Genomic DNA, 239,224 nt, shown 5'->3' on the forward strand with positions numbered 1-239,224 from the left:
ATGTAAATGTTCAGGAGAGAAGAAAAACGGTTTATGTGAAAACGTCTGTAATGTTATACTGAAATCCAGTTTTACAAAGAAGGATACCTTCATTATAAAATGAATTGACGAAATGTGGTTTTAATTTGTTTACGGACAAAATATATAGCAATTTTGAATTATGACTATTTGACTACTCGTACATTCACAATTATTTCATCAAAAAAAGCACATTTCACAATAATACAAGCAAATTTACTTACTCTTTACGTATAAAAAGACACAATTTTAATTAATACACAACAAAGTTAAACTTTTTTGCAACAAGATAGTCATAATTTAAAATAATACGCTTTATGCGTAAAAAAAAACTGTTCACTTGTTCTTAAGCACATTGACACAACTAAAAATAGTACTCATTTCTTGATACAGCGCAAGCGATGCAATCAACACCAAAACTGGCATAACGGTAATTTTCCAGTTAAAGAAGAAAATAATGACAACGAAATTTAAGGGGCAGTTAGAGATGTGTACTGTGAATTGGTTTATGGAAAAACCCAATTTGGAAAAATTTTATGTTACGACTATCCGCTTATTCGTCCAAAAACTTAAGAATAATTATAAACTCACTATCTTATTTTTCCCTAATATTTTGTGGACCGACCATAGCTTTTGAGTACATCCACTAATCGGCGTGGGACACTTTGAACAAGCTTATTTAGAGTACCACCAGGAATCTCCATCGACGAGCTTTCGATTCTGTCTAAGTTCAGACACTGTATCAACAGAAGGTCTTTCCGGATCGTAAACCTTTCTTGATAGGATTCCCCACAAATTTTCTATGGGGTTTAAATCTGGGCTTAAAGCTGGCCATGCTAAAACCAGGACACCGAATTCCTCAAATCACTTCTTTGTTGTTTTTGCTGCGTGAATGGGCGCGTTATCTTGCTGGAAAATGCATTCTTAGTCTTCTGATAACGTTATGAAAGGAAGGAGGTATTCAAATAATGTCTGTTGGTATGATAGCGCATTCATCCTGCCAGAAACAAATGCAATTTTGGACTTAAGTTCACTTTTAAAAGCTGCCCAAACCATGACAGATCCTCCTCCCTGTGCACGTTTAGACATTATTCGAACGTCGTTGCGTAAATCTTGCCAGTAGTAGCGATATCCATCTGGACCATAGAAATTGAACTTTTTTTCATCACTGAATATAACATGTGATCAGATTGTTCCATTTTGTATGTGCCCTTCCGTAAATTTAAGCCTTGCCTCAATGTGCCTTTGTCTTAAAGCCGGTTTTGAAGTGAATTTTCTGTATTGTAGATTTTCTGAAGACGCTGCCCATTTTCTCAAGGTATTAGGATGACAGTTTAGGTTCAGTCGGCTTACATGCTCCAGTGACCGACATTTCCCGAAGGGCGGCCCGTTTTTTGGTGGGAGAAATTTTTTTAGGACGGCCGGAGCGTTTTTTCTTGGCATAGTTTTCACGACCTAGCTTCAAAAAATTTTTAACAACACCTTGTGACCTGTTTATTCCGAAAGCGATTTGTGTTTTCCGCATTTTCGTAAGTCTAATATTCTTTGAATTTCAATTTCACTCAACTGTTTTCCACGTGGCATGGCGCCCTTCGATAAACCAATCAAGAAAATCATTCTAATAAGAGCACTGCACGACTGAGACTGTCCCTGAATTCTTAAACAGAAATGGTAATAACCACCATTCAGTGAAAGATCCTACTAAAACAAAGTTTACAGTTACAGTGTTCAATTACATATAGAGTTTATAATTATTCTCAGCAGAAATGCGTTCTCACTCCTCATTTTTGTTAAAATAACGGACAATTTCTACTGGGCAAAGGCATCCAGTGAGGTAATTTTTCCCAATAACGGAAATACTATTTATACACAGTAGCTTGCAAAAAAATGTAAACATCTCTACATAGCAAAAGTAAATAATATATTTGAGTTTATATTTATTCGCCGCACTGTATGTAATACTCCTATATTCATATATGTAATACTCCTACATTGCTACAAAAGGCTAGGTACATTCCCAAACATCAGAGTGCCGATATATTAGTGTTTAAACGTTTTTGTTTTTGTATTCATGAATCGAATGTACCTAAATTTTAATTTTTTCTTTTCACACTTATGCTGCTACAATCACAAAAATTTTATAGGCTGTCTTGTTTTGATTTCGAATTCAAAACACATTGAGATCATTTTCTATTAGCAATATAGGAGTATTACAAATATATAGCGGTATTACATATGTATATGCCTATATTCCTAATAAAAAATGCTCGCAATGTGTTTTGAATTCGAAATCAAAACAAGACAGCCTATAAAATTGTTGTGATTGTAGCAGCATAAGTGTGACAAGAAAAACTTTAAATTTAGGTACATTCAATCGATTATTGAATACAAAAATGAAAACGTTTCAACAGCAATATATCGGCACTCTGATGTTTGGGAATGTAGCAATATAGGAGTATTACATATGTATATGATTTTTAATCTAAATTCTTATTTTTGGATTATTTTTCCCTATTGTTGCAAGAAACTTCACGGGTTATTGCAGGCTCGAAAAGCACGGACTTTTAAAAAATGATAACAAATAAGGCATAAATCAAAACTGAACAATTGCTTTTGCAAGTTGGATTTCCTTTAGAGAACCGCTTTTCTTTACTGCAAAATAATGAATATTTTCCATTGAAAATTACTTTGAATAGTAGAATTAACTGTGGATGGCGTAGCCGGTGCTGGGTCGGCTCGTTATTATGTGGTTGCGCGGCAGAAGGCCGTCTACTCGAAAAGCTTTTTAACGCAGAAATACTGTGTACTTTTTGTACGGAAATTAAATTTAAGGAGAGGGCGTGACATACATTCAAAATGTTCGAAATCGTGGTTCCTTAAATGGAAAGTCTGCCCGCTTTTGCTTGAAATTTTAGACCTTGTGCTTAAATTTTGAATTTTTTCCATACAAACAAATGCTTTTTTTTCAAAATATGGCCACAGTTTTTCTCATAAAAACAAACTGTTTTTTATTATGAAACAAATAAAATAAAGCATATTTCACATAATTTTGTTGTTTTAAAAATATCTCAAGTTACGATTTTTGTTGAAGCATAAAAAAACTTAAACGTATGAAAACAAATTTTGTTATAACTTCATTGAGCTTAAGTCCGAGTTACATACGTGCTTTTGCTGTGACATGAAAAATTATTTTATATGAAATGCTAAAATCGTTTAATTTTGGAGGCGGGTAACTGTACTTTTTAAGTTATTAATCCAAAAATACGAACCGAAAATGTTAGCCCCTTATGCATAAAAACTGTAGAGTTTAAGATATCCAAAAGTATAAAGGTCTTTAGAATAACTTGATATTCGAGGGAGATATTAAGGCCTTAAATTCCCACATTGTTCAAACAAGTAGTTACGTTCTTATGTTCTGCCACAGAAGAGCTTATGCGAAGTTGATTCAACAGCTATTTGGGATGGATAAAAATTGGCATTAATTTGGTTAAGTTCACCTGTAATTCGGTTGTTTTACCAGTGTTTTTTCTTTCGGTGTAGATAAGGTATTGTGACGAATACTAGCAACACTAAGGGGTACTATCATCTCTAAGCCGATACTAAGCAGTGACTCGTATGCACATCACCATATCAATAATTATGCTTACCCATATGTCCATACGAGCAGCGGAGAAGAGACGCACAAACACATGCATATATCTTATCTGAGATGCTCACAAACGAAGGCAAAAGAAGGCAACTCACGTATAAAAGCGTATATGAGAAGCTATAAACGTAGTTGTGGCTGATGATTTTGTAGCTGATAACTAACTAGTAAATTCTAGATTAGAAAAGCATAGAAGTATGCAACGAGGAAACCAGACAGTATAAAAGGCAGCAACAATAGAGGCACGACAATCAGTTTGATTTAAGCAATCAGTGGCGAAGTATAAGTGTTAATTGTGAAGTACTTTAATAAAGACCATTTTGCATTATTGAATAGTGGAGTTATTTATTCAACAGTTTAGTGATTCGAACGTTAGCAGAAGGTTGCAAATAAGAGGAATTTCAGTAAATTCGTTACAATTGGTGTCAGAAGAGGAATTGTTGAATAAATTCCGAAGATTTCGAGTGCAGCAAGGACATGGCAAAGTGGAGTGAATTGAAGATCCAGCAATTGAAGAAGGAGTTGGAGAGCCGTGGATTGAATACAACCTTCAATAAACTCGAACTTCGGGCAAGACTTACGAGAGGCAATGGAAGCAGAAGGAATTAACGTGGAAGAGTATGTCTTTCCACTTGATGGTGACGAGACAACAACAAAAATTGAGGAGAAAAACGAAACACCGCAGACAATGGCGAACACAGACTTGAACACAATATTAGCTGCAATATCTGCACAAACGTCGACAGTAACACCCAAGATGGAAAAACCACTAGAATCACAGGAGACACGTTTAACATCCAAGATGGAAGCACAGGAGGCACACATTTCAGAAATCTCGTCGCAAATATTATCTCAACTGGAAAAACAAAAGACAAGTATAGCATCCCAACTGGAATTACAGGAGACACGTATAACGTCAAAGATGGAAACACAACCGAAAGAGCAAGAGGCACGCATAACAGTACAACTCGAAGCGCAAGAGGCGCGTATATCATCAAAACTCGAAGCGCGTATGGACGAGAAAATAACGCAGTTTGAGGAAAAAATCGAAGCCGAGGTGGATGCTTTGAGAGGTCGTATACTGGAGTTGCACTTAAATCGCCCAGCTGTTTCAGCAAACAATCCAAAGGTAAAAACACCATCCTTTCGACGGTTCTGTTCCTTTCCAGGTCTTTAAGCTACAGTTTGAGAAGACCGCAGCAGTGAACAACTGGAATGCTGAAGATAAATCTGCAGCTCTATTCGTAGCATTGAAGAGGCCAGCAGCCGAAATCCTACAGACGATTCCTGAAAGAGAGCGGAACAACTATGAAGCACTGGTGGCCACTGTCGAGAGACATTATGGAAGCGAGCATAGAAAACAGATACACCAAATTGAGTTGCAAAACCGTCACCAAAGAGCAAATGAGACTTTACAGGAGTTTGCTCGGATGTTGAAAGATTGGCTCATCCCGCGAATGCGGACGCACCCGTGGAATACACCGAGAGGGTAAAAATCCAGAGTTTTATAAATGGCATACGGGACGTGGAAACGAAGCGAGTGACATACGCAAACCCAAAACCTACATTCACAGAAACGGTATCACATGCTCTGATTCAGGAAACAGCTTCGCTTCTGTGTAAGCCAGTTTTCAAAGCACGCCGTGTGGAAGTAGAAAGGCCAGAGTGGGTAGACGCAATACTGGAGGCGCTGAAAGGATCGCAAAAGCGGAGTGAGAGAGTTATCAAATGCTTCAAATGCGGGAAGCCCTGTCAGATTGCACGTCATTGCGATCTTGGTCCTGGTAGTTACAACTTGGGTGGCCGTAAACGCAAAGCTGGAGGAGATGACCAAGAGCGTGTCAGATGTAAAGAATGAAAACTTGCCTCAGCTATTGAAAGTCCTGTGATATCTATCTCACAAATTGGAAAAAACTCGAGCAGTCTTACCGTCAAAGGAAATTTGGATGGCAAGGAGCGTATACTAACTGTAGATACGGGCGCATCTCATTCCTTGATTCGATCTGATTTAGTCAACAGAAAAGTAAAACCGTTACCTGGAGCAAGGTTGCGTACGGTCACAGGCGAGTATAAACAAGTCCAGGGAGAAGTGATATGTGAATTCTTAATTGGGAAGGTCATGGTTCTACACAAATTCATTGTGGCTGAGATTGTTGATGAAGTCATATTGGGAGTGAACTTCTTAGTTGACCATGACAGCAAGATCGATATGCAGAGAAGCGTTATGCGTTATGAGAATTAGGATGTGCCACTTAACTTCAGTTTGGAAAAAGGGTTCAGCAGTAATCGAGTACTGGTGGAGAAGAGTCGACAAAGACCACAAAAGTCAAAGGCAGCAGATCGGGCAAGGGTTAATGGAACGAATGGGCCAAACAAATCAAAATCGAAAGTACCTGCGGGAAAAACACCGGTATTGACAAACCCTAATGGACGCACAAAAACGACTGAAAGAATTTTTCAGAAAGAATGCAAGGGTGGTTTCAAGCCAGCGCGCACTACTGTTGTGAAACGTCAAGACGATACTGATGATGCAAAGCCAGTCCGTCAAGATCAGGATCTGCGAAGTAGTTCTTCATTGGCAAAGAACAGAGTGTGAGGGAACGGCCCAGGGTAATGAGTAGTAAGATGAAACACAGGTACGACAAGAACTTTAATTCGGAAGGTTTCTTGGAGGGAGATTTGGTACTGCTATACAACCGTCACCGGCGGAAGGGTGTTCCATCCAAATTTCGGTGCAGTTGGGAAGGCCCGTACAAAGTTGTGAAGAAGATCAGTGACACCATCTACCGTATACAAACCATTGGGAAACCACGAAGTAGAAGAGTGGTACATTTGGAGATGCTAGCGGCGTTTAGATCAGGAAATTTGTCTGATCGGGACGATCAGACTTAGGTGGAGGGCAGTGTGACGAATACTAGCAACACTAAGGGGTACTATCATCCTTAAGCTGATACTAAGCAGTGACTCGTATGCACATCACCATATCAATAATTATGCCTACCCATATGTCTATACGAGCAGCGGAGAAGAGACGCACAAACACATGCATATATCTTATCTGAGATGCTCACAAACGAAGGCAAAAGAAGGCAACTCACGTATAAAAGCGCATATGAGAAGCTATAAACGTAGTTGTGGCTGATGATTTTGTAGCTGATAACTAACTAGTAAATTCTAGATTAGAAAAGCATAGAAGTATGCAACGAGGAAACCAGACAGTATAAAAGGCAGCAACAATAGAGGCACGACAATCAGTTTGATTTAAGCAATCATTGGCGAAGTATAAGTGTTAATTGTGAAGTACTTTAATAAAGACCATTTTGCATTATTGAATAGTGGAGTTATTTATTCAACAGTTTAGTGATTCGAACGTTAGCAGAAGGTTGCAAATAAGAGGAATTTCAGTAAATTCGTTACAGTATTCTTTGCATTGTTTTCGTGTCTATAAATAAATGCCAGTATTTTGAAGTCAAGTCAATACACGATGGCCATTTATTTTAAGAAACAAAATTATCAAATATGTACTTGAAACAACCAGACAAGAGAGTACGTACATAAATGAACTTATATACAAACATACTATCTACATATGTTACACACCAATTATTAGACAGACAGATAGATAGCGTAAATCTATGTATATGTATATCTTCTATACGCCTTTGGAACGCTCTTCCCGCAAGACTTTGACAAATAGGAAATGCTCGGCACTTCAAAAATGAGCTGACCACTTTTTATAATGATTTGTAAGCCGAAGATATTTTTGTATTCCTGCTAATGAAAATGTATTATCTCGTCATCTTGTTTCCTTTTTCCCTTTCCCCCTATTGTCTGAATTCTGATTTCTACTTGCTGAATCTCATAACCATATTTGTATACGTATTATTTTAATTTTTACTAATATTATTGTTGTATTGTTTTATTTACTTGTTGTTAATTCTATTGTCATATTAATTTTAAATTTAACTATTTACAATTCCTGACTAGCACTGTAAAATAATTTACCAAATTGTTGTGCTAGGAAAATATTTAAAGAAATTAAATAAATTAAGCTAACGATATATATATTTATGTACAGATTATTAAATACAAGGAACAAAAACGTCAATTGGCCTAATCCTGCGATGGTCATAAAGTCAACTTTTTTCTCAATTATTTTCTTTCGCACCTCCACGTATTAAAATGATGACACCAGTGAAGGGCGTATCCAGCCTTTGACAAAGGGGGGAGGCCAATTTTTTTTTTTAATTTTAGATTCATATATAGCGTATTTATAAGTATAAAGAGTAATGACGTCTAGGTAAAAGCGAAGCCCCTCGGCAGTGTTATCGCGCCTTACATTTATTTATTTTTTTTAATTTAATAGTCAGTACAACGTGTAATTACTTTAGAAATGTGATCCCCCAAGTGAGGTTCAGATTCAACAAAATTGTATTTTTTCACATACTTTATTTAGTTACAGAGATGTATTTTAAATTGCATTACTCATTCTGTGTATTAGAAAAGATCTTTTAACTCCGTATCATTTTCCGCTACCAATTTTCTGTGAGCACTCAGCATACATAAACCTTTGACCACAAAACCAATAAATATATTAAAAAAAACTTTATTTACTATTAGGCGAGATTCTGCCATTGTTGTTCTCAACCACGTCTTTACCCTCCTAGTGCTGAAGGAGCGTTCCACAGTTGCGGTTGTGCAGGGCATTGCAAGCAGATTTCAAGTGCTTCTCTTATTTTTGGACGGAATGCTGTCTCCTCGAATGCACATACAAGATCTGTTGGTCCCTGATTTTGTCAAGCCTTATACCACAATTTCAGTTCATTACCAATACAATATAAATTATAAAAAACCTTGGCAGCGGCAAGGTTGATTTCAATGTCTAAGACTCATCTTTTTGACAATATTTGGATGCAATGTATTCAAACAGAAAGCAGAATTATTTTGCTGTGAAAACCTTTCACTTAGTGAACAAATTAGGGAGTCTAGATGAAGGTGAGGAACTAAAAACCTTTTATGTTCTTGATGTTTAACTTTCAGTTTTGTGTTCTTAGTTCGCGAAGGGCGGTATTTTTTTGTTGATTTAAAATTTACGGATACAGCGCTCCTTTTCCTTTTTTTTGTCCCATTCTAGTGAAAAAAAGGGATAAAAACTGAGGTCCTCTCCAAGATAAGAACTTATTCAACTAAAAGTTTATATAAAATTTGGGATTTTACGATTGCGCGTATTTCCGGTCCTATTTTAGTGAAAAGTCCGACTTAATACCGGCCCAGTGTGTGTTTAAAAAAAAATTTATTTATTCAATTGAAAGCCTGTGGCGCTGCTATTCCCAATTATAGCTTCATTACAGTTTAAAATCGGTTTAAAAGCTGCGTCGGTGAGTATTCTTTTGAAATAAGAACATATTCAGCTTAGCATTTGAAGTAGTCATAAGATCAATTGATCTGATGGCCATTTGAAGTGAACATAATGTCAATTGAATTTTGGCCATTGACCTTACGTTACCCGACTTGTTCAGCAAGACTATTCCGATCATGTTCACAATATTTGTCCTAATTTCGATTATATTGCAATATTCGTAGAATTTTAGGCTTTGAGTCAGAAGTGGAAGAAAACAAAACATATGACCTATTCAACGTCAGTCTGATTATCAGTTAGATAATGTTCACAATTGGGTTGTAGAAGCTATAAAACTTTATATTGAGCTTGAATCCCTATAAATTTTGGTCGCGATAGAAAACGCTTAGGGGATGTCGTACAGTAGCTCAAATAGCCTCTGTGGCACAATCTTTAACCGTCTCCAACCGGAACTAAAGTTATGTGATCTTTTTAACATTGCTATTTTCGTTCTTTTAGCAACTACAGCAATCTAGCCAATTTAAATTAATAAATCCGTTTTTCGGAATTGGTTATGATCGTAGTGAGCCATAGTTTTATACTCAGCGTGTACTTGTACATAAGGGTATTATAAAAATATAGTGTGGCGAATGTTGACATCACTAGCCTGTTAGTAAATAATCACGCAACAACAAAAACATTAAAGCGAGCCACACTGGTGTACATGAACACATAAATCATCATTTATACACATACATAGAAAGCGACGGAGAGCTATCTCGCACACACTGATGTAGTCATCAGCCGAAGTTGTTACTCACACATACACACGCATATATTTAGCTCAATTACCAAGCAGGAGATACAGCAGTTCTAGAAGGCGAAACGTCTAGACTTTAGTAGAAATATGCGAATGAAGCAACGGAGAGTATAAAAGCTGCGCAAGCTGAGTAGTCAGTAATCAGTTTAATTTAAACACGCTATCAGTTGCGAAGTGAAGTTTAATTGTGAAGTATAGTTGTACTACTCCCAACGTAGTCTAATAAAGACCATTTTCCAATACAGAATATTGGAGTGATTTATTCAACAGTTTAGCGATTCGAACGTTAGCAGAAGGTTGCAAATAAGAGCAATTTCCCAAAATTTGTTACAATAGATTTTACAAAAATTACCCGTAAAAAGACTCTCAGGAACAAAACAGATTTTGATGGAGCCATGTCCGTCCGTCCGTTAACACTATAACTACGGCTAAAATTGAGATATCTTTACGAAATTTGGTATGCTGCCTTATCTAGACTCAGAATAGATTGGTATTGAAAATGGGCAAAATTGAACAATATCCCACAAAAAATTTCGAAAAATGGAAAAATGCGATAGTTCTGTACCAAAGACCATTAAAGTGATGAAATTCAATGTGGGTTGACTTTGACAAAAAACTGAAATTTGAAAAAACTTTGGAAAATGGGCATCATGCATGCCGTAAATCAAAAGCCATCGAAGATATCGATTTGAAATTTGGCCTGCTTTAAAAAATGTTTTTTCAACGAACAATGGTACAAATATATTCAATATCTTTACGATTTATGACTAAATTATACTGATATTTCAGTATAGGAAACTATGACCCTTTAACAAATTTTGAAAATGCGCGTGGCCCCCTTTTTAGTTTATCTTTCAAGTATATGCCATAAATCGACCAATTCTAACGAAATTTGTTTTTTTTTTTTTCAAAAAAGTTTTTTGTAAAAATATACGAAGTTGGCTGGAAGCCACGACCGCTTTTTATACCCATCGTAAGTCTACGTGGGCGGCCACCGTGATGATGGTAGCGTGCTCCGCTTACCACACCGAATGCCCTGGGTTCACACCCCGGGCAAAGAAACACCAAAATTTTAGAAATAAGGTTTTTCAATTAGAAGAAAATTTTTCTAAGCGGGGTCGCCCCTCGGCAGTGTTTAGCAAGCGCTCCGAATATATTTCTGCCATGAAAAGCTCTCAGTGAAAACTCATCTGCCTTGCAGATGCCGTTTGGAGTCGGCATAAAACATGTAGGTCCCATCCCGCCAATTTGTAGGAAAAATTAAAAAGGAGCACGACGCAAATTGGAAGAGAAGCTCGGCCTAAAATCTCTTCGGAGGTTATCGCACTTGACATTTTTTTTTAAGTCTACCCTTCTGTACTTCCGTTAACACGATAACTTCACCAAAATTAGTGCACAGTCTTATCTGAACTCAAAATATTTTTGTATTGAAAATGGTCGTGATCAAATAATTTACACGCTTACTTTTTCGATATATAAATTTTCAAAAATTGGAAAAATAGGGCAATGCACTGACATAAACTGCAGGCCGTAAAACAGAAGCCGCTGATACCATTTTGGTTATTGATTTTATATATCGGCCTAAGCAAAATCGTTTGAGGACACCTACTTAAAAAAAAAAAGTTGCTTTAAGATTTAACCATCACAAAATTTGCAATATATTTATGGCACGTACCTACATGACCATTATTATAGATGTTAGTGCCAGATACGAAGAAATAAAAACAACTGTAAGTGGCCCTGGCCCGCTCCTTTTTGTTAGGCTATTCGCACAACTTTTAAACCCAGAGTCGAAAACAAACCATACAATTTTCACCAGATTTGGTAAGAACATTGTTCCTATGCCAGTAACTATTTTATATCTTATGACGGATAATAATATTTGCATACGTATATTTTTAATGTTCGTGGCATTCCTCATTAGGTGTATCCTTAATATTTGTACATATGAGAGCACACAGCTGGGAATGTTCCGCTCGGTTTAGCCCGAATTGAGACTTCTTTTGTTGTTAGTATTACATTGTTATTGTTGTTAGTATTAGTGTTATTGGTTGTATATCATTGTACATGTGTGTGTGTTCTTCGCCCCAGATACTCATTTTCTGCGGGCTTAAAAAAACAAGTTTGATGCGGTTTTCACCCTAATGCATTTTCGCAGAAATATTATGAAGAAACAAAACTTTAGAAGCGGGCCACCTAAAACAACTTGTTTTTGGATAACGAATATAGTTACTTTGTAAAATATTGGCATTTTCTCTGTACTTTGTTTTTAAAATTTCATATATTGCAAAAAAAGTCGACCGTACATTGGAAGAAATAATGCTTCTGTTGATAATATCTAACTTCCGAACGGGTAAATCTATTTTAAACAATATGTTTTTAAAAAATTTTTAGAACTCTATTATATTTTAAGCACAAGCTTTCCCAACAATTCAATGTTGCTAATCTTATTTTTACATCGACTCGAAAAATAAAAAAAGCCGAGGAAAATTGTTTCCCTGTTACGGCGTTTTCACAGTCACTACAGCTGCGTTACGAAACTTTTTTTTTTTTTATTAGCATCGACAATTCCTTAAGGCGAGAAAGCTAGAATGTCCCTAGCAGTTCTTGTAAAGGCAACAATATTTCATAAAAGTAATAGTTTTATCCTTGAAGAAAAATTAATTTAATTGTTTACGAAAGACAAATCACGCAAAATATGGAAATATTAGGCAGATTAAATTACAAGGAACTATCCTTAAAAAAATTATGGACGAAATATATTAAATAGATGACTTTATCCTCTCATTTTCGAAGTTGACGACCATGAACGGCCACTGAACACGTTGATAGGAATATCGTCATTGTGGCAGTATAAACATGAAAATTAGAATCGCAACGGTACAGCGTCTCTTGAGGAAAAATAATTTCATGGCAAACGGCTAAAGAAAAAACCCGCTTTCCACCACAAAAAAGCGATACCGCACGCTAGCTGGTTTTGCGAAATCATAAATTGGACAGGGAACGATTGGCTATGATTCATATTCTCTTATGAGTGCAAAATAAATTTTATTCAGTTAAGGTTCGCGATGCGTAGTAAGCCCAAAATCCGGATTGAGTCAAAACTGCGTTAAGGCAACAGTGAAGGATTGTCCGTATATAATGGTGTGGTGCGCATTGAAAACCGTGAGAGTTGCTTAGATTTTGTTAATGGGGAGTTAAGCTAACTCCGCTGCCTATCGAGCAAGGTAATAATTAATTTTAATGTCCTCTTTTTAGACAATTATGTAAATTTTTTTTTCGAGGATAAGACTATTACTTATATGAAATATAACTGATTTTAAGCAAACTGCTAGGGACTTTCTAACTATCGATGTTAACCATAATAACTAAAAATTTCTTTACGCAGCTGTAGTTACTGTAGAAACGCACTAACAGGGAAAACATTTTCCTCGGATTTTTTTTTTTTGAACGTAAGTGTAGTTTTAGAAATAACGAGAGATTTTCCAAAGCCACCTAAAAAAATTTCAAAGAAATGATAATTCCACTTTAAATTCACAATTTTTCGCCAAATATGAATTTGTTTTAAAAACAAAGTATAGGGAAAGTTTTTAAACTTAACTATCAACTATCTTTGTTATTCAGAAAACAATTTTTTTACGTGTCCCGCTTTTACAATTTTGTCCTTGTAAGAAAATGCTTATTGAAAGAAAGCGGCAAAATAATCAAAAAATAAAAAAAAATTTTTAATTTATATATCAAAAGTATTTTTTTTTATATAATCAAACATTTTTTTTTTTTGTTTTTCCCAATCAACTATTAAGAGCCTCTATCTCTATTACGAAACGCATGGTCGTTTCGTTTCAGAGACGAATCGCTACTGTATTTGCACTATGTTAGACGATGGCAACATATCATTTGACATTTGCTTTCGCCTTCCTGTTTGACATAAAATAACAAATGTAAAGGCCTAACGAAAATGATAGAGAATACCATTGCTAGACGAAATCTTCTGGAGGCGAATCGTTCGCATTACAGAATGAAGCCCTAAGTGCCATTTTCGGAAAATGATTGAAATAATCATTGGCAATAAAAATAAGCGGGTAGACTATACATTATGGGACCAGGGGAAGGGGTTGGGGGTGGGGGTAGGAGGTGCAGGCGACTCCCCCTTTCTAAAAACACCACTCCCACCTGCCGGAGGCTTATAGTTTGATTACAATTTAATATTAAAGTTACCAAAAATATGCCAGAAAACACAGTGAATTGAGCAAAAATGGTGCTACCAGAATTCAAAATATGTATTAATAAAAAACGACTCAATCTATTTTAGTCACGCCTTTTTTATTCCAGATTTTCTATTTTTTTTATGAAGTAAACGTAATTTATTTTAAAAAATCGCATTTTTTTTATGATATTAACATAATTTATTAAAAGTAAAAAATAAAAGGAACAAGTCTGCGTAGAACACCTTTCTGCATAGGCGGCCTTCGGCTGCGCTTATAAAAAATAACCCTGGGCTACGCCATGCCAAGTCCGGGTTGCAGAAGGGTGTACTATGCAGATGGACATTACCGTGGCGGTAGCCACGGTTATACCACACACCCGGACTTGGCAGGGTGTAGCCCAGGGTTATTTTTTATAAGCGCGGCCGAGGGCCGCCTATGCGGAAAGGTGTTCTACGCAGAATTACTGTGCATCGCGCGATTTTTTATTCCAAATTTTCTATTTTTTCGTAAAATAAATAATATTCTTATGTAGATAAAAAGTGATAGTTATACCATGGTAACTTTAATTACTAATTACTAGTAAATTGTTAATAACATTTAAATTTACTTACTGATTCTCGTTGGGGAACTCCCTGAGAACCTATGTGCAAAATTTCAAAGTTCAAACCCCTTTGGTTTACGAACAAAACCAATTGGTCCCTTAATGTATAGCCGACCCAAATATGCATCTAAAAAATTAAAATTTAACAAGTCTATAAAGCTACTAAATGTGATTATTACTTGAGCAAATGATCGAATTGACTGTATAACGGAAACTGTGTCATAAAAAGCATTTGGAAGCTATTTATTTTCATATCGTTTAGCAAGTCAACCGCTATTTTTGCTTCGAGACGTATCCGACGATACAATTCTCGATCAAGGTTAGCGGCTATATTACAAAACCCTGTAACATCTATGAAAACCACCTCATAGTAGGTATGAAATTGTTCCAATGTTGGCTGGTTGGATAGGTCTATGGAGTTATCTGATAGTGAGATACCATTGCCATCCTCATCCCACGCGCTGTAAGCTAAACAAAAAATAAGCATTTCAAACAATATGCTTTGTGTTAATTTAAATAACTTGCCTAATTGATTCCAAATTGTACGTGCAACTTGATAACTACTCATATTTATGTGTAATTTACGTTGTTTGTAAAGATACGCCGCAAACATAGCTAATAAATATGGAGATAATCCTTTAAAACCATTATCAAATTCCCGTTGTCGCAGCCAAATTTTCAACAGTATAAGACCTTCCTGAAAGTTTATACGCTCATCGAAAATCTCATGTAAAAGTTGCTGATTTCTTTGCATAGTGAGATCGAATAGTACATTGGCATTATAATGGGGTGTAGCCAATGGAAGGGACTCTGCATCATCATCACCGAATATGCTGGCACGTAAATTATTGTTCCATGGTACAAATCGATTTAACTTGAAAGTACTCTCCTCTGCAGCCACGAATAGGCGCAAACATAGTTTCTTTGAAATATTAGACTTTTTGCTACCACTATATCCAATAAAAGAAGTTGGCGTTATTTCCAATACCGGCTTAAGCGGATTATTATTACAATAGGTAAATTTTAAAACGTCTGTGGATAGTTCTTTACCAAATTGTTTGCAACTTAGTAACTGATTACCAATATAAGTCAAATAATAAGCACGTTTCTGATCATAAATTAAATTTAGGTAGTTTTCCTTTTGAAAACATTCCTCCGGCATTGGTATGCATATATCAATATTTAATTTTGGACCAATTAAAGTTTGTGTAGCTGCAGCACCAATCAAAAATGGCGATACTTTTGGTTTGATAAATTGGAACTGAAAAACTTTCTGTTGTTGCAAACGCAGGTTTCGTAACGACAATGGAAATTTTAAAGGACTATTTTTTAACCATTCCAAATTATTCATATCCTCTTTTAGCGCTGATGTTTCCAGACTGCTAAGAAATTCGTTAAAATGCTCCAACCAATTTGTTATGTAGTTGGTATATTTGTCTTTAACCTTGAGCTCAGTTAACAATTCTTTGATTTGTAAGCGAAAAAGATTTGAATGAAAAAGATTGCGTGTCTCTTTGAGCTCGTTTATCTCTTCTAACGTTGGAGGCTTTCTTTTATCGATATTGGGCTTCTTACACTTCGCTTGGCTAACATTGCCTAGCTCCTTCGGATGAGCTACGGCTTTACGCTTTGTTCTCAGCTGCTTTTTCGACATTTTTGTCGTGAGCTGGCCCACTCGTTCGGAAAACCCATGATCTATTCCATTCGATTTATTTTTTGGCAAAAGTGAATTGGTTTGTAGATACTCTACATCATCTCCGCTATCGTCTTCGCCCGTACCGTTTTCTAACATTGAATCCGCCGATGCATCACCATCTTCCTAAGTTATATTAAATGATTAAGCTATCGAAAGAGTGTTGTATATGAACGCATTACCTCTTTAACCATATTTCTCAATTAATTACAAAATAACTCCACGTGCCTATAAAAAACGTCGGGACCGTCAAAACAAACGTCAAAAACATATGTCCCAGTAACCATAATGAAGAAGACTCAACAGTGGTGAACTGTTATTCTCGCATCTTTTAACAATTGGCACTGTCAGGCGGTGATTTTTGAGTGCTTCAAGGTGGTGTGTACAAAATTTAAAAATATTCTTTTAGAAAAATTGCAATTAAAAAAAATACATGCATAAGAAGCAAATTATTTTTTTTAATAATTCTGAACCCTTATGCGTATGCATAGGTCTGGAAACAACGGTACAAAGACCAAGAAAAATAAAAATTGCTAGTTTCAAAGAAATATTCACCCAGCTGCTTTCCTAATGTGCTAAAGTGTGGTCACAAAATCGTATAGTTTTTTTGCCGCAAATGTTTTTGTGGAAAGACAATTAGTGCAGACAATTTATAAAAAATATCTTTATATTTATGTATAGTTGAAACAGATTGTTTAAGTAGTAAAATATATATAAATATTTAAATTTTTCTTTTCATCAAATTATATTTCAACTTCATATTATTTTATTTAAAAAGTGTATAGGCCTGCCTAGACCAATGGTTCCGTACACCATTAGGTACATGAAAATCCCTACAAGAAACGCTGATAGTTTTACTAATACACTCACACTTGTAATTGACAATGCTGATCCTGCGATGACGTAAACATTGATACTCAAATTTATGTATGTTCCTTTGTTCGCTCACGCATGTCCGCATGTTCCCAACGACAGCCTATAATCATGAAAAAGGACTCACACTGGGATAGCTTTGGACACCTGGTACAGAACAAAAGAGACAGATACATAATTCACAACGGAATTTTATGTATGCGAGAACAGTTTATCCGATTTAATCATGTTGTCACTACTGACTGTCATATGACAATCAAATGATTATCACGGTCAATCACGGTTGTTTTGTTATTTTTTAAATTCCGCCATTTTCAACCGATGAAAACCATATAAAAAATAAGTTTAAAAAATGAAAAAGAGAGCATTTCAAAGCTCCATGCTAAAAGAAAAAAAAATCGAAAATAATATTAAAAAATACCAAAAGCTGTCGGAATGTATGGGGCGCACTCAAAAAATTGATATGCGAAAAATAATAGTGGTTAGTGGTGATTCATTTTTAAATGTGTTTCCGCATGAGGAAAGCGCTCTTCTGTTGTTTTGTTATTTTTTTAATTTAAATTGAACATTCTGAACTCGAATTCTTATAAAACTATTTATTTTAAACAAATAAGAAACACGTATGCTTTTATCACGTACAAAATTAAAAAAGTAATGAATTAAAGTAAATAAAAAGCAAAAAGCATTGTTTCATTTTTGGCGGAATATAATAATGGTCATTTATGATAGTATAACAGTCAAACCTGATATCTACAGTATACTATCATTTGTGACACTTTTTGATTGTTAGAGTGTCAGCATTGATCCAGGAAAAGGAATGATAGTGAGCAGTATGGCTATATACTTAATCAGAAGGCCATGTTGGTGTGTAAGAAGGAGACAAAAACTCACACGTACACAGTTGTTTACATCACATTTGCGCAAGTCCCCTTAAGTTTGTGATAGAAAGTTTGTATGAGGCGCTGATCGTTAGGTTGACATTGCTGACAATCAGGTGATAGTCATATGATAGCCAGTATTCTTGTTGGGATGGTATACCCATAAAGCTTAGGACACATTGAGCTGCTTACACTAGCAAAATGGCGCGATTCGGCCATGAGCGGCAATTTTAATTAAGGCCGTGACACAATGACATTTTTCATATAGATGCGTTTAACACAAGCTTATGCATTCCATTAACACCGCCACAATCAACCAAGATGTTGCGTTTGTAAATATGAAGGAACTTCATCTTTGGCAATTGAAGTTTATTACGCCTTGCCCATTCACATACAAAATTTCGCGAAACACTGCTGTAAACATTCTCCCTATACATCAAAAATACTTGCTAACATATTTTGTGTCGTATTCGATTGTTATATTGCTGTTTTTAATTGTGAAAAATGTTAGAAAATTTCCCAACCAGTAGGAAAAATAATTTCACTTGCAAATTGTGCCCCTTAGCCAAAGCAAATGTCGAATTATTCTTCTTATGATTTGCTTGGAACAAAATTAGGGAGTAAGCTACTTTTCAATATCAGATGGCGCCAGTGTCGCTCATTCTACCGTTCTCCGTAAAAATACGTGCAATCTACTCATAATGCATAAGCATGTGTTAAACTCATCTATATGAAAAACTGCTTATGTGTCGGACCTATTAAATACGCAAAACAAGTGAAGCCCCGCTGTCGCTACATGTCGCACCGCTAATGTGGCCTTAGCTTAAGGGTTAAGATAATTTTTTATTGCAAGTGCAATTCATGGCTCAATTATATGGTAGGTTCATCTCATCAGCTGATTTTATTTTTATCATTGCAAGGTCGATGGGATTGTGAAAAGAAGATGGCAAACTCAAAATGAAACCAACACATTGGCAATATTTTCTTTATAGTTTCTACTTGTTTACAATTTTCTACTTTTCATCGTCTCTCAGATGTATGTGAGTTTGTAGTTTACAGTCTCTCGCACATACATAGGCGTATAAGTAAATGCATCTGTAGCCGTGTTTTTTAACACGCGCGTATACGTTTCGTTTGCGCGTGTTAAAAAACGCCTATCTTCGCTTAGATAATGCTTAGGAGACCCATCTAGCGGCTGTGGTAAAACAACTAGCTACAGCAACAGGGTGTACCGAAAAGCGGAGACGCAACGCTCTGATGGCCATAGGGTATAACATATAGCTGAATCAGTTGCGATGAATTGTGGACACACATATAATACATAGAATTAGTGTACAGGGTGAAACAAAGACACATATTTCAGTTACATCTGAGTATAATGCGTATTGAAATTTAGTAGGACAAAATTTATGCGCAGCAATTTCAGAGGTGTATTTATAGTTTGTCTCTTAGCAGTCAATATAAAGCTTAAGCGTAAACGGATATACGCGTGTTAAAAAACACGGCTTGTGTGTGACATCTCTCGGCTGCTTATATGTGTGTATACATGATTTGATTATTGACATAAATACCGCTTACCATGGCCTTAGCATCGCCTTAGTGATGGTATAGCTTAGTGATGCTAATATCCGTGACACTGCCCTCCACCTAAGTCTGATCGTGCCGATCAGACAAATCTCTCGATCTAAACGCTGCTAGCATCGCCAAATGTACCACTCTTCTACTCCGTGGTTTCTCAATGCTTTGTATGCGGTAGATGATATCACTGATCTTCTTCACAACCTTGTACGGGCCTTCCCAACTGCACCGAAATTTGGATGGAACACCTTTCCGCCAGTGAGGGTTGTATAACAATACCAAATCTCCCTTCCGGAAACCTTCCGAATTATTTTCCTTGTCGTACCTGTGTTTCATCTTACTACTCATTATCCTGGATTGTTCCCTCGCACTCTGTTGCTCGGATGAAGAACTACTTCGCAGAGCTTGCGCTGGACGGATTTGCTTTGCATAATCAGTATCGTTCCGACGCTTCACAACAGTAGTGTGCCTTGGCTTGAAACCACCCTTGCATTCTTTCTTCGTTTTAGTACGTCCGTTAGGGCTTTTCAATGCCAGTGTTTCTCTCACAGGTACCTTCGGTTTTGATTTGTTTGGCCCATTTGTTCCATCAACCTTTACCTTTGAATTTCGTGGCCTTCGTCGAGTCTTCTCCACCAGTACCCGATTACTGCTGAACCCTTTTTCCAAACTAAAGTTAAGTGGCACATCTTGGTTCTCATAACGCATCACCCTTCTCTGCATATCGATCTTGATGTCATGGTCAACCAAGAAATCCACTCCCAATATAACTTCATCAACAATCTCCGCCACAACAAATTTGTGTAGAACCATCACCTTCCCAATCAATACTTCACATATCACTTCTCCCTGAACTTGGTTATACTCGCCAGTGACCGTACGCAACTTTTCTCCAGGTAACGGTTTTACTCTCCTGTTGACCAAGTCAGATCGGATCAAGGAATGAGATGCGCCTGTATCTAGAGTCAGTATTCGTTCTTTGCCATCCACATTCCCTCTGACGGTAAGACTGCTCAATTTTCTACCAATTTGCGACACAGATATCACAGGGCATTCAATAGCTGGATCTAGCTCTCTACCTCTTACTCGCTCTTGCTCATCTCCTCCAGCTTTGCGTTTACGCCCACCCACAATGTTGGAACTATTAAGGTCAAGATCGCAATGACGTGCAATGTGACCGGACTTCCCGCATTTGAAGCATTTGATAACTTTTTCACTCCGATTTTGCGATCCTTTCAGCGCCTCCAATATTGCGTCTACCCACTCTGGCCTTTCTACTTCCACACGGCGTGCTTTGAAAACTGGCTTACACAGAAGCGACGCTGTTTCCTGAATCAGGGCTTGTGACACCGTTTCTGCGAATGTTGGCTTTGGGTTTGAGTATGTAGCCCGCTTCGTTTCCACATCTCGTATGCCATTTATGAAGCTCTGGATTTTTACCCATTCAGTGTGTTCCACGGGTGCGTCCGCATTCTCTAAATGTGCTAGCCTTTCAATATTCGATGCAACTCTTGCAATGTTTCACCAGGCCTTTGGAAGCGGTTCAGCAACTCCATTTGGTATATCTGTCTCCTATGCTCAGTTCCGTATCGCCTCTCTAGAGCGCCCATCAATGCTTCGTAACAGTTCCGTTCGCCCTCTGGAATAGTCTGTAAGATTTCGGCAGCTGGTCCTTTCAATGCTACGAATAGTGCAGCAACTTTATCTTCAGCATTCCAGTTGTTCACTGTTGCGGTCTTCTCAAACTGTAGTTTAAAGACCTGGAAAGGAACAGAACCGTCAAAGGATGGTGTTTTTACCTTTGGATTACTCGTTGAAACTGCTGGGTGATTCAGTTGCAACTGCTCGATACATCCTCTCAAAGCATCCACTTCGGCCTCGATTTTTTCCTCAAACTGTAAAATTTTTTTATCCTGGGCCTCCAGCTTCGATGTTACCTTTATCTCCTGTGCCTCCAGCTGCGAGGTCATGCGGGCCTCCTGTGCTTTCAACTGCTCAGCCAACTGAGATGTCATATATGTCTTTTGCGATTCCAGTTGTGTTTCCATCTTGGATGTAATCTGCGTCGACATTTCTGACATACGCGTTTCTTGTGCTTCAATCTTCGATGTTATGCGTGTCTCCTGCGATTCCAATTGTGATGACATGTTGGTAGATATTTGTGATGACATTTCGGACATTTGTGCCGATATTGCAGCCAATATCATGGTCAAGTCTGTGCTCGTAACTGTCTGCGATGTTTCGTTTTTCTCTTCAATTTTTGTTGTTGTCTCGTCCCCATCAGGATAAAAGACATACTCGTCCACATCAATTCCCTCCAACTCCATTACCTCTCGTAGCCGTGCTTGAAGTTCGATCTTATTGCCGGTTGTATTCAATCCACGGCTCTCCAACTCCTTCAGTTGCTGGATCTTCAATTCACTGAACTTTGCCATATCCATGTTGTCCTGCGGAATTTATTCAACAACTCCTCTTCTGACACCAATTGTAAAGAATTTGCTGCAAATCCTCTTATTTGCCCTTTTGCTAGGTTCGTATCGCTAAACTGTTGAATAAATAACTCCAATATTGAATAATGGAAAAATGGCTTTTATTAAAATACTTCACAATAACACTCAAACTGTGCAACGAATAGCTTAATAACCAAACTGATAGCTTAAATGAAACTGACTTTCAAAATAATACTGCTATTGCTCGCTAGATATCGTCTTAGTCGTAACTGCTTGACAACTCAAATCAAACTGAATTACTTTTTACTCGCTTGCGCCACTTTTATAGTTTACGCTGCATACATCTAGGCTCTTCTATTTCCAGAACTTACCAACTAGTTCGAGTGTTTATAGTTCTCATATAGTTTCTACTTGTTTACAATTTTCTACTTTTCATCGTCTCTCAGATGTATGTGAGTTTGTAGTTTACAGTATCTCGCACACACATAGGCGTATAAGTAAATGCATCTGTGTGTGACATCTCTCGGCTGCTTATATGTGTGTATACATGATTTGATTATTGACGTAAATACCGCTTACCATGGCCTTAGCATCGCCTTAGTGATGGTATAGCTTAGTGATGCTAATATCCGTGACAGTATGTTACTCTGCCGCCACGCTGTTATTTTGTTATTGTTTATCTGCACATTCGTATGTCCATTTCATTCGCTCGTTCACAATAGTGCCTTATTTTTCAATATGCAATAATATACAATACTATCAATCAGGTCGACAATTACCTAAGCGGTTTCAACTGAAATTGTGTAAACTTTGAAATTCTGATTCTGATTCTGACAAAAACTTCGTGAGTTTTCTTGACAGTCGGTGTACACTATTGTGACATTCAAAACTCATACGCATTGCTGCAGAATAACTTTTTTGTTTTCATGGCGTTTTTTTTTCTTCTTTTTTTTGAAAATTTTAAGTGTAAATTTTGTGTGCAAATGCGTTTTCAATAAGTTTACATTTTTTTAGTTTTTCACAGTTAGGGAATTTACCCCCTGGATCATGTTTCATTGGAACACGAGGTTTATTAAACCCTTCAAAAAACGCGAGTACTCCATAAATAGTGTAAGGAATAATCCTTTAGGAGTATAGGAGTGTTCCAAAACTAATCTGTATTCATACAAAAAAATGTGCTCCAATTAACATTGCGATGTCCTAGGAGAGGAGTAGGTGATCCCACTCTCGCTTTGTTTGTGAGTATTCCATAGAGTACATACGTGAGAGTACTTTCATTGTAGTACTCCATGGAGCACACACAGAGGATCATATGCCAAAGTACTAAAGAGGAATTGTGTCGGAAAGAATTATCGGAGTGAATTTAAGTTAAAATGAAAGTAAATGAAGAGGGGCAATACAACATTTATATTTTATACTACGAATATTCTAATGTTATTTAGCATTTGCGTGCCCTCACTAGGGTAGGCACCTTGTCGTTGGTGTGAGGGCTTAGCCGAACTCCATAGCGCCCGACTATGAGGCGGAGCTGTTTAGGACTGACATCTACGCCGTTTCGCCTCATAGGAGGGCGGCGGGATGTCGGTGACCAAGAACTGCCAACCCCCTAATCCAGGGTGTTATGCGGACCGTGCCTATTGGACGATTTGCAGCCAGGGGATAAATTCGGCTGTATTCGAACGGAGCCTTCCCGATACCGGGCCATCTCGGGAAGTATTTATGGCCTTACCGCAGTAAGGGGCGCTGCTGTGGCGGACGGTTCTTTCCCCGTATATAATACTGGACCGCTGAGCCCGCCTTGTCGGGCAGGTTGTCGTACGACCAAGATGAACAACTCATTACCTGAATGTAATAAGGAGGATGTAAAGAGGAGGACTGAGTCGCAATCCAAGGACGACAAATACGAATTAAGCGATGCGTCGGACTCGGGGAGCGAGAGTAGTGCTGCTTCAATGAACTCCGTGTTGGAGAAGCACACAAATGAAAACGGAGTAGAAGAGTGGAGAAGGGTACGGAGCAGAGGAAGTAAAAGAGCTCTCTCGCAGTACCGTGCAGCACTAAGAATTGTACAACGCTTGGGAGCAGTGGTCGACCCAACAGAAGTGGAGATCGAGCGCTTGGAATGGGCCCATGAAGCGGAGAAGTAGGTCGAAGGCAGTTCAAAAGGTTTGCTGCGAGAAACCCTCGGTTCTGCAACCGGTACGAGGAGGAAGAAGCGTCGAATGGCAGAATGAAGAGGCAACGTTCGGCAGAAGGCGAAAAGCCTGCTTTCAAGAGGCAGAAAGGACCCAGTCCTAGAGCCGCGAGGCAGGGCAGTCGCATAGACAAGACAAGTAGGCCCAAAGCTGTAAGACAGATGGGTTCCAATAGCGAGGTAGCAACTACCTCGAAAGCTGCCAGTCAGAGGGAAGTTCCAACTACGGAAGTAGGAGATAAGCCAAAGGGAGATAACGCTAAGACTCCGGTATTCTCGGAGGTTCCAAAGGGAGATAACACTAAGACTCCTGCTTTTCCCGAGAAGATGAGTGATGTGGCAAAGCAGTCACTGACTGTGGCGCTGGTTGATCGTAGCAGTCCGTTCGGACAAATGACTATTGAAAGGTGGAGATCTGTGGAAAGGGAGCTTATTAGCTTAATGCTTAAGATGATGCGGGAACAACCAAGTAAGCCCCTTCCAACCTTTGATTCGGGGGGATGGTATAATGGTGTGAAGATGATAGCGTGCGACAACATCGCGGTGGCTGGAGGAAGTCGTTCCAAACCTCCAAAGGCAAGGCACGAACGCGCGGTTTGAGGTGGTGGATAAAGCGCAAATCCCCACGGTACCAAAAGTTAAGGTATGGATACCATGCGTGATGAAGTCGGAGGATACACTGCGACTTCTGCAGAAACAGAATCCGAACATACCGACACAGGATTGGAAGGTACTTACTGTATCTCGGCCTACCGAGGATGGTCAGTTCTACATCTTCCAAATAAACAAGCAGGCGGAGGATATTTTGTACACGCAGCTTGGCAAAATGTCCTTTGGCACTGGCAAAATTTACATGCGACTCAGGAAAAGAAGTCCCGAGGATAAAAATCCTAACACGCTGGAAGTGGGCGAAGTCGAAAAGGACCTCAGAAGCCTAAGGGAAAAAAGACAGGTGGAGGTCCCCGACGTCACCACGAACGTGCTAGAAGAGGACCAACCGCTAAATGGTGCTGTGACTCGCACAGAGGAACACACGGCACAACATTCACGAGGGGCTGAAGGGGGCCTCGAATACTCTAAACCAAAAGGGCAAGAGGAGGACGACGACGTCAAGACGAAGGTGCTGGAGGGGGACAAACAGCCCAATGGTGCTGCGAGTCCTACAGATAAACCTCCAACACAGTAAAGTGGCGTCGAGCGAACTCCTCCTAACCCTTGAGGAGGGGTCGTTTGACGTGGCGCTGATCCAGGAGCCGTGGCTCTCATCGGGAGGAAAGGTTTCTGGACTTAGCGCGCGCGGGTTTGGCGTTTACTACGCACAAACGGAAGGACGGGTGCGAGCTGTAGTAATGGTAAGGAAACAGCTGCATTCATATATGCTGCCTAATTACACCACCGAGGATCTCGTAGCGGTGGCCGTTGAGCAAAAGAATAAGCAGGCATTTATCCTGGCGTCCTGCTACATGGCCCATGCTGCGGAGGTTCCACCGATGGAGTGCAAAAGGCTAGTACAGGAGGAAGGGCGCAAAGGGCGGTTGGTCATAGGCGCAGATGCAAATGCGCACCACAATGCGTGGGGAGGAGCAGATACGAACGAGAGAGGCGAATCTCTATTTTGTTACATCCTGCAAACCAATTTGCAGATAGCCAACAGGGGAAATGTTCCTACATACATTGGTCCAACATCCAGCAATGTTCTGGATATTACATTGAGCTCCGAGCGTGATATATCAAGGTATGATTGGATGGTTCTCGATAGACCATCCTTCTCCGACCATGCGTATATAAGCTTCAGCATCCCACTAAAGAGGGTAGAGAAGGGAGGAACCTTTAGAAACCCTAGGGCAACGAATTGGACTAAATTCCAGAAACATGTAGAAACGAAACTGGGACAACCCAAAGAGGTTGCTAATGTAGAGGAACTGGAGGAGTCGAATGAATTCCTAACAAGGACGCTTATGACTGCGTATAACAAAGCTTGCCCTATAAGAAGATTCAGAGGAAAAGCAAAGCCGTCATGGTGGAGCAATGAGCTGAGTCTTCTAAGAAGACAGGTAAAAGAAATATTTAAACTCGCAAAGACCGCGGAAAGCGAAGCGTGTCGGGACGAGTACAGGGATCTACTGAGGATCTACAAGCGTGAAATTACCAGGGCGAAGAGAAACTCATGGAAAAGTTTCTGTACGGACATAGAGTGCTCCAGTGAAACAGCACGGTTGAAAAAAGTCCTAGCAAAGGGAAACATAGTCTAGGGACTAATAAAGAAAGAGAACGGGGAATGGTCACGTGATAGTGAGGAATCCCTTGAGGTGCTTCTCGATACACATTTCCCATCGGGAGACGGTTTACAAGAACCAGCAGGCATCACTCACACTTCGATCACGGAGCTAGTGGTGCCGGGCTTGGTGACCGATACCAAGATCGAGTGGGCAGTGAAGACGTTTTCTAAGTTTAAATCGCCGGGCCCAGATGGTATATTCCCGGCCATGCTACAAGTCTCAAGTAGGGCGGTCGTGGAATGGCTTAAAATAATATTCGATGGGTGCATAAGACTGAATCATGTGCCGCACTCTTGGAGAACTGCTCGTGTAGCTTTTCTACCAAAGGCGGGGAAGATCGGTCACGTGTATCCCAAAGACTATAGACCCATTAGCTTAACATCATTTCTGCTCAAAACCTTTGAGAGGCTGATAGATGTGTACATAAAGTCCAACGTGGATGAAAAGCTGCTCTCCACAACACAGCATGCGTACACCAAAGGCAAGTCGGTAGACACCGCATTGCATAGGGTGGTAATAAGCATAGAGAAATCCCTGGAATATAAGGAGTATGCTCTAGGAGTCTTCTTGGACATTGCCGGGGCTTTCAATAATGTTGCAAAATGGGCGATTATGGATGGTCTTAATTACATTAAAGTACATCCTGCCTTAATCAGATGGATCGGCTGCATGTTAAATTGCAGAAAGATTACATCACAATGGGGATTGTACGAGGCCACGAAATCTGTGGACAGGGGCACGCCGCAGGGAGGGGTGCTATCACCTCTGCTGTGGACACTGGTCATCAACCAACTGCTCAGGCAATTCGATGAGGGACCCGTAAAACTTACGGCTTACGCAGATGACGTTGCAATTGTCATAAGTGGAAAATGCCTTCCAACGAAGAGTTCTTTGATGGATCGGGCGCTTCGGGATATTCATGCCTGGGCATCTAATGTCGGGCTGAAAGTCAATGCGGAGAAGACGGATATGGTCTTGTTTACAAAGAAGTACAAGGTCCCAAATTGGACCAGGCCTAAGTTAGGAGCGGTGACCTTACAGGAGAAACCTTGCACAAAATATCTAGGAATCATCCTAGACAGTAAGCTGTCATGGAAGCTCAACGTGTAGGAGAGGATCAAGAAGGCGTCAACGGCACTCTATGCATGTAAAAGAATGCTGGGGTGTACGTGGGGCCTATCGCCCTCTCTTTCTCATTGGGTTTTTACAGCGATTGTAAGCCCTATTCTATACTATGGAGTTCTTGTTTGGTGGAAAGCCACACAAAAAACAACATACCTCAAAAAATTAGAGGGGGTATGCAGACTATCGATGCTTTGCATTACGGGAGCCCTGAAAACAACCCCGACGGCTGCACTGTATGCCATTCTGCACATTCCACCTGTAGACCTGGTAGCAAAGAACAAAGCGTTAACGACCGCAACCAGGCTCGATGCTTCGGGGCAGCTTGAGCGCCGACCATATGGCCATAGTAGTATAGCGTCCTCAGTCACAAGACGAACAGACTACATGATTCCCTACCTGCACTTTGAGGGAGATCTTAAGGCCACAATAGAGGTGGACGGTTGGCGCAAGGGTGCGCAAATGGCGGACGAGGCGATACATGTGTACACCGATGGTTCCAAAATAGTGGAAGGAGTAGGGTCTGCGGTATACTGCGCTGATGCGGAATTAAGCAGATCCTACAGGCTGCCGGTTTACTGTAACGTTTTCCAAGCGGAAATATTAGCCGTAACCAAAGCAGTAGAAACCCTGGAAGAGAATAGCTTAAGCTGCAACCGTGTTAATTTTTATATTGACAGTCAAGCAGCAATTAAGGCAATAATCTCGCATAGCACAGCATCTAAATGCGTGTTAGAGTGTAAGCAGTCTCTGGAGAGAATCGGGACAGGGAGAAGCATACATCTATATTGGGTCCCAGGGCATATGGGAATAGATGGGAATGAAAAAGCGGACGAATTAGCTAAAAAGGGCGCATCCCTTGAAGCTTGCTCCGTAGACGTCCCAATTAGATTGGGCGAGATTAAGCGAAGGCGAGAGGTGCACATGATCGACCAAGCAGAAAAGGCGTGGGTTCAAGCGCGGGGCTGTAAAGTGTCGAAGATTATGTGTAGGTCTTACAACCTTAGACTAACACAGTTGCTTCTATCATTAAAAAGAGAGGACTGTAGACTCATGACGGGTATACTGACTGGACACTGCCTTCTGGCGTCACATGCCTTTAAATTAGGCTTGGTCAGTGATAGCAGGTGTAGGAAGTGCGGGTTGGAGGAGGAAACGATCGAGCACGTTCTGTGCTCGTGCCCTGCACTTACCAGGCTAAGACTCCAACTATTAGGAGTGATACAGCTGTCAGATCTAGAAGCAGCAAGTGGCTTAAGTCCTAGGAAGCTTCTAGTATTTGCCAAGAGGACGAAGTTATTTTATAACATAGGTCCTGGTTTTTGATAGGGTTTTTCAGTTTGGTCGTTAAAACAAACTTCTGGTAACACTATGGACTCAATCAGTCTATGTGAGGTCCTCATGGACCGGCCAGTTCAACCTACCTACCTAGCATTTGCGTGAATAAAGAAACTAATATTTCTCTATACCATAGTATGTATACATAAAACCAGTGCGCGGTTGCATTTTATCAGAGTTGCCATAGTAAAATTTTATTATCAGTTATTTGTATGCAATATTTTTCTTTTGGCAACTCTGTTCGATAGTCATCGTGTCGTGATTACGGTCGTTACAAACGAGCAATGATCGGCTGATGGTGGGCCGCAAACGCATTGCAAAGGAGTATTGTTAGAGTACTCCAACATGAAGAAAATGGAACACGTAATCCAACAATTTTTGTAGGGAACCCGGGCCATTGTAAAGATAAACCTGTACCATGATTTCGGGTTTCTCGGGATCGGATATTGCTAATTAAAAAAAAATGTTATTTAATAATTTGGAACATTTTTTAACAACTCCAGAATTTTCAAATAAATAAGAAATAAAAATTGCTTAAAAACATGTTTTCACTTATTAAAATCAATAAAGGTACTCCCCACTTCAGAGTGCAAAAAAAACTTTAATTGATTAATGGTATCCCTGTTTTTTTTATAAAATTTTTCCTTTCCGCCTGCGGATTATTGTTGTCGAAGTCAATACGCATCTTTTGACACCTGTCCCGATATTTTTGGACGCGTATTTGCAGTCGACCCCTGTTCTCATAAATACAATGAGATTTAGGCCGGGATTTTCTTCCAATTTGCACTATCCTACTTTTTGATTAACGTTATCTGCAAGCAGATGAGTTTTCCTTAATATTCTTTCATGGTAGAAATGGCAGGACCCTCGATATCGTAGATGGATCACGAAAAAAACAAAAAGGTCAATAACAATTGTTTTCTTGCTTGCGGGAAATTCACAGGGTGAAACTTTTTATTCCAAGCATTTGCATATCGCTTTGAAGATCATGTCCTTCAAATTCAGTTAAATAAATTAAGGTATTAAAATGTTTAGAAAATATATTTTTAATTGTATATTAATTTTTATTTATTATGATATTAAATAGAGTACATGACTGCTTCATCCCTTTCACACAAGTTTACATATTTAGATATTATTTTAAGGAATTACTTTTTTCACCCAATAATTTTCCATTAGATGAAGAATCATAATTAAACAAAACGGAAAAAATAAAGCTCATTTTCTAAACATTTGAAGTATTGGTTAAGTTTGTTGCTGTTGACGCCGCTGATTTGTTGAGCTCTTCAAGAAATTTCAAACGGCGCTTTCTCAGTTCACTTAGCTCAGCATTTTCTGGTTGCTCAGATGTGATGAAATTGTCTTTATCATTTGAACTTATATTTATGTTTGGCGGATGTAATATTGGTGACGCAGTAGACAAAGAAGCTGCACTTTTACTTTTAATCTTACTGTAGTCATACTCTTCCCCGCCAATGTCCTCAATTGCTACATCATCATGGTTTTGCGAACCTGCGCTTGTTGCCTGCTTTGCAGCGAGAGCAGCAGCTGCTGAAGCTGATGTACTTGGACCATCGCCCATATTAATAGTATCTGTATTTGTTGTACTTCTCGGTACAGTGTTTTCAGTATTTGGTGCGGTGGTGGCACCACCCATTGTCTGTAACCGTGCAGTAATTATTTGGTAATTATTCATCAAAATTCCTGCAGCATTTAGCATTAATTGAATGTTGCGCAAAAGCTAAAGTATTAATTGGTGTTATATTTTTAGACCAGACATGTATTTATATACTATCTGTGGTTATCTGTTAAATAACCTAACTCGATGAAAGATAAAGTTGATATTTTGGATTATTATCGCGGTCTCCCAATATTGTTTATTCTAGGCCACTCTATAGCCAGAAAGAGATGATTTTTGATATCGCGTAATTTGTCAAAATTATCTGAACTCAAGATAGGTTGCTTTAACGAATTACCCCAGATATGTAGTATGTAATAGCATACCTTAATACGCTCCTCAACGTGTCGACGTTCATTACCTTCCAATGATTTCAATTCTTCATCACTCAAAGTACTTAGATCTGGTGGCATTGGAGGTGGTGGTACAGCGAATGGAGAAATAAAAGGAAATGGAGGCGGTAACATAAATGGTGGCGGCATCGGCATCGCTTGAAAGTTTGGTAAGGATGTTGTTGTTGGAAAAGGGGGCATGGTGCCTTGTAATGGGTTAGTAGCATTATTACCAATGTTTTCAAAGAAGCTAGGAAGACTTGCAACATTAGGTGCCGTTGCACCGTCTGCACGTTGTGTAGCAATACCACCTGCTTGATTTGTTGTTGTTGTAGCATTTGGTGCAGAAGCAGCCCCAGGTGGCGCATGTCCTGCTGCTCCTCCTACTGCGGCATCGTCTTGTCTTGGGATTGCTGTAGAATTAGCATTAGGGGCTCGTAATATATTCAGTCGACATGTTGGGCACGTTTGCTGACGTTGAAACCATGATCGCAAACATGTGGTGTGAAAAATATGGCCACAAGGTAATTTTTTTGCATGATTCACCATGTCTTCCCTGAAAAGGAAGTGAATAATTATACATATGAACATATTTTTGTAAAAATAATAACAAATAACAAATAAGTAAGCTCTTCAAATTATACATATCCCACACTAACTACAAAAGAGTCACAACTCGAAAAATGTAAATGTTCAGGAGAAGAAAAACGGTTTATACTGAAATCCAGTTTTACAAAGAAGGAGGCCTTCATTATAAAATGAATTGACGAAATTTTGTTGTAATTATTTGTTTACGGACAAAATATATTGCAATTTTGCATTATGACTATTTATGACAATTATATATGACAGTTATTTCATCAAAAAAGGAACATTTCACAATAATACAAGCAAATTTACTTACTCTTTACGTATAAAAAGACACAATTTTAATTAATACACAATAAAGTTAAAAGTTTTTTGCAACAAGATAGTCAGAACTTAAAATAATACGCTTTATGTATAAAAAAAATTGCTCACTTGTTCTTAAGCACATTGACACAACTAAAAATAATACCCATTAGTTGTTACAGCGCAAACGATGCAATCAACACCAAAACTGGCATAACGGTAATTTTCCAGTTAAAGAAGAAAATAATGACAACGAAATTTAAGGGGCAGTTAGAGATGTGTACTGTGAATTAGTTTATGGAAAAAAAAACCGATTTTGAAAAATTTTAAGTTATGACTCTTTTGTAGAGCTTACGATTTCTCGAACATGTTCGAGAAGAGATTTCTCGCGAGTCTCGCCTTCTCGCGAGATTCTCGAATTACTCGTAAGGCTCGAGAGATTCTCGAAACTCGAATTACTCGTAAGGCTGCGAACTTCTCGACATTCAAATTAATCGATTCATTGCTGTTTTATATAGAGCTTACAATTTCTTCTGGAGCACAAGACAAAATGTCCGCAAAACCAAAAGTAAACAGCCCCGAAATGTATAGAATATTGCCAATGCAGCCACTGAATTGAAAGTCGAGAAGATCGCGAGTATTACGAGTAATTCGAGAATCTAACGAGCCTTACGAGTAATTCGAAATTCGAGAATCTAACGAGCCTTACGAGTAATTCGAGATTCGAGAATCTCGCGAGAAGCCGTGTTCTTGTTTTCTCGTTGAAAAATAAAATATTGCGAGCAAAATTATATGTATAATAAATATGTTTTGAGTTAAATGTCATTGAAGCAATATAATTAATAAAAAAGTCACAAGTAAAAAACAAGTAAGGACGGGACTGTCTTCGGCTGTGCCGAAGACTTCATACCTTTCATGAATGGGGCTGAACAATAATCTTATCCCATTCGTAATCTCCAAATAATGCGCTGTATAAGATAAGAAATATATAGTGAACAGATGTACATACCTAAACTATTTTAAGATAAATATAAAAAAAATGTCAAAAAACCCCTTTATCTGAACGATCGGTTTTATGGGATATATATTATATATAGCTACGATCCAAATGATTTTTACAGGAAATCTTCTATGATATATTAGAATAAACATCACTAAGTTTAACGTTTTTATATTGGAAATTAAGGGAGAAATGGCTAAAAATATTTCTATCTGAACGATCGGTTGTATGGGATATATATTATATATAGCTCCGATCAAAATGATTTTATCACGAAATCTTCCATGATATATTAGAATAAATACCACCAAGTTTAACGTTTTTATATTGGAAATTAAGGGAGAAATCGCCAAAAATCTTTCTATCTGAACGGCTGTATGGGATATATACTATATATAGCTCCGATCAAAGTGATTTTTTCAGGATATCTTCTATGATATATTAGAATATATATCACCGAATTTCACGTTTATACTTTCTAAATTGCTGCAGGAATGACCAAAATCGTCTTATCTGAACGATCAGTTGTATGGGATATATATGTTATAGTGGTCCGATCCTACCGGATCCGACAAATGTCTAATATAATACAAAAAATACAAGTGTATAAATACTGTCCATACAGCGATTAAGTAAGAGTGTCGAGAAGCTCGCGAGATTTACGAGGACTTCGATACACGAGAATCTCGCGAGAAGTCGAGTTCTCGACTTCTCGGTTCTCGAAAATCTCGCTTGTGTTCGAGAAGAAATCGTAAGATCTACTCTTTTGTAGTTAGTGTGCGATATGCAAATATGTATACATATGTAATTACACAGCGGGTTGTTGTTGTTGTACACATAAACGTAGTTACAACTATATATAATAGTAAGCACTAAAAATTATATTGAAATTTCAATTGATTGCTTTGAGAAAAAAAAAAACATTGACTACATAGTTCTCTATACATATGCCCCATCATTACATTATAATAGATCTGAAGATATAAACGAATAAAAAACGAAGAAGTTGTAAACAATATACCTGCAAATGATACATATATTATCCGATAGACGCAATTCTTCAGGTGTAGCATCTGGATACAGAGTATTCATGTTGCGTATAGCACGTCGGGACATGATAACATCGCTTAGTGCCTTCTTGAAGTTTCTTATTGTGAAGAACATCGGGCGGAATACAAACATTGGTAATGCATATATTTTTGCCATTATTACAACAAATAATACATATAAAATAACTTTGATTAACCCAATCACTAGCTCAGTGTATAGTAAGAATACCGCTTTATTCTCCCATGGTATGTCAGTGCGCATTTCGGCAGCATGTAAGACGTATTTAATTGCAGTGCTTGCGACTACCGTTAACAATATAGCATATTCAAAGCCAAATACCAGTTGCACTGTGGGTCCACGAACAAGCGTCGAATTATAAGCGTGCATAAGTAAAACGTAGTCTAATGCGCCTAAAACCACTAAGAGACTTGCGACACGTATATGAAATAACCAACCAAGCACTGGGGAGCGCTCCATCTGCAATAAAAATATATATAATAAAAAAATATATATTTCAAACACTAAGTTTTTTATCTACAACAAGCCGAAGAAGTAATCTATTGCAATTATATCATCCGCTTTTTTCTTGCAACAAGTGAAGACAAAAAGACGGTGTAAATAATATAAATATAGTTTAAAACAAGTAAAGGTGTCTAAGTTTGGGTGTAACCGAACATTATATTCTCAGCGTGAGCTTCAATTGTGCATTTCATTTCAGATAAATTACTTTTCTACATAACACGTGGCACCGCCCGTTTAAAAAAAAATGTCTTCCCATTTCCTCTTACAATAAAACTTGATAAGTGAAATATCATTGATTCAAAACTATTTTCTGCTAAATTATAGGTTATTATTCTAGTCTACGACCCTTTTAAACTGCTTTTATATCTAAGTTGCCGTGGCCTTTAACCGACCTCGTCCATTTTTTCTAGAAATATTTCCTGCTATAGGCAGAATTTGTGTACCCAATTTTATTATGATCCGTTAACTTTACTTCGAGTTATGGCTCCCGAAACATAGAAAATTGCTTAGTCATAAAGGGGCGGTGCCACGCCCATTTTTTTTTTAAATTTGAAGTTTTTCCTATTTATTGTTATAAATTCACTTGGGAAATGAAATACCATTATATAAAGCTCTTTTTTGCAAAGATATAGCTTATTTTATTCGTGCACGACCCATTTAAAAATCTTTTATATAAAGAAAGTGGGCGTGGTCCTTAACTGATTTCGTTAATTTTTCTTCAAAACATTCCTTTTAGTAAAAGCAACCTCTGTGCCGAATTTTGTTACGACAGGTTTAACGATTTTTGATTAATAATATTTGTAAAATTGATTTGAAATTTTAAATTTTTTTTTCAAATTTTTATCAAGAGTATCAATATCAGTCCACACGTCAAATTTGAACATTCAGGTGTATTATTAACTAAATTGTGAGGTTTTCTGTTTTCCAAAATTATATATATATAAAAAGTGGGCGTGGTTATCATCCGATTTCACTCATTTTCAATACCAATCTATTCTGGGTCTAGATAAGCTAGCGTACCAAATTTGGTGAAGATATCTCAATATTTACTGAAGTTATCGTGTTAACGGACGGACGGACGGACATGGCTCAATTAAATTATTTTTTGATACTGATGATTTTGATATATGGAAGTCTATATCTATCACGATTCCTTTACACCTGTACAACCAACCGTTATCCAATCAAAGTTAATATTCTCTGTGTGCAAAGCAAATAAGGTGCCGTTTTAGTCAAAGAGGATAAATTATAATAAGAGACGTCATTCGTTACTCATATCCATTTGCTCGATGTATTCTATGAGCTAGTCGCTGTTTTTTTTTTCTTTTGTGGGCGTGATGTGCATAAAATGTCTTCTATATATTTTCGTGGTGTTCGTGTTTATTTTTCCGACTGTATTTAATTAATTAATTAATTCTCTTTCCAAAAATCACAGTTGCACAAGGAGCCTACACCGCATTGATAAATGGGATTCAACTCGTTTTGTAGCGAGTTATTTAACCACTTCAATAATTGCCGCTAGATGGGTCTAACCCTCCTTTGCGCGCTTAGCCTAGAGAGTTACAAACAAGCATACATACAAATGAAGCTAATATAAGCGGATTAAAAAGGTCTACAAGAGGCTGATGGAAAGTTTAAGAGAAATTAATTTAATTTGGTACGAGAACCGCTACCACAATTTGTGATTGTGATCAATGTGGTTGTTGTTGTTGTAGCGATTAAGACACTCTCCGACGGTGGGGAGAGTTTTCGATGTTGATGGCAGAGTTGGGCAAAATTTATTCGAATAATGAATAAATGATAAATTATCTAACAAAACACTCCCAAAATAGTCGTGTATAGCAAAATTTATGGACGAACTCATTGCCAACAGGTTATGGTCATTTGTTACTAATTCATAACAACCAAATAACTTGTAATTTCAATTGTACATATGTATATTCCAGCTTCGTAAAATAATATTTTTTGTCGGTTATTTACGAATATAGATATTTTTTATTATTTAAAGAAATTTTATTTGAGTGACGAATAAATCTTCGTTATTCGAATAATAAATAAACACTTGTTTTCTTTCATATATGTATGTAATACTCCTTTATTGCTAACAGAAAATGCTCCCAATGTGTTTGAATTCGAAATCAAAACAAGACAGTTTATAAAATTTTTGTGATTGTAGCAGCATAAGTGCGACCATTGTAAAGGTCTACAAGTAGGATATGTAGCAGCACGCACATACACAGCCACGCTCACCTGATAAAATGCTTGTTCTTGTTCGTTTTTTTGTGGATGCTATTTGGCACTGTTGTACTTCTTAGGACCAAAAAAAAAGTGTAGTAGCTGCTATCGAAAACTGCGTAAAATTTGTATTGTTATATTACAAAGAAATATCCTTATTTACTTTCAAACGAGAACTTAATTATATTTCTCTTTAAAATCCATATATTTTGGACAATTTTAATTAACAAATTGTAATACTTTATTACCGGGGATTTTCATTTCATTTCATTTATTTGGGAATTATTAGTTCAATAAGACCATCTTCCGGTCTTTTATATCACAAAACATTATTACATGAAAATTTTATAAACATTTAAGTAAACAGGAACAATAGAATTTAAATCTTAATATTAACAGCCTTCAAAGAAGAAGAAGCACATAACATGATTATATCAGCAAATATAGGTAAATAAACCACATGATTAAAATAAAGAAAAAGATATATAAATACTACAATATTACAATAGGTGGCCAAATCAGGTCGATTATGATGAAAAAAAATTGTAAATAATTTGTCTATAATTTCTTTCGTTTATACAGTTTCTTACAGTAGCTGGAATAGAGTTCCAACAACAGTCGAGTTGATGGAACAAAGTTGAAATTTGGAACAATAAGATTATTTAAGCGGTTAGATCTAGGAAACATAAGTTTTTCGTATAAGTAGTGGCAATTAGTTTTACAAGAAAAATACAACTCCTAGCCTTCAAGTAATTATGGATATCAAAGCCCAGATGCAATGACTTCCAAGCAGAAATATGATCAAACTTACTTAGACCGTATACATAGCGTGTTATATGATTGAAGGTTATATCAATTTTATGGGCAGAACAAGAGTCTAGTTTATTGTATATTAACTCTGAATAAGTGATTATCGCAACAGTAGCTGAATGGCCAGTTTTTTACGTATAACGGCTGGTGTAAACATTGACGATTGCCTTAAATTGCGTAGAGTACCGTATACCCTCCCTACCATAAAATTAATATCAGTCTTATTCGGGCAGCCGCCTTACGCAGACGTGTTTTTCTCGCAGCGCAACTAAGTCTATAGACACTAGTGTGTGTTAAATAAGCTTGTATTGTACTATTCTTATACGCGACCGTTAGTGTATATATTATTTCTAAGTGGTTGTGTTAAAAACTACATATTTGGTAGCTGAAATCAAACAAAATGAAAGGGGCTAACCCCCCTCATAGAAATAGGTTAAGCACCTAGATCCGGACGAGAATATATCTCTTCCTACAACCAAATCTAAAAGACCAAGGGAAGGGGATTTTGTACCTCTACCGCCAATAGCACAAAATGATAACCATATACCACGATACATCATAGCCACCGCCATCGCCCAAAACAACACTGAAACCCGACCATTAGCATCCTATAATGTTTTCCAAATAGAAAAAGGGCTTAAACACATAAGTTCCGAATACTCTGAAGTAACAGAGCTTAAATCTGGTGACCTGCTGATAAAGGCAAATAACCTTAACGCAGCAGAAAAATTCATCAAAGCAACCTATATTGATGTTGTACCAGTTAAAATATCCTTTCACAAAAACCTCAATTCAACGCAGGGTAGAATATTTTCGAAAAACATTATCCACCTTACTGAACAAGAGCTATTGGAAGGCTTAGCAGACCAAAAAGTAATCGAAGTTAGGAAAGTCATGAAGGTAACTAACGATACACCAGCACCAACAGGAGCAGTAATTCTAACATTTAATCTAATCCGGAGACCAGAAAAAATTAGCTTGGGCTGGGAAAAAGTCGCAGTTCAAGAATACATTCCTAACCCTATGAAATGCAGAAATTGCTTGAAGTTGGGGCATACAAAAAATAATTGCAAAGGTAATCAGCTGTGCAAGCAATGTGCGACACCTCCACCTCATGATACTTGCTCGAGAATCTTCTGTGTAAATTGCAATATTGACACACATACCTCTGAAGACCCCTCCTGTCCTAGCTTCCTCAAGCATAAATCCATCAACAAAATTAAAATTGAACGTCGGTGTACTGTAAGAGAAGCTTGGAAATTGTACAACAGTAACCCCACTGCTTTCCAAATAGAACCCAGAAGCAAGCATACAAACAAGGCTTCGTATGCACAAATTACAAAAAATAATAACATCGAACGACCGCTAAAAGAAAATACCAAACAGGTCACCGCACCAGCTCCACAACCTTCAAATAACATTCAAACCCAAGAAAACACAAACCAAACACAAATCAGTACAAAATCACCTCAAAATAACATTCAAAAGACAAGTTCAAACTCCAATATTGATACATTGATTACAAAGATAACAGAAAAAGCTAAACAAAATACAACAACAAACGCACTAGCTAATAATACAAACGCAGAAAGTGGAGACATAGAAATGTCACCTTGCACAACAACAAACAATAATAATTACCACTCAACTCCAATACACTCAATTAATAACAAAACTCACAACAACTCTAGCGACTACACCCAACCGCAAATATACCAATCACCTATAACTAATTTAACACAAGGCCTAATAGAAAGCAATAACTACTTCGTCCAAACAAAACAATTTGACAGCGACATCTCTGACTTTGAATAAATAAAACAATTTAAACGTTTAAAAATATGGATATCGGACTTAACTTTTCAATCCTCCAATGGAACATTCAAGGATATATCAATAATAAATATGCCCTTGAATTACTAGTTAAAAAACATAATCCCGATATCATTATATTACAAGAAACACACATAGTGCAAAAGAATCTGCATCTACTACATTTACCTAATTATAGAACGTTTCATCATAATAAAGATTTTCAATACGCCAAATCTGGCATTACCTTCTTAATAAAAAGTACTTTAAACGTATCAAATCATGTGGTATCTAGGAATAACCTCCTTCATCAATCACTTACCGTACATGGATTGACGGATCTCCACATAACTAATATATATAAAGAAGTAGATGTATATCTTACTTCACAACTGCTTGACAGCATTCCACTATACAGCTGTGGGCATCATCTACTGCTTGGTGATTTAAACTCACACAACACACTATGGGGATCACAAACCACGAACCGTACCGGGAAAATATGGGAAGAATTCGCAAACTGTAGAAACTTAGTCTTCTTAAATGATGGTTCGCCAACGCTGCTCAACACAAAAAACACTCTGACGGCTGTAGATGTAACTATGGCTAGTGCAGAACTGGCAGGTATCCTAACCTGGAACTGCTATCCAGAAGGAAATGACCACTTCCCAATTTTGATTTCCAACAACATCACACCCGGTTTAAAAAAATTTAAACCGGGTTTTGTAGATGCTAAAGCAAATTGGGAGATTTTTTCAAAAAAAACCGTAAAAGTAAGTGGAGAATTTAAAGTAACGGCCAACATTAACCAAGAGGCAGCCAACATAAAGAAAATTATCAGGAAGGCTGCAAATGAGTCCATGCCAGTAAAAAAGAATACAAAGCCACGCAAATCCCCCGTATGGTTTAATGTCGAGATAGCCAAATTAATTGGATTAAAGAACTCCGCGTGGAAGGTCTATAAAGTGAAACGAAATCTTGCTAATATAATAAAATACAAACAACTCTGCGCACAGGTAAAGCGTGCATGTAAACAAGCCAAGAGGGATACATGGCAAACTTTATCAACTCACTTAACCCTACTATGGATACAAGGACAATATGGAACAAAATTAAAAAAGTCAAATCGCCACAATATATAAGTTTTCCAAATATTTTTTCAGAAAACGAGTGCCTTACTCATCCCCAACAGATAGCAGATAAATTTGCAGAAACATGCGAGTTTAATAGGCTCCGACAATTCGTTTGCTACACAAGTTATACTGGCTAAACAAAACTATAAAATTGACTCCCCATCCGGGGAAGCACTCAGTCTTCATAAATATTTTTCCAATATAACAATCGATGACCTTAATGTAGCAATAAAAAATTCAAAAGGCACAACACCGGGAATTGATAAAATAACATACTCCATGATACAACATTCGGACATCTCGCTGAAGAAGAGAATATGCAAGTTATACACGGGAATACTCGAAACTGGAACTTATCCGCACTACTGGAAGGTAGCAGTTCTTGCTCCAATTCCCAAACCAAATAAAAACGCAAATCTGGTGGAAGGATACAGACCCATTTCGCTAATATCGGTCCTAGCTAAAGTATTTGACAAAATTCTTGCGAGGAAAATTAGAGAACACTACAAATCGCACTTTCTCCCAGAGCAACATGCCTTCCTCCCACAGCGTGGAGTACATACATTGTGTCACGCATTAGAAGCAAAAATAAAAGACAATCTTAAAGCAAATAAACACAATGTTATATTTTCAGAAGACATAGAAAAGGCCTTTGATAGAGTTATTTCATTTGTTGTAATAAAAGAACTTTCTTCCTGGGGTGTTCCGGCACTAGTGCTGAAAACTATACATTCCTTTATGTCGCATCGTAGAATTACAGCTCGAGTAGATGGTTTTTTATCGAAGCTTCTCAATCTAGACAATGGCCTCCCCCAAGGATCTCCACTGTCAGTTATATTATTTGCAGCATATTGCAATACGCTTATTAAAAATATTAGAAACATAAATGGGGTGGACTTTATTGGTGTATACGCTGACAACATCTTTGTTGTATCTTCAGGCTCAGCAGAACAAATAAATAACAGCCTCGGTGAAGTAAACACCAAAGTACAAAGGTGGGCAGAAGCAACTGGTGCAGCAGTACCAATTAATAAGGCAGAAGCTATGCATGTATGCAAAAAATACAACTGTGATATATCCTCATTGAAAATAGGCAACCATGATGTTCGGTTGAAACCCCATATATCAATCCTTGGCATCACTTTCTCCAGAAATGCACTATGGAATGAGCATATCAACAAAATTTGCGAAAAACTAATCAAGGTTAATAACTACTAAAGATATTCTGTACGAGGAACAAAGGACCACACATAGACACTGCCATATCAATCAGTCGAGCTATATGTGAAGGAATAATTCAACACGGACTCACGGTTTATGGGTGGACATCCGAAAAGAATAAAAACAAAATCAATGCATGTATGAATAGATGCTTTCGAACGGCTGCAGGGTTGCTCATGGCCACCCCAATAGCCGCCCTCAGACTAGAAGCGCGGTACCACGATATCGATTGGCAACTACAAAGAAGGTCAGCTGGTCTCGCAGCGAAAGCTTTGACACTGCCAGATCACCCATTACACGAGCATATGTGGGAGCTACAATCAGCCAATAGAAGAAAAGTAGGCGGCAGAAACGCTAGCGCTCTGGAAAATATTATACGCTACCTTAACATCAAAAAAACACCCATACCAGCACAACCTGAAATCACCTAAAATAAAATTCCATACGGATATGACACTCAGCGAATTCAAAAAAGAAAACACAAATGCTAACATCTTTAAAACCTTCTACGCAAAAATAAAAAATGAATTCAACCCAGAACTTATCTTGTTCACTGACGGCTCTAGGCAGTGCGACACCTCAACCTATGCTTTAGTAGAACAAACTTCAGTTGACTCCTTTAAAACTCTGAAGCAAAGTCTATTACCGCTACATGCAGGATTTTTCGATGCAGAACTTGCAGCTGTTGAACAGGCAATTATATACGCTGCTGAAAGAAAAGCAAATACGTTGATATGTTCCGACAGCCAAAGTGTGGTCAAATACATTGGCTCTACTGCATATAATGGACCGTAAATCCAAAGACCTAGAGAGGATCAATTAATAAAAATCCTTTGGGTTCCAGGCCACATAGGAATCAAAGGAAATGAAGAAGCTGATCACATAGCAAAAGCAGCGCTCCGGTTACCATTAACTGTGGAAGTACCTTGCTATAGCAGTATTATAAGAAACCATTGTTATAGTTGTCAAGATGTTGAAGAACAAGAAAAATGGAAAAGTTCAAATTTATTTCTTCTAACACACAACCCGGGCACAAAGCGGCCAAACTACAATATAAACTTTACCAGGGATGAATGTATAAAGATTGCAAGAATGAGAGTTGGAACCACGCTGTTCAGCATATCTCATCATTACAATGATAATGGCCCGATTCAATGTTCGACATGCTCCACTGCATTGACTCCCGAACACATGATGCAAATTTGTCCGTTGACGAAAGTATCAACCCCCATGGATGTTGCACTAGATTGCAGTAAAACGGAAACGATAAACACTGTCAACAACGCCTTGAAAACCCACAACGTCTACCACACTACTTAACACAGCAACGAAAAATAAATACCCTTTAAGTTAAGACAAGACAATATACACTTAGCTTACATACCAATATGTTTAATTGCAGGGAACCATATGGTCTCAGTAACCAGGTACCCTAACCAAAATAGTTTATAAATTTATTTGTAAACTATGACGAAAATAAATAAATAAATAAAATTAATATGATCTGTGAATGTAAGGCTAGAATTTACCATAAAGCCAAGATTTTTTACTTTGTTAACTATTTTTATCAAATTCTTATCAATATATATGGCTGGGAGTTTACCAATTACGACCTTCTTTCTAGAGATAGAAAACATAAGATTTATTAGTGTTGAGGCAAAGACCATTTTTACTAGCCCAACGAGAAATACTCAGTCAGTCAGCATTTAATTTAGAGCATAAGTCATTGGTCCTACAAAAATTATCAGCCAAGTACATTTGCATATCGTCAGCATAAGCCTGCAAGCTAACGTGGCTGCACTGTAGAAAAATGTCGTTAATAAACAAGCTGAATAATAGAGGTCCAAGGATAGAGCCCTGTGGAACTCCCATGGTCAATGGTTTTGGCTGAGATAAATCGTAGCCCGTGTCCACTCGCTGATATCTGCCGGTCAGATAGCTAGTCATAACTTTTACTGCACTTTCACCAAATCGAAAATATTTTCTTAGTTTGGTGCATAGTAAAAAGTGATTAACGGAGTCAAAAGCTTTCGAGAAGTCTAAGAGGCAAAGCAATGTTAGCTCATTTTTATCAAAGGACAACCGTATATCATCTAAAATTTTTAACAACGCAGTTGAGCACGACCAAAACCGTCGGGGGAGGTATTAATAGACGCGTTTTTGCCTCGCTTCCAATAATTCGAATACTTTTTCTCTTTGGACTATTGCTAACAGGACAAAACGCGTCTTTTCATTTCTTTTTCCACATTTTTGGACGGGTTATTGCAGTCGACCTCGGTTTCAAACTGTATTTCGCGGGAACTTTTGAACGGGTAGAAAAACTTAGCTCCCGTGTTTGTATTCTTAATGCTGGAATAACTACGCGTCCTCAGATACACCAATTCAAGACTTTTGTATAATTTTCTGTAGTACCCATATAGGCGCACTACATTTTCATACTAAATTCGTTCAAAAAAATTTACCATCACAGCAACCCATATCTGATATTCCGCTCCGTTTTTTGTTTCCCTGTGTCGCTTTCCACGACAGCAACCCCGGTAATTTTGACATTTCGCTCAGTGTCAAACGCATGTTCCACGCAGGTTCCACTGAGTTCCACAATAGTTTGACACTGACCGAAGTGTCAAACTGCAGTGAGTTAGAAAGAGAAAGGAATTGTTTCCTTCTCATACATATCATACTTGTAAACCTGTACTATGAGTGCGACAAGAAAAAATTTAAATTTAGGTACATTCGATTATTGAATACAAAAACAAAAGCGTTTAAACAGCAATATATCGGCACTCTGGTGTCTGGGAATGTACCTAGCCTTTTGTAGCAATATAGGAGTATTACATATATGTTCAAAACCAATAGCGTGCTTAAATCAAAACTGATTAATCATTCCTCAGCTTGCGCTGCTTTTATGCTCTTTGTTGCCTCGACCGCATATTTCTACTAGGGTCTAAACGTTTCGCCTTCTAGAACTGTGGTATCTCCCGCTTGGTAATTGAGCTATATGCGTGTGTATGTGTGGGTAACAACTTCGGCTGATGACTACATGTGTGTGAGTGAGTTATCTCCACGTCGCATTCTATAAATGATGATTGATGTCTTCATATACACAAGTGTAGCTTGCTTTAATGTTCTTATTGTTGTGCCTTTATTTACTAAAAGCTTAGTGATGCTAAAATTCGCCAAATTATTATTAATTTATAATGCACAACTCTGGATGATGGCCCTTTGCCACATTAAACCTTCTAGATAATCAATAGATGGGACTGATGCGGATTCGGAAGACAGTTTAATATCACATTTACACAGCACCAAATGCGTCATTTTGGGCGAAAAAATCCAAATGCGACACATTTGAGCGCATTTCATCGCATTCGGCCTGCAAATGCTATCCACACAACCGAACCAAACACGGTTTTGACATTTTTTTACTAAACGAAACCCGGCAAGAACGTGAATGTTTAATCTACGAATCATGACGTTAGTGCAGTACCACAGTTATAAATAGCAGTTTCCACTAGTTTTTTAAATCACAACTTACAGATCTACAGACACTGCTTTGTATTTGTGATATTTTTTAATTTTTTATCGTAATATTGTTTAATTAATAACGTACGTGCATTTTCTTGCTATGGATTGGTGTCCTCGCACTCGAGTCATGCAGGGAAGATTAATCGACATGCGAATGATCCCAATGTAAACGCTTTCAAATTACTCATTTGGAAGTACGCATTTGGGTCCTGTGTAAATGTATGGAGGTAGAGTAGAGATTGGAAAATAAAATTTAACGCAAATAAAGAGGCAATGTTTTGTGGAGCAGGAAATGAACAACGCTTCAGCAAAAATATTTTCATGTTACAATCTTATAAATTCGTTAAATAAGCTACAGAAGAAACAGGAGAACAGTCTTGCCACTTTAGCTTTTTTCCTCCGTTTAGCTTCAAAAGTTGCAATTTAACTTTAAGCTTTTTTTTAGAAAATTTTTAGATCTTTTTAGCTTTATTCAAAATCTAGATAAATAGTTTTATCTCAACAGTTTTATGCCGATTCAATTTTAAGAACATTGAATGATTTTGGGCTAGATTTAAAAAATTCATTAATGCACTATCAACCTAATATCATTTTTGTTTCGTGTGTTTGCCACTCGATTCTATGACTGTTTTATCTGCTTCGAAACCACTTCCGAACGAAATTGAATTTTTGACTTCAGAAACATTTAACTGGGTTTCTAAGTCCACATGTAAACAAAAGAGCTATGCAATGATACATACATATATGCTGCGTAAAACGACGGACGGGTCCTGCGGCAATTCGCATCCACACGAATGGAATAACTCCTTGTTTTTCTGTACTTATGTCAACAGGTACAATATATATTTGAAAGATACCGTTGTGTGTAAGGCTTATAGCCTTAAATATAAAGTAAAACTTACGTAAGGAATTATTATATGCCATATTCATTCCGTATGTTCGGAATATTCGTCTCATTTAAGAATTTGGGGAATCGGTTTATATATGGAATATTATGTATGCGTTTTTGTGACAAATCCTGAAATGGGACATTTTTGAAAAATATTTTGAGATAGGACGATTTTGAACAGGCAGCTGAGATGCTGTGATACTCTACTCAGCAGTCGCAATGAATTGTCAAAAAAATGGCTTATTGTCTTAGAACTTTATATTCCGGACGTGATTTTGACAGAAGAGTTTTGTGCGGTCCTGCTACACAGGGAGTATTCACCTTTTTATTCTGGAATTTCTAAGTATTCATGGAAGTATTCCGTTTCGTATAAACCGTTAATTTAGAATAAAGGGATCACGTTTGTTTGATACTACCTCAAGATGTTCGAATATATCAAATAAGTATATACATAATATTCCATATATAAACCGATTCCCCAAATGTTTAATGGAGACCAATGTTCCGCACATACGGAATGAATAAGTTAACATGCTCAATGAGTACATTTCGTTATGGCATCTCCATTATTTACTAACCACATTTCACGTGAATCGATTTACTAGTCGAGTTTTTGACGCTGAACGATGAATTTTGAATTGGTTTAGGTTTGGTGTGTTCATAGGTTTACGAAAGAGCACAATTCTTTGAAGTCCGTTCTTTTCATAAAACCTCTGTTCAGCCACACTAATAGATAATTTCATAGTTAATAAATTCTTAATAAAATAAAAGAAAAATAAAAAATGTTCTAAGGAATTATGCTGTTCAGTACTTATCGGGTATTTGTAAAGTGATTGCTTCCTATTTCTACTACTAATATTTTTCGAAAAATCGCAAAGAAACAGCACAGTTAACGCATGTCAATTCGATTTGGGAGCAAAATGGCTGCAACTGTCAAAAAATTTTTATGTCGAGCAAACCTCTTGTGATTGAATCAAAAATAATTACAAAAACCATGATGCAATTACAAGGGACTGACGTTGGCAGCTTCTCTTTCTAATCCGCCATCTTGAACTCCCACTCTCAAACTCAATTTGACTCTTTGCTAAACTACTTTTTCATTCAAAAGAAAGATTGTAGAAAATAACCATACAAATTAATTTTCCTGGAAAAGTATGCAACGCCATCACTTTTTTTCCCAACCCTGTGTGGTGTTGACTTTTCTTTCATTCATATTGGTCACAATTTTCACAAAAATAATTTTGTTTATTTAACAAAATTAAAGAAATTCGAATATTATCCACACAAAACGAAAGTAATTTGTTTAAAATAATAATCATAATGTACATCTAAATTCTTTTACCCTTTCCAGGTACTTTTTCCTGGTTTTTGCCGTTCCGAGTGTCTTCTAAAAGCATTTCTTCCGCCCGTCCAGATGCGACATCAAATCAAAGCTTTTCTACAATTAACCACGTTTCCATTGTACAGGTTTACAAGTATGATATGTATGAGAGGGAAACAATTTCTTTCCCTTTCTAACACACGGCAGTTTGACACTTCGGTCAGTGTCAAACTAGCGTGGAACCCAGTGGAACCTACGTGGAACATGAGTTTTGACACTGAACGAAGTGTCAAAATTACCGGGGTTGCTTCGTCGAAAGCGACACAGGGAAGCAAAAAAGGGATCGGAATATCAGATATGGGTTGCTGTGATGGTAAATTTCTTTTAACGAATTTAGTAGGAAATTTTAAGTGCACCCATGTGGGTCCTTCAGAAAATTATAAAAAAGTCTTCAATTGGGGTATCTCAGGACGCGTAGTTATTTCAGTATTAAGAATACAAACACGGGAGTTAAGTTTTTCTACCCGTTCAAAAGTTCTCCGCGAAAAACAGTTTGAAACCGAGGTCGACTGCAATAACCCGTCCAAAAAAGCGGAAAGGAAAATGAATAGACGCGTTTTGTCCTGTTGTCAATAGTCCGAAGAGAAAAAGTATTCGAATTATTGGAAGCGAGGCAAAAACGCGTCTATTAATACCTCCCCCGACGGTTTTGGTCGTGTTTTAGCAATCGTCCCCGTAAAAAAGTATCACAATTTGTTAATTAAAATTGTCCAAAATATATGGTTATTAAAGAGAGATGTAATTAAGTGCTCGTTTGAAAGTAAATAAGTATATTTCTTTGTAATATAAGAAAAAAAAATTTTAAGCAGTTTTCGATAGCAGCTACTAAACTTTGTTTGGTCCTAAGGAGTACAACAGTGCCAAATAGCATCCACAAAAAAAACGAACAAGAACAAGCATTTTATCAGGTGAGCGTGGCTGTGTATGTGCGTGCTGCTACATATCCTACTTGTAGACCTGTACAATGCACGTTTCTATAGCATCTCTTTGTGGCTGTTTTGTTTTCTTGTGTGCGTTGTTATATGTGGCAAGTGCCAATCCCAACGCATATCTCGGTCTCCGGCAATAGTGTTCGATTACACATTGTAAAGCTGGAGACATTGGTGCTTTATCGGTAACCGTATCGGTAACCTTTTAACAGCTGATTCGGCCAACCTTATGAGAATCAATGCAATCGATTATTGGTGCCGCTAAAGTCGTAACCGTATCGTAGCCAACCAATTGGGTTATGGTTTACCGTCGTAACGATAAACAGCTGATTACGTTAGGGATACGGATACAGCGATACGACATACGGCACCAATGACTCCAGCTTAAAGCAGGGCCCGTATTACGTGTTAAAGCCTTCCGCGATTTACAACCAGATTGACTGAATTTTGTGTGTGTTAGTGCAGTTGGGTGGCTTCGTGACACACGTATTTGTTGTCGGCTACACGTTGATGAAAATCAAAAATTTTTGATTTTTTCATTTGACGCTAGCTTATTTGATAGTCGCGGGGTGTGATTGACAAAACGCAGTGTTGTATTTAGTTTGTGTCGACATTCAAAATGAACAAGTGCGCGGAAGAAAAGCAATTCATATTAAAATTTATTGAAAATTATCAATATTTACCAGCTTTATGGAATGTTAAGCTTTTATTATTTAATAAAATTTTTATTAATTTTTTTATTACTTAATAAAACTGCTGTAGTTGCAAGTAAAAAAAAGTCATCATCCGATGACGACATATTCACGTCCGAACGCTACGGTTTCTCAATGTAAATGTTGATTGAAGGCTTTTTATTTGATAGTCGCGGGGCAAGCGTCAAATACCCGACACGCACACATACAAGAATTCAGTCAATCTGGTTGTAAATCGCGGAAGGCTTTTACGATCAGTCATGGCGGAACGATACAAGGTGGCAGCATGGGACAGCTGATTATGAACTTTTTTTATTTCATTTGATACATCAACTCCCGGCGCAGTACGATTTTGACATTTGTCCATTGAATTTACAAAAATAAAGTACATGAAATTTTTATTTATGTTTGTAGGTATGTCGCCATGCTGCCACCTTGTATCGTTCCGCCATGCGATCAGTGACTGAAAACCATTTTCACACAAGTAATAACTACGCAACTGTCAAACTTTTTTTAAAAATTATAATCATGATTCAATCACAGAGGTTTGCTCGACGGACACATTTTTTGACAATTGCTAGAGTTGGGTCGTTTCGTTCTGAACTTGTTCAATTGACCGGGCCTCTCAACTGAACAAGTGAACTAGATCTTCGATTTCGGTTCTATTTGTTCTTTTAGTTCGTTTTATCTAATGTTATTCTTTCTCTCTTCTCGTCCACGAACATTGTAAATTCATACATACGCAGAAATTCACAGTGAGCACGAATGTCGATGATGCCACTTCCACTAAAGATATGTGTGGTTAACTTTGTGTGTGGCACTGCTACAACAATATATGTATGGACTATTTATGAAAAATATGTTTTGTAAAAAACTAATGATTACATTTATTAAACTTGAAAAGTTCTTATTTACAAATTGTGTCTGTACTCTTTTAATTTTCTGGATCTTCCGAAATTTGTAACTTTTTGTGAAGTTAATTATAATATATATATTAACTGATTTATTCATAACACATTTAAATACACCTACACAAAGCATCACTGCATACACACCCTCATCTATACTTGCTGGCTTTTTTCCTTGGTGCGAGCAGCAGTGATCAAAATTGCTTGAAAAAAAAAAAGAACAGATGAACAAAAAAAACCAACTTGTTCGTTCATCAGAAAAAGAAAAAAAGATTCGAATCTCTGAAATGAACGAAAAAGCACAACTCTAACAATTGCAGCCATTTTGCTCCCAAATGGAATTGACATCCGTTAACTGTGTTGTTTCTTTGCGATTTTTTGAAAAAATATTAGTAGTAGAAATAGGAAGCAATCACTTTACAAATACCCGATAAGTACTTAACTGCATAATTCCTTAGAACATTTATTTTAATTTTATGATGAATTTATTAACTATGCCATGATCTATTAGTGTGGCTGAACATAGGTTTTATGAAAAGTACGGACACCAAGGAATCGTGCACTTTCGTAAACCTATGAACATACGAAACCTAAACTAATTCTAAATTCATCGTTAAACGTCAAAACCTCGACTATTAATTCGATTCACGTAAAAATGTTATTAGTAAATAATGGAGATGCCATAACGAAATGTACTCATTGGGCATGTTAACTTATGCAGGTAAAAGTCTAGAACAGGAGTATAGTGCTAATACGCGTCCAAAATTATCGAGGTGATCTCGACAACAATCATACTAAGGCGGAAGAGAAAAATTGTATCTCTGTCCGGAGATATCTGCAGTTGAAGTTGGCAATTTTCATGTGGCTGTTGTGATGTTTTTGTGCACTGAAAAAGATTTTGTGTACAAAGGAATTTTGCACGCATTTAATTTTGATCCCACCCCATTGGTGGACCGGCCAGGGTAATTTTTTATAAGCTCGGCTGAAGGCCGCAAACGCAACTCGGGGTCATTTTTCGGTTTTTCGTCAATATCTTTTGAACGAGCTAAAATTTAGATCCGCCTTCGAATTATTGTTATCGAGGTCAATACGCGTCTTTTGACACTTCTCTCGATATTTTTGGGCGCGTATTAAAAGTCGAACTTCTGTTCTATTAATTCCGTATGTTCGGAACATTCGTCTCCATTTTAGAATTTGGAGAATCGGATTATATTTGGAATATTATGTATACTCGGAGGTAGTATCAAATGAACGTATTCCGAATATTCTAAATTAACGGTTTAACCGGAACGCTTACATGAATACTTAACGGAAAAGAGCTTTCCGAAATTTCAGAATTAAAAAGTGAATACTCCCTGTGTAGCAGGACCGAACAAAAGCTTAACTCTTCTGTCAAAGTCAAGGTAGGTATAACGTTCTAAGACAATAAGCCATTTTCTTTTATTTTTGTTTTTGTCAGTTCATTGCGGCTGATGAGTAGCGTATCACCCAATGTCGACTGCCTGTTAAAAATCATGCTATCTCAAAATATTTTGCAAAATTTTCCCAATTCAGGATTTGTCACAAAACCGCCCTATATTAGAGTTAGATTGAAGAAGGATTCATCTCAGAATGCTTTTCATTAACTCCCTCTTATGAGAAAATGCATCGAACTTATGATCATGTAGGGAGTTTTGGAAACATATTTTGAGATAGTGCATTTTTGAATAAAATTCTAACGTACGGCATTCTTCAAACAATTTCTGAAATAAGGACCAAACCAACATAACATGAAATATTTAGACGAAAATGAATTATTTCCCCAAAAACTTTTGGCATTTACAAATTTATTATCACTACTAATATACTATCAAAGATACTTTTCTACTACAATTTTCACTAAAGGGGATTGCATTATTCCCCGTTTTCCTTACTTCGTAAAAGCAACCCGTCCAGATTTTTCATTTTGGGAGTGTCAAAGATCTGTCATCATTGAAAAACAAACCTCTAGTAATTGAATCATGATTATAATAAAGAATGGATTTAACGCATGAACCAATAAACAGATCCCGCATTAAAAAATGAGAGCAAAAAATCATAGTTAGCCGTGAAATAAATTTTCTCGGCGTGACGTCACGCTTTTGACAACATGTTTCATTACTGACGCAATGTTCAGACTTTATTCCAATCGGAGTATTTTGCTCCGTTCTTACCTCCTACTACATTTATTTTTTATCTCAAAGGTTTATTTGGGTTGAGTTGAACACTAAATAGTATTACTCTTAATATCTTTTGGTTGAAGTTTTTATTGTATATGTATGAAAAGCTGATAGTTTACAAGTGACGATTGGATGAAATGACGTGAATTCTATGTTTATGTCTTCAAACATGTTTGTTCACATTTTACTCACAATTTTTGTACTTTTTTCGTACGGAATGAGAAAAGAAGAAGTAAAATGTAAGCCAAAAATGTGTTCGGGTGTGATCTGTAAATCCTGGCAAAATTTAACATACAGCACTACTTGAAGTACGTTGAGTCAGTGAAGTCAGCTAACCCTGTTTTGCGATAACAGTCGCCAATTGGGGGACCAACCGATGTAAAATCTTCCTCCAACTATCTCTCCCAACTCAGTGCAAGTTTTCTCTTTCCTCTGTTTACAAGCTGCCGGAGCGTATTCGTTCATTCGCATAACATGCCTTAGCTAGCGAAGCCTTTGGATTTTCAATCGCTGCACTATCGTCATGTCTGCGTAAGGCTCATATAACTCATCATTATACCTCCTTCGACACTCGCCGTCGACATCACGGATAACCCCAGCGGGTTAGGGGATCAGAATATACCCGCGGTAGGTATGCCTGTCGTAAGAGGCGACTAAAATACCAGATTCAAGGGGCTGTGTAGCGCAACCTTTCAGGTTGCCAGCGCGATATATAGCTTCTCCAAACCCAATTGTCAACCTCACCTATCCGCGGCGAATCCTGTTTCACTAACAGACGAGGCTCTGGCGACCCCAAGCTCCTCATGGAACTTGGAGGTAGGGAGGGAGGAATGGCCTGAAGGTTTAATGTGGCCACATAAATCGTTCCCGAGATGGTCGGGCTAGCACCTTAATGGTGCACAACAACAACAACAACATCACGGATAAACCTTCCGGAGAACTATTCTCTCGAATACTCCAAGAGCCATTTCATCTTCTCTCGACACCTTCCATGATTCCGAGCCATACATCAGGACAGGTATTATGAGTGACTTATAGAGCGAGAATTTTGTTCGTCGAGGGAGGATTTTACTTTTAAATTGCATAAAGAAACACTAGTTGGCAAGTAATTCTCCGTTTGATTTCTAAGCCAACATTGTTTTTCCTTTTCATGCTGCTTCCCAAATGAACGAAATCCTTCGCAGTCTCGAATTTATATCCGTCAACAGTGACGTAGCTACAAAGGTCACGATGACAGCAAGTACTTCGTCCTGTCCAAATTTACTGCAAGATCCACGTTTTTTTTTTTTTGCTTTTTTATCTTCGCCTCCATGTTTGAACAGCCCGGCGGGTATCCCGTCATTACTTGGCACCTTGTGATTTTTTGGACATGATATTGGATGCCGGGGAGTGTTTTTCATCATCGGCGATCGGGGTATCGGGTTCGTCTTCCCCCACACTCTGTACGTCAGTTAACAGGTCGTCATTATCGTTCCTACAGGAATCTGCCGCGGCTTCAAACCTTCTGTCATTAAAAGAGCATGGAATATGTATGGTAACCGAAAATAATAATATTTTTTCACGATAAATATCCGGGGATATAGAATGTGGTGTGTTAGTGGGAGCATTACTTGGTCATCCTACACGTTTTAGGCCGACTCCATGTGCATCTGATAAAGCAGATAACTTTTTTTGCTAAGAAACATTTTATGGCAAAAACACAATCGAAAGGTTTGCCAAGCCACCAAATCAATTTGATGTTAGTTGTTCGCCCGCTTTCATAAAGGAAGAAAAAATATACTCCAAAAATTTTATGTTTACTCCGGCGTAGTCGTTTGCTCAGGTAACAGTTTTAAATACTCCGAACACTGGTAGCGAAATATGAGAGAAATGTAATAAATTGAAAAACTTCAAAAGCGCTACGTCATAACTTTTTTTCAAATTCGATTACAATTACAACAACTCCGGAATGCGAGATCTTGGCTATTTCGATTATGTATTTAACGAGTAATGTTGTTGTTGTTGTAGCAATGCTCGCCCCACCTAACAGCCGCGACCGATCACAAATTGTCATCAATATCCTCTAACGGGAGTCCATGGAAACCATGGTTCAATTATGTACAGGTTGGCTCATCTCATCAGCTGATTTTATTTATGTCATTGCATGGTCGAAGGGATTGTCAAAAGGAGATAGCAAACTCAAAATGAAACCAACACATTGGCAACATTTTACTTACACATACAAAAACTGCTAAGTTTTATGTTTCCATTCCATACCATTCGCACCAACACCAATACACAGAGTTTGACAATTTGAACAGACATATTTTGTTGCTTTACAGATGAGCCAACCTGTATATAGTTGAACCATGATGGAAACTTGCCGTTTCAACAGGGGTGGACCATAAGGAAAGGGGTGTTAGAGGCGTAGGTTCCACATTACAATTGAAGAGATGGTTGGTGTCATGTGGGGACACGTTGCAAGCGGGGCATACATTTTGTATGTCGGGGTTGATTCTGGATAGGTAAGAGTTTAACCTGTTACAGTATTCAGAACGAAGTTGAGCGAGAGTGACACGCGTTTCCTTGGGGAGTATGCGTTCCTCTTCCGCAAGTTTTGGATAATTTTCGTTAATCATTGGATTCACCGGGCAATTCCCGGCATAAAGGTCCGACGCCTGTTTATGGAGTTCACCAAGGACCTGCTTGTGTTTTTTCACTTCATACGGCTGGGTTCTCAGGTGCCGTATTTCCTCAAAATGCTTACGGAGATGACTCCTTAAGCCCCTAGGCGGTGCTGGTTCATCAATCAGATGTCTGTTGGGATGCCCAGGTTTCTGGGTCAGCATCTCATTTCTCTCCCTGATGGGGAGTATTCTCGCCTCATTGTGCAGATGGTGTTCTGGGGACATAAGAAGACAGCCCGTGGCGATTCTGAGAGCAGTTGTTGTAGCAATGCTCGCCCCACCTAATAGCCGCGACCGATCACAAATTGTCATCAATATCCTCTAACGGGAGTCCAAGGAAACTTGCCGTTTCAACAGGGGTGGACCATAAGGAAAGGGGTGTTAGAGGCGTTGGTTCCACATTACAATTAAAGAGATGGTTGGTGTCATGTGGGGACACATTGCAAGCGGGGCATACATTTTGTATGTTGGGGTTGATTCTGGATAGGTAAGAGTTTAACCTGTTACAGTATCCAGAACGAAGTTGAGCAAGAGTGACACGCGTTTCCCTGGGGAGTATGCGTTCCTCTTCCGCGAGTTCTGGATATTTTTCTTCAAGTACTGGATTCACCGGGCAATTCCCGACATAAAGGTCCGACGCCTGTCTATGGAGTTCACCAAGGACCTGCTTGTGTTTTTTCGCTTCATACGGCTGGGTTCTCAGGTGCCGTATTTCCTCAAAATGCTTACGGAGATGACTCCTTAGGCCCCTAGGCGGTGCTGGTTCGTCAATCAGATGTCTGTTGGGATGCCCAGGTTTCTGGGTATTCAACAGAAACTGTTTGGTCAGCATCTCATTTCTCTCCCTGATGGAGAGTATTCTCGTCTCATTATGCAGATGGTGTTCTGGGGACATAAGAAGACAGCCCGTGGCGATTCTGAGAGCAGTATTTTGGCAGGCCTGTAGTTTCTTCCAGTGGGTAGTTTTTAGGCTTGGCGACCATATGGGTGACGCGTAGCACGTAATCGGCTGGCTAATTGCTTTGTATGTGGTCATGAGCGTTTCTTTATCTTTTCCCCAGGTACTGCCAGCAAGGGATTTGAGGATTTTATTACGGCTCTGAATTCTCGGAACAATTGCGGTTGCGTGCGCACCAAAATGTAGATCCTGATCAAACGTCACACCCAAGATTTTGGAGTGTAGGACAGTCGGTAGCGTAGTGCCATCGACGTGGATGTTCAATATGGTCGACATTTGGGGCGTACATGTTGTAAATAAGGTCGCGGAAGATTTAGTCGGTGACAATGCCAGGTTTCGCGAGGCGAAAAAGCTGGAGAGATCAGAGAAATAGCCGTTTATTTTATTGCATAGCTCATCGATCTCTGGGCCTGTGGCCATTATTGTGCAGTCATCGGCGTAGGAAACGATTGTGACTCCTTCCGGTGGTGAAGGTAGCTTAGATATGTAGAAATTAAACAAAAGTGGGGATAGGACACCACCCTGTGGCACCCCCTGTTTAATTCTCCTTGGTTTTGATGTTTCGTTTCTGAATTGCACCGATGCCTGCCGACCACCCAGATAATTTGCGGTCCACCTTTTAAGACATGGGGGAAGGGTAGACCCTTCCAGGTCTTGCAGTATCGGGCCATGGTTGACCGTATCAAAGGCTTTTGATAGGTCTAGCGCTACGAGTACTGTTCTATGGTGGGGGTATTGATTCACATCGCAATTTATCTGGGTGCTAATGACATTTAGCGCGGAGGTAGTGCTATGGAGTTTTCTGAAGCCATGCTGATGAGGGGCTAGCTGCAAATGTGCTTGGAAATAAGGGAGCAAAATGGCTTCAAGCGTCTTTGCCACTGGCGATAGGAGAGATATCGGACGATATGACTCACCTACGTTAGCTGGTTTCCCAGGCTTTAGTAGCGGGACCACCTTGGCCATTTTCCATTTCTCGGGTATGACAAAGGTGGAAAGAGACAGGTAGAAGACATGCGCTAAATATTTGAAACTCTCTTTCCCTAGGTTTTTAAGCATCGGCATGGCTATGCCGTCTGGGCCCACTGCTTTGGATGGTTTAGCGCGGCCAATGGCGTCCTCAACCTCTCTAGCGGTGATGGTGATTGGTGACGCGCTGAATTTGTGTTTATGTGCGTGTCTATTGGCTCTTCGTCTATCTTTGTCGACCGTAGGATTCATTATATATTGTCGGCAGAAAGCGCTCGCGCATTTTTTCGCATCCGACAGCACCTTATCGCCAAAGGCGATGGAAACTTTGTCTTTGTGCTTAGTCGGATTCGATAGGGACTTTACGGTGGACCAAAGTTTACCTACACCGGTAGAGAGGTTACAACCTCTTAGGTGCTCTTCCCATTTCGCCCGCTTGTGTTCGTCCACAAGCAATCTGATGTTGGTTTATATCCCTTATTTGGAGGTCGCCTGGATCAAGCTGTCTTATAAGGTCGCGTTCCCTCGCTAAGCTCGCGGCCTCCGCCGGGAAGTGGGGCCGGATTTCGGGAATTCTCCCGGCGGGAATGAAATGTGCCGAGGCGGATTCAATGACCTTACGGAAGGCACGCTCCCCTTGGCGGGCATCAGTCGGGATAGGGAGGGCAGCAAAGCTGCTGTCTGTTGCAGATTTATATTCTTCCCACTTTCCTTTTTTGAAGTTTATGAGTGCGTTTTTCGGTGACGAAGAAGTCGGCGGTACGCTCGAACGAAATAAGTATGGGCAGGTGGTCGGATGCCAATGTTACCATCGGCTGCCAGTTGCCGCAGTTTACGAGTTCTGCGCTCACGATTGAGATATCTGGCGAGCTATGACAGCTTCCTACCATACGTGTTGGGGCGTCTCGGTTTATTGTGCAGAACGTCGTTTCTTCTATTTGATCCGCCAACATCTCACCCCTACTGTCCGTCCGCAAGTTTGAATGCCATAGGTCGTGATGGGCATTGAAATCGCCTAAGATAATGCGATTGTTGCCAGTGAGTAAGGCCTCGATATTAGGGCGGTATCCACTGGGGCAACAGGTGACAGGAGGGATGTAGATGTTGATGATTTCTAGATTTGCATCGCCTGACCGGACAGATAGGCCTTGACGTTCTAAGACATTGTCCCTGCGGTCGATGCCAGGATCAAATATATAATATTGCACAGAGTGGTGTATAATAAACGCGGGGCCGCCTCCATTTCCGCTCTCGCGGTCTTTCCTGTGGACATTATAACCAGAGCAGGTCTGCAATGCAGATCTTGCTGTGAGTTTAGTCTCTAGAATCGCAGCAATGCGGATGTTGTGCCGCTTCATGAAATCGACTATCTCCGTAATCTTCACAGTTAGTCCATTACAGTTTATCTGCAGAATTCTGAAGTGCATGAGGGGTGACGCCGCCACTCTAGGGGTAAGTGACGGGTGACTACGCCTAGGTTGTGGAAGGCCAGGACGCAATTCCTGTTGTGGCCTTGGGACTGGGCGCCCTTGGGCAAGCATTGGGGTACCCGGATGATTTGGGTTTGCGACCTGGCAACATGGCGCGATGAAATCCGTCGAGGGGTTGCCGTCGCAGAGACCAGAACATCTAGGAAAGTGGCACCACCCAAGGCAGGAGCTGCATTGAGCGGATGTCGCAAACCTATATATTCTGTGCTGGCAGACGGTGCAAACGGAGGCAGGGACTAAGAGTCTGTTTCCCTGACTTGCACGATTGCTGCCAGAAAAGAGGGGGGCTGGGGGAGAAGAAGACGGGGGAAGGGGCTGATGCTCAGCATTGCTACCAGCTCTACTACGAAGGTAGTAGTTATGAGTGGTATCATCTGTTTGAGTTGTTGGCGCCGTGGGGTGCGAGCAGCAGCGAGTACTTGTTGTGGCTTGCTAAGCAGCGAGGGGGGGGGGGGGGGGGGGGCGCTTAGGCGTAGACTACGGGACGCCATTTGGCGTGAGCAGCAAGGAGCCACAAAAGATTTATAAAAGTTACGTGGACGTCGGGTTTTGGGATCAAGCCCAGAACAACCTGTCCGATGCAACCATCCCTTGCACGAGACACACTGAACAGAGTATGACCGTCCTAAAAAGATTCTTTTCTGGCAAATGCAGCAAAACCATTTCTCAGGACCGGGGTCAGGAGACGGACCCGGATTGGGTTCGATACCTTCCCGGAGTAAGAGAATATGTAGCAGTCCTGCTGCAAGGAGCTGCTGGGAGGATGACAATTTGTGGGAAGAACGAAACAAATTAAATGGGGTCACACTGAAATGACAGTCCTTGGTCGGGAAAAATCCCGAGTCGCTCCGGTACATAGAACCGACTGCCTTGGGAAGCGCAGTATTTTGGCAGGCCTGTAGTTTCTTCCAGTGGGTGATTTTTAGGCTTGGCGACCATATGGGTGACGCGTAGCACGTAATCGGCTGGCTAATTGCTTTGTATGTAGTCATGAGCGTTTCTTTATCTTTTCCCGAAGTACTGCCAGCGAGGGATTTGAGGATTTTGTTACGGCTCTGAATTCTCGGAACAATTGCGGCTGCGTGCTCACCAAAATTTAGACCCTGATCAAACGTCACACCCAAGATTTTGGGGTGTAGGACAGTCGGTAACGTAGTGCCATCAACGTGGTTGTTCAAAATGGTCGACATTTGGGACGTCCATGTTGTAAATAAAGTCGCGGAAGATTTAGTCGGTGATAATGCCAGGTTTCACGAGGCGAAAAAACTGGAGAGATCAGGGAGGTAGCCGTTTATTTTATTGCATAGCGCATCGCTCTTTGGGCCTGGGCCTGTGGCCATTATTGTGCAGTCATCGGCGTAGGAAACGATTGTGACTCCTTCCGGTGGTGAAGGTAGCTTAGATATGTAGAAATTAAACAAAAGTGGGGATAGGACACCACCCTGTGGCACCCCTTGTTTAATTCTCCTTGGTTTTGATGCTTCGTTTCTAAATTGCACCGATGCCTGCCGACCACCCAGATAATTTGCGGTCCACATTTTAAGACATGGGGGAAGGGTGGACCCTTCCAGGTCCTGCAGTAACGAGCCATGGTTGACCGTATCGAAAGCTTTTGATAGGTCTAGCGCTACGAGTACTGTTCTATGGTGGGGTATTGATTTAAACCGCAATTTATCTGGGTGCTAATGGCATTTAGCCCGGTGGTAGTGCTATGGAGTTTTCTGAAGCCATGCTGATGAGGAGCTAGCTGTAAATTTGCTTGGAAATAAGGGAGCAAAATGGCTTCAAGCATCTTTCCTCAAATCCCTGCCATAGGAGAGATATCGGACGATACGACTCACCTATGTTAGCTGGTTTCCCAGGCTTTAGTAGCGGGACCACCTTGGCCATTTTTCATTTCTCAGGTATGACAAAGGTGGAAAGAGACAGATTGAAGACATGCGCTAAATATTTGAAACCCTCTTTCCCTAGGCTTTTAAGCATCGGCATGGCTATGCCGTCTGGGCCCACTGCTTTGGATGGTTTAGCACGACCAATGGCGTCCTCAACCTCTTTAGCGGTGATGGTGATTGGTGACGCGCTGAATTTGTGTTTATGTGCGTGTCTATTGGCTCTCCGTCTATCTTTGTCGACCGTAAGATGCATTATATATTGCCGGCAGAAAGCGCTCGCGCATTTTTTCGCGTCCGACAGCACTTTGTCGCCAAAGGCGATGGAAACTTTGTTGTTGTTGTTGTTGTAGCAATGCTCGCCCCACCTAATAGCCGCGACCGATCACAAATTGTCATCAATATCCTCTAACGGGAGTCCAAGGAAACTTGCCGTTTCAACAGGGGTGGACCATAAGGAAAGGGGTGTTAGAGGCGTTGGTTCCACATTACAATTAAACTTTGTCTTTGTGCTTAGTCGGATTCGATAGGGACTTTACGGTGGACCAAAGTTTACCCACACCGGTAGAGAGGTTACAACCTCTTAGGTGCTCCTCCCATTTCGCCCGCTTGTGTTCATCTACAAGCAATCTGATGCGTTGGTTTATATCCCTTATTTGGGGGTCGCCTGGGTCAAGCTGTCTTATAAGGTCACGTTCTCTCGCTAAGTTTGTGGCCTCCGCCGGGAAGTGGGGCCGGATTTCGGGAATTCTCCCGGCGGGAATGAAATGTGCCGAGGCGGATTTAATACCTTACGGAAGGCGCGCTCCCCTTGGCGGGGATCAGTCGGGATAGGGAGGGCAGCAAAGCGGCTGCCTGTAAAGGATTTATTTTCTTCCCACTTTCCTTTTTTGAAGTTTATGAAAGTGCGTTTTTCAGTGACGATGAAGTCGGCGGTACGCTCAAGCGAAATAAGTATGGGCAGGTGGTCGGATGCCAATGTTACCATCGGCTGCCAGTTGACGCAGTTTACGAGTTCTGCGCTCACGATTGAGATATCTGGCGAGCTGTGACAGCTTCCAACCATACGTGTGGGGGCGTCTCCGTTTATTGTGCAGAACGTCGTTTCTTCTATTTGATCCGCCAACATCTCACCCCTACTGTCCGCCCGCAAGTTTGAACGCCATAGATCATGATGGGCATTGAAATCGCCTAAGATAATGCGATTGTTGCCAGTGAGTAAGGCCCTGATATTAGGGCGGTATCCACTGGGGCAACAGGTGGCAGGAGGGATGTAGATGTTGATGATTTCTAGGTTTGCATAGCCTGACCGGACAGATAGGCCTTGACGTTCTAAGACATTGTCCCTGCGGTCGATGCCAGGATCAAATATATAATATTGCACAGAGTGGTGTATGATAAACGCGAGACCGCCTCCATTTCCGCTCTCGCGGTCTTTCCTGTGGACGTTATACCCAGAGCAGGTCTGCAATCCATATCTTGCTGTGAGTTTAGTCTCTTGAATCGCAGCAATGCGGATGTTGTGCCGCTTCATGAAATCGACTATCTCCGTAATCTTCCCAGTTAGTCCATTACAGTTTAACTGCAGGATTCTGAAGTGCATAAGGGGAGACGTCGCCACTCTGGGGGTAAGTGACGGGTGACTACGCCTGGGTTGTGGAAGGCCAGGACGCAATTGCTGTTGTGGCCCTGGGACTGGGCGTCCTTGGGCAAGCATTGTGGTACCCGGATGATTTGGGTTTGCGACCCGGCAACATGGGGCGATGAAACCTGTCCGGGGGTTGCCGTCGCGGAGACCAGAACATCTGGGAAAGTGGCACCACCCAAGGCAGGAGCTGCATTGGGCGGATGTCGCAAACCTATATATTCTGTGCTGGCAGACGGTGCCAACGGAGGTAGGGACTAAGAGTCTGTTTCCCTGACCTGCATGATTGCTGCCGGAAAAGAGGGGGGAGAAGACGGGGGCAGGGGCTGATGCTCAGCATTGCTACCAACTCTACTACGAAGGTAGTAGTTATGAGTGGTATCAGCTGTTTGAGTTGTTGGCGCCGTGGGGCGCGAGCAGCAGCGGGTACTTGTTGTGGCTTGCTGAGCAGCGGGGCTGCTGGAAGGTAGTGGGGGGCGCTAAGGCGTAGACTACGGGACGCCCTTGGGCGTGAACAGTAAGGAGCCACAAAAGATTTATAAAAGTTACGTGGACGTCGGGTTTTGGGATCATGCCCAGAACAACCTGTCCGATGCAACCATCCCTTGCACGAGACACACTGAACAGATTATGACCGTCCTAAAAAGATTCTTTTCCGGCAGATGCAGCAAAACCATTTCTCAGGACCGGGGTCCGCAGACGGACCCGGATTGGATTCGATGCCTTCCCGGAGTAAGAGAATATGGAGCAGTCCTGCTGCAAGGAGCTGCTGGGAGGATGACAATTTGTTGGAGGGACGAAACAAATTAGATGGGGCACACTGAAATGACAGTTCTTGGTCGGGAAAGATCCCGAGTCACTCCGGTACATAGAACCGACTGCCTTGGGAAGCGATTAGCGAGTAATATTTGTCGCTAGTTCAAATATGTCATTAATCCGATCCACCTTTTAAGAGCTATTGTGATTTAAAAAATGAGTTTCGATAACGGATCGTAACACGTAATACGGGCCCAGTTTTTCATCAGAAAACATTCAACTTCAAACAAATTAGGGCTGAGTGATCCTGCCTGGGTTTAGCCTTAAGCACATCACTATACTGATAGTAAGTGTATCCGTGACGATTCTATGGTGAATGACGTTTAGAAAGCTTCATACTTGAATGCATTCTTTATTACTTCACCCTTCTGTATCTTTTAGCCCTGTATATTATCTCAACTCTGCGGTGCTATCTCGTATCGGGTTGTAAAACCTGCCCCATAAAATGCTGCAGCCACACGATTCGATGTTCTCGCCAAAACAACAATGCCTGACACGGCAAACTCTCACGATGTTACTGGAGCTAGATGCCCGAATAATTTGGTTTATGCCTGGTAACCGCATAATAGGATAGCCGGGTATTATCTGACCTTTGTTTGTACGCTGCAGTCTGCAGTAACTCATACTCCGATCATGAAAAAGGCCTTAAGCAATTTTTCAAAACCACATTACTCACATTTTTTGTATAATCTTCGGGCATACGGATTTTTGGAAACTCGAGTAATATCTGGGAAACCGGATTCCCGCTACCTGAGTACCCGGGTATCTCATTACACTGGAATTTCAATCGTCAGCGCATGCTTAGTCAACTATGTTAACTGGCTACCGATCCACACTTTGGCATCTAACCTCTTTCCCTCACTGCATCTACATACAAAACGAGCTCTCGTGCTCTTAAAAAACGCCCGAGGTAGCGAAAGTAATTTCAGCAGGGTAGCGCTTTTTCTACACCTATCTAATTATATCAAATATAATAACAGATATTAGCACTTATTATCTCATAGGTTGCAGCCTTAGGCAGAGTGTGGCCCTCTTAATTCAGGATTCAAGATCTTCATTGAGAATCCATATCTCAAGGTATCTGCTAAGGCTGATGAAGGTTTTTATGGCAGAAATTTACTCGAAGGGCTTGTAAAACTATTATATAGGGACAATCTCCTTAAAAAACTGTTTGAAGTTTTTCTTCAGTATCCCGATAATTGGTTTCCCTGGATTTCATTAAGCACTCTCGCTATAAAATGCCCACACTACTACCCTATACCTGCTTTGCTCTCCCTTGACTAGCGTATATTAATATGAGTAATACTTTTTTAAACAATTTAAAAAACATCCAATTTCGTCACCATTTGTGGATTTAGTGCACTGATACAAAAAAGTACTTTACTTAATACTATTTCACAAAAAGGCCTCTTCTATTCTTCCCCCTTCTCTCATCATTCGTGTTGTATGGGAGTTTTCAAAATGAGCTGTCGCTACATAGGCCACCTTGTCGTTACTACATCATGTACAAAAACTAACTGTCTGACATTATTAACGTTTTTCCGTAATGATAAAAACATGCAAAATGCCTTAAAAAATATTATTAATTGTACATTTTTAAATAAATATTTTTCTTCGGACGAAAGCCACTTCCTAAAGATAAACTGAAAAAAATATATAAACACTCTGATCTATACAATTGTTAAGTTGGTTTCCTGCATTCCTGAATAATTATAATTAACACCTGCATCATTTTTCGAGCTCCTCGCTGAATTGTTTGAACCACAGCTTATATTTGTTTAGATTGCGAACACTGCGACTAGAAATATAGTAAAGTTAGAGAAGTAATCTTTATGGCGCAAGGCCTTGAATTGTATTAATATAAACCTGGTTACCCACAAACTGGGCTTAAAGGTTTTCATTTCTAAAGCCCTCAACTTTTCGAAAATACGCAATAATGACAGTAAGAGAACAAAATTAGCTACGGAACTTGCAAGTTGATCTACCAGAATAATTCTGCCATCCTGTCGCTTACTTCAAAATTTACTTACGAAATCAACACGCTCCTCCGCCAACCAATGGAATGATTTTAAGAATAACAACACAGTGAAAAGGGCCACGAAGCGCGGATTGAAGTCATCTCGAAAAACTGTGAAAGCCAGACATGTTTCCGTAAGTGCATACCAAAACCGCTCCAACAGATGTTCGAACTCAGCTGCGCGTAATGTACCCAAGAAAATCTAGATACGTTTCATGAAAGCGGTCAATATTTTAAGGATTATTTTTAATGAATTATTTCACTAACCTTGCGCAGCAATTTTCCGAACATAAATACGATTACAAAGAACTGTATATAGATGACCTAAACATGTATAAACCATTAATCATTTAAGTATAACTAGTTTTATCCTACTTTTACTTACGGCCATAGAAGCATTTGATTTAGTGATATAGACAACAGCTGGATAGTATTGCTTCTTCTGATAGTAGGCGTTTCCAATCACGACACTCGTCAACGCCAGACATATTGATGAAAGTAACAGTTGCATTTCGCCGTTGTTGGTAGCACGCACAGCCAACAGGCTGATTGACTCCAAAAATATATTAATTTTGATGGAAAATGTTAAGTTTTAATAGCTAAAAAATAAAGAAATTAATGTCCTGGCGAATGATTTATTTTCGTGCAATCCACTTCACGATTCACCACCCCATACATAAATATGTCAAACGCAATAGATTCTAGGGCAAACACAGCGAAGCAATAACAATAAGACCACAACTATGGTTAACTGCCAGTAATTGCCAAATTTTCTCAATACAGAAATTTAAGTGAGCAAATTTGGAAATTTATTTCGATAAAGGCTTTTTTGGGGTTTGCTATGTTCAAAAAATTATCGTTTTAAAATTTTTTTCGAAGACACGTAGTTTTCCACTTTTTGCTTTTTGTTCGTTTCTGAATGCATATGTCAAATTTAATCTTATTTTGAGATGGAAATTTTGCCCACGTCAATCTGCAGTTTGCAGATCCGGCAAACTTGCCATATCCATATCCACATAAAGGGCTAATTAAACTTCCTTAACCCTAACGCCATAGTCGTAACCATACCCATATCCATAACCATCTCCAATGTGATCGATTAATGGCGCCTAAACCTAAAAATCGTGAAAATTTCATTAAAATTATGAAAACGCAAAAAATTACAAACATATTGCACAAAAAATAAGTCTTTTAGTTATAACGTTTCCAAAATAATGAATAAAATTCATAAATAAATTAATAAATTCACCAACTCAAATATTTTTCGGTTATGGATATGCCGAGAAACCAAAAACCAATTGGTTGGTTATGGTATGGTTATGGCGTTATCGTATGGCACCATTAATCGATTACATTGATTTCCATAAGGTAGGTTCGATCAACTATTTTATCTGGTTATGGTCGTATGGTTATAAGTCACCATTAATTGGCCCTTTAACACTTGCCTCAAATTGGGTAATAACTTATTAACGTTTGAACATTCGTGAACACAATTTTATTTGGAAAATTAAATTTAATGGCGTATTGTCATAATTAAAATAAAATAGGTTTTAAATTTAGTTGCAGATTTTTACATAATTTTCCATGAGCTGTCTGCCAAAAAAGCTGCAACTAAATAAAAAACATTTTATTTCGACGACTATGCGCTGATGAGATTTTCACCGATTCCGATCTTATAAATACTAATACCTATATGACACTACTTTATTGTCGTGTATTTTTTCTTATATTTTATCTTCAATTTTTGTCGCACTCCCTCCTATACGGTTTCAGTACTGGTGTAAGTGTGTACACTATATTTCAAAAAACTAACGAAATACAAGAAAAATACAATCTAGTTCATTAAGAACAAACGAGCCAGTTTGTATTTTGATAGGTTTTTTTGACATTCGGCCGTTTTTTCTTTATTTTTTTTTTGACAAATGAAAATTTTGTTTTTAGTTTGCAAATTTGATGCATAAAACCATCAACTTTCTTGTGAAAAAGTGAAGAGTCGACTCTTTTGTAAATTATTACTGTATTTTGGAAATATCTTATGACAGAAGCAAAACTTTTTTTTTTTGAGATTTGATATAATGACTGGAACGTTGGATTCCACTGCCAGGTAATTCTTAAAACTTGACAAATAATTCAAAAATATTATTGTAGAATTAGTCCTTGACAAAAATTCCAATCTTGATATGTTTCGAATAATCTTGCAAAATTAAAACTGTTCTTGTGTTCTTATATTAATTATAGAAATAGTTCTTGACAAAAATTCCAAGCTTGATATTCTTCTTCCTTATTTTTATATCCAGTGCAAGTTGGCCATTTAATTTTTTAAATAATATGTATTGTAGTAGCTTTCGACATTATAAATAACGCAATATATTTATATGTTTTACTCGAACTCTTAATTTTTCACGACTCCATATATTTTTTCTTCATTTGAAGTCTTGTCTTAAAGCAATCTCTATGAATACACAATTTATTTATATAAGGTGTGAAGAGTTAAAGTTACAGTGCCACAGTTCGGCCATCCTGATTTGCAATCGCCCCGATTGCTTAAATGTGCTAGTTTTAGAAGAGAATACATTTGAGCAAAATCTATCAGTTTGTCGGAACAGGGATAAAGAAATTTCCAATTAGCCAAATTTAAGTAATCCCTACCTAAAATTACAGGGTAAGTCATAGTCTCATCTGACACAACAAACAAACATAAATCTCTTTCACAATTATTATATGAAATAATGCATTTAAGTTGACCAATTATTTTAAGTTGGCATTTGTTGATTTCGAAAAATGTATTTTTAGCTTTAATGTTTCTAACTAAAAGTATATCGGGCACGAACTGTTGGCGAAGAAAACTTATTGAGCTGCCTGTGTCAATTAAAGTACATAGTGTTGATTGAAATATGTAACTATCTTTAATGAAACTATATTTTATATTTCTTATATAATCATCGTCATTACCATCGCCTTGTTCATCAACGCGATTGATACTTCTTGTCGGATATTCAGCAGCATAGTGCCCTTTCTGAGCGCATGAATGACAAGTTCCTTTTTCACGTTTAGGTTTGCTACAATCAACTGCTAAATGGCCCAAAGAATTGCAATTAAAACATCTTATAGATTTTGATTGGGGAACTGCATCATTTTTTTTAAACGGAAAGTCTTTTCTCAACTTGAGACTACCCCAGCGGGTAAGGGGGCTTAGAATATACCCGAGGTAGGCATGCCTGTCGTAAGAGGCGACTAAAATCCATAATTCAACCTGTTGGCGTTATTCAGCAGGTTGAACAACAAGTGTAAACTATCATTTCCCGAAATAAAAACGAAGATTCATTTTGATTATGCTCCACATTGCATTTCATTATCGCGTTTTCTCTCTTCAATAACTCAATCTCCTTTTTTTGAACCTCATTTTCTCGCTTTTTAAGATTCAATTCTATTTTGATTATTTCCAATTCACTTACTTGACTAACCAGTTCATTGAGATTATGATTTGTCTCACATGCATTTGCACCAATAACATTCACAATTTCTCCGCCAACTATTGACCCTGTTTCTGCAACGACAGATTCTGTTTGTCCATCACAATCTTGGATTTGCGTATCGTCCAATGGAAACTCAAATGGATATGCTAAGTTAAACAGCCAAATAACCAACTCATTCTTGCTACCGTTGGTTGGTTCACCAAGCTTCTCTAGACAAGATTTTAAATTTGCAACAGTATAAGTTTTTAAAATTTTTAAAATTTCCGCGTCGTTCTGGCTCGTGACCACTCCTGAAATTGTAGTACTTTTCGACATTATAAATAACGCAATATATTTATATGTTTTAATCGAACTCTTTATTTTTTTCGACTCCATACTTTTTTTCTTCATTTGAAGTCTTGTCTTAAAGCAATCTCTATGAATACCCTATTTATTTATATAAGGTGTGAAGAGCTAAAATTACAGTGCCACATTATATATATATATATTTAATTATTTAAAAAAGAAAAAAAAATAATAATAATCGGATAAATGAAAAGAAACAGGTGGATACGACAAAGGAAAAAATAAAATTTTATAATTTCCTCCACAAGTTAAAGGAATATTACTGTCATTTATTAAAAATCAATTTTCGCTTCATTAAAGATGTTAGTCAATTGAGTTACTTTGGTAAGATTCATATTAATAAAAATATCATTAAAAGAAAAATTATTAATAAAAAATCATATGAACTTCTAACCCATTCAAAAAACGACAAACAAAAGTCGTATTATATACATCATCAATCAAACCACATCTACAATAAGGAGAACTGAAAACTTCAATTTTGTGTAGATATCATTTATCATATGTGTGACCAGTTATAATTCTGTTAATTCTCTTAATATCATAAGGAGACAAACTAATTTTACGAAACCAACAAGTTTTTCCTTTTATTAAAAATGGAAGCAACAAATTTGGATGATCCTTTGAATAATTTAAAAAATTTAAATAAAAAGCATCAAAAATCATATTTCTTAAAATTTTTTGAGCCTCATCAATAGTGAATTTAACATTTCAAAAAAAGCCATCATAAATAGCCTTTTTAGCTAATTCATCAGCTTTCACATTACCATAAATACCAACATGACTAGGTGTCCAAATAATATGTATGGTATCGAATTTGCTATCAATAATTTTCTTATGAATGCTAATAGCAATAGATTAACAGTATTATTATTTTTTAAAATTTGACATGAAACTAAACTATTATTAAAAATAACTACATTAGAGCAATTATTAACACAGGCAACATCAATAGCTTCTTCAATGGCTAACAATTGACCAAAAGAAGAAACTTTAAATGATAAATTAAAACAAACTTCTAATCAAATATTTAAATAAAAAATTCCACAACCAGTATTATCATCAGAAAGAGCAGCATCAGTATAAAAAATTTAATAATTACGAGATTTATAATCATTTAAAATTTCATTATAATGATATTTAATAATAATATTTGGCAATAACGAATTTTTTTGGGCGCTGGCTCCAGGGTCCAAACGCGTATGCACATACTATTTTGGGGCATATATATAAGTACTACCCATTTCTGTGTAGTTGGCATCTCTTGATATACCAAATTGAATTCAATTCACCTCACAACTGCCAAAACTGAAATGACGTCTTCCTTCGAAAGAGCTCGGCAAGTTTTTGCAACCAATTCATCTATGGTAATCATTCCCGAAAGTGTCGAATAATTTTTGTAAAACGATACGAAGGGAATTTCTAGTAAATGCAAAAGCTTAAAACCTATTAAAATATAAAAAAAATATTCCGTGACAAAGAAACTGGTGAAATTTTTGCGAATAAAGTTTATAACGGGTAGTTTTCAATTGAAAAAAAAAAAAAAATTACGTGAAAACAGCGAAGTGAAGGCAAAGGCATAATAGGAGGAAAAAAGCGTATATTAATCTAGCAGGGAAAAGCTTAATTCACCACAGTGACTGAGTCGCCATTTTGTCTGCTGGCCGGCTGATTTTGCGGTATACAAGGAAATTTGCCAGTTCCTAACGAAATTAAATTTCCTTTAAACGGTGAATTGAATTAATTTGTAATTAAAATACCGAAGATTCAAGTAAACATTGAAATAAACTTAGCGTGTGCTTGCGGCGGACTACAAAGTGATTGAAAAATCGGAAGGTAAGGACGAAAGGAATCCGGATTGCTGGCCAATGGTAAATGGGCGGATGCAAGAATTGGTGAGTTAAGAAAATGATAAGTGAATAAAGAAATTGCAAAAAATGGTGATTGCAGAAATAAATTGAGGGAGATAGACAGTTATTATTTTGTTCAGAGGTCGTATAGACTGAAGCACGAATGAGTGAGATAAGGGATGGCCTTAAACCAAATTTTCGCAGTTTCTTATTTGCCTTTGTGCAATCGGCCAGCAGAAAAATTGAAGGAAAACAAACAAGACCACAAGAAGAATCAAAAAATATCGTAAACATTTTCCAGCATTTGCTGCAAAGTAATGAGCAATTTGTTAAAAAAATTATTACCTATAACAAATAAACTGTAAAAATTGTATTGATGGAAATTGAGAACTAATGAACAATTGAAAAAGTGCGCAGCTGAGACCGAAAACCCATTGTGAATGTTAAAAGGCAAAATGTGGATTGTGAGAAAGAAATTCAATAATCGATAATGATTTTTTTGCGTTGCTCTTATTTTTCATTCAAAATTAATATTTCGACTTCTTTTTTAGTCCGATGATTAGTGAATAAGTTAGCGAGGGTGTAAGGATATTTCTGCTCGGTTAACAAGTTCAGTAATAGGTGCAAGCATTCTTTATTAGCAGCTTTCAAAAAGCCTTTGATGCTTTGGGTTAAATTATCAAAATATACCGGTTAGCTATTGTATTTAAATTATTTAAAATCCCACGAGGGCATTGAATTAATGAGGAAGAGTCGAGTTGACTACGAAAAAAAGTCAGTTGAAACATGAACATTAAATCCATATTTTTCTCGTTTGAGTGATGTAATTTTGTGAGCTCATTCAAAGATTATGGAAGTCGTATCATTCGATGTTTTAAGTATGGATTTGCGAACATGGCACGAATTATGAGTCCGTCCCAACGTCGGTCAAATATTATTGATTTTTCGTTTTTTATTTTTGTTTTTATGTTGGTTTTTTCCTTTCGCTTTGCTCCTATGACAATTTCTTATTGCTATACAGCTGCGTGCACTTAACTAGAATCGCGTTTGAACTTACATAAAAAAATGTGTTACTCTATTTGAGCACAAAGGTAATAATTTACGATCAGGATCGAGACCTTCTACCTCTTAGAAGCCCAGGTATGTACTTACACATATCCCGAAGCGACCACGGGTCCTCCCCGAAGTCCTTGAGGATTGTTATCGATGTTGATGGTCCTTTGCCGGATGCAGTTCCGGTGCGTTCCGGTACCAAGCCCGACCACGAAAAAGGTAGTAACACCCCGCCCAGCGCCTTGGCCCTGTCCACTGATTTCGTGCCATCATACAAGCCCCATTGTGATGTAATCTTCCTGCAATTTAACATGCAGCCGATCCATCTGGTTATAGCTGGTTGTACTTCAATGTCATTAAGACCAATCACGATCGCCCGATTATAGACATTGTTGAAATCCCCAGCAATATCTAAGAAGACTCCTAAGGAAGAAATTGGTTTTCAGGATGTAGCAAAGCAGAAAATCGTATCTCCGCGCCAACGACCAACCGCAGCACCATTGGGCTGTTTGTCCGCCTCCAACACATTCGTCCGGACGTCTACATCTTCCTCTTGCCTTTTAAGTTTACGGTTTTCGAGGTCCTTTTCAGTCTCTCCCACTTGCAAGTTAAGATTGTTATCATTGGGACTTCGTTTCCCGAGTCGTAAATGCTTTGCTGTTACCCTGCACGACTCGCAATTTTACTCACAGCAGTTCCACAATGTATGTCTGTACATTAGGGGAACTAATTACTAATGGAAGGCTCCTCTCCAAAAACTCTGTCTTTGGCCGTGAAAACGAGGGCAATGAAACATTACCTATTCTGCGATTTCCAATTCGGTGGGACAGTGTGCACAGAAAGGATCCTCCTCTATCCTACGCTTATGTAGATACTCCTTGAAACCGACGTGCCCACTCAATATCTGCGTTGTTGTTGTTGTTGTAGCAATGCTTCGCCACACCTAACAGCCGCGACCGATCACAAATTGTCATCAATATCCTCTAACGGGAGTCCAAGGAAACTTGCCGTTTCAACAGGGGTGGACCATAAGGAAAGGGGTGTTAGAGGCGTTGGTTCCACATTACAATTAAAGAGATGGCTGGTGTCATGTGGGGACACATTGCAAGCGGGGCATGCATTTTGTATGTCGGGGTTGATTCTGGATAGGTAAGAGTTTAACCTGTTACAGTATCCAGAACGAAGTTGAGCAAGGGTGACACGCGTTTCCCTGGGGAGTATGCGTTCCTCTTCCGCAAGTTTGGATAATTTTCGTTAAGCACTGGATTCACCGGGCAATTCCCGGCATAAAGGTCCGACGCCTGTTTATGGAGTTCACCAAGGAACTGCTTGTGTTTTTTCACTTCATACGGCTGGGTTCTCAGGTGCCGTATTTCCTCCAAATGGTTACGGAGATGACTCCTTAAGCCCCTAGGCGGTGCTGGTTCATCAATCAGATGTCTGTTGGGATGCCCAGGTTTCTGGGTATTCAACAGGAACTGTTTGGTCAGCATCTCATTTCTCTCCCTGATGGGGAGTATTCTCACCTCATTATGCAGATGGTGTTCTGGGGACATAAGAAGACAGCCCGTGGCGATTATGAGAGCAGTATTTTGGCAGGCCTGTAGTTTCTTCCAGTGGGTAATTTTTAGGCTTGGCGACCATATGGGTGACGCGTAGCACGTAACCGGCTGACTAATTGCTTTGTATGTAGTCATGAGCGTTTCTTTATCTTTTCCCCAGGTACTGCCAGCGAGGGATTTGAAGATTTTGTTACGGCTCTGAATTCTCGGAACAATTGCAAAATGTAGATCCTGATCAAACGTCACACCCAAGATTTTGGGGTGTAGGACAGTCGGTAGCGTAGTGCCATCGACGTGGATGTTCAAAATGGTCGACATTTGGGACGTCCATGTTGTAAATAAGGTCGCGGAAGATTTAGTCGATGATAATGCCAGGTTTCGCGAGGCGAAAAAACTGGGGAGATCAGGGAGGTAGCCGTTTATTTTATTGCATAGCTCATCGATCTTTGGGCCTGGGCCTGTGGCCATTATTGTGCAGTCATCGGCGTAGGAAACGATTGTGACTCTTTCCGGTGGTGAAGGTAGCTTAGATATGTAGAAATTAAACAAAAGTGGGGATAGGACACCACCTTGTGGCACCCCTTGTTTCATTCTCCTTGGTTTTGATGTTTCGTTTCTAAATTGCACCGATGCCTGCCGACCACCCAGATAATTTGCGGTCCACGTTTTATTATTATTATTATTATTATTTATTTATTTATTATTACGGCGTTTTAAGCCTAAAACTTAGATTATTACAAATTTTTAAATACATTTTAATAATAATAGGATTTCTAGCGTTTGGGGTGTCGGAATGCATGGGATTCCGATCAGCACAGGAACTGGTGGTCCCAACGGGCGAGTATTGGAGTCATATCATTGGGAGGTTGGAAGGACGTGTTCGCAATCCTGCCCTACTCCAAGACGTATGTTACCCAGTTTTATTATTTATGCTGTCGGAATGCATTTGATTCCGGTCAACCCAAAAGCTAGCAGCTCAGTAGAATAAGCCACTCTTATCGGACGGTTGGAAAGGACGTGTTTCCAATCCTCCCTGTACCAGCCCCTATGTAAACACAATTAATTACAATACATCATTGTTGCGGGAATATACGTGATTCACATGAACACTTCAACTGTTTGTCTGGGACGATATTTTCAGGAATTCTTTCCTAATTTGATTGCGAGCAATATATGTATTTGACCTGATGCATAAGGTTCCATGGGGGAAGGGTAGACCCTTCCAGGTCTTGCAGTAACGAGCCATGGTTGACCGTATCAAAAGCTTTTGATAGGTCTAGCGCTACGAGTACTGTTCTATGGTGGGGGTATTGATTTAAAACGCAATTTATCTGGGTGCTAATGGCATTTAGCGCGGTGGTAGTGCTATGGAGTTTTCTGAAGCCATGCTGATGAGAGGCTAGCTGCAAATTTGCTTGGAAATAAGGGAGCAAAATGGCTTCAAGCGTCTTTGCTACTGGCGAGGGGAGAGATATCGGACGATACGACTCTCCTATGTTAGCTGGTTTCCCAGGCTTTAGTAGCGGGACCACCTTGGCCATTTTCCATTTCTCGGGTATGAAAAAGGTGGAAAGAGACAGGTTGAAGACATGCGCTAAATATTTGAAACCCTCTTTCCCTAGGCTTTTAAGCATCGGCATGGCTATGCCGTCTGGGCCCACTGCTTTGGATGGTTTAGCGCGACCAATGGCGTCCTCAACCTCTTTAGCGGTGATGGTGATTGGTGACGCGCTGAATTTGTGTTTATGTGCGTGTCTATTGGCTCTCCGTCTATCTTTGTCGACCGTAGGATGCAGGCAGAAAGCGCTCGCGCATTTTTTCGCACCCGACAGCACTTTGTCGCCAAAGGAGATGGAAACTTTGTCTTTGTGCTTAGTCGGATTCGATAGGGCCTTTACGGTGGACCAAAGTTTACCCACACCGGTAGAGAGGTTACAACCTCTTAGTGGCTCCTCCCATTTCGCCCGCTTGTGTTCGTCCACAAGCAATCTGATGCGTTGGTATATATCCTTTATTTGGGGGTCGCCTGGATCAAGCTGTCTTATAAGGTCGCGTTCTCTCGCTAAGTTTGCGGCCTCCGCCGGGAAGTGGGACCGGATTTCGGGAATTCTCCCGGCGGGAATGAAAAGTGCCGAGGCGGATTCAATGACCTTACGGAAGGCACGCTCCCCTTGGCGGGCATCAGTCGGGAGAGGGAGGGCAGCAAAGCGGTTGTCTGTAAAAGATTTATATTCTTCCCACTTTCCTTTTTTAAAGTTAATGAAAGTGCCTTTTTCGGTGACGATGAAGTCGGCGGTACGCTCGAGCGAAATAAGTATAGGCAAGTGGTCGGATGCCAATGTTACCATCGGCTGCCAGTTGACGCAGTTTACGAGTTCTGCGCTCACGATTGAGATATCTGGCGAACTGTGACAGCTTTGTACCATACGTGTGGGGGCGTCTCCGTTTATTGTGCAGAACGTCGTTTCTTTTATTTGATCCGCCAACATCTCACCCCTACTGTCCGCCCGCAAGTTTGAGTGCCATAGATCGTGATGGGCATTGAAATCACCTAAGATAATGCGATTGTTGCCAGTGAGTAAGGCTCTGATATTAGGGCGGTATCCACTGGGGCAACATGTGGCAGGAGGAATGTAGATGTTGATGATTTCTAGGTTTGCATCGCCTTATCGGACAGATAGGCCTTGACGTTCTAAGACATTGTCCCTGCGGTCGATGCCAGGATCAAATATATAATATTGCACAGAGTGGTGTATGATAAACGCGATCCCGCCTCCATTTCCGCTCTCGCGGTCTTTCCTGTGGACATTATACCCAGAGCAGGTCTGCAATGCAGATCTTGCTGTAAGTTTAGTCTCTTGAATCGCAGCAATGCGGATGTTGTGCCGCTTCATGACTATCTCCGTAATCTTCCCAGTTAGTCCATTACAGTTTAACTGCAGAATTCTGAAGTGTATAAGGGGAGACGCCGCCAATCTGGGGGTAAGTGACGGGTGACTACGCCTGGGTTGTGGAAGGCCAGGACGCAATTGCTGTTGTGGCCCTGGGACTGGGCGTCCTTGGGCAAGCATTGGGGTACCCGGATGATTTGGGTTTGCGACCTGGCAACATGGCGCGATGAAACCCGTCGGGGGTTGCCGTCGCGGAGACCAGAACATATAGGAAAGTGGCACCACCCAAGGCAGGAGCTGCATTGGGCGGATGTCGCAAACATATATATTCTGTGCTGGCAAACGGTGCAAACGGAGGTAGGGACTAAGAGTCTGCTTCCCTGACCTACACGATTGCTGCCGGAAAAGAGGGGGGAGAAGACGGGGGCAAGGGCTGATGCTCAGCATTAGTTATGAGTGGTAGCAGTTCTTAGAGTTGTTGGCGCCGTGGGGCGCGAGCAGCAGCGGGTACTTGTTGTGGCTTGCTGAGCAGCAGGGCTGCTGGAAGGTAGTGGGGGGCGTTTAGGCATAGACTAAGGGACGCCCTTGGGCGTGAACAGCAAGGAGCCACAAAAGATTTATAAAAGTTACGTGGACGTCGGTTTTTGGGATCAAGCCCAGAACAACCTGTCCGATGCAACCATCCCTTACACGAGACACACTGAACAGAGTCTGACCGTCCTAAAAAGATTCTTTTCCGCCAGATGCAGCAAAACCATTTCTCAGGACCGGCGTCAGGAGACGGACCCGGATTGGATTCGATGCCTTCCCGGAGTAAGAGAATATGGAGCAGTCCTGCTGCAAGGAGCTGCTGGGAGGATGACAATTTGTGGGAGGGACGCAACAAATTAAATGGGGTCACACTGAAATAACAGTCCTTGGTCGGGAAAAAATCCCGAGTCGCTCCGGTACATAGAACCGACTGCCTTGGGAAGCGTCAATATCTGCGTGAGAGGGTAGTTTGGTTCGCACAGAAATGATCCTCCTCTATCCTACACTCAATATCTGCGTGAGTTCGCAATGCTTCCGCTAGTACTATTCTAGTATCCGAACTAACATGAACCGCTCTTTTCTTGATTATTCCCACCTTTCTGATCGTGACCTTGCGCTTTTCTTGGCATCTTCAGATGATCGGCCGATTCCAATGCCATACAGATCGGCCATTTCATTTGACAGTAGATCTACTGGAACTTTTCGGGATAAAACAAGGATCGTGTCGCCGGACACCGTCCGATAATCACATGCTATTCGTATAGCAGTAATACGGTAGGCTGCCAGTATCACTTTTTGGTGGATAATTTTAGATCCGTGCCATAATATCGAGATGGTTACGTTGAATAAAGGTTCACGGTAAGCTTTGCCTGGGCCGATGGTGTTAGGCATTATTCACGTTAGGGCTCCACTAACTATAAGAACCTAAAAAAATAAACGTAATAAATATAATAAGTGGTATAAAAACAATTCCGAGAACACTTTCTAAAAGACCAATATATAAATAGTGTGAAATAATTTAATGTCCTCTACAAATTTTTGTACAATCGGTATATGGGAAGGCTCGAAACTGAGATACCCATTTGCATGAATTTTAATGGCAAAAGTTTCCAGTTTCTTGACAACTCACTTGAGATTTGAACTTTGCAGACCTGAACTTTGAACACCTTACTGCTGTTCCCAATCTGCTTCCTGTTGTTTTTGAACGATTTGACTTTGGATCATTTTCAATCTCCATCTTTCGTTGTAAGGAATGCCATGTTCACAGTAAAGTCGTAGTTGAAATGCGACAGGGAGTGTGTCTGCTCTGAAGCATTGCAGTTTATTTTTATGTGTACCTCCATGTCATATCTTTAATTTTTCTCTGTCAGGTATCTTTATTGATAGATGGAAGTCAGCTCCGGTAACTCCGATTTACAAAAAATAGGCCTATTGTAAAGCTTACTGCTTGTTCAAAACTATTCGAAAAAATTATAGAGAAACTCTCTTTTCCGTTAGAGCATCGTTGAACCCAATCAACATGGTTTTGTTACTTGACGCTCTACTGTCACTAGCTTGGCCCCCATTTCTTCTTTTTGTATCTGCTCATTCAAGGACAGATCTCAAGCTAATGCTATATACACCGGTTTCTTGAAGGCTTTTGACAAAGTCTCTCACCATATCCTCTTAAATAGTTTATTTGCTTCCACTCTGTGTTCTTGCGTTGGTTAGAATCCTACCTAACGAAGAGGTTCATGTGCGTTAAAATTGAAAATATTAAGTCTCGCCCTTTTGTCGCAACATTTGGAGTACCGCAGGGCAGTATTCATGTCCTCTCCTGTTAGTGTTAATGATATTGGTTTCTGCTTCGAAAACTCCAGTTTCCTTTTCTGTGCTGACGATCTTAAACTCTTCCATAGAATGAATTCCCCTTCGGATTGCTCCCTTCTGCCAATAATCTGTGTGACTGGTGCCGTACCAACAATCTTTTCCCCAATGTAAAAAAATGCTTCACTGTGTCATTCTCGAAATCATCTTTCTCCCATTCCTCATCCCATGGTATTTCAGGCATCCAGTTGACGTAAGTCAGCGAATATGTTGACCAAGGCGTGTCTTTGATTCCAACTGCACCTTCAATAAATATATCTGCTATGTCCTTGCCTACAGAAAACTAGCTTTCCTTCGCAGCTATGCAAAAGATTTTAGATATCCTTATACCAGGAAAGCTCTATACATCTCTTTGGTGCGCTCTAAATTAGAATATGCTCTATTAGTTGGAACCCTTTCTATACCAGTCATTCGGCAGAGTAGAAAGAGTTCAAAGAAAGTTTTTTGTTTTGCCTTATCTAATATATAAAATTCTTCTGTCACGGTTTTAGAGGCTGAACTCCTCCGAAACGGCTGAACCGATTCTCATGAAATTTTGTGAGCATATTGGGTAGGTCTGAGAATCGGCCAACGTCTAACTTTTTTTTCGCTACGTGTCTAGGGTCTTGAGATCAAAACGTGGACCCGGGTACCCCTAGAATGTGTGTAATACAATATGGCTATCAAATGAAAGCTGTTGATAAGTGCTATAGTACATGATAATTTTAACACCCCTGGTTGACTAGGGTCTCAAGATATAGGCCAAAACGTGGAACCGGATACCCCTAGAATGTGTTTATACAATATTTATACAATGAAAGCTGTTGATGAGTGCTATAGTACAGGATAATTTACATACAACTGGGAGGCTAGGGTCTCGAGATATAGCCCAAAATGGGGACCCGGGTACCCCTAGAATGTGTTTATACAATATGGATATCAAATGGAAGCTGTTGATGAGTGCTATAGTACAGGGTAATTTTCATACAACTGGGAGGCTAGGGTCTCGAGATATAGCCCAAAACGTGGACCCGGGTATCCCTAGAATGTGTTTATACAATATGGATATCAAATGGAAGCTGTTGATGAGTGCTATAGCACAGGATAAGAATGTGTTTATACAATATGGATATCAAATGTAAGCTGTTGATGAGTTCTATAGTACAGTATAATTTTCATCCAACTGTGAGGCTAGGGTCTCGAGATATAGCCCAAAACGTGAACCCGGGTACCCCTAGAACGTGTTTACACAATATGGATATCAAATGAAAGCTGTTGATGAGTTCTATAGTACAGCATAATTTTCATACAACTGGAAGGCTAGGGTCTCGTGATATAGCCCAAAACGTGGACCCGGGTACCCCTAGAATGTGTTATACAATATGGATATCAAATGAAAACTGTTGATGAGTGTTATAGTACAGGATAATTTTCATACAACTGGAAGGCTGAGGTTTCGAGATATATCCCAAAACGTGGACCCGGGTACCCCTAGAATGTGTTTATACAATATGGATATAAAATGAAAACTGTTGATGAGTGCTATAGTACAGAATAATTTTCATACAACTGGGAGGCTAGGGTCTCGAGATATAGCCCAAAACGTGGACCCGGGTACCCCTAGAATGTGTTTATACAATATGGTTATCAAATGAAAACTGTTGATGAGTGCTATAGTACAGGATAATTTTCATACAACTGGGAGGCTAGGGTCTCGAGATATAGCCCAAAACGTGGACCCGGGTACCCCTAGAATGTGTTTATACAATATGGATATCAAATGAAAGCTGTTGATGAGTGCTATAGTACAGGATAATTTTCATAAAACTGGGAGGCTAGGGTCTCGAGATATAGCCCAAAACGTGAACCCGGATACACGTAGAATGTGTTTTTACATTATGGGTATCAAATTGAAGCTGTTGATGTATGCTTTAGTACAGAGTAAGTTTTACACCGCTGGGTGACTACTGTCTCGAGATATAGGCCAAAACATGGACCCGGATACACCTAGAATGTGTTTTTATATTATGGGTATCAAATTGAAGCTGTTGATGTGTGCTATAATACAGAGTAAGTTTTACACCGCTGAGTGACTAGGGCCTCGAGATATAGGCCAAAACATGGACCCGGATACCCCTAAAATGTGTGTTTATTATGGATATGAAATGAAAGCTGTTGCTGAGAGTTCTAAAGTTCATTCTGATATTCGATTTAGTCGCATCAACCTGGCAAAACTGATAAATATGCATGCGAAGCCGAAATAAAGACAAGAATTAATAATACCCACATACCTATTCGCTCCTATTCGATTTGCCTGAAATTTCGTATATTAATTTATCTATATTAGTATTTACGATGCTTTTTTCCGGGAAGTATACCAGAGACGGACTGGGACTGGGATTAGGACTAGGACTGGGACTGAGACAGAGACTCGGAATGGGACTGGGACTGAGACTCGGAATGGGACTGGAACAAAATACATACCACCCTCTGGGACTGGCAATAAGAGATGAAGAAGAAGGAGACAAACTTGAGAGAAGAGAAAAGAGAGGAGACTGAGAAAGAGATAGAATGAGACGAAGATGGAGATGAAGCGAAAAAGACGGAGGGAGGAGTGAATAAAAAGATTAAGAAAAGGTGTAGAGGGGTAGGGCAGAGTTAGACGGAAAAAGCTTATTAAAATGTATGCAGATAGGCCAAATTTAGGGCAGAACAACGTCTGCCGGGTCTGCTAGTGCTTTATAAATTTTGATGATCCGTTGCCATTTTATTCCTCTCGTTGCAAACTTATCAGTTTGCAGCCAGTTGAAACAAGGAGAACGGTGCATCTGGTCATGTTTCTCTATGATTCCATGGACAGTCCAAAGGTCCAGCTCTTTTTGGCAATATAACGTTTAATATGCCCAAAGAACTCTTCGCTTATTCCTACTGTTTTTGATTGTCTGCTTCTTCCGCAACTTAATATACTCTCAACGGTTGTAAATATTGATTGATTTCTCTGTGTTCAGAGACACCTAGTCAGCTATTAATATTTTCTTAATTTGACATTATCTCTTCTATTTATGTTTACTGTCTTTACCTAAATGTTACGTTGGCATATAATAGCCATTGTTTTAAACCCTTTTATTTATTTTTGTATCCAGTCCGTAAGAGTTGGTTTCATAGACAGAATAAACCAAACTAAACTTTAACTTTTCTATTTTTATTTATTTACTTTATTTATATCGAGTATGGTTTTGTTCCGCACATTTCATTTTCATTTCATTTATTGATAGGTTACATTAGTACAATGAGATCTATGATCTCTTATAGTACAACAGTATATGGAACAGCAAAAATACAGATAATTATTAAATCTAGGCAAGATCATAACACAAGAAAAAAAAGAAACAAATACAGGTATAGAAAAATAAAGCATGAAGTCAATAATCACAGATAAATTATTATTTAGATAGCGAAACTTGTGAACAAATCAACTAGAGAGTATTAATGTATTTTTATTATTATTATTTATTATTACGGTCTTTAAGACACCTGTTGTTGTTGTTGTAGCAATGCTCGCCCCACCTAATAGCCGCGACCGTTTCAACAGGGGTGGACCATAAGGAACGGGGTGTTAGAGGCGTTGGTTCCACATTACAATAGAAGAGATGGTTGGTGTCATGTGGGGACACGTTGCAAACGGGGCATACATTTTGTATGTCGGGGTTGATTCTGGATAGGTAAGAGTTTAACCTGTTACAGTATCCAGAACGAAGTTGAGTGACACGCGTTTCCCTGGGGAGTATGCGTTCCTCTTCCGCAAGTTTTGGATAATTTTTGTTAAGCACTGGATTCACCGGGCAATTCCCGGCATAAAGGTCCGACGCCTGTTTATGGAGTTCACCAAGGACCTGCTTGTGTTTTTTCACTTCATACGGCTGGGTTCTCAGGTGCCGTATTTCCTCAAAATGCTTACGGAGATGACTCCTTAAGCCCCTAGGCGGTGCTGGTTCATCAATCAGATGTCTGTTGGGATGCCCAGGATTCTGGGTATTCAACAGGAACTGTTTGGTCAGCATCTCATTTCTCTCCCTGATGGGGAGTATTCTCACCTCATTATGCAGATGGTGTTCTGGGGACATAAGAAGACAGCCCGTGGCGATTCTGAGAGCAGTATTTTGGCAGGCCTGTAGTTTCTTCCAGTGGGTGATTTTTAGGCTTGGCGACCATATGGGTGACGCGTAGCACGTAATCGGCTGGCTAATTGCTTTGTATGTAGTCATGAGCGTTTCTTTATCTTTTCCCCAAGTACTGCCAGCGAGGGATTTGAGGATTTTGTTACGGCTCTGAATCTCGGAACAATTGCGGCTGCGTGCTCACCAAAATGTAGATCCTGATCAAACGTCACACCCAAGATTTTGGGGTGTAGGACAGTCGGTAGCGTAGTGGATGTTCAAAATGGTCAACATTTGGGGCGTCCATGTTGTAAATAAGGTCGCGGAAGATTTAGTCGGCGATAATACCAGGTTTCGCGAGGCGAAAAAACTGGAGAGATCAGGGAGGTAGCCGTTTATTTTATTGCATAGCGCATCGATTTTTGGGCCTGGGCCTGTGGCCATTATTATGCAGTCATCGGCGTGGGAAACGATTGTGACTCCTTCCGGTTGTGAAGGTAGCTTAGATATGTAGAAATTAAACAAAAGTGGGGATAGGACACCACCCTGTGGCACCCCTTGTTTAATTATCCTTGGTTTTGATGTTTCGTTTCTAAATTGCACCGATGCCTGCCGACCACCCAGATAATTTGCGGTCCACCTTTTAAGACATGGGGGAAGGGTAGACCCTTCCAGGTCCTGCAGTAACGAGCCATGGTTGACCGTATCGAAAGCTTTTGATAGGTCTAGCGCTACGAGTACTGTTCTATGGTGGGGGTATTGATTTAAACCGCAATTTATCTGGGTGCTAAGGGCATTCAGCGCGGTGGTAGTGCTATGGAGTTTTCTGAAGCCATGCTGATGAGGGGCTAGCTGCAAATTTGCTTTGAAGTGGGGGAGCAAAATGGCTTCAAGCATCTTTGCCACTGGCGATAGGAGAGATATCGGACGATACGACTCACCTATGTTAGCTGGTTTCCCAGGCTTTAGTATCGGGACCACCTTGGCCATTTTCCATTTCTCAGGTATGACAAAGGTGGAAAGAGACAGATTGAAGACATGCGCTAAATATTTGAAACCCTCTTTACCTAGGCTTTTAAGCATCGGCATGGCTATGCCGTCTGGGCCCACTGCTTTGGATGGTTTAGCACGACCAATGGCGTCCTCAACCTCTTTAGCGGTGATGGTGATTGGTGACGCGCTGAATTTGTGTTTATGTGCGTGTCTATTGGCTCTCCGTCTATCTTTGTCGACCGTAGGATGCATTATATATTGTCGGCAAAAAGCGCTCGCGCATTTTTTCGCGTCCGACAGCACTTTGTCGCCAAAGGCGATGGAAACTTTCGCTTTGTGCTTAGTTGGATTCGATAGGGACTTTACGGTGGACCAAAGTTTACCCACACCGGTAGAGAGGTTACAACCTCTTAGGTGCTCCTCCCATTTCGCCCGCTTGTGTTCATCCACAAGCAATCTGATGCGTTGGTTTATATCCCTTATTTTAGGGTCGCCTGGATCAAGCTGTCTTATAAGGTCACGTTCTCTCGCTAAGTTTGCGGCCTCCGTCGGGAAGTGGGGCCGGATTTCGGGAATTCTCCCGGCGGGAATGAAATGTGCCGAGGCGGATTTAATGACCTTACGGAAGGCACGCTCCCCTTGGTGGGCATCAGTCGGGATAGGGAGGGCAGCAAAGCGGCTGTCTGTAAAGGATTTATATTCCTCCCACTTCCCTTTTTTGAAGTTTATGAAAGTGCGTTTTTCAGTGACGATGAAGTCGGCGGTACGCTCAAGCGAAATAAGTATGGGCACGTGGTCGGATGCCAATGTTACCATCGGCTGCCAGTTGACGCAGTTTACGAGTTCTGCGCTCACGATTGAGATATCTGGCGAGCTGTGACAGCTTCCTACCATACGGGCGTCTCCGTTTATTGTGCAGAACGTCGTTTCTTCTATTTGATCCGCCAACATCTCACCCCTACTGTCCGCCCGCAAGTTTGAATGCCATAGATCATGATGGGCATTGAAATAACCTAAGATAATGCGATTGTTGCCAGTGAGTAAGGCCCTGATATTAGAGCGGTATCCACTGGGGCAACAGGTGGCAGGAGGGATGTAGATGTTGATGATTTCTAGGTTTGCATCGCCTGACCGGACAGATAGGCCTTGACGTTCTAAGACATTGTCCCTGCGGTCGATGCCAGGATCAAATATATAATATTGCACAGAGTGGTGTATGATAAACGCGAGACCGCCTCCATTTCCACTCTCGCGGTCTTTCCTGTGGACGTTATACCCAGAGCAGGTCTGCAATGCAGATCTTGCTGTGAGTTTAGACTCTTGAATCGCAGCAATGCGGATGTTGTGCCGCTTCATGAAATCGACTATCTCCGTAATCTTCCCAGTTAGTCCATTACAGTTTAACTGCAGGATTCTGAAGTGCATAAGGGGAGACGTCGCCACTCTGGGGGTAAGTGACGGGTGACTACGCCTGGGTTGTGGAAGGCCAGGACGCAATTGCTGTTGTGGCCCTGGGACTGGGCGTCCTGCAAGTCACAAAATTTGAAATTTTTTTTTTCGAATTTATAAAATATGCCACTCATCTACGTCAAATTTACGGCTAATTCGTGTGTAAGAATTATTTTCCTAGCTGGCCTCTAAGGTGGTTTTCTGAGGGTGGCACGCTAACTTCACGTGAAGTTGGCGGTGCACCATAAAAAAAAGTTAATTTTTTTTTCGAAATTATATAATATGCCACTTATCTACGGCAAATTTACGGCAAATTCGTGTGCAAGAATTATTTTCCTAGCTGGTCTCTAAGGTGGTTTTCTGAGGGTGCCACGCTAACTTCACGTGAAGTTGGCGTGCCACCCTGTATTTTCTAAAATATGGCCACGGCAAATTTTTTTGTTTCACGGATAAATTACGGCAAATTCACGACAATTTTCCCAATAGGTAATTTTTTTCCACCTAAAAGTTGTCTTCCCAACTTCAGAGAGGTCTTTAAGACCTAGTTTAGGTTAAAATTAACAGATTAACATAAATACTCATGTCACATTTAGCGACGTACAATATAAAAACAGTTTTTCTTTGAACTTACTAATATTTTGACAGTCTTTTATCTCAGAAGGTAACTCATTGTACATTTTATACCCTACATATTCTAGAGACCTTTTGGCGAACCCAGTTCTTATTCTAGGCAGTCTTATATTATTACAATTTCTAGTTCCATAATTGTGGATTTCATGATTATAATGTATTATACTACTCAGGTAATTCGGTAACATTCCTAACCTAAGTTGGTGTATAAATTTCAATGTGAAATAACTAACTGACTGTTTAATACTAAGCTAGTTTAATCTATTGAGCATTACAATTTTTGGCATTCTTGGAGGACATTTTAAAATAAATCGCATTTCCTTGTTTTGCTGTATTTGAAGTTTCTTAATATATATATCATTACTTAATAGCAGAACATTAGGACAATAAATAAAGTATGGTTCAATAATTGAACGATAAACCAATATTTTATGACTTTGACTGATGTGTTTACATGTTCTATACATGAAGCCTATTTTCTGTGCAATTTTCCATTCCAGATAAGTAACATGCTCTCCAAAATTTAGATTATCATCAATCAAAACTCCTAAATACTTAGTTTTATCTACTCTTTGGATTTCCATGTTTTTCAACCTCAGCATAAAATTTTTTAAACTATTGTTACCTATGATATTAGTGTTTTTACAAAATATCATGAACTTAGTTTTTTCGACATTTAATTTCAGTTTCCTGAGGCATATTTTGATATCATTGATATACAATGTAAACAATATTGGCGCCAAGACCAAGCCTTGTGGTAAACCAATGTTAACATCCACCACTGATGAAACTTCCTTTCAAATTATCGTTCTCTGCCTTCTGTCACTCAAATAACTCCGGAACCATTCCAACGCCTTTCCTCGTATACCAATTTTAAACATAACGTGGAATAACTCAGATCTATCGACAGTTTCAAAAGCCCGTTTTAAGTCCAAGAAGACAGACACCGTAAATTGTTTGTCCGCTAATTCTTCTTTCCAGTCTGCAATTACCATATTCAACGCTGTTTCACAAGAATGGCTCTTCCTGAATCCAGATTGTTCTGGGATAATCAAATTGTGCTTCTGTAAGTATGCCACAAGTTGATTCTTCACCACTGTCTCCATAGTTTTTTCATCTGTAGGTAACGTGTGAATTGGACCTAGTTCCTCGGGTTTCATTGTATTTTTTACTTTTTCCACAGGTATTATTGTTGAAATTTTCCAGTAACTAGGTACAATACCGCTGTTTAAGGACTCGTTAATTAGATCTTTGTAGAAATTAGCAGTATATATCATGGCATCTTTAAAGACACCCTCCGATAAAAACTTGTCGCCGCCATATTTGTTTTTAAGTGATTTTGTGATAATAATAATATCGTCCACTACAATGTCAGTAAATTTAAATGTTTCAAATGGATTACTGTGATTTGCGCTTATTTCATCCCCATTTACAATTTCTTCGATGCTATCATTAATTTCAACAATACTTTGTATAAAAAAGTTATTTAGGGCATTAGCCATATCATATTCATTTTCACGGTATTCGCCGTTAATTACAATTTTAGTGATATGTTTTTTAACATCATTAAGCTCGACGAGGTCTTTTAGACACTTCCACATACGTTTCCTATCGCCATTGTTATTATTTACTCTATCTTCCATGTATTTCTTTTTTTTTTATAAATTATGGTTCTTTTATATATTTTCTTAATGACGTTATATTCGTTCCAAAATCCAGTATTTCGACCAGTTTTATAAGATTATATTTTTCTTTTATGCAGGTTTGTTAATTCGCGGTCATACCACTTATTTCTTATCTGTATTTGGGTCCTCTTTATATAAGTCAGTGCTTGCATAGCCTCAGTTAAAACTTCGTTCAGAGCTTTAGTTTTAGTTTCTACTCCCGAAATTGACATAAAGCTGAAATCGCATGTTCGCAGTAAAGTTAAAAGATTTTCAGCACTATAGTATTCCCAACATGTAACAGTAGCATATCTTCTCATTTTACAAAGCTTTGTTGTTGGCACTTCGACGTGGATTGTCTCATGGTCAGAAATGCGATGTTCACCTATATTCACTGCTTTAATTTTATCATTGTTACTAAATAGCAAACAATTCTTGTAGACGAGTACTCTGTAATCCTCGTGTCGAAGTTTATCCTTTGTATCATTGCCATATGTGCAAATAAACTTGTTAGTAGGTTTGAATATGTTGACGATACATTTACGTTGATATTAAAATCACCAATTATTATCCGCCTCCTTGAGATGTTTAGTGATGATTTCATTTAGATAAGTAATAAAGGTGGAGTCATTGCTACTTGGTGAGTGATATAGTACACCGATTCTCAATTTTAACGCGCATTTGTTTATTTTTACAATAATGCACCACACATTCATGTTGATAGCTTTATTACAAATTATGCTAAATTTTACCGGTAGTACGCATATAAAACTGCCATAAAGTTGCTTTTAGTAATACTATTGCGAATGGATGTTGGTATCGAGTTCCAAGTACGAATGGCATTGTCAAAGAATAGTCACCCGAAGGTAAGGTAGTTATAGCTTGGTACAATCAGACCACGAGTCCGGGAGGACCTGGGAAAAATAAGCTTATCATAAAGAAATCTAGGTACCTTACATATAATAAGTCTGCAGTGAAAAATACAAGTTCTGGCCTTCAGGTAATCAGCTATATCACACCCTAGTAATCGTGTTCTCCAATTCGAAATATGACCAAATTTGTCTAACCCGAACACATAGCGCGTAACTTGGGTAAAAACTACATCGATCTTATGGGCAGAATGCGAACTCAGCTTACTGAATACCAGTTCGGGATAGCATATAGCCGGCAAAATTAGCTGTATTGCAAGCTTTCTCCTAACATGGGGATGAGTAAATGCCGCTGACTTTGGAAGGTTCCTTAATATATAGTATACTTTGCAGACAATAGAGTTTACATGATCATCGCATGTCAAGCTACTGTTGATAATAAATCCAAGATTGGTCACTTTTGGCACCAGTTTTAGAACATTACCACCAATATATAAAGGAGGTATATTTGAGAAAGCTATAGCTTTTTTAGATATCGGGAGGATGTAAGACTTATCACTATTAAAGCACAAATAATTTCTCGTGGCCCAAGCCGCAATGGATGCTAAGTCATTATTGAACCTTTCACAAAGATGTCTGGTATCCTTCCCGATAGATATACTTGAATGTCATCAGCGTAAGCGTGCATATTGGCATGCTGACAGATATAGATGTCATTAATGAAAAGACTAAATAATAAAGGACCTAGAATAGATCCTTGCGGAACACCAGTCAGCAGTGGTTTAAGGCTAGACAGTTGTGAGCCAATTTTGACACGTTGAGTTCTTCTCCCTAAATAGCTCCGCATAAGATGCGTTACGGAAATACCAAAACCAAAATAATTAGTTAGCTTCATGCATAGTAAGTCATGGTTTACCGAGTCGAAAGCTTTAGAAAAATCTAAGAGGCACAATAGAATCAGTTGGTTTTTGTCAAAAGGAATTCTAATGTCATCCAGGATTTTTAATACGGCAGTGGAGCAGCTATGTTTGGCTCTAAAGCCTGACTGGTGCGGGGACAGCAGTTTCAGTTTACCAATATGCTCATGTACTTGCTCAGACAACAGCTTTTCGAACACTTTAGAAAGCGCAGGCAAGATGCTTTTTTTTTTTTTTTTGCGGGGAGGCTGAAAAATGCCTAATGCACCATAATTGCTGCCGTCGCAGCAACCGTGTGTCCGTAGACTAAAAAACAGCCCCGTTCTGGAACCGTCGCCCACCCCGGCACCACTTTCGCATTACTTCAGGGTGGCGTTCCATATTTCTCATTTTTTAAGAGCCTACTGTTGTCCCTGCGTCCAGGTTCCCGCTATTTGCTCTGAGTGTCCATTTAATCGCTACTGCTTCGCATGCGCATTTCTCTGCGCTCCCTCTCAGCATCCATCAGGCGTGTCATTACTATAAATGCCATTTTGCTCACTGCAGTCCAGCATTCTTTCCTGCTGCACATATGTGAAACTAAATTTCTCGTGGTAGGTTCCTCCCCAAAGACTCCATGCAAGGTGAGTCTTTCTTCGTGGAAACGGGGGCAGTAGAACATGACGTGTTCTGCGTTTTCTAACTCTGTGGTACACATTGGGCAATGAGGATCTTCCTCTATCCTACGCTTCCATAAATACTCTTTGAAACCGCCATGTCCACTCATTATCTGCGTTAGATGGTAGTTCAGTTCGCCGTGCTTCCGCTCATTCCATTGAGCTACGTTCCAAACTAGTGTGAAAGTCCAACGCCCTTTACTCGAGGCCTCCCACCGTTCTTGCCACTTAGCTATTGTTTGTGTCCTTGCTCTTTTCTTGTCTTCTTCAGATGGTCGCTCGATATTAGTGTTATACAGATCGGCCATTTCGCTTGCCAGTAAGTCCACTGGGATTTTCCGGGTTAGAACCAGGATCGCGTCGTCGGACGGCAAGATGCTTATAGGCCTGAAAGTTACCAGGACTACTTGCGGACTTGGTTTTTGCAATTGGTTGCACTGTAGCGATCTTCCAAGCATCAGGAAAGCACGATGTAGTTATGCTATGATTTATGACGTGAGTGAGCGTTGGTAAAATATATGGCACGAGCATTTTTACGAATTTTTAAAGTAAAAAAGTAGCAAAATAGTACCAACAATTTTCACTCCCTACTACTTTAAAATTCACGACCGGATTATGAGGACCGTCAAATTTTTCTTGTTGTACTACTAATTTCACCTGTCTGGAGTTATTGCGTCATAATAAAAACTAAGAACTGGTGTGGACCTAGGGACTTTCTGAGGCAGGAACAAACTCGACTGTCGTTTTCTAGTCACATATTTGTATTCAGACAGTCGTGTTACATCAGAATTCCAACAAAGGTATTTCAACCGAAAAACAACGGGATTGAAAAGTTTCTAATTTTGTGTTATTTGAATGTTTATAGTCTAATTTTGTGTTATTTGAATGTCTATAGTCGTCAATTCGTATGGAAATTCCAGTACAAAAAAAAATCAGGTATTTTTTATTTTCCTAGTTTTATTAATGCATGTTTCTAATGAACTGAACACAACTGTATGTCGTGATTATGAATAGTGATTTCTTCTGCCACCTTTTCACTATATCACCATTTTCTTTTGTTTGCTTCTTCTTTGCAGTTTATAGATTTTTACTTTTCTCTTATGAATATGTAAAGGACCGAGCGACTGCACACCAAACGCAAAAACAGCAAAATAGTTTGTGTGATTTGGAGAGGGTCAATGAGATCAAAAGAGCAGAAATCAACAGAATAAATATTAAAAAAAAAAAAGCAATAAATATTCAGAACAATTTTTAAAGTGATAATTGAAACTGCAACAACATCGATACCAATTTCGCAGACAAATACTTAAAAATAAAAGTCAACTAATACGAAAGATCCGTAGAAAGGGGAATACGCGACTGTAGCTGGGAAACAAACAGGCAGTAATATCAGCTGTAGCAAGACTGACATTTCCTCGTTTAGCCCACGTAAAGTGAAGGAAAAAGGTAATAAATTAACTTGCTTTGTAATGTTTTTATTTTTAGTTTTGTGTTTTAATTTATCGTTATCGGTGTGATTTTGAAATAAATTGGAACAGCAGCAAATTGTTAAATCGTAGCAGCTTCAGTGCCTCTGTAAACTATAAGTAATAATAAAAAAAAAAACAATGACGTTCGATACACGCAGACACCAAACTGGTGGGAGTGGCGGTGGAACTGGAAACGATAACTCAAATACAGGTACGACGAATTCCAATAGCAATTTAAGCAGTAATAGCGGTACATCCATTGGAACTACTGGCAGCGGCAATAGTGTGGGTGGTGGCGGAAGTAGCGGTAACGTAGAACAACCATCATCTGCTGCAGCCAATCCAGATGCAACCACGCAGGGTAGTGAGGCAAGCACCAACACTGTGGCAGTTGAAAACATGTAAGTCGCTTATTGGCTAAATGTATTAAAATTAATATTTTTATTTTTAATTTACTTTTCAATCATTCTTACTTATGTTAATGTATCTAAGAAAAAGTACAGTTTTGGCGGTTGGTTTACATCAAGATGAAATTAATATTTAGGTGTTCTCATCCCTTTGACGTTTTTCCTTATTCTTACAAGTTCGGCATCTATATTTAAGAGGGTTGTCTATCAAGGCAGTTGTCCTTAGAATTCAACTACGATCGGAGTAGATTTTAATATACGTTTAAAAATATAATAAATATATAAGCCACTACCAGAATTTTTTACACAAAAAAGTTAACGTAACTCTGTATTCCTCAAAAGATTATAGACAAAATTTTACAGAAAACTAATATTTTTGAAGAAATTTGTACTTAAATGAAGCAATCAAAATTTATTACTTTTGTAATACATACAAGTAAATACTGGCAAATAGAGCTGCTGAAAAAGTGAGGTTGTGCTGTTGACATTATCTTTATTATTGCATTATGGTTCACATTATATATCGTTAGCTTAATGTGAAAATGTGCTAAGTCACTTTTTTTGAAAAATTTTATTTTAATGTAGTTTTAAAACTGAATTCAAAATACATCGATCACAAAAAAAAAATATTTTAATTTTTAATTTTTACGTGCTGTGGGCAATGATGTGCTAATTCGTCAGTTCTTAAAAAGAATGTGCTAAGTCAACCTGTCAATAATATCAATCTGAATTACTAGTCATTTCTTTGTGTACGCATTTTTTTTATTTATTTAATTCATTCAGTCTAAAAGTACATGCTTTGTTGTTGTTGGTGTATTAACGATGAAGACACTCCCCGAAGGCTTTGGGGAGTGTTACCGATGTTGATAGTTGATAGTCCTTTGCCTGATATAGATCCAGTACGTTCCGGTAATAAAGCACTATTAAGTTACTAGCCCGACCATCTCGGGAACGCTTTATATGACCACATTAAACCTTGTAGGCCATACCGCCCTTCCCACCCCCTAGTTCCATAAGGAACTTGGGGTCGCTAGAGCCTCGGCTGTCAATGAAACAGGATTCGCCACGGGTAGTTGAGGTTGACAATTGGGTTGGATGGTGAAGCTATATATTGGGCTGGCAACCCCTTGAGAAGGTTGCGTAACACAACCCCTTGAAATTGGATTCACCCAATTGAGACATGCCTTTGTTGTTTGATAAATGCTTTGCGCTGACCATAATCTACTTCAATTCTTACATATCGATAACTACATGCTTTCTTACAGACTAGTAAAAATAGAAAACAATTCAAGCTTAAACTTATATAAGCGCTTATTAAAATGAATAACACTACTGAATCGCTAGATGTATAGTCTTAGTTATAGGTTCATTCATAGCATAATTCGTTTTATGAGTTATTTCGATAAATAACACTGGTCGACGGCGAAAATTTACCAGAGACGCCGTTATGAAATTCGTATGTAAAACGACCCCCTGATTTCGAAAATCGAGTTCATTTTCGATTCTATGGTACCGTTTTTGAGATATTTGCAATTTACCGTTATTCGAAAAAACCAAAAAGATGGCTCCCTTTAATTACGTATATCTCACGAAAGGGTCAAGCAATTGCAAAAAAGTTTACAGAATCGGAAAGACGATAAAATTTGCTATAAATGCATTATACATTGTTTTTTGCTCAACCAGATAGTTTTCGAGATATTAGCTTATCATTTCAGATTTTTGTTTTTTTTTTATGAAAAAATATGAAAAAAATTACTCTTTGCGAGGGCAGCATTCCAAAACCACTACTTTTTTCCAGATATTTTTTCTTTACGTAAAGCTCTGTTTAATTAGAAAAAAGATAAGCTATCATCGAAGAAAATAGATGCAATACTATGTAAGTTATAAGCGATCAAATAAAAATACCCAGGTTGCGCAATTTCAACGTATACCTCAAAACGTATGTATGGTATAAAGAAGAGTGAAATATCTAGCTATGCTCTGTTTCTATTTAGTTAAAAGTTCAATTTATGAATGAAATTACCCATATTTTTAACTTTTTTTAAAATTTATTTATGTTTATACTATATTCTAACAATCTTTATCTTAATTTGATTTGATTATGTAGTCGAAATAATTATGTGTTCTACTTTGACGCTTATTCAGTTTAGGATCGGTTTCTCTTATGAGAAACCAGCAGTAATCACCCATCATTGCGACGTCCCAGAATCCTTGATATCGATTCTCAATTAATTTTATTTGCTGATGAAACCTTTCGCCATGTTCGTCACTTTCTTCGCCAAGATTTGCCGGAAAAAGCTCAAATGTGAGTGCAGAAAGTAAATTTTTAAGGACATATTTACGTCTGGAAAGAAAATATTAGTTAGGTAAACAAGTTATAGAATTTTGAGAAATTAATTTTAATAAGCCTTTAATATTTACCTATTTTCGCATAATTATTGATTAAGTCGTTCACTATCTGCTCGTAGTTAGGGCTTTTGTGTCTACCGAGAAGAGAAGCAACGACCTTTTCAAAGGATTCCCACACTGCTGCCTCAACTGATGAGAGTAGTCCTTTGAATTGATTATTGTTGATCAACTTTTTTATTTGTAGTGGTCCAACAAAAATACCTTCTTTTATCTTGGCTTGAGAAATATCTGGAAAAATTGTTTTCAAATAGTCGAATGCTTCGCCTTCTTTGTCCAAAGCCTTAGTAAACTTTTTAATGAGACCGAGCTTGATGTGTAAGGGTGGAAGTACGATTTTTTCTTTCTTGACAAGAGGGGTGTATTTGATGTTATCCACACCAACGGTAAACTCGACCCTTTCCGGCAAATCCTTTCTAACGTAGTGGTCCTTACGAGATCGGCTATCCCACTTGCACAGGAAGCAGCAGTGCTTGGTGTAGCCACTTTGTAGACCGCATAGCATTGCAACGTCTTTGAGATCAGAACATATTTTCCAATCATGCTCTTCATATTTGATAAATTTGAGTAGTTTGAGTCGAAATAGTAAAAGACTTCGTTTATTTGGGAACCAGCATCAACACTAGCAACAACATCAGCACTGAAATCCAGCGAAGAATCAATTTTGCCAATAAATGCTACTTTGGACTAGATAGGCAATTGAAAAGTAAAGTCCTCTCTCGGCGAACGAAAATCATACTCTACAAGTCACTTATCGTACCCGTCCTGCTATATGGGGCAGAAGCATTGACCATGACAACAGCAGATGAAGCGGCTTTGGGAGTGTTCGAGAGAAAAGTTCTTCGAAAGATTTATGGACCTCTACGCGTTGGCGACGGCGAGTACCGATGAAGATTTAATGATGAGCTGTACGAGCTATACGCAGACATCAACATAGTCCAGCGAATTAAAACGCAGCGGCTGCGCTGGCTAGGCCATGTTATGCGAATGAAAGATGATGCTCCGGCCAAGAAAGTGTTTCTATCGGAACCCGCCTATGGAAGCAGAGGTAGAGGGCGGCCCCCACTCCGTTGGAAGGACCAGGTGGAAAACGATTCAAACTCCCTTGGTGTGACCAATTGGCGCCGGTTGGCGGAGCGAAGGAGCGACTGGCGCGCCTTGTTGGACGGCCATAACCGTTTAGACGGTTAATCGCCAATTAAGTAAGTAAGTAAGAGTAGTTTTTGCATTTCCTCGTAGGTTTCCTTTGTATTTACTGCATGTGCGATCGGGATAGAAGGCTTTTTGTTACCAATATGCAATAATACAGCCTTCAAACTCAGTTTATTGCTATCTATGAACAATCGCCACTCTTTTGAATCATATGTTTGACCAAACTCTTTGAATAAACCAGGAATGTCGTTGCAGTAGCATATACTCTCTTTCTTGGTATAGTATTTGGAAAATGGTTCGTGACGAGTTCTACAATATATCACCTTAATATCGGATGACACAAATTTAAATTGTTGCATACGAGAAGTGTGGATCTCGGCCTTTTCCTTGGATAGTTCCAAATCTCTTATCCAATCATTAAGTTGTGCTTGTGACAGAACGTTTCTTCGTTTCCCATGCGAAATTCAGTACAACTTGATTCCCCGCACTCAGATATTACTGTTGACAATGGAACTGGATCTGCAACTGCCGTTGAATGTAGTACTGGTAATGTCATTGTAGGTACGCTGGCATAGGTTACTCTTCTTGATCGTCCAACCCCAAGTACTTTTGTTTGACAAATATAACACTCTATTGAATAGCAAGTAGGTTCTCTCCATATCATTGGTGTATCAAATTTTATTTGTTGTCCTGATTCCGACTGAATCAATTCTACTCGACACGATGTACACAAAGTGTTCGGTGTCCATGGTTTTTCAGCATTTTTAGGCTCAATGCCAATATACTTGGAGTATAAAGTTTTCATATGATCTGAGAACACTCGTCGTCTCCTTATGATAGTATATTGGCCACACATGAAACAGAACATATCTGGACCGTTATTACACTCAAATTCTCGCGTGCTTTTACTCATTTTATTTTTTTTTAAATAAATTACGGTTTTGAAATTTGACTTATGAACTGAACTATCTCCGGCGAGCCTTGCAGATGGTATGAAGTTTCAAGGCGCATTAACTCATATTTATACTCGGAACCAGAATAAAATTGAAAAAATGAAATCTTACTTAGACAGAAAGGTTCCTTTTTATACGAAGCCGGGAAAAGAAAACACTACCTGCTTTAGGCTTTAAACATTTTCTGTGTCTTATAATTTTGAAAATCTACCTGCATACTTACCCATAAGTGACGAAAATACATGTTTATAACTACATGCCTACAGCAGGTTTCGAACCCTACCACTCTTCCTTTCGATGAACCACTCTACCTACTATAAAACAATTCGAGTATGTACTATTTGATTTATTTAAAGAAAAAGTATTATCATTGTTATGGTGTTATTCGTTTATCCGGATAATACCCCCTTTGGACTTTATACCTTTAATATATGTATGTATACATACATTGAAGTTGTGCAACCTGGGTATTTTTTTTTTTGCAATTGCTTGACCCGTTCCTGAGATATACGTAATTAAAGGGAGCCATCTTTTTGGTTTTTTCGAATAACGGTAAATTGCAAATATCTCAAAAACGGTACCATAGAATAAAAATGAACTCAATTTTCGAAATCAGGGGGTGATTTTACATACGAATTTCATAACGGCGTTTCTGGTAAAGAGAAAAAGTTGAAATTCGTGGTCCAGTGTAATCTATTATGCCGAAGATCACGCAGTGGAATATATGGAATGAACAAATTAGATAAATCAGAGCAATTCGTGCTAAAGTTTATTACATTATAGGCAAGCATGAGTGAGATAAAAGTTCTTCTGTCATGCAAAGCCTGAAGACCAAGCAATTTGTGCCTGCTGGTATATGATGGGAGGCCGTCTGACCAGTAAACCAATTTTTGTAACATTTTTTTTTTAAACTTTCTCAATTTTATAGGAGTTAGATTCAAAGAAAGGATTCCATATTATTGAGCAATATTCAAGACCACTTCTGACCAAGGATATATAAAGTGCCTTCAACGTCATAGGGTCCTTAAAATCACTGGTGTTACGTCCACTGAACTCAACCATGCAACAAATTTTGAAACAATGAAGTCAATGTGACTAGAAAAAGAGTATTTGGAGTCAAAAATTACACCCAAGTCTTTACTCTCTTGACAACGATTAAGAGATTTAGCATTTAGTTCGTAGATAAAGTATGCGGCAGTTGTCTTTATGGAATAAGACACAACACAGCAAAGAGTGCAGATCAGAACCGTTAGAAATTGTTCGACAAATAAATAGTATTTTTGTGAAATATATAGTTTTAGTGTTATATTTCAATCATTAAAGGGGAGGAGTGATGGGAAACATATTGAGTAAAAAGTGCCAAGTCAGGAGAAAAAAATTGTTTTGAGTGCGGAAATTGTGCTAAGTATTGCAACTAAGGTATCCTCATTCACAGTTTTAAAAAAAAGGTTATTTCAAAAATTATTAATTTTTTCGTCTCCTGTAAAATTCGTAAAAAGGACTTAGCACATTTTCACATTAAGCTAACGATATATTTTTGTGGCATTCATCTTGCAATTTAACGGCTTTCTTGCAATGACACTATCGAATCAAAATTAAATTTTTTTTGGCAAAAATTCTTTTTGCGACCACCATGCCATGCCACTTCAAACATCACGGTGAAATGCTTGAAAACCCGAACCAGCAAGTTTTTCAAAAACAACTAAGAAGAGGAATTATCACTTACACCAGTTTAAAAAAATAATAAAAAAATCGGCAAAAAATTACATAACGATTCGAATTTCGAAAACAATTGTTTCAAAATTGTACTTATTGCGAAAACAGGCAGGAAAAGAAATGAAAAGCCCAAATTTTCGAAGATAAGCTTATGGCTATAATTCCAAAAGTTATTGGAATTTCGGAAGCAGTTAGCAAAATAATTGATATTATCACCTACAAGTCGCAAGAAAACAAGTGAAAAGCTATCAATTTCGAAAACTAGTTTATGTTTAAAACACAAAAAACTATTTGAAATTTCGCGTTTCGTTGTTGTTGTTGTTAAATGATTGCAACATATCATTTCACAATTGATTTCGCCTACCTCTTTGAATTAACCTCTTCTCTTTCATTACTAGACGAAATCGCTAAGAGAAGGTTCGTTGTTGTTGTTGTAATAATGCATGGTGCCCTATTACATACAGGAAACCAAACCTGCTATATCTAAAATGTTTACTAAGCTTTTTATTTCGAATTTCAAATTTTCGTACGTTCGCAACCCAGAAATTCGTTTTTTTAATTTCTTTTTTGTTTGAACCTTGATTTCAATGAGGTATTACTTTAGAACCGTGGCTCAATCTCATCAGCTGATTTTATTTTTTTTTCATTTCACTGATATAGGGATTGTCAAAAGAAGATGGAAAACGCAAAATATAACCAACGCATTGACAATAATTTACTGCCGCGGTGGTAAATTTTTGATACAAAAAATATTTTCCCATCACTTTAAGTTATGATTTTTAGTAAAAGCATCTAATTTAATGCATTATTTTCCCACAACACACAAGAATTGCAAAGTTGTATGTGTTCTCTCCATTCCATTCGCCTAACACTAACACGCAGATTTTTACAATCTAAACAAAGGTATATTGTTGCTGTAGAGATGAGCCAACCATATAGTTCGAACTTCGTCCGAAGAAGTCGTGAATAAATATCTATACGTTCAGCTGTTATCAACGTTCTCCTTAAATGGGCATCCTTTATTCGATTCCGATATCCTTCGTGTATCATCTGTGTTAATAAATGGCTGGCCCAGTGCAGAAGTGAAAATCGAAATTAAGTTCGAGAAAATACCAGTATCACTGTTTTTACCGATAAATCCCTCACACATATTAAAATTTCGTTTCTCCAAACATCGAGATACCCTCTAATGTACGTATTTTTATGTTCGTAGATGGTTAAAAATATATAAAACACTAGTAGACCCGGCAGACGTTGTTCTGTCTAAATTTGTATATCTGCATACATTTTTTCCGTTTAACTCTCCCTCGCCCCTCTACACTTTTTCCCAATCTTTGTATTCACTCCTCCCTCCGTATTTTTCGCTTCATCTATCTCCATCTTCGTCTCATTCTGTCTTTTCTCTTCTCTCAAGTTTTTCTCATTCTTCTTCATATCTTATTGCCAGTCCCAGAGGGTGGTATGTATTTTGTTCCAGTCCCATTCCGAGTCTCAGTCCCAGTCCCACTCCGAGTCTCAGTCTCAGTCCCAGTCCGTCTCTCGTATACTTCCCGGAAAAAAGCATCGGAAATACTAATATAGGCAAATTTATATACCAAATTCAGGCAAATCGAATAGGACGTATGTAAATAGGTATGTAGGTATTATTAATTCATGTCTTTATTTCGGCTTCGCATGCATATTTATCAGTTTTGCCAGGTTGATGCAACTAAATCGAATATCACAATGAAAATTACTTAAAAGCTCTCAGCAACAGCTTTCATTTGATATCCAAAATACACACACATTCTAGGGGTGCCCGGGTCCACGTTTTGGCCTATATCTCGAGACCCTAGTCACCAATAGGTATGAAAACTACCCTGTACTAAAGCACTCATCAAAAGCTTTCATTTGATATCCATATTCTATAAACACATTCTAGGGGTGCCCGGGTCCACGTTCTGGCCTATATCTCGAGACCCTAGTCACCAATAGGTATGAAAACTACCCTGTACTAAAGCAATCATCAGCAGCTTTCATTTGATATCCATATTGTATAAACACATTCTAGGGGCGCCCGGGTCCACTTTTTGTCCTATTTCTCGAGACCCTAGTCACCAATATGTATCCTGGTCCACTTCCCGGAAGAAGACATTTTATTCTAGATATAACGCTACCTACATACCAAATTTCAGGCAAATCGAGCCATATATACGACAGTTTAGAATAAATCGGTCCCTGGTCCACTTCCCGAAAAAAAAACTTTTCACAAACACTCTCCGGGTTCCTATTAAGTTATCTTAAACATTTCATGGCAATCTTTCTATCCGTTCTCGAGTTATGGAGATGTTGTATGGAGTTAGTTTTCCATGGGAATTTGAAACATGTTTGTTTTCTGTAGGACAAATTTGTAGCTGTGACGGTATAGTGATTATTATTTGTTGTTAAATTATTATTTTATACTATGAATTTTAAATATTTTGTTATCGAATAAGTTTTTGTAAATGAAAATTTTGGTGATATCAAAATGAAAATTTTTGATTAATAATATTTTTAAACCCAAACTTAAATTAATATTTTTAATATTTGGTTTATTACCAAATATATTGGCGATCCTACCAACGAACATATAACCTTTAACGTTATTAATGACGAGTTTTTAATAATTTAAAACAAACTTATGTCATATTATTTTCGTAAACCACAAGTGCGGTACATCTGTTAATCCTAGTGAGAAGAGATCAACAATTAAAACAAATATCGAACAGGATGAGTGCCGTTATGTGATATGGAAGAAAGAATCAAAAAAAACTTTAAAGCAGCAGCCACTGAAACTAAACAAAAATAACTCAATTAATTGTTAAAACTTTGATAGAAATAATAAAACAGTTAAAAACCCAACAGAAAATTGTCAAATAATTAAAAAAAAATAAAATTTTTGAGTGATTTTTCGCAACACATTGCAACATATTTCTAAGTTACGCAGTATAAGAACGCTTAAAACGAGAAGTGTAAATACGCTAAAACTCAGTTTTAAAAATAAATGCCAGATCAAAACAATACTACCACTGTTGCAAATACAGCCACAGCTGTGGAAAATTGATCCAGCACTACTCAGGAAGTTTCATCTACAAAATAGTGCCACTAACCTTGCCCAACATTTCATTCGTATATCCAAGTATTTTAACATTCAACAAGCAACATCGTCATATAGTGTACCGTTTATTGGAACCATTCATGATCTTTAATGTCCTCTACACAAATAAGAGCATCATTATATTTTCAAACCATTGCATATTTAAATTTATCAATCAACTCTTCCATAGTAATAAAATCATAAATATAAATTTTAAATAATTTTAACTTTTTCTAAATACAATTTTTATTTTAATATTAAATTAAAATTTCAATTTTATTTTAAGATTATTTTTATATCATAAAAATTTTAATATAAATTATTTAAATTTACTTATTTTTTTATATAAAATTAAATATTGTATTTAAATTGTTAACTCCATTTCCAAAAAATTCTTAAATATTTTATAATTTTCAAATTATTAATTTAATTTTTTTTCATATGGTTCGTTCATCAATGCGAACTCATAATTTTACAAATTCAGAAAATCAAAATAACAACTATACAAATAACACAATGACTCACAATACAACTCAAAATTCTAACATTAATACAACCCAAAACAACATCTCTAATATAACACACGATGCTTTAACACAAGATAACTTCACAAATGTTTCTTATACTAAATCTATTAAATTACCACAATTTTGGCAAGAATCTCCCGATGCCTGGTTTTTACTTGTTGAACGACAATTTGAAATTAACAATATCAATGATGATAATTTAAAATTTCAAAATGTTCTAAATACTCTTCAACGAGATACTATATCTAAAATTTTAGATGTTATTAACCCTCCTCCTCTTTTTAATAAATACGATACAATCAAAAAAATTTTATGTGAAAGATTTTCACTTAGTGAAGAAAAAAGAATAGAAGAATTATTTTCAAAAACTGAATTTGATGATCGTTCACCATCTGAATTATTCGGATTTATGAAATCACTTATAGGTACTGACTCCATTGTAAGTCAAGAATTACTTTTCAAATTATGGATTCGTAAATTACCACAAGAAATACAAATCCATTTAACTTCTAGTAACAATCAAAATAAAGATGAAGTAATTATTTTGGCAGACAAACTTTTTAATTTAATCAACAAACCTCATTCTTCCAAATCTCCTATAGTTTGGAGTATAAATAATAATACTTTAGAACAATGCGTTAAAAATTTAACTGAATTATTTACGGCCATTTATGAAAATTTAAATAAAATTTCTAATTTTTTAAAAAATTATTATTGGCTTTTAATCTTTAAAATTTATTAAACTATTTTATGAGCTCGAGGCCTTATCCAAATAAAAAACGCAGTATAAATATTTTATATTTGTATTTTTATTTTATATTCGATATTTCGACTTCAGTCTGAAGTCATCATCAGGACTGTGAAACAAAACAAAACAAAAACAAAAATTATAACATTTTCAAAAATCAACCATAAAACAAATACCACTTACACAATTGATTATGGTAACATTCTTAATTTTCGCACATATGGTTAGTCTGTATAACATACTCAATTGTGTAAGTGGTATTTGTTTTATGGTTGATTTTTGAAAATATAATAATTTTTGTTTTTGTTTTGTTTTGTTTCACAGTCCTGATGATGACTTCAGACTGAAGTCGAAATATCGAATATAAAATAAAAATACAAATATAAAATATTTATATTGCGTTTTTTATTTGGATAAGGCCTCGAGCTCATAAAATAGTTTAATAAATTTTAAAATTTCTAATGATATGAATCAATTACAAATATTTTTAATTCACAAACAAATATTTGTTGGTATCACAAAAAAATTAGGAATAACGGTCTTAAATGTATACCCCCATGCAATTTTAATCAAAATCATAATTCGAATTCCGAACAAAATTTAAACTAAAACAATCCATTATGACGGTGACGGATAATGGAACTATTATTAAACCTACTCGTCGCCTATTCATATTTGATAAATTCAATAAACTTAATTTTCTTATCGATACCGGCGCAGTTGTATCAGTTATTCTTTTTTCTAAATTTAAAATTTATAAAAGAAATTCGCATCTTACTTTGACTGCTGCAAACGGTTCTTCAATTCAAACTTTCGGTACAAAACTACTTAAAATTGATTTTGGTTTAAGAAGAGATTTTGAATTTCCATTCGTTATTGCGAACATTGATACACCCATTTAAGGAGCAAACTTTTTAGAAAAATTCGGAATTATTGTCAATATTAAAAAGAAAGAAATAGTGGATTCTACTAGAAAAATTAAAGTTGCTGGATCTTCTGGATTTTCTGATATTTTCTCACTCACAATTCCTATTGTTGAAAATAAATTTTCAAAATTACTTAATGAATTTCCGTCTATTACCTGTGAACCAGATTATACTAAAAAAATTAAACATAAAATCAAATCAAAAATAATAATAATAAAATCAATAAATCAAACTTAAAATTGCTAAAACGGGTATATGCAGACCCTCAAATTCTCCTATTGCATCTCCACTTCATCTCTTTCCTAAAAAAGAACCAAATGATTGGAGGCCTTGCGGATACTTTCGAAGACTTAATTTTATTACTACACCAAATCGGTATCCTTTACCATATATCCACGATTTAACAATTGATTTAAAAAAAAAAACAATTTTTTTCCAAAATAGATCTTGTGCGTGCTTACCACCAAATTCCAATGGCAGAAGAAGACATTCATAAAACTGCAATAACTACCCCTTTTGGAATGTTTGAATTCGTAAGAATGCCTTTCGGTTTACGAAACAGTGCTCAAACTTTCCAACGCTTTATTAATGAAGTATTTTCTGATTTCGATTTTGTATTTACATACAGTGACGAGCAATACTGTAACAAAGCGCTTGAACTTAAATGAAAGTACTTTATACAAAAATAACAAACAACAGTTTTATAATTTTGCTTTTGCCTTTTATTACTTCTCCATGTATGCTTTAAAAAAATACTAAATTATAACAAAAACAATTCACACTTTCTGTGGAAAAAAAGAACAAAGCGTCGAAACTGGGATGTTACAGTTTTGCACTCTCTATAAAAAACTTATAAATCAATACTTTGTCCAGAGTCCTTTCGCTTTTTGCAAAGCCGCTAAATGGGCAGGCATGCTCTTTGTGTATTTCGCAACAAAATCTTGCGGTATCGCTTGCCAAACTTGCTGTGTCCGCTCCCACAACTCGCTAATTCCTTTTGGTGGGTTTGAATATTTTGCAAGCTGTGCCTTGACATGACTCCATAATTTTTCGATTGGATTCATATCTGGCGATTGAGGAGGCCACTTTAAAACAGAAAACTTTTGTTGTTCCAACCAATTTTTTACAACACGAGCCGTGTGCTTGGGGTCATTGTCTTGCTGAAAAGTCACTTTTTCAGCAGCAAGTCCAATATCCGTAATGGCCTTAGACAAATTTTGTTGCAATATGTTAAGGTAGGAAGCAGTTCTTCAACAAACTAGCAATAATATATTGGACCCCTTAGCTTATTTTTCAAGAAAATTAACTACAACAGAAACTAAATATTCAACATTTGATCGTGAACTTTTGGCAATTTATAATTCAATTAAACATTTTAAACATTTTCTTGAAGGTAGAACTTTTACAATTTATACTGATCAGAAACCTTTAATTCATGTTCTAAATTCTAAAGTAGATAGATCTCCTCGTCAACTACGTTATCTTGAATATATTGCTCAATTTACAAGTGATATTCAATATATACGTGGAAAAGACAACATAGTTGCCGACACACTTTCCCGTATTCCAAAAATAAATGCAATTTCAACTCAATATATAAATTTAGAAACTTTATATAAAGAACAACAAACTGATACATTTTTACAAAAAACCATTTCTGATCAAAATTCTAAAAATAATTTAAAATAAATTCATATTGATGTTTCTCTACAACCTTTTAGACCTTATGTTCCACATTCTATGAGAAGAATTATATTTGACAAAATTCACTCATTATCTCATCCAAGTATAAGAACAACTAGAAAATTAATTCAAAATAAATATTATTGGCCTAACATGCGTAAAGAAATTAACGATTGGACTTCATCTTGCATCAATTGTCAAAAGTCCAAAATTTCAAGACATACTAAATCTCCTATTCAAAAAATTCAAATACCATCAGGTCGTTTTGAACATATTCATATGGATATTGTTGGACCTCTTCCAGTTTCAAATGAAAATTGTTATATTTTAACAATTATTGATAGTTTTTCACGTTCACAATTCACATAAAAATTTTTTACGGAATTAACTAAACTTCTCATAAAACTCATACATGATAGAGAGATTTCATCGAACCTTAAAAGCAGCAATTATAGCAACAAACGACTCGGTTCATTGGTCAGACATTTTACCATTCATTCGACTTGGTTTACGAACTTCTAATAAAGAAGATTTAAAATGTTCATCTGCTGAACTTGTTTATGGCCAAACAATTAGAATACCTGGTGAATTAATTGTTTCAAATAGTAATAAAGAACATAATTTTTCTAATGACGCTCTTCAAAAAATAAGAGAATATTTTTCGCTTGTTCGTTCTAGAGTTTTTCATCATAACAAAGAAAACTTTTTCGTTCCTAAAAAATTAGAAAATTGTGAGTATGTTTTTGTTAAAGTTGTTCATAAATCTAATTTAGAATCACCTTATGAAGGACCTTTTAAAGTTATTTCTAAGAAACATAAATCATTTACAATTCAATACAAAAATACTATTAAAAATTTTTCGATTGATTTACTTAAACCAGCAAATACACTTATTAACAGTAATTTAAATACAAATACAAATACATTAAACAACAAAAAACAAAAAAAGGTTACATTTAATATTAATTAATAATTTGTTTGTTTTAAATTTTCTTGGAGGGGGAGTAAATATAGTGTTTATAATTTGTTGTTAAATTATTAACTTTGTATTTTATACTTTAAATTTTAAATATTTTGTTATCGAATTAGTTTTTGTAAATGAAAATTTTGGTGATATCAAAATGAAAATTTTTGATTAATAATATTTTTATACTTCAAACCTAAAATTAATATTTTTAATATTTTGTTTATTACCAAAGACGGCACTCTCGTAGCAGGATTTCAAAGTCATGTCAATGATCAACGTTTGTTTTGGGTTTTGGGGAGTGTTGTTGATGTTGATGGTTGATTGCCGGATGCAGATCCGGTACGTTCCGGTAACAAGCACCATTAAGGTACTAGCCCGACCGTCTCGGGAACGATTTAGTAGGACCACATGAAACCTTCTAGGAAATACCGCCCTCCCATCCCCTAGATCTATGAGGAACTTAGGTCGCCAGAGCCTCGGCTACTTCAGAAACGATCCGCCACAGCTAGGTGAAGTTGACAATTGGGTTGAAAGGGTTGTGCTCCACAACCCCTTGAATAAATTTGGTATTTTAGGCGCCTCTGTTACCGGTAGTTAAGGGATATAAGGTAACGAAAAGGCCGGAAAATGGCAAAAGAGAGTGCAACACTCGTTGAAGCGATAGGCGGCCCTTGTTAAAAGAAGACAGGAGTTACATATGATCCATCAAGCAGGAAAGGCGTGGACAAAAGCGCGGGGCTGCAAAGCCTACGATATTAGACTCACAGAGTGGCCCATATCCCTGAAGAGAGAAGACTTAAGGATCACGATGGGCATACTTACTGAACACTGCCTTCTGGCGTCACACGCTTATAAGTTAGGCGTTAGGCTGCAGGAAGAAACGGTTGAGCACGTTCTGTGTTCATGTCAAGGCTCCAGTTATTAGGGGTGGCAGAGCTGCCAGATCTCTAGGCAGCAATTAAGCTAGGTCCTAAAAAACTTGCCAAGAGGACGGAGTTAGCCTATAACATAAAACCTGGTACCTGATTGGGGTTCTTCCGTTTGGTCGTCAAACAAATTCCGGTAATACTATGGATACATTAATATCCTTATTGACCGGCCAGTTCAACCTAGCCCAACCTAAACCTTTCTTATACGTACATATATCTCCAACGTAGTAGGATTTACGTAACATATCAAGGTATTTAGGTTTCGCACATTTTTCTTAAAATAGTATCCGTTAAACTTCATAGTATGTAGATGCAAATTGTAATGGCACCTTTCTCAAACTCAACACATCAAACACACATCAGCTGATGTCGCGAGCACGGGCAAAATGCAACCCAGTGCGTGAGTGGCTCGGCCATTATATTTTCGGCAGCAAGAGAGGACACATCTTTTTTAAAAATTATTAAACTTACGTTTTAGCTTGTAACAAATTGTAATTTAAAAATACAATAAAAGCATAGAGTGCTTCAACATAAAATTGAATAAAAAGTGTTAAATAAAGCAACCTAGTTGAAATCCCAACGAAACCCGAAAAACCATCTTTCCGTTTATTGAGTGCCGGCTACAGTCCAGCCGTGTATTTGGAGACAAGCTGCAAGACTGCAGCTCCCGCTTTCAGGAAGACAACTTGTAAGTAATCATTACCAGAGTAGGCAATCCCCTTGTAAAAGCACGCCGGGGCCTCTCTAATTCATTATAATAAAAAACCATGTATGGCACATATATGGTACATGGCAACCGTGACATCGAGTTTCTATATGTTTGAAGGAAGTTCTGAATTTAAAACATCATTAGATACAAGCAGAAATAATTGCACCTAAAAAGTTTTTTTACTACGAAATTCAACATACAACATCATTCTTACATGGTATTTACGCCACTTATATTACATGGCATGTTATAACAACATTTTCCCGTCATCACAACGTCTATTATATGGCAACATCTATTAAATCACAACATTTTTCCTGGCGAAACTTTCCAACTGTTTTCCCCAATATACTTGTCTGACTTGGCGTCTGTACAATGGATCGAGGCAGTGTTCCGTCTGATATATGTATAAGTATGTATTTCGGTATGTATGTGATAAGGTAGGCATATAAATATATGCACATATTTTACATTAAACACATTTCGGTTTTCAAACAATATGAAATTTCTAAATCGCTTTTCAAATTTCCTAAATTTTCTAAAATTATGTACTATACATTTTTATACATATAATACCACATATATATTTTATAATACACATTTCAACGAATTCATGTGTTTAAATTGCATGTGGAAATCCTCTTGCGTGTCACCCCATACATATTTTTCGGTGATTTTGCAAACGGTACTTTGCGGAATTTGGTAATAACTTACAATATATAAAATATTTTAAATATTTCGGTTTTTGCATATAATTCTAATTGGCATGGTAGAGTGTTTCGAATTAGTGCGTTTTAACATATATCATATAATTAATTCTCATTCCATTCATTGCTTATTCCTTTGATATTTTTCTTTCCGAACACGTGTTCCTTACAATTTCCTTATCAGTTTCTTGCAAATTCCATATTAATTCTTTACAAATTCCTTACATATAATACATGATGTCAGGTTCCTTACAAATCCAGTAGTAATTTTCTGAATTTACAATACAGCTCCATTATTCAATTTAGCTTCTCATTCCACCTTTCACTTATTTTACATGGGTAAATTTTAAATATTCAAGGTTTCTATGTTTTTGCAATAGGTATCCGCCCTGGAATTCATTAGACCACAAATTAATCAAATTTAAAAATTTCAACTATATTCTCTATAATTAATAAATTTCGTTTTTCCATATTAGTATCCGCTGCGAAACTCCTTATAAATTCCTTATATTTTCCCTACTAATATGGCGCAAAACCAGCCTTATGAAACCCTTATAAAACCCTTATTACACCATACTTAATAAATCAATACAATGTGAGATTTTTGTGATATAAAACGGTGGTTCCGTGAAAAACCAATTGAGATTTTTTTTAAATAAAGCGGTGGGTCCGTGAAAATATATGATTTTTTTGAATAAAGCGGTGCGTCCGTAAATATATATGATTTTTTTGAATAAAGCGGTGCGTCCGTAAATTGATTTTTGAACAGATTACCACACTTTGAGATTTTTACCAATTCATACTTACATACTTTTGAGCCATTTTAAATTCAATTACTTCTTACAAATTTTTCATACAATTAGATTTTAGTTGCAATTAATTATTCCAATAAATTTTCAAACATTCCACTAGCGACAATTCACTGTAAATCAGTTCAACTTTCTCAAAAAAATTGTTTTTCCCCTTTTCCTCAAAATTTCAGCTTCAGATCTTAACGATCAAATCATGGCAACACTGGAGGAAAAGAAAACTTTCATTAGCATGTGTGCTACTTCGATTAGAGAAAACTACAGCGGTGATCCTCTAGCACTTGAGACTTTTATAGACAAAATTGAATTACTTGAAGAGTTCGCTACCGAAAATTTAACTAATACCTTTATAGCATTTTTAAAATCAAAACTCGAGGGTAAAGCCCGTGAAGCAATACCAAGACAAGTCACTTCAGTCAATGAAATTAAAGTAGCTCTATGTAGTAGGATCAAACTAGACAACTCGAAAGTTGTAGCAGGGAAAATTGCAGCGTTGCACGTTAACAATAACAATTATACAGATTTTGCCAAAAAAGTTGAAGATTTAGCTGACTCACTTGAGCGGTCTCTTATTATTGAAGGGATCACTCAAGCGAAAGCTCATGAAATGGCAGTCGAGCAAACGGTTAACGTGTGTCGTTTAAACACAAAATCCAATTAGTTAAAACTATTTTAGCCTCAACGGAATTTACAGATTCGAAAGAAGTGGTAGCAAAACTAATTGTACAACAAAACAACGAAGTAACAGAGCGTCAGGTTCTAGCTTTTAAATCACGTGGTAACAATACATTCAGAAATTCACGTGGTAGTTATCGTGGTTTTTACCCAAATCACACCTACACTGGTTATAGAAATAATAGTTCATTTTCATACAATAGCAGCCGTAACGGTAACAATAGTCAGCGATATCGATATGACAATAGAAATAGAAACCAAAATAGTAACAACAGTAATACGCGTTCAAATTCAAATTCAAACTCAAATAATAGTAACAAAAGAAGCAACAATTCAAGATCGTCAAACGGTAGAGGTAGAAACGCAAACGTACGCGCTTTAAACGCGAGTGCCCCTCAGGAGCGAATACTGAGGGAGGACGAACTAAGCGAGTAAGCGAATTTCCTTCACCAGTAGGCATATATTGTTTAAATTTAAATTATTCAGATTTCATAGAATTACAACATAACGGGTCACAAACATTTTGTTTTTTCTTAGTAGACACTCACTCAAGCAGACATTTTTTTAATAAAAATATCATGTCTAGACAGCAAATTTAAAATTTTTAAACTTTTCTCTTAAACATACTTTACATGTAGTAAATGAAGACTTTAATATTCCATCCGATGGCATATTGGGTAAAGATTTTCTGAAAATTAACAAATGCATTATTAATTATGAAAGAAACAGAATTTCCTTTTGTGTAGGTAATGAAAAAGTCGCGATACCAATCCTGCACGGAACAGAAAGCGACAGTTGTATCATTCCTCCCAGATGTGAAATATTCAGACTTTTTGATTTAGGAGATTCACCTGAGCCACTTTTCGTGGACTCGCAGGAAATTGAAAAAGGTGTTTTCACAGCTAGGTGCATTGTTAATTCCGGTATCCCAATAATTAAAGTCATAAACACCACGGAAGATGTCAAGTATGTGAAAAGAAACAGTATTCGGACAGAAAAACTTTCAAATTATAATGCTTATACAATTAACAAGACAGAAACAGAAGACAAACGTACGAAAAAACTAATTTCGATTTTAAAAAATCAAATACCTCAACATGCTCCAAGTAAATTAATTGACCTTTGCATAATTATGCCGACATTTTCGCTCTTGAAACGGACAAAATGACTTTAAACAACTTCTACGAGCAAAAATTAAGATTGAAAGACAACGAACCGGTATATGTTAAAAAACTATAGATTGCCATACTCTCAACGCGACGAAATAAATCGACAAGTAAATAAACTGTTAGACAACGATTTGATTGAACCTAGTTACTCTAATTACAATAGTCCTTTGATTATAGTCCCAAAGAAAGATACTAAGGGGCAAAAAGCTTATCGTATGTGCGTAGATTTTCGCGCAGTAAACAAGAAACTCATTGCTGATAAATTTCCACTAACTAGAGTTGACGATATTTTAGATAATCTTGGTAGAGCAAAATATTTTTCCACATTAGATCTTTTTTCTGGATTCCATCAAATCCCCTTGCATCCTGACTCACGTGACATTACTTCTTTCAGCACTGACCGAGGTTCATTTAGATGGAAAGTTCTTCCATTCGGTTTAAATATAGCACCAAATTCATTCTCACGAATGATGACAATAGCTTTTTCGGGTATACCACCCAATGTCGCATTTTTATACGTCGACGATATTATCGTCATAGGTTGTAGTGAAGCACACCATATTAAAAATCTTTCAAAAGTTTTCAATACTTGTAGGTCTTTCAATCTCAAAAAATAAATAAAATAAATGTAAGGCGCGACAACCTCCGAAGAGATCTAAGGCCGAGCTTCTCTTCCAATTTGCGTCGTGCTCCTCTTGATTTTCCCTACAAATTGGCCGGACGGGACCTACATGATTTTATGTCGACTCCGAACGGCATCTGCAAGGCAGATGAGTTTTCACTGACAGCTTTTCATGGCAGAAATACACCCGGAGCGCTTGCCAAACACTGCCGAGGGGCGACCCCGCTTAAAAAAATTTTCTTCTAATTGAAAACCTTATTTCTAAAATTTTTGATGTTGCTTTGCCCGGGGTTTGAACCCAGGTCATCCGGTGTGGTAGGTGGAGCACGCTACCATCACACCACGGTGCAACTTTTTACGACCAGAAGTTACATTTTTAGGTCAGAAATATTCAGCCAAAGGTTTGTTTGCCAGACGACTCCAAAACACACGCAATTAAAAAGTATACAAAGCCAACTGATAAAGACGCGGTACGACGATTCGTCGCGTTTGCAAACATTACGTTTTGGATGTCGAGTGCGAAAGGGCATTTTTATCTTTGAAAGCAGCATTACTTTCACCAAAATTACTTCAATACCCAGATTTTACAAAACAATTCATTATTACCGTTGATGCTTCAACAACTGGATGTGGCGCTATTTTGAGTCAAGAACAACAAGGCAGTGACTTACCAATTGGTTTCGCTTCTAAAGCATTTAATAAAGCCGAACAGAAAAAACCAATAGAATTGGAACTTTTAGCTATTTACTTTGCAATCAAGCAATTTCGACCATACGTTTATGGCACACATTTTCTTGTAAAGTCAGATCACAGACCTCTAGTATACCTTTTCAATATGAAAGACCCATCTCCAAAACTTTCAAGAATTAGGCTAGAATTAGCAGAATACAAACTTTACTATAGTTTATATAAGGCTAAATCAAACATTGGCGCTGATGCACTATCGCGCATTACAATCGATGAGATTAAAGAATCGAACAAACACATTTTAGCAGTACAGACAAGGTCAATGACAAAACGGCAAAACGATGAAAACGTTCTTAAGAAAACAGGCAAAACGACGAAAAACAACTTACTTTACACGTTTATGACAAATTTTCATTTAATTATTCGAAAAAAGTTCCGCGTATAAGAACCACAATTTTTTATGATGATAAAAGTAAAATTTCTAAAATGCATATAAGCGCACATATGCGACGTAAAAAGATCGATCTACTTAATATAGAGATTGGTAACGAAATAACAAATTTAGGAGAGTTACTTTCGAAGTTACAAACAGTAGCTAACAATCACCATATTAACAAAGCTGAATGGCCAAAAGATGATCTATTTTTCAAATATTGCACAATTTTAAATTTAAAACAATGCAGACCCAGTAGAAACTATAACAGGACAATACAAAAATCAAAATCATAACAATTTATCATAATGACCCTATATCAGGTGGTCACTGCGGTGTTAAAAAGCTTTACGCAAAAATTCGTACTAAATACTTTTGGAAAAACATGACTCGTGACATTGCTAAATTCGTCAAAAATTGTCAAAAATGTTTAGTAAACAAAGTCATACCAAAAATCAAAGAAAATTTAGTACTGACTCCAACGCCGAGTAAACCGAGTTTGATATAGTTATTATTGATACAATCGGACCTTTACCACAATCGAGTTACGGTAACAAGTTCGCAGTTACCATCATATGCGATTTAACAAAATACCTGGTAACAATATCAGTGCCAGATAAAAGCGCAATAGCTTCAGCAATTTTCGAGAGTTTTATTTTGATATATGGTCCTATAAAATCCATCAGGTCAGATTTAGGTACCGAATATAAGAATCAAATTCTTGCAGAACTTATGAAACTTTAAATAATAGTACAAAATACATTAAAAACAACAAAAAACAAATGAACTGAATTTTGTATCAAAATTTTATACATAATCTGTATATACAATATATTATATCATATAACTAATATTTGCATAGTGCAATGCAATGCAAAAAAAAATATCTTTTTCGAAAACATTGTATAAATAAATTTAATCAGCATTAATTAAAACTCCTTTTACATATTAAATAAGTTCAATAGCATTGTATAAATAAATTGAATTACCACAAGTTAAAACTATTTTACATATTAAATATTAAATAAGCTCAATAGCATTGTACAAATAAATGTACTTATTATTAATTGAAACATAAGCTTTAATGTGTTTGAGTTTATGCATTTAAAACATCTTACACATCAATTGATTTTGGGCAAGAAGAAGCCGGCAGAATTGATCACCCTGCCGACTCCTTCTTTTCCAAAGGAGGGTGATGTAATGGCACCTTTCTCAAACTCAACACATCAAGCACACATCAGCTGATGTCGCGAGCACGGGCAAAATGCGGACAAATCTGTTTTACAAATTATTAAACTTACGTTTTAGCTTGTAACAAATTGTAATTTAAAAATACAATAAAAGCATAGAGTGCTTCAACATAAAATTGAATAAAAAGTGTTAAATAAAGCAACCTAGTTGAATTCCCAACGAAACTAGAAAAACCATCTTTCCGTTTATTGAGTGCCGGCTACAGTCCAGCAGGTGTATTTGGAGACAAGCTGCAAGGCTGCAGCTCCCGCTGTCAGGAAGCCATCTTGTAAGTAATCATTACCAGAGTAGGCAATCCCCTTATAAAAGCACGCCGGGGCCTCTCTAATTCATTATAATAAAAAACCATGTATGGCACATATATGGTACAAAATATAAAGTTTAGAACGATAACGCCTCTAGACTCGGAGAATATCGTCCCAAAACCGGATACCGGAGAAGACACCATAAAACTCTGAGTGTCCGGCGAAAACCGGAGAGTTGGTAGTCGTTGATGGGAGTAACTGTAGAAAATTGTATCCTAAAAGTAATTAATCTTTGGCAACCCAGTTTAAGAAAGAGTTACACAATTTTTTGCAGGAGATCAACGTGCGATCATACAAACAGAATGCCACCAGATACGTAGTTTTTCAACTAATAGTTATGGGTAGTGCATTAATGCACCAGCCTTCGCTAACAGTTGAGTGTTAATCCAAAAAATATCAGCATCACTCAGCTATGGTGGTAGTGAAGCTGAACAATTTTTAACTAAAATTAAAAAGCTGGTACTGAAAATATTTTCAACTATGGGGTCCGTATCGTGTTATAAGATCCGTGATCGAAATCAATTTTTAAAATCGCAACAGCTCTGAAAAGGTTAATCGGATTGGGGAAATATGTGAAATGGTGTCTACAAGTATCACTTTTACGAATCCTTTGACAGATTCATAAGCTGCCGGGCAACGCACAAAATTTGCTTGATGGTTACCATAGCAACGTGTAGTTGTATGCGTTTCGGGTGATTGTCGCTTGCCCGGCCACCACACAAGCAGAAAGCATCAAGCGCCATTTGTATTGAAAATTCGTAGCGTGCAGACGTAAACTGTCATCGGATGACGATTTTTTATTGCTTGTAAATTTTGCGAATTTTCATAAAAATGTTTCAACTTTCTTCTAAGAATTTTTTCGAGTATGCAGTTTTGTAGCTTATTCAATTTTAATATAACAAGATGCTAATCTTAAGCCACTAAGAAAATTACCTGATTTTTGGCAATTTTTTTTTCCATCCGACCTTTGCATTCGTAGGTTTCAATAAACCGCAACGTAAAATCTTTTTCTTCCGCGAAGTTGCTCATTGAACGTTCTCAAAAACCTAACACATTAATGCTTGTCAACGACGTCGGCCACGATCAAATAGACCAGCTGTCAAGCGAAAAAATCTAAAAATTTTGATTTTCATCAACGCGAAGCCGACAACAAATGCGTGTGAGCACGACATCGCCCGATACGCACACAACTACACGTTGCTAGGTCACCATCAAGCAAATTTTGTGCGTTGCCCGGCAGCTATATTTATCGTTCTATACGTGATGGTACAACACGTCAAGGGCCCAGTTTAGTACACAAAAATTTCCGTGCACTCGTTTGAGTGGGGGTATAGAAAACTACCAATACATTTTTTTTTGTTTTTCACTCAGGTGAGTGGGTAAATGACTGCAATAAATTTTTTTACTCCAAGTGGAGAAAGTCTGCATTATCACTAAGCTGGAAAAAAATAGTGCACTACCCCCCACTGTGTTTCAACTGAACCTCCTAATGTATTTGGCATCACTGAGTTCGGTGAAATGTAGGCAGCTCTTTTGTGGCTTTTTATACTCAGCTGAGCAGAGCTCACAGAGTATATTAATTTTGTTCGCATAACGGTACCCTGTAACGGCATAAACTAATCGAGATAGATATAGACTTCTATATATCAAAATGATCTGGGCGAAAAAAGAAATTTATATAGTCATATCCGTCCGTCCGTCCGTAAACACGATAACTTGATTAATTTTTTGAGGTATCTTGATGAAATTTGGTATGTAGGTTCCTGGGCACTCATCTCAGATCGCTATTAAAATGAACGAAATCGGACTATAACCACGCACACTTTTTCGATATCGAAAATGTCGAAAAACCGAAAAAGTGCGATAATTCATAACCAAAGACGGATAGAGCGATGAAACTTGGCAGGTGGGTTGACCTTATGACGCAGAATAGAAAATTAGTAAAATTTTGGACACCGCCCACTTTTAAAAAAAGGTAATTTAAAAGTTTTGCAAGCTGTAATTTAGCAGTCGTTAAAGATATCATGATGAAATTTAGCAGGAACGTCACCCCTATTACTATATGTGTGCCAAATAAAAATTAGCAAAATCGGATGATGAACACGCCCACTTAAAAAAAAAAAATTAAAAGTCAAATTTTAACAAAAAATTGAATATCTTTACAGTATATAAGTACATTATGTCAAAATTCAACTCCAGTAATGATATGGTGCAACAAAATACAAAAATAAAAGAAAATTTCAAAATGGGCATGGCTCCGCCCTTTTTCATTTAATTTGTCTAGAATACTTTTAATTCCATAAGTCGAACAAAAATTTACCAATCCATGTGAAATTTGGTAAGGGCAGTGCTTCTATGATGGTAACTGTTTTCTTGAGAATGGGCGAAATCGTTTGAAGCCACGCCCAGTTTTTATACACAGTCGACCGTCTGTCCTTCCGCTCGGCCGTTAACACGATAACTTGAGCAAAAATCGATATATCTTTACTAAACCTAGTTCACGTAGTGATCTGAACGCACTTTATCCTGGTATTAAAAATGGGCGAAATCAGACTATGACCACGTCCACTTTTTCGATATCGAAAATTTCGAAAAATGAAAAAATGCCAAAATACCAAATACGAAAAAAGAAATGAAACATGGTGATTGGATTGGTTTTTTGACCCAAAATATAGCTTTAGAAAAAACTTTGTAAAATGGGTGTGTCACCTTCCATATTAAGTAGAAGAAAATGAAAAAGTTCTGCAGGGCGAAATCAAAAGCCCTTGGAATCATGGCACGAATACTGTTCGTGATATTACATATATAAATACATTAGCGGTACCCGACAGATGATGTTCTGGGTCACCCTGTCCACATTTTGGTCGATATCTCGAAAACGTCTTCACATATACGACTAGGGGCCACACTCCCTTTAAAAAACCCCATTAATACCTTGAATTTTATATCCATATCGTACAAACACATTCTAGAGTCACCCCTGGTCCATGACGATATCTCGAAAATCCTTTCAGTTGATACCCATATCGTACAAACACATTCTAGAGTCACCCTAGGTTCATTTTCCTACATGGCGATTTTCCCTTATTTTGTCTCCAAAACCCTCAGCTGAGTATGTAATGTTCGGTTATACCCGAACTTATCCTTCCTTACTTGTTCAAGCTTGTTGTTTTGTTAACAGTGCTTCGTCCCATTCAAAGGGCACGACCACTCACAAATTATCATCAAAGTCCTCTAGCCGGAGTCCAAGGAACTGGCTGTTTCAACAGGGGCGGACCATAGAGAGATTGATGTTAGAGGCGTAGGTTCCACATTACAATTGAATAGATGGTTGATGTCATGTGAGTACACATCGGACAAGTAAGAGTTTAACCTGTTACAGTACCCAGAACGAAGTTGGGACAGGGTGACTCGTATCTCCCTTGGTAGTTTGCTTCTTCTGCAAGGGTGGGATATTAATAACAGGGTTCACCGGGTGCGTCCTGGCAAAAGCGTTTGCCGATTCTTTGTGGATTTGACTTAGGGCCCGCTTATGCTTGTCTGGATCAAACGGCTGTGTTGGCAGGTGCCTGATCTCGACATAGTGCTTATGGAGATGTTCCCTTAACCCCCGTGGAGTCGGGGCTAGATCAAGCAGTTGTTTGCTAGGATATTCTGTTTTGTGACAAGTTAGCATAATCTGCCTGTTCAGCATTTCGTTGTGCTCTTTATTGTTGAGCTCTTTGGCCTGACTATGTAGGTGGTGTTCGGGGGTCATAAGTAGACATCCGGTGGCAGTTTTGGTTGCAGAAGGTTGACAGGACTCCAGCCTTTTCCAGTGTGTGTTTTATTAAGAACCAGGCGACCAAACTGGTGACGCATAGCTCATGAGCGGTCGGCCAATTGCTTTGTACGTGGTAAGCAACGTTTCTTTAACTTTTCGCCAGGTGCTGCAGGCAAACGTCTTGAAGATTTTGGTGCGGCTTTGTACTTTAGATACAATTTCGGTGGCATGCACCTTGAAGGTCAGAGTATTATCGACCGTTACCCCTAAGATCTTTGGGTGACTGACAGTCGGTAGTGTGACATCATCGACGTGAACGTCAAATATTTGCGACATCTGTTCCTTCCACGTCGTTAACAGAGTGGCCGTGGATTTTGTCGGTGATGCCAGGTTGCGTGAGGCGAAGAAACTGGAAATATCGGGGTGATAGCTGTTTATTTTAGAAACTAATTCATCAATTGAAAGCTCATTCTTCTAGTCGATCGGGAATATGAATTAAAAAAAAAAAAAATCGGCACCTTTTTTCTTTCCGTGTTTTGTTTTAATAACTCGGTGAAATCGGTGATCAAAATTCATTGGTGTGTTGATTTGGAAAGCCACTCAAATTTTTTAAATACCTTTTGAACGATTAAAAAGAGTTTAATTACCTATAACAGGCAATGATGTGCGTCCGCTGATATCCCTTTCGACCATATCGGACCGCAATAATCAGCCTGGATAGTCTTACATAAGTATAAAATTAAGTAAGGCGTCAAAGCCGACGTAGCGCCGATATATCACACTCCGCGGCAACATACGGAAAACGAAACAATCGGCGGCGTTTATCCCTTGTAAAATAAACGTAAGGCGTGAATAACCTCCGTAGAGGTTTTCGGCCGAGCTTCTCTTCCAATTTTCGTCGTGCTTCTTTTTTAATTTTTCCTACAAATTGGCGGTATGGAACCTGTATGTTTTATGCTGACCTCGAACGGCATCTGCAAGGCAGATGAGTTTTCACTGTGAAGCTTTTCATAACAGAAATACACTTGTAGTGTTCACCAAATCAGTACCGAGTGGCGACCTCGCTTAGAAAAACTTTATTCTAATTGAAAGAGAAGCTCGGCCTAAAATCTCTTCGGAGGCTATCACATCTTGCATTTATTTTTTCATTTTGACATGAGTCTAGTTGACTGCGGTATTAGATACTTCTGCGTACTGAATGCTTTCTGGGGACTTGAGTCCCCTCCTATGACAATCAAGCCTACTGTGGGAGCATTCTAAGCCCCTTAACAAAACGTGATATTAAAGGTTGTGATTGTACTAATAGCCATTCGATTACTTTATTGATTTATTTTTCTTATTTTTCTGTTGCTTTCATTTATCCTCACTTCGTTTTTTCCAAAACGATAGCTAAAATCTATTTTTTAATATTCATCCAAAGAACACCGGAAAAATTGATAGCTTCGTTTCCAACATTGAAATTACGATCCTTAACGCAAAAGATCTCAAATCCACGTTGGGTCGTGCCAGTACTACCCGAACAGGAGTTGGAGGTGCTACTTAATGCAGCTATTGCACTAACTGCTGCTGGTAAGTGTGTGAAGTTAATTAAAGGATAAACGACAGATAATTTATATGCGCCTAATTAAATTTATTTTTTTGCTTCTAGGCGTCGATCACGATTGCGAACCATGCGTTGAATTTTATCGTAATGCCCTTACCACATCCTTTTCGAAAATCCTCACCGATGAGGCTGTAAATTCATGGAAGTACAATATTCATCATTGCATTTTATTGTCATGTGGCAAATTGTTGCATTTAATTGCCATACACATGCAACGCGATAATCCTTATTTATTGGATTTACTTGCTATGGTATTTGATCCCGAAAATAAATTTAATACATTTAATGCAGCACGTCAACCGGGAGGTTTCACTCCACCCGAATATCTCTGGGGTATATTGGATAGCAACAAAATGTTTGCCAAACCACCACCAGAACCAAAAAATCCACGAGGATGGCTTGTTGATTTAATTAATCGTTTCGGTCAATTGGGTGGTTTTGATAATCTTTTGGAACGATTTAATTGTGGTCTGCAATTGTTAAAGAAAAACCAAGAGCAAACAAAAGGCGGCACGGAACCTTCAAGCTCTGGCGTAGATTTGAATAGTAAAACCAGCAAATCATCACAATCGTCCGACGAGAGCCAGGATAACAAATTGACACTTGGATTGATTTTCAGCTTATTGCGTCCATTCGGGCAATGCCACGAGCTGTTGACACCTGCAACCATTGCTAAATACTTTATGCCAATTTGGAATGTTGTGCTGGATTTATTAGATAGTTTCTCCGATGATGAATTGAAGCGTGAAGCCAAACCGGAGGGGCGTAACGATTATATTAATGGTATTGTAAAGTCAGCACGTTTGTTAGCAAGTCGTTTGCCTGGACAAGAGGATTTGATACGTGATCTGGAAATGTTTCGCCTCAAAATGATATTGCGCTTATTACAAGTATCTAGCTTCAATGGTAAAATGAATGCATTAAATGAAATCAATAAAGTTCTAAGCTCTGTATCATATTATTCACATCGTACACAACAACTACAACATTGTTTGCCCGATGATGAGATGGATTGGTTGACGGCAGAGCGTATGGCTGTGAGTACACGTAAACAATTTGATCTAAAAATATTGGCCTTATCATTGTAATTTTATTTGGTACTAGAATTGGATAAAAGATTCTGATGTTTTGGGTATTGTGCTCAAAGACTCCTTGCATCAGCCACAATATGTTGAAAAGCTGGAGAAGATAATACGCTTTCTTATAAAAGAACATGCCTTAACACTTGAGGATTTGGATGCAGTATGGCGTGCACAGGCTGGCAAACATGAAGCAATAGTTAAGAATGTGCATGACCTTTTGGCGAAATTAGCTTGGGATTTTACACCCGAACAATTAGATCATCTTTTTGAATCATTCCAGGTAGATACGAACTTTCTACATATATCATTACAAAATCAATATTAATTTATATTTAAGAATAATCGTAAAATTCTCACTGTGTTTTCTTTCTATAGGCTAGTATGACCACCGCTAATAAGCGTCAGCGTGAACGGCTTCTCGAACTAATAAGGCGCCTTGCCGAGGACGATAAAAATGGTGTAATGGCTCAAAAAGTCTTAAAGCTTTTTTGGACACTTGCCCATAGCCAGGAAATACCACCAGAAGTATTAGATCAAGCCTTAGCAGCACATGTAAAAATACTAGACTATAGTTGCTCACAGGAGCGTGATGCACAAAAGATTGTTTGGTTGGATAAATGTGTGCAGGAATTGAAAACTGGCGAAAACTGGGTGTTGCCAGCGTTGCGTTTAATACGCGAAATTTGTTGCTTGTATGATTCATCGCCAAGTCATGCACCGCGCACTCAACAAACACTTAATCGTCAACAAGTAATTGAACGTTTGCAAAACGATTACACTTTGGTCATACTTGTTACGAACAGTTTAACTACATATATGGATAAAATTCGCGCCATGATTGCTGAAATGCCGAATGTCGAGCCGAACACGTTATGCATTGATGGACGATATCCACATAATATGCAAATACAGGAGCGTTTGGATTTTCTCAAGTTTTTGTTAAAGGATGGGCAGCTGTGGTTGTGCGCCGAACAAGTAAGAGATTATTGCAATCGTTTTTCACCTATTAATATAAAGGGTTTGCCAGTTATTAATTTTAAGATTTGGGTTATTGTTGTTGTAGCAGTGCTTCGCCTCATCCAATAGGTGCGAACACCCACTAAGTGCTATCAATGTTCTCTAATGGGAGTTCCAGGAAACTTGCAGTATAGGGTTGAGGGTGTTACGAGGTGTTGGTTTCACATTGCAATTGGGACATACAATTACATTACAAGCGGGACATACATTGGGTATGTCGGGGTTGATTCGTCATAATAAAAGTTTTACCTATTACATATTGAGATCGAAGTTGAGCTAGAGTGACGCGTATCTCTTGTGTTTGTAGCAGAGCTTCGCCGCATCCAGTGGGAGCGACCACTCAAAAATTGTCATAATTTCCTCTTTTGCGAGATCAGGGTATTTATCTTTAAGAACGGGGTTCGCCAGGCAATTCCTAGCATAGAGCTCCGACGCCTTTTTGTGGATATCACTCAGAACCTGTTTGTGTTTTTCTTCTACATACGGCTGTGTTCTCAGGTGCCGTATTTTGTCATAATGCTTGCGGAGATGACTTCTTCAATCGGATTTCTGTTGGGATGCTCAGGTTTCTGGGTATTAAACAGAAACTGTTCGTTCAGCATCTCTCTAATGGGGAGTACTCTCGCTTCACTGTGTAGGTGTTCCAGGGTTTTGTAATTATATAAAATCGCAGTGAAATTTATAGTTATAATTGTGTTCGATACAAAGTTCTGAAATGAATAATTATAAATTTTACAAAATGTCTGACATATTTTAACAAACTGATATGTGATTGCTATAACATAAAATTACAAGTATATAAAAACCAAGTACACATAAGTTTAGACTTCTACACAATTGTGTAAATCGCAGTTATAATATTTAAATCGGTCAAAACACCTCGAATCCATAACCCTTCCGCAATTGCTTGACTTAAGGCAATGTATTCAGCTTCACTCGACGATGTTGCAACTATTGCTTGCTTTCGGCTTCCCCAAGATATCAGACAGCCATATACGAAAAATACAAAACCACTTACTGATTTTCTCTCTAATGTGTCTGATGCCCAATCAGCATCTGCATAGCCTGTAAGTTCTGAACAATTATTTAGAATTTCTTGTAAACCAAGTCTAAGTTCTTTGTTCCCTTGAGATATCTGACAATTCGTTTCAATACCTGCCAATTGGTTTCACTAGGTTCTTGTTAGAATCTACCCATATAACCTACATGATATCATATGTCTGGACGTACACTTAACATCAGATACATTAAACTGCCTAAGAGTTCACGATATGGTTTTTCAGTTCGTTTTCCATTATCTAGCGACATCTGCAAACCTTGCTCCATTGGTGTTTTTGCAGGATTACAATCTGTCATTCCAAATTTTTCCAATATTCTATCAATATGGTTTCTTTGACTCATCTTGAGAACACCGCTCTTCTGCTAATCAATTTTTGTCCCAAGATATTATCGTTAGGGACCACATCCAGACATCTTAAAAATTTTGCCAAGCTCTTTTTTCAGTTCAATTACTTCCAGAAATGAGTATGTCATCAACATATAAAATTGGATATAATACGTTAGTAGCAGACATTTTAAAATACAAACAGTAATCATGCTTAGAACGTTCGAAACCATTTGCCAACAAAAATGAATTAAATTCCTCGTTCCAACATTTAAGACTTTGCTTTAAACCATAAAGCGATTTTCGAAGTTTACATACCAATCCCTCCGATGGTTCCAAACCTTCGGGAACTGCCATAAAACTGTCTTCTTTTAAAGTGCCGTACAAAAATGCTGTTTTTACATCTAGTTGGTTTAAATAGTAACCCTTTTGCACACTGATCGCCAACACAATGCGGACAGTTGTCAACTTTGCTACAGGAGCGTATGTTTCCTCATAATCAACACCAGCCTTCTCTAAGAAACCTTTCGCAACCAATCTCGCTTTGTGACGCACTGGATTTCCATCAGTATCCTCCTTCACACGAAAGATCCATTTTGATTTTAGTAACTTAACATTAGGTGGATGTGGAACTAATTCCCAAACGCGGTTTTCGTTCATTGAGTTTAGCTCTTCATTGATAGCCTTCATCCACAATTCTTTGTCAGACCTATTTTCGATATCTGCGTATATAAGTGGTTCACATGGTGCATCCAAAATTGCTGAATACCCAGAAATATATTGCATAAATCTATTTTATATTTTAAATCTATATTCTCTCACTTCGGCGAGGCTGTGATTCGTCTTCTTGAATATTGAAAGTACCATTTTCACTATCATAAGAAGATTCACCAACATTAGAATCTTCCACATCATCTTCAGGACAGCCACTCCCGTCATCTCTATCGTGATTTTCGTTAATTTTGTCAGGAGAGGAATCAGCATAAATTTCACCTTCCTCCCCTCTTGCTGATGACGTACGTCAATGAGCAAATAGTTCCTGTCCTCATCAGATGATTTGTTTGGTAGTTTGAATGGATACATGAGTTAATTAAAACGAACGGGTCTTGCTATTACTTATATATATTTTTTTTCTTTATTGATATCCCACATTCTATAACCGTTAGGAGCATACCCCATCATAGCAACCTCAATGGATTTAACATCGAGTTTCTTCCGTTTTTGGTGAGGGATCCATGCAAATGCCTTGCATCCGAAAACCCTTAGTTTGGATACATCAGGCTTTTAATTGTACCATAATTCAGCGGGTTTTTTTTTTTAAATGAAGACTTCGACAAGGATTTCTATTTAGAATATAATTTGCGGTAAGCGCTGCTTCGCCCCAAAACATCTTTGGAATACCACTTTCGATTAGCATGGTCCTTATACTTTCAACAAGTGTTCTATTGAATCGTTCAGCGACTCCATTTTGCTGTGGCGAATAAGCTATAGTGCATTGAATTTGAATACCCTTCTGTTTCAAGAAATATATAGCTTGTTTAGACATATACTCACGCCCTTGGTCGACAGTTATCATTGCAATAGAGATATTATGCATTGACGATACCATAGCTTCGTACTCAACTAGCTTTTCATAAACTTCTGATTTCTTTTTAATTAAATATATAACCGCGAAATGACTAAAATCGTCTATGAAACTTACAAAATATTTGTACCCATCCCATGTAATCGGATCAAAAGGACCACATATATCTGTATGAATCCTTTCTAGCAAACGTGATGATGTTGTACGACTACTGCTAAATGGACTTCGGCACTGCTTTCCTTGAATACATACATCACAGAAACCAACAGGCATATATGTTTCCAAGCCACGACCCATTTGATTTGGAACAAGATCTTGAACTGAACTATCACTTGCGTGACCCATTCGTTTATGCCACAAGTTACTTTCATCAATTTTACTCAAATGAGACTCCCTTTTACAATCCAGCTGCATTTCATAGAGATTTCCATTTTTATATGCCGTCAGTATTGTTACGCCTCCCTTTTGAAAAAACGCGACATCACCAGAAAATGTTATTGTTATTCCTACAGACGTCAGTTTTGGAAGTGACAGTAAGCTATCTCGAAGATTTGGGACAAATAGAACTTCCTTAATGGTAACAAAAACACTGTTTGGCCAATCGTTAATACAAACCACCGAACTAGCTTGGATACATTGCTTCTTCTCTTTTGCTACACTAATAACAACTGGATTCTGTAAATCTTCCAATGTAGAAAAACACGACTTATAATTGCACATATGATCAGTGGCCCCAGAGTCAATCTTAAAAACAACAGTATTTCTCAAAGATTCCCGCTTAGTAGTTGATAGAAGTGAAGTCATAAAACATACTGATTTGAAGCTCGATGCCGCGCTGGCTTTGCTTTGCGGCAATTTATCATGGCAGTCCTTTTTCACATGGCCCCGCTGTTTGCATCTATGGCAAACCCCAGTGAATTTCTTATATTCTCCAGAAAATGCTGTAACTTTATCAACATCACATTGCACATCGTTTAGCCCAACGTTTAGCTTCCTCTGCTCTGAAGCCGCTGCTTCACCAGATCAACATTAAGTTCTGCTTCGCTCATATTCTCAATAGCTGTAACAACAGGATCATAAACCTCGGATAAGGTTGCAAATAATTGCGCAACAACATCATTCTCTGTAACAGTTGCTCCGGACGATTTGAGTTTACGTATAAGCTCATAAAAAACCAGAAAATTTTGCGTAAATCATCACTTTTCTTCATTTTTAAATTGCCTAACTGTTTACGTACCAATGTCTGACTGGAAACAGACTTCTTCGCAAAAGTGCATTCCAACGCTGCCCACACCTCTTTGGATGTTTTCTTCTCTCGAGCATACTCCAGGTATTCATCAGCAATTAAGCTGACCAAAAGTGATTTCGCTTTCTTATCCTTTTTGCTGAACTTCTCTGCCAAGCTCTGCTCTGCCGGAGGACCACGGCCCGTAGCGATTCAGAGAGCAATGTTTTGGCAGGCCTGTATTTTCTTTCAGTGAGTAACCCTTAGGCTTGGTGACCATATCGGGGACGTATAGCATGCAAGCGGCCTCTCTTTACCCCAAGTGCTGCCGTCAAGACCTTTGAGGATTTCATTACGGCTCTGGATTTTAGATACAAATGCGGTTGCAAGTTCGCCAAAATGTAGGTCCTGATCGATCGTCACACCCAGTATTTTTCGGTGTAAGACAGTCGGTAGCGTAATTTTATCGACGTGGATGACGCGTCTCCCTAGGCAGGTTGTTTTTCTCAACTGCGAGTTTAGGGTATTTGCCTTTAAGAACGGGGTTCACAGGGCAGTCCCTGTCATAGTGATGCGACGCCTTTTTATGCATGTTTCTAAGGGCCTTTTTATGCTCATTTTTTCATAGGGCTGAATTCTTAAGTGCCGGTTTTTTCGCAGTGGGTATTCAGTAGCAACTCATTGTTCAGCATTTCATTTATAAGATAACAAAAGTAATAATTAAATTTTTCAATAAATTAATTAATAATAAATAATTTATAAATTACAACATTTTGGTTACAAATATATATTTATAGAAATTAGCCTAAGGACGCATAACGGAAATAAGAATAAAGGAGAGTTTAGTTTAGTTGTAATTCTTAGAAAAGATAATGTCTTTCGTTTTTGGCTCGCGCAATGCGCTTAAGTTTCGTTAAGACATTGTCATTTTGGCACTGTCTACTCTTCCAACAAGTGATGTTGTCATAAACAATAAATTGTTCGAAGACTTCTTCGATTTCGTTGAACACTTGTTCGCAAAATGCCCTTTTCCGTTGCTATCAAAACAGACGATTGATTTTTTATTGCCTTTCGGCAGTACTTTGTTTTTGTTTTTCTTTGATAAAAGTGCCACCGTGACATTTTGTATGGATTCATGTCTGATTTCTTGTAGCAAATTCTTTCGTACTGGATCAGTGGTCAACGTCTTTCCACTGTTTGCGAGTGCCATTACCATTGAGCGAAACTCGATTCACGAGACCGCTCAGCATTATTTGCACAACAATGGCATCGGGAATCTTGGTACCTGATTTGTCTAAGTTTTGTTGTGTACTAGTCAATTTATTGACGTAGTCCTCAACAGACGAACAGTCAGTTAACTCTAACCACATCAATTATTTCAACAGATCCATTCGACACAACACCCCGTTGTCCTCAAATGCAGTCCCAAGCGCTTTCCAAGCAGCATTTGCGTTTTCACAATTTTGTGTGTACGAGTAGTTCGATGAATCTACTAGCACAGCTGCGGTGGACATACTTGAAAAGGAATCGATTTGAAACGTTCCTGCAATCGCTTCTATAAAAAAAATTATTTTCCCCTCTTAAAGCCCAAATATTTAACAAATCAAATCGTAAACCAGTTTCAACCTTCATCTTATTTTAATAAGATATATAAGTTGCACGGGTCAACACAAAATTTGGCTTTGAATTCAAAGCATTAAATTTCAATTCATTAGGTCGTACTTTGCAAAAAAAAAAATTTGCATGAAAAAGTTTGCTTCCCTATTTAGGAAAAATTTTTTCAAAATATGTGGTTTTAATAATTACATGAAAATGATTTAAAAGTGTACACTTTTACTTTTTCTTTTATGTTCATAGGTGTTATCCCTCAATAAACCCCAAATAGTCTCCCATCATGTTTTCATTATATTGGCCTTGATAACGTTGCTCGAAGAAGAGCCTAAAAGCTCTGCCTTACTTTTTGGTAAATTTAAATCTCAAATCAAATCATTAAAATCTTCAGTAGTGATAAAATGATGTTGTGGTTGTTCTGGTGTTGGTTAAAACCCCTTATCGGCATTGCTTTTATAAGAACTAAGCCACTTCTCTGCGATAATTTTTTCGGTGGCTCTGGTGCTGGTCGTGTCAGATCGTGTGCGACTGGAGCAGAAGAAGATTCAAGATCAGGATATTCGATAGGTTTTGCATTGTTACCTCTACATCTTTTACTCGGATTCACAACGCAAAAGTAGCAGTCTTTAACGTGGTTTTCGGTTCTCGCAGATTCTTGGTGTTGCAAATTTCATAGATCTTTTCTCACCTCGATACCAACCTAAAATATAGAAAGAGAAATCAATATGTCTACTTTATTTAATTTACTATTTAACTAAAATTTGCTTACCTTCCAAACATCTTTTACAATAACTACAAGCAACATGTGGAGCCCATGTCTTGTCTTGATTCCAAAGAGGACAGCCAAAACATGCTTCTTAGGCTTCACAGAGGATGAGAGATGTATTTAATTCATATTTTATATTTCAAACTTTAATAAATTGCCCACATATATAACAAAAAGCATCAGTTTCATTTTTACACTTTCGCAACGACATTTTAGGTATTTTAGATTTGTACAAAACAGCTGACCGTTGTTTAGTTAGCACTCTAGCGCCATGAGTATTGTTACTATAAGTATTACGAAAGCAAACTTTATACCGAAGAATGATATTTTCTTTTCGTTTTTGTTTATAATAAAACAGGAATTCATGAAATAAACTTTAGGACAAAGAACAACATTTTTTTTGTAGAGTCTGCGTTTGCGCGGTCAAAAACTTAGTAGTGTAACAAAAAGCCTAAGTTAAATTTTGACAAAACTTTTAAGGTAGTTTAAATTTTTTTTCACTTTGTGTGTTCGCTAATATTTAAATTAGTATTTAGTTGAATAACCCCAGTTTTTTAGAATTACAGCGTAGCGACGTGGCATTGAGTCAACAAGTTTTTGGCATCTTTCAACCGAAATCGACCCCCCTACGGTTTTTACAGCTTCCCATAGTTGCGTTTTCGATGTTGCCTTGCGTTGGAATACTGACTCTGGTGACTGTGGCGGCCATTCCATGACTTTGATCTGGCTTTTCTCAAACCATACTTTGCTCGTATATTTCGGTTTGCTGGAACGTCTAAACAAGTGGCATTTCGTCTCTGGAATATGACAGCATGATGTCCTTGAATATATCAACATATGAACGGCCAGTCATAATTTCCTTAACACAATGAATGGGTCCCACGAGTAGACAAGAAAAGCATGCCCATGGTCTACGGTTTTTGTTGTATACTTCGAAAGGTATTCGGTATTAAGTGGCCGTCTTACATATTGGCCTCATCCCTTTCCACCATATATGATAATTTTTGAATGTTGTGCCATTTGGCCTTAGCCCAATTGAAATGTTTTTTGGTGTCTTTTATACATGCGTTTTGGTCAACAGCGGTACTTTTATTGGACTGTGGTCACGCAAGTCGTGCTCACGCAAACGCCGACGAACAGTCTCAACGCTTGAAGCCATTTTCCTTGATCTCAGTAGCAGAAGCAAATATAAACTTTGAGTAACTGACAACAGACTTAACTTCTTTTACCGTCATTGCTCGCTTTCTTCCACCATTTTTGCCTCTTGGTTGGTACTTGGTGGTATTACGTTCCACTGTTGGTGAGTAATCAATGATATTTTGCACTTCTTGTCGTTGTTGAAAGTGTTTCTATCGGAACCCACCTATGGAAGCAGAGATAGAGGGCGGCCCCCACTCCTTTGGAAGGACCAGGTGGAAAACGATTTAAACTCCCTTGGTGTGACCAATTGGCGAGGGTTGGCGGAGCGACTGGTGCGCCTTGTTGGACGGCCATAACCGTTTAGACGGTTAAGCGCCAATTAAGTAAGCAAGTGAGTGTTGTTGTTGTTGTTGTAGCAGTGCTTCGCCCCATCCAATAGGTGCGACCGATCACAAATTGTCGTCAATATCCTCTAACGGGAGTCCAAGGAAATTTGCTGTTTCAACAGGGTGGACCATAATGAGAGGGGCGTTAGAAGCGTTGGTTCCACATTACAACTGAAGAGATGGTTGGTGTCATGTGGGTTTGGTGGTTAACCAAATATTAACTTTTTTTTTTTTTTTAATATTATTTAATTTATTTGATATTTAAAATATTATTTATTTTTGGTTTGAAGTATAAAATTTATTAATCAAAAATTTTCAATTACAAAAACTAATCCGATAGCAAAATATTTAAAATTCAAAGTATAAAATACAAAGTTAACAATTTAACAACAAAAAATAAACATTATATTTACTCCCACTCCAAGAAAATTTAAAACAAAAAAATTATTAATTAATATTAAATGTAACTTTTTTTGTTTTTTGTTGTTTAATGTATTTGTATTTAAATTAGTGTTAATAAGTATATTTGCTGGTTTAAGTAAATCAATGGAAACATTTTTAATAGTATTTTTGTATTGAATTGTAAATTTTTTATGTTTCTTAGAAATAACTTTAAAGGGTCCTTCATAAGGTGATTCTAAATTAGATTTACGAAGAACTTTAACAAAAACATACTCACAATTTTCTAATTTTTTAGGAACGAAAAATTTTTTTTGTTATGATGAAAAACTTTAGAGTGAACAAGCGAAAAATATTCTCTTAGTTTTTTAAGAGCGTCATTAGAAAAATCATGTTCTTTATTACTATTTGAAACAATTAATTCACCAGGTATTCTAAGTGTTTGGCCATAAACAAGTTCAGCAGATGAACATTTTAAATCTTCTTTAATAGAAGTTCGTAAACCAAGTAGAATGAATGGTAAAATGTCTGACCAATGAACCGAGTCGTTTGATGCTATAATTGCTGCTTTTAAAGTTCGATGAAATCTCTCTATCATGCCATTTGCTTCGGGTTGGTAAGGAGATGTATGAATTTTATGAGAACCTAATAGTTTAGTTAATTCCGTAAAAAATTTTGAAGTGAATTGTGAACCTTGATCTACTGTAATATTTAATGGTATACCAAATCGTGGTACATAATTTTGAATAAAAGTTTTTACTATAGTATTTGTTGAAATGTCTTTAAGTGGATAAGCTTCAGGCCAACGTGAAAATCTGTCAATAATTGTTAAAATATAACAATTTTCATTTGAAACTGGAAGAGGTCCGACAATATCCATATGAATATGCTCAAAACGACCTGATGGTATTTGAATTTTTTGAATAGGAGATTTAGTATATCTTGAAATTTTGGATTTTTGACAATTGGTGCAAGATGAATTCCAATCGTTAAATTCTTTACGCATGTTAGGCCAATAATATTTATTTTGAATTAATTTTCTAGTTGTTCTTATACTTGGATGAGATAATGAGTGAATTTTGTCAAATATAATTCTTCTCATAGAATGTGGAACATAAGGTCTAAAAGGTTGTAGAGAAACATCACACCATATGTTTAAATTAATAACTGGAATATGAATTTATTTTAAATTTTTTTTAGAATTTTGATCAGAAATGGTTTTTTGTAAAAATGTATCAGTTTGTTGTTCTTTATATAAAGTTTCTAAATTTATATCTCGAGTTGAAATTGCATTTATTTCTGGAATACGGGAAAGTGTGCCGGCAACTATGTTGTCTTTTCCACGTATATATTGAATATCATTTGTAAATTGAGCAATATATTCAAGATGACGTAGTTGACGAGGAGACCTATCTACTTTGGAATTTAGAACATGAATTAAAGGTTTCTGATCAGTATAAATTGTAAAAGTTCTACCTTCAAGAAAATGTTTAAAATGTTTAATTGAATTATAAATTGCCAAAAGTTCACGATCAAATGTTGAATATTTAAATTCTGTTGTTAATTTTCTTGAAAAATAAGTTAGGGTTCTAGTATATTATTGCTAGTTTGTTGAAGAACTGCTCCAATAGCAACATTTGATGCATCTACTGCTAATGATAAAGTACCATTTTTGTCGAAATGTGTAAGTAAAGTATATTTAGCAAAAAGTTTTTTAACATTTTCGAAAGCTGTTGTAGTTTCATTTGTCCAATTTAATTGTTTGAGTTTGATTTTAACTGCATGTGTTAACATTTCGTGCAGAGGATTAAGTTCTGTTGCTAACATTTTAATATATCTGTCCTAAAAATTTTTGTAATTTATTTATAGAAATTGGTTTTTCAAAATTTGTTATGATTTCAATTCGATCTAAAGATGGTTTAATACCTTCGCCTGAAATTTCGTAACTTAAGAAATTTAATTTATTTACACCATAGAACCATATAAAAAAAAATTAAATGAATAATTTGAAAATTAGAAAATAGAAAATGAAAAGGGAGTTAACAATTTAAATACAATATTTAATTTTATATAAAAAAATAAGTAAATTTAAATATTTATATTAAATTTTTTAAGATATAAAAATAATCTTAAAATAAATTTGAAATTTTAATTTAATATTAAAATAAAAATTGTATTTAGAAAAAGTTAAAATTATTTAAAATTTATATTTTTAATTTATTATATTTCAACTTCAATCTGAAGTCTAAAGTTCAGATTGAAGTTGAAATATCGACCAAATAAATTATAAATGAATATAAACAGCTCAATAAATCTAACAATTTAATATATTCAAGGCTATTAACTTGTATTAAAATTTATATTTACGATTTTATTACTATGGAATAGTTAAATGATAAATTTAAATATGCAATGGCTTTAAAATATAATGATGCTATTATTTGTGTAGAGGACGTTAAAGATCATGAATGGTTCCAATAAACGGTACACTATATGACGATGTTGCTTGTTGAATGTTAAAATACTTGGATATACGAATGAAATGTAGGGAGAGGTTAGTGGCACTATTTTGTAGATGAAACTTCCTCAGTAGTGCTGGATCAATTTTCCACAGCTGTGGCTGTATTTGCAACAGTGGCAGTATTGTTTTGATCTGGCATTTATTTTTAAAACTGAGTTTTAGCGTATTTACACTTCTCGTTTTAAGCGTTTTTATACTGCGTAACTTAAAAATATGTTGCAATGTGTTGCGAAAAATCACTCAAAAATTTTATTTTTTTTTAATTATTTGACAATTTTCTGTTGCTTTTTTAACTGTTTTATTATTTCTCCCAAAGTTTTAACAATTAATTAAGTTATTTTTGTTTAGTTCCAGCGGCTGCTGCTTTAAAGATTTTTTTGATTCTTTCTTCTATATCACATAACGGCACTCATCCTGTTCGATATTTGTTTTAATTGTTGATCTCTTCTCACTAGCGTTAACAGATGTACCGCACTACTTTTGTCAAAAGAAAATTATATACTTAGTTCTTGAACTTATTGGGGTTTAATTGATTCGATTGCAGGATCGTTGGCAAGCTCGCCATTATATTTGGTGGTTAACCAAATATTAAAATATTTATTTTTAAAAAATATTATTTAATTTATTTGATATTTAAAATATTATTTATTTTTGGTTTGAAGTATAAAATTTATTAATCAAAAATTTTCATTTTGATATCAAAATTTTCATTTACAAAAACTAGTTCGATAGCAAAATATTTAAAATTCAAAGTATAAAATACAAAGTTAACAATTTAACAACAAATAATAAACACTATAGTGGGGACACATTGCAAGCGGGACATATGTTTTATATGTCGAGGTTGATTCTGGATAGGTAAGAGTTTACTTACAGTATCCAGATCGAAGTTGAGCTAGAGTGACTCGTGTTTCCCTAGTGTGCGTTCCTCTTCTGCAAGTTTTGGATATCGTTCTTTGAGTACAGGATTCACCGGGCAATTCCTGGCATAGAGGTCCTACGCCTGTTTTTGGGGTTCACTGAGGACCTGGTTGGGTTTTTTGGCTTCATACGGCTGAGTTCTCAGGGGCCGTATTTCCTCATAATGCTTACAGAGATGACTCCTTAAGCCCCTAAGCGGTGTTGGCTCATCAATCAGATGTAATTCTCGCCTCATTATATAGATGGTGTTCTGGGGAAGTTAGAAGACAACCCGTGCCGAGAGAGGTGACCTCGACAACAATAATCCTAAGGCGGAAAAGAAAAATTCTATCTCTGTCCGGAGATATTTGCAGTTGAAATTTCATGTGGTTGTTGTAATGTTTTTGTGCACTGAAAAAGATTTTGTGTACAAAGGGATTTTGCACGCATTTAATTTTGATCCCACCTCATGGGTGGACCGGCCACCGGCTCGGCTGAAGGCCGCCAACGCAACCCGGGGTAATTTTTCGGTTTTTCGTCAATATCTTTTGAACGAGCTAAAACTTTTATTTCCGCCTTCGAATTATTGTTATCGAGGTCAATATGCGTCTTTTGACACTTCTCTCGATATTTTTGGGCGCGTTTTAAAAGTCGACCTTCTGTTCTATTAATTTCGTATGTTCGGAACATACGTCTCCATTTAGGAATTTGGAAAATCGGTTTATATTTGGAATATTTTGTATATACTTATTTTATATATTCGGATCTCGTGAGGTAGTATCAAATGAACGTATTCCGAATATTCTAAATTAACGGTTTATTCCGAACGCTTCCATGTATACTTAACGGAAAAGAGCTTTCCGAAATTTCAGAATAAAAAGGTGAATACTCCATGTATAGCAGGACCGCACAAAAGCTTAACTCTTCTGTCAAAGTCAAGACAGGAATATAAATTTCTAAGACAATAAGCCATTTTCTTTTATTTTTGTTTTTGTGAGTTCATTGCAACTGCTGATTAGTGTATCACCCCATCATGTATCAACTGCCTGTTCAAAATCGCTCAAACTATTTTTCAAAAATTTCCCAATTCAGGATTTGTCACAAAACCGCCCTATATTAGAGTTAGATTGAAGAACGCTTCATCTTCTTATGACAAAATGCATTGAACTTATGCTCATATAGGGAGTTTTTGAAACAAATTTTGAGATAATGCATTTTTGAATAAAATTCTATCGTACGGCACTCTTCAAACAATTTCTGTAAGAATGACCAAACCAACATAACTTTATCAATTCACGAAATACTTAGTAGAAAATGAATTATTTCCCCAAAAACTTTTGGCATTTAAAAATTTATTATCACTACTAATATACTACCAAAGATCCTTTCTACTACAATTTTCACTGAAGGGGATTGAATTATTTCCAGTTTTCCTTACTTCGTAAAACCAACCCGTCCAGATTTTTCAATTTGGGAGTGTCAAAGATCTGTCATCATTGGAGAACAAACCTCTAGTAATTGAATCATGACAATGCACTACTAAAATTTTGACTAGACTAAAAAACCGTTGCAACTTAAATTTCCTACAAATTCAACAAAACCAACACGTTGAGCCTAACAAGTGATTGCATGTTTTGAAGCCGACTTCTTAAGCTAATAGATTTTACAGTAGATACCGAAATAAAATGAGCCATAAGCACTACTAATATTTTGACCACAACTGTCTGCCAGTGGTGTTGTGGTAGCGTGCTCCGCCTCGACACCGAAGATCCTGGATTCGATTCCAGGGAAAAGCAACATCAAAAACGTAGAAACAAGTTTTTTCAATTTATTTGCAGTGTCGCCCCTCGGCAGTGTTTGGCAAACACTCCGACTGTATTTCTACCATGATAAGCTTCTCAGTGAAAACTCATCTGCCCTGCCGATGCCGTTCGGGAGCGGTGTCCCGCCAACTTGTAGCAAAAATTAAAAAGAGCACGACGCAAATTGGAAGAGAAGCTCGGCCTATAATCTATTCGGAGGTTATCGCGCCTGATATTTATTTATTTATGTTGTATAATAGTAGTGAAATGTGAACAATAGAGAATACGTCTTGTTTGCTGTAGAACAAATCAGAGAAGGAACGTTTTAATAAAATAACTTGCACATCGATACAAAATTATAGATGTTACAATTACGAGTACAATGTACATATATTTACAATATTTATTTTATTTTTCTAATGGGTGCGACCACGCACAAATTGTTCGCAAAGTCTTATTACGAAAATCCAAGGAAACTGGCAGTTTCATCAGGGGTGGACCATAGGTCTGGTTCAAACGGGTGTGTTGGTAGATGCCGGACCTCATCATAGTGCTTATGGAGATGCTCCCTTAAACCTCTTGGAGTTGGGGCTAGATAAAGAAGTTGTTTGCTAGGGTGTCCTGGTTTGTTAAGCAAAAACTGTCTATTTAACATTTCGTTGTGCTCTTTGATGTTGAGCTCTTTGGCCTTGATATGTAGGTGATGTTCAGGGGTCATAAGGAGACATCCCGTGGCAGTTCTGAGTGCAGCATATTTACATCCCTGCAACCTTTTCCAGTATGTGTTTTTACGACCAGGCGACCAAACTGGTAACACGTAGCACGTTAGTGGTCGGGCAATTGCTTTGTACGTGGTATTCGCAGTGAAATGGCGGAGCAGGACGGTTTCCAATGTCTCTTGCTACTGACGAAAAGAGTAATATCGGTCGATATGACGCCTTTCTTAGTTGGTTTCCCAGCCTTTAGTAGTGGAATTATCCTTGCCATTTTCCATTGCTCGGGAATGACAAAGGACTTCAACGGCAGGTTGAAAACGTGCACTATGTAGTTCATTCCCTCATCACCAACATTTTTTAGCATTGGCATGGTTAATCCGTCTGGGCCTATTTATTTAGAGAGCTTGGCCTTTTTGATGGCTTCTTCGACCTCTGTGGCGGTGATGGTAATGGCTGACACGTCGTGTTAGCGTTTATGTGCCCGTCTGTTTGCACGACGTCTGAACTTGTGTACTGAAGGATGCATTACAAATTCTCAGAAAAAGGCGCTCGCGCATTTCTTCGAGTCCGACAAAGATTTATCACCAAAGGCGATGGATTATTTATCATTGTGTTTTGTTGGATTAGACAAGGATTTGACGGTTGACCACAATTTACCAACACCCGCAGAGAGGTTGAGGTCTTTAAGTGCCCTTCCCATTTAACACGTTTGTGTTCATTTACCAGCTGCATAATATCCAAGTTGAGATTCCTAATATGGGGACCTCTAGGGTCGAGTTGTCTCGCTAGGTCACTTTCTCTTGCTAAGTTTGCAGTTTCAGCCGGGAAAAGGGGTATTATTTCAGGTATTCTAACGGCCGAAATAAAGTGTGCCGAAGCTGAGGCGATGACCTTGCGGATATCAGTGGAATGGGGAGAGCACCAAAATATTGATTTGTGAAGGTTGTATAGTTTTCCCAGTTAGCTGTTATGCAATTATTAAAAGTCCGCTTTTCAGAAGTGATAAAGTTAGCAGTTTACTGTATTGAAAGGAGTATGGGCAGGTGGTTAGATGCTAAAGTAGGCATCGGCTGCCGTTCGACGCAGTTTATGAGCCATGCAATGACGATGGTAATGTCTGGCGAGCTATGACAGTTAACTGTGATTCTGGTGGAGGCATCGCCATTTATCGTGCAGAAAGTCATACTATCAATTTGTCCGTGGGCGCTATTTCTTTTTTTTTTTTTGGGAACTAGCGCCCGCAGTCTTTATTTCTTTTTCAAAAAGGAAATAATGTCCGTCTACAAAAGGAAATAACGTCCGCGGGCTTTATTTCTTTTTCAAAAAGGAAATAATGCCCATCTTTTTCAAAAGGGAAATAACACCCTTCTACAAAAGGAAATAATGCTCGTGGGCTTTATTTTTTTTTTTTTTCAAAAGGGAGATCAAGCCCGCGGGCGTTATTGCCTTTTTAAAGGAAATAAGGCTTACTTCCCTATTACCATTTATAACTTTCTATAAACATTTCCAAAAGTAGAATAAAACAAAAAAAAAAAAAATAAAAAAATATAATAAAATGATATAAAATGATGATTTTGTTAGATGGGCCAATAAAATGATATAAAACAATATCAAAAAAATAAATTTAAAATAAAATAAACAAGTAAAGGTGTCTAAGTTCAGGTGTACCGAACATTATATACTCAGCGTGAGCTTCAATTTTACATTTCATTTCAGATAAATTACTTTTCTACATAACACGTGGCATAGCCCGTTTAAAAAAAATTTCTCCCCATTTCCTCTTACAATAAAACTTGATAAGTGAAATATCATTGATTCAAAACTATTTTTTGCTATGTTAACGCAATGTATGCAGATGACATTGCTATTTTTAATTCCCATGAGTTTGGTCAAAAGTCTGTAGAAATACTACAGTATTCTCTAAACATTATCATCGACTATTTGTGTAAATGGAGAGTTAAAGTCAACGTTAACAAATCTCAAGCCCTCTTTTTCACAAGAAAAAGAAGTTCTTGTTACTATCCCAATTCTAAACCAAATATATGCAATACTGAGGTGCAGTGGTCGACCAATATCAAATATCTTGGAATTGTACTTGACCCAAAATTACGCTTTAGAGATCACACCCAATATATTCAAACTAAATTTAGTATAGCTCTAAAACTTCTGTATCCGTTAATAAACCGAAAATCTAAGCTCAGTAATGAAAATAAGGCCACAATTGCTAAAGTTATTTTTCAATCTATAATTTGTTACGGGTGCCCAGTCTGGGGTAAATGTGCCAAAACGCACATTGAAAAAATACAAGTTAAACAAAATAAGTTGTTGAAAATTATGTTTGATTTGCCGTGGCATTTTTCAACTACAAAGTTGCACACACAAAACAAAATCAGTCTCGTTTCGGACCGTATTGAAAAAATAACTGACAAATTTGAACGCCTCTGTGATATATCTACAAATCCACTAATTTACAATCTAAATTACTATTAGTTTATCATATAATTAAACTGCGTACTATATTTATGAATAGTATTTATAGGTAGTATTAACTTTAATGCAAAATATACTTTCCAAGGTTTTTTTCTAAGCTAAATCCTAAGTCTCCTAAGCTAAATTTTTTCCCTTATATCAACTTTAAGTTTTAGTAATCGATATATTTTAAACTCACTTATAATACTATAGTTGTAAGGTTTATTTAAGAAGCCATATCATCTAAAACCGTGTATTTAAAAAGTTTAAATAAATTGAATTGAATTGAATTGCTAAGTTATAGCTTATTATTCTAGTCAACAACCCCCTTTTAAACTTGCTTTATATCTAAGTTGCCGTGATCTTTAACCGATCCCGTTCATTTTTACTAGAAATATTATCTACTATAAGGAAAATATGTGTACCCAATTTTGTTACGATATGTAGATTTTTCTTCGAGTTATGGCTCCCGAAACATTGAAAATTGCTTAGACAAAAAAGGGGCGGTGCCCCACCCATTTTTTAAAATTTAAGTGTTTTCCAATTTATTGCTATAATTCAATCTAGAAAGTAAAATTCTATTGATACAAAACTCTTTTTCGCTAAGATATATGTAGCTTACTATTTTCGTCTACGACCCTTTTAAAAATCTTTTATATAAAAGTAGGCGTGGTCTTTAACCGATCTCGTCCATTTTTACTAGAAATATTTTCTACTACAAGGAAAATATGTGTACCCAATTTTGTTACGATATGTAGATTTTTCTTCGAGTTATGGCTCCCGAAGCATAGAAAATTGCGTAGTCATAAAAGGGGCGTTGCCACGCCCATTTTTTAAGTTTGAAGTTTTCCTATATATTGTTATAGCTCCACTTGGAAAATGAAATACCTTTGATATAAAGCTCTTTTTTGCAAAGATATAGCTTATTTTATTCGTCCACGACCCTTTTAAATATCTTTTATATAAAAGTGGGCGTGGTGCTTACCGATTTCGTTAATTTTTCTTCAAATCATTCCTTATAGTAAAGGCAACCTCTCTGCCGAATTTTGTTACGATATGTTTAACGATTTTTGATTTATGATTAATAACATTTATAAAATTGATTTTATTACAAGTCAGCGGTGCCACGCCCATTTTAAAAAATGTTCCCAAATTTTTATCAAGAGTCTCAATATCAGTCCACATGTCAAATTTCAACATTCTAGGTGTATTATTTACTAAATTATCAGGTTTTTTGTGTTTTCCAAAATTTTATATATATATAAAGTAGGCGTGGTTATCATCCGATTTCGCTCATTTTCAATACCAATCTATTCTGGGTCCAGATAAGCTAGTGTACCAAATTTGGTGAAGATATCTCAATATTTACTCAAGTTATCGTGTTAACGGACAGACGGACGGACGGACATCGCTCAATCAAATTTTTGTTTCGATACTGATGATTTTAATATATGGAAGTCTATATATATCACGATTCCTTTATACCTGTACAACCAACCGTTATCTAATCAAAGTTAATATACTCTGTGTGCAAAGCACGCTGAGTATAAAAACAAAATAAAGTACAATGGAAGGGTTCGCTATACATTAAGGGACCATATCATTTTAGTCGCAAAATAGAGAGGTTTCATCTCTGAAATCTCTGTGGGTTCCCAACGAGTATTAATCAGTTCAATTGTTATACATAATTTATAAGTAATTTGTGGTTAAAGTTACTACGCCAGGAACATCAATTTTTACAAATTTTTTTTAAACTCCTTGTATTTATTCAATTCACAAATAAGAAAATAACGCCCGTCAAGAAAAAGAAATAAAGCCCGCGAGCGCTATTGCTTATATCCTCGGGCGTTATTGCGCTGCACTACAAACATAACAACAACAACCACACCACGGCGGCTGCCAAATTTCGTTAAAATACAAACAGGCATTGTGGCGGCATGGTGTGACAAAGACAAACGTGTGAACAACCTCATATTTAAACTTTCACATTTGCAATATTGAAAAAAATAAGATAAAAAAGAACATAGCTTTTATCAGATTGAGCTGTCTTGTTGCTATGGTAAATTTTTTCAGTATACATATATGTACATATATTTATTGTCATATAATCTGTTTTATATACATAAAAAGCTAATTCTTTGCAGGCTAAACAAATTTGGCATTGTCTTGCTGTAAATGCGGCATTTCCATCAGATCGTGAAGAGTGTTTCCGATGGTTCGGCAAACTAATGGGTGAAGAACCAGATTTGGACCCAGGCATAAATAAAGACTTTTTCGAAAATAATATATTACAGTTGGATCCACATTTGTTAACAGAAAGTGGCATAAAATGCTTTGAACGTTTTTTCAAAGCCGTTAACTCGAAGGAGGATAAACTTAAAGCAATACATCGCGGTTATATACTGGACAATGAGGATCTCATTGGAAAAGATTATCTATGGCGAGTAATTACCACTGGTGGTGAAGAGATTGCCAATAAGGCTATAGATTTATTAAAAGAAGTCTCAACTGCATTGGGACCGCGTTTACAAGAGAATATCTGTGACTTTCATGAAATGTTTATTGCTGAATGCTGCGAACGCCTACGCACTCATTATAGTAATATAATGATTTTGGGCAAAACAATCACTAGCAATAATTCGAATAATCCAAGTCAAGATGATACTGATTCGAAAGATATTAAAGATCGTTTTATAGAGGCTGAAAAAATGTGCCGTATTATAAAAGTATTGCAAGAGTATATTAAAGAATGTGATCGTTCCTTTAATGGCGATCGTTATCTCTTACCATTAAGTCGTGTGACACGTGGTAAAAATACTAGTCTGTATATACGTTTTCAGAATGCTGGTCGTCCTATTGATGATATTGAAGTGACAACACATAGCAACGAAACGGTAGCCTCTTTTAAGCGCAATTTACTTAAGCGAATTAAGGGTAATTCACCAGCAAATATAAAAGTTGACTTATTTTATAATAATGGTGAACTGATTGAAATTAATGATGAGATTAATCCATTATATCAATATAATATACGTGACAAAATGATTCTTACAGCGAAGCTAACACCAATCGGGCCAGGTTTGGCTAGTAGTCCAGATTCTTCGAGTGACTCAAGTACAGGCTCACCACCACGACCATGCCCTGATATGCAACGTGTTGAGTCTGAGAGCACTTTGCCCGGTGTAATTATAGCACAGAATTATAAGTATATTGAATTCTTCCTAAAACTTTATCAGTTGGGTAGCGATTTGGATCATTGTCGTTTACGTGAGAGCGCAAAATTACTTTTACATTTATTACCCTGCGATTGGCATACAGTGAAAATGCTCCAAACTATGTGTCGCGTGCAGGGACAGGTTCAGAGTATTGGTGTTGTTAGCGGTGTTAGCCCTGGCGTTGGCAATGTCGAAACTGGTAGCGGCAACAATGTTGAACAGAGCGAACCCAAAGACGATGATGTTGATATTGTTGGCGTCGGTATTGGAAGCGTTACCACAGGAAGCAGCCACGCTGGTAGTGAACAAGTAAGTGATATTTTTTTATAGTTGCCAACTATTTCTGTTTTCTCTTTTCTGATTTGGCCTATGACTATGTTTAATTTGTAACTGTAATTTTCCCATCATCCAGCTGAATCCAAAAGATTGTACGCCAGAAATGTTGTTTTTGCATGGCACTCCTGCACAAGTGTTGTACAATTTAGGAGTCTTGAATGGTTTGCTTATACCAGCATTGGATCCTTATGGTGATGCTGCACTACAAATACAATCGGCTTGGTTACATTCGGGTTGTGCGCATTTTATACTAGAATTATTAACGAAAAATAACTTCTTAACTAATGCTGATATGCATACCAAACGTGCTGCCTTTAATTGTGTATTACGCTTGGCCAGATTATTTCTACACACAGTTGGTTACGTGTTGTCGCGGGTTGGCGATGAACCTATGCTTCGTGACTTTGATGTTGGCGCAAGGTCACAAGTAGAAATACTTAAACAAATACTGAATTCCATACCAAACAATTCGGAGACCACTATGCGCGCAATCTCTACAAAGTTGGCAGAAAATTTGGCAGCTGAAATGCTTTCAGCTAGTGCGGAAGGCGAACGTTGCCGTATATTATTTAGTTCAACATTACAATGGTCCTGTCCAGATATTGCAACGATAAAAGCTGTAATACAATTAGCTTGGTCATCGGCATGTGGAAATTTACAGGCGCTGGGTAATAAAAACGATTTTGGTAATGACATCACAATGCCAGATGCACAAGATTTTGCAATGTGTAAAGAGGCTTTAGAAGTATTAACAATTTCATTGGTGCTTAATCCCAGTGCTAATGAAGCTTTAAGTAATGATCCGATTTGGCCTAAATTCATCACTTCGCTTATACTAAAGAATCCATCACGGCATGTACGTCAAACTGCCGCTGATCAATTATTCCTTTCGTGCACTTATTGTGCTGGCGATCGACGTCCATTCGCATATATGGTAAATTTGTTAGTAAATTCGTTAAAAACTTTAGTACCACAGCACGAATCGACATGTGCTGATTTCTTTCAATTACTTTGCCGTACACTCTCATATGGTTGCGTATGTAATTGGCCGCTTAATATAAGCGATGGCTTACTAACCGAGGAGATTAATTGGTTGCAAAAGATTAGAGAAAATGTTATACTCACCGGTGATATACAAGTACACGAAGATTTATTGGAAGGTCATTTGTGTTTAGCGAAAGAATTAATGTTCTTTTTATCGCCGGAAACAAAGGCCCAGCTAATTGATCTCATAGATGAGATTATTGATATTTTCCTTTTCCCCGCATCACGCGAATATCTACACCTGCGCAAATATAACAAACTAAGAAATCCAACATCCCCACCACCTGTTTGCCGGAGTCCACATACGATAGCGGCAGCATGTGATTTATTAATAGCACTTTGCCAAAATTGTGTTCCTAACATGAAATTGTTAACAAATACACTTATTGACTTTGTATGCACCGATACAGAACCATTACGTGAATGGGATTTTATGCCACCAGTTGGTCCACGGCCTATAAAAGGATTTTGTGGTCTGAAAAATGCTGGAGCCACATGTTATATGAATTCGGTGCTGCAACAATTATATATGGTGCCATATATACGTGTCGGTATATTAAAAGCTGATGGCGCTGCAACAATTGAGAATGAAGATTTTAGTGGAGAGTCTGATGTAGCCAGTATTAATAGTGCTTTATTCTCTTGTCCCGCTACCGGTGAAGATAATAGTAGTACTGATATACGAAAAAATTATCATGTAGTTATATTAAAGTATGTACAAGCGATATTTGCGCATTTAGGTCACAGTGCATTACAATATTATGTACCACGAGGTTTGTGGGCATATTTCAAGTAAGTTTGTTTGAAATAAATTTCATTTTGTATTTGTACGTATATTTGTTGCTTGCTTTATTTTTAGATTGCAAGGTGAACCAGTAAATTTGCGCGAACAACAAGATGCTGTAGAATTTTTCATGTCACTTTTCGAAAGTCTGGATGAAGGCCTTAAAGCATTAGGTTACACCCAATTAATGAATGCCACTTTAGGTGGGTCATTTAGTGATCAAAAAATTTGCCAAGAATGTCCTCATCGCTATTCCAAAGAGGAGCCATTTAGCGTGTTTAGTGTGGATATCAGAAATCATAGCTCATTAACCGAATCTCTAGAGCAGTATGTTAAGGGTGAACTTTTGGAAGGCGCTGATGCATACCACTGTGATAAATGTGATAAAAAAGTAAGTTTGAATGCTTTTATACTACCGTACCCAGCAGACGCTGTCCTGCTCTGTATTTGAAAAGTTAATTTCCCTTCCCTCTATCTACAATTTTTGCTTTATTCACTCTCTCACTCCTGCAGCAGTGCTTCGCCTCATCCAATAAGTGCCACCAATCACAAATTGTCATCAAAGTCCTCTAGTCCAAAGAAACTTGCTGTTTGTACAAGGGTAGACCATAATGAGAGGGGTGTTAGAGGCGTTGGTTCCACATTACAATTGAAGATATGGTGGGGGGTCATGTGGGGACACATTGCAATCAGGACATACATTTTGTATGTCGGGGTTGATTCTGTATAGGTAAGAGTTTAACGTGTTACAATATCCAGATCGAAGTTGAGCTAGAGTGACGCGCGTTTCCCTAGGGAGAGTGCGGTCCTCCTCTGCTAGTACTGGGTATTTGTATTTGAGTACTGCATTTGCCGGGCAATTCCTGGCATGGAGGTTCGACGCCTCTTTGTAGAAATCACTGAGGACCTGCTTCAACCCCATTTAATTCTTCGCTGTTGTGTTGTTCGGTATTATTCATGGCTGCTTTTTTGTGTTGTGACACTTCGGCCAATAATGACACTGTCATTGTTTCGATGTCACTGTTTCGATCTTCCTCGTAGTCAATTTCATCTAAGTCGGATGGTAATTTACACCACGGCTTCATCTTGTCTGTTGTATATACCGAACAGAATCGTTTTTGCTAATGTCTTCTTCAATCAAGTAACGGTCATTACAAAGTACCTTTGTTGCCACTTACGTCGAGTTTACGTGATTTACCAGTTGCTTGTAAATCGTTCTCAATTACCATCAGATCGTCGATATCGTCGTTACCCCAGCTCGTTAGGGGGCCATAATATGCACGAGGTAGGTATGCCTGTCGTAAGAGGCGACTAAAATACCAGATTCAAGGGGTTGTGTAGCGCAACCCTTTCAGGTTGCCAGCGCAATATATAGCTTATCCAAACCCAATTTTCAACCTCACATATCCGTGACGAATCCTGTTTCATTAACAGGCGAGGCTCTGGCGACCCCGAACTCGTCATGGATCTAGGGGGTTGTTGTTGTTGTAGCAATAAGGTTTCTCCCCGAAGGCTTTGGGGAGTTTTATCGATGTGATGGTCCTTTGCCGGATACAGATCCGGTACGCTCCGTGGTATGGCCAAGAAGGTCGCATGTGGTCATAACAAATCGTATATACGCTGCAGAGTTTTCTCCATACTAAAATGTCCCATGTCGTTGATCTTTTCCAACATCTTTAACCTATCATCGTACTACTCGGAATGATCACATCATTCGATATATGCGATAACAAGACACGGTTTAAATTTATCAACGATTTTGTTTATCATATTTTGAAATACCGACGGCGCATTTACTTTGCCCAAAAGGCATATGGTTATACATATTCGTAGTGACCATTATTAGTTACGAATGCGGTATATTTCTTAGCTTTTCCTTTTCCATAATTAAATTTGGTAATATCTCATGTTGAACTCTAAAGTTGTATAAAACATATTACCTGCCAGTGGTGCAAATAGCTCAGCCATTATTGGCATTAGAAGTGGTTGCTTAAGCGTAACACTATTCAATTGTCTAAAATCAACGCACAGTCGAATCTTTTTTCCACCAAATCTACCGCCGCTGAATACGCAAAATAAGATACGCGAATTACGTCCTTTGCCAACAGATCTTGTATTATTTCGTTCAAGGTTGGTCCTTTCGCGAAGCGTAACCAATATGGATATTGATTGGGGTGTTGTCATCGATCCATTTTTATTAGTTTCGCTTTTCCACCCTTCATATTTTTCTAAAATTTTCTTTCAATTTTCGTTTTCAAACGTCGCGTTTTTAATTGCATTCACTTTGGATTGCATCCAACAATCTTCCCTGTCGATTACAAATCGATTACAGTGTGCACTAGTACAGTATATACAAGTTTACCATCATCCATTATAAATACATTTACATTCACACATACACGTCATCAATAACACTGGTTTACAGCCAAAATGCACCAGAGAAGCCATTATGAAATTCCTATGTAAAATCACCCACTGATTTCGAAAATCAAGGTTATTTTTAATTATATGGTAACGTTTTTGGGTCCAGTTAGACATGTGTATCTCAAGAACGAATTGAGCAATTCTAAAACAGTTTGAAGCTTTTAAAATGCAATAAAATTTGCTATAAACTGCGCATACAACACTTTTTGTTAGACCCTGCAGATTCAAAAATAACGAACAATCATTACGGATTTTTTCAATTTTTTTTGTAACAATATAAAAAAAGTTGTAATTTGCGAGGAAGGATCTCGAAAACTTTTTATTTTTTTGCAGATTTTTTTTTCTCTATAAGCTCTGTTTTATTACAAAAAAAAAATAAGCTTTTATTCAACAAAATCGATGTACTAATACAAAAGTTATAAGCATTCAAGTAAATATATCCATTTAATACTTAAGTACCCTACTGGAACATATGTGTAAGTATTCGTATATCAGTTGGTTACTTAAAAAATCTGCAAAAAAAAAATAAAAAGTTTTCGAGATCCTTCCTCGCAAAGTACAAATTATTTTATATTTTTACAAAAAAAATTGAAAAAATCCGTAATGATTGTTCGTTATCTTTGAATCTGCAGGGTCTAACAAAAAGTGTTGTATGCACAATATATATATTATAGATATTATAGAAAATTTTATTACCTTTTAAAAGCTTCAAACCGTTTTGGAATTGCTCAATTCGTTCATGAGATATATATGATTAAGTGGACACAATTTTTTTTTTTTTTGAAAAACGGTAATTCGTAAATATCTCAAAAACGTTATCATAGAATTAAAAATAACCTTGATTTTCGGAATCAGGGGGGGGGGGGTGATTTTACATAGGAATTTCATAATGGCGTCTCTGGTGCAGAAAAAAAGTTGGAATTTGTGATCCAGTGTAATCATATTACATTACATGTTCAATACTTCCATACACCAGCGAAACCTTTTAGTCGCATAAGGCATTTTTCTTTTAAATTATTGTCGAAATTGAGTTGCGAAACTTCTTTTAACTAGCAATCGCGCACTGATTGAATCTATTAGAGCTTCTGCTAATACTTTGTTTGTCATTCCGTTCTTGTCCCTTCATCAGAGTGGTCGTGCAGTGGCTAGCCTCAGCTCAACCAAAGATTATCGAAAATAAAGATGTTGCAGGGACGAAAAATCATGTGAAGCAAGCTTCACAAAACTTCTATTAGGTCACATTCACCACTTACCACAGCAGAATTTGTTAACTACCACTGTCTGTATTTGTTATTTAATAATTATTTGTGCACTTTTAATTCAGGTAATGTGTTCAGAATTTACATTTTTACGCTCTAAAACTCCAATCAGTGTATTTCTGTGCTTAAATTATGTTAAAAATTGTTTTAAAGTTTTTGGTGTGGTGAAAGTGACCTACTAGAATTTTGTTACGCTCCGCTGCTTTCCACCGAAGTTTGCGCCTGCAACATCTTTATTTTCGATAATCTTTGGGTCAACCAAATAATTTCGGCCTTGACTTGGTTGAGCCGAAATCAAAAATGGACCTAAGGGTGGCACCTGCACTCCATTCTGGCAAATTGGCGGAGTTGGGATATCCCAACAGGAAGTATTGTAATGGCGTGACGCTACATAACGGGAGGAAAAAAAGTGAATTAGCATAACGGAACAAATTTAAAAGAACATAACGGAACAAAAAACACATGGCAACATGCCACATATTGGAAAAAAATAGTGAAAAGTCTCGTAATAGGTGATGGCGCTTTAATTCATTAAATGGGCCAAATAATTCGGTTTCCATTCCGGTCTTGTCTTTTCGCGTGAGTGGACGTGCGGGGTCATCCTCGACACAACGTCAATTTTTTCGGGTTTTTTTTGCGTTGAGTGGAAAATTAAAATAGGTCTCAAGGGTGGTTTTCTTGCGCTCCTAACAGGAATCAAAAACTCGTGCAAACTTGAAAATTGGCGTGGCACCATAAAAGCCAATTCGCTTTAGATACATACATAACTGATCGTAACGGGTCATGAAAGACACTTGGCAACAGGCCACATATTGGAAATTAACTGTCATATACACACTAAAATAAAATAAAATTGTTGGAAATATGTACATAACTAACGGAACAATTTAACGGAGTGTTAAAGAAATATTAAAATCATATATACTTGATGCTGAAAAAGCAGCTCGATTTGCATACTATGCAGTATTCATTGCATACATACATCTAACTGCAATTTTTATTAAGTAAAATTTATTTTTATGAACATGGGTATATTAAAAAGTATAAGCAATACTGAATGTGTGACTGGCGTGGTGCCAAGGCGAATCCAATTTTAAATTGAAAAAATAAAAACTACTAATTTTGTGACTGTCGTGATGATAAATAACTCAAAAGGAAATAAATATAAATTTTGTGACTGGTGTGGTGCTGTGCAATTTAAATTGAAGATGCTATTGGAAAAAAGGAAGAACATTACTGTTTTTGTGACTGGCCATTACTGAATGTTAATTTGGGATACCATGATGCAAATATTAATTGTGAAAAATATCAACAAATTTGCAACAAAAATCAATCACTCTGACGACGAAAATCAATCAACCAAAAATTGAACATTTTGTGATCTTGAAGATTTGGAAAAATATTAACTAACTTTAATTAAAGAATTAAAAATACAAAAATATTAAATGAATATTAATAACACAACTTAAGTCAATTTGGAAATAAGCTGGCGTGGTGCCAGCTTAAAACCATTTTTTATTGAAAATACAAATAATTAATACAAAATCGCAAGCTGCTACACATGGTTCTGGCCTCTATGGTATCACCATTGTGTACTAGTGGTGCCAAAAGTACATATACACCAAAGATAATCCAGAAATTAATAATTTTTGCGTTAGACAATAACCTGGAACTGGGACTTTCAAATAATAGAAGGTCCTCTTCCACGCAATCAAATCTCGAAAAAAAAAATTTGATTTATAATCGACCTCCCTAGCCACCTTCCCTAAAGCGGAAACCGGTTATGGCAGAAAAGTAGGTGATATGAATGTGAGGGAGAGGGAGATTTCTCTGCCATTTCATAGGAGTTTTTTCACCTGTTAAATTAATTTGTGCTAAAATATGTATGTACATTAACCGATATCGCACCATCGATTTTTCGATAGGATTTGGGCTCAAGAAAAAAAAGTTCCACTACGCATACCCTAAAAAATAAATTTCGAGCCTGTGAAAAAAAATGGCGAAAGGGTCAATTTTTCGACCAAAACACTCCCCAAAATCCAAAAAATATTTTTCAAAAAACTGTTGTAAAAACGTTGGCGATAACAGTTTAAAAAAAAAAAATATTTTTTTGGGTTTTGGGGAGTGCTTTGGTCGAAAAATTTACCCTTTCGCCATTTTTTCGCAGGCAGGAAAATTATTTTTTTTTGGGTATTCGTAGTGGAACTTTTTTCCTGAGCCCAAATCCTATCGAAAAATCTATGGCGCGATATCGTTTAATACATCGACACAGTCTAATGTACATTCAACCACAATATTCTCTGTTAATACAACAACAAACACAATATTCTTTATTTTAAGTCGAAAAGTATATCATAACCAACGGAATAGCTCTTGGTATATTTGATGCAGCCATCCAGAAATTGCGCAAGGATTTTTTAAGAAGGCTTAAATAGATTTTGGCATATGGCGAAAGGCGAACTCAACTCGACTTAGCCGCCAGAAAATTGCTTTGCTGAATGAAAGCAGGCAACTCCGGCAGATTTGTGTTATCCCGCCGTCTTCTTCTTATGCTCCTCTGTTGATGTTGTTGTGGCACCAATTCATTACTCATTTCAGTGAATACCACATGAAGTGCAATACTGTGCATTGTTTATATTTTATTTCTTAATTTCAAACAAATTCGCAACAATAATTAAATTTTTCAATTTTTTAAACAAAATAAGAAATACGGAACGAAAATTCAATTGACAAAACAGCTGACTTCTCCCTAGGAGAAAATAATTGGAGGAATTTTTCCGCGGGAATAAAAAAATCCGCGAGAACAAAATTCCGAGGGAATATTTAGAATTGGGCTGAATACTTTGTTTATTTATAACACTATCATATTGTGACGAAACTAAAGCATACTATCATGTCTAAGCCGATACTAAGCAGTCACTTGTATCTACATAAACAAATCAATCATTATGTCTACATATATGTACATATAAGAAGCGGAGAGATATGCACAAACACATGCTTATATCTGAGATACTCACAAAAGTGTGCAATCATAGGTGGAAGTATTACTCACATATACACGCGCATATTGCTATGCGAGAAGCTATAAACGTTTATAGCTGGTAAGTTTATAGCTGGTAACTAAGTAGTAAATTCTAAGAATAAACGCCTAGAAGTATGCGAACGAGAAAACCGAAGAGTATGAAAGCAGGACAAGCTGAGGCATGAGCAATCAGTTTGATTTAAGCACGCTATTGGTTGTGAAGTGTTATTGTCAAGTACTTTCAAGTAGTCTAATATGGACCATTTTTGCATTATTGAATATTGGAGTTATTTATTCAACAGTTTAGTGATTCGAACGTTAGCAAAAGATTTGGAATAAGCGGAATTTCCCTAAATTCGTTACAATATTAAATCCTTCTTTATTTTCCTCAATTGTTTTGAATTATACTGCTCTGTGCAATTTCGTAAAATATGACCCGGTTTGCGACAATTGTAACTCGCAATATTTGATTATCTTTCCTTTCTTTGTTATTATTTTTTTACCGGCTATTGTACAGATTTTTCGCGAAAACCATCACTTTTTGCATTTGAGTCTGTTTTATATATATTAAACGCACAATAGTTCAAAATTGCTCCCAATAACTTATTAGCACAATTGTAAGCCTCTACCGAAAGCGAACGTTTCATATCGATGTCAATTACTCCATTTAGTACATATTTTATTATAGACTGGTCATCTAGACCACCCAGTCTACCCTGAGATGAAACACGATTGAAGAATGTTTCAGGTGACTCACTCAATGAATCTCTGCAGCGTTTATGTTCGAGGGAAACTCGAGCAAAAAGTAACTTACAAATTTCGCTCAAATTGTGTAAACTCCTGGAGCGAGTCCAGCATTAGTTTAGCACAACCTTTCATTTATGCGCTCGCTTCAAATAATAAAACTTTGTCACTCCATCCATAGGTTTGTCGAAGTTGCTCAACTTTTCTGATGAATAGATGTCAACTCTTTTACGCTCGGGTTAAATGAAGGTATGTTTTATCAAACCTCTTGAATCGGTCTTTCAGAAAATTTAAATCGCTTTTTGCATATGTATTTTGCGAATATCAAATACGCCGGTTTCATGACCACTTAACCGGTTTTTGCGATGCTTTTAAAGCGATAGCCTCACAGATAAAATTGAAATACCTCACTTATCATTCTTAATTTTCAACCGAGTTTCCAAATGTTTTAATCTTTTTCTGCATGCTAAAAAAATTTTTTTTCACACTATATTTTAATTCGCAGGCGAATCAATGAAATTTTCATCAACTATACATAACGGGCGTCCAATAATTAATTTTTCTCGAGTGCAGCGGCTATTTGTATTTTCATTAAATTTTGTGCTAAAATCATTTTATTTTTGTGTCAAATTATGTTTTTAACTAAATTTTATTTTTGGTAAAATGGAGGCCGCTTCGACGCCTGATGGGGCAGTACGCAGGTGAGACCAACCCTACCTTAATCAAGTAACATTACATACTCAGCTGAGAGCTTTGGAGACAAAATAAGGGAAAATCGCCATGTAGGAAAATGAACCTAGGGTAACCCTGGAATGTGTTTGTATAACATTCGTATCAAAGAGTATTTTAAAAGTTCTATAGGTGGATGCCATTTCGGGATATCGCCGTAAAGGTGGAACAGGGGTGACTCTAGAATGTGCTTTTACGATATGGGAATCAAATGAAAGGCGTTAATGAGTATTTTAAAAGGTAGTGGGCCTTAGTTCTATAGGCGGACGCCTTTTCGAGTTATCGCCATAAAGTTGGACCAGGGATGACTCTATAATGTGATTGTACGATATGGGTATCAAATTAAAGGTATTAATGAGTATTTTAAAAGGGAGTGACCCTTAGTTGTATATATGAAGGCCATAAAGGTATCAAACGATGGGTATGGGTATCAAACGAAAGGTGTTAATGAGTATTTTAAATGGGAGTGGGCCTTAGTTCTATAGGCGGACGCCTTTTCGAGATATCGCCATAAAGTTGGACCAGGGATGACTCTATAATGTGATTGTACGATATGGGTATCAAATTAAAGGTATTAATGAGTATTTTAAAAGGGAGTGACCCTTAGTTGTATATATGAAGGCGTTTTCGAGATATCGACCAAAATGTGGACCGGGGTGACCCAGAACATCTGTTGGGTACCGCTAATTTATTTATATATGTAATACCACGAACAGTATTCCTGTCAAGATTCCAAGGGCTTTAGATTTCGCCCTGCAGAACTTTTTAATTTTATTCTACTTAATATGGGAGGTGTCACACCAATTTTACAAAGTTTTTCTAAAGTTATATTTTGCGTCAATAAACCAATCGAATTACAATGTTTCATCCCTTTTTTCATATTTGGTATAGAATTATGTCATTTTTTTCATTTTTCGTAATTTTCGATATCGAAAAAGTGGGCGTGGTCATAGTCGGATTTCGGCCATTTTTTATGCCAAGATAAAGTTAGCTCAGATAAGTACGTGAACTAAGTTTAGTAAAGCTATATCGATTTTTGCTCAAGTTATCGTGTTAACGGCCGAGCGGAAGGACAGACGGTCGACTGTGTATATAAACTGGGCGTGGCTTCAACCGATTTCGCCCATTTTCACAGAAAACAGTTATCGTCATAGAAGCTATGCCCTTACCAAATTTCACAAGGATTGGTAAATTTTTGTTCGACTTATGGCATTAAAAGTATTCTAGAAAAATTAAATGAAAAAGGGCGCCCATTTTGAAATTTTCTTTTATTTTTGTATTTTGTTGTACCATATCATTACTGGAGTTGAATGTTGACATAATTTACTTATACTCGTATACTGTAAAGATTTTAAATTTTTTTGTTAAAATTTGACTTTTAAATTTGTTTAAGGGGGCGTGTTCGTTATCCGATTTTGCTAATTTTTATTTAGCACACATATAGTAATAGGAGTAACGTTCCTGCTAAATTTCATCATGATATCTTCAACGACTGCCAAATTACAGCTTGCAAAACTTTTAAATTACCTTATTTTAAAAGTGGGCGGTGCCACGCGCAATATCCAAAATTTTGATAATTTTCCATTCTGCGTCATAAGGTCAACCCACCTACAAAGTTTCATCGCTTTATCCGCATTTGGTAATGAATTATCGCACTTTTTCGGTTTTTCTACAATTTCGATATCGAAAAAGTGGGCGTGGTTATAGTCCGATTTCGTTCTTTTTAAATAGCGATCTGAAATGTGTGTCCAGGAACTTATGATACCTCAAAATTGACTCAAGTTATCGTGTTTACGGATGGATAGACGGACATGGCTAAATGAATTTCTTTTTTCGCCCAGATCATTTTGATATATAGAAGTCTATATCTATCTCGATTAGTTTCTACCGTTATGCGAACAAAATTAATATACTCTATGAGCTCTGCCCAGCTGAGTATAAAAAAACCATATGAGCCCATTTATTCCAAAAAGTATGACTCAAACGAACGGATTTACATACAAATTCCGCTGGAATTCACTGATGCAGAAATTAGGAACAATATTAAAACTTTAGAAGCGAGAAGGTCTATTATTTCTTTGACCTTTTTATATTGCATCATCCATGGGGATACATATTGTGCTGCTCTTCTTGAGAAAATTAATTTTAATGTTCCAAGAAGAGAACTTAGATGCTTTTACCCTTTTTATGGCATTAATAGTAGAACTAATTATGCGAGAAATGCCCCAATTACCCGCGCTATGAATGAATTTAATAAGATCTCATATTTTGTCGAACTTGATTTCTCTTTGTCGAAGAACGTTTTTATTAATTTATTAAAGTGTGTTTTTTAGTTATCAATTCTTTTATATTAGTCTGTAAGTGCTAGTTTTTCACTGACTTGTTAACTTTTTGTATTTCTTAATTGTAGTCAGTTTTTTAATTGTATGAAAATTGTTAGTAGTCTGTAAGAATTTTGTTAATAATATGCTGTATAGTTTTTTCATTGGTAGTCTGTAAGAACATGTGTTCATAGACTTAATAAATAAATAAATGGTAAATATTAAACCAGATTTGCTAATATGAGTAGAATCGCAAAACGTAATCTAAATAATACAGGCCAGTTTATACCCACTTATACTGTTAAGATAGCTTTTGAGGGCTGTGAATTGCCAGAAAGCACAAAAAATTTGCTAGGTGTCACTTAAAATCAGACATTATATACACTATTGTACGACAATGCTATATTTATGGTAGACTTGGTCACACAAAATTATCTTGCAAATCACAAAATAGGTGTATCTTATGTGGAAAGCAAGAAGGATGTGAGAATAAATGTAAAAACGATACAAACAAATGTATTTTATGTGACAGTGATAGGCATAATACACTACACAATAGAGTTTGGCAAAATGAAAAGCATCTAACCAAAATTATGAGATTGAAACAAATTTTCAAAAAAGAAGCTCGTGAAAATTATCATCATTCAATTATAAATACTAATAGGTGTGCAATTTTGAAGGATCATGATTCTTTCCCCTCGTTAAATTCAACTCAAACTCAAGTTCAAAATGTTGGTCAAATTATCATCAAAACATTAATAAGTAAAAAATACAACGATGATACCAAAAAAAGGGAAGAAAACTTACAAGGAATGGAAACTGCAAACTATATCACGAAATAAACAGAACCCAAAAAGCCAAATTTTAATTCAACCAACTGCACCATGCTTGGTGAAATTGAAGGACTGATTAGCTTACTAATAAAAAAAATTCAAAATCAACATAGATAACGCATTGGCCAAGCTTATTGATAATTTTTGCAAGCAAGATAGGATATTTCTTATTATTTCTTTATTTTTCGCGTGGTACATTTCATCACTGATTGAGAGGACTCTCCTTATAAAATTTCTTGCCGTGTTAACTATTGTTGCCTTGTCATGCTTGGAATAAAAATTCAATAATCTCCCGGAGGCTGTGGGTTTTTTATACCAATCAAATGTAAGGATGTTATCTTTTCTTACAACGAGTGTGTCCAAAAATGGTAACTGTCCATCACTCTCAACTTCTACTGTAAATTTTATGGACCTGTTGTAGGTATTTAGTTCAGCCAGCATTGCCTCTATCGCGTCAGTTCGCCCAATAACAAAAATATCGTCTACATATTTACTGAGAAGGCGCGGTTTATGGGGTGATTTTTCTTCAAATTTGCATAGTAATTCTTCCATTACGATGTCTGCTATAACCGGCGATGCGGGCGACCCCATAGGCATTCCCGCACGTTGTTCGTAAATCTTGTTATTAAACTTAAAATATCTATTTTCTTTGATACAAAACCGTACCACTTCTAGAAAAAGTTCTTTGGCTAAATTTGTGTGTATTTTGATAATATTCCATTTTGACGCAATGATTTCTAAAGCATGATCTACCGGGATGCTGGGGAATAATGAGACCACATCAAACGAGACCAGGCTCTCGTCGTCAAATATATATGAGTTCTGAATTTTATTTTTGAAGTCAATCGCATCTTTAACATTATATTTTGAGGTTTTTGTTATATTCTCCAAAATATTTACAACAAATTTGCATAAATTGTACGAAGGTGAATTAGTAGACGAACATATCGGTCTCAGGGGAATACCTTCTTTATGAACCTTCGGAAGGCCATACAATCTCGGTGCATTAGTTGTCCTACTCAAAAGACTATATTTTTCTTTCATATCTATCATTTTATTTTTAAATAGTTTATCAACAATTTCATTGTTTTTGTTTTGTAGTTTGTTAGTAGGGTCCCGTTTTAGTACTCGATACGCTGAAATGTCATTGACTATGCTTTGCAGTTTTGCTTCGTAATCAGCCTTTTCCATAATAACAGTCACGCTTCCTTTGTCCGCATTAAGAACCAACAACTCTTTGTTATTTTTAAGAAACGTCTTTGCTGACTGTAGTGTATTCAATATAAATTTATCTCTCGCGCTAACATCTGTTTTTTTGAGGTGGTCCCGTATTAATGTCGTGAAATTGTTCCGCTCAATTTCTTGTTGTTCTTTGTCTTTAATCGTCTGTATACAGTCTTCGCCATCTGCAATCATTTTAAATAAAGGAAAGCCTTTCCTTGTTGTTGGTAGAGAAAATTTTGGGCCTAGTGAGAGAATCCACTGTACGTCTGTGGGTATATTGGTTTGTGTGGTATTGCAAAACCATTGCGGTACGCTTTTTATGTTCAGTAATTGTTTTTGTTTTTCTATAAGTTTATCATATTTGTTCGTTTGTATTCTTTTAATTTTTGTTGTTATATTTTGTGCCAAGACTTTCTCACTTTCAAAAAATATGGTCGAATCTTCGACATTAAGTTCTTGTTGTAATTTACTTTTCAATGTATTTACCTCTCTTATTTTCTGCTTCTGTAGTTCATGCTTAATTTTGATGATCAGGTTAAGGAGCTTTTTTTGTACATTTGTTAAATAATTCGATACTGAATTTGCTGTTCTATTTGAGATCCTGTTGTTGTTGATGTTGCAGTTGATGATGTAAATTATGTTCTTAGTGGCATTGTTAATGAAGCTTGGTATAATCCCACTTTTTCTACATCTAACGAGGAACTTGATCGACTCCGTCAACCTGCTATGTTGTTGTAAGTTGTGCTGATACTGTTTCGTACATTGGTTGGTTTTATTTGTATACTTATGTTTCACATTTCCGTAGATCTTGTACGTGTTTTTGTTGTTACGGTGTGCTCTCCGTTCCATAATTGATATTATTTTTGTTGCTTTTTCGGCCTTTGAATTGAAATAATTTTAATGATTTTAAACGAGCTCTAGGCCACACCTTAAATGAAATACACACACTTGTTGTATATATTTAGCGTTATATTTAGGTCGATATTTCGATTTCAATTTGAAATCATCATCAGGACTGAAAAATGTTATAATATTAATAAACACATAAAACCAAATTGCACAAAAGTATATCATCATATACCTACATTCTTGACTTCACCTAGTCGACTAACTTAATATTTAAAGTTAAGACAAGAGGAATATGAACACAAAAAAGGTAAACAAGCAAAAGGAAACACCGCTATGGTAAACAAAATTTGATACAAACAACAATACATGAAATGGTAAAATGCATATGTACATACATATGTATAAGAGAATCTTCCATATAAATAACTATAATACAAGACGAAGATGAGGATAAAAAACGAATTGATGGCCCTCTCAGCATTTCTGGTTGCTGTTCCATTAATAATGATTCATGAATGAGACGTCATTAATTCAAATTAATGTTGTTGGTGTTGTTGTAGCGATAAGGTTGCTCCCCGAAGGCTTTGGGGAGTGTTATCGATGTGATGGTCCTTTGCCGGATACACGGATACAGATCCGGTACCACGGCACCATTAAGGTGCTAGCCCGACCATCTCGGGAACGATTTATGTGGCCACATTAAACCTTCAGGCAATATATTCTATTGCGTTTTTTGTACAAAATGGCGTGGATAATAAAATATAAACGTTTTTCAGTGTTTTTTACAAATTTGCTTTAATTTATTTTGTTCCAATATTGACACATTCCGTACAAACAGCTGATTTCGAAAATCATTTGCTCTTCCTCTTCTCGTTACGATTCCGTCGTAATGCAGAATACCCAACTTCGATTTAAGTAGAACGGGAACGTAATCGAAATGCAGAATAGGGGTGATTGTAACGTAGAAATAAAATTCTCTTTTAACAGCCACATATTGTTTCAAATAATCTTTTCTAGTTATTTGGTAACTTTTTAATACATTTCTGATAAATTTAATGATGATAATAAATTTTAATTATTCAATATAGAAGGTTCGGATTTCAAAGAGTGGCTTTTCTTGCTTTTTTCGCTGCAACATTTTTTATAATAATATCAAAATTTAACTGGCTTGCCAAAACGGATTCAAAACAAAGCGTGGCAAGTCCTGAAACTCGCTCTTGAGATGAACACGATCGAAGAAAATTTTTGATCCTTGAAAGGACGCTGAAGGAACGTTCTGCACTAGCTACAGTGACAGGTATAGTGCAAAAGATACGTAAAGCAACACAAATGTTGGGGAAAATTATATACATATTTTGAACTTATGTATGTAGATTAGACTGGGTCGATTTATTAACCGATATCGCGCCGCCGATTTTTCGATAGGATTTGGGCTCAGGAAAAAGATGTTCCACTACGCATACCAAAAAAAAAATAATTTTCGAGCCTGCGAAAATAAAATGGCGAAAGGGTACATTTTTCAACCAAAACCCAGAAAATCTTTTTTTTTTCAAAAAACTGTTATCGCCGACGTTTTTATAACAATACCCTTTCGCCATTTTTTTGCAGGCTCGAAAATTATTTTTTTGGGTATGCGTAGTGGAACTTTTTTTCCTGAGCCCAAATCCTATCGAAACATCGATGGTGCGATATCGGTTAACTTTCATCCATACAAATCGACCCAGGTTAATGTAGATGGCATTTAGCAATTCCAATGGTGACAGACCTTTTTCAAAATTTGCTTCGTAGATGTGTTTCAAGTGAATTATTTCGCTGTCTAAGCTTTGAGAAATGTCCGACTTGTCTTTTGCGAAAAATATTGCTTCGCTCGCCCGAACCGTAGTTTCATCCATGTCTTCAAATTGCCACAAAAAGGAAAACGTCTCGCTCAAATTTCTCATAGCTGCAAATCGTTCAGTAATGCCAGTGATTACCGAATCAACGACCACCAGGAATGTATTGTTTTTAAAATTAGTCTCTGAATCATCCGTAATCATCTCATTTAAATTATCTTCAGAACGTCTTTTGGGGTTTCTCCTTCGAATGTCCGGAAACTTTGGCGTAATGTTCAATTGAATAGAAACTGTTTTGCGTTCGTTTAAAGTTGTTTCCCATTGGTTCCTGATCAACTTCAAATCAGCTAATAAGGCATCTAGATGTCGGACCTTAACATCTATGGTGGCGTCTCTAGCTTGGAGGACCACGTTTCTTTCATTAATGGTAGTCAGCATTTTGAACCAAATTTAGGACAGCTGGATACATTCGAACTTGTCGATGTACTTGAGAATGCCGGTAACATCTCCGTATGCTTGCGCAGTCAAATTTGGCTTTTGTCTGAAAGACTATGAAGAGAGCTCGGAACATTTTTTTTAAAGATGTCCCATCGTTGTGGACTGCTGCTGAATATAGTAAAATATTTTTGTACAACTCCGAAGAAAGTAATTGCAGCCGTACAACATTCTGCAACATCAAGACGACATAAATTCAGACTGTGAGTTGCACAAGGCGAGTAATCAGCATTCGAGTTTTTGTCGAGAATGTGACGTTGAGCTCCGATGTAAGCCCCTTTCCTATTGGCGCCGTTATCGTACCCTTGTGCACGATAATGGGATTTAATGTTTACCTAGAGTATGGCAAATTAAATAAGCGATTTCGTTGTTACAATTCACGAAAGCCCAAAACCGTTCTTGAATTGTAAAATTTGTTGCTTTCGAATTGAAATGGAGTTAGCGCAAAATGAACGTAGACAACATGACTAGCATCAGGCATAGCATCAATGATATTAGCATCAATGATATTAGCAAAATTCTAGGCCTTCTTGAGTTGATCTAATATAGTTTCCCTCAGGTCTTTTGCACAAATTTCTATAAACTCGTTCTAAATGTCTGGGGAAAGATAGTGAACTTGTAAACGTTTGTGCTGCTATTGGGAAATCCTAACTTTCTCCAAATGATCTCTAAGTATCGGATCATAATGGCTTATGAGAACTTAGATGCCCAAAAAATGTCCATTGTTTCGTCACCAAGATATATACTTTCGCCTTTGAAAGCTAGACCTCTTTCTTTATTCATGGTGCCGATATCGAAGTCGTTTAAATAATCTGGACTTTGATACAGAGTTGGTGGTATTGTTGGAAGACTTTTTGAAGATGAATCTTAATCAGTGTCACCACGAAAACTTTACGATTTCCGATTCATGTAAACATACATTTTTGTTTGATGTTTTTATTGTCTTCTCACTGTTCGAAGGCCCAGTCATAAAATCAATATTCGTTGCTTTTGAAATGTGCACATGGAACAACTAAAGAATCCTGAATTAAAAAAAATGTCTCAGTACCTCTAAATCGCGGGCCCCCTGAGAAACCCTGGGCCCGGGGGAAGCCCCCCATTCCCCCTCCCCTCTCGTCGGTCCTGGTAGCGTGTTCCGCCTACCACACCGAAGACCCTGGGTTCACACCCCGGGAAAAGCAACATCAAAATTTTAGAAACAAGCTTTTTCAATTAGAAGAAAAATTGTCTAAGCGGAGTCACCCCTCGGCAATGTTCGGCAAGCACTCCGAGTGTATTTCTGCCATGAAATGCTCTCACTGAAAACTCAAATGCCTTGCAGATGCCGTTCGGAGTCAGCATAAAACAAGTAGGTCGCGTCCCGCCAATTTGTAAGAAAAATTAAAAAGGAGCACGACGCAAATTGGAAGAGAAATTCGGCCTAAAATCTCTTCGGAGGTTATCGCACCTTACATTTATTTATTTATATGGAAACATAGGTACTTTCATACAAAGCTGTCGTCACAACTTTTTTTGTTCATTTGACTACTAAAACGGTCAATTACGAATCAACGATTTGTGCGCAGTTGATTCAACATCTTGTTGCGATGGATAAAAATTGACAGAAATTTCGGTTGAATTGACCCGTATTTCGGTTGATTTTACCAGTCTTTTTCTTTCAGTGTAGATTAAATGCTTTTATCTTTCTTTACATCAAACATTGTTAGACAAGGTATATATGTCGCTTATACATGTTGTTATGTAAATATCTTAAAAAAAAAATAATAATATATGAAAAAATCAAAGGATTAATATATAGCACACAAAAAAATATATAATCTAAAAAATGTAAAAAAGAAGATTTTAAAAGAAAAAAATGACGAATTCGGAAAAAATGCATTATTAAAAACATTTATATATATTTTCAATAAGTTTATTCAAATATTATTTTATTTCAATTAAACTTAGTTAAGTTCATTAATGTAATAGGGGGTGGGAGGGTGGTAGGGTGGGATGGCATAGTAGGTTTCATTTGGTCATACCAAATCGTTCCCGAGATGGTAGGGCTAGTACCTTTATGGTGCTTGTTACCGGCAAAGGACCATCAACGTCGATAACACTCCCTAAGGCCTTCGGCGAGTGTCCTTATCGCTACAACGACAACAACAATAACAACAACAACATTAACAACAACAATGTAAATAGTAACATGTATATTAAAATTTTTTTTTTTCAAGAAATGTTATACAGTGCATATATGTATGTATGTACATACATATATACTTAACAAAGTCTTAATATCTTTTTACTGTCAAATATACAAAAATTTTAATTGTAAGCCGCTCACTTTTGAGACGATCAATCTACTTTATAAACATCAAAATATTTAAATTTTAAATTATTTCATAATTGCCGTTCATGTCATACAAGTGGTTTCGTTTACTCTGAAGAAATGGTCAAGTTACCATTCACACGCATATAAATTTTCACAAGTTATCGCATTAAAATATCCTTATTATTATTTATTATTATACAAAGGAGTTCACAATTCATTATATGTTGTAACGAATTTAGGAAAACTCCGCTTATTTTACACCTTCTGCAAACGTTCGAATCGCTAAATTGTTGAATAAATAACTCCAATATTCAGTAATGCAAAATGGTCTTTATTAGATTACTTTGGGAGTAGTACAATTATACTTCACTTCGCAACTGATAGCGTGTTTAAATCAAACTGCTTACTGACTACTCAGCTTTCGCTGATTTTATACTCTCTGTTGCCTCGTTGTCCCATTTCTCCTAAGGTCTAGTAACTTCGCGAATTTCTTGCCTGGTTACCAGCTATATATGTACATTAGGGCGGGTCGATTTAAAAATCGCTCATTGCTTTCACAGATGAAGCAGCAACTATCGAAAACCCAATGAGTCATATACCCAAGCATCATAATTCGTTTTAGAGGTATGGTTCCTTCGGCAAAGTTTCCTATTTTGATCCGTAGAATATGATTTTCATAGAGCAATGGGCGATCTTTTTGCATCCCCACAAATCGCAGTGGCCTAATGTACATGTATATTTGTAGTTTATAGTCTCTCGCATAGCCATATGCGTGTGTATATGTGAGTACTACTTCGGCTGATGGTGAGTATCTCTCTGCTGCCTTGTATGTACATGTGTAAATGATGATTAATGTGTTTATGTAGCTTTCTTTAATGGTGTTGTGCCTTTATTTAATAACCTTAGGGATGTGAGTATCAATTAGTGATAATATTCGTCACAGTATATATCGTCATATCTCGCTTAACCTCGTGTTTGAAGAGATTTTTAAACTTTCCTTGGCCATAATAAAAGGAAAAAGTCTTTGTGCTACGGGTTTTTACTTTGCGACATGTGATAGCTGGCTAGGCACGTCTGAAGAGTGCAAGTATATTACCCTTATTCTTTTGTAAACTTGGTGCTTTAACTAAAGACAAACGAAGAACTCTTGACACCAACTGTACACAAAACATTTCTTCCAAAATCAAATCTCTTTTGCATTTGCTTCAAAAGCTGAATATAAAAATAAAATTTTTTAATCGCATTCGCTATACATTTATAAAGTTATAGCCTTCAAGAAGTATTTCTGCCTTCCAGTTAAAATATTTCTTGCGCCAAGATACTTAGTTTTAAAAGTACCTTGTGTGGCTTAACACCATAAAAGTCCTGGAATTCATTGATCTCAGAGCTGGGTGAGAAAGATTTAAATATCGACCTCCCAAACGAAAAGTAACGCATAGAATTTCTTTGTAAACATTTTGAAAGTGTAAGGCTCACGGCAGAGTGATAGGACTTCCAAAGGGCTCTCTGTGCTAGGCGTGAAGCAAATTTTATTTTCATATATTTCACGAGCGTTTCTGCAAGAGTTTCCGCTAAAAAATTTACTTTAAACATGAAGATAAATGTATGCATTGCATATCATTGATGCGTTCTGTTCAGAGAATTCCCTATACTTGTCTGAAGTTGATAGTATAGGGCTTCAGGCTTAATATTCTTGAAACTGCTTGACTTATAGAAAATATTATGAGAACCGTTTTACTTAGCAACATTTTAAAATATTGATTAAAATTACGCATACAATTGCATAGAAAAGATATGGAGGGGAAAGTCCTGACTGCTGTGCCAATTTCTCTATTGACGCCGATTTATTTAATGCATTATCTATTCAGAATGAGTCTGCTATGAAATCTTATATGTATGTGTCATATACAAAGTCAGCGCATCATCAATCACGTTTTCATAAAGCCTTTATTATGTAACACAGATATGCATGTACGCGGTTATTAGTTCAACATCTTCACATTGATAGCGCTCTGTTTATATAAGGGACAAAACGAGGCGCGATAAAAACTTTAATCTGAATGTAATTTTTAAAATTTTATATGCATGAAATTTTCACCATTAATTTTGTTGTAAGCTTTACCTAAGTGGTAGAGCACAGGGCGTGCGAGACAGAAGATTAAAGTTTACACTAGAGTTTAAGAATGACATATTTATCTTTTCCATGCCTTCCTTGTTTGTCCAGTTTCTCTGTATCCTTATTCTCCTAATCCTATGCGTTCATTATTATACCTTTCATGAAAATGAAATGGTATATTAACTTTGGCACGAATCTCAAAATTGTAAGTCCTTAAAGGAAAATAGATAGACCCACCATTAAGTATACCGAAATAATCAGGATGAAGAGCTGAGTTGATTTAGCCATGTCCGTCTGTCTGTTTGTATGCAAACTAGTCGCTCAATTTTTGAGATAGGTGTCCGATTTGTCGGAACCGGCCGGATCGGACTACTATAGCATATATCCTCCATACAACCTATTTTTCAGAAAAAGGAAATTTTTGTCATATCTTCTTCAATTTATCAGATTGAAGCATCAAACTTCACCATATGCTTTCGTACATTGCACATATTTTTGTCTGAAAAATGGATGAGATCGGTCGTATATATAGTATATATCCCCCACAACCGATTGTTCAGATAAGAAACTTTTCGCAATTTCAGCCCCATTTTATTATTATTATTATTATTATTTATTTATCTCAAAGTACATTAAGACTTGGAGTCTTTCATTGCACATATTCACGAAGTTAAATACAATTTTTCTTCTTAAATTTAAGCTTAAGCTAACATTAGTTCTAGACAATACGACACAGGCGTTGTAGGTAGGTAGGTTGAAACAGGAGGAGGGGAGGGTTAGTGTTTGAAGAGATCTGTTACTGCCGTTTTGAAGCATCCATATGACTTAATGCATTTTATTGGAATAGGTAGAGAATTCCACAATTTCACAGCACTAACAAAGAATAATCTAGAAGCCGCTACTGTGCTATGCCTAGGGACTACGAAGTTGTGAGTTCGCGAAGATTGTACAAATTTTATTTTCTCATAAAGATATCTAGGTTGTTGAAATTTAATTATTTTATATAAACACAAAACATTTCGGACATTTAGATAGACTTCTATGCTAAATCCAAGTATATTTTTTGAGTATGGTGAAATGTGGTCAAACTTTCTTTTACAATAGATGAATCTTGCCACGTTGTTAATAGTCAAACTTAGTTTATTTTTAGATTCGCAGTCTAAATCTCCATACACATTTTCAAAATATCTTATTTGAGGCACAATCAGAGCCTTAACTAATTTAAGTTTTATGTTATGAGGTAGGCAAAAACAGGTATGCCACAGGTTTCTTAAAGTATTGTATATTTTTGATATACTACAGGAAATGTGGTGTGTACATGTTAAGCGGGTGTTGACTTTAAAGCCGAGACTAGTAACGACGGATTGATACTGTAATATATTTCCATCGAGAACTATGGGTGATAGCGCAGTTAGATCAGCCGAATCGTGCGATATTGGCAGGACCTGTGTTTTTTCCGCATTCAGGCAAAGGCCATTTGTTTCTGCCCAAACTGATATTTTATCAAGATCTTCGTTTAGCCTAAAGACAAGATCCTCCCCAAGTCCTATTGGGCGTGAAAAATAAATCTGAGTATCGTCAGCATATAAATGTATTGACGAATTTTGACAGCAATGAACGATGTCGTTGATAAAAGTTGTAAATAGTATAGGACCCAAGATTGATCCTTGAGGTACCCCTGAGGGAATTTTACTACGTTCAGAAATTACTTCACCACACTGAACTTGTTGTTGCCTACTCGAGAGGTAACTTTCAATAAGCTTAATTGAAGTTGAGTCAAAACCGAAATAATGTTTCAGCTTCAAAAGTAATATATCGTGATTGACAGTATCAAAAGCTTTAGAAAAATCTAAAAGAATTAAAAATGTAAGTAATTTGCCATCGAGACGGGCAAATATCATCCATTACTTTGAGCATGGCTGTGGAACAGCTGTGACCAGCTCTAAAGCCAGATTGACTGTCAGCCAGCAGGCTATTCTTGCTCAGGTGAGATGTTATTTGATTAGCAATAAACCTTTCAAACACTTTCGATAAAGCTGGTAAAATACTTATAGGCCTATAATTTTGAGGGCAGTCATAGTTTTTGCTCTTGGCTATAGGGACAATGTTTGCTACTTTCCATTGGTTTGGAAACGTAGATGAGGTTATGGCAAAGTTTATGAGATGTGTAAGAGAGGGGAGTGCAGAGGGCAATATTAATTTTAAAAAGCGTAGACTAAGTCCATCCACACCCACAGCATTCGACTTGATGTTGTATACACACTTGGCGATCTCATCTTCAGTGCCTGAAACAAATGCTAATTTATTAGAGTGGTTGTATTCTAAGCTCTGATCCACAACAAATTTTGAAACATGGTCATGCCCTCTATTTATTCCTATGAAATACGAGTTCATTAAATTTGCATCAATAACGCAAGTTTTATCAGCCTTCGGACGAACTCCCAACGATTTTAAATTTTTCCACAGAATTTTTGAAGGAACGTTATCATTAAATTTGGTTTTGAGATAATTTATTTTGGCTTGACGCAAATCAGTTGTTAATTTGTTTCTTAATTTTTTGTATTCTCCCCACCGCTCAGTTGTAGGGTTACGCTTCCAATATTTATAAGCATTATTACGGTTTTTGATAAGCTGTAATATTCTATTATTGAACCAAGGCTTTTTATTGTCAATTGCATTGGTAGCGGAAATAGGAACATACTTTTCATATAAATAATTCACCAGCATTACGAAATAAGATAGCTTATCTTCAATATGCGGAAGAAGATAGCAGTAATTCCAGTCCATTGCGAAACTTTCATACTGGAGAGCATTCATATTTATTTTTTTAAAATCCCTATACATAAGTTACACAGCATTTTTAGTTTTGCTGAACTCAACATCGTAAGATAACAAGATTAACTCGTGGTCAGAAATTCCAGCTAAAGGAAATTGGTCAATATGCATTATATTTCTAGTGCCACTTACACCAAAGAGATCCAGCATACTTGGTCTGCATTGAGGCGCGAAACGTGTAGCGTATTTGTTAACAATGGTAATACCAACAGAGTTAAATTTACATAGCAAGTTCCTGGATCTATTACTATCAGATAATATATCTACATTAAAATCACCACAGATTAGGACATGTACATAGTGCATTGACAATTCGGATATTTTATTGAAAACCATGGTAAGGTCATTGCTGTTATGGGGGTTGTAGATGCAAACAACTAAACATTGTTGAACATTATCATAAAATTCTACAAAAATACTCTCAACTAGATCTGTACAGCCTGATGGATGTATAACTTTACATTGCAAGTGAGGTTTAAAATAGATGGCTATGCCGCCACCTCTGTTACCAGTGGATCGATCATTTCTTATCAATGAGTAATCACACAACGTATACATTAAGTCTTTCATACCAACCTTGAACCAAGATTCTGTTACGCATATCACGTCCATTTTAACATCATGAAAAATATAATTTAGATATTCGAGCTTAGCGACTGTTAAGCTACGAGAGTTAAAGTGACAGATATTAAAACCTCTGTTGTACTCACATGTTAATTGAAGCGCAAGTTTTAGATTATCTTGTTTAGTGCTCTCACTGATGTTAATCAGACCAACAAAATACAACAGATGCTTGCAAACGTTTAGTTACAAATATAGAAAGGGAAAGAAAGGAAGAATATACAATGGAAACAGGGCAAAAAGAGAGGCGATCAAAGTATTTCTTAAGAGAATAAGCATTGGATATTAATAATATTTTCTTAATCATAACAAAATACATATGATGACATATTTATGGCTCATGCAGCGGCTGCAATGCTATCGATGTTTTCGCGATTCAGAACCTTTACTGCTTCACTGGTGCGATGCTTTCGTACATAAATATGCCCACGAATTGTAAATGCACTCACCAAATGTTTTTGTCTCTTCAATCGTGTAGCATACTGCATTAATTCTCGATTCTTTTTGGTAAGACATTCGTGCACATACAATTTTCCATCAGCATCGATCCCAATGTCACGCAGAGTCAATGATTTGTTATTTGTTTGAAATAAACTAACGTTTGCCTTGAATAAGAGAGAGCGGTCGTGTGGCGAATTTAGTTTAAAAATTATGGGAGGAGGGTTTCTGCTATTGGTACTGTTTTTGCTTTTGCTGCGTATTCTAAAACATGAGCGGATAGTGAGTGGGGCCACTTTAATTGCTTTGCATAGTTGAGAGAACAATGCAGGTAGGTTCTCATCAGTAAGTTGCGGTATTCCATACACAACAACGTCACTAGACACCAATGTATTTTCTAGATCATCGACACTTTTGCAAAGATTGTTTATGTTTTTACTTCGCTCACTGTTTTCGCCATAGCATCCTTCCAATGCCGTAACCCTCTCATCAATATTCAACTAGAAGCTTAAAATTTTACCAATTGCTTACGTATATAGCATATATTGTTGTCTGAAAAAATCATAGAGATGGGTAGTATATATATTATATACCCCATATAAACTATAATTTTTCACCCTTTTTTACGGCTAGAAGCTTCAAATTTCATCAAATACTTACGTTTACGTCATATATTGTTGAAATACGTGATTCGTAGTCTTATTTTTTACATGCAGACAACAAAAAACGTGAAATTTTGCATCCTCACACAAAGTACATACCTATTTTTATACCTTTCATGAACATGAAATGGTATATTAACTTTGGTCCGATGTTTGTGACGTTGAGAAATATAGAAGATAGACTCACCATTAAGTATACCGAATTGATCAGGGCGACGAACTGAGTTGATATAGCCATATCTGTCTGTCCGTCCGTCCGTCCGTCTGTAGACATTTGTCGGATCCGGTAGGATCGGACCACTATAACATATATCTCCCATACAACCGATCGTTCAGATAAGACGATTTTGGTCACTCCTGCGGCAATTTAGAAAGTATAAACGTGAAACTCGGTGATATATATTCCAATATATCATAGGCGATTTCTTGAAAAAATCACTTTGATCGGAGCTACATATATCTAGTATATATCCCATACAACCGATCGTTCATATAGAAAGATTTTTGGCAATTTCTCCTTTAATTTCCAATATAAAAACCAGGGATGCACCTTAACGTTAAGCTAATCGTTTATCAAAAAATTTCCACCGTTTCCGTTGAAACACTTCGAAATATTATCGATAAAGAAATTATCAAGATAAATTGTATCTCGTTTTTATCCGAAACGAAAAGCTTTCGTTAACGTTAAAAACGTTAACAAAAACGTGATACTTTATGTTTGAATTGTGCTGGCAATGCTATAGCCATGGTGAAGCCGTAAGGTGGTAACAACGAGCGCACATACACACACAAACTCCATATAATTTGTTTGTGTAATTCGTTGGTGGTAATGTCAAAAACACTCTGAGAAATGTTCGTACTGTCAAAATTCATGAGAAAAGTTGCAATCTGCTTGGCTATTGCTTTCACCTTTAATGACTCCGCCATCAATCAGCTTTGCCAGCATAGTTTGAAATTAATAATGAACATAAACGATTTGATTCCGTTTTGATATGGCAGAAGACGAAACGAAATCATTTCGTTAATTTGACGTTTTTAACGTTAATAAACGAAACGAAATGACTTTGTTTCGTTTATTAACGTTAATTATCGTAACGAAATGATATCGGTTCGTTGGTTAAGCATGCCTGATAAAAACGTTTAAACTTGGTGATATTTATTCTAACCCACATATCATATGGAAGATTGATTAAAGTATAAATCACCACAATGAGACATTTTCGACTCCTTTTGACGAAGAAAAACTGTTAATCAATTCTGCCATCAAAAGAATACTCGAAATCGACTCCCTCTTTTGAGTGAAATATGATTTATTGAAAAAGCAACAACAACATGTAAAGCAATCACAAATTGATCACATTGGGGATCGAAATATGATTGAGTAAACAATTTTTGTCTGATTTACATTGTGTTGTTGCTTTTTCAATAAATCATATTTCATTCATAAGAGGGATCCGATTTCGAGTCTTCTTTTGATCGCAAAAACTTTAAAACACACTTAAAAATTATTCCCACAAGATTCATAAATGATGGTAAATCTGACTCGAAAAAGACTAAATACTGATTAGAAATATGGGTTAAAAGAGGCTCACCAAGTAGGGTACCATTTTCTCCCGACGAGGGAGTCTTTTCTGATCAGAAAATGAGCGCATATATGCTTATTTTGATCATGCTGGAGACTCGAAAAAGACTCTAATATGATTAATAATTTCAAAAAATGCTGAGTGGGAATATGCCATAAAAGATTTCTTGACAAAATCACTTTGATCGGAGCTATATGTATATAGTATATACCTATCCCATACAACCGATCGTTCAGATAGAAAGATTTTTGGCCACTTCTCCCTAAGTTTCCAATATAAAAACGTGAAACGTGGTGATATATATTCTAATATATCATAGAAGATTTCCTGTAAAAATCATTTTGATCGGAACTATATATAATATATATCCCATACAACCGATCGTTCAGATAAGGGGGTTTTTTGCCATTTTTTATTTTATATTTATCTTAAAAATCGTTTAGGTATGTACAACTGTTCACTATATATTTCTTATCTTATACATCCGATTATTTGGAGATTACGAACGGGATAAGAGTATTGTTCAGCCCAATTCATGAAAGTTATGAAGTCTTCGGCACAGCCGAAGACAGTCCCGTTCTTACTTCTTTTTATTTGGTTTATTCACACTCATCGAGTATTTTCCGGGATATAATGGCTGTCTTATCACCCCATCTAAGCGTAAAATTTAGTGCACTTTGTCCGACTAAGGTCATTACAGCCCAGCTAGGAAGCTTCGCCTCAAACTGCATTTACTCACAAAGATAGCGGCACAACATACAGTCATCGGAAACTGCTTTAAAATCGATGAAAAGTGATGTGTGTTGATTTTCATAGGACTTCCAAAGGACTCTCAGCTTTTTTTATACTTCGTGTTTCTGCTTTATAGCAGCAGCTATTACATTTTAAAACAATTCTAATTTCTTTTCCATGTTTATTGATTGACTTTTCAGGTAGTTACCATTAAGCGGTTGTGTGTAAGAAAACTGCCGCCTGTTTTAGCCATTCAATTAAAACGCTTCGAATACGATTATGAGCGAGTTTGCGCAATAAAATTTAATGATTACTTTGAATTTCCGCGCGTTCTTGATATGGAGCCGTATACGGGTAAGTATTTCTTGTTCATACATATGTACTTCAGCAAGAAGTGATTTGAATATTATTTGCTTTTCTTGGCCCAATTTTAGTATCTGGCTTAGCCAAACTGGAAGGCGAAGTTATCGAGGTCGGTGACAACTGTCAATCAAATGGCGAGACTACCAAATATGAGTTAACTGGCATTGTGGTACATAGTGGACAAGCTTCCGGTGGTCATTACTTTAGTTACATATTATCAAAGTAAGTAAATTTGATGAGCTCCAAATCAAAACACAATAATTACAATCGAACACTTTCGAAAAAATTGAGAAAACGTAGTCAAGAAAGGTAATGTCTCAGTAAAGACCCAAATTTTTAATCGGAATTTTAAGTAAGAGCAGTTATTCCTATAATTTTTATAATCAGTCTGGTAGATATTTTTAATTAGAACATGGTTATCTTCAAATTCGATAAAATTGTATGTGCACTTATTGCGTTTTGATATGGAACTCCTCATTGACAAACCCAAGTATAATCGATAATTTTGCTGGATATCGTGCCCTTATGCAAGTTTATCACATTTCAATTTATTTTTATTATATTGTAATATATTCAAATATGCCTCATTAGAAATCCATCCACTGGCAAAGAACAATGGTATAAATTCGATGATGGTGAGGTAAGCGAATGTAAAATGCATGAGGATGAAGAATTGAAAGCGCAATGCTTTGGAGGTGATTATATGGGTGAGATATATGACAACAATTTGAAGCGTATGCAATATAGACGTCAAAAACGTTGGTGGAATGCATATATGCTCTTTTATACACGCTGTGATCAAAAACCCATAGAATTCGAACCATGTGTGGAACAATTGTCTTTGGCTGAGAGCCGTAACTTAGTGTTGCCTATGCCTAAACCGATCGAACGCAGTGTTCGGTAAGTAAAGTAGTAAGTAATTTTTTTGCACTTGACATATAATATATTTTTATAATTCCTTTAATAGCAATCAAAATATTAGATTCCTACACTCGAAGAGTATTTTCTCCGTGGAGTTTTTCAATTTCATTAAAAAGCTAGTTAGTTGCAGTATTCCTTCAACACGACCTGATAAAATGGTAAATATTATTTTTATTCAATTTCACCTTTCATTTCTTATACGTAATATTTTGATTTACCTTCAAAGCTTCCTTGCTAGAACAACCCGTCCCTTATGTTTGGAGAGCCGTATCGTTGTACCTTGCCAGAAGCATTAATTTTTCTTAGAGAAAATTAATCCTCAGTAAAATTTATATGTAACTAGCTTTACCCGGCGTACTTTGTAACGCCCGAGATCGAATGGATGTTGCGTTATTTTTTCTGTTTTGTTCGTTGATAATATAATTTATTGTTCTGTAAATTGCATTGAATTTTGTACGCATATTTCGTGAAATTTTCGTTTAAAACATTTTATTATTGCATCTTATTGTAATGCAAGTGGGCACACAATATTTTTGGTTTTTTCGTTCGGTGCAAAGATAAACAAATTTTTTGGTGTTCCAACTCTAGAGCAAGCAACATATAGCTGGCCATGGGACGGACTCTCTAAATTTAAGCCTGCAACAGTAAGCGATTGTCCTTGTGCTTTGTTGATTGTAATTAATTAATTAAGCGCTTAAAATTGAATTGCAAATCTGTAGGAATCATTGGGATCCGTTGTATGAGCACACCTTCACCTTTGCTTTTACAGCTGATGATTGTTGCTTCGATTACATTCGGCATTAATTTCTAAACGCAAAGTCTGGTTCCGTTGCACAGTTTTGGTTGGTTTAAATTCCAAAAAAGCATGATTGGTGAGCCAATTTTCAAAGTTGATATATGCGCAGGCATTCCTTTTGGTTCTAAGGAGTTTAGAAATTCAATTGGACAATTCACAATATTATCTTCATTTGTAACTGTGTCGATCGATTTATATTTCGTCACTTCACCAGGAAATTGGTTTTGAATGCGATCATTGATTTTGTTAACATGATCATTTTTAGGAGCTAAGATAGTTCGCTCGCATAGCCAAAAATAAAACATTTAAATTTAAAATTCTTAATTCTGAAATACGAAAAACTTTCGTCTTGATGGAAGGAACCTACAATCAAAATTTGGTGATGATTGAAGTATTGGCAACACGTTTTCATAGGGAACACACACACAGAATTTGATTTTTATAGAAGATGTAGATAGGCTGAAACTAAAAATTTTTTTTAACTGCGGCATAACAGCTAAACTCAACAATGCAGTCAAACTTTAGGTGTTAAAATAACTTAAGTTTGTACGGCAGTCATAGTTCTGAAAAATCCCATTTGTAGGGAAGGTGTCACGCCCCTTTTTTCCCAATTCCAAATTTTCTTGATGGTGTTAGGGATTGACCTCATATAACTCCTTACTGAATTTCAATGTTCTGGCATGTATACCTTCAGAGTTATGCAGTACCAAAGATTCCATTTGTATAGGAGGTGCCACGCCCCTTTTATATATCGAAATTATTTTTGGCCTAAAACCTTCCCGTTGATCGAAGGAACCTATTACCAAAATTTGGTGGTGATTGAAGTGTGGGATATTACCTTTCCATAGCGAACATACACACAGAATTTGATTTTTATATATGTGACCCGGCCTTCATAGGTGGCTCATGACTCAAAAAATAAATTGCGAGAAACAGCTGTTAAAGATAAACAATGCATTTCTTCAGTTTCTTAGTAGTTTTTCTTTTGCATTATGAACAGTAATGCCCAAAAGGCAAAGTACAAACCAGTTTCTGACCGATATTTTGGCTCCATGGCCATCGAAAAAAATGCTATCAAAAAAATCTGAGGATGCTTCACCATCCACCAAAGTGGCATCGAAGAAACCAAAGGCTTCATCGTATTTCATTTGTGCTCTTCTTTCTCTACATTTTTAGTACACTTCTAAGCAAGTTTTCACCACGTCAAAGAGCGTCTCAAGAACTATCGAAACCAGAAAAAAAATTGGAAAAACTTTTTTGAGTCATAAGCCACCTTTTCATAGACCGGGTCACATATATAGATTAAATAGGCTCCAAAGAATACAACTTTGATCAATAACTACCCTTTACTCAGGGCTCAATCCCCACAAGAAAATAAAACATAACACTTCATTGAAATAATAATCTAAAATTAGTTCTTAAATACCTGCAAAAGAACTCTAAAACAATCTCGAAATGATCCGAAGATAGATATATCTCGAAATGGCCCTGGAAAGATGGTCCCGAAATTATACGCTCCCCCTGCCCTTGTTTTCAAATAAAAAAAAAATGAATTCATACATTTCTCAGATTATTGTCTATATGTGTGACGAATTTCATCGAAATCCGTAGTCATTCTGGTGTGGTTGAGTTTAAACTATGATTAAAAAGTTACTATTCGCAGCGCCCGTGCGGTCTTCAAAAGTTCATTCCAAATTGAATCCAATTGCTGTCAGAGTTGGAATAAACCAATTCCGAAAGCAATTTGATTATATGACTGACATGCAAAAGCGATGCTGAACCTTAACTCATGTCTTCAAACGCTTTTAAAACATGATAAGCCAGTGACAGGATCTGAACTTTTGTCAGCCTGTATTACTAAAATATGTATTTACTTCCCACAGACACCAGCTGCTGAGGAGCTTTCATTATTGGGGGTACAACTTGGATCGCAATTCTTATTCCACACAGGTTTTCGAACGAAAAAGTCATTACGTGGACCAGTAATAGAATGGTAGCATTGAAATATATAATAAGATTATAAAAATGAGACTGAATTTTCTAATTTTTCAGGTATGATACGTTGTCCCATCACATACGCTTTTCGCCATTGGTACGCAAATGGTTTGCCAATAATGCACTTCTTAATCCAGCAACACGTCTGGGCGAATATATATTGATGGCGCCCTCTCCCGAAGTACGAGCTGTATTTGTGAAATTAGTAGTTTTCTTCTGCCACTTTGCCATAGCGGACGAGCCACTGGCTGGCTACGAAGGCAGCAATCTTTGCGAACAGATTTTAATAAGCGTGTTAGACTTATTAAAATGTGAGGCTGTTGATTATGGTAAACATTTGCCACATTACTTCAGTTTGTTTAGTATGTATGTCGGATTGGGTATACCAGAAAAGCTACAATTGTTGAAGGTATTTCGATATATATTCAATTGCGTGTTGATTTGCTTATCAATTTAATTTTGTCTACGCAGTTGAATGTCCCATTTATATTTATGCAAGTCGCTTTGGATGAAGGTCCTGGTCCATCGATAAAATATCAATACCCAGAGCTAAGTAAGTTGCATCAGGTCGTTTCGAATTTAATTCGTTGCAGTGATATTTCTGATAAGTGCCAGAACTCAAATCAAAATGCACAACCACTCGAGAATCCATACAAAGATTCAAATATAAGACGAGAAGAATTGATTCCATTATCACCAGAATGTGCGGATATACTTTTTAATCGAACAGGGTAATTGCAATGTGTATAGTAATTTTATGGAAAAATAATTGTATTCCCAAATTTTGTTTAACTTCGACAGCTACATTAAAAAGCTAATAGAAGATACCGCTGTCGGCGAAGAAGGTATAAAATTGTTGCAGTATTGCAGTTGGGAAAATCCACATTTTTCACGTGCCGTGCTAACTGAATTACTTTGGCAATGTGGTTTCGCCTATTGCCACGATATGCGCCATCATACCGAACTTTTATTACATATATTATTAATTGAGGACTCGTGGCAACATCATCGCATACATAATGCACTTAACGGTGTAGCGGAAGAGCGTGAAGGCCTTCTAGAAACAATACAACGCACAAAGACGCATTATCAAAAACGTGCATACCAAATAATCAAATGCCTTACACAATTATTCCACAAATCACAGGTGGCCCTACAGATGCTCAACTCGAATGCTGGTATCGCTCGACATTGGATCATGGCGGTGGAATGGTTGCAAGACGAATTGGAGAGGCAACGTAGTTGTCAATATAACTCGTATTCGTGGTCACCACCTGCACAGAGCAATGATAACACAAACGGTTATATGCTAGAACGTTCACAATCTGCCAAAAATACGTGGACTATGGCGTATGAATTATGTCCTGAAGAGGTATGTGGCTGAAGTAATAATACATTTTTACATTGTTTACAATTTTTAATTTCTTCTTCAAAGGAACAAGAGGAGACTAATGAGTCAGACATTGAAACAACCGATGAGTCACAGCGCCTGCAGCAGCAACAAATTGCAACACAATCGCAACAGGCAACTACAGCATCGAGTGAGGCGCCTGCAAGTGATACAGTACCGGCTAGCCCATCGCATAAACCATTTATATTTATAGTTGGTACGGAAACAGGTAGTACTACCACCACCACCACCACCACAGATTGGTCGGCTGCGAATAACTTTGCGGTTGATAGTCACACATCAACAACTACAACAACTACAACCACTAGCAGTGGCAGTGGTGTTGGCGTTGGTGTCGTTAATAACTCTGAACAACAGCAAATAACAGATACGAGCATAAATGGTTTAACAGCAAATGTGAAGCAGCTGTCACTATCTCCTAAAACGGTAATTCCTCCCTAAAGTCGACAGTAGCATATCTAATGTACTCGTACACTCCTAAAGTATACCAGAGCAGCGGGTAAATGAGTTTTCCAAGCGCATTTTTTAAAGATTAGCTACAAAGTATACTTGTTTTGTTTGTGTTTTATGCATTGGTTTATGTTGATACTGGATTGGCTCTCGTTAACTTTTGTTGTTGATATAAATTTCTTTAGAGTAAGTTAAAAATGTTGTTTTTTTTTTTGTTTTTTTTAGTACTATTTGTGAATGTGAAGAGGCCTTAAAGTTAGGAACAATCTATTCTCCCTTCAAAGTGCTGGAAATTTTGTATAATCCATGGATTTTTAGTTTTTATAAAAACAACAAAAGTCAAAGCAATGTATATTGAAAATGTAATAATTGTGAAAGGTCACGTATGTTAAAGCGGCGATGGTTCAGTATTAAACGCATCTGCGTCTGTATTTGATCAAACGACTCGTTATAAATGCTTTGTTATAACTTAGTCTCGCACTGGCTCTAGCCTGCACATGGGAGCAGCCGCGTAAATAGTCCTTCAAATGCGAAAAAGTAAAAAGTTTTGGATGGGAACTTTATTTTTGACGATGACTAAGGCAATAGTTTTGAGAACTTCTACTTCAAGTCAAGGTTTTAAATATGATGCGGCCAACGTTGATAAGCGCACTTTCGAAAGGTAACAAGAAAGCACATAAGATGACTGTCCCGCTATGTCATCAAAATAAAGTTTTTTAGTTCCAAGGCAACGCTAATAATGATGAAATAAGTTCTTCTAGGTCAGATGAAAAAAAAAAATAAATGTAAGGCGCGATAACCTCCGAAGAGATCTAAGGCCGAGCTTCTCTTCGAATTTGCGTCGTGCTCCTCTTGATTTTCCATACAAATCGGACGGACGGGACCTACATGTTTTATGCCGACTCCGAACGGCATCTGCAAGGCAGATGAGTTTTCACTGAGAGCTTTTCATGGCAGAAATACACCCAGAGTGCTTGCCAAACACCGCCGAGGGGCGACCCCGCTTAGAAAAATTTTCTTCTAATTGAAAAATCTTATTTCTAAAATTTTGATGTTGCTTTGCCCGGGAGTTGAACCCAGGGCATACGGTGTGATAGGCGGAGCATCACACCATCACACCACGGAGGCCGCCCAGATTAGGTCAGATAGATTTAATAATAACGCAAATATAAATATAAAAATATATAAAAGAAGAATGATACACAAAAAGTTCACAGCATTACTCAACCCTAATAAATGAAGCTACACAATATAGATGTTTATTATTGAAACTGTACTTAAAGTGGTCGGTCAAAAGAAATTAGGACCAATGGCTTTGGTCACTAAAGTTAATGGATTGCGCTTATAGTTGCTTTGGTTGACATTGTTCTTTACCGCAGGTTGGATTAAGTTCCATACACGAATGGTGTTGACAAAAACAGACTTATAGACACCAAAAAATTTAACATGACTGGATTACAAGACCAGAGAGATAAAGTAAATGTGATAAAGGAATGTAGGAGCTTTTGCGGGAATCAATCGAAGCATGAAAACTACACTTCTAGTCTTCTGATAGTCAAAAATGTCACATTCTAAGAGTTGGCCCCGCTACGCACATGGTTGAAGGCAATCTGAACTTTGCAAGCAGAATACGCCTCGAAGAGGGATAAGGAAACATCTCTGTAAACACCATGATGAGATCCGGCACCTACCCACTTAGACGTTTGATTCAGATAATCAAATAGAGGCCTTAAGCCTAATCCACACAGAGGTGGTTGTTGTACACCTTCGCTGGAACGTGCCCGGTGAATCCTGTTATCAATATACACTATCCAACCCTGACTGGACACTGCCTTCTGGCGTCACATGCCTTTAAATTAGGCTTGGTCAGTGATGGCAGATGTAGGACGTGCGGGTTGAAGGAGGAAACGATTGAGCCGTTTTGTGCTCGTGCCCTGCGCTTGCCAGACAGAAGGATACAGCTGTCAAATCTAGAAGCAGCAAGTGGCATAGGTCCTAGAAAGCTTCTAGTATCCGCCAAGAGGACGTAGTTATTTTATAACATAGGTCCTGATTTTTGATAGGGGGTTTCAGTTTTGTCGTTAAAAATACTTCTGATAACACTGCGGAATCATTCAGTATATGTGAGGTTTTCATGGACTGGTCACTTCAACCTAACCTAACTCAATGTATCTGATATATGTATGTACATATATGTTTTGGTACTCTACGTCCTTGATCGCTGCGAACAAAAGCACTTTTTCAGACACACTTTCTTGTATTGGGTACGATGCTGTGTAGCAGATGGAATACTCGATAAAAATCCGTTTAACTTAAATGTTTTATTTTATTAGTTTAATATTGTAACGAATTTACTGCAATTCCGCTGTTGAATAAATAACTCCACGTGTATAGCTTCTCATATGCGCGTGTATTTGTGAGCGACACTTCCACAATTATAATTGCATACTTTTGGGAGCATCTCAGATAAGATGTCTGCATGTGTTTGTGCGTCTCTTCTCCGCTGCGTATACCTACATATGTGTAGACATAATGATTGATCTATTGAGTTGCATACAAGTCACTGCTTAGCATCGCTTAGAGATGACAGTACCCCTTAGTGTCGCTAATATTCGTAACAACATAATTTTAATTCGAACATCTATGGCTTGTTGAACTCGCCTACATTCATTAATATTTTAGCACAATACTCTTTATTTTAAGTTGAAAAGTATATAAATAAGCAACGGAAGAGCTCTTAGTAAACTCGATGCAGCCATCCAGAAACTGCAGGTTTAAATAGATTTGGGCATATGGCGCAAGAGGAATTCAACTCGCAACTCCGGCGGATTTGTTTTATCGTGCGCAGTGTTCTTCTTATGCTCCTCTGGTGATGTTGCTGTGGCACCAATTCATTACTCATTTCAGTTAGTTCCCTACAATACTGTGCATTGTTTATATTTTATTTCTCAATTTTAAACAAGCTCGCAGCAATAATTAAACTTTTAAATTTCTTAAAAATAGAAATTTCAATCGGCAAAACAGCTGCCTTCGAAAATTCGAAATTCTTATTCCCCAATTATTGTTCTCCCTGGAGAATTGGACGAATTTTGTCCGCGAGAATATTTAAAATTGGGCCGATTGTGATAAAAAACTGGTTGCGATCATGGATCATATAACATGATACGGCGCACGGTGGGGTATTTGATCAATCTAGCTGGTCAAAAGTCGATTTTTCAAAATATTCCAATTTGTTTTAAATATACTCCCTGGCGTTCCTAGATGTCCACTGAAAAGTATACATACCCCAAAAGCCGTCTACAATGCCAACAGAGCTAACTGCGCACATCTAAAGTTGTATAAAAATTGTGTACAGTTCGATGTATTTTTGGATTAAAAAGCAATATACTTTCTAACCTAAATACTTGTTCACTTGTTTAGCCTTAATCAAATCTAGTTACATTTTCTTTTAGGACAGGTAAATATGTTTTGAATTCATATAAAACTAGTACGTTTCAATATTAGATTTTTTAAAAACCTTACAAACAAAAAGATATATCTTTTTTTCATGGCATATCATGCCAGTAATTTTTTGGCAATATATAAGCTTGTGTTTGTTTCAAAGTTTAATAACAAAAATGACTCCGCATACCCGCGATTTTTTGAGTGGTGATCAATTTTGAAAGAGACTGATACCCTTATTGGCAAACGGTGGCAACCTTGTGAAAACATCCTCAGTGGCAACACCTAGGTGAAAAGTCTTAAAATGTAATCTTTATCGATGTACCAAATTTGATTCAAATCGGTTAAGCCGTTTCCGAGATGGTAGTGTATATACGAAGAAATATAAAAAAGGTGAGGTGGCAACCCTAAGTGGCAATCCTTCTTAAATATGTCAATAGAAATGCGGAGTGAAATCCATCCGAAACCGGGGTCCCGATACATAGTTATTCTGCGCGAAACACCGTGAATTTGCTATCAAATATTTTCTTTCATAACAATGAAGTGAGACAACCACTTTTTGAACAGAAATAACTGCTGTTTTAGTTTTGGCCAGCTAGATTGATCAAATACCCCACCGTGCAGCGTCTGTTTTCATAACAAATCAATCAAAAAACTTCAGTGGATGCGAACCCCTTGAAGGTAGACAAAGTGTGAGAATGTACATCTAAGAAATCAACGAAATGTTCTTAGATATACATATGTAATTAACGTTTCAAAAAGGTTGCATTGCATGCATAAATATGTATTTGCTAAATGAAAAAAGAGAATTACCCGAATATAAACCGATTTTCGATAGATACATTTTCAGCTAAAAAGCTCACCATTTAATAGCACTTTTATTTAAATTAAATATTAGTTAAGGTTTAGCTGGCTGGTCCGCGGGAACGGCACATGGACTAAAGTTGTCAAGAGTGTTATCGGAAGTTTACTCAACGACCAAACTGGAAAATACTAGAAGTTTCCTAGAATTGATTTGACTTGATTTTGTACACATCGAAGCCATACGCTTGGTAGCACACCTTTCCTGCTTGGTTGTTCATATGCAGCTTTTCTAATTCATTCGCTTACTTGCACGCACTTCTAGATGCTTTGGTATGCAAGGTTATCGCTTTAACGGCAGCCTGGTCGTTTATATACAATTTAACGCTACTGCAGTTTTCTTCCGGTATCTCAGCTGCATTGGCCACGGCTGCCACTTCCGACTAAAGGACACTAGTGATAGCGTGTACGACCTACTTATTACACACATACCATAGATCCTTCTTATATAAAAAGTCACTGACCCATCCTATCGTAGCCTGATAAATTAATGAAATAAATTGAGTACACAGTGTCCTTTCCTTGATTTGGAAGTAGAAGCAGAGTATGAAAATTATTGCTAAACCCGCTTTACCGAAAGTTATTTATTTTATAATTTAAACTTAGCAAAGAAAGCGTAATACAAAAAAAAATAATAATATCACGTGAATCGAGCCGGCGCACTCACAGAAAATGCCATGTTATGTTATTTGTTAAATGAAGGGTTAATTTTCTGAGGTGGTGGGCTTTGTTCATTTGGTGATTTTTTTTAAGACTTTCGCTTACTGAGTACCAAAATCATCTCTAGTCGCAAAAATTGTTTTTAATGGAGAATCTCAAATTTAAAGGGTTCAGATGTAACTGAAATACAGATTTCAGCTGTAATAATCAATTTGCGTGCGAATTTGAAAACCAGAAAAACAATTTTTGAGCGAGTTAGCCAAGTTCTTAGTAGGAACTAACATGTTTTTTTTAAATTGGACTAACTTTTTCCTTGACTTTTATTGTGGTCAATTAACTTGTATATTTTGAATTGAACTCTTTTTGATCAAAATTGTTTTGTTGGCTGTTATTTTCTTTACTTTTCACCGCTGCGCCACCCTTTCCAAGAACAATACACTCTCAACACTAAGTCATCTAATTAAAAAAAAAAAACAATAATTATGAAATGTAATAAAAAAACGCATTTACACTAAACCATTATATAAATATTCTGTCATAAACACTGTTAGCGTACCGTGGGAATAAGTAAACATCACCAACAGCAGCAACTACAACATCAACAACAACAACAACAACAACAACCACATCAGCAACAGCTCCAACAACAACAGCAACGCGGTAACATTTTAAGCCGTTTAGTTTAATTTAAATTTAGTACAGTTAGTGGAAATTCTTTAAAACTTTGTTTTGCTTTCTTTGCAAAACTGAAATCTGCAATAGCAAAAACAAAAAAAAAATTAATGATAATAACAAAATACATATTTCTTCAAGCATATTTTACGCTTTTTTAATTGTTTTTGTCAACCAAAGGCACTCATATTCTACATTAAGATTTTCATTCATGCATTCATTTATAATTAATTCATTAATTTCTTGATTGATTCGCTGCGACTTTTTTGCATTGAATTAAATATTAAAAGTGTCGTGGCTAATCACCGTATTAATATCTATTCATACGTATGTGTTTATGTATGTATATATGAGCGTGTTGAAAATTTTGCTTAGTACTTGACCAGTTTAGAACTTCATTACGGTCGTAGTAAATTGACTACGTTTTTGGGCCAATTTAAAAATCGACTACGCCATTACGCTTTCCTCAGGATCTATAACGCCATTTCAGAAGGATTCACCCGCTTCCCAAGGCCGTCGGTTTTTTTCCCGACCAAGGACTGCCATTTCAGTGTAACCCCATTTAATTTGTTGCGTCCCTCCCACAAATTGTCATCCTCCCAGCAGCTCCTTGCAGCGGGACTGCTCCATATTCTCTTGCTCCGGGAAGGTATCGAACCAGACGTCCACGTAACTTCTATAAATCTTTTGTGGCTCCTTGCTGTTCACGTCCTAGGACGTCCCGTAGTCTGCGCCTCTTGCGGATTATCTGTCCGGTCGGGCGATGCAAATCTAGAAATCATCAACATCTACAACCCTCCTGTCACCTGTTGCCCCAGTGGATACCGCCCTGATATCAGCGGCGTACTCACTGGAAACAATCACAATATGGCATTCAAACTTGCGGGTGGACAGTAGGGGTGAGATGTTAGCGGATCAAATAGAAGAAACGACGCTCTGCACTATAAACGGAGACGCCCCACACGTTTGGTATGAAGCTGTCACAGTTCGCCGGATATCTCAATCGTGATCGCAGAACTCGTAAACTGCGTCAACTGGCAGCCGATGGTAACATTGGCATCCGACCACCTGCCTATACTTATTTCGTTCGAGCGTCCCTCCGACTTCATCGTCGCAGAAAAACGCACTTTCATTAACTTTAAAAAAGGAAAGTGGGACGAATACAAATCTTATACAGACAACCGCTTTGCTGCCTTCCCTATCCCAACTGATGCCCGCCAAGGGGAGCGTGCTTTCCGCAAGGTCATTGAATCCGCCTCGGCTCGTTTCATTCCCGCCGGTAGAATTCCCGAAATTCGACCCCACTTCCCGGCAGAGGCCGCAAGTTTAGCGAGAGAACGTGACCTTATAAGACAGCTCGATCCCGGCGACCCCCAAATAAGGGACATAAACCAACGCATCAGATTGCTTGTGGATGAACACAAGCGGGCGAAATGGGAGGAGCAACTAAGCGGTTGTAACCTCTCTGCCGGTGTAGGTAAACTTTGGTCCACTGTAAAGTCTCTATCGAATCCATCTAGGCACAATGACAAAGTTTCCATCGCCTTTGGCGACAAAGTGCTGTCGGATGCGAAAAAATGCGCGAGCGCTTTCTGCCGACAATACATGACGCATTCTACGGTCGACAAAAATAGAAGGAGGGCCAACAGACGCGCACGTAAACAAAAGTTCAGCGCGTCACCAATTACCATCACCGCCAAGGAGGTTGAGGATGCCATCGGTCATGCTAAACCATCCAAAGCAGTGGGCCCAGACGGCATAGCCATGCCAATGCTTAAAGCCTGGGAAACCAGCTAACATAGGAGAGTCATATCGCCCGATATCTCTCCTATCGCCAGTAGCCAAGACGCTTGAAGCCATTTTGCTCCCCCACTTCAAAGCAAATTTGCAGCTAGCCTGTCATCAGCATGGCTTTAGAAAACTCCATAGCAGCACCACCGCGCTAAATGTCATTAGCACCCAGATAAATTGTGGTCTAAATCAGAAGCCCCACCATAGAACAGTACTCGTAGCGCTAGACCTATCAAAAGCTTTCGATACGGTCAACCATGGCACGTTACTGCAAGACTTGGAAGGGTCTACCCTTCCTCCATGTCTTAAAAGGTGGACCGCAAATTATCTGGGTGGTCGGCAGGCATCGGTGCAATTCAGAAACGAAATATCAAAGCCAAGAAGAATTAAACAAGGGGTGCCTCAGGGTGGTGTCCTATCCCCACTTTTGTTTAATTTTTACATATCAAAACTACCTTCGCCAGCAGAAGGAGTTACTATCGTCTCTGACGCCGATGACTGCACAATAATGGCCACAAGCCCGCGCCCAAAGATCGATGAGCTTTGCAACAGAATAAACGGCTACCTCCCTGATCTCTCCAGTTTTTTCGTCTCGCGAAACCTGGCATTATCACCGACTAAATCATCCGCGACCCTATTTACAACTTGGACGTCCCAAATGTCGATCATTTTGAACATCCACGTCGATGGCACTACGCTACCGACTGTCCTACACCCCAAAAGCTTGGGTGTGACGTTTGATCAGGATCTACATTTTGGTGAGCATGCAGCCGCAATTGTTCCGAAAATCCACGCTCTTTACCACGTACAAAGCAATTGGCCAGCCGTTTGCGTGTTACGCGTCCTCTATATGGTCGCCAAGCCTAAAAACTACCCACTGGAAGAAGCTACAGGCCTGCCAAAATACTGCGCTCAGAACGGCCACGGGCTGTCTTATATCCCCAGAACATCATCTACATTATGAGGCGAGAATACTCCCCATCAGGGAGAGAAATGAGATGCTAACCAAACAGTTCCTGTTGAATACCCAGAAACCTAGGCATCCCAACAGACATCTGATTGATGAGCCAGCACCGCCTAGGGACTTAAGGAGTCATCTCCGTAAGCATTTTGAGGAAATACGGCACCTGAGAACTCAGCCGTATGAAGCAAAAAAACACAAGCAGGTCCTTGGTGAACTCCACAAACAGGCGTCGGACCTTTATGCCGGGAATTGTCCGGTGAATCCAGTACTCGGGTAGCAGTACCCAAAACTTGCGGAAGAGGAACGCATACTCCCCAGGGAAACGCGAGTCACTCTGGCTCAACTTCGTTCTGGATACTGTAACAGGTTAAACTCTTACATATCCAGAATCAACCCCGACATACAAAATGTATGCCCCGCTTGCAATGTGTCCCCACATGACGCCAACCATCTTTAATTGTAATGTGGAACCAACGCCTCTAACACCCCTTTCATTATGGTCCACCCCTGTCGAAACAGCAAGTTTCCTTGGACTCCCCTTAGAGGATACTGATGACAATTTGTGATCGGTCGCAGCTATTAGGTGGGGCGAAACATTGCTACAACAACAACAACAAGAAGGATTCACCAAATTATACTGAAAAAAGCTCGAGGAAAACTCAAAAAAAAAAAAACTTCAGGGCTTCTATGAAGCCTACCCCTATTTCAGAAAAACTCAGATATTTAAAAAAAAATTCATAATGTTCTAAATGGTAAGATAGCCCAGTTAAGATTTGTTAAAATAGCACAAAACTGGTATTATATTCCAATTGGCATGTCGCGAAATGAAAAACCTACTTATTTTGTTTTGTTGATTTTCCGACAGGGTGGATAAATGATGTATATTGCAACGATGTTCCATCATCCCGTGTCAAATTTGGTTTTGAGACAAACCCGTTTCGGCGTTGTGCCATCATCAGTGTCGATTTTCGTTCTGATCTGTTGTTGGCGTTTGTCCTGTATTTATAGTTCGTAGGTACATGAGCAGGTATTGTCAAAATTGATGCTTGTGTATATTTAGTTATGTGTATGTGCTGTGTGCTCATTCAGAACCGAGGGTGGTTTTTACTGATCGATTTGTGTGGCTGACTGGGGCAGGTAAAAATCCGTAATTTTAGTCGATTTACCTTCTTTGTGGGTTTGTTGTTTTGGTGCGTTAATTGTTTTGTGTTTATTTGTTGTTGTCTGTTCGTCCGTTGTACCTGTGTGATTACTTTGTTTCTTGTAAACAAGTTTTAAAGGCTCGAATATTGTGTCAGAAGTTGTGCTTATCTGTTCGTTTATTATTCTACCGTGGAATGTTTTCTGTTTGTAGATTTCCATGTTTCGAGTACGTTGAGACGTCGGCCTTTTGCTTGTACGTGAAGAACCCTAACTGTTTTATTGATGTTTGATGGGGAACATTCATTTTCGACCATGTGATTCGCGCAGTTAGACTCTGGTATAGTGTTTGGATTCCACGTTTTTTTGTTGTAATCTCTAATATGTTCTCTGAACCTCGTTCTTATTTGCCGTCCTGTTTGTCCTATGTAACTATGTTGGCATCCAAAGGTAAGCTTGTATACGCCGTGGCTGCTAAGCGGATCCTCTGAGTTAGTGTTAGTTCTTAGTTTTCGCCCTAGATTGTTCGATTTGAAGTTTGCCAATTTATATGTTGCTTTTCCAGTATGTGTCATAGTCGTCCAGCTATTATTTTCCTTTTCATTATTTCTTTTTGGTTCTCCATTTCTCCTTCTGAGCCTATCTACTAGTGCTTTTTTATATCCGTTGTTTGCAGCGTAATTATATATGACCTCAAGTTCTCTCTTATATGCCTATTGTGTAAGAGGTGTTCTTTCAAGTCTATGTACCAAGTGCCTTAATGCTGCATTTTTATGCTGCTGTGTCGGTGGCCGTTGGCTTTCTATATACGTATGTGATAGTTAAATATTTTGGCTTCTTTATCAATATTTATTGTGAGGTCTAGATAGTTGATTCCTCCGTCTTTTTCGGTTTCCATTGTAAATTTTATATTTTCGTGCTGCTTGTTGAGGTACTCCAGTACAAGCTCTTCGTTATTAGTAGTTAAAACGCATATTATGTCATCCACGTATCTAGCATAAAATGACACGCCTAATTTGGACTTCATCTCCTGTGTGTACTTTTCTTCCAGATTTTGCATGAACACTTCCATAAGAATTGCTGATGTGAGGCCTCCCATTCCAAGACCGTTTGTTTGTCTATATATTTTATTGTTGAATTGAAAATAGTTTTGACGTAAAGTGGTTCTTAGCGTATTTGTGATTTGCATACTTTTCACTTTGTTTTTTGTATTATGAACTATTGTTGAGCTAACTACTGTTGGGTATAAATCTTTTGTGTCAAAAGATACCAATTTGCTGTTCTTTGTTAGCTCTACGGTCTCAAGTTTCTCTATTAGCTCTGTTGTGTTAGCTACTGCATATTCGTTCCTTAGCTCCAGAGTATCTTTCAATATCGTTTTTAAATATTTGGACAGTTTGTAACATGGTGCCGATTTAAAATTAATGATGGGCCTCATTGGCGTGTCCGGCTTGTAGATTTTTGGTAGCGCAATCAGTGGATGAGCCGAAGGGTTCATTTGGACCAATCTATGTGCCATGTTAGAATCTACTATATTTGTTGAATTTTTTATAGCAATTTTGATTTGTTTTTGGTATTCATCTGTGGGATCGTCTCTTATTCTACGACATTTCATTTCCTCTATGAGATCTTCGGTTTTGGATATATATTTCTCTTTTTCGATTAGCACAGTGGTGTTTCCTTTGTCCGCTTTCGTTGTGAAAAAATCTCAATCTGTTAAAATACGATTCCTATCAGTTTTTGTAGTAAACTAAAGCTACTCATATACTTAATGAATGCCAAACCAGACATATCGAACAGTTTCGTGGCTGGTACTAACGGACGTGGTACTAACATTTTTAACTTTAAATGAACCGGGGATACGTTGAGTAATTTCATTTGACATTAACATTTGGACAGATGAATACTATATATATACACTTACTAAAATTTTTCGCAAACCAAAAATCTTTCCCAAAATATTATTGGACGTATAAGAAACAGGACGACGTAGTTCTGACGTGAGTATTTGAGAGTGAGACATCTTGGAAAAAGAAAAGTACGAAGTCTGTATTTTTATAGTTTTACCCTGGCTTGTGAAAAATGTTAAATTTTAGAAGGATTTAGAAGGGCATGCATTTGTACAATACCTAAAACAAATAAGATAATTAACTTAAGAATAAAAAAAAAATAAATGTAAGGCGCGATAACCTCCGAAGAGATCTAAGGCCGAGCTTCTCTTCCAATTTGCGTCGTGCTCCTCTTGATTTTCCCTACAAATTCGCCGGACGGGACCTACATGCTTTATGCCGACTCCGAACGGCATCTGCAAAGCAGATGAGTTTTCACTAGAGCTTTTCATGGCAGAAATACACCCGGAGCGCTTGCCAAACACTGCCGAGGGGCGACCCCGCTTAGAAAAATTGTCTTCTAATTGAAAAACCTTATTTCTAAAATTTTGATGTTGCTTTGCCCGGGAGTTGAACCCAGAGCATACGGTGTGATAGGCGGAGCACGCTACCATCACACCACAACTTGAAAAACTACAAAAAGAACATGACGTGAAATTTAAATTTGGTAAATATTTAGCCTAACCAAGAAGGTGTTTTTGAAAAAATAAAATTGTATTCGTAGTTCGATAAGGAGATGAGGAAGATAGAGAGGTAAAGGAAGTGCTAACGGACATAGAGACTGATATGGTAAAGGGTCTACAGTAGTGGTCACCAAATTGAAACTTTAGCTGTGTTGTTAAAAATAAAATCAATGTAGTAGTAGTTTAGTCGTTGATTAACTAGTAACGCGACAAGACTGCTGCGCGCATGGTTGTTAAAAATACTATTTTATTGCTTGAGTTAAAAAAAAATGTTAATAAAATATATTGCTAACATTAAACAATTGAAAGATTCTGCACATGAGCTTGCAAAATAAGTTTTTTGAAATATGGAAATAAATAACACGTTCATTCGATGTTTACTACTCCGCTTGTTCAGCGACTACTAAACGAAAAGGAATAATAATATGTGTGAAGTGATTGCGCTTAATTATATACTTGCTGACGATCACTCATATACAGGGATTGAAGGGGTAGGGACGAAGAGAGGGATATGCACAGGGAAAGACAAGAGCAGAACGAGTAGGTGGAAAGACGAGGGGGGGGGGGGGGGTGGTGAGGAGAGGCATTGCGAGGAAGAAGAAGAGGAGAGTGGAAGAGGGAGAGTGAGGGGCAGTTGAGAGGTATCAGAATAAAGTAAAGAAAATATTTGTTTGTAAATTACACAAGTTGGACTAGTTTTCTCAAAGCTGTTATTAAATTATCCACTTAATTTGGAAATCCGAATTATAACGCACTATTATCCCGTTGCTAGAATAGTTAAAATTTGTATACGTGGAAATAGTAATTTATTTATTTGATAATTTTTATAAAGAAATCGAAGAATATAAACAATTATCATGGATATTATTTAAACTTATTTTCAACTATAAACTGAAGAAAGAACTTTATAATTATTTCTTTGGGATGAGTTGTATAATGGACATGCATATATACATTGTAACGAATTTATTGAAATTCCGCTTATTTGAAACCTTCTGCTAACGTTCGAATCGCTAAACTGTTGAATAAATAACTCCAATATTCAATAATGTAAAATGGTATTTATTAGACTACTTTGAGAGTACTTCACAATAACTCTTACTTCACAACTAATTGCGTGTTTAAATCAAACTGCTTAGTCATGCCTCAGCTTGCGCTGCTTTTATACTCTCGGTTTCCTCGTTCACCCATTTCTACTAAGGTCTAGTAATTTCGTGAACTTCATGCTAAGTTACCAGCCATATACATGTATATTTGTAGTTTGGAGCTATATGCGTGTGTATATGTGCGTACTACGTCGGCTGATGATGACATGCGTTTGAGAGTATCTCTCCGCTGCCTTGTATGCATGTGTATAAATGATGATTGGTTTGTTTACGTACATACGAGTGGCTGCTTAGTATCGGCATAGTGATGATAGTATCGCTTAGTGAAGCTAACATTCGTCACAATATGTTTTTTATCATCTAAATATCGGATTACAGTATTTTTTTGTTTGGCAAAACATATGGAACTAATCATGATGAATTTAATATTAAGGTCTCATCTCGTTGATATATTTAGGGGGTTGTCTGTCATGCATAACTGCCTTTGAAATCTACTACGACCAGTACATTGGATCGGAACGTTTTTCCTACTTTTTTAAACTTTCATGCTACGTACCATATGTATATGTATGTATACGTACATATGTATATTGCATTTTTGTTAATGTTAAATTAAGGCAACTTTTTTTTAAAGTTGGCGTGGCCCTCAAATCTATATGTAATAATAAGGACCATAGCTCCGTCAATTTGCAAAAATGATATAGGTTAGGTTGAACTGGCCGGTTAATAAAGTCTGAATGTGTCTATAGTGTTACCAGAATTTGTTTGACGACCAAACCGAAAAACCCCAATCAGGTACCAGGACTTATGTTATGGAATAACTCCGCCCTCTTGGCAAGTTTTCTAGGACCTATCTTAATTGCTGCCTCAAGATCTGCCAACTCTGCCGCCCTAATAGCTGGAGCCTTGACCTGGGGAGCGCACTTAAGTTTTCTCTCTTCAGAGATATGAGCAATTTTGTAATTCTAATGTCGTAGGCAGCCCGGCACTTCTGTCCACGCCTGTCCTGCTTGATTGATCATATGCACCTCCTGTATCCTTTTGATTTCTCCCAAACGGATTAGGACGTCTACCGTCTATTCAGCGAGTGGTACACCCTCCTTTGCTAGCTCATCGGCCTTTACCTTTATGACCGGGAAGGCAGTATGGATGTATGGTCCGTAGTGAGCGATGTTTTTTCAATGCTTCTTTGCATTTCAGGACAGTTCTTGAAGAAGTACTGTGGGAGATTATTGCCTTAATCTCCGCTTGGCTAGCAATTTATATATTAACGCGGGTGAAGCTTAAGCACGCTTTCTCCAAAATTTCTGCTGTTTTCTTCACGGCGCTACAGTAATCTGGCAGCCTGTAGGATTTACTTATTTCTGGATCGACACAGTAAACAGCAGCCCCGACCCTTCCATTAATTTAAAACCATGGGTACACACGTGTATAGTATGTTCTGCCATTTCTGCATTCTGGCGCCAACGATCCGGCTCAGTTGTGGCCCATAGATCTATTTCGAAGCCCAGGCACGGCACCACATATATATTCCGCTAGCCCGATATTAGATGGGCACAAATAATATAAACGGCTTTTGATTTACGGCTTTAAAACTTAAATTTTCTTCTACGGTGCCACGTCTATTTTACAAAATTGTACTAAATTTACTGAACTCGTCAAGTTTCATAACTTCATCAGCATTTGTTAATGCTTTGTCCATTTTTTCCGTTTTCTATGGTTAGAATCTGATTTCAATCATGTTCAATACCCAATATTCCAACGCTTCTGCAAGTGTACAAGAAATGCTCAGGAATTGCGTCTTGGAGGAACTTTATAAATGAATAATAGAAAAGGAAACTACAGATTTTGAAATAAAAGCACTTGCAAGTTTGGCTTTCAAGGGAAAGTAAAAAAATTTCTTGAGCGTTTTCTCGTGATCGTATCGTTCTATCACTACTCACTTACTTACTTAATTGGCGCTTAACCGTTTAAATGATCCATATAGTAAAATATCGAAATCACTTTGTTTCTTTACTACGGCCATTTCAGATTTGGTATATTTTGCCATCTTGAACAAGGTGTGAAAACATATTTTGGATCGAAGAATAATTTTGTAGAATACTTTAATCAGTTATCTCTTTCATGAAACTATTTTTTGGCTCCTTTTTGTTGTAGAAAGTTTGCATAAAATAGGTTTTAAGAGCTAGCTAGACTATTTGTCTAGAACATTTTAACCCCGCGACGACCTCCGATATAATATTTAATTTGTGCTGTCCAAAAAAAGTATTCCTTCTTAAGAGAGCCAATGGGCTAACTACATGAACCTTTACTACGTATTGCACTCCGTATTTGAACTCTTTTTTTTTACTTGTTCTAAATTCAACCAAGGTAAATATTGTAAATTAAAAATGGTCTGGCAAAGATGTTTGAGCAAAGAATGCAAAAACGGTTTTGAGGTTTAAGTATTTGGGTTTAAGTCCCTTATCCCGCATCAAAACCAGTACCCTTAAATTGTTAAAGGGCCGTTTAAACTGGACGTATCCATATCCATATAAACGAACCTTATGGAAATCAATGTATTTGGTCAATGGTGCCATATCATAACGCCCTAGCTATAACCAACCAATTGGTTTTTGGTTTTTCGCCATATCCATAACCTAACAAGTAAGGAAGGTTAAGTTCGGGTGTAACCGAACATTACATACTCAGTTGAGAGCTATGGTGACAACATAAGGGAAAATAACCATGTAGGAAAATGAACCGAGGGAAACCCTGGAATGTGTTTGTATGACATGCATATCAAATGAAAGGCATTAAAGAGTATTTTATGAGGAAGTGGGCCATAGTTCTATAGGTGGACGCCATTTAGCGATATAGCCATAAAGGTGGATCAGGGTTGACTCTAGAATGCGTTTGTACGATATGGGTATCAAATGAAAGGTGTTAATGAGTATTTTAAAAGGGAGTAATCCTTAGTTCCATAGGTGGACGCCGTTTCGAGATATCGCCATAAAGGTGGACCAGGGGTGACCCTAGAATTTGTTTGTACAATATGGGCATCAAACGAATGGTGTTAATGAGTATTTTAAAAGGGAGTGGGCCTTAGTTCTATAGGTGGATGCCGTTTCGAAATATCGCCATAAAAGTGGACCAGGGGTGACTCTAGAATGTGTTTGTACGATATGGGTATCAAATTAAAGGTATTAATGAGGGTTTTAAAAGCGAGTGGTGGTTGTTGTATAGGTGGTCGCCTTTTCGAGATATCGCCATAAAGGTGGACCAGGGGTGACTCTAGAATGCGTTTGTACGATATGGGTATCAAATGAAAGGTGTTAATGAGTATTTTAAAAGGGAGTAATCCTTAGTTCCATAGGTGGACGCCGTTTCGAGATATCGCCATAAAGGTGGACCAGGGGTGACCCTAGAATTTGTTTGTACAATATGGGTATCAAAAGAAAGGTGTTAATGAGTATTTTAAAAGGGAGTAATCCTTAGTTCCATAGGTGGACGCCGTTTCGAGATATCGCCATAAAGGTGGGCCAGGGGTGACTCTAGAATTCGTTTGTGCAATATGGGTATCAAAAGAAAGGTGTTAATGAGTATTTTAACAGGGAGTAATCCTTAGTTCCATAGGTGGACGCCGTTTCGAGATATCGCCATAAAGGTGGACCAGGGGTGACCCTAGAATTTGTTTGTACAATATGGGTGACAAAAGAAAGGTGTTAATGAGTATTTTAAAAGGGAGTAATCCTTAGTTCCATAGGTGGACGCCGTTTCGAGATATCGCCATAAAGGTGGACCAGGGGTGACCCTAGAATATGTTTGTACAATATGAGCATCAAACGAAAGGTGTTAATGAGTATTTTAAAAGGGAGTGGGCCTTAGTTCTATAGGTGGACGCCGTTTCGAAATATCGCCACAAAGGTGAACCAGGGGTGACTCTAGAATGTGTTTGTACGATATGGGTATCAAATTAAAGGTATTAATGAGGGCTTTAAAAGGGAGTGGTGGTTGTTGTATAGGAGTGGGCCTTAGTTCTATAGGTGGACGCATTTTCGAGATATCGCCATAAAGGTGGACCAGGGGTGACCCTAGAATTTGTTTGTACAATATGGGTATCAAAAGAAAGGTGTTAATGAGTATTTTAAAAGGGCGTGGGGCTTAGTTCTATAGGTGGACGCCTTTTCGAGATATCGCCATAAAGGTGGACCAGGGGTGACTCTAGAATGAGTTTGTACGATATGGATACCAAATTAAAGGCATTAATGAGAGCTTTAAAAGGGAGTGGTGGTAGTTGTATATGTGAAGGCGTTTTCCAGATATCGACCAAAATGTGGACCAGGGTGACCCAGAACATTATCTGTTGGATACCGCTAGTTTATTTATATATGTAATACCTGCCAAGATTTTAAGGGTTTTTTATTTCGCTCTGCAGAACTTTTTCATTTTCTTCTACATAATATGGTAGGTGTCACAACCATTTTATAAAGTTTTTTCTAAAGTTATATTTCGCGTCAATAAAACAATCCAATTACATTACCATGTTTCATCCCTTTTTTCGTATTTGGTATAGAATTATGGCATTTTTTTCATTTTTCGTAATTTTCGATATCGAAAAAGTGGGCGTGGTCATAGTCGGATTTCGTTCGTTTTTCATACTAAGATAAAGTGAGTTCAAGTAAACACGTGAACTAAGTTCATTAAAGATATGTCGATTTTTGCTCAAGTTATCGTGTTAACGGCCATGCGGAAGGACAGACGGACGACTGGTATAAAAACTGGGCGTGGCATCAACCGATTCCGCCCATTTTCACAGAAAACAGTTAACGTCATAAAATCTATGCCCGTACCAAATTTCAAAAGGATTGGTTAATTTTTGTTCGACTTATGGCGTTAAAAGTATCCTAGACAAATTAAATGAAAAAGGGCGGAGCCAAGCCCATTTTGAAATTTTCTTTTATTTTTGTATTTTGTTGCACCGTATCCTTACTGGAGTTGAATGTTGACATAATTTACTTATATACTGTAAAGATATTAAATTTTTTGTTAAAATTTTACTTTAAAAAAAAATTTTTTTTTAAAAGTGGGCGTGGTCATTCTCCGATTTTGCTAATTTTTATTAAGCGTACATATAGTAATAGGAGTAACGTTCCTGCCAAATTTCATCATGATATCTTCAACGACTGCCAAATTACACCTTGCAAAAGTTTTAAATTAAAAATAAAATAAATGTAAGGCGCGATAACCTCCGAAGAGATCTAAGGCCGAGCTTCTCTTCCAATTTGCGTCGTGCTCCTCTTGATTTTTCCCTACAAATTGGCCGGACGGGACCTACATGTTTTATGCCGACTCCGAACGGCATCTGCAAGGCAAATGAGTTTTCACTGAGAGCTTTTCATGGCAGAAATACAATCGGAGCGCTTGCCAGACACTGCCGAGGGGCGACCCCGCTTAGAAAAATTTTCTTCTAATTGAAAAATCTTATTTCTAAAATTTTGATGTTGCTTTGCCCGGGAGTTGAACCCAGGGCATACGGCGTGATAGGCGGAGCACGCTACCATCACACCACGGTGGCCGCCAAAAGTTTTAAATTACCTTCTTTTAAAAGTGGGCGGTGCCACGCCCATTGTCCAAAATTTTACTAATTTTCTATTCTGCGTCATAAGTTCAACTCATCTACCAAGTTTCGTCGCTTTATCTGTCTTTTGTAATGAATTATCGCACTTTTTCGGTTTATCGAAATTTTCGATATCGAAAAAGTGGGCGTGGTTATAGTCCGATATCGTTCATTTTAAATAGCGATCTGAGATAAGTGCTCAGGAACCTACATACCAAATTTCATCAAGATACCTCAAAATTTACTCAAGTTATCGTGTTAACGGACGGACGAACGGACGGACGGACGGACATGGCTCAATCAATTTTTTTTTCGATCCTGATTATTTTGATATATGGAAGTCTATATCTATCTCGATTCCTTTATATATGTACAACCAACCGTTATCCAATCAAACTTAATATACTCTGTGAGCTCTGCTCAACTGAGTATAAAAATATTCGAGTTGGAGAATTTATTAGCTTTTTGTAGATTTTATTTATTGTTTTGGATACGTTTTGACAAAGAGAATTATTTTTTATGGTATATGTTTTAAATTTTTTGCGTTGTCTTCATTTTTATGAAGATTTCACGATTTTTAGGTTAAGGCACCAATAACTGATACCAATTGATATGGATCAGTAAAAACATGGTTATTATATATGGCGTTATGACTATGACAAATTTGCCAGACTTTTAAAGAGGGTAACAAAGGAACGACTCAAATATCATATATAGATATTGTCGCATATACACATACAATCATGCAATTAGAGACACAACTACACGCACTACCCTGCCACCTGCCGTTGTTGCCTAGCTTTACAGCTTCCTAATCACCGATGCCTTTTTTAGCTTTTTTTGTCAAATTGATTAATAATTAGTATACCAATATTTTGTTTCAGTTCTTTGCATTTGCACCACATTCTAGAATGTTTTGGTTGCAAGAAAAGTTTGAAGCTTTATTTAGTCGAATTCATGTTGTAAACGCTTATGTTAAATCGTTACGTTGCAAAGTGCCCTTATGTAAATATTTGACCATTTTGTAAAAATCAATAAAATGTACATAAATATTTGCTTAATTGATTGAAAATAATTAATTATTATTTCTATATTCATTTCTTTTTCACTAATGGCTGTAAACAACATTTGGAAATTGCTAAAAAAAAAAAAAATTAACAAACAGTCCATCAGCGTCGGCACTGGTGAGACGATAGCAACGACAATGATGACCGGCCGAGGCATCGAAAATTCCAAACAAGTGATGTTGATAGCACAGCAGCAGACGATGGCAACGTCGCCTGTACACACTCAACAACAACAAGAGCAATCAACTTCGTTAGTAACGTTAGCATTAAATTCAACAATAACTGTAACTACATCAACTACAACGATATCAATCAGTTTGCCTGTAAATGCAATGATAGTAACATCAACAACACGCGCACCAGCAACAGCAATGACAGCCACACCAACAGCAACAACAACACAAATAAATACATACACCACAGCAGCAGCAACAACAACAACAAACAAACTAGAAATAACAAAGAATATGAAAGCGTACGCGAACGTAACGCAGGAGAAATAATAAACGTAGAACGTTCTTATTTTTCACACAATTTAAGAATAATAAATATAAAAAAGGCGAAATGATGCAAATATTATTACTAATTTAAATTATTCATTATGATATAATACAAAAATAATATAAACAGGTGAAATGAAAAGTTTGAACCCAAACGACAGACATAAAGCGTTGTACATTGTCTTAAGCCAAAGCGGCTTAAATCAGACTTGTATGAGCTTGTGCTTGTAAAGTCATATTGCACTGCAACAGTTTGAGGGTAATTCCTACTCCAAATGTGATACCTAAACCCAAGTAGTTAAATCTCAAAACAGTTTTGCACTCTTTGATCATTTCATCTTTTGGCTGTTTGTTTGGACAGTAGAGAAAATGATATCTGTACGGTATGGAAATAAAGAAAAGAGGAAATTTGCGTCTTAAAGTATGTTTTAAATATCCACGAATTGAAATTTTGTTTTTATGAAGTGTATTAATTATTATATGTACATATATGCACTAAACTAACATACCCTAGTAGGGGAGTTCAGGATTTTGTGCAAATGGTCTAACATCATTGTATTTGCAAACTGGTGTAGTATTTTTACACAAAACGCCAAACAAAAATACGGCTATGCATTTGCTACGGTCATGTCATATACGCAACATTAAAAACCGTAGTATATTTTTTCAATTTTGAATAGCAAATTAATAATTGTCAAAACAAAACAAAATATGCAAAGAAAAAATTTAAAATGAAAAAAGTTGTTCACGATCCATAGCTTTCATTTGCTATAGCAACGTTTCCAACACCAAATAAACAAAATTCTGAATTCCTTTACTAGAAATGCGCGTTCCCGAGATGGTCGGGGTAGTACCTTAATGGTGTTTGTTACCGGAACGTAGCGGATGTATACCCGGCAAAGCACCAATAACATCGATAGCTCTCCACACAACCTTCGTGGAGTGTCCTTATCCCTACAAAACCAACAATAACAACACTAGAAATGCTAGCTTGCAGAAACAAAGTATAGCAGTAGGCAGTCAATTGATTTTTTTTTTTCATGTGGTATATCCAACGAAAACTGAAAACTGTCTACAAATCTATTTCGACTACGCTAAAATTTTTTGCAATTGTCCAAATGTTTGAAGATTAAAAATGTAAAATAATCGATTCGGTTAGGGGTGCTATATAAAGCGAAAAAAATTGTGGCATACTTCAAGGCGTATTTCGACATCTAAAATCACGAAACGAAGAAATTTTATCAAAGGATGCAAAACGATTTCGGGGTTTTAGTATGTGCCTGGGTCCTTCATTTTTCAAAATTTTTCTAGTTAGTATTTTTCATACTTGACTTATTTCTATGAAATGTGTTTGTCCTTCAGGCGCTAGATTACATTTTATTAATGAGTATAGCGAATAACGCTGTTGGAAAAAACGTCGTATCTCTCTTCTTGAAAGCCAACATCTCTTACAAACTGTTAAATTACACATTAGTTTGAAATAACATAAAAAATAAGGTAATCATACGATAAAACTATTATGTTTTGCGAATACTTATTTTGTTTTGTTGATTTTCCGACAGGGTGGATAAATGATGTATATTGGAACGATTTTCCGAAACCGGTTTGTCTCGAAATCAAATTTGACAAGGGGTGACGCAAAATCGTTCCAATATATATCATTTTGCGAATACATATAAAACATAACAAATAAGGCATACATACATACATATATGCATTCTATGTATAAGTAAACAAGACTTAACTTGACCAGAAATTTAAAAAATGAAAATTCAACGCTTAGAAGAGAGAGAAGAGAATGTAGAAGCAGAGAGGAAGAGAATGGCTAATTATAATTAGTGAAATAATTCTAGGTTATTATTGTCGGTAATGATGATGATGTTGATTATAATAAGAAAGATAGCTTGCATGCCAATGCCCACTAAGCGGTCATAAAAATGCATACACACACATTCACAAAATCTCATTGCAAGCATGACTAACGTATAGCCGCTGCATCCAGCATCCATACACATAATTACATAAATACATTACTACACACATACCTAACGATGAGAAACTAACTAAGCGTAATGGTAATCGCAAAACAAGGCATGCGCATAGTCACAGTTTAGGAAGTAATTAAGTTAAGTTTAATACTTCATCAAAATGTTTTATTACTACCAACATAAACTTATACATACATACAAGTAAAGTGAACGTAAAAGAAATCGTAATAATAAAAAGTAACTAATGAAATATTAATTAAAGATATTTATCTTAAATTTAGTATAATAAATAAACATATACGAATATGAATGCCGAATGTATGTATATGTACATAAAGTATGTGTTGTGCAACACAAAAGCAATTTAGAACTGAAAGATAACTCAAAAACGTAGAACGCATTACATTCACACACACATAGTTAATGTAAAAAAAGAGGATTAAATAGTTACATGAATTGTGAAATTTTTTTATATATAGAAGGCACAAAACTCATTTCACTACGCTGCCATTACCGTGTTCACACAATGGGTTTCAAACATGTTTAGGCTTGACTAAAATGAGATTAAAAGACAGCTGCGTAAAAATTTGTGAAGTGGGATATTGGCCAAATATTTTTGTTAGAAGATTTCTGGAATTCATATTAAAGCAAAAGTAGGGCGTTAAAAATGATTCGAAATTTGAATTTTATTTTGGAACTGTAGCCATAAACTAGTTTTCGAAATTGTATACTTTTCACATGCGTTCGCGAGACTGTTCAAACCGGGTTTTTTCAATTTTGCAACAGGCAAAAGTGACGATAACCTCTTCCTCTTTATTATCGTGAATCGAAATATTACTGTAATCATAGCAAAAACGAATTATTCAAAAATGTTTGCTTTGCACTTGTTTTATCGCTACTGGCTATACCGATTTCGTCTAATATTTCGGAATAAATTTTTTTTTTGGAAATTCGAATTTATTTAAAAATTATAGCTAGACAAATGTTTACGAAATTTTTTGTTTTGTACTTGTTTTATCTCGTATGGCTAAACCAAATTCGCTCAATTTTGAGACAGGTAAGAATCATTTTTGGAATTTAGCCATAAACTTGTTTTCGATATTGTTTGCACTCCATTTATTTTCTTGCAACTGACATATTTTTCAAACAAGTACAATTCAAGCTCAAAATTATATCTTAAAGTGAAGAAAAATAAAAAAAATTTCGCAAGCCGTTTATCTATCTTGCAAAAAAATATATATTTTTTAATGAGTATATATAAAAATTAGGAGGAGAAATGTAACTGTTTCAACAATGTTCGAGTCGCAAAAAATTAACAGCAGTATTGCCAAAATTCTACTGACAATGTGCTGCAATAGCGCAGTGAACCTTTTTTCTTGCATATGGGTTTCTAGCGCTGATTGCTACAGCTGATCAAACTTTGCCAAAGAAGTGATGCTTTGTCATAAGAGGTAGCTCCAACACACCCAAGTACATCGAATCGCGAGAAAAATAAGTTCCAGCAATTCGAAAACATAATTATAGCCAAAACTTTGCAAAACAATTTGAAGTTCGAAAAATATGAGACCACTTCACAAACGTTTACCCAGTGTTACTTTTGGATTGAAGTGCAAAAATCTATATAGCAAAATTGGTATTTATTGTGGAGTTGCAACGGCGCAGCCGAATTCCAAAGGAGATGCAGAAGGGGCGTTCGAAATCTACCATTCAGTTTGAGCAACTCGAACGACAACAGCAACTCGAAACCATTTCGAGATAACCTACAGATGATATCGGGGCCATTTCTGAATTTTTTTTAGTTCGAAATGGCCCTTGCTGTTGGTTTTTTACAGTAATATGTTCCAGGGAATACCAAGTTCCAAGGACTGGATACAATTATGAAACCGTTTGGCAACAATGTCGTAACGAAGTAATTCTGAAAAAATTAGAGAAACTTAAAAAAATTCCGAAATGTTGTCGAACTCCCCTCCTATGTATCGCGTTGCGAAAGCGAATGCCAATCTTTTATCGAATTAAAACATGTTCGAAGTTCATTGTGCGCTGTGTGTATCCAGCTTGGCTGGACTTGCTGTATTTGTATTTTAATGAATTTTAATCATTTTGTTTTTTCAGATGCATTTTTAGCGTTAAACATGGGCAGTTTTCTTCAAGCTTTTAATTTTTTTATACATGCACACACACATACATATGTTGTTATTGTTATTACAAAAAAAGTTTACCTGTTTTTTTTTTGTTTAATTTTACATTTCCTGACATTAACACTTACGTAAAAGTAATTAAACAAAAAACAAAAAAATACAGAAACAAAAAACAAATTAAAACTAATATAAATCACTACATTTATTATGCTCGAAACAAAATAAATGTCGTAAGAAAAAATTCAAAATTTATATATGTATAACTAAAAAATAAATGAAAAATAAAGAAAATGGATTAACATAAAATTCAACCAAAACGAAAATTTTATTTATATACCTAAACAAAAATGAAATATAAAAAAATTCAAGTTAATGTGGTATAATTTTTATAGCAATACAATATTTAGTTACAGTTAGTTATGAGAGAGAAATACAATTGAAGAGCGTTGACGGCAGTAACGCGTGATTTAAATGAAATTAAATTAAATGTTTTTATTATTATTTAAACAAAAATGCTGATACAAACAAATATACATAGATGAAGTAATGAAACTAAATGTGAAGCCAAATATGCATTGTACGACTTTGTCACAAATGTACCATAATGTATATTATGTAGGCCGTTGAGAAGAGAGAGCGCGAGCGAGAGCTTCTTCTAAGATTTGTATTGATAAGCATGAAATGAAATATCTATGGAATTCATATGGAGATGTAAAATTTATGAGAAAATTGTTTTATATAGCAAAAAATATCTAAGCTGAATGGACAGGGACGGCAATAACGTTCAACCACATGAATTGAATTTGCATAATTTTTTTACTTTTTATTTATATATATATATATATTCTTAGATTTTTTAAATTAAACAAGTAAATAAAAATTACATAATTGCAAAAACAAACAGAAAATAAAACCAAAACCCAGTTTATTAGTGATTATTGCAGCGTGATACCTTTTGGTATGTTAAGCTCAATTTCTCTTGAGCATTTCAAGGTTGGGAATTGGCGTTTTTTTTACGCCGATATCATGAAGTCAGCGCTATGGTTGGTATTTAGCGCAATTGCGTGAAGCCAATTTTTGGCACAGCTCAGTAGTACGTTGGCAGAGAAAGCATACAGCCATGTTCCTATTTTGGAATTTAAGAAAATTCCTCGAGTCTTGTTTTCGTTTCTTAGTATCAAAGTAAACACTTTCGAAAATTTATTGGGCGTTTCGATGTAATGAAGCTGCGCATGAGGACAACAAATGAGAATTGCGTCACGCACCATTACACCATATAACAAAATTAATTAAATTTTCTTGCAATTAGCAGAGATTGATCCATGAGCAAATAAGTAATTTCCTATAACATAGATATTGGCTTTCATAGTTTGAAATTGATTGCTTAATTTATTTTTATTCTGTGTGTTTAAAAAGTTAAAACTGTAGACGTGTGTAAAAGCCCTCGTATTTCGATTTATAAATTATGTTTAAGTTTGTATAAAAAATTAAAAGCTATAAAGTACACAGCGCATCAAAGCATGAAAATACGCGTGTCTAGGCCCACCAACTTATTTTTATGTAGACCCTCATAATAACCACTGTATAAGCTTGAAAATTAGAATTTACAGTTGAAATATGAAGTCAGACCAAAGTCTACATTTCTTTTTTTAAACAGTAAATACAAAATATACATAAGTGTGCTTTCAGTTTCAAACTTCGAAAGCCAACATCTTTTTTAGAGACTAGTTTCGAAGAACGGAAATTATATTTTTACTTATGCAGCAATCTCTTCTTGGGTTGCTCCAATACCCAGTTTTGCGGGCGCTTTGTATTGTCATTGCTAAACTTTTTGTGGTGGCGACATGTTTGATAGGAATCAAACGGACAATCATTCTTTCCAAAAAAAAAAAACTTTGTACTTTGTGAGCTATTGAGAAGTAATGCTCTCTCAACTAATGAAAGTTTCTCAGCCCGACTTATGCTTCTTTGCCTAGGTTGTTTACCATAATTATATAATCGACACTGGTCGGTTCGGCACCTCAATTCGATATAGAACGCTCGAGGAAGGTTTGGTTTCCATATTTTGGTATGAGAACTGTGGTTTCCAAACTTCAAAAAGTGTTATGAAAGGGTTTTGCAGCTAACAAAATATTTTCTACTCTGGACAGTTTATTTTTTTCTTAATTTTTCATTAAAAAAATTGTTCTCTAAATAATGATAGAAGCATCATAATTTTGAGCTTACGAATGGACAATTCGTTAGTTAAATTGCCATCGAACACTTTTTATCGTGTTTTTTCTTGACAACTGCCCATGATTTAAGAACTTGAGTGGATGAATGGTTTGCTACCCGCAAATGAAGTGCGAGTCCCCTACTGAGCTGGAAAAAACTGTTGGGAGGATGAAATGGAATCCTCACGTGTTTCCAATTGGCTTCTGTTGGATACCCTATCCAAAAAGTAATCAACTAGCAACATTAAATATAACTCGAGGGAGTTTGACAGCGATTTGTAATAACGTTGAGTAAGAAGATGAAGAGCAGCCGAAGCGACGCCTTTATTTTCCCATATTTTACAACTTGTAATTTTTATTAATGTACTAGCTTTAACAGGCGCACGTTGTAACGCCCGAGATCGAATGGATGTTGCGTTATTTTTTCTGTTTTGTTTGTTGATAATTTAATTTATTGTTCTGTAAATTGAATTGAATTTTGTACGCATATTTGGTGAAATTTTCTGTTAAAACATTTTATTCTTGCATCTTATTGTATCTTATTTTGTATTATTTTATTGCTTTTACCGCTGATGATTGTTGCTTTGATTACATTCCGAAGAAGCATGACTGGTGAGCCAATTTTCAAAGTTGATATATGCGCAGGCATTCCTTTTGGTTCTAAGGAGTATAGAAATTCATTTGGATAATTCATCTGTAACTGTGTCGATCGATTTATATTTCGTCACTTCACCAGGAAATTGATTTTGAAAGCGATCATTGATTTTGTTAACATGATCATTTTTGGGAGCTAAGATAGTTCTTTCGCATAGCCAAAAAACAAAAACATTTAAATTTAAAATTATTAATTCTGAAATATGAAAAACTTTCGTCTTGATCGAAGGAACCTCGAGCCAAAATTTGGTGATGATCGAAGTATAGCAAACACGTTTTCATAGGGAACTCACACACAGAATTTGATTTTTATAGAAGATGTAGATAGACTGAAGCTAAACAACTTTTTTAACAGCGGCAGATTACTAAACGTCCAAAAGGCATAACAGCTAAACCAACAATGCATTCAAACTTTAGGTGTTAAAATAACTTAAGTTTGTACGGCAGCCATAGTTTTTCCCCATTCCACATTTTACTGAAGGTTTTAGGACTTAACGCCACATAGCTCCTTACCAATTTTAATTATGATACCATTACGACATCCAGATATATGCAGTATAATATATTCCATTTGTATGGGAGGTGCCACGCCCCCTTTTTCCCAATTCCATATTTTCTTGGTGGTGTTAAGGATTGACCTCAAATAACTCCTTACTGAATTTCAATGTTCTGGCATGTATACCTTCAAAGTTATGCATTACTAAAGATTCCATTTGTATGGGAGGTGCCACGCCCCTTTCTCCAAATTCCGCATTTTCTTGGTGGTGTTAGGGATTGACCTCATATAACTCCTTACTGAATTTCAATGTTCTGGCATGTATACCTTCAAAGTTATGCATTACTAAAGATTCCATTTGTATGGGAGGTGCCACGCCCCTTTCTCCAAATTCCGCATTTTCTTGGTGGTGTTAGGGATTGACCTCATATAACTCCTCATTGAATTTCAATGTTCTGGCATGTATACCTTCAAAGGTATGCAGTACCAAAGATTCCATTTGTATGGGAGGTGCCACGCCCCTTTTATATATCGAAATTGTTTTTAGCTTAAAACCTTCCCGTTGATCGAAGGAACCCATAACCAAAATTTGGTGATGATTGATGTGTGGGAAATACGTTTCCATAGCGAACACACACACACACACAGAATTTGATTTTTATATATATATGGCTAAACCGATTTCGGATTTCAAAATCAACTAACCATCATCTCTCCTTTCTGTATCTTTCCTAAAAATTTCATGGCAATCTGTTTAGCCGCTCTCGAGTTATGGAGTGACAATCAAAATGTACACTTCTTATTATATATATAGATTTGATAATTCTAATGAAATAAATAAATAATTTATATTGTCTTGGTAATACTAAACGCGTGATAAGGTCATAATAGCTTCAGATATTTCCAAGAGGTTAGGTTAGGTTGAACTGGCCGTTCCATGAGGACCTCACATAGACTTATTGAGTCCGTAGTGTTACCACAATTTTTTTTATCGACCAAACTGAAAAACCCTATCAAAAACCAGGACCTATGTTATAAAATAACTCCGTAATCTTGGCAAATAGTAGAAGCTTCCTAGGGGTGATGCAAGTGATATGCTACGAGACGTCGACTGATGTGCCTACCTATCTGGCGAAGCACTACTACAACAACAACAACATGATAGTATTTAGGCTTTGGTTTTTTATTTCCATTTCCAGGGCAATAAATGCTCAATAAAAATTGTGACGAATATTAGCAACACTAAGGGATACTATCATCTCTAAGCCGATACTAAGCAGTGACTTGTATGTACATAAACAAATCAATCATTATGTCTTCACATATGTATATGCCAGCAGCGGAGAGATGCCCACAAAAGTATGCAATCATCAGCAAAGTATTTCTCACACATGCATATATCTGAGATGCCCACAAAAGTAGGCAATCATTTATGCAAGTATCACTCACATATACACGCGCATATGAGAAGCTATAAACGTACATCTGTAGTTTATAGCTGGTAAACAAGTAGTAAATTCTAGAAATAGAAACGCCTAGAAATATGCCAACGGGGTAACCGAAGAATATAAAAGCAGCACCAGCTGAGGCACGACCAAACAGTTTGATTTAAGAACGCCATCAGTTGCGAAGTATAAGTGTTATTAAAGTAGTCCAATAAAGACCATTTTGCATTATTAAATATTAGAGTTTATTTATTCAACAGTTTAGCGATACGAACATTAGTAGAATGTGTAAAATATGCGGAATTTAACTAAATTCGTTACAATATAATAAAAACTAATAAATGTACACAGTTGACAAAAAGAAAAAAAGTATTATATAAAGCGTTCATAAATACATAAATGCAATTCTCCTGGTACGATTGTAAGCAACAAAATGATTCCATACCAATTTGTTTTATTCGACTGCCTCGTCTTCAAATATAACAATTGCAGCGTCTTTGGCCACATTTTCTCCTTCTGCACAATTAATCGACTTGATTGTAGCGTCTTGAGGTGCTTTCAAAATATGCTCCATTTTCATTGCTGTAAGGAATTTAAGGAAATAATTTTAAATATTCCGATAAATATATGTTGTTGTAGCGAAGTGCTGCTACAACACAAAAACAATAACCGATTAATAAATCGATGTGTTCAGTTAGTTACCTATCAGCACTGCTAAGCTATCGCCTTTTTTAACCTTATCACCAGGTTTCACTAATACCTTCTCCAAAACTCCAGGCATTGGTGCCATAACTTTATTGCCACCAATACCGCTATGTTGGTCTGAGAGAGCATTCAAAAATTCCGGCTGCACAAGTTCAAAGCTTAGTTTTCCATTCTGAAATGCGAGCATAAAAGAGTGAATAAATAACATTAGGTTATGCTGAGAAAAATAAAATGAGGAATGGTGGCATTTTAAAATTAAAATTTCTTATAACGGCATATGAAATTTAAGTGCCGTCAGAGGCGAAAATAATTGTGCATTAGACATATTCATTATCATAGCAAGAAGATTTTGCACCATACCATTTATTTTGCGGTCCTAGGCCCAGTTTTTCTTTAGTTGATTTAGCTAAGCTTAAACTAAGTTTGCTTAAACTAGTCACATTTGAACTCCAGTTAAACTACTGAGCAGTTTTTCAGTCACAGTTTAAGACCGCCTTTGGGGTATGCAACACTGGTTTCTTATTTTTTGTTTACCCAGCAAACATGGAAAAATATATTCTCCAGCGAAATATATAACTAGTTCCGGAAATATCCGACATCATTATTTAATTATTCTTAAACCAGATAGTTCTCGAGTTGATATCCAAGTTCATTCTCCAGTCACTATGCAACCTTTGAGAAATTTTGTAAAATTAAAAGTTTTCCAGTTCATCTCCAACGTCTTTATTATTTTCCAATTATTATCCTAATTTCAAGAGATTTTGAGAAATGTGCAGTTCTGAAATGAATTTTCAACGCATTTCTCCAGTTGATATACCTAGTTTAACTAATTGTGTTTTTAAATATGACCAAGTTAGCACGGATGACGTCGTAAGAATTGTCAGTAAGTTTGAAGCCAAAAGAGGTGGAAAAAAATTGTTATCAGATGGTGTTGTGAAAGATGTAATACCATATTTAGGTTTTTTCTATGCTCAAATTATAAATGAAAGTTTAAGCAGTGGCATATTTCCAACCATTTGGAAAACCTCGACTATAGTCCCAATAGAAAAAGTTGCAAATACTATTAAAGCAGAGGAGCTGGAACCAATAAATACTTTGGCCAGTGATGAGAAAATCTTAGAGCTGGTGGTTAAAAATCAATTAGTTCAATATCTAGAAAATAATAAGATACTTATACCTCAACAGTCAGGATTTCGACAGAATCATTCTTGCGAAACAGCTTTAAACATGGTTATAGCTGAATGGAGAGAAGAACTTAATAACAAAAGTCGATCATTGCAGTTTTCATTGATCTCAAAAGAGCCTTTGGAACTATTGATCAGAAAATATTATAAGAAAAATTATCAAGCATTGTTATTAAAGATATTGAATTAGATTGGTTTGATAATTTCTTAACAAATCGTAAGCAAAGAACAATAATTGGTTCAGCATTATCGGACGAAGTTGACGTTAAGATTGGTTTACCCCAAGGCTCTGTGCTAGCTCCAATCTTATTTAACATTTATATTAATGATATTAAGTCTATATTGAAATTCAGTACCATAAAACTATTTGCGGATGATGCACTAATTTCCATAAATGGTAGGAATTAACATGAAATAAGAGAAAAACTGCAAAGTGATATAGATGCTCTCTATATTTGGATGTGTTATAACAGACTAAAAATCGATATTGAAAAAACTAAGTATACGGTAATAACAAGGAAGAATATTGCTCATTTTGAAACTATTAAAATAAATAATACTAAAATTGAAAAGGTACAGATGATTAATTATCTCGGCATTCAAATACATTGCAAACTAAAATTTGATGGCCATGTTGATTATATAACAGGTAAAATAGCTAAAAAAATATATTTCATTCAAAGAACCTGTAAAAACTTGAGTAGCTATTATAAAGCAAAAGTATATACGTCCATAATTGAGCCATACTTCATATATTGTTCTACTATTTTCTTTATCTTGAAGGATTCGCAAATCGATAAACTACAAAAAAATGCAGAAGCTATGCGCTTTATATTAGGTAAACGTTTTGATACCCCCATTAAAGATATGCTACAAAATTTGAATTGGATGAGCGTAAAACAGCAAATATTTTTCCACAGTATGAAGTTTATATACAACATAAAAACAAGAGGAAATCCTAAAATAGGTTTTCCAACAGGATAACGACCCAAAACATGCGAGCAAGCGAGCAAAGGATTTCTTTCGGGAGAACAAAATTGCAGTAATGGAGTGGCCAGCTCAATCCCCGGACTTGAACCCCATTGAAAACTTATGGGGGATATAAAGCTCGCCGTTGATGAAAAAAAAAAACGGTCTAAAAGTTATTGTGCGAAGTAGTGCAATCAGGTTGGGCAAATATACCAGTGGACCGATGTAAGCGCTTAGTGGACTCCATGCCTCGTAGATGTGCCGCCGTCATCCGAAATGGGGGTTATACAACGAAATATTAGTCAACTATTTGTGTTTTTTGAGTTAATTCACTATATATCTTTAGTTTAGAAAACAATTTTTTGTTCTTAATATAATTAGCCTTATTGCGTTATTACATAACACAAACGTTTTTAAATTTGGTTTGATTTACTTTAGATAAATCCACTTTATTAGGGTTCTCAGAAAGCACTGCTATTAATATGAACATAACTGTAGTGCATATTGTTAATTAATGCAATAATGCTTTTAGGTGTTGATCTAGGCTCTAAGAGTTGTAATAAATAAATAAATATAAAAAAAAAATTTCTTACATTATATACCGAGTTGAGGTGGAGTTGAAAAAAATCACCAAGGTGGTACCACCAAAACCAACAGCTGTTTATTGTGAGAAATAAACACCTGGTTGATACCAGTAATGAAGCGTAATTAATTAAGAATAAATTATATAGGCCATTTAGACGGTTAAGCGCCAATTAAGTAAGTAAATTATATAGGCGGCCGCCGTGGTGTGATGGTAGCGTGCTCCGCCTACCACACCGAAGATCCAACATCAACATAATGGATTCGCATACTTTATTGGAGCAGCAAGGAAGGCAGGCGGCATGATCTAGTGGTGCTCTGTGGCTAGTCATGTCGGCTGGGCGGGATTCTTGCCAATCTTGCCGTCCTGCGCCATAAACAGAAACAAATCATATCATGCCTCTAAAAAAAAACCGACAATAGCGCAGAGTCAACTCAAAACGCTTATAATTCAAATTAAACCAAGTAATAGCATATTTTGCTTTATAGAGATTCCCTATTTTGCTGAGTACGCTATGATTCTCGAGTTGAGACACTGTTTCGAAACAACTCTTGAGATTTTAGAAGTATGCCTAGTTATCAACATGAGCTCTAATGGTACTGAAGCCCAAATGCTTGTTGGGTATATTCGATGCCATTTCGAACGAACGCAAATAACAGATAGGTTAACTAGAGTTTAACCCTGCCAGATGGGCCGCTTAAGCTCAGCTTAAATTTCAGTTAAAGTAGACTGAAAAACTACAGAATAAGTTTAAGCGTAGTTTAACTGACAAACTAAGTTGAACTTGTACTGAAAAACCGGGCCTTAATATCAAAATATTTGGTTAATTCACTTACATCCAAAAATACTGTTACCTCTGCGCCATCAATATTAGCATTAAATGTGGATAGAGTGTCGTCAATATTTGCTTTGATTTTGAGCCGATCACCATCTGCAAGACATTCTGATTTCACTTTTATCCACGTCCCATTATTGACTTGTATTAGTAAAACGGATTCAATAAAGCGCACATTAACGTTGTAAACTGTTTTTCATTGAATTGAAGAAGTTTAAAATAAGTGATTTTTGTTTTTTTTTTACAAATTTATAATGTTAAATAATTATTTTAGATTACTCTATCTGAGATAAAGCCATAATTAGTTAAAGGACTATTCGAGAATTTGTTTCGAAAATTCAAATTCTATTCATTTTCGTATAGGGTCAAACTACAAAAACTATAATGGCCCGTAATCATAGTCGCTGACTAAAATACTCTTTAGTTAAAATCTTGCCTAAATTAAAAATGAGATTTAAAATTTTGGTCGTTCATAGACATATTAAACACTGTTTTCAGCTAAAATAAGCATAGACAGGGTATCCGCACGAAAAAAAGGTATTGATTGGCGCTATGAAGAAATTTTTTAGAAATTTTAAAAGTTCACCCACCCTATTCCTTACTACCGTGGTTACTTGACTCCACTCATACACTCGTATTCATGTTGAATAGTTTATATAGTTTATAGGAATATTGTAAAGAAAAGTTGTTTGCATTAAGACAGATGTGGCGGCCAAAATGATGCAAACCTTAAATGATAGGTGGCCCTAACCGTTAAAGCCGTTTAATTTAATAGACCCGAAACCGAATAGGGATATTTCTAACCTCGGTACTAATAAGTATGCAGGACATTCAATGATAATCAGGTTAAATCAAATTTAGGTTTGTCTTCGCAAAGTCAGTATAAACAAAGGGAGTTTAGTATAGTTTCCCATAGGAAAGAAGTGACCTAGAAGTTGAGTCATTGTGCATGGACCCGCAAAGTGTAAGTCCCTTTTACATTAGAAAATCATTGAACTCTAGTCGATCATGACATAGACTAAGAGGGTGATGAAGGGGGGGAGTAGTTTAGCAGCACCCGTACCAAGCAATTCTTACATTTTTTGTTGCTAATTCTTGTTGTATTCCGTGTTTTATTTCACGCTTTCTTTTAAGAGGAACTGGCAAATGTAAAGGGGAATAGAAGACACAAAAGGAAATGCCAGCACAATTGAATTCAAGAATTCTGTAATGTAATTCAATAATTAGAAGTCGGCAATAAGAAATTTTTCTTTTGTTAATAGATATTCACAAAAAACCGAATAATTACCCTAAAACTGCTGCGAAACTGGTGAAAATTGTATCAGCGCAAAACGCCTTTTTAGTTAACTCTTTTCTGTGTACAACAATATCACCAAAATGACATCAACCACATCAAAGTTTTGGAACTTTTTTTTGCAAAAAAATCTTGACAGAGTGCAAGTATTACTTTGCAGCATTCGGATTATTGCTTCTGAAATTAAAATGCGTCACTTCTCCCAAAATTTTTTGACATGTATTAAAAATCGACGCCTGTGGTAAATAATTCCTTCCATTGAATATTTATTTCTAAATTTTATGCCAAAATCAGTATAGGATGCTACTTTTTCCTCAAAAGATACTAAAATATCAAAACTCACAAATATCTATGAATAGTCTTAATTAAAGATTTCGCATATGTCGAGCCAAGTAACCATCGCACATTTTAAAATTGTGTAATTTTCGTCACAAACATATTAATACGCATTCTAGGTATAATAAATTAGTTCCTGGCGTATATTTCCTTGTCGGAGAAGCCTTTTTTCACTTCCATTTAAGTTCATCGCGTTTAAATAGCAAATTGTTTAATTTCTCGCAACTTTCGACAGCAGACTACCAACTTAAAACCTATTTTAAAAAATTTAAATCGCGCTCATGTAATTTTAAATTTAAAATACTTTTTTAGAGATAAAATAATGTTTAAGTGGACTATAACAGACTTAAACTGATATTTAATTTAGAACCATGTTTAAACCAATAAAACTCTATTTTATTTCAACTATGATTACGGGCCAATATATTTAAATACGTTGCGCAATAAAACTCCGAGGAGATTTAGGCCGAGCTTCTCTTCCACTTTGCGGCGTGCTACTTGTTTATTTTTCTTTCAAATTGGCGGGACGGGAGCTGCATGTATTATGCCGACGGCATTTGTAAGACAGATGAAATTCCGCTAAGAAGCTTTTCATTGTAGAAACTCGGAGTGTTTGCCAAAAACTGCTGCGGGGCGACCCCGATTAGAATAACTGTTTTCTAATGTATTTTCATTTGGCAGAACCTGAACCCAGGATCGTCGGTGTGGTAGGTGAGCACGCTACTGCGTCAACCAATATTTATTTAAAGTTAAGACCATTTCGGAAATCTGAAAAAAATTATGAGACGAAAATACTCCTTAAAAGGTTTTCATCCGGTACGTGTGCCTGTTCAGGAATTTTGATATTTCAAAGTTCCAGAAAGTAAAAAATGACTATACATTTTTCTGTTAATTTACATGAGTTCTCTGTAGAGTAAAGCGTAGCTATAAAAAAGTTGAAACGTGATCCCGGATTCGAATATTTTGTTGAGGTTTCAAAAATTTAACAAATTTTTTTTGTGAGCAAAGTTTTTGTAAAAACATCGAAATAAGTTTTTTCTTTATAAATTATCTATTTAGATTACATTTACCCATTTACCAATCTGTCCACGTTCAGCTTCAGGGCGTTATTCTAAAACGGGTACCTTTTACACGCGCCATATAAACTAATGGAGCTAAATGCCACATATGTAATGGTTTGACGGACTTCAATAAAGTTTTAAAGGGGATTGAACATTACCGTATATTATTGGAACATTTTGGGACTACTTCGGCACCGTCTCGTGAACATTTCGGGCTGATTTCAAAAGAAGTTCGAGACTAGATCGCAACCAATTCGGAACAATTTCAGGGTAGAATACGGAGTATTTTAGGTACCATTTCGGCACAACTTCAGGATCATTAAATCTAAGGGAATCACTTCCAAATCATTTCGAAACTATTTCGGGACCGATTCGTAACAATTTCACTTGAGGATTGTTTTAGACTCATTTCGGGAAAACTTGATTATCATTTCAGGGCCATTTTGGGACAGTTTAAGCATACCTTCGGGTTCAATTCCGGACTATTTTGGGTATCATTTCGGGACAACTTCAAGATCATTTCAAGTTTATTTCGAAACCTTTTGGGACCAATTCATAGCAATTTCAGGAATGGTTCCGATACAGTTTGGAAATGATCCTGAAGTCATCCCGAAATGTTCGCGAAACGGTGCCAAAGTAGTCCCACAATGGTCTATGAATATTTTATCGAAGTCTGTCATAGTTGATATGCATGCGCATCGCCAAACCTGCTTTTTTATTATTTATCACATTGCAAAAGTGAAAACCGAAAACTAGATACAGAAAACATAGAGAAAAGCACAATTTCACTGCTTTTACAGGGTGCCTAAAATTTATTTTTTCTATTTTCAACTTTTTTTTACTTCATACAAAAATATGCATTTTTTTTGAGCAAAAAAAAAAAAAAAACTTTAAATATGAATCTGTGCTCAAAAACATGTTATTTACATCTAAAACTAAAAAGGGACTCGAATAAGCAAACAATTTATAACACTCGACAGATTTTGTGATTATTTTGCCCAATAGCAAACCAAAATCTAAAAGATTCGATCGGCAGAAATTCGATTAGAGTACAGATCGACACTCAATAGGAGACACTGCTTTCTTCAAACGTTTCAAAAATTTTGAAATAAATTCTGAGTTGGACAGTTCTCCTACTTGATATACAAACCTTCATTATTCTCCTTAAGTTTATAATTACGAGTAAGCGCATAGTTTAGTCGTTTATTTTTTGAAGCATTGAATGGATCATTTTTGTCGGCATTGCTACTAAAAACTTGCATCTCATTAAGTACTACAGCAGCAACAGCTTTGCAAATTTGCTCATCCTTAATTTGGATAGCCGGAAAGAGTGTATCAAAGTGCTCATCAATGAAACCTGTGTGAACGTTTTCTTGTTGGAATTCTGGATGCGAGGCCAAACCGATAAGAAATTTTATATTCGTTTCAAGGCCGGTAATCTGCAACAAGTTCGAATACATTACATTACTATTGAAAAGTGATTACTAGACTGGGTCAAAAAATGTTGCAAAAACCCCCAACTAAATTTTAATCTTATGTGGAGAGCATCTCGAAGAAAATATTTATTTACAGTTGCACTTTCTAAATATAGTTGAATCTTTTAAACACAGCTGAAATCATTTCTTTTTATCATTACTTGGGTATTTTAAATGTTTTGTTATTTATGATGCCATTATTTTGGATTTGAGAAGCTCTATATGTATTTTTGCGCTCTGAAGTCGGTTGCCCACACTTGTGTCTGCTTAACCAGTTGTAGCCCCTCAAAGTGTGTTTTTGTTGCGCCAATGAAAAAACGCTTCTGAAAATGTTTATAAAGCTCAAAAGGGCATAAGAAAGAAATATAAAGCTTCTCAAGACCAAAATCAGGGCATACCAAAATTAGAAGTTAGATGTCACCTAACTAACATACAATTTTAAGAATCAATTTTGCTAGTATTTACATTATTTACCGTAAACCTAGAATTAAGCGATCTTTTGCAACTTCTTAACTTCGTGTGTGGACTGACCCATTCTAGTGAATACATATGTAAGTATGCACGTACGTGGTATTCGCGCAGTCGTGCTATTAGGCTATTCAATGCCTGTGTACGATTTGCGCCCCAAACAACCAATTTTGCGATCATCGGATCATAATGTACAGATACTTCATCGCCCTCGCGTACGCCAGTTTCAACGCGTACAAATTCATTTGGTTGTGGTGTAGCTAGGTAGCGTAATGGGCCGGCTCCAGGCAAGAATCCGTCTCTGAAAAATAATTATTTTAATTAAGGAGTCTGCACGAAACAAATTGACGCAAATATACATACATACATTCATTGAAGCGCCCTTTTACGTATGGCTCATTATTCATAAACAGCATTAAAATTTTTGTCCAACAAGTTTTTATAAATTTCGATAGAGGTAATTCTCTGCTCGCGGTATTTTGCATTTTAGTTCTTTACCTTACTTTTACTTTTACCGTCCTTGCTACGGCTTGACGAAAACTTTCTCTCTTCAATACTCACAAGGTGCACACCGATGGTTCGAAATTAACGAAAGAGGTCGGGTCCGCTGGTTACTATGTCGATCCAGAAATAAGTAGATCCTGCAGGCTGCGTCTTTCAGGCGTAAATTATAGCCGTGAAAGCAGCAGATATTCTGGAGGAAGCGTGCTTAAGTTGCAGTCCCGTCAATATATATATTGATTAAGGCAATAATCTCACACAGTACTTCATCAAGAAGCTGAATCGACGGTAAACGTCGCAATCCGTTTGGGAGAAATCAAAAGGAGACAGGTGGTGCATAAGATCCATCAAGCAGGAAAGGCCGTGGACAGAAGCGCGGAGCTGCAAAATTTCTAAGATCTTGGGTAAATCCTACGACATTAGACTCACAAAGTGGATCAAATTTCTTAGAGAGAATACTGAAGGCTCACGATGAGCATACTCACTGGACACTGCCTTCTAGCGCCACATTCTTATAATTTAGGCCTCGTCAGTAAAAACAGGTGTAGAAAGTGCGAGCTGCCGAAAGAAACGGTTGAGCACGTTCTGTGTTCGTGTCATGCACTCGCCAAGTCAAGGCCCCACTATTACGGGCGGCAGAGTTGCCCGCTCGCGAAGCAGCAATTAGGCTAGATCCTAGAACCCCAGCGGGTTAGGGGGTCAGAATATTCCCGCGGTAGGTATGCCTGTCATAAGAGGCGACTAAAATACCAGATTAAAGGGGCTGTGTAGCGCAACCCTTCAGGTTGCCAGCGCAATATATAGCTTCTCCAAACCCAATTGCCAACCTCACCTATCGGCGGCGAATCCTGTTTCACTAACAGATGAGGCTCTGGCGACCCCAAGCTCCTCATGGAACTTGGGGTGGGGAGGGAGGGGATGGCCTGAAGGTTTAATGTGGCTACATAAATCGTTCCCAAGATGGTCGGGCTAGCACCTTAATGGTGCTGTGGTACCGGAGCGTACCGGATCTGTATCCGGCAAAGGACCATTACATCGATAACACTCCCCAAAGCCTTCGGGGAGCAACATTATCGCTACAACAACAACAACTAGAAAAATGCTACTATTTTCCAAGAAAACGGAAGTTCTGGCACCTGATTGGGGTTCTTATGTTTCATCGTCAAACAAATTCTGATAGTACTATGTACACATTCAGTCTATGTGAGGTCTTATTTATTTATTTATTTAATCGAACCTTAGAAAGTGTCAACTGTATTTCGGAGAGTTAATTGCATTTTAGAATAGTTAGTTGGATTTTTGAAAGCGTCAATTGCATTTTAAAATTTTCAATTGGATCACCGACAACGTCAGTTGGAATTTAATTTAGAATTGTCTGTTAGAATTTTAAAAGGGTGGTTTGGATTTTAGCATTGTTAATTGGCTTTTGGAAAATTCCAAATGGATTCAAGAAAACGCTAGTTGAAATTTAGAAAATGTAAACAAAAATATATTCACGTTGCCTAAAAGCCAGTTTTCATTTTCTGAAATCCAATCTTTACTATTTCAACGACGTTTTCTAAAATCCAATTGACGCTTTCGAATATCCAATCAATAGTTCTGAAATTAGCCGCTTTCGAGAACCCAACTGACTATTCTAAAATCCAAATAACCCTTTCTTAAATCCACTTGACATGGTATTGTTCTTCCGCTTTATGACTTTTTGGACCATACAACCTTTTTAAAGAGCATACGCTTTTACTTGAATTTTTCATCAGCATTGTCACGAAAACAAAAGGAAAGACGTCGTAAATTTTTTCTTCTACACTCCCTATAAAAAAAAAAAAAAATGTTTGCGAGTGTTTACCGTGGATTTTTTTCTGGAAAATGTAAAAAAAAATATATTCACGTTGCCTAAAAGCCAGTTTTCATTTTCTGAAATCCAATCTTTACTATTTCAACGACGTTTTCTAAAATCCAATTGACGCTTTCGAATATCCAATCAATAGTTCTGAAATTAGCCGCTTTCGAGAACCCAACTGACTATTCTAAAATCCAAATAACCCTTTCTTAAATCCACTTGACATGGTATTGTTCTTCCGCTTTATGACTTTTTGGACCATACAACCTTTTTAAAGAGCATACGCTTTTACTTGAATTTTTCATCAGCATTGTCACGAAAACAAAAGGAAAGACGTCGTAAATTTTTTCTTGTACACTCCCTAAATATGTAAAAAAAAAATGTTTGCGAGTGTTTACCGTGGATTTTCTGCATAAATGCGCGCCTCAAATGCATGTCCTTTTCGTCCGATTTGCTCCTGAGTTAGCGGCAAACGTTCACCCGATGCAATACGTATTTGCCATTCAACCAAATCGGTGTCAGTAATCATTTCTGTAATTGGATGTTCCACTTGCAAACGCGTATTCATTTCCATAAAGTGGAAAGATAGATCTTTTTTATCCATAATAAATTCAACAGTACCAGCACCAACATAGCCTACGGCTTTGGCGGCACGTACAGCTGCTTCGCCTAACTCGCGACGTAGCTTTTCAGGTAATCCAGGCTAATAAAAATAAATGGAACTTAAATTAGAAAAACTAAAATAGCAACAGCGTGTTAACTTACAGCGGGTGCCTCCTCGATAATCTTTTGATGTCTCCGTTGAACTGAGCAATCCCTTTCCCATAGGTAAACTGCATCGCCATATTGATCGGCGAACACTTGTACTTCTACATGCCTCGGTGAGCGCACATATCTCTCCAGTAAGACCGAACTATCACCGAATGATTTTTGTGACTCGTTGCGTGCTGAATTGAGTGAATCTAAAAACTCTTCCTTCTTCACAGCAATACGCATTCCCTTGCCACCACCACCACGCACCGCCTTTATCATTAATGGGAAACCGATTTTCTCCGCCTCAGCACACAAACGATCATTTGACTGATCGTCACCATGATAACCATTTATAATTGGTACACCAGCTTTAGCCATTATTGCCTTACTTGTGCTCTTAATACCCATATCACGTATAGCAGTGCTTGGTGGTCCCATGAAAATAATATTTTCGCGTTGACACAGTTCAGCAAACTCGACAGACTCCGATAAGAAACCATAACCTGGGTGAATTGCTTGGCAAGCAGATTTTTTTGCGATTTCAATTATGCGCTGTCCACGTAAATAAGAAGCTGTTGAAGTTGCTTCACCCACTCGATAAGCTTCATCCGCATGTAAGGCATGTAGAGAGTGCTCATCTGGATCAGAATATACGGCTACGGTGCGTACGCCCAAACGGCGGGCGGTACGTATTACACGACATGCGATCTCGCCCCGATTTGCAATTAAAATTTTATTGATCGGCTGCACTTGAATGTTGTGTGCTACATTCGAACTGTAATTTCTACGGAGTGATAATTTTAAACATGAATGTATTTTGTCCCTAAAAATGTCGGTAATAGTCTAGTTGAGGGGTCGACTGCTAATACGCTACCAAAAATATCGGGAGAGGTGTCAAACGACGCGTCTTGACATCAGTATTAATAATCCGAAGGCGGAAAATAAAAATTTTAACGCGTTCAAAAGATATTAACGAAAAACCGAAAAAAGACCCGCGGGTACCTCCGAAATCGGGGGTCGGATCCATAGTATTTTTGCGCAGAACACCTTTCTGCGTTGGCGGCCTTCGGCCGCGATTATAAAAAATAACCCTGGGCTACGCCATGCCAAGTCCGGGTGTGTGGTATAACCGTGGCTACCGCCACGGTGATGCACAATTTTTTTTGGGGGTACAACACAACAACAACCACATGGAAATCGCCAACTTCAAATGCAAATATCTCCGGACAGAGATAAAATTTTTCTTTTCCGCCATCGGATTATTGTTCTCGAGATTAATACGCGTCGTTTGACACCTCTCTCGATATTTTTGGTAGCGTATTAGCAGTCGACCCCTCAACTAGACTATTACCAAAATGTCTATGTAATCAACCTAAGTATGTTGTGCGCTTTACTCTGCCGTTAAACATGTCTTAAATTCAGAATCTTAAAGTAATATACTACCTTATTTGTAGAGTATTTCTCAGCAATCGTGTATACATTTCACTTTATTAATAAAAGATCAATAACATTGTGATCATTCACAATGATCAATAACAAACTAAAATCCTTCTTATCACTCTGTTTTTTTGCCACTCTTTGTTACAGAAGAATCGAAAATGATCTCATCAAACTGACAGCTGCATCAGCTGTGCGATCCTGAGTGCCTAACAGTGGGAGCACAATCAAAGCAACAGGCTACGTCTCTAAACACAGCGCTATTAATATGAGTATTGTGAATAAGACATGAATTTTCAGAATTTTGACAAACTGGGCGCTTTCAGCGAACACAAGAATTGATCAACCGTTGAGTGATAATTTTCTAAACGCACCGTTGAGTGTTTTTGAACCACTCAATGGTTGGGATTTTAAGTCAAATTACTGAGCATAAATTTGTTTCGCTCCATTCGCTCAAACATGTTTGTTCGGCTATCTGACAGGTTTTCGACGGTTTAAAGTGTTGGTTACGGCAGCCGCGGTGATGTGGTAGTAGCGTGCGTCATCTACCACACCGAATATCCTGGGTTCGATTCCCGGGCAAAGCAACATCAAAAATATAAAAACAAGTTTTTTTCAATTATTTGAAGGTTTTCTAAGTGGGGTCGTCGCTCTGCTGTGATTTGGCAAACAGTCCGAATATATTTTTGCCATAGAAAGATTCCCAATAAAAACTAATCTGCCTTGCAGATGCCGTTCAGAGTTGGCGTAAAACATGAAGGTCCCGACCCGCCAATTTGTAGGAAAAACTTAATAGGAGCACGGTGCAAATTGGAAGAGAAGCTCGGCGTAAAATCTCTTCGGACGGTATCGCGCCTTGTGTATTAAGAATACAATTTTTCTTAATATTGAAGTGAAGTGTAAAAATAAATTTAAGAAGTAAAAAAAATTTAAGGATTATTATTATTATACTTAGCAGTTGGCTCAACTGGCTCTTCCCAGAATAAATTTTCTATCACGCAATTGAAGGAAATATGTTTGCAACGGATCAACCAAAATTTTGTTCGCTGAAAGCACCCATTAGCCATCATCCCTCGCAAAGATCCTGAGCCAGATAAATAATTTGCATGCAAATGCAACAATAACGATTTGAGCCAGATATAAGTCTGGTTCAATTTGTTCATTTCTTGTCTTTAGTTTAGCAGCGCTGCCTTTAATAAACCTACTTTTTCAAAAATAGATGTCACAACTTATGTGCACAAAGATATCAGATATAAGTCTGGTTCAATTTGTTCATTTCTTGTCTTTAGTTTGGCAGTGCTGCCTTTAATAAACCTACTTTTTCAAAAATAGATGTCACAACTTATGTGCACAAAGATATCACGACCTCTGCTTCTCAATTCTCACAATGATCCAGAGCATTTCCCATAAAAGAATACCTGGCGCGACCTATCTCCGAAAAAATTTAGATAGCGCTTCTCTTCCAATTTGCATTGTGCTTCTTTTTAATTTTCTCCAAAAATTGGTGGGACCGGACGGGAATTGGTGCAGACTCCGAAAGGCATCTGCAAGGCAGATGAGTTTCCACTGAGAGCTTTTCATGGCAAAAATATACTCGGGGTGCTTTCCAAACACTGCCCACTTCTAATTGAAAAAACTTGTTTCTAAATTTTTGATGTTGATTTTCCCGCGGCGTGAACCCAGGATCTGCGGTGTAGATGGCGCAGCACGCTACCATCACACCACGGCGGCCGAATTGGTTACTGCAGAAAATATTGTTCTTGTAAGGAATATAGAGCTGACTTATCTTGTTTTGTTTATTTTCCGACAGGGTTGATAAATTATGTATATTGGAACGATTTTCCGTCATCCCTTGTCAAATTTGGGTTTGAGACAAACCGGTTTCGGCGTTGTGTCATCATCAGTTTCAATTTTCGTTCTGATCTGTTGTTGGTGTTTGTCCTGCATTTATAGTTCGTAGGTACATGAGCAGGTATTGTCAAATTTCTGCTTGTGTATATTTAGTTATGTGTATGTGCTGTGTGTTCATTCAGAACCGAGGGTGGTTTACTAATCGATTTGTGTGGCTGACTGGGGTAGGTAAAAATCTGTAATTTTAGTCGATTGACCTTCTTTGTGGATTTGTTCTTTTGGTGCGTAAATTGTTTTGTGTTTATTTGTTGTTGTCTGTTCGTCCGTTGTACCTGTGTGATTACTTTGTTTCTTGTAAACAAGTTTTAAAGGCTCGAATATTGTGTCAGAAATTGTGTTTATCTATTCGTTTATTATTCTACCGTGGAATGTTTTCTGTTTGTAGATTTCCATGTTTCGAGTACGTTGAGACGTCGGCCTTTTGCTTGTATGTGAAGAACCCTAACTGTGTTATTGATGTTTTCTGGGGAACCTTCATTCCCGACCACGTGATTCGCGAAGTTAGACTCGGCTATAATGTTTGGATTCCGTATTTTTTTGTTGTAATCTCTAATATGTTCTCTGAACCTCGTTCTTATTTGCCGTCCTGTTTGTCCTATGTAACTATGCTGGCATCCGCAGGTAAGCTTGTTTACGCCGTGGCTGCTAAACGGATCCTCTGAGTTAGTGTTAGTTCTTAGTTTTCGCCCTAGATTGTTCGATGTTTTGAATGCTGTGTTAATGTTTTTTAAAGAAGTTTGCCAATTTATATGTTGCTTTTCCAGTATATGTCATAGTCGTCCAGCTATTATTTTCTTTTTCATTATTTCCTTTGGGTTCTCCATTTGTCCTTCTGAGCTTATTTACTAGTGCTTTTTTATATCCGTTGTTTGCAGCGATATTATATATGACATCAAGTTCTCTCTTATATGCCTCTTGTGTAAAAGGTGGTCTTTCAAGTCTATGTACCAAGTACCTTAATGCTGCATTTTTATGCTGTTGGGGGTGATTTGAGGTATTGTGTATTATTGTGTCGGTGGCCGTTGGCTTTTTCTATATGTCATAGTTAAATCTTTTGGCTTCTTTATCAATATTTATCGTGAGGTCTAGATAGTTGATTCCTCCGTCTTGTTCGGTTTCCATTGTAAATTTTATATTTCCGTGCTGCTTGTTGAGGTACTCCAGTACAAGCTCTTCGTTATCGATTAACGCACCAAAACAACAAACCCACAAAGAAGGTCAAACGACTAAAATCACGGATTTTTACCTACCCCAGTCAGTCACACAAATCGATTAGTAAACCACCCTCGGTTCAGAATGAACACACAGCACATACACATAACTAAATATACACAAGCATCAATTTGACAATACCTGCTCATTTACCTACGAACTATAACTACAGGACAAACGACAACAACAGATCAGAACGAAAATCGACACTGATGATGGCACAACGCTGAAACCGGTTTGTCTCAAAACCAAATTTGACAAGGGAGGACGGAAAATCGTTCCAATATACATCGAATATAGAGCTCTAGCTTAATCCACAATTTTGATATTATTTTTTTCACGAAAAATTTTGGTAAAGGAAATTTTACCTTGAACAAAGTTAACACAGCGGAAATTGCTTTGTGTTTTTAATTTCGCTACCAAAGTATGCCTAGTTTAACCTAACCTATCCTAAGGGTCCTTACTTTTAGAGTATGTAAACAAAACGAAAAATTTTAAAACTTAGGCATTTTTAACCGTGTATTTATCATAGTTTTTTGGGAACCAGTTTGTGATCGTCATTAGCCTTCTTTCTTTCATGAAACGGTCGGTCGGTTTCGGGATTGATATACTCTTTAAGCATATGCAGAGTGGGGATTGGACGTGAACCGTTGCTTTTGCTGCATTAGATGTATGCTTGTCACATTCTCGTAAGCATGGGAACAATAATTTTTTCATTTTATGAGGCTCGTAAGTGTAGATGACTCAGTAATGTAGATGCTGGCATCAGAATTTCTTCCCATCTGACTTGACTACCCACTCTCTTTACTTTAATATATGCAAGGCATTGGAATTTTATAATGACCGCAGAGTCAAATTGGCAACCAGGAAGATTTAAAATTTTGCACGAGATATGCATTTAAGGGGGGAGGGGGGGTGGTTGGAGGTTCAGAGCGAAGCGGATATGGTCATGCAGAATTTGCAAGATTTCAGAATATATCGGAGGAATCCTGTCTACTCTGATTTAACAAGCAGCTGCACAATTTTCTTTGTACAGAAATCATCATATTTTATTATTCAGGCGACTGCGCCATAAAATCAATATTGGGCGGAAATAAACAATGTTAAAGAGAACAATATCCTGCTGAAACAACTGTTCAAGCAAAATTCTTACCAATCGAGGGCGGGTAGAAGACATCTTCGTAAGCACTATGATAAGATCAAGGTACATATAACACAGACATACACATACCAACCACATACATCCACATACTTCCTTTAAAGAGAAGCGCTATTTAAAACAACAACTCGTCTCCTACTCATCCTTTATTCAACTGTGGTGTAGAGCCAAATCATCTAGTAGCAACTTCTTTATGGTTAAACCCGCTGTGGTATTTTGATGATTTCATAAGTTGTTGTTCCTATTGAATGGAACAAAGCATTGTTAACACATCAAAAACATCTTAAAATTAGAATAATCACTTTACTAAGGAATTGATCATACTCAATGAATGTGCTTGCTTAATAATATTCTGGACTCTACGTCTATTCGAGAAGAAGACAAAATGTCTAGATGCCTTAATGGTATTATTTATTATTTGAGGGTGCTCGACCAAGATTAGGTACTGTAAAGAGATGAGCGCACAATAAGGCAATGGCTTGGTAAGTATTTTATTAAATACATTCTATATATGGCGGCAGAGTATACGGAAGTATAGTAGTAATAGTGTGGCAGTGTATAATGCACACGAGAAGAACAAAGCCGACTTGCTATTGCTGCCTTGAAACCCGTGGATTTTGGATTGAGAATAATTTCTGTTTTGTTGTTCTTACAAGCTAAAGACAATAAGACACCTTTCCAATTTTCAAAACAGAATGTAGGAGTGAATAGCAACTCAACTTGAGCACATGTTTGTCTTATATCTAAATAGGTAAGTATTTTTGTACTGTTAAGAGCGTTATATTTGCCCTGCAAACATTGGCTGTGCTTTTGTTAGCAAAAGCTTAAACAACTTACCACCATGATTGCCACACGATTTCGGGCAATACCTTAATTTATGAAAATGCCCAATTTTAAATAAGCAAAATAAGATACCTGCCCATTTTGGAGCACAACTCACCTAGGTAGGGACCCGAAGCCGTTATCATTATTTTACAGACTGCGTAAGACACTATTGTAATTTCATCTCTTGTAATCGCCGCTCTAGCTGTAGCTATGTCCGTCTTTGTCAATGTAACCACTTCTGTTACTGAAGTTATTTATCGGAACACTTTTTCATTTTCGACTTCGTAGTTATTATCGTTTTCGTCTATATATTCTTCTAAATCTGTGTGCTCTATTCATAAGCATCACCAGCGCGATTATTATCATCATCTTCACTATCTCTTATTTTTCTTTTTCCGTTCCAACTTATTTTACTTCTCCTTTCATCTGCCCTTCAATCTTTTATTTATTTTTTTTTCTATTTACCAAACACACCGATTGTTCCTCTGAGTTGGTTTAGTCCACTCACTATCTCTAGCCAGTCAATCATGTAGTGACGACTTTATATAAAGAGTTCAGCTACAACTTCATGGGCGGCCTTTCAGACTTTGTGGTTGTGTATGTATATAAAATAGCTGACAAACGTGGTGAAGTTCTACAAGGCCTGAAATGCTCGTGAGCCATGTTTCGGGTAAATCACCCCGTGCCGTGAGCAAAGATGCTTTCACATCTAATCTTGCTGTTTTTACTGAATATTGTCTCTCTGTCTTTAATAATAGAGCTCAAGTAGATACCATCTACACTGATTTGTCTAAGGCCTTCGATAAAGTTAGCCACAAATTACTACTTTTAAAACTTGCTGATCTGGGATGTCACTCCAATATTCTATCATGCGTGAAGTCTTACCTGGCGGATCGGAGTTGTGCTGTTGTGGTCGATGGTGTCAGTTCTTTTTATTTTACCGCGACCTCTGGTGTTCCTCAAGGAGTGTCCTAGGACCTCTCCTATTCGTAATTTTTATTAATGACATACGTCGTTGCTTCATTTACTCGAATTTTTTGTTGTACGCAAAATTTTTAAATCAGTCGCAAATCAGGCAGATTTCCTACGGCTGCAGTCTGATTTTGACAGAGTAATAGATTGGTGTAGTAGAAATTGCTTACATTTAAATATTAGTAAGTGCTTCCACATCTCATTTTCAAAATCCCTTAATGGTATTAATACCTCGTATCACATTGGTGTTTGGGTTTTGAAAACTATTGACGAAATATCAGATCTTGGAGTTGCCTTCGATGTTAAATTTCTCTTTCAAAGTCAACTTAACTGTGTTATGACTAAGCCATATTCAATGCTTGCGTTCATTCGCCCCTTTAGCTCGGATTTCCATGATGCATATACGTTAAAGCTTCTATATACATCGCTTGTACGGTCTACACTGGAATATGCCTCCTTCGTTTGGAGATCATACCACGCTTGCCATATACAGCGACTTGAAATGATCCAGAAAAAATGTTTGCGTTTTGGGCTCCGGTCATTACGTTCTCAGGATCCCTTACCATCTTACTACTCTTGATGTCTACTTATAAGACTGAAGTTCCTGGATAGTAAAAGATCTATTCTAGCGCTGACATTTATTTATGATTTGATAGGGGGCACAATCAACTCGTCGTTTCTTTTGGAACGTATTCGCTTCAATATACCATCTAGAACACTTCGAAGTCATGATATTTTTTTATTGGATAGAGCCAGAATGACATATGTCGCTAATTCGACTATTGCTAGGGCATTGCAGGAATTCAATCTTCTTACTAATGCCAGGGAAATTGATTTTTCAGTAAATAAATCGAAGTTTAAACTTCTACTTAATGAATTGATATGGCAAATAATGTTTAAGCTAATAATTTGTAAATAGTCTGTAAGGATATTTTAACTTGTCCTAGATTTACTTTGAAATAAATAAATAAATATATAAATAAGAAAAAAAACGGGATTTTAAGCAACAGATGTAAACAAATAGGACCAATTCTAGATCAAATGGAATAAAGTGGTAGCCCTGCTTAACAAATACGTGAATTTTGTTCATCAAGCTCACTTGAATAGAGAGTGAATGAAGTTCGTGCCTTGAGTCTATAGTTTAACGCGAACAAAGGTGGAAGTGTTAACGCTAAATATTTCATTTATTGTAACAAATATTTAATTCGTAGATGTTTTATGGGGTATGAGAAGTCATTTTTTTATTCAAATTTGTTGGAAATAGTGAAAATTATAAATAAAGAAGAAAAAGATAAAGAATCCATTAACACCTTGCTATGTTAATGTTCTTTAAATCTGCTTAAGTTGTGTTTTGTATTTTTTTTAGTAAACGCGATTTGTAATCCATTGCTGCTAGCCACAAAAAAAAAACCCAATATAACCTTGTTGGTAAGACCATTTGCAACCGCGTCGGTTACCAATAAATATGAAAGTGATATATAAAAAAAAATATTTAAAGCAGTGCATATCAGTGTATCATAGTGTTTAGCTTTTGTTCGAGTGTTCATGAATGATAATTTTGAAAAGCGAAAAGTGTGAAAAGTAAAATTTGAAGTGCTAAGGCATGCTTGGAAAAAAAAGAAAAAAAAACGACAAAAATAAAACAAGTTTAAATAAGATGAGATAACTGGAATAACCTAAATAACTGAATTTGGTCATAAGAGTTGATTTTGGTTTGGCACTGGAGAAAGATGAAGAAGCTACATTATGATTGACTGAGCTGACAAATTATAGCGGAAAGCAATTAAGTGAAAGGCGCGTGACAAATGAAAGGTTTTGAGGGGTTAATTAAGACTAAGACACCTAGTTTTCATTCAAATTATTATCAAAATACAAGCCACACGATTTTCAGTTCTACCTTTTGTAAATGAGAATAACCTTAGATTCTTGTTGTAACGGTAAAAATTATACCCAAAATTAGCGAGAGTATTATATATGGATGAGGGATGTACATTTCCAGGCACTAAAACGGTAGTAGTTGTTGTTGTTGTTGTTGTAGCGATAAGGACACCCTCCAAAAGGCCTTGGGGAGTGTTATCGAGTTGACGGTCCTTTGTCGGATGCAGATCCCGTAGGTTCCGGTACCAAGCTCAACCGTCTCGCGAACGATTCTTATGACCACATGCGACCTTCTAGGCCATGCCGATCTCCCACCCCTAGATTCATCAGGGGTCGCCAGAGCCTCGGTTGTGAATGAAACAGGAGAAGCTATATATTGCGCCTTCACATTTCAAGTATATATTTTACAAAAGATGATTGCAGTTAGCAGCGCTACCTAGATTGAAAGAAATCCGGAGATGATTATCAATAACTGAGGGTCACCATATCTGTAGATTTTTCGTCAACTTGCATATAACTAACCTTTGCGCCACCATTATCACATGTTTGACAAAAATAAATATACCCAGCGGATTGGGAGGGCTCAAAGCTTGTGATAAAACTAGGTAAAAACATCTACTGAGATCATTTTTTTAATCACAAGCCTGGGAATAATTTTAAGAACGTGCAGGAGAGGAGCGGTACACTTGTCCGGTTGGATGATGTCCTCTAAAAGGCAAAGACTGACATCACCGTTACATGGAAAGCATGATGGTAGAAGGACCATAAAGCCTTGTGACGTCTATCGTAGTGGGCATGAGAATGGAAAAGAAAATCGAAGCCACCGTGTTGCTTGTTGTGGAGACTACAGCGTCTATTACCGTCGCGACGGTATATGGCTATGAACGAGCGTTTCGCTGCGGGACACATCAAACGCAGGCTTTTTTATTTAATAGTTATGTACCTCCTTGCTCCGCTGAAAGATATTTCTCCATCAAGGAGCAGCACACAGAACAGACAACTGATGATTTCTTCACTCGACTCTGAGGTGAAGAGTTTAATATGCTGGCTGATATGACTAATGCCTGAAAATCCGGTGGATGACGAAAGGTTTCAAGGTCAGCGCAAATTCCTACAGAAGTGATGGCGAACATCAAACCAACATACTGATACGACCTCGGGTAACGACGGACTAGAACGAAGAGTTAGTAAAGAGCAGGCACCAGCGCCAATGCAAAAGATGGTTGATCGAGCGCATGCCTCCAAATTGGAATTTTAGTGTGATCTGCTCAATCCACATTAAAAGCGATCCTAAACCACGATGTCGCTCAGAACAGAGCATAAGAAATTCTATCACCTTTTATGCTACGACTATGATTCATGCTCTGTTCATGTTCAGAGCAAAGCATATTTTTCCTTGCTACTCTACAGTAGCTCTGCTCTCAATAAAACGTAGCATTGAGTTTAAAAAGAATTTAATAATTTTAAGGACTACTTCTGCATTAAAATTTTAAACAATTTGTAATTATGTTTTGACAAATACAAGTTTTATTGCACACCTCTTCTTTCCTTTGTATATAAATAATATCTTTCAGTTCATTTGCGGAAAATTCAATTGTAAATTTTGTGCTGAGGTTACTCACATTTTTATTTAATTAGCGCTTTTAAAACTAAATTGCGCACGATACTTTGCACATGGATGCATGGACGTAGACAGACCCAAAGTTAGGCAGGAGAATGAAAACAAAAGTTTTCCAAGTATTATATGAAGTGTGCCTCACTAGAAAAATTCGCGCTTACTTACGCACTTATTTGGCCCTTAACCGTGTGAATGGATATGGCCGTCCAATAAGGAGCGCCAATCGCTTCCTCGCTGTGCTAACTGGCGCCAATTTTTAACTCTAAGGGAATATAAATCGTTTTACAACTCGTCCTTCCAGAGGAGTGTGGTCCACCCTCTTCCTCTGCTTGCAAAGGCGGGTTCCGATAAGAATAATTTTTTGGCCAGAACATCATCTTTCATTCGCATAACATGACTTAGCCAGCGTATGTTAATTCGTTGTACTACGTCGATGTCGGCGTGAAGCTCGTACAGCTCATCATTACATCTTCTTCGGTACATGCCTCTGCGTTTTTCTTCCTGTAAAGCGCCCCGCTTCGTTTTCAAACTCGTGGCAGCGGTCACACACTATTTTCGTTGCATTCGCTTTTAACGTAGTCCTGAAGACAGCATTTCTTTCGGTTGGAATGCGGCATTATTCATCGTACCAGTTGGTTTTCCATTGTCGGCGGCTAACAATCTTTTCCTCGACGGCAGTACGAAGTGCTTTAGAGATATCCTGCATTCCGTCGGGTGTGAGCGTCGAGTTACGAAATTATTGGCAGTCTATTGCGTTTGCAGCCTTTCGCCGCCTACACTTTTCCTGTGTGTTTGTGTATATTTATTCTAGCTGCGATGAGATAGTGATCCGAGTCCATGTAAGGTTCTCGAATCGTGCGAATATCTAAAACACTGGAGGCATGTCCTCCGTCTATTACAACGTGGTCGATGTAATTTAGTGTTGTTCGAAGGGAGGACAGCCATGTAGGATGATACATATTTCTAACCATGTTTGCCTCTCAGTGACTGCCAAATTAAACTTCAAAAAAATTTCCTTTTCTCGTCCATATATATTTAAATTGTTTACGTCCAAATTGCATCCAATCCTGCCTACGCACCTGACTTTTTATGCTCACAGTCGGAACGAAATGATACATGTGCAATACACATGAATTACAGCGGCACATGCGCAAATGCTTTAATTTCTCTGACACATAAACTGGAACTCACTCCTCATTTCAAGTTGAAATTTTCAACAGCATGACATCTGGTTCCTTAGAGTTCGACTTGATAATGTTGTTTCATTAATTTAATCATAAGAAAATTCAACGTTGTTGAACTACGAAAAGATCCGGAATGTTTTGTTGTTGTACTTTTTATGATGTAAAAATTTGATTGCATTATGACATTGCATTGTTATTAAGTCGCTCGAAAATGTTTTTTGTTTGTTGTTTTATTTTTTGTGTTACAAAACTGTGAATCTCTAACTGTGTAAAAGAAAAGGGCTTCACCTAACAATTTGTCGGCTCACCCTTTAAATGTTTGATAATTGTTTAATTAAAATAATCTGGTGCAGACGAGCTGAGCATATTTAGGCCGCTTTTTGATGACACATATTTGTTATAGAGATGGAACTGCAGATGGTTATAACAATAATAAGGTTTAGTTTATGTCTTTTCAGTGATTAAGATCTACAGTGAATGGAAAAATTGGTAAAATCAAGCAAATTACGGATCAATTCAACAGATATTTCTGTTAGGTTAGGTTGAACTGGCCGCTCAATGAAGACCTCTCATAGACTTAATGTGTGCACAGTGCTACAAGAATTTGTTTGACGACCAAAAGGAAGAACCCTGTCAGGTGCCAGGACTTACGTTATAGAATAACTCCATCCTCTTGATTAGGTAAGGTTTAACTGAATATGTAAGCATGTTCATCGTAAGCCGTAAATCTTCGCTCTTCAGAGATATGATACACTTTGTGAGTCTAACGTTGTAGGATTTACACATGATCATAGAAATTTTACAGCCCCGCGCTATACTGCTGTTCCAGTTGCTAACGCGATATTTTTGCTTGGGTGATACGTTCCACGTGCATGCAGATTGCTAGAATGCACGTGGAAGGTATCACCGAAGTTCTTTCATTGGATATTTACGGAAATTGTTAAACCTATGCTTCACTATGGGGTCGTCGTTCGGCCACACAAAAAAGTATAGCCACACAAAAAATTACGTATACTTGAGAGAAGATACAGAGACTGCGCTCTCTCTTCCACATGGAGCTTCCACGAAATTTACTACCTAGTATAACTCCTAGATGCTTTGTGCTTTATTTTTCTTGTATTTTTAACCCTTCAAGCTAGGTTTAGTTCAGTTAGATACCTTATAATTCCTAACAAATAATACTAGATCAGTTTTTTCTACGTTGGGGGTTAACCCGACTCCAGACGTGTACATACCAAAGTGCCTGATCCATGAGAGAGCTGATTGTTGTTAGACATCTGCCACTTATGGCTGAAAAGTCATCTGCATATGTTGTAAGTTTGAATGGTCCTCCGTCGAACCGCATAAGCAATTGGTTGATAACGAGCGTACACAGCATTGGTGATAAAACCCCACCCTACGGCGTATTATGTTAAACGATTTTGTTGCCTCTCATAGACTCCCTTGCGACGTGATCATTCTGCAGCTTAACATGGAGCCGATCCAATTTCGGATGAACGCCAATCGAGTGGATACTGTCCATGATTGCTGAAAGCTCCGGCAATGTCCAGAAAAATACCTAGGGCATATTCCTGCTGCTCCAGTGCTTTATCTATATTCATAAAAAAGTTTTTCTAAACGAGGTCGCCTATCGGCAGTGATTTGGCAAACACTCCGAGTGTATTTCTGCCATGAAAAGCTTCTCAGTGAAAATTCATCTGCCTTGCAGATGCCGTTTGAAGTTAATATAAAACATGTAGGTCTCGTCCCTTAGGAAAAATTAAAAGGAGAACGAGGCACATTGGAAGAGAAGCTCGGCCTAAAATCTTTTCGGAGGTTATCTAGCCTTGAACTTACTTACTAATGTCTTTTAATTCAAGAACAACAAACCTGATTTATTGATTTTACAGGATTTCAGGACAACAGCCCGCTCTGCACCTCTGCTGTGGACGCTGTTCAACATCCAACTGCTCAGGCGGCTCGATGAATGAACCGTCAAACTTACGGCGTACGTTGATGGCGTTGCAGTTGTCATAAATGGAAATTGCCTTCCAACAAATATTTTTTTGATGGATCGGGGGAAGACGGATATGGTCTTGGTAACTAGGAGGTATTAGGCCTATGTTATGAGGGGTGACGCTCCAGGAGAAATCTTTTAAAAAATATCAAGGAATCATTATAGACAGGTAGTTTTCGTGAAAGCTCAACGTGGAGGAGAGACCTTCATTCTCGAAGGCACTTTGAGCATGTAAACCAATGCTTGGGTGTCTGCAGCGTCTTAACACTTAAACTGCAGCCGCTTCAATTTTTACACTGACAGCCAAGCAGTAATAAAGGCAATAATCTCTTATAGCACAACATCTTAAAGTGTATTAGAATATGCTTATGGAAGTGGGAAAGAGGATGAGTTGGCTAAACAGCGAGATTAATAGAAGGTGGTAGTTACACATGAGCGACCAAATGGAAAAGGCGTGGAGCCTTGCGCGGCGCTGCGGGCTGTCGAAGATCGTGTGCAGGTCTTACAACCTTAGACCAGCCAAGTTACGTGTATCATTAAAAACAGGGATCTGTGGGCTCATGATAGGTATTGGATACTGTCTTCTGGCGTCACATGCTTTAAAATTAGGCATTGTGAAGTGATAGTAGATGTTGAAAGTGTGGGTTGGAGAAGGAAACGAACTAGCAAGTTTGTGCTTGTGCCCTCCGTTCGCCAGACTAAGACTCCAGTCTAGAAGTGATACAGCTGGCAGATCTAGAAGCATTTTCCAAGAGGACGGAGTTTCTTATAACATAGGTCATTGTGTTTGATAGGGTTTTTCAGTTTGGTCGTTGAGCAAACTTCTGGTTAAAATGTGGACTCATTCAGTCAACCAACTCGGTATTAAATAGAGAGGTTGATAATTTAGAAAGGGTATAAAAATCTGCTCAAAATGATAAAATATCGAAAATTCTGTGTTTATGTTCGCTATGGAAACGTATTTCCCACACTTCAATTATCACCAAATTTTGGTTATAGGTTCCTTCGATCAACGGGAAGGTTTTAGCCTAAAAACAATTTCGATATAAAAAAGGGGCGTGGCACCTGCCATACAAATGGAATCTTTGGTACTGCATAACTCTGAAGGTAGGCATGCCAGAAGATTGAAATTCAGTAAGGAGTTATATGAGGTCAATCCCTACCACCACCAAGAAAATGTGGAATTGTGAAAAAGGGGGCGTGGCACCTCCCATACAAATGGAATATATTATACTGCATATCTCTGGATGTAGTAATGGTAAGATAATAAAAATTGGTAAGGATCTATATGACGTTAAGTCCTAACAGCTCCAGTAAAATGTGGAATTGGGAAAAAAGAGGCGTCGCACCTTCCCCACAAAAGGGATTTTTCAGAACTATGGCTGCCGTACAAACTTAGGTTATTTTAATACCTAAAGTTTGACTGCATTGTTGAGTTTGTCTGTTATTCCTTTGGGACGTTTAGTAATCTGGCGCCGTTAAAAAAATTTGTTGGCTTCAGTATATCTACACCTTCTATAAAAATCAATTTCTGTGGGTGTGTCCCTACGAAAACGTGTTTCCCATACTTCAATCATCACAAAATTTTGGCTGTAGGTTCCTTCGATCAAGACGAAAGTTTTTCATACATATTTCAAAGTTATTAATTTCAAACTTAAACGTTTTTTTTGGCTATGCGAACGAGCAATCTTAACTCCCAAAAATGATCATGTTAACAAAATCAATGATCTCATTCGAAACTAATTTCCTGGTTAAGTGACGAAATATAAATCGATAGACACAGTTACAGATGAAGATAAAATTGTGAATTATCCAATTGAATTTGTAAACTCTTTAGAATCACCTAGAATGCCTGCGCCTATATCAACTTTGAAAATTGGCTCACCACTCATGCTTCTTTGGAATTTAAACCCATCAATATTGTGCAATGGAACCAGACTTTGCGTTTAGAAATTAATGCCGAATATAATCGAAGCAACAATCATCAGTGGTAAAAGCAAAGGTGAAGATGTGCTCATACGGCGGATCCCAATGATTCCTACAGATTTGCAATTCAATTTTAAGCGCTTACAGTTTCCTGTACGCCTTGTTTTTGCAATTACAATCAACAAAGCACAAGGAAATCGCTTACTGTTGCAGGATTAAATATAGAGAGTCCGTGCTTTTCCCATGGCCAGCTATATGTTGCTTGCTCTAGAGTGGGAACACCAAAAAATTTGTTTATCTTTGCCCCGAACCAAAAAACCAAAAATATTGTGTACTCACATGCATTACAATAAGATACAATAATAAAGTTTACAATAAATAAATTTTAAACGAACATTTCTCCAAATATGCATACAAAATTCAATTCAGTTTACAGAACAACAAACTACATTATCAACAAACAAAACAGAAGAAATAACGCAATATTCATACGATCTCGGTCATTATAACGTTCGCCGGCTAAAGCTAGTTATAAATAAATTCTTATTACTTGACGCGATTCCCACTTCCCGATTTAATGACACTGGCATCCATCTATTCATATTGTAACGAATGCGGGCTGTCGAAGATCGTGTGCAGGTCTTACAACCTTAGACCAGCCAAGTTACGTGTATCATTAAAAACAGGGATCTGTGGGCTCATGATAGGTATTGGATACTGTCTTCTGGCGTCACATGCTTTAAAATTAGGCATTGTGAAGTGATAGTAGATGTTGAAAGTGTGGGTTGGAGAAGGAAACGAACTAGCAAGTTTGTGCTTGTGCCCTCCGTTCGCCAGACTAAGACTCCAGTCTAGAAGTGATACAGCTGGCAGATCTAGAAGCATTTTCCAAGAGGACGGAGTTTCTTATAACATAGGTCATTGTGTTTGATAGGGTTTTTCAGTTTGGTCGTTGAGCAAACTTCTGGTTAAAATGTGGACTCATTCAGTCAACCAACTCGGTATTAAATAGAGAGGTTGATAATTTAGAAAGGGTATAAAAATCTGCTCAAAATGATAAAATATCGAAAATTCTGTGTTTATGTTCGCTATGGAAACGTATTTCCCACACTTCAATTATCACCAAATTTTGGTTATAGGTTCCTTCGATCAACGGGAAGGTTTTAGCCTAAAAACAATTTCGATATAAAAAAGGGGCGTGGCACCTGCCATACAAATGGAATCTTTGGTACTGCATAACTCTGAAGGTAGGCATGCCAGAAGATTGAAATTCAGTAAGGAGTTATATGAGGTCAATCCCTACCACCACCAAGAAAATGTGGAATTGTGAAAAAGGGGGCGTGGCACCTCCCATACAAATGGAATATATTATACTGCATATCTCTGGATGTAGTAATGGTAAGATAATGAAAATTGGTAAGGATCTATATGACGTTAAGTCCTAACAGCTCCAGTAAAATGTGGAATTGGGAAAAAAGAGGCGTCGCACCTTCCCCACAAAAGGGATTTTTCAGAACTATGGCTGCCGTACAAACTTAGGTTATTTTAATACCTAAAGTTTGACTGCATTGTTGAGTTTGTCTGTTATTCCTTTGGGACGTTTAGTAATCTGGCGCCGTTAAAAAAATTTGTTGGCTTCAGTATATCTACACCTTCTATAAAAATCAATTTCTGTGGGTGTGTCCCTACGAAAACGTGTTTCCCATACTTCAATCATCACAAAATTTTGGCTGTAGGTTTCTTCGATCAAGACGAAAGTTTTTCATACATATTTCAAAGTTATTAATTTCAAACTTAAACGTTTTTTTTGGCTATGCGAACGAGCAATCTTAACTCCCAAAAATGATCATGTTAACAAAATCAATGATCTCATTCGAAACTAATTTCCTGGTTAAGTGACGAAATATAAATCGATAGACACAGTTACAGATGAAGATAAAATTGTGAATTATCCAATTGAATTTGTAAACTCTTTAGAATCACCTAGAATGCCTGCGCCTATATCAACTTTGAAAATTGGCTCACCACTCATGCTTCTTTGGAATTTAAACCCATCAATATTATGCAATGGAACCAGACTTTGCGTTTAGAAATTAATGCCGAATATAATCGAAGCAACAATCATCAGTGGTAAAAGCAAAGGTGAAGATGTGCTCATACGGCGGATCCCAATGATTCCTACAGATTTGCAATTCAATTTTAAGCGCTTACAGTTTCCTGTACGCCTTGTTTTTGCAATTACAATCAACAAAGCACAAGGAAATCGCTTACTGTTGCAGGATTAAATATAGAGAGTCCGTGCTTTTCCCATGGCCAGCTATATGTTGCTTGCTCTAGAGTGGGAACACCAAAAAATTTGTTTATCTTTGCCCCGAACCAAAAAACCAAAAATATTGTGTACTCACATGCATTACAATAAGATACAATAATAAAGTTTACAATAAATAAATTTTAAACGAACATTTCTCCAAATATGCATACAAAATTCAATTCAGTTTACAGAACAACAAACTACATTATCAACAAACAAAACAGAAGAAATAACGCAATATTCATACGATCTCGGTCATTATAACGTTCGCCGGCTAAAGCTAGTTATAAATAAATTCTTATTACTTGACGCGATTCCCACTTCCCGATTTAATGACACTGGCATCCATCTATTCATATTGTAACGAATTTAGGGAAATTATGCTTATTTGCAACCTTCTGCTAACGTTCGAATCGCTAAACTGTTTAATAAATCACTCCAATATTCTGTATTGCAAAATGGTCTTTATTAGACCCCGTTGGGAGTAGTACAATTATACTTCAACATTAAACTTCACTTCGCAACTGATATCGTGTTTAAATCAAACTGAGTACTGACTACTCAGCTTGCTCTGCTTTTATAATCTCTGTTGCCTTGTCCGCACTTTTCTCCAAATGTCTAGACGTTTCTCCTTGTCGAATCTTCAACTTGGTTGCCAGCTATATGCGTGCGTATTTGTAGTTTATAGCCTCTCGCATAGGCATATGCGTGTGTATATGTGAGTACTACTTCGGCTGATGATTACATGTGTTTATGAGTATCTCTCCGTTGTCTTGTATGTATGTGTGTAGATGATGATTGATTTGTTTACGTACATACTGCTTAGTATCGGCTTAGTGATGGTAGTATCGCTTAGTGATAATAATATTCGTCACAATATAATAAAATTCACCCTCAACCTTTTTTGCTGTTTTGTAAGTAAAGCCTCCGAGAGTTATTTCATAAATTTGATCAACAAAGAAACTAATATCCATGACAAAATGAATACCACGCCCATATAAACACATACAACCACCCATAAGTGTATTTTTAATTTTTAGAAATATGTATGTATGTATCAGTATTAGGGCAACCAATTAATTGAAATTTTTGGAAAAATTCTTTTTGGATTTATTGTGAAAAATGTTTCTGGATTACTGTTGACCATAGAAAATAATTGGTTAGGTTATAGGTACTAGTCATCACACTCCTCATAAATTTAGGGCGTTGATCAGACAATTAAATAAAAGCGTTGGACGCGTCAAATTTCTATTGATAGTCATATATAAGACCAACTGAACTTTAATCAGGTTATGCTACGCCTCACATTTTTCATAAATTTCACGCGTCCAACCCTTTTATTTAATTGTCTGATCAGCGCCCTAGATTGATGAGGAGTATGATGACTAGTACCTATGGCCTACCCAATTATTTTCTAGCTTTTAGTATTATTATTACTTCATGTAAATATTGTTTTCAATAAAACCTTTTATGTAAAATTTTTTTTTTATTATTTTATTTTCAAGTTTTTTGTCTTAGTTGGCTATTATTTCCCATTCTATTTAGTTCATTTAGTGACTCATTATTACAAGGACTCTTTCCTGACAATTTGTTACGATCTAAGTCCTCCAACTCCAAAGTATTTTGATGTCACTTCTACCGGACTGTATGTAATATTTCTTCCAAATATGAGCCAAATCGGACCACAAATACGATTTTTGTGAATATCTCGATCCTTGCGCCACCTAGCGGCGTTTTTTATAGGTCGCTTTCTAGTCTTGTATGTATTATGTGTTCCAAATATGAGCCAAATCGGACCACAAATACGATTTTTGTGAATATCTCGCTCCTTGCGCCACCTAGCGGCGATTTTTTATAGGTCGCTTTCTAGTCTTGTATGTATTATGTGTTCCAGATATGAGCAAAATCGGACCACAAATACGATTTTTTTAATGTCTCGATCCTTGCGTCACCTAGCGCCGATTTTTTCATAGGACGCTTTCCAATCCTGTATGTATTATGCGTTCCAAATATGAGCCAAATCGGACCACAAATACTATTTTTTTTTAATATCTCGATCCAAGCGCCACCTATCGGAATATTTTCTTATTATTGCATTGTCATCGGGTTTTGAACTATGTTCCAACTTGGGAGCTTGTAGCTTATCGGGAAGTTACTTAAATTGTAATTACAAAATTCGTGCCGGCCTGTCAAGTCAAGTTAAATAAAACCGTTTAAAAATAATAGAATTTGGCGTTATTTGCGACTTTAAATGAGCTATCACACAACCGAATGAGGTTACTCGCTCTCAAATTTGTGTATGAAATTTCAGGTGGCTTAGCCTTAGTTTGGGGATGAAAAATGGGGTGGGGTGACATAAGGTCAATTAACGTAATGACAACTTCAAATGGCCATAAAATCAATTGACCTTATGTCGGCTTCAAATGATTATAAAGTCAACTGACTTTGTGACCTTGCTTAATTTGACGTTATGGCCAGTTAAAAAACTTCTGTTCGGCATTATAACCGTTTCAGAAAAAATACCATAACCATATACAGCCATTTAAGATGTCGTTTGGGTTTATAGATTCAAGCTCCGCAAGGCACCCAAAGGAGTGTTTGTGGAGGCATTGGTACCTGGTTTTTGACAGCGCGGGAGAGTGGCATAGATAGTGTTCTACGCTTTCTATCTCCTCCTCGTCCCTACATCTGCGGCAGAAGTCATTTGAATGCAGGCCCATATAGGCACCGTGAGTGCCCATGAGACAGTGACCTGTAAGAAGGCCCACTAGTGGGCTTATAGAGATACGGTTAAATAATATCACCGATTGCGATCTCTT

General features: G+C 37.2%; 4 protein-coding genes across 17 annotated transcripts in view; 1 reads left to right on the forward strand and 3 right to left on the reverse strand.

Annotated features, from left to right (window-relative positions):
* Positions 1-16,648, reverse strand: part of Mat89Ba (nucleolar protein 6 Mat89Ba) — a 43,947-nt gene extending 27,299 nt beyond the window's left edge. The window contains exons 1-5 of the mRNA XM_067778178.1: positions 16,507-16,648; positions 15,157-16,450; positions 14,811-15,099; positions 12,598-12,603; positions 11,281-11,285 (exon numbers count right to left, since the gene is read on the reverse strand). Of these exons, the coding sequence (XP_067634279.1) occupies positions 11,281-11,285; positions 12,598-12,603; positions 14,811-15,099; positions 15,157-16,450; positions 16,507-16,518 (1,606 nt within the window). The 5' untranslated portion in view covers positions 16,519-16,648. The remainder of the gene's footprint in view (positions 1-11,280; positions 11,286-12,597; positions 12,604-14,810; positions 15,100-15,156; positions 16,451-16,506) is intronic.
* A 13,410-nt stretch (positions 16,649-30,058) lies between these two features.
* sip3 (septin interacting protein 3) lies at positions 30,059-65,625 on the reverse strand. Of its 4 annotated transcripts, none has more exons than XM_067778188.1 (7): positions 65,369-65,625; positions 65,078-65,291; positions 64,960-65,016; positions 64,706-64,894; positions 33,959-34,464; positions 31,041-31,602; positions 30,059-30,777 (listed from the first exon to the last, which is right to left on the reverse strand). In XM_067778188.1, exons 2-7 carry the CDS (start codon positions 65,201-65,203, stop codon positions 30,262-30,264), a joined length of 1,956 nt encoding a protein of 651 aa, XP_067634289.1. In that variant the 5' UTR covers positions 65,204-65,291; positions 65,369-65,625; the 3' UTR covers positions 30,059-30,261. The 4 variants fall into 4 exon arrangements, with proteins under 4 accessions (XP_067634289.1, XP_067634296.1, XP_067634304.1 ...); XM_067778195.1 differs by having other exon boundaries at positions 65,347-65,625; XM_067778203.1 differs by having other exon boundaries at positions 65,588-65,611.
* A 4,202-nt stretch (positions 65,626-69,827) lies between these two features.
* On the forward strand, positions 69,828-201,337 carry faf (ubiquitin carboxyl-terminal hydrolase-like faf). 10 transcript variants are annotated; one of them, XM_067778239.1, is made up of 21 exons: positions 69,828-70,243; positions 70,307-70,408; positions 90,657-91,026; positions 91,119-91,450; positions 119,129-119,277; positions 119,357-120,348; positions 120,416-120,673; positions 120,769-121,368; positions 140,459-141,838; positions 141,942-143,701; positions 143,769-144,084; positions 170,930-171,083; positions 171,164-171,314; positions 171,684-171,992; positions 172,060-172,171; positions 174,693-174,802; positions 174,862-175,213; positions 175,276-175,535; positions 175,606-176,176; positions 176,240-176,641; positions 196,637-201,337. In XM_067778239.1, the coding sequence occupies exons 4-21, from the start codon at positions 91,188-91,190 to the stop codon at positions 197,039-197,041; spliced, it is 8,544 nt and encodes a 2,847-aa protein (XP_067634340.1). In that variant the 5' UTR covers positions 69,828-70,243; positions 70,307-70,408; positions 90,657-91,026; positions 91,119-91,187; the 3' UTR covers positions 197,042-201,337. The 10 variants fall into 10 exon arrangements, 9 of the variants coding, with proteins under 9 accessions (XP_067634340.1, XP_067634379.1, XP_067634322.1 ...); XM_067778278.1 differs by adding an exon at positions 182,179-182,287 and having other exon boundaries at positions 69,828-70,408; positions 196,637-196,792; XR_010951788.1 differs by having other exon boundaries at positions 69,828-70,408; positions 176,240-176,714; positions 196,637-196,771.
* Positions 201,338-206,193: 4,856 nt separating this feature from the next.
* Mccc1 (Methylcrotonoyl-CoA carboxylase 1) lies at positions 206,194-219,557 on the reverse strand. Of its 2 annotated transcripts, none has more exons than XM_067778307.1 (8): positions 219,420-219,557; positions 217,989-218,760; positions 217,622-217,926; positions 214,982-215,183; positions 214,090-214,378; positions 210,268-210,437; positions 206,675-206,849; positions 206,194-206,554 (listed from the first exon to the last, which is right to left on the reverse strand). In XM_067778307.1, the coding sequence occupies exons 1-8, from the start codon at positions 219,455-219,457 to the stop codon at positions 206,427-206,429; spliced, it is 2,079 nt and encodes a 692-aa protein (XP_067634408.1). In that variant the 5' UTR covers positions 219,458-219,557; the 3' UTR covers positions 206,194-206,426. The 2 variants fall into 2 exon arrangements, with proteins under 2 accessions (XP_067634408.1, XP_067634400.1); XM_067778299.1 differs by having other exon boundaries at positions 210,250-210,437.
* Positions 219,558-239,224: the final 19,667 nt, after the last annotated feature.

The sequence above is a fragment of the Eurosta solidaginis genome, chromosome 1, assembly GCF_040869045.1.
Source record: "Eurosta solidaginis isolate ZX-2024a chromosome 1, ASM4086904v1, whole genome shotgun sequence".
NCBI lineage: Eukaryota > Metazoa > Arthropoda > Insecta > Diptera > Tephritidae > Eurosta > Eurosta solidaginis.

Coding starts and splice junctions, on each gene's coding strand:
- faf (XM_067778221.1), top strand. CDS start 91,188: ATGACGTTCGATACACGCAGACACCAAACTGGTGGGAGTGGCGGTGGA. Junction 91,451..119,128: donor ACTGTGGCAGTTGAAAACAT/GTAAGTCGCTTA, acceptor ATTCATCCAAAG/AACACCGGAAAAATTGATAG. Junction 174,803..174,861: donor CGTGGACCAGTAATAGAATG/GTAGCATTGAAA, acceptor CTAATTTTTCAG/GTATGATACGTTGTCCCATC.
- Mccc1 (XM_067778299.1), bottom strand. CDS start 219,457: ATGTATACACGATTGCTGAGAAATACTCTACAAATAAG. Junction 215,184..217,621: donor ATTTATGCAGAAAATCCACG/GTAAACACTCGC, acceptor ATTATTTTTCAG/AGACGGATTCTTGCCTGGAG. Junction 214,379..214,981: donor CACGACTGCGCGAATACCAC/GTACGTGCATAC, acceptor AACTTGTTGCAG/ATTACCGGCCTTGAAACGAA.
- sip3 (XM_067778188.1), bottom strand. CDS start 65,203: ATGCAACTGTTACTTTCATCAATATGTCTGGCGTTGACGAGTGTCGTG. Junction 64,895..64,959: donor TCGGAAAATTGCTGCGCAAG/GTTAGTGAAATA, acceptor AAACGTATCTAG/ATTTTCTTGGGTACATTACG. Junction 34,465..64,705: donor CGGAGGAGCGTGTTGATTTC/GTAAGTAAATTT, acceptor TTTTTATTGCAG/ATGGAGCGCTCCCCAGTGCT.